The 243,793-nt window shown below is 42.4% G+C and overlaps 8 protein-coding genes and 1 long non-coding RNA gene across 15 annotated transcripts in view; 7 read left to right on the forward strand and 2 right to left on the reverse strand.

The window, feature by feature from the left end:
• LOC139391771 (superkiller complex protein 2-like) overlaps positions 1 to 2,275 on the forward strand; it is a 33,685-nt gene extending 31,410 nt beyond the window's left edge. Inside the window, exons 28-29 of the mRNA XM_071139311.1 lie at positions 431 to 571; positions 1,631 to 2,275. Coding sequence (XP_070995412.1) covers positions 431 to 571; positions 1,631 to 1,831 — 342 coding nt within the window. The 3' untranslated portion in view covers positions 1,832 to 2,275. The remainder of the gene's footprint in view (positions 1 to 430; positions 572 to 1,630) is intronic.
• A 641-nt stretch (positions 2,276 to 2,916) lies between these two features.
• LOC139391724 (proline-rich transmembrane protein 1-like) lies at positions 2,917 to 12,230 on the forward strand. The gene is made up of 4 exons (XM_071139223.1): positions 2,917 to 3,058; positions 9,524 to 9,945; positions 10,656 to 10,826; positions 11,524 to 12,230. Exons 1-4 carry the CDS (start codon positions 3,043 to 3,045, stop codon positions 11,698 to 11,700), a joined length of 786 nt encoding a protein of 261 aa, XP_070995324.1. The 5' UTR covers positions 2,917 to 3,042; the 3' UTR covers positions 11,701 to 12,230.
• Positions 12,231 to 12,639: 409 nt separating this feature from the next.
• On the reverse strand, positions 12,640 to 28,912 carry LOC139391723 (transmembrane protein 268-like). Of its 4 annotated transcripts, none has more exons than XM_071139218.1 (10): positions 28,753 to 28,873; positions 27,294 to 27,363; positions 26,118 to 26,241; positions 25,599 to 25,693; positions 20,368 to 20,475; positions 19,996 to 20,148; positions 19,509 to 19,619; positions 18,643 to 18,732; positions 16,643 to 16,864; positions 12,640 to 16,377 (listed from the first exon to the last, which is right to left on the reverse strand). In XM_071139218.1, exons 3-10 carry the CDS (start codon positions 26,227 to 26,229, stop codon positions 16,207 to 16,209), a joined length of 1,062 nt encoding a protein of 353 aa, XP_070995319.1. In that variant the 5' UTR covers positions 26,230 to 26,241; positions 27,294 to 27,363; positions 28,753 to 28,873; the 3' UTR covers positions 12,640 to 16,206. The 4 variants fall into 4 exon arrangements, with proteins under 4 accessions (XP_070995319.1, XP_070995322.1, XP_070995320.1 ...); XM_071139221.1 differs by having other exon boundaries at positions 27,320 to 27,363; positions 28,753 to 28,854; XM_071139219.1 differs by lacking the exon at positions 27,294 to 27,363 and having other exon boundaries at positions 28,753 to 28,912.
• A 6,259-nt stretch (positions 28,913 to 35,171) lies between these two features.
• Positions 35,172 to 58,653, forward strand: LOC139391704 (sialidase-1-like). The gene is made up of 6 exons (XM_071139176.1): positions 35,172 to 35,728; positions 37,306 to 37,495; positions 39,690 to 39,952; positions 41,640 to 41,822; positions 55,610 to 55,829; positions 55,989 to 58,653. Exons 1-6 carry the CDS (start codon positions 35,636 to 35,638, stop codon positions 56,207 to 56,209), a joined length of 1,170 nt encoding a protein of 389 aa, XP_070995277.1. The 5' UTR covers positions 35,172 to 35,635; the 3' UTR covers positions 56,210 to 58,653.
• Positions 58,654 to 100,695: 42,042 nt separating this feature from the next.
• LOC139391621 (protein PRRC2A-like) lies at positions 100,696 to 140,045 on the forward strand. 4 transcript variants are annotated; one of them, XM_071138993.1, is made up of 16 exons: positions 100,696 to 100,978; positions 104,010 to 104,161; positions 114,443 to 114,620; positions 114,927 to 115,023; positions 115,119 to 115,212; positions 115,353 to 115,496; positions 117,923 to 118,179; positions 120,924 to 121,164; positions 121,690 to 121,813; positions 122,063 to 122,267; positions 122,456 to 122,554; positions 124,806 to 125,400; positions 127,621 to 127,877; positions 135,172 to 135,508; positions 135,752 to 135,974; positions 136,363 to 140,045. In XM_071138993.1, exons 2-16 carry the CDS (start codon positions 104,047 to 104,049, stop codon positions 139,406 to 139,408), a joined length of 6,012 nt encoding a protein of 2,003 aa, XP_070995094.1. In that variant the 5' UTR covers positions 100,696 to 100,978; positions 104,010 to 104,046; the 3' UTR covers positions 139,409 to 140,045. The 4 variants fall into 4 exon arrangements, with proteins under 4 accessions (XP_070995094.1, XP_070995096.1, XP_070995097.1 ...); XM_071138995.1 differs by having other exon boundaries at positions 120,969 to 121,164; XM_071138994.1 differs by having other exon boundaries at positions 100,699 to 100,783.
• Positions 140,046 to 150,121: 10,076 nt separating this feature from the next.
• On the forward strand, positions 150,122 to 157,249 carry LOC139391999 (casein kinase II subunit beta). Its single transcript, XM_071139628.1, has 7 exons — positions 150,122 to 150,252; positions 150,955 to 151,035; positions 151,305 to 151,407; positions 154,836 to 154,951; positions 155,072 to 155,147; positions 155,497 to 155,686; positions 155,935 to 157,249. Exons 2-7 carry the CDS (start codon positions 150,964 to 150,966, stop codon positions 156,023 to 156,025), a joined length of 648 nt encoding a protein of 215 aa, XP_070995729.1. The 5' UTR covers positions 150,122 to 150,252; positions 150,955 to 150,963; the 3' UTR covers positions 156,026 to 157,249.
• An 18,602-nt stretch (positions 157,250 to 175,851) lies between these two features.
• LOC139392398 (uncharacterized) lies at positions 175,852 to 239,330 on the reverse strand. The gene is made up of 3 exons (XR_011629667.1): positions 239,315 to 239,330; positions 216,193 to 216,274; positions 175,852 to 176,230 (listed from the first exon to the last, which is right to left on the reverse strand). It is a non-coding gene; the product is annotated as an uncharacterized lncRNA (long non-coding RNA).
• On the forward strand, positions 182,203 to 193,212 carry LOC139392351 (lymphocyte antigen 6D-like). Its single transcript, XM_071140280.1, has 3 exons — positions 182,203 to 182,416; positions 190,148 to 190,258; positions 190,726 to 193,212. The coding sequence occupies exons 1-3, from the start codon at positions 182,365 to 182,367 to the stop codon at positions 190,950 to 190,952; spliced, it is 390 nt and encodes a 129-aa protein (XP_070996381.1). The 5' UTR covers positions 182,203 to 182,364; the 3' UTR covers positions 190,953 to 193,212.
• On the forward strand, positions 212,187 to 216,182 carry LOC139392397 (protein Bouncer-like). The gene is made up of 3 exons (XM_071140362.1): positions 212,187 to 212,379; positions 215,119 to 215,229; positions 215,458 to 216,182. Exons 1-3 carry the CDS (start codon positions 212,328 to 212,330, stop codon positions 215,673 to 215,675), a joined length of 381 nt encoding a protein of 126 aa, XP_070996463.1. The 5' UTR covers positions 212,187 to 212,327; the 3' UTR covers positions 215,676 to 216,182.
• Positions 239,331 to 243,793: the final 4,463 nt, after the last annotated feature.

Here is a 243,793-nt window from a genome sequence, read left to right on the forward strand (position 1 = left end):
GGGAAGTGTTGTGTTTAAGTGCTCCCTGTATGACTAATCTGTGTGTCTGCATTTTGTGTCTGTCCCTGCTTTCTTTCTCAATCTCAACTCTTCTCTTTCCTTGTATTACCCCACATTCTTCTGCCACCCTTTCATTACTACTACATCATTTCTCTCTCTCTCTCTCTCTCTCGCTCTCTCTCTCTCTCTCTCTCTCTCTCTCTCTCTCTCCCCTCTCTCTCTCTCTCTCTCTCTCTCTCTCTCTCTCTCTCTCTCTCTCTCTCTCTCTCTCTCCCCTCTCTCTCTCACTTCTCTTTGCCCTTCTCTTTGCCCTTCTCTTTACATTACCCCACTCTATGTCCCCTGTCCATTACTTTCTTCTTTTGTCCCATCTCTCCCTCCCTCCCTCCCGCTCTCCCTCCCTCCCGCTCTCCTTTCCTCTCTCCCACAGGGTATTGAGAGAGTGCTGGCGGTGGCCCAGCGTATTGGGGAGCTGCAGAGGGACTGTGGGATAACCCAGACAGCGGAAGAATATGTGGGCCAGTTCAAGTTTGGCCTGACCGAGGTGGCCTACTGCTGGGCCAGAGGCATGGTGAGCGGCGTACACTATCTCTAAAATGCTGCACTTCTTGATTGACCTCGTTTCAGTCAAGACACTCGTGAACACTTTCCCGCACACAGAATAAACACTTATTTTTTTTTTATCTTCAAGTTCAAGTGCTTTGTACTCCAGAACTAGGCTTAGTCTGGTTTGTGGAAACTGTCCCCTCAAAGTTATGAAAGCACTGTACTAAACTATTCTGCAGCTTTTCCCAAACTAGGGGTGGTGACCACGTGTGGGGTCGTGAGAGAGAACTCTGAAATAAAACATTTTAAAAATCACGCTTGGTTCATAGAACCCGGGATTAATGTCAGTAACCTCCGGTAGCCACTAGACGAGGTTGTAATAAACAGAGCGGTTTCTGTTTTCTTCCTGCAAATGTGACTATCTTTTGAACGGTTTAAGCAACAAAATATCACAACACTATCACTGAAAGATAAGACTCTCAGGAATGTGTCTTCTGTTTACCTCTACTCTGCCCACTAGCCTCGTTAGAACAGAGTGGACAAGACCAGGCACGCAATCAGACTGGGGGGGGAAATAACATAATCAATGCTTATGTTATTTTCTACCTAGAAGATCATGCAAAATTATTGCCTGATGACCTTCTGAATTTCCCAGTAAGTTTCTGATGCAGTTCAGTCACTTTAAACCATACTTCCTTCAGATAGAAATACTGTCAAAAGTACTGTCAGACTGATTTGTAATAGGCTGTCATAGCCCCATTTGAAAAAGTGAACATTGACTGTTGGTTACATCACTTCTTTTAACATGGTGGGGTCTGGGATTTATTTTTTATTTTTTTCAAAATGGGGTCGCGGGCCAAAAAAGTATGGGGACACATGTTATACTGTATCTAAAGTTGAAACGAACTGATATCCCTACTTCCTGTCCCAGCCTGTACTTTATTTTATTTAACCTTTTATTTCATCAGGAACGTCTCATTGAGACACAGTCTCTTTTACAGGGGACATCAAGAAGGCAACAGTCCTGTACTGAACTCACTCTGTCTATACAAACGGCTGTTCCCTCTCCTATTTCCTGTCCCAGCCATTTGCAGAGATTGCCCAGTTAACAGACGTCCAGGAGGGCACGGTGGTGCGCTGCGTCCAGAGACTAGACGAGGTGCTGAAGGAGGTGCGCCAGGCAGCCCGCATTGTGGGAGACTCGGTCCTGGGCAGCAAGATGGAGAAGGCCTCCCTGGCCATCCGCAGAGACATCGTGTTCACTGCCTCGCTCTACACACACTGAGATGGGGAGGGGAGAGAAGGAGGGAGAGCGAGGGTGTAGATAGTGTTTGTATAGTACTGGAGGTGAAAGTGTGCCAGTGGAGCGAGGGAAGAAAGAAGGGAGTGGAGAGTTAGAGAGGGAGAGTCGGTGTTTGTTACTGTATAGGTGAGAGAGTGGGGTGTCTTAGCCAAGTCCCAAGCTCAGTCAGTGTGTGTGCTTATGGTGAAAGAGAGGGTGAGTGTGTAAGGAAGGGATCAGTCGGTGCGCTTGTGATGAAAGTGAGGGTGTGTGTGTGTGAGGCAGTGAGTGAGTATGTATGGACATACTATTGTTTACATGAGTCCTGATGAGATTCCTGGACATGGAAAGGGAATGCGCTTTAAACAAATCAGACCAAAGTAGCAATGATATGAATTAAATGGTTTGTGATGTATTGCACAGTAATAAAATCAACTGTAGACTGTACCAATTGACTGTTTATTTTATCCCCCCAAGGTCTTCTGTGATGTCTCAGTGTCTGTATGCATGAGTCTACCATTGGTTTAAATGATGACACTGTGAACTACTGCTCTTGCTGTGTACTGTAGGAACAACAATCGGTGCATATCCTATTTGATAAAATACAGTAAAACATAATCATCTAACCCTGATCAAAATTAGCATCAGTTCTAGAGTCATGCCCATGTCCAGCAAAAGCGTTGCATGTCATGACAGCAAGATGATTCTCCAGCATCCACGAGGATAAAGAGTGAAAGGTTTTTAGCATAGTATACGAAGTATTCAAATCCAATATCGGGTCGCCCCCAAAGTAGGTTTGTTTCGGGTTTTCCATCTCAGTGGCATATGTATTTCCCAGTCTCGACTGTCTCTTTAAGACAACGATAGCTGTGTGTCTGATTAATTCAATGTAACTAGAGATGCATTGGAGAAACCCACTTTCCGCTATTACGGTGGACGTACCAGCTACAGAGAGTGTGAATAAACTGGACATTGCTTTCCCAATTGGTCATTATAATCGGATAATCCAATTGGCCGTTAACATATAATAAAGTTATCCAGCAATACCTTTATTATAGGCCACGGATGTGGAGATAAAAAAAAAAATATTAGCTGGAAATTGAAGTCTCAATAATTTCATATTTCCTTAAGAGGATTTACCAGAAGTCGTATTGCAGAAATAAGAATATTTACATTAAATTGTTTAGAGCGGAGTTTTATTCTGACTGCACGAAATGTCGGAAAAACACGGTAAGCTTTTATTCTCTGGTTCTGTTGCGTCTTTAATGTCACCACTGTAATTGATAATTGAGCCAATTCTTCCACTCCTCCGCTGTCTATTCTCTCCGTTGCATTGGGATAAATGTGTATTTTTCGGATAATTGTTTGGCTATAGGGTGCTGTTTTGGTGATTTTAGAGGTGGATTACTGTAACAATTGGCTACATGGTGACGCACGATATCTCTGTTTCCATCTTCTACATTTTCAGCTCCCCATGTCAACATCTCCGACAAACTCATCCTACTTATCTGCATGCACTGCATCTGTAGTACACTGTCCACCCCCCCCCCCCCCCCCCCCCCAAATAGGCTGCTCTCTCTATTTCATCACCTATGCATGCACATTTATTTAAATGACGACAATGAAGTAACGTTTTGCGCGCGTGCGTGCGTGTGGTTGTTCCCCTGCGTGCGGACAGATGTGCGTGTGTACAGTGTATCAGGGTGTGTGTGCGCGTGCGTGATGTTCACATAAAAAAATGCACGACAATAATTTGCTTCATTTGTCCCTTTTAACTTCCCTGGATTCGCTGTAACCTATGAGGTTACCAAGGTAGGCGCCATGTCACTGAGTGAGATGCCTCCCACTATAGAGAGGCCTACAGTGCATGTTCATGGCATTCTCACATCATCTCAAATGAATGAAGTGCATAGGTTATATAGCCTCATCACGCGCCAGACACACAAACACACCTCTGAGGTTTAGTTTTATGTATCAGAATAGACAGAATAATGTAATCCAATACGGATGATTAAACATGCCAGATTAAAGGTATTTTTCACTGGAGATATGGCAACAGATAGAGACAGGCCGATTGCCCTTAATTATAAACAAACCCAAAGGAGACCTATCATGATTTGCCTATAGATCTACACTGAACAAAAATATAAATTACAATTTCAAAGATTTTTCCGAGTTACAGTTCATATAAGGAAATCAGTCAATTGAAATAAATTCATCATGCTTATATATGGATTGCACATGACTGGGAATACAGATGTGCATCTGTTGGTCACAGATAGCTTTTTCTTTTAAAGTAGGGGCATGGATCAGATAACAACAGTCAGTATCTGTTGTGACCACCATTTGCCTCATGCAGCATAACACATCTCCTTCTCAAAGAGTTGATCAGGCTGTTGATTGTGGCCTGTGGAATGTTGTCCCACTCCTCTTCAATGGCTGTGCGAAGTTGCTGGATATTGACAGGAACTGGGACACGCTGTCGTACACGTCAATCCAGAACATCCCAAACATGCTCATGGCTGACATGCATGCAGGCCATGGAAGAACTGGGACATTTTCAGCTTCCAGGAATTATTCACAGATCCTTGCGACATGGGGCCGTGCATTATAACGCTGAAACATGAGGGGATGGCGGCGGATGAATGACACGACAATGGGCCTCAGGATCTCGTCATGGTATCCCTGTGCATTCAAAATGCAATTGTGTTTCGTTGTCCGTATATTATACCTGCCATATTGTAACCCCACCGCCACCAAGGGGCACTCTGTTCACAATATTGACCTCAGCAGTCAGTTGAAACCGGGATTCATCCGTAAAGAGCACACTTCTCCAGTGGGCATCGAAGGTGAGCATTTGCCCACTGAAGTCGGACAACGTCAAACTGCAGTCAGGTCAAGACCCTGGTGAGGATGACGAGCACTCAAATGAGCTTCCCAGAGACGGTTTCTGACAGTTTGTGCAGAAATCCTTCGGTTGTACAAACCCACGTTTTTTGCAAACCCACAGTTTTTGCAAACCCACAGTTTTTGCAAACCCACAGTTTCATCAGCTGTCCGGGTGGCTGGTCTCAGATGATGCCGCAGGTGAATAAGCCGGGTGTGGAGGTCCTGAGCTAACGACTTTGGAGTAGGCTTATGGTAGAGAAATGAACATTAAATTCTCTGGCAACAGCTCTGGTGGACATTCCTGTAGTCAGCATTCCAATTGCATGCTATCTCAACTTGTGACTGTGAGATTGTGTTGTGTGACAAAACTGCACATTGTAGAGTGGCCTTTTATGGAAGGTGCACCTGTGTAATGATCATGCTGTTTAATCAACTTTTTAAAATGATTATCTTGGCAAAGGATACATTTTCACTAACAGGGATGTAAACAAATTTGTGCACAAAATTTGAGAGAAATAAGCTTTTTGTGCGTACGGAACTTTTCTGGGATCTTTTATTTCAGCTCACTTTACATGTTGCATTTATATTTTTGCTCAGTATACAACATAAGACATTTGGAATGATCAAACTATATATGTTCTTTGGTTTTAGTTCACCATTAGACTACTGGGTTTCATGTAGGCCTATACTGTACTTGATGGTCTATTTGGTATACAGTATGGCTTAGCTGTGAATGGGCCATTAATTTAAACAGCCAATGAAAGTATACATTAGTGCTTATTATTAATTTGGATCTGATTGTGAACTAGCCATGTATCACATGTCCCCCATTCATCCACTATTCCCATTTTTTTCTTGACTGTTGTCCTTTATCTTTCACCCGTTTTACTGTCTCCCATCTCAGCCTATTCATCAGATTTCTCTGTTTTGCATTCAGCCCCTGTTGAGTGCCATGTGCCCTTTAACAGGTGTCCCTCCTTCTGTGTCAGCATCCCATCCCTCTTCTTCTGTGTCTGAGTGGTCTTACTCTTGCAGTGGTGACAGTGTGTGTGGGTTATGTAATGCCTGTGTGTATCCCCAAGCACAACTCATCTCTCATCACTCACTCTCTCCCCACCTCTCTATCTCTCTCTCTCTCTCTCTCTCTCTCTCTCTCTCTCTCTCTCTCTCTCTCTCTCTGTCTGTCTGCCTCATCAACTGCTGAATAGGCTAGTCAGCATGCTGTGAATTCCTGTATTGTACAAAGTGAACCTGGCTACTGTGTGAACGTGGGTATTTTTGTTTCTCTCTGCGTGAAATGTATTCAACATTTTCCCACGCTATACATGTCTGTGTGGTTAACATACCGGTAGGGAAAAAAACTATAGTGCTCGTTAGTGTTGCACATTTTGGGGAATATTCAGAGGTGGAAACATTCCGTGGGAATAAATGGGAATTAACGGAAATATATGCAAATGAATATTCATACCATTTAAAAACATTTGCATTGGATATATTTACCATATCATATAGAGACAGAAACATAAACCTTTTACCTTATCATAAGTAGACATAATTGCAAATGATTAAATCCTTCCAATAGAAAGAAAAAAACAATTTAGTTACGAATTGAACTTTAATTAAATTAGCTGACTCTTCACATGGGATGATTTCACTGAACAACAAAATAAAGGCAATATTGAATGATCCCCAATGATCCATTGCATTTCCCAAAAACATTTACAACATACATCTGTAAAACGGTAGTCTAAAAACGAAAGCTTTGGTTGTCTTCCTCTCAGGCTTCCATGTCTCGTCCCTGGACCTCTTGAACATCAGATTCTGAGGCCTCATCTTCACTGTCATTTTCCAACCTTGTTGAGGATGGCTCGTTGTCAGGCTCAAAAAGCCTCAAATTTGCCCGAATGGCCACCAATTTTTCAACCCTTGTATTGGTCAGCCTGTTGCGTGCTTTGGTGTGTGTGTTCCCAAACAAGGACCTGTTGCACTCTGAGGTGGCTGATATTGGTGGGATTTGGAGGATGATGGAGGCAACAGGGGAAAGAGCCTCAGGTGGCTGATGAGATAAGTTGGCACCACTGCCATATTGCATCTCCATCCCAAAGCCCTTGCTTGGACGTGTACTTCGCCAGACTGCCAAGAACCTTGCCCTCATCCAGGCCAAGGTTGCGAGACACGGTAGTGATGACACCATAGGCCTTTTCGATCTATGTGCCAGACAGGATGCTCTTGCCAGCATACTTGGTGTCCAACATGTACGCTGCGGCGTGTATGGGCTTCAGGCAGAAGTCTTCATGCTTTTTTATTTATTTATTCTCTTACATCTGCAAGCAGAGTCTGAACATTAGACAGGATGGCATTGTCTCCCTCAATTCGTACAATGGCTGCTGCTATAGGTTTCAGGAGTTTCAGGCTACCTACCACTCTCTCCCAAAATACATCATCCAGGAGGATCCTCTTGATGGGGCTGTCCATATCGGCAAACTGTGATATGGCCATTTCTTGGAGAGACTCCTTCCCCTCCAGGAGACTGTCAAACATGATGACAACACCACCCCAACAGGTGTTGCTGGGCTGTTTCAATGTGGTGCTCTTATTCTTCTCACTTTGCTTGATGAGGTAGATTTCTGCTATAACTTGATGACCCTTCACATACCTAACCATTTCCTTGGCTCTCTTGTAGAGTGTTTCCATTGTTCTCAGAGCCATGATGTCATTGAGGAGCAGATTCAATGCATGAGCAGCACAGCCCATGGGTGTGATGTGAGGGTAGGACTACTCCACTTTAGACCAATCAGCCTTCATGTTTCGCAGGATTGTCTATCACCAGTGCAAATACCCTCTGGGGTCCAAGGTCATTGATGACTGCCTTCAGCTTATCTGCAATGTAGAGACCGGTGTGTCTGTTGTCCCAAGTGTCTGTTGTCCCTTGTAACCTTCACACATTAACAAGTCCAATACAGCAAATGAAAGATAAACATCTTGTTAATCTACCCATCGTGTCCGATTTCAAAAATGCTTTACAGCGAAAGCACAACACATGATTATGTTAGGTCATAGCCAAGTCAAAAAAACACACAGCCATTTTTCCAGCCAAAGATAGGAGTCACAAAAAGCAGAAATATAGATAAAATGAATCGCTAACCTTTGATGATCTTCATCAGATGACACACATGTTACACAATACATGTATGTTTTGTTCGATAATGTGCATATTTATATCCAAAACATTGTTTTGAGTCCAAAACATCTGGTGATTGTGCAGAAATACTCATAATAAACATTGATAAAGATACAACTGTTATTCACAGAATTAAAGATAGACTTCTCCTTAATGCAACCGCTGTGTCAGATTTCAAAAAACTTTACGGAAAAAGCATAATCTGAGAACGGCGCTCAGAGCCCAATCCAGCCAGAGAAATATCCGCTATTTTGGAGTCAACAGAAGTTAGAAATAACACTATAAATATTCACTTATCTTTTATGATCTTCATCAGAAGGCACTCCCAGGAATCCCAGTTCGACAATAAATGACTGATTTGTTCCATCAAGTTCCATAAAGTCCATAATTTATGTCCAAATAGCAACTTGTTGTTAGCGTGTTCAGCCCAGTAATCCATCTTCATGAGGCGCGAGCACTTCGTCCAGACAAAAACTTGAAAAGTTCCGTTATAGGTCGTAGAAACAAGTCAAACGATGTATGGAATCAATCTTTATGATGTTTTTAACATAAAACATCAATAATGTTCCAACCGGAGAATTCCTATGTCTGAAGAAAATCACTGGAACGAGAGCTAACTCTGTCATGAGCGCGAGTCACGAGCCTGAGACACTCTGCCAGACCACTGACAAACAGGTCTCATGAGCCCCTCCTTTATAGTAGAATCCTCATTCAAGATTCTAAAGACGGTTGACATCTAGTGGAAGCCGTAGGAAGTGCAACTTGACTCCATAGACACTGTTTATTCGGTAGACCAAGCTTTGAAAAACTACAAACCTCAGATTTCCCACTTCCTGGTTGGATTTTTTTCAGGTTTTCGCCTGCCATATGAGTTCTGTTATACTCACAGACATCATTCAAACAGTTTTAGAAACGTCAGAGTGTTTTCTATCCAATACTAATAATAATATGCATATATTAGCATCTGGGACAGAGTAGGAGGCAGTTCACTCTGGGCACGCTATTCATCCAAAAGTGAAAATGCTGCCCCCTATCCCAAAAAGGTTAAACACACTTTGCTGTAGGCTACTATTTACTAGTTAACTAAAAATCACGTATGTCAAATAAAATATATTCACCCCACCCAGTATTATAATCAAAACTTACCAGAACGCATGTAGTCCTTGGCTTAGAGAGTGTAGTAGTGTGGGTTTAATAGCATCTCATTAGTGTGCAAGATCTTGAGGGATCAGCTGTACATGTGATGGAAGAATGCACTGTGCATGCAATGTTGCAATTCCATTTAATTGGGGATAGTTTAACCAAAATATGCCACAAGACCTAGAATTGCCTTTATATGTATCCCACAAAAAAAGGTACACTGTTATAAGCTAAGTTGTTTGATGAATTTATGCCAAATTCCCCAAATTCCAGGGCTTGACTTGCGTATTCCGTAAATTTACCGGAAAGTTTCCAACCCTTTGCACCCTAGTGCTCGTATTGCGGAAGCGGAGACCAAAATGTGAGTGATTGCAAGTTAGATAGCGTTTCTGCCTACTCTTCTCTCTCTCTCTCTCTCTCTCGCTCTCTCACTCTCTCTCTCTCATTTTTTCTCGCTAATTCATTTCTATCTCTTCCTCTCTCAGGTCTGGAGGACACCAATCGCCAGGCCATGTCCCAACCCATGCAGCAAATTCAGCCCCCTCCATACCTCCCCTCCCAGGAACTTAACATGGGCCAAGAACACTCCAACATGCAACACTCCAACATGCAACACTCCAACATGCAACACTCCAACATGCAGCACCCCAGCATGGCCCCTCAGACTGGCTGTGGCCCCCAGCCCAACTACCCCCCTCCACCCCCGCCCCCTGGCTCCGATGGCTACCAGGAGACCCAGTTCCACAATGGCTCCTACGGACACCCAGGGGCCCCACAGGGCTACACAGTCCAGACCCAGGGCCCGGGAGGGGGTGTCCCACATGCCCCTGTGGGTTACTTTCAACCAGGATACCCTCTCCAGCTGCAGCCCTGCACAGCCTACGTTCCTGTCTACCCCGTGGCGTCGGTGAGTCAATGACTTCAACGACAATAGCAGTCATCGTTCGAACACAAGAACTGTTTAATTGATGCATGATATGTAATACGTCATTGCATTGCAAAGCATTTTGTGTTTGTCGAAAAGACAACAAAGCGTACAAGGGTGATATGCTCATCCAAATCTGTAGAAAACCGGTGCTGGGTGGGCAACAATATACAAGAACGGAAAGGCCCGCACAAGGTATAATACTGCTCCCCAGTCCTTTACTTCCTCACCATGATAGATTATGTAGTGCAGACATTTCCTTTCTTAATGGAATGGAGAATGAGTCACCCAATGTCCACTGGTTCTTAGATTAAGGCTGTAGGAAGAAATCATTGGTTTGCTCCTCTTGAGGGGTACAGGGAAATTTAAAAGGCTTTTCCAAGGTCAGTGGCCATAAAGAGATCAAGCATCTCACAGTAGGAGTGCTGGTTTTGGATCCGTTTTGCCTACTAGATCACAATGAATATGATTACATGGACAGGGGGGGTACCTGATCCAAGATAAACACTCCTAATCTGAGAAGCTTGATACAGTACATACAGCCCAGGTGACAAATACTTCCGGGAGCCACTGTCATACGATACCTTTGTGTGTGTGTGTCCCCCCCCCCCCCCCCCCCCCCGTTCACTCTTGCCCCCCCTTTCTTTATCTCTCTCCCCCCCCCCCCCTTCTCTCCCTCTCTCTCTCCTCAGGGGCAGCCCTACCAGGGGATGCCCCAGGGCCAGATGGGCATGCAGATGCCCCATGGCATCGCCCTGATGGAGCCACGGCGCCCGCCTCACGACTACCTGCCAATCGCTGTGCTCACCACCGTTTGCTGCTTCTGGCCAACAGGAATCATAGCCATCATCAAGGCAGTACAGGTTGGTATTAGGCTAGCACATAATCATAGAGAACACTAGAATGGACATTGGCATCCCAGGAACGGGATACCAAGACGACCATCAGGGTCAGGGCAAACTTTCCTTCTAGAAACTGATCGAATATGGTCAGATGTTGTATGAAACTTAAACATTTGTAGATATGTCTGCACAGTATGTTTGTTAGCTAGCCAGTCAGTTTTAGTGGAATGATTCTTTGAGTATTTTGTTGTATCTCTATGTGTATTAAAGTATTATGTTTGTTGTTTACATGCTGGCTTTGTTAGTTGGCCTGATCATTATGCACAACACTCTGCAACAGCCTACATTATGTAATTGCAGCATTGTTTACACAGGTTAAAATAGATTTTCACTTTGGGCTTGCTTCCGATGTGTTTTTTGTTGAGCTAAGCTGACAACAAGGCGTAGATAGGCCTGCAAGCTTTAGAGCTTTAACCATTAGTATGTTTGATTAATTTAAGGCCTGATAAATTGTGTTTTGTGGCTTTTTTGTGTGTGCATGTGCTGTTGTCAACACCTCTCTCTCTCTCTCTCTCTCTCTCTCTCTTATTCTCTCTCTCAACTAAATTCAGAAGTTGCTTTAATAGCATGAAATACATTCTATAAATATGGGCAAAGCATTCCAAAAAACATATTTGTGAGGGGGGGAAAAGACTCTCTCTCTCTCTCCCTCCCTCAGGTGCGTACGGCGGTGGCCAGGGGGGACATGGTGATGGCAGAGATAGCGTCCCGCGAGGCGCGTAACTTCTCCTTCATCAGCCTGGCAGTGGGCATTGCCTCCATCGTTCTGTGTACCATCCTCACCGTGGTAGTCATCATTGCCTCCCAACACCATGACGACGACTGGGAACCCTAATACATAACACAGTTTGGCATCATGGGATATGTAGTTTTGGGTGGAGATAGAAGACTAAGGGCACTGAAATGCACACTCTGATACTGGTATGTTATATTGGAGGTATATATGTGTATATATGCACCCTGTGTACTGTATATACAGTTCTGACCTACTGACTACTAACAGGCTGAGAAACAATCACAGCTAATATTCAAATGCCAAAACAAATAGGTGCCCATTATGGGCCAGCATTACTTACCACTGTAACCATTTATATTCAGATATAATAGTACTCCATCGCGCTTATGGGGGAAAACAGAGTACATACACAGAGGAATTGAATGGCAATTCCACCACTTTTCAACCTAATTTTCATGATCTCCTGCACGATACTAGTGTCATATGTGAAAACAGCGACTGACGTCATCAAAAGTTACAACATTGAAACAGTGATTTTCAAACACTATCAGATCCTCAGTGATGCGGGGAGTAAGAAAATATTCTCCGTCTGGCTAGAAACTCATTGCAGTTGACTTTTAATCCTAGCTTGTGATGTCACAGAAAAGCTTTTTTTTTTTAGGACTATTCTTTTTTTTTTAACCACAGATCATAGAACCACAGTATTTTCACATATATAGATAGACACTGGTATGATAATGGAAATAATGAAAATTTGATTGAAAAGTGGTGGAATTGCCTTTTAACTATGAATTATTTATGAATGACTTGTTCATTTTTGGTCCCACTCGAACCTAGGTAGACCAAAACATGGGTCACACTGTATCACAAACTGCCAAATAGATCACAAATCATAACTGAAATGACTTCCCCATATAAATTAGTATTTTATGAAGAGATTGTTTTGAATGACTTCAAAAATAAATACTTTTATTTAATCGTGTTTGTTAGTCATGTATAGTTTTTGATTTATTATGATTTTCAGAAACATGCGCCATCTAGTGATAGTATATTTTATATTTATTTAAAGGAAAGAATAAATGACAGTATAACAGACTGCCAAACATTACCATTCGTTTTTTTTTTACACACAATCAAATGGAAAGTAAATCAAGTCATGACATAGTTGACTAATTAGGAGATCAAACTATGAAAAAGATGACACAAATGTGGAGATTTTTCTTTTGAGATGAAGGACATCTCTATTTAAAGTTGTGTTGAGGGAGAGATACACCATAGAATGTACTGTGTGAGTGTCCCGCCTTTTTTTGTGTGTGGCTGATATGGACTTGGTTGTTGACAAATTGTTTGTTGCATAAGACTGTTTAATACCTGTTCACTTTATTTATGTATGTATTTATCTGTATTATCATTTATTCATTTGTTTATTTCTATAATATATTTTTTTCATAGCTTTTTAGAATGTCACTTTTTTATAAGACATTTTTTTTTAACCTTTATTTAACTACGCAAGTCTGTTAAGAACAAATTCTTATTTTTATTGACGGCTTAGGAACAGTGGGTTAACTGCCTTGTTCGGTGGCAGAATGACAGATTTTTACCTTGTCAGCTCGGGGATTCAATCTTTCAACCTTTCGGTTACTAGTCCAACGCTCTATCCACTAGGCTACCTGCCGACCATTATGTTTTAGTTGAAATCAATATTTTATTGTACCCATATTAGCCGACAAACCTTGAAACTAGATGAAATTGGATGATGTTTGGGGTGATTTGCACTTCCAGTAGGCTTAGAATGGCTTTCTACTAGGTTTTTATTCACTTCAATAGAAAAGGGTAGAATTGTAGAAATGGTCACATTTAAAACAACAATTACTTGCCTGATTGAAGTGGTTGACCCATTTTCTAATGTCACAGACATAAAGTAAAGTATTGCAGTACTAAGACAAAAAGCAACACATTCATTGAAAGTGCTTGGACGGACTCAATATCAAAAAGGGTATGTAATTATACAGAGGGCTAGTGAGGTGTACATTTCAGAAATTGCTGCTTTTGCAAATAATGTTTTGCAAATATTAAATAGGGTCATAATTGGCAATACAAGAGTGTTATCTTAGTTAATATTTTCTCAGAGTAAAAAGGTTGTAGACAAAGGACTTATAGGATACAGACAAAAACTCTGTTGTGCATGCCATTGTGAACCACTATTACGATTCTCTCATCTAACCTTTTCCCTAATGGCCTTAGCTGATAATATGGGTTGCGTCAAACACATTTGGTGTCTAATCTAGCCTATCACGTTACAAGGTGTGTTGCCCCTTGTTATCGAGAGCCAAGAGGGCTGTTGTGGAACAGTATGAGCTGAAATGACCTGAGCCGGAATCAGTAGAGCAGAAATACTGATGGTGGCTCTGAAAATGAATGTCTCTGAGGAGAGAGAAAAAAAAATCAGTGCCTAATATACATTGTGGCATTCTCCTCTCCTCGACTTGTTTCTATTACCCCAAGCACCGTCTCTCTCTGTTTCTCGTTCTGCTGTCCATTGCAAAATTGGGACCGTAATTCTCAACATATCTCTAATCTGCTTGTCCTTTATCTTCTGTTTTCAATTCCTATGATAATGCTATTTTTTTTTTAAGAAAATGAAGTTAGTCAGAACTGTTGAGAATGTATTGTTTCTTGTGAAGGACCATGATTACTGATTTGAATAGTGTATTAGGGTGTTTGAAGTTTAATTCTGAAAGTATTATTATCATGGCTATTATGATTCTGTTACGTGGTAATCACCTTTGCATTCGATTATCACTGCTGTAATTTTAATGTACATTGTATTTGGAGAATACTGTATGTTCTTAATCTGATAACATGGCATTCTAGAAATATGTTAAGAGAGCCAAGTAAGCGCAGTATTGTGACTCGTAGTGCTGTTACTCACCTCTATACAAGAGAAGTATTGGTATAGAACGTGTGTGTGCTTTTTAGACTCACTCCTAGCATATCTAGTTGTTTTTCGATCTACACTGTGCTCTTCCCACATATTTGTTTTCTAAGGCATTTCTATGTCATTGTTGATGACAGGCTGGGCAAATGCTACTGCTTCTTTGCGGTATTGATACCTTTTCCCTGAGCATGTAAATGTAATGGATTGGCGTGTTCAAAGTGGCTGGCGAATCACAGTGTACATGAACTTCTCTTGGGGTCTATTTCTGTTCATGGATGTTACACATGCATTTGTTGTGTATGAATTCAATTGTTTGAATAAAATACGATTTTTCTTTTGGTTGAGCAAGACCGAGTAACAGTGAAGTGTACACCTACATCTCTCTCTCTCTCTCTGTCTCTTCTCTCTCTGTGGCCTTTCCTCTCCCTACGTCTCTTAAGTGCTATTTATAGTTGGCCCGGATTCCTCCACACTTGTACAGTATCTCTTTCTCTCCCTGTCGGAACATGAACTATCTTTCAATAGCTAGGGCTTAATCACATATCAAAGTGCAGCCTCAATGGTATTTCTTTCTAGTCCCGTTATTACAGCGCCAGCATTTCTGTTTATCTTTTTGCACCGTCTCAAGAGCGTCTAAGGCCTATGTCATGTGTATTTTCACTATCTTTTTTTCCCATGTAGATAATGCAAGAGCCGAACCGCAACATGAAACATTAAAACACATCTCTATACTCCACGTCCCATTGATTGCTTATAGATATTACACAAACTGGTTGAGTGCACATATATCCCCAGATAGACACACAGAGCAGAGGAGGCTGGTGGGGGGAGCTATAGGAGGACGGGCTCATTCCAATGGCTGGGATGGAATCAATTATACGGTATCAAACACACATATGGAAACCGTTACCGTTATTCCATTCTAGTCATTACACTGAGCCCGTCCTCCTATGGCTCCTCCCACCAGCCTCCTCTGACACAGAGACAGAGAGAAGAGAGGGAGGTGGTGGGACTAGGCCAGACTGTGTCTGCAAGATCACAGATGGTCATTTAGCCTCCCAAATAGTGACCCAGCGTCTGTACGTCGTTTAACTTGGACTGTCGCAACATGCATCTCTGTACCGCTACACCTCCCTGCCTCCCCTGAGCGTTGTGTCTCTCCCTGTGTGTGTTTGTGTCATCATGCCAAGTACCGGATACTTATGAGCCAATCACCTCAGCAGTTGTGTCAAGGCTGATTAATAACCATGGATTAATGAATGAAACTGTGTGCCACATGCACCTCCTGTGTAGCCGTGCAGCCGGCCAAGAACAATGATTCACGTTGACCCCCTGAGCTTCATACTTAATCTCTGCATCATTGAATCTGTCCTCTCCTGCCCTCCTCGCTCTCTTTTTTTTTATCTCTCCGCAAAATCCCTTCAAAATTTGCCCTGTTTATCTAAATGCACTCCCAAAATATATTGTAGCATGTACCTTATCAAAATAAAGGAATATACTAGTTTACTAAAGGACACAACTCATAAAGAAGATATATTTAATGCAAGTTTTTTGACACAGAAGTGGGTTTCAAATCGCGATTGTTACATGATCAGTGCAAATATTATCCTGTCCTACAATAACATATTATTTCAAGTGTAATGAATAAGCTTCTCTGTGTCCCTGTCTTATAATCGTAGAACCTTGGTTTTGATATACTGACACAGACAAAGGGAGGCAGTGGTGCAGTGATTCCTCCTGGAGCGTAGGGGGCGGCGTGTGGAGTTTGGCAGCTTTTCAGACACTAACAGCTTGACAAACACCGCACCATAGGTCAATAAAAGTTGGAGTGCTTTGGCCTGCAAAAAGAGATATGTTTGGATAGCATGAACAACAAAAGAGCCTTAATAATACTGCTATATGAACACACTCTAGTCTGTAGGTAGGCTATATCTTAGACAGTGGTGGCTGGAGCCCATCCTCCAGACTTCTCCCTCCACCAGCCTCCACTGATCTGGAATACCATTTGTTCAACATATTGCACGATAGAAAAATAATTTAGTGAGCAGTCCAAATTATAACATAAGAATACAAGTATTATTGAAAGCAGTTTCTCTAACTAACCTGAGCTGGTAATATTTGGTCCGGTACCAAACTGTAGTTAGCGGTGAGTTTGGTGTCCTCCCTCTGGCTGGTTGAGGTACTGTGTCCAGTCTCCTCATCGTTCATCAAGAGGGGCCTTTCCTCATCAGAACTTTCATTGACAGTTGACCCCTCCGCCACAGGATCAAAGGTCATGACCTCTGTCACCAGGACAAGGTGGGACATTCTCTTATTAAGTATTTTCTAGGGAGGGAGTGAAAAGTGAGGATAACCCATTAGATTGCATTGCCTGCTACTGCTACACAGAACCACTGAATGGTGGTCATTATTACACATCACAAGATTGCCTTACTAGACAATTGAAGGGCTATATACACCATCTAAAACCCTCCGATAGGCCTACATCACAATCTACAATACTCAATTCTCCTGTTGTCAATTTCCAGTTTAATTTCAATTTGCCTTATACAATTCCTTTTAACAGTACACAGAGATTTGTCAATATCAATCTACTGTAAAACTTCAATTAAATGCAGTCTCAAATAGCCGACTGTCCCTTTTAATAGCCGGGAGACAGCAAACATTTCAGCAAATAAACGCCTGTTTCAAATAAACGCTGGGTGTAAATGTTTATTAGGTTACCATTAATTGTTTACGAGGTTTAATGTTCAATTAATTACATTAAATAATTCCGTAATGACTCGAAAAACAATGTCAATTGTAAGAAACTGCTAGCCATTGACTGCTAACAGCTGAGTACTGCTAGCTAACTGGTAAGCACAAAAACAGTCAACAATTTTGGGAGTACAGGGCCCGGTTGCATAAAATATCTTAAGCATTTTCCTTAAGGGTTTACATTAAGGAATCATTTTCCCTTACATAAGGGAATTGTTTAAGGGCATTGCTTAGATCTCACCAAATATTTCCTTAGGTATGGGCATACTTAAGGGGTTTTACAGTAGTTTGAAGGCACATATGGCAGAAAGAGTATCTGATTACCATGGAGATTACCTGATTCACTGACTAAGCTTCTCATGAAAGAAATCGCTTTCATTTTGTGCGATAGAAAAATAGAACTTCAAGACAGAATACCCTAATTGTTTCAAAAGATAATAAACCAAGTTTCTCGGAGTTACTGTTTTCTTAACTTGTTTATACTACTTTCTAGTACGTCAAGCTAGCTTACAGAGTAGCTATAGCTAACTAGCCAGCTAGCTTTGTAGAGATGGATTGTGCATTGTGCATCTTCCATTGTTTAGTTAAGTAGCTAACATTAGCTGGTTGATGTTTTCCATTTGTAACCACAGCAGACGAAAGCAACAAATCAAATCAAATGATCAGCTGATATCTCAAAGTGCTGTACAGAAACCCAGCCTAAAACCCCAAACAGCAAGCAATGCAGGTGTAGAAACATTCACCTCCACAAATGCTGTTTACATTGACATCCATACTGAATGAAGAAGTTAAGGGACCTCATGTGTACTCTTAACTTTTTCACTTAAAATGTTTTGTGCAACTGACTTAAAGTTAAGGAAACTTTAAGGAAAACTTAAGTTGTCTTATGCAACCGGGCCAAGACCCTTAGAAATCGTCAGATCGCCCTCTAGTGATGAAATAACTGACGAAAATGCACAGTCAGGAGAAAAATCTGTCAAGGAAGCATTTTTTTTGAGGGGAGGGGATAGAGGCATACTAAGACAAAATAAACTTGACACAGTGTGCAAATGCTAACACAGTGCAGGTAATGAAGAAATTGATTACAATGCTGGAATTAAACAATTATCTATGCAAATGAGCAAAAGCTGTGTGCTTCGAATAGAATCTTGTCTCTAATAAGCGCTTGTTGTGTTCAGTCATTTAAGCAAATAAACGCCAGGGTTATTAATCAAAGTTTTACGCTATGCATATTATATCCCATTGCCTTCCAGAAACAGCATGGACAGAAAAGCCTTGCCAAAGAGAACGCAGACACAAATCAATAGAGTCATAGACCGAACATGGTGACATCATGATGTACCTACCTGGGCCTCGTCTCTGACAAAGCACATCTCCTCTAGAGTTTCAGTCAGTGCCCTCAAGCAGTGGGCCGTATCCCAGTACACAATGAACAGCTGAGAGGGTAAGAGAGAGAGAGACAGACAGATAAAGAATGACAGAGAAAGACAAAAAGATACACAAAGACAGTAAGATGGACAGACAGAGAATGTAATGGGGACATTTTAAATGACTGAAGTTGGGATCAACACAATGTTTAGCATATTTGGAGTTATTGTAATACATAATTTCCAGGGTTCCATTTTTGACACTCAAGGTGCAGGCTGATGGTCACTAGACTTGTTATGGATTATTCTCATATCTGTTGATAGTGATTGATGCCAGACTGGAGGTACAAGGACCGAGGACACTGATTATTCACTATTGTATTGGTGGCATTCTGTGGCCACTGTGATTCTGTAGCAGCTAGCAAAGTCGCTGCCTTTATCGTTTAGACTTTGTATGTGTCAGAACATTTGGTGCTGTCTGATTAGGATATAAAGGGCCTGTCCCAGAGGCCAGTTAGACATTTTCTCTGCTTCTGTGCTGGGTGGTGTCTCCCTGTTGCAACTTACAATGAATCAGATAGATTTTTGACCAACTTTGTCTGTGGCTGCTCTTTTGTTCCCCTGGAAATTCCTAATACAATGAAACCACACAATCGTATCAATACATCGATATATAACTTCATTAATTGATCGTTCGAGGGATCCGGTTACAGATTCATACCACAACAAACAGGCATTTAGAAGTAACCTCAATTGCCAGAAAGGGAGAGTGATAAAAAGGTTTGACACAAAATGTCTGCCCTCTCGGATTGAGCTGCCTTTCTGTGCAGGTTCACGCTGCCTACCTGTAGACTCCCAGTACAGTTCTGCACCCAGTCAGCCACGCCTACAAGCAGCTTATGCCGGCTCAGCCTCTCATTCACCTGGATGAGTCGCACGTCAATGTTCATGTTTATCTGTAGGACGACCATTAAACATTACAGGTACATCTAAAAATCTAACGTTTCAGGGTCTTACAACTGGTTGCAGGCTATAGCCCAATATCTCTATATAATTCAGACATGGAAATCATGGTGTTTAATAACGAACCATATTGGTTTCAAAGTGTCTGTGACTGTTTTGCTTCAATCCTCTTGAGTGTGACATAGCTACATAGTCTATTTATTTGCTTCCACAAGCACAGATGCATTCCTATTAATATCTATGCATCATTTATGTTGCTACCGCAGCTCCCTAATAGCACTGCGATTAAAGATTGGATTGCATTTATAAGTGAGCAAACCATTAAGGTTCCTAAGCTCTCTCAGACTGAAAAACAGATGGAACACCCACCTCCTTGTTACTATAGTGGAGGATGACAATGATGGCTGTGGTGAGGAAGATGGAGGCCAGACTGACAGACAGGCAGAGGACCCAGTAGTTAGTGACTGAGAGATAGAGGTGAAGAGTGGAGAACACAGCACACCATATCACCACATATAGAATCTGGAGGGGAGATAAAAATAAATGATACAAGGTATAAACTAAACATACAAAGAACAAGCACTAACTCTGAATAGATACCGGACACATTAGTAAAAGATCTCCTGATAGCGTATGAGATTAACTGATACTGGACACTATAGTGTGAATAATGTAAAAGATGCAAATATAACAGATACAATGGACCCTTGAGTTATGAACCAATACTATGAGGGACCCTACCGGTGCCATGATGAAGTGGAAGAGAGAAGAGTTAAAGAACAGGTATCTCCTGACTGAGGGCACGTCCAGTGCTATTTCCAGAGGTGTCTCAAAGTCTGCTACAGGAATCTACATTGGAGAAATCAACACATGGCAATAATGTATTCTAAATGTAATTTTCCATGCAATGGCTTTCATACTATACCAAAACACATTCCACATAAACAAGATAAGGGGAAAAACATAAGATGGGGGGGTGGGGGAAAGAGTGCTTTGATCTGGGTGGTCAAAAGGTTGTAAAAGTGTGTGTGTCTGTGAGTTTGTGTCACGCTGGTATAAAGGATTTGGAGACAGGCGGCAGGAATACACAATAGGGGTTTTTAATACACCCAAAACAAACACGTATGCAAAAACACTGGGCTGTACCCAAACAAAAAAGCGGGGGTAAACCTCGTTGAACGACATGGGACGATACCCGTAATACACAATATATAAAGCACGCAGTATAACCGCTGCACCAACGTGTAGGTACTCACACGGCCAACGGACATGGGAACAATAACAGACAGAGGGAACAGAGGGCACATATATAACATAGTAATCAGGGGAAATGGGAACCAGGTGTGTGTATTCAGACAAGACAGTCCGGGGTTGATGATAATGAATCCCGTCAGTAGACTTCCTGAACTGGTGAATAGAATGAGCAGCAGTACTGGGGGGGGGATCCGTGACAGTGGGTGGATGTGGAAGTGTATGCGTGTGTGAGTATGATCTCTAACATGTCTGTGTAAATAAGCTGTGCTCCAAAGGCAGCAGCACTACATACCCATTGTGTGTGGGTATTGCCACGTAACAATGTGTTTCTATCGTGATTCCTGTGTCAAATTTTGTGTGCCACAGAGCTTCTTGACAGAATTAAAAGACAGCTGATGTAAGCACACAAACCTTTTGTAGTTATATGTACAACCCATAAACAATGATTTAAGCAACTTTTATTTTCAACATAAGGTGTTCATTTAATATTGGGGGGGAAGGGTTTCTTCTCTCCTAGGACAGCCAGGGACAGCACCTCCATCTTGACGGACGACTGACTAGCAGAGACGCTCAGCGCAGACAAAGGCATAACCCTCGCTGCATTCATTATCAATCCACAGCGTTTGATAGTTTGTATTTACACAGTTTTGAGCCTTTCCACCATCAGGGTCTGATTTAAACCAGTCGGTAAAGTCCACCTTGGACCCGTCAGTCCACATCCACCTCCCCTCCTTAACAACGTCAGACAACCCGATCCAGGTGTAGAACTCTAAAGGGTCGAACGTCTTGATTAGGGTTTTGATTAACTGGTGTTCAGCCTCACTGTGCACAGAGGCCAAGTTCGCTCCCTGAGTCCCACAGTAGGACACAGCGTCTGCCCAGTCCAGTCCTGTGGCAACATACTTATAGCAGCGTCCATAAAGTCACTCCTGGTCAGGAGTGTCGTGTTCAGCATCCAAAGCAAGACTGAGGAGAGAGATAACACAGAAGAACACAAACATGGTTCTAGTTGGGCTGGTAGGCCTGGTAGGTATGCTGGGCTGAAGTGGGTCCTTTTATCGGATTTACAGAGGGAAGGTGTGGCTGGTAGGCATCATGTCATAGGTGGATCATGTACAGACGTGGCACTTTCACCATCTCAGAGTAAATATTAGCCATATAAAAATAAACCTCAACCTTTACTGAAGCTGTTTAATCGGTAGAACAAAAAAATGACTCTAAATAAAAGAAGAAACGAAATAAGGAAATAAAAGAGTTTAAGAATGTTATTTCTCACTTCCCTCATTAAGGTCTGTGTGAATGAGCTGTCCAAAAGCTCTGATGCTGCACGACCGGAGGTAATCGCCTTGTTCCGCCCCAGTCCCACCTTCCCTTCTCCAGTCATCATTGAGCGTTGGTTGTTTAGCTATCGGGAAGAGGTGTCCAGAGAATTTGGCAACATAGCCACTCCACTCCAAATGCATCACTACAGCCATTCTAGATAAGGGGGTATTGCCACATAACCCAGTGGTCATATCAACTCTGCAGCTGTGTTCTTCTCAGAATTTCTGTTCCAAGTTTTGGTACAGGGCTTTTTGTCACAAACATAACACACCCTGGATGTGATGTTTTAGACATCAACTTAGACTTTTGAGGTAACATTTTCAACATTAACTGCTGTTCAGTTGTAATTCCAATGAATGAAATATACTGATTTCTAAAGAACATGACTTAGAAATACCTCATGAGCTTAGTACACTGGTCTTACCCTATCATAACCCAAAATACAGTGCCTTGAAAAGTATTCATCCCTCTTTGCATTTTTCCTATTGTGTTGCATTACATCCTGTAATTTAAATGGGTTTTGATTTCATGTAATGGGCATACATAAAATAGACCAAATTGGGGAAGTGAAATAAAAAAAATGGCAGGTTTCAAAAATTAAAAAAAAATAATAAACGGTGCGTGCATATGTATTCACCCCCTTTGCTATGACGCCCCTAAATAAGATCTGGTGCAACCAATTACCTTCAGAAGTCTCATCCTTTGTTAAATAAAGTCCACCTGTGTGCAATCTAAGTGTCCCCTGTTCTGAAAGGCCCCAGAGTCTGCAGCACCACTAAGCAAGGGGCACCACCAAGCAAGCGGCACCATGAAGACCAAGGAGCTCTTCAAACAGGTCAGGGACAAAGTTGTGGAGAAGTACAGATCAGGGTTGGATTATAAAAAAATATCTGAAACTTTGAACATCCCACATCCCACCATTAAATCCATTATTTAAAAAATTAAAGAATATGGCACCATAACAAACCTGCCAAGTGAGGGCCGCCCACCAAAACTCACGGACCAGGCAAAGAGGGCATTAATCAGAGAGGCAACAAAGAGACCAAAGATAACCCTGAAGGAGCTGCAAAGCTCCACAGCAGAGATTGGAGTATCTGTCCATAGGACCACTTTAAGCCGTACACTCCACACAGCTGGGTTTTATGGAAGAGTGGCCAGAAAAGCCATTGCTTAAAGAAAAAATAAGCATACACGTTTGCTGCTTGCCAAAAGGCATATGGGAGACTCCCCAAACATATGGAAGAAGGTACTCTGGTCAGATGAGACAAAAATGTAGCTTTTTGGCCATTACGGAAAACGCTATGTCTGGCACAAACCTAACACCTCTCATCACCCCGAGAACACCATCCTCACAGTGAAGCATGGTGGTGGCAGCATCATGCTGTGGGGATGTTTTTCATCATCAGGGACTGGGAAACTGGTCAGAATAGAAGGAATGATGGATGGCTCTAAATATATGGAAATTCTTGAGGGAAACCTGTTTCAGACTTCCAGAGATATGAGACTGGGATGGAGGTTCACCTTCCAGCAGGACAGTGACCCTAAGCATACTGCTAAAGAAACACTTGAGTGGTTTAAGGGGAAACATTTAAATGTCTTGGAATGATCTAGTCAAAGCCCAGATCTCAATCTAACTGAGAATCTGTGGTATGGCTTAAAGATTGCTGTACACCAGCGGAATCCATTCAACTTGAAGGAGCTGGAGCAGTTTTGCCTTGAAGAATGGGCAAAAATCCCAGTGGCTAGATGTGCCAAGCTTATAGAGACATACCCCAAGAGACTTGCATCTGTAATTGCTGCAAAAGGAGGCTCTACAAAGTATTGACTTTAGGGGGGTGAATGGTTATGCACGCTCAAGTTTTCTGTTTTTTTTTTGTCGTATTTCTTGTTTGTTTCACAAGAAAAAATATTTTGTATCTTCAAAGTGGTTGGCATGTTGTGTAAATCAAATGATACAAACCCCCAAAACATCTATTTTAATTCCAGGTTGTAAGGCAACTGTCACGACTTCCGCCGAAGCTGGTGCCTCTAATTGTTCGGGCGGCGTTCGGCGGTCATCGTCACCGGCTTTCTAGCTGCCACCGATCCACATTTATTTTTCCATTTGTTATGTCTTGATTGTACACACCTGGTTCCCATTACATTATTATTATTTTCCTATTTACCCCTCTGGTTCTCATTATGTTTTGTGCGTGATTGTTCCTGTTTGTGTTAGTCTTGTGTGTTAGGGATTGTTATCCCCACATGGATTTATTGTACTGTTTATTTTTCCCGAGTAAAGTACGTTATTTTTACTCAGTTCTGTTACCTGCGCTTGACTCCGTCCTCACCTATACACCACTGACGCTGTTAGCAACAAAATAGGAAAAATACCAAAGGGGGGTGAATACTTTCGCAAGCCACTGTGTAAGGATAGGCCTGGATGTGAATACGGAAACATTGCCTTTGCCAGTGCCAGCAGTATACCACCCTGCATCCCACTGCTAGCTTGGCTCTGAAGCTAAGCAGGGTTGGTCCTAGATGGAAGACCAGATGCTGCTGGAAATTGTGTTGGAAGTGCAGTAGGAGGCACTCTTTCCTCTAGTCTGAATAATATACCCCAGGGCAGTGATTGGGGACATTGTCCTGTGTAAGGTGCAGTCATTTGGATGGAATGCTAAACGGGTGTCCTAACACTCTATGGTCATTAAAAATCCCGCCTAATGGCCACCTAATCATCCCCAGCTTTAAATTGGCTCATTCATCCCCTTTAGCTCTTCCCCAGGTCATTGCTGGAAATGAGAATGTGTTTTCAGTCAAATTACCTGGTAAAATAAATCAAATAAAAGGTGCATAGCTGAAAAGGAACGATCGGGTTGAATCCCGTCCTCACTCATGGTTTATGTTTTGCTGTCATTTATTCAAAATATCTTTAACTATCATGTTGATCTTATGGAATGTCAGTCGTTGCATGCAAAGCTTTATCTATGAATATGAGCCCTTGCATTTCTCCAGGCCTATTCCTCAGCTTAGCAAAATATAAGTGTTTGGGGTACAATTTGCTGTCTCATAATTTCAGGATCGTGGCATTAGCACGGGTCATGTTTTTCTTCATGAAAGCTTTTTAAATTGATGACATAACAGTAGGCCTATATTTTGATGAGACATAAGACAGTCTGAGAGAGGAAGTGAGATAGCGAGCTATTCTAGTTTAACCTCCCCCACACAAATGGACAGGCTGCTTGACATAGCGAGGCCCAACGGATGAGAATAAAGAATGCCAGTGGGTGCCCAGAGAGAGAGATGGAGAGAGAAAGCAAGAGTTTGTGTGTGTGTGTGTGTGTGTGTGTGTGTGTGTGTGTGTGTGTGTGTGTGTGTGTGTGTGTGTGTGTGTGTGTGTGTGTGTGTGCACTGACCTGGAAGCCTTCCCTCTCCAGCAGAGCCCTGCAGAATGACAGATCAAACCTGGGGTTCAGCATGGAGGAGGTGGGTACTGCCAGCACACACTGACCTGGGGGAGAGAGAGAGAGAGAGAGAGAGAGAGAGAGAGAGAGAGAGAGAGAGAGAGAGAGAGAGAGGGGAGGGGGGTGATAGATAGATAGATCGATAGATCGTTAGATAGATAGATCGATGAAGAGAGGGGAGAGTGTGTTAAGGTTGACAGTAACACATTCTGACAGAGATTGTAACAGTGATAACAAAAGAGAGTGATTGAGATTGAGTCAAAACATAGAGAGAGAATCAAAAAGGTAGAGAGGAAAAAGACCCTGGATAAAAGCGGGACATTGTGAAAAGTGTTAGGTTATCCCGAAAAACTTGCCAAGAGGCAAAACAAAGAACAAGGAAGAGAAACAAAAATGATTTTGACAAACAGGATATGCCGCATGATAAGACTTTTACCCATAGTACAGTTTGATAACTTTGTTACCACGCACCATTCCTCCATCTAGATGTTCTTCTGTTTTCTGTCTGGATCTTGGATGATAGGTCAGCTTCAACATCGCTCTCGTCTGAAGGCACAGAAGTCTTGTCCTCCATCTCATCCATGATGACGAGACCCTGAACGAGCAAAGAACTGTGATACAGTTTCATCAAAATCCCCAACCATAATTCAGACGAAGTGAGTAAGAGTGTAGTGAATGGCCAGTGTGATGACTGCCAGTGTGATATACAATGCAGCAACACAGTTCCATTAGCCTGGTCTCAGATCTGTTTATGCTCTCTTGTCAACTCCTACAATGACTAGAGGAGACAGCACAAAAATATCTGGGTCCAGGCTACAGCTTTTTTGCTCAAGCAGAGAGATGCGTTGGCATGATTATGACACCACTTCCTAGTTCCCATGTATCGTAGACTGTCAGATACAGTATGTGTGTGATGTATACACAGTATTATGAAGTGAGTGCTAACACTACAGCTTGCAAGAAGCACAAGCAGCACATTCCAGTGGCATGCAAAACAAACCAAGACATTGAAATGGAGAAAAATTTGACCAAATATTCCCTCAGTAGATACTGTTTTCCTGAGGCATAGCTTAAACTGTAATCTCAGGTATAGCAGAACTAAAATATTGTGTAATGTTGTCGCGTGCGCAGAATCTGTTCACAAGAGATGAATTATACCGTGACTCTACTGGAGAAAAAATGTCAAAAGGCTGAAGCTGAAGCTCCCTTCGAGAGCCCCCCTCTGAGACTATAACTTTATCTAGCAATGGCATCAAATGCCAAGGTATAACTTCGGAGAAGTCAGTGTCCTATGTGTCCTATGTTTCGAAAGCAACCAGAAATCACATCACTACTCCTTTTTAGAACGGATTACGTTGCTCTGCTATGTTATTTCAGCATCTTGGAGAAACCAACAGAATAATTCAACTGTGCTGCCAAGGATTTCAGATTCAGCACTTTCAACACAAGTTTAAACAATAATTTAAGTCGTAGACTGAGTAGACTGTTTTACTGTCATTGTACTTTCCTTTACTATCCAAGTATACTGAACTTAGGTGTAGCGAAAGGCAACTACACTTGTCTTTCAAATGTGAACTTTTCTCTTTTCTCAGGCTACACTCTTCACAGGTTAAACTGTACCACGGTTATAAGATAAACATACTGCACCTCAATAGGCACTGTCTTCAACGCACCATACACAGCCAAATTATCGCTTTCCTTTCAGCAGCTACAAAATCTGTGAAAGAGAAATAATGAAAATAGAGAAGAGACTGAGAGAGCAACTATATCTTTGTTCTTTCTCTCCCTCTCCCATCCTCCCTCTCTCCCTCTGCAGCTTTGTCTCTCTCGTTTGCTTGTTAGAGAGGGAGACAAATGTTTTTCACAAATGCTGTCGGCGAGGTTGATTTCAAGTTGTCTCCTTATCCCTACCGTAGTTCTCTCTCCCCCTCTCCCTCATTCTATCTCTCTCCCCCTTCTCTCTCTCATTCTAATTCTCTCCCCCTTCTCTCTCGCTCTCTCTCTTTCACTCTCAGGCACACACTCTCTTACTCTCACTTCCTCCCTGCTGTCAGTGAGTTGCGACATCTTGCCAACTTTGAAACAGTTTGACTCTATATGTTTCTGTGCACGTGTTGTAAAGAAAAGTGCATGTCTACAATGTTATGCGAATGAGTGTATGTAGCTGTGTATAACCATGTGATCTATGTGTGTGTGTGTGTGTGTGTGTGTGTGTGTGTGTGTGTGTGTGTGTGTGTGTGTGTGTGTGTCCGTGTATGCAGGTTTAATGACAGAGAATAACAAAATATTTTAAGCAAGAACCATCGCTTCCGCTTGGCTGAGTACTCCCCTCGTGTTTTCTCTTGATCTAGTTCCTTCCGAACTCTAGGTATGGTTCTTAAAGATGCAAACAATTTCAGAGAATCATAAAGTTTAGCAGTGACAGTGAGGTGCTGAACGTAAAGGAAGACACATGACTAATAGGAGAACTCACCAGAGACTATTTAATGTAGAGTCTATTACATGATCAATAGCTTCCTACCCACCCGCATTCAACGTAATACAGTTACAGTATTACAGTGTGACCCTCTTCCCTTCCAACTACACTGCAATGCCTCTGGAACCAGATTCCCTGTATTTCCCTGTATTCTTTCATTTACTACCCACTTTAAGCCCCCCCCCCCCCCCCCCCCCCTTCCCCCCACACAATTTCTAACTCTCTCTCTCTCAAGTCAATTTCAGTTTAAGGGGTTTATTGGCATGGGAACCTCTCTCTCCCAGCTTTGTGACTTAGATCAGCCGGACCACATGACTGGTGGAATGCAGCCTATGCTTCTCAGCCCAGCAAAGAGAATAGAGTGAGTGAGAAAGTGAATGAGAAAATGAGTCCAAATTGGGTATTGTCTGCATGCATAACCATATCTGTGTAGGGTCCCGTGTTAATGACATAGCAATGTATCAAAACACAATGACAACAAGCTTTCTTTAACAAATGAATATAAGCTGGCAGAGTAGGATCCTACTTGAACTATATGAGGCATCAATGCGCGCACGCGCGCACACACACACACACACACACACACACACACACACACAAACAAACTCATACACACTATTCCTTACCTACCTTAGATTGTTGTTGTTATCCTAGCCAGTGTGGGTGTGGATCTGGATTCCTGGGAGAACAGCAGCTGTTCTCCAGGCTGTCATGACTCTGGTCTGGTGGTCTGCTGCTGGGGGCTGGGACTGTCACACATTAACACATGCCCCAGAGCCCAGAGGGGCACAGTGAGAGGTCACACACAGGCATGCACGCACACACAAGTCTGCATTGAAGGATCATATACGGTCTCTGGGACAAATGTGCACAGGTGCATGCACGCACGCGCGCACGCGCAGACACACATACACAGACACACACACTTACACAGGCACACACACGCAGAGGGATGTATGCTATTGATTGTAACTTGGTACCATGGAAATCTGTATAATTTTGTGAGACTAACCAGTTGACCTGAAAGAAGATTATCTAGAAACCACAATCTGATGACTCGTGATAAAAGTGTGAACAATGTTGACTTGGTGTTTCAATGTTTTTTTACTCTGGACATAGCAGACTACAATAGACCTTGTGACTGGGACATGGCACAACACAGGCATGGTTGCCAGTCTTTCACTTCACTGAAGTGCTCAGGCTAGTACGCTATCTTGTGTGAAGGAGTTAATAAAAACGGAATACTTAGTTGTGCATAGCACTAGTCATCATCATTGATGTCAAGAGTGATTAACATAATGTTTAGCATATTTATATATTTTCCCACTATGTAATTCCCATGATTCCCAGTGTTCTGTTTGTAATGGTCACTGTATGCTGTATGTTATGGATGAAACTCATATCTCTTGAAAGTGATTGATGCCAGACTGGAAGTACAAGGACCGAGGACAGACTGATTATTATTGTAGTCTGGGATACACTGTGTGATTATGTAGCAGCTGATAAAGTCACTGCTTTTTGTTTGAGTTCCTACAAGCCTCTCGGGCTGGTGTTTACAGAACATTTAGTGCTGTCTGATTAGAATATAACGGATGTGTCTCCAAGAGGCCATATAGACATTCTCTCTGCTTCTATGCTGGTTGTTGTCTCCCTATTGCAACTTGTATTAAACTGCATTGATTTAGGATTGACTTTATCTGTGATTTCTCTTCTCTTTTGTTCCCCTGGAAATTCCTATTACACTCATCATCATCATCCTCATTACCATCATGTGCAACAGGCCTATATATAAAAATAGAACCAAGGACAACCCTCCTGAAAAAAAACAGCATAGACCAGAGCCATATGCATAGAGAGTTCGGCCAGGTTATAGAACGGCTGCCATGTTAGTGCCTTTAGTCTTGAAATGTTGATGATGCAACAATTTGAGAGCGCCTCTGACAATTCACCATGAAATGACCCACTGTAAACAAGCAAAACAGAGCAGCGAATTTAACAGACATTTTTATGTTTGAGTATTCGGGATAATGTGTTTCCAAGTCTGTGCTGTGTTGTGGTGTCATTACAAATGTCATTTCTGCTTTCACGGGACATCTTCATAGGTTTTGAAAACTATCAGAAATAAAAGTCAACTTAGAGCACAGCACGGAAGCATCAGTTATCACTTAGCAAAGGCTATGGAGGAGAAAGTGGTGCTTTCGGGAACGTTCTGACAGAAACCATATTGGCCCAACTCTCTCTATATATGGCTCTGGCCAAGACCAGCATATACAGTGCCTTGCAAAAGTATTCATCCCCCTTGGCATTTTTCCTCTTTTGTTGCATTACAACCTGTAATTTAAATAGATTTTTATTTGGATTTCATGTAATGGACATACACAAAATAGTCCAAATTGGTGAAGTGAAATTTAAAAATTACTGGTTTCAAACAATTCTAAACTCCCCCCCCCGAAAAATGGTGCGTGCATATGTATTCACCCCCTTCGCTATGAAGCCCCTAAATAAGATCTGGTGCAACCAATTACCTTCAGATGTCACATAATTTGTTTAATAAAGTCCACCTGTGTGCAATCTAAGTGTCACATGATCTGTCACATGATCTCAGTGTATACACACCTGTTCTGAAAGGCCCCAGAGTCTGCAACACCACCAAGCAAGTGGCACCAAGAAGACCAAGGAGCTCTCCAAACAGGTCAGGGACAAAGTTGTGGAGAAGTACAGATCAGGGTTGGGTTATAAAAAAAATATACAAAACTTTGAACATCCCATGGAGCACCATTAAATCCATTATTAAAAAATTGAAAGAATATGGCACCACAACAAACCTTGTTTCACAAGAAAAATTATTTAGCATTTTCAAAGTGGTAGGCATGTGGTGTAAATCAAATGATAACTCCCCCAAAATAAATGTTAATTCCAGGTTGTAAGGCAACAAAATTGGACAAATGCCAAGTGGGGTGAATGCTTTCGCAAGCCACTCTACTGTATTTCAAGCTGGTCCATGGTGGTTTATGCTGGCCCATGGTGGTTTGTGCTGGTCAAGCTGGTCTGACTAGCTTGGTCTAGCTGTTCTGACCAGCATGGTTAGCTGGATATTCTGGCTGACCAGCATGGTCTAGCTGGTTAGAATTGCCGACTAGCTGGTCATGCTGGTGATGCTGGTATGCAGGTGACCAGTTTATGCTGGTACGCTGGTGACTATGCTGGTCCATGCTGGTCTATGCTGGTCCAGCATAATTCACACATAAAACGGACAACCGAATCGTTTCTAGTCATCTCCCCTCCTTCCAGGCTTTTTCATCGTTGAACTTATATGGTGATCAGCATCTAAACTTTCATAGTATTACCACGACTACAGGCAAAACATTTTGCCTTTCACCTACGTGGGCATAACCAATGAGGAGATGGTACATGGTACCTGCTTCTATAAACCAATGAGGAGATGGGAGAGGCAGGACTTTCAGTGCGATCTGCGTCAGAAAAAGAAAGGAGTTCTATTTTAGCCCTTGGCAAGGCAGACGCTCGTTGTCGCAATAGTTGAATAACATGGATTTCTACATTTATTTTGCGACGCTCGGGCACGCGACGTGTCACTACAGACCCTGGATTGTTCCCAGCAGTGATGCCAATTTAGCAATTTTGTTGCTAGATTTAGCAACTTTTCAGACTACCCTGGCAACTTCTTTTCCTAACAGCACCTAGCAACACATTTAGCTACTTTCAAAAATGTATTTGGAACTTTTAGCAACTTTTGAAAGGTGACTCAAACGCTAAAATGCACGCATTTTCCCTCTAAATGACACACATAAAATGTTTTCTCTGTCACACACTCAGTCACAACACACGTGCCTGGCTGCAAAAGTGCATTGTGAGTGATGTCAGCAGCAGGCGCTCAGCTTGTGCACAGGCAGCAGCACCCCAGCACCAATTTCAGCAAATTGCAAATCATTGTTGTTAGCTGACTGCAGCAGCAGTAGTATGCGTTCAACGAGACAAACCCAATGAATATAGTTGGTCACGAATGTTTGATCTTGAACGGAACTTACAACATCAATTAACATGTCTCAATCAAAATTGTACAGTCAGAAGTACAGAAAGGAGTGGGAGTTTGTACCTGAATTTAAATTGTGGCTGAAGCCAGTAATTGGGGATGATTGACGGGCATACTGTGCATACTGCAAATCCGATATGCTTGCAAAAGTGTATGACATCAAAAAACATGCTGTATGCTACAGTACAACCCCGCAACGCAGTCTACATTACCACAGTTGGTTAAGAAAGTGGATAACTGCAGAAGCTAATATGGCAATGGCCATTGCTGAGCATTGTTCGCTGCTAGCATGCAGCCATTTAGGTACGGCTAGCAAAGCTGCCTTTTCAGATTCTGGGGCAGCAACAAACTTCCAAATGCACCGCACCAAGTGCATAGAAATCATTAGGGGAGTACTGGCTCCTTATTTTCTCAAAAGGGTAACATCAGATGTGGGGGATGAGAAGTTCAGTCTCCTTTTGGATGACTCCATTGATGGCAGTGTCTCGAAATACCTGGGTGTGGTGATTCGGTATTTCAGTGCTAAAAAAAATAACCCGTTGTGTCCACATTTCTCGGGCTGGTTGAATTGGAGCGGGGCAATGCCAGATCAATAGCAAAGGCGGTAGTTGAGTTTCTTGAAAAGTGTAACCTTAAAAAGAGAATCTTCAGGGTGTTGGCACTGATAATGCATCCGCGATGACTGGGGTGCACAACGGGGTGCGCAAGATTTTAAAGGAAGAATGTGCATTGTCCAATTTGGTACTCATCCGCTGTGTGTGCCATTCTTTACAATTGGCTGTCAGTGCAGCATCCAAAGAAACCATCCCATTAAGTACTTAATCAGGAAAACCTACAACTGGTTTTCGATTTCCCCAAAACGGTGCGAGGTGTACAAAGCCGTGTATGCCACCATTAATTGTGGCCAGAAACTCCTGCGGATCACCAAAGTGTGTGCCACATGTTGGCTATCGATTAAACCTGCGGCAACTCGTATATTGAGCCAGTGGGATGAACTGAAGCTCCACTTTGAGTTGACAAAGGACAGTGAGCATTGAGACATGGCGGATGTGCTCCACGCCATGTACATGGACAAGACCAACTATGTCTACCTGACATTCTTGAAATCAATCCTGTCTGACGTACAAGTTGCAGTGAAGTCATTTGAGGGAGAGCAAACAGATCCTGTCAAGCTTTTGGACAATCTGGTACACCTCTTAACATAAATTTGCCGCAGAGTAGTCAATGGCAAAAATGTATGTCCTGAAGGTTGCCAGTGATGGACATCGCAGTCCATCACCATACCTTGGGTACCTTTTCGAGAGCACGGTGTACCAACTCAGTCTTGCGCCAGAGGACGAAAAGGTAATTCGGAGCCAGTGCATCAACTACGTTGTTGCTTTAAGCAAGGAGCTGCAAGCAAGGCTCCCAGACAACCTAGAAGCCTTGAGAAACATGGCCTTGTTCAGTGTTAAGGAAACACTAAAGCACAATAAAGGCACCACTGAAATTATCAAAGTAGCTGAGCTACTGGGGTATAAGCACCAAACAATTGATAAAATTGTTTCCCAATGGAGAAACATCCATCTGTTTAGGTGGGACTCAACTGAAAATACAGTCGAGCTTGGGAGTGAAGTGAATGACTACACGGACTCTTCCGGGTCAAATCCATTTGAAGAACTGTGCAAAGCTGCACTCGCTGCCCTCTCCTTGCCACACTCAAATGTGGAGGTTGAACGGCTGTTCAGCCAAATGAGTGTGGTCAAGTCAAAGTTAAGAAATAGAATGTCACTGCACACTCTCAACTCCATACTCCTGGTGCGGTATGGACTGAAGCTCGCTGGTGATACCTGTTACCAGCATAAACTACCAAATGAGGTTCTGCAGCAGTTTGGCACCACAGCAGCATACAGCTTTAAGGCAGCTCCATCCTCTTCTGCTGGTTCCGGCTCCGTGACAATGCAGTTGGAGAGTGAAGATGAAGAGGATTTCCTTGCCAATCTATAATGCTTCATATTTACAGTACGTATACAAGGAGTGGACTTTCTGGAACTTGCGGACACACACAGCAGATGGTGACAGTGTGCACTGCAGCGTGAACGAGAACTGTGGCAATATCTGGAGGAAACCATTGAGCAGCTAGCCAGCCAAGCAGCATAACAACCTGGAGAGAGCTGGAGAGAGATGCCTAGCGCACACATCATTATTTGGGCTAAGTTGCTTGTTCAATAAGATAGCATATATACCTTGTTATTAGCTTGTACCAATAATTGTTGATCAGTTAGGTAGCATGTTAACTAACTACCAATACACTGCTTCAAACTATAATTGTTCAGAATGTGTAGGTTTACTAGTTAAAGAGAAAATAAATTAAATGTAATTGTTCAATAATGTGTCATGTGTAAATGTTCAATGATTCAATTTTTTTTATTTTATTTTTTTATTTCACCTTTATTTAACCAGGTAGGCAAGTTGAGAACAAGTTCTCATTTACAATTGCGACCTGGCCAAGATAAAGCAAAGCAGTTCGACACATACAACGACACACGGAGTAAAACAAATATACAGTCAATAATACAGTATAAACAAGTCTATATACGATGTGAGCAAATGAGGTGAGATAAGGGAGGTAAAGGCAAAAAAAGGCCATGGTGGCAAAGTAAATACACTATAGCAAGTAAAACACTGGAATGGTAGATTTGCAATGGAAGAATGTGCAAAGTAGAAATAAAAATAATGGGGTGCAAAGGAGCAAAATAAATAAATAAATTAAATACAGTAGGGAAAGAGGTAGTTGTGTTGTGTTTAAAAAAAAATCTGATCATATAAAATGTGTTGTGTTTATATTACTTTTACAAATAAAAATATGTGATAATAAACAAACAAATCTAAACTAACAAATGTCAAATCATATTTTTCGCCAAGATGGCCAGTCAATTTGAGTAACATTATTGTGTATTCTACGTAATGACGCGATGTTACGTTATTATGTAATGACGTCATCACGCAATGACATCACAATGTAATTTAGCTACTTTTAGCAACAAATCGACCTGCCCCTAGCAACTTCCCCTGAAAATTAGGTGGCAACACTGGTACCCAGGCTGTTTCACAACCGGTTGTGATCGGGAGTCCCATAAGGCGGCGCACAATTGTCCTGGTTAGGGGAGGGTTTGGCCGGAGGGTCGGCCGTCATTGTAAATAAGAATTTGTTCTTAACTCACTCGCCTACTTAAATAAAAAAAATAAAAATGTCCAGTTGGTGGCGGCAATGCAGCTTTTTGGGTTGTAGTCCGCCATAAAACCCACAGAAGTAGAAGGATAAGTTAGTCATGTCACCGCCCACTTCAGTCATATGACCGCGGTGTTTAGGGTTTCGGTGAGGAGGAAGTGATTGTTGTTTATTGCGCTACAGTTTTGCTCTGATGCCATAGTATCATAGTTTTCTTCGTCAAAAGAACGGCGGAGAGAATACTGAACAGCATGGTCACAAGGGCTGGTTTGATGGGAGTACGAAGCTGGATCGCATTACTTTTTTCAGTTCTATCGCCAAGTCTATGCACCTCTTTTGGCCAGGTACTTGTCAGATATTTTGACCGGTTTTTCAGTCATGGGTTGTAATTCCTGAGTGTTTACCAGCATTTTTAGTTTGAGTCTGATAATTATCTTGTCAAAACCGTTAATCTGATAAAACTTGAGTATAAAAATACTTTCTTGATCTGTTTTACAGTTTATTGGAATACTTTGCAAATGTAACTTATTTCTCAGTGTGACCTGAAATGGTTTATTCATTCCCTTTCCATTTTAGTAGATGCTCTTATCCAGAGCAACTTACAGTAGTGAGTGCATACAGTTTCATACAGGTCCCCCGTGGCAATCAACCCCACACCCCTCGCATTGCAAGCACCATGCTCTACCAACTGAGCCACATCACCACAAACCACTTGATGTCTCAATGTACTCAATTACTGTATTGTGCTTGTTTTGTTTTTTCATGGTGATAGAAAGTCTGCAGGTACAAACCTAGATGACCAGCCTATGTACAATACAGTAATGTAGATTTAGATAATGTTGTTTGTAAGGATGATACATTTAAAACTGCACAAAAAGTGGTTGTTTTCCCTGTTATTTGATCCCAAATTTGTTTTTAATTTTATGGGGTTGATTTGTGTCTTTGCCCATAACTTTGCACCTTTTGACATAAATGTTTGAGGACAGGGTTTTGTTCTTTTTGGATTCCATTAGAATGACAATTGCAGAGAGAGGGACAGGGCAACAACAATTACATCCAACTATTGACTCCTGTTAGTTACTGTTCTTAGTTATATAACTACCTTTTTTTGGGAAACCAGTGATTGTTAAAAAAACAACAAATGCTGTGCCTGCGCTACAGATGTCTATCGGTCCACTAATACTAGTAAAGGCCCAGTGCATTACTTTGTATGAATGTTTTTATTATTATTCTGAATTCTCAAGGGGTGCCTTATCACCCTCAGCATCCCTACTTCCTGTGGCTTTGCTGTGTAGGCTTGAGTGTGACGTCTCCTATACAGTGCAGAATTCTACACAGCTTTGCAAGATGTAGCCAATCCATTTTGTAGATTGTTTACTGCAAGAAAACATAGCAGTATAATGACTTTGGGTGTGAGAAAGTTGTGGTGCAAGAGCTGTTATCAACACTGCAATAGACTTGCGCTGTAAGTTTGCACTAGCAGGCCATTGCAAAGCTCAGCGACCAAAACAATCCAACAACCTCTTGCACCTCTACATTTAGTAATCCATCCTGTGTTTTTAATAGCAGATGAGTTCACTTGCTGAATTGGTGGCATACGGTATGTGAACAAGAGTAACACTTGTTCTGAAGGATCATGGCACTTGACATTACAGGGGTGTGGGTTTACATTAGTGAACTTGGATGGCACAGAGAATGATTTTATGGACACATCCTGTTGATCTTGTTCTGTCACTGTCTCATGCTGTCTTTTTTTATAATGGTCTCTCTCCGCAGTTCTTGTTGGCTAAAATCCAAGCTTCTTCCAAGAGGGAACTTGGAGGTTCGCTTTCTGCCCACTCAGTTTCACCTGGCCTAACTTGGCAAGTGGCTACATCTGCCAAGCAGTGAGGCAAATTAAGTCTCTCTTTCTCTCTCCCAGATTGACCCCCTGGTCTATGATGAGCAGTTGCTGTGGGTGAGGGGCGGGGCAGGAGAGGTGGACACTTACCGGATCCCACTGCTCTCCTTCACCCCCAAGGGCAGTCTGCTGGCCTTCGCTGAGGCCCGGAAGAAGTCCGCCAGTGACGTGGGGGCCAAGTTCCTTGCCATGCGACGGTCCACAGACAGAGGTAGGCAGGCAGAGAGAGCAGACAGACAGACACAGTGCAATGCAGGGATGGGCAACATTGAACTCCTCGTGAGGGGCCACAGTGGCTCGCATGTCTGCGTACCCACATCCATTCCCACACATGCAGTCAGCAAGCCTTTTGACAGCAAAACAAATCCTGCAATTCTACACATTTTGCCATTGGGTGTGGAGAGAATGTTGCAGTTTTAAAGCAAGTTTGCTGCAATTCTACACATTTTGTTATGGGGCGGAGAGAAAAATGTGCAGTTTTACAGATCATTTCCTGCAACTGTACACATTTTGCCATAGGGAGGAGGGAACTTGCAGTTCTTAATATGCTATCTGATGGTCAATGGTGCCCCCCCATTTGGTAATTCAACCATGGTTACTACAAGTTTAGATAACTTACCAATCAAAACATGTTTTGCTGACATGGGCTAATTGATTTACTGACATAACAATGATGAGAACCTGCGATGTGGGGAATTGTAATTGGCTCGTTTCAGCTAGTTTTATCTTGTTCTTGATACCATGTCTTGTTTTGAGGTGTTTTTACCTATTTTCATGTCAGTGCTAGCTAAGCAACGACTCTAACGATGCATGTGACAGACACCAAGTGCACATTGTGCAAATTGTATTTGTTTTCAAAAAACATTGGAGACTAAATATATGTTGTCAACAATCTATGCCAACCCGGCCTGTTCTGCCCAATAGTTGCTCACGTTGGAAAACAGGGAGGGGTTTGGTTGTGGTCCACAATTCACTGCTGCCCTTACTCTGTTACTGCTTACAAATTGGATCATAACTCTAAAAGTATCAGAGATCCCACTCTGGAACTTTGATATGTCCGTAGAGTATATTACGTTCAACAACATATGAAACATTTTGCAAAATCAAACACTTTATTTTTTCAATATTCATGTTTATATTTTTCAATTTTCATAAATGAATGTTTCAAAAACATTTTAGAATCAAAATAGCACTCATAATACAGAGCAAACGGTAAAGCGTTATATGACACCACTGTATGCGTTGTAGCACCTACAGAGTAAACACTATGGAGTGGGTTAAAGGAGGCCTGGGTAAGGTCAATATGACATAAATATGCCAACTTTGAGTCATTATTGGTCAATTATGCTTTTAGATATATGTCAACAATCCTTCCTCAAAATGAATATTCTATTCTGAATTACATTTTGTGAAAATCCCCCAAATCATGGTATTTTATTTGTCTGGATTTTGTGAGGAATAATTCTAATAGGAAATTCCAGGTGAACAAAAAGGAGAGCAGTTGCAGATAAAATGAATAAAACTTGTTTATTACAAGCTGCAACAGGAAGACACTTCTAGCACAGAGCAGAGAGAATGTCTAACTGGCCTTCTCTGATCAGGCTCTTCTGTCTTGAATACCCATTGTAGATAAACTTGATTTTCCTGTTTTATATATATTTCCACACTGATGTTAGAATAATTATGATAATACCCTTTCAATGTAAGAGCTGTTTTGATATTGAGATAAAAAAAAAGGACTTACATTGGACCTTTTTTTAATCAAAGCTGCAAATCTTCTCTTAAAGGCAAAGTGGATCTGTTTTTATCTGGTTATCAAATCATTTCTTGGTAACAATTGAAGTACCTTACTGTGATTGTTTTCAATTACAATGGTCAAAAAGCTAGCTTCTAAGCAAAAAGCCAATTCTCATGCAAGAACTGCTTGGACTGTCTGGGAGTAGTCTGAGTGGGTGCCCAGGTGCCCGGATAGGCGTATTTTGCACAGGGTAAAAGTTGATTGCATTAGTTTTGGAACCCGGCGGCCTCCAGTCTGGCATCAACCACTATCAACAGATATGAGAATAATCCATAACAAGTCTAGTGACCATCAGCCTGCACCTTGAGTGTCAAAAATGGAACCCTGGAAATTATGTATTACAATAACTCCAAATATGCTAAACATTGTGTTCACTCTAAATATTAAATATGAACTTTTGTTATGTTAAATATTCCCATTTCAGACAGACAGAGACAGGACAGAGAAACACAGACACTCATACACATATTTGAATTGACATGGCTTTTTATCAGTGAATCTTCACTCCTGTGCATTTTTTTTATTGACAGCACTCTACTTATGACTGATACTTTCCTCCTCCCTCTGTCTCTCTCTCTCCCTCCTCTATACATCCCCTCCACCCTAGGTGCCACGTGGTCTCCCACCACCTTCATAGTAAACGATGGCGTCCTGGCTGACGGACTGAACCTCGGTTCAGTGGTGGTGGATGAGGAGACTGGGTCTGTGCTACTGATCTACTCTCTGTGCTTCCACCAGTACCAGTGTGACCCCGCCAGTATAATGCTGGTGGAGAGCATGGACGACGGACTCAGCTGGAGCCCACCAAGGAACCTCTCGGTCCAGCTGGGGGTCAAGAACTTCGTCCCTGGGCCCGGCTTCGGCATTCAGGTGGGTCACCATCATCCAAGGTTTTCAGACTTCTCTTCATCTCCCCTTCTTCCTCTCGCTCTTAGAGTCAATTTATATAGTTAATTTAATTAATACATATACACTGAACAAAAATATAAACACAACATATAAAGTGTTGGTCCCATGTTTCATAAGTTGAAATAAAAGGACCCAGAAATTTTCTGTACGCACAAAAAGCGTATTTCCCCTTTGCCAAGATAAATCGTCCACCTGTCTGGTGTGGCATATCAATAAGCTGATAAACAGCATGATCAGTACACGTGCCCCTTGTGCTGGGGACAATAAAAGACCACTCTAAAATGTACACAACACAATGCCACAGATGCCCAAGTGTAATTGGCATGCTGACTGCAGGGATGTCCACCAGAACTGTTACAAGAGAATGGAATGTTAATCACATCGTTTTAGAGAATTTGGCAGTACGTCCAACTGGCCTTACAACCGCAGATCACGTGTGACTACGCCAGCCCAGGACCTCCACATCCGTCTTCTTTAACGGCAGGATCGTCTGAGACCAGCCACCCGGACAGCTGAAGAAACTGTAGGTTTGCACAACCAAATAGTTTCTGCACAAACTGTCAGAATGCTCATCGGCATGCTCGTCGTCCTCACCAGAGTTTTGACCTGACTGCAGTTTGGTGTCGTAACTGACTGTACCGGGCAGATGGCAGACATTGTGTATGGTGTCATGTGGGCGAGCGGTTTGCTGATCTCAACATTGTGAACAGAGTGCCCCATGGTGGGGTTATGGTATAGGCAGGCATAAGCTATGGACAACAAACACAATTGCGACGAGATCCTGAGGCCCATTGTCGTGCCATTCAACCGCCACCATCACATCATGTTTCAGCATGATAATGCACGGCTCCATGTCGCAGGGATCTTCTGTACACAAGTCCTGGAAGCTAAAAATGGCTCAGTTCTCCCATGGGCTGTATAGTCACCAGACAATGTCACCAGACAATGTCCCCAGACAATGTCCCCCTTTTGAGCATGTTCGGGATGCTCTGGACCGACGTATACGACAGCATGTCCCAGTTCCTCCCAATATCCAGAAACTTCGCACAGCCATTAAAAAGCACTGGGACAACATTCCACAAGCTACAATCAACAGCCTGATCAACTCTATTTGGAGGAGAGGCAAAGGGTGGTCACAACAGACTGGTTATCTGATCCAAGCACCTACCTCTTAATTTTTTTTAATTATTATAATTTTTTTAAAGGTGTCTGTGACAAACTGATGCATATCCTTTTTTTTTCTTCAGTCATTTGAAATTCATAGATTAGGGCCTAATGGATTTATTTCAATGAACTGAATGTCCTTATATGAACTGTAACTCAGTGAAATCATAGAAATGGTTGCATGTTGCTATTTTTATATTTTAATTAATTGTAGTTTCCCCCTCTTTATTTGCCTTCTCTACCGACCTATGACTTTTATATTTCATTCCTTGTGATCACATTGCTGACTTTTGTAGCCTACTTTTGTGTTGTCAATTATGAGGCCAATTTCTATCATCATAACACTAACCCTTATATTGTGTATAATAATAAACCTTGGTGCATTGACCCCGATATTTATTACTAAGGTCAGTCATTTTGATTGAACTGTTGTGCCTTGACAGAGTACACTATTTTGACTGTCTCTCCATGTCTCCGCTCACAGAAGCACTACCCTCCTGCTAAGGGGCGTCTGGTGGTGTGTGGACATGGCACCCTGGAGGGTGACGGGGTCTTCTGCATTCTGAGTGACGATCACGGACGAAACTGGAGGAATGGCGCCGCGCTGAAGAGCATCCCCTACAACCAGCCCAAACAAGCCCTGGACTTCAACCCAGATGAGTGCCAGGTAAAGCTAACCAGGGAGGGAGTGAGCAGGAAGGAAAGGATGGCACACAGTACAATAGCCGTGTAGTTATTAGGCTGGTGGGAGGAGCTATAGGAGGACGGGCTCATTGTAATGGCTGAAATGGAATTAATGGAACGGTATCAAACTTATGGAAACTACGTTTGACTATGTTCCATTAACTCCATTCCAGCCATTACAATGAGCCTGTCCTCCTATAGATCCTCCCACCAGCCTCTTCTGCCATTAGGCAACCCTCTAGTTTTACTAGTCTGGCACTAGTTTCATACTTATTTTATTTCACCTTTTATTTAACTAGGCAAGTCCTTTAATAACAAATATATACATCAATGATGTTTCTCTTGCGGCTGGTGATTCTCTGATCCACCTCTACGCAGACGACACCATTCTGTATACTTCTGGCCCTTCTTTGGACACTGTGTTAACTAACCTCCAGATGAGTTTCAATGCCATACAACTCTCCTTCTGTGGCCTCCAACTGCTCTTAAATGCAAGTAAAACTAAATGCATGCTCTTCAACTGATGCCCACACCTGCCTGCCCGCTTTTACATGCGCAATTCCGAGAGAGTGCCTTTCTTGTTTACCTTTTATATTGACAACGTTATTGTCCGGTTTAAATATTATAGATCATTTAGGCTAGAAACAACCTCAGGATTGAATATAAACATCGTTTGACATGTTTCTATGAACTTTACGGATACAATTTGTTTTTTTTTGTCTGCCTGTTTTGACTGCGTTTGAGCCTGTGGATTACTGAAGAAAACGCACGAACAAAACTGAGGTTTTTGGATATAAAGAGACTTTATCGAACAAAAGGAACATTTTTTGAGTAAATGAATGTCTTCTGAGTGCCACCATATGAAGATCATCTAAGGTAAGGGATTCATTTTATCTCTATTTCTGACTTGTGTAACTCTACTTGGCAGGCCCTGAGTGGGACAACCCTGCCTGGGTACGCACTGGAAGAGGAAGTCTGCTGGCGAGATGATTTGAAAGCCATAAGAATCTCTTCATTGGCGTGTAGTCCAGACTCCAAAGTGACAATTTTAGTTTGTGCCCAATTCGATAGTTCCAATGCAACCAAATCAGTTAGGTTGTATGCATTTTCAAAAGCCTGAACGGAGGTCAACTATTTTGTGCCAGTCTTTAGCTTTACGTGGGGCAATTATCACATTGTCACATGATGAAACAGCTGGAAAATCTTTTCCAACATCGTGAACAATTACGCTGCTGGGTGCTTCTATCCCTAAGACAGACCCAGGGCCTAAAGGCAAGACGTTTTGATCTATCCAGGGAAAGAAAACTGTCTGAACCGGTCAGACCCCGAAAACTGGGATTTAGAGACTGATGGATGTGATGGTTGACCATAGAGCCTCCCCTTTTTCTGTAAGAAAGAAATAGTAAACTTGTTTAACTAATTATAACATGTTTAAAAGGTTTCTACTAAAGATTTAGAATTAAATAAAGGGTTTTAAAATTGTATCTCACCTTTAACGAAAGTAATCTTAGTTTTTTTCTCTCTTTCGGTCTCAGAAAGGCTTCTGGGAAAGAGGTGTGTGTGTGTGTGTATGTGTCTTTCTCTGCAGTTGTGTGTTGAAACAATGTTTTTTTCTTAACATTGTTTTAAACACTAGGGCTCATTTGCACATAGGTTCTCCAAAAACAACAGGTGTTTTTTCCGAGGATGGAGGAATCAACAGTCAACCACACCTAGAGAATCTTCCAAATAATCAAAAGGCCTTATTTTATATGAATACAGTCTTTCCTACAACAGACAGTTATAAATCTAAGCATTTAAAGGGTATTAAAATGTGGTACTGTGCGGTAATACTATATCTGTTGTATAACATTTTTTTGTGTATAAAAACTTTCTGGCATGGTTAAATATTGCCTAGTAAAATTGTTTAACTAATTATAACATGTTTAAAAGGCTTCTGGGAAAGAGGTGTGTTTCAAAACAATGTTTTTTTTTTGTTGGTGTGTGTGTGTGTCTCTGCAATTGTGTATGAAACAATTCAACATTATGGGGTCCTTTGCACACAGAGTGTCTCCAAAAACAGCATTTGTTATTTCCCAAGGATGGAGGGAGCAAAAGTCAAACCCCACAACCACCATAGAATAGGCCTAGACACCCCCTAAGGTTTAAAAACAATGTTTTTCTTTCTGAACAACACTAGGGGGTTATTTGCACATAGGTTGTCTCCAGAAAAAAACAGGTGTTATTTCCCCAGGATGGGTGGGGGACCAACAAACAATGCCCCGTCTGTAAGTTCATTCCATACATTGGCTCAGTCAGGACACAGCCTTTACACATGGAGAATTTTGAAGGTGAGGATGTGGAAATAATAATATATTAGATTAGATTTTGTGTGCGTTAGGTAGTTTGTGGGAGATGTTTGATATTACCTGTTAGAAATTACTGCACTGTTTGGATCTCTCTCTCTCTCTCTAATAAGGTTTCCTCAAATATTAAACTGTTGTTTTATATATGGTTTTTACAGATATTCTAAAAGTGGAGGACATCGAATTTTCCGGTATGTTTTTATGTCAAATGTAAGTCTTTTTTTAATGTTAAAATAGTGTATATTTATTTTGTATAAATATATTTTAATATTATTTAAAATTGTTTATAGAATACCTGACATTTACACAGCTGCTACCGGGAATAATTGATTTGGATCATCCAACACTAACTATCCATGATGAGGATTAAGAGGAACAAACGGTTCTTCTTCAAATGTTCTTCTTTACGCAGCCCTACGGCCTCAAGCTATTTTCGACGTAAGTCCAAAAAATAAAAAGGTGTAATAATCTTCATATATTAAGCATTAAACAAAAGTGTGTACACTATTTTAAAAAGCTAATCTTGTGTTTACAGGGGACAGAGACCTAAACAAGAATACCCAAGGAAATATGGACTCTACCTATGAACGACTTCGGGGGCGCTGAAACCGACGATATTCTACCGTTCTGTACGGCCGGCTTTCCCATAACTCCAAACACAGGAAGCGCAGATTTAACACACAGATACACACCCCCAGAAAACTCCACCCAATCGCTATATAATCTAGCACCTAAGGCGCATCACGATACTTTGGCACAAGTGCACCGCGCAGAATCACCCCGGCCCGAGAAGGGCGACTGGTCTGAAAACGATTGGATTCAAGAGCATGCTCTCTATGGATACGTTATGACCCGTTATAATTTTTTACATTTTTTATTAGTTATACATTTTTTGATAGAATGTTTGTTTTTTAAAAGTCACTTTTTTTTCAGACTCCAATGATGGCTATACAAACCATACAGAATCTACAAAGCCAGAGGACATAGGGATAGGAACCCCATTATCGAGGATTCCTCAGAAAAGCATGCGTCAAACAACCAGAGGTAATTTAACTAAACCCCAAGGCCTAACAGTGAGAACTGTGTTAATATATTAATATATCTGAAATGTATTTGAAATTGACATTTTTATATAATATATATTTTATTTTTAATACACTATTTTGTATATATTTTTCTTTCAGACTCCTCCCAGGTGTATACCAACACAGAAGGCCCAATATGTCGAGAGGAAGAGGGCGCCCAGGACATACATAGTAAAACATCGAAACCTGATAATTTCAACACTGTCAATGACAAGGCTGAGGAAGACGATGTGTTGATGTATGAAGCGGCCAACAGTCAATTCTGAGGTAGAAACAATATTAATTGAAGATATTCTCAATGAGGACCCAGATCCTGAAATAGATCGTCAAGATAGGTTTCTCACAGCCTTTTACAGGGCTCTAAAAGCCAGAGAGGTTCAGCTACACAAACGTATGGTTGCTTTACTAAGGCGTCAATACAGTCAAGATCTATCCTTCTGGCATAGAACAACGCCCCGCTTGTTAAACAACAATCTGATTTAAAAAAACGCCCAAACAAGCGCTAGTAACTGTATGTAACATGGCTACTTCTAGAATGCCAGAAGAACTCACATCCTTAATTAACCAAATTAATGCTTTAGGGCCAACCTCCCCATCAATAACCCAAACACATGAACACCTGTTATCACAGGTACCCCCTGAACTCATATCCTTAATTAACCAAATGAATGCGAGCACAACGTCTTCAACAACCCCCACACATCTTCAACCCCCTCCCCCCACACACACTAACTTCTTCGAAGTAGGGGGCAGTATTCGGAAGTTTGGATGACTGAGGTGCCCAAAGTATACTGCCTGCTACTAGGATATGCATATAATTGGTAGTATTTGATAAACACTCTGAAGTTTCTAAAACTGTTTGAATGATGTCTGAGTATAACAAAACTTATTTGGCAGGCGAAACCCTGAGCACAATCCATCCAGGGAATTTTTTTGTTGTTGAGGTCAATCTGTTTTCAATTAGTTTTATATGGCAAGCCCGTTTTACTAGAAATATGCTTGCAGTTCCTATCGCTTACACTGAATGTCAACAGTCTTTAGAAATTGGTTGATGTTTTTCCTTTGTGTAATGAAGAAGTAGCCCTGTTCAGAACGAGGGTAGAGTGAAGCGTGCTGTTTGTTAGAGGCGCTTGACCTGAAAGCACGCTCCACTTTGTTTTCCTCCGGAACTGAATGCAATTTATCCCGTCTTAAATTGTATTGATTATTTACGTTTAAAAAAAATATATATAAAAAAAATACCTAAAGTTGTATTAGGAAAGTTGTTTGAAATGTTTGGACAAATATTACAGGTAACTTATTAGGTATTTTGTAGTCATGATGCGTGAGTTGGAACCGGTGTTTTTCTGGATCAAACGCGCCAAATAAATGGACATTTTGGATATATAACGACGGAATTAATCAAACAAAAGAACCATTTGTGATGTTTATGGGACATATTGGAGTGCCAACAAAAGAAGATTTTCAAAGGTAAGGCATGAATTATATCGTTATTTCTGACTTTTGTGTCGCGCCTGGCGGGATGAAATATGATTGTCTGTGTTTGTTTCAAGGGGTGCTGTCCTCAGATAATCGCATGGTTTGCTTTCACCATAAAGCCTTTTTGAAATCGTGTAATAAATCAGTGGCGATGGTATTGATAGAAGTGTTCGTGTTGTGTACCGCAATAAATTCGGTAATACAGAGATTCGTCAGTTTTTAAAAATTTCACATGGATGAATCAGAACCTTGATTAATGCAGTTTTTTTAATGTGATGATTTTGAATACTCTCTGAGAACTTTTAGAAAGGGCTACAGATTATGCCGAACCTCGTGATGTCTGTTTTACAACTTGAAATATCTGGAGCTAGTATGCAAAACACAGTGTCTCTTGTTTTACCCAATGGCGAAGCAGATCTTGAACAATTTATAGCCGTGCTGGAACGCCTTGTTCAATCTAATTCAGCCATCATAGCTGATAGGACCCTAGAACTCTTTGTACAAATAGTACTCCAAACCCTAGGTGGAGGGGGTCAGAGAAGGAAACTTGATAGTCTCATGCAATCAGAAATCATAAACGATAAGAAGCAATACCTCATAAACGTTAACAATCATGGTAATCAGTTATGCCTATCACATTTACTCAACCCTGGATGTACTGATCTAGAGGCTTTACAAAAGGCTAGGGAGCTCCAAAATGCCGTCGGTTTAGGTATACAGGAGGCTGTGGGTTTCTCTGACATAGTCAAATTAGAAAATTCTCTGAACATCAAGATTGGGGCGGCAGGGTAGCCTAGTGGTTAGAGTGTTGGACTAGTAACCGAAAGGTTGCAAGTTCAAATCCCCAACCTGACAAGGTAGAAATCTGTCGTTCTGCTCCTGACCAGGCAGTTAACCCACTGTTCCTAGGCCGTCATTGAAAATAAGAATTTGTTCTTAACTGACTTGCCTAGTTAAATAAAGGTAAAATATTTTTGTTGTTGTTGTGGTTTTGTACCACTCTTGTCGTTATAACTGTTCAGTATGTCAGGGTGAAAAACGTCCGATGCAACCCTTAAACCTAACACCCTGTGCGGATTGTCAACGCACATGTCGTTCGGCCTACTCTTACGAAAAACACAAAATTGAAACATAGCACCCCAAGGCATTAACAAGAAATGTCCAAAATGCCATTGCAATTACAACCTTAAAATAGACAACCCTAAACCTCTAGTGTGTGGGATCATACATTGCCCAATCTGTAAAGGGCCTTTGAAAAGCAGAGACACTGGATTGTTTCAAGAAATGTCCCACGAGTGCTATATTCAGCCCTTGGCTGAAGATGAACATTCAGAGAAATGTGTTTTATGATTTTGAGACTAATCAGCAATCCGCCTATTTTTGTATCTACCATGACTTTCAAGGCTGAAAAGTGTTCGGCAGAGGGACCCGATTGTGCACTATGCTTTCTAAAACACTTCAGAAAACCCCAGTACAGAAACTAGAGCCTACAACCCCAGTACAATCCTAGAGCCTATGATTCCTATCTTCTTTTGAACATCTTGATACAACAAGGCGTTGCACCCAGTGTCATAGCGCAAGGTAGTTAAAATGTTGTTTTGTAGACCCCGCCTTCAACCAGAGATGCATTGACAGCTTAAGTTTCTTACCCATGAGATTGGCTCAAATGCCTGAGGCCTTGGGTTTTGAAAACTCTGTGAAAGGTTGATTTCCTCATTTCGTCACATCTGAGGAGAATCTACATTATATTGGATCTTATCCCAGCCCCGAAATATACGGGTGTGATCAAATGTCTCCCAAAGAGAGAGAGATTTATGACTTGGTATGAGACAGTATGTCGTCATACCTTTTGATTTCCGTAAATAGATGGAGTCATTCTGTGACAATGATGTGGTTATACTGCGTGACGGATGCCTCAGATTCAGAGAAGAGGTCATCAAAGATTGACCCCTGGAGTTGTACAACTATTGCATCGGCATGCATGAAAACCTATCGTACACACTTTTTACCTCCCAGCATCTATAGCTATTCCATCGCCTGACAACTACCGACGACAATTCAAGTCATACTCTAGCAGGTCCATTCAATGGTTGGAGTACTTGGCCCAGGATAAAAACATTTTTATTCAACATGCTTTGAATAGTGGGGGGAAGGCAATTGGCCCGTATCACGTAGATGGATACACAGAGATTGACGGTGTTGAGACATTGATTGTTTCTTCCACGGTTGTAAATCTTGCTTTGTGCCCAAGGCCATGTGTGTCTTTACCCAAAATACTTTGGGGGATATGTACCAGGAGATCCAAGACAAATTGGAATTTTTACAGGCTACTTATGGGTTGAAAGTGAATGAGATGTGGGCGCACGAGTAGACATAACTCAAAGTCTGATCCTCATGTTCGAGCTTTCCTTTCCAGCTTTGACACACCAGAACTCTTGGAACCCCGGCAGGCCTTGTATGGAGGTCGTACCAATGCTTTGACATTACGGTATGTAGCGCAACCCTATGAGACAATGGGATATGTAGATTTTACACCCCTTTATCCTCATGTAATGAGTTCCTCTTGTTATCCTATGGGTCATCCTGAAATTATTCACCGTGACGTTGACTTACTACAAAACTATTTTGGTCTGATTTAAAGCAACTTTTTACCATCCCTGGGGGTTGTTTCTGCCAGTGTTGCCTTACAAGGGACCTCAAGGAAATTTTTGATTTCCCCTTTTGCACCTGCAGTGAAAACAACAACCAGGAAAAGCCTTGTGATAATTCAGATCAAGAAAGAGCCCTGACAGGTGTATGGGTCACCGTTGAATTCTCTAAAGCTCTAGAGAAGGGGTATCTTGTGGCCAAAATCTTTGAAGTGTGGAACTGTTCCAGGAAATCAGACACTCTTTTTAAGGAGTACATCAAGACATCCTTGAGATGCAAGAAAATGGCTTCGGGGGATCCTGCATCGGTCACTGATCAAGAGAGCAAAGACAAGTACATTCAGGACTATCACGACAGAGAAGGTATACGTCTTGACTCTGACAGAATAGAGGTCAACAAAACCAAAATAAATCTGTCGAAATTGTATTTAAACTCGCTTTGGGGCAAACTATCCCAGAAAAGCAATATGCTAACAACGTCGAGACATTGCCCTGGTGAAATGGAGATATAACAAGAAGTGTGTTCTACCCCAGGGTAATGCAAATGTGTTTCTTGCCGCATTTACCACGGCCTATGGTCGACTTGAACTGAATACACTCATGGAACAGTTGCAGAGGTGTGTTCTGATGGACTTGCTTAAGTACCACAGCAGCCCACAAGATTGCTGATGACAGAAGACCTCCTGGGTGGCATCAGTTTCTTAAAGCCCTGGCAATCCTCAACATTCCCCTTTCAGGTCTACCAAACTATAAGCTTCGTCAACAGATTCAAACTTTAAAACAAAACCCTTCAAAGAGCTACAGCACCCCTAAAGATGTTCTAGCAACCCCTTCCCCCTTTGAAAGGGCTGATACCTCATTTATGGGTGAGTCCTCACCCCTGAACGTATGGGTGGTTAGACTTTTGAATTACTTTTGATTAAAATCAATACATTTTATTTGAAAAAATTATACAATTGAACTTTTTGTGACATTCTTTAAACATTTGACGTGAGCATACACCTTGATTACAGGGTCTTAAAGGGCACATACTTGAACACTTTTGATATTTTCTAACAAAACAATCTACGGCGCTATCATTACTTCTTAAATCATCATTATAAAGAGACATAACATCTTCAAAAGAAACTCCACTGGCTCTTTGGCATAGGTAGAATACACAGTGTTGACCACATGTAGTGGAAATGTTATCTTGTACTTGTTTGATGCTGTAGTAGATCTTTGATCCAATTTTGGTCAAAAAACTGTTTAATAGATGTGGGGAAATGTGAAAATCTGGGGGGGAAAAGAGTTGAGATCTTTCTTCCTCCATCTTCTAATGTCACAGCTAGCCAATGTTCACCCGGCATGTGTTTAGGATGGGTATTGACAATAGACATGGCCGGTCGCTCCTTCCATTTCTCAATAGGTAGTTCATCACAAGCCCATACTCCACAATTGTTTTCCAATCAAGCGGCTCATGAGACCTTCTAGCTCGTGGGTAGCTCGTGGGTAGACCTTCTAGCTCGTGGGTAGCGGCTCATGAGACCTTCTAGCTCGTGGGTAGCTCGTGGGTAGACCTTCTAGCTCGTGGGTAGCGGCTCATGAGACCTTCTAGCTTGTGTTTTTGCTCAACGATCCTTAACATCTTAATAATAATAATCTACTAAGACTTGTCTTCGGGCATTAACTTCCAAGATTGAATCAGAGCATGCATAAACAATCATACTAACTGTACAAGCTAAAGGTGTACTGAAACGCATTTCCAGCCTGAGGTTACCTTGGTTACCTTCCCAAGGTAACCTCAGGCTGGAAATGCGTTTCAGTACACCTTTACAGACAGACAGATTTCCTGAGGTGTCATCATCAGGTGATAAATCGAACCCATACAATGTGTAACCCTCTGCAAAATTATTTCTGTCAATAGGTAAAGAGAGATCTTTTAGATGCCTCCCGGTAGCCAGGAATAGATTGTACAATTCTCTCACCGATGTTGTTATTAATTTGTGGTTGGAAAGCCTTAACAGAGACCTGACGGCCGTCCTGACAGCTACATACTCTGCATTGAAATGTTGAAAATTAAAGTTTTTTTTAATGTAAGCTGCCCATATTAGAGGCGTGATCAACCAAGCCTATAACCATGTAGCGGGCCTAGAAACATGCCTAGAAACAAGGGCCTAGAAACAGGTTTTCTTGACTACAGATTCTACTTCCCTCCAGTATGCTAAATGTTTTCATGGTAATTCTTTGGAGAGGGTAAAGGTCATTTCCTTTCATCAAAGCCTGTGAATGACCCAGATGAACGGCCGGAGATAGACACTTTTTTTAAATATAAAAAGCGTAGCCCCCCAACACTTTTAAACTAAAGTTATCATCTTGGGCAGACATCAGACAAAACTCATCCTTGGCCCTGGTTAATTTTAGCCTTAAATCAACCGAGTTTAAGAGTAAACGTTCTTGAATAGGCCCTAGAAGATGAAACTCTCTCGAGATTCCGCACAGTAGTGAGCACATGCCTCCAGTCCTTTGTTTTCACTTGTGCTGGGGTCTGTCCATAGATGCTCCTGCAGTATCCTTGCTAAACAGCCCGGCGCTGAATTGTGTCTTCGGAGTAGTTTTAGTAAACATTCCAGGATAGCCCTATAAGGATAGGTGGCACTGCTTTGACTGATAAGGCGTTCACCCAAAGTCACATCCACTTGGGAGAAGATTGTCGCCAAGGGGTAATTAATGAGACTCAGTTTGGCATCATTTGCAATATTAGTACCATCTCTTTTGGTCACTTTGAGGCCTAAATGCAATAAAAAGATTGAGCTCTGTCTTTATAGCTTCAGAGGACATGCGGTGTAAAAGAGACATGTTGCTTTTCTTTTAGAAAATACTTCTGAGTATTCTTTTTGATGTTTTTGGTCCAGACCTCACTTAACTATGGGGGTATGTAATCTCGCTGAGACCTACTTCCCAGGCCTCCGATAACTCTATAGGCTTTGGAAAATTGGTTGTATAATTCTAACTTTGGTTATTAATTTATATATATGTGTAGACGTATTACTGGGGAGAGTCAAGTAAAATCCATTGTGCTCCATGAAGCACTCCTGTGTACACTCGAATGATGGTGTTTTTATCACGCATGAGGGTTTAAGTTTACCTCCACTGCCTCCACCACCTCGTCCTCTAATACCCAACTGTTGAACTTTTGGGGACAGTTTTTTTCCCAACGGACCAACACCCATTTTTGACCCATTTCTCTCTTTGGATCCAGAATCTCTTCCATGTGAAAGACTTTGTCTTTACCCAGCTGTACCCTCTGGAGTTCCTTCTCATAAAAGGAACCCTCTATAATCTCCCCATCATAATCTTTTAACTTGTATACGTGGTAGACATTTGGTAACTGAACAACTCATCACTGTAACCTTGCTCATATTTCTTTGTCAAACACCCCTCAACTTGGATATACGTACCTAGTCCCCCACTATGAATTTAAAATAAAAAAAAATCTTATGGCGAAGGGGGAACAAACCATACAGATTTTTAAAGACTTGAAAAGAGTTTTCAGAAGAGACCTCAGAGGGATTCATCCGTATACTCTTATGGTAGCTGTAGTTGTAACCCTTTACTAAATCTTGAACTATATCCACATATCCATGTGTGTTGTGAGCTGTGAAGTATTTCCGCATCCTCTCCTTCAAAGTTCTGTTAAAGCGTTCAACAACTGAAGCTTTCAAATCCAAACCTGTAGCGAAATGTACAATATTATTATTAAATGATTTACCGCCGTCAGTCTGCACTTTCTTGGGTGTTCCTTCTTCCTTCAGGATAGAGTCAAAGGCCTGGGTCACCTCTGCCCCACTTATTTTTTAAGACCCTTACAAGTACTATTTTAGAGAAAATATCTATAACCGTTAGCATGTATCAATTTCTGTCATATTTGTCTGCAAGGGCCTGCATGTCAAGTAAATCCGCCTGAAACTGGGACACGGGATGAGTAAACTCTATTTAGTGGAAATTGTTTTTACACAGGTTTATGCAGAATGGAAGCATCCAGCTCCGCTAGCCAATCATTCACTTGAGCATCGCTTAACCTGCTACCTGTTTCTTCGGCTATACCTCTCTGGAACCTCTCCTACCCCTGAACAACCCTGGGTTAGAGGGGGTAGAATAAATGTTTTTCAACATCTGCTCCGCCATCCTTCTTGCCTCTCTGATGTACAATAACATTAATGAGCCCCTTTCAAATAACGAGAAAAATATTTGCAAAAAAAAGTTTTCAAGTATTACGTATCCATACACTTCAGGATACGTAGCAGGATATTAGTACCCATTTTCTCAATGACCCATGCATGCAACACCTTGTATACTTGGTTTACATTTACCGTCTTATAATGCTGAATTTTTAAAACGCATACATCCGTTATATAAACAACAAATATGATGCATGTTACAATTAAATAATGTTTCCAACAAATAAACTAAAATCTTAGACAAGGATGTTTCTAGTTCTTCAGAATCATCCACAAGACGTGATACCAGTTGTGTCCATTGTAGAGTCTTCCCCGTATGTCTTACATGACTCATGATTTGCTCCATGTTTAGCACACGCTCTGCATAACGCCTGTATTGTGGGTTTTGTAGAGCGATACATCGTTCACTTTATTTTCAGTAATTTGCTGCATAACATTTGTAAATTCTCTCAAAAGAAAAAATGTATTTATTCTCTCTAACATCTCTCTCTAACAGCATTGATTTATATCTAAACCAAAGCTTCCTTGTATTTGTTGTCGTCCAACAGTGCGTGTCTGGTTTCTTTGAGTTTCTCATGTATGTAGATGACCTCCTTCAGTTCATGTAGGAAAGCCTTGGTTACACCGTAAACCCTGGGAATAGATGGCACAAGACCCATAGACTCCAGGGCTCTGCCCATCGATGGTATAAAGTGGCTGGATCACAGTCTTTTCACCAGCTCCTCAAAGTGGTTGAAGAAGTACCACGGTGGGTCATATAAACACGGAGGTCCTCGTTGGCTGGGGTGATTGATCTCACAACCATGGCATTTTTCTCTTATATACTCTCCAATCACCACGTCTAAAAGTGTGGCTACAGAGGCCTTGATGGTATCCACAAAAATAGTACTGACCACCCCATCAAACACATCCTCAGGCTGTGTACATGTCGGGGGGCTTGCCTGGCGGGAGTAGAAAGGAGGGCTGTGAGGCATAGAGTCCTTAGGGTCTGGTACCCATGACGTATCGGAGTCCTGATGGTATATGCTGAAATGAAGAACCAGACTCTTTATGGCCACCCCTTTTATTGGTGAACCATTCCTTTGGTGTCGGGGCGTGGTTAACGTAACAGCCACATACTTATTTGTATATATCATGCCATTCCTTAGTTGAACAATACTCTGCTGTTGTTGGCTCTGTACAAAAAGAGCATCCACTAACTCTAACATTTTCAATTCCATTAAATCCCAACTTTTAAAAATCCAAAGCCAACTCCTCCTTTGCCCGCCTTTCCTTCCAGTTCTCTGCTGCCAATGACTGGAAAGAATTGCAATAATCACTGAAGTTGGAGACATATCTCTCTCACTAACTTTATGCAGCAGCTGTCAGAGCAGCTTACCGATCACTACACCTGTACATAGCCCAACCAACTACCTCATCCCCATATTGTTATTTATTTTATTTATATTTGTTTTGCTCCTTTGCACCCCAGTGCACATGCATCACTCCAGTGTTTATTTGCGAAATTGTAATTATTTTGCCACTACAGCCTATTTCTTGCCTTCCCTAATCATACTTCAGTTGCACACACTGTATATAGACTTTTCTATTGTGTTATTGACTGTATGTTTGTTAATTCCATGTGTAACTCTGTGTTTGTGTCACACTGCTTTGCTTTATCTTGGCCAGGTCACAGTTGTTAAATAAAGGTAAAATAAAAAATCTTATTTAAAATGACGGCTTACCATTGCTTTTGTTCTGGTTTTATGCAGTAGTGCTGTATACTGATTACAATGCAGTTCCTCAACTTTTTTTTGTACCAGGGACTGGAAAGCTATAGTAGCAAGTCCCTGTAGGACAATTTAAATGAATTAATCTGAGTCACAACCATCAGTATCCCTTGATGAGAAGTGCTTGAGAAACACCGTATTAGCTTTTATCAGTTAAACGCCATGATCGGGCTCACCTCAGTTCCTCAATCAAACTCATCTCTGCCCCCCCCCCCCCCCCGTAGCCTGTAGAGATGGAGGACGGTAGCATCGTCATCAACGTGCGCAACCAGAACAACTACCACTGCCGCTGCCGCATGGTGGTGCGCAGCCTGGACGGGGGCGAGACGCTACCCTTGGAGCAGCTGTTGTTTGACTCCACCCTGATAGACCCTGTGGTAGCGGCAGGGGCGCTGCAGAAGGAAGGCGTGATGTACTTCACCAACCCAGCTGACAGTACTCACAGTAAGGACTATGGGGTTGGGTTGGGGCCCTCTGGTGGACAGAATGGGTGGGAAAGGGGAATAGTGGTGAGTTATTATTTTTTACTTCCACCTTCAACCTTTCTGTCCCTCTCGCTTTCTTTCCCTTCCTCTCTGTCTCTCTCTCTTTCCTTTCTTCCAGGGGTCAACCTAACCCTGCGCTGGTCTCTGACCAATGGCACGTCGTGGGAGAAGAAGGCCGTCCAGATCTGGGCGGGGCCAAGCGGCTACTCCTGTATGACATCACTTACGAGCGGCGGCGCAAAGGACAGGAAGTTTATCTTCGTCATCTACGAGAAAGGCCACAAGGACTACTATGAGACCATCTCCTTTGCCAAGATCCACCTCTACGGTGGACTGTAGTAGAATAAGGCTGGGGGGGTGGGTACTTGGTAGAGTCTGCTTCTAACCACTAGTCCATGGTCAGGGTCCGTATTCTCAAAGCCTCGGAATGCTGAACTAGGATACATTTGGACTTTTAGATCATAATGAATTAGATGACATAGACGGGGGACCTGATCCTAGATCAGCACTCCTACTCTGAGATGCTTTTTTAAAATGTTTATATAATCCCAAATATTTTTTATCCGCTTAATAATAGTTATGGTTAGGATGGGGATTGGTGAATTTCGTCTGTGGTTAGGGTATTTCATCTGTGGTTAGGGGGAGGAAGGGGGACTCATTGGACTTTGCAACACAACTTTATTTTGATAGGTGAAGGGAGACATGGAGAAATACAAACTACTGCTGTTGTATGGCACCAAGAATGACAGGTTTGTGCCATTTTACCTTTAGGTGGCTTTTAAATACATCATGATTTTATTAATTAGGGCAAAACGTAGCAAAACTCTTTGGCAACGGAAAATGGAAATTTGCTTTTCTTATTGGACAAGTTCAGGTAGCTCCTCCCTTTTTTAGTCTGTTTTCCTCAATTTGGTGCCTAATGTACATTTATTAGAATGGCCCAATCACAGGTACACCGTCCTTTAATGAAGCTATGATAGTCTGTAATGATTGGTGGTATGTTGGTGTACTCTGGGCCTCCCATAGCTGAGAGAGGAAGAAATCCCTCACCCACATCTTTTATTTTGTGATGTGGGGAAGGAAAAAGGTATGCGTCTCCAAGCCATACAAATATTTGGACAGACTTACTAAGTGTTTGCAACTGTGCTATTTCCATAGGGCAAAAAAATTGAACAAAGAGTAAAAATATAGCTTTAGAGGAGGACATTTTAACGCCTAGTAAATCTAGCTCCTATGCATCACAGCCCATAACAGAATGGTTTCACTTTCAGAATGGATCTTGCCAACTTTTGGCATGAGAGAAGACCGTATGGTGAGACAATGGTTTGAGGGAATTGGACCTGTAAATGATTGACTTGTCAGAATAGGACATGCACATTTTGAATCCATTATTATTATTTTTTTCTTGAGCCAGGGATGTTATTGAAATCCCCCTTGTTGTGCTATCAGTTGAACGTTTATTAAATCTTTTGCGGTAGCGTAGCCTAGTGGTTAGAGCGTTGGACTAGTAACCGGAAGGTTGCAAGTTCAAACCCCGAGCTGACAAGGTACAAATCTGTCGTTCTGTCCCTGAACAGGCAGTTAACCCACTGTTCCTAGGCCGTCATTGAAAATAAGAATTTGTTCTTAACTGACTTGCCTAGTTAAACATTTTTTTTTATTTATGTGATTGTGTCACAAATGCCTCAACTCAGTGCCTGGCACTCCCCTTGTATGTGAAACAATGTGACAATTTACCTCCGGTTTCTATAGCATATTTGATCAGTCTCATCTAGCTAGCACACTTCTGTCCACAGCAGTTGTAGTTGTTTCTCTCAGCTCACCTTGCTGAACCTAGCTGTGAAGCCGACATACTGGTATGCAATAGATTCCTTGTTTAGTGGTAAGAGGCTGCACCTGGTTAAATGCACACAAGGATTTGGTTGGTAGTTCACTGATAATGATTTTGATGAGAAACTCGTATTGAAAAATCTGGATGCATGGCAACTCATTGTGTCAAGAAGTTTAACTGCCACATGTTATGGTCTTTAAGTCCACTTGATTTTGTATTTTATTTTGCATATATTCTTCTCTTATTGTAAGACTACATATCTTACGAAGTTTATTATCCTTCCTTTCCTGAAAGTGTGTAACTTCAATAGAATGCTTTCAATTCACATTTTAAGCTAAGATTTGTGGTTTTAACATTTCAGATGTGTTTTTCTGATCAAGACATTTAATTCCAATATAAATAGCGATTAAGGGAGGTGTGATGTGTGTCTGAGTACAAATATGATATTCTGTATGTACGTTTGGATATTGTACTGATATTTTTCCAATTAGTGGTAATAGATCAGAACTGGGCTGCCTGTGTAAAAGCAGCCATTGAACTACATACAGTATGTGGAAACATATGTATCAGTTCATAAACCATGGAATGGGTACATCAAATCTTTTCCCAACTATTTTGCAGTCTATATGGCACAGATGTCAAGTTTTTGCTACTTAAATTAAACTGGTATACTTTTTTTTTTCATCACAATTTTCTTTAACCAATTTTGATCTTTAATGCAGGGCCATCTTTCACTTGCCTCTTCCATTTTTGCAATAATGCTGCAATTAGTTGGTTGTAATCTTGAGTAGAGCAGACATTTCCATATATTTTTGTTAGCTGCCTGTGTGACAACTCCACCGGTCCTATTTATGATATCATTTATAATCATTTATAATTTTGCACGCCCAATTCTTCAGTTTTTGATTTGTTAAAAAAGTTTGAAATATCCAATAAATGTCGTTCCACTTCATGATTGTGTCCCACTTGTTGTTGATTCTTCACAAAAAAATACAGTTTTATATCTTTATGTTTGAAGCCTGAAATGTGGCAAAAGGTCGCAAAGTTCAAGGGGGCCAAATACTTTCGCAAGGCACTGTATATATACATTTTAAAAATGACATCACATTTGCATAAGTTTTCAAACCCTTCTCAAACCCTACTCAATACTTTGAAGAACTTTTGGCAGCAATTACAGCCTTGTCTTGGGTATGACGCTACAAGCTTAGCACACCTGTATTTGGGGAGTTTCTTCCATTTTTCTCTGCAGGTCCTCTCAAGCTTTGAGGTTGGATGGGTAGCGTCGCTGCACAGCTATTTCAAATAGAATAAAATTGTATTTGGCACATTAATGAGGCTATATACAGGGGGTACCGGTACCGAGTCAATGTGCAGGAGGACAGGTTAGTCAAGGTAATTTGTAAATGTAGGTAGGGGTAAAGTGACTACTCATAGGTAATAAACAGTGAGTAGCAGCAGGGTAAAAACAAAGGGGAGATGTCAATGCAAATAGTCCGGGTGACCATTTGATTCATTGTTCAGCAGTTTTATGGCTTGGGGAAGAAGCTGTTAAGTAGCCTTTTGGACCTAGACTTGGCTCTCTGGTACCACTTGCTGTGCTGTAGCAGAGAGAACAGTCTATGACTTGGGTGACTGGAGTCTTTTGACAATTTTTGGGGGTCTTTTTTGGGGTCTGACACCACCTATACAGGTCCTTGATTGCAGGAAACTTGGCCCCAGTGATGTACTGGGCACGAACGCACTACCCTCTGTAGCGTCTTACAGCAGTTGCCATACCAGGCGGTGATGCAACCGGTCAGGATGTTCTCAATGGTGCAGCTGTAGAACTATTTGAGATTCTGAGGACCTGTTGTCGTGCCCTCTTCACAACTTTCTTGGTGTGTTTGGACCATGGATAGTTTGTTGTTGTGGACATCAAGGAACTCTCGACCCACTCCACTACAGCCCCGTTGATGTGAATGGGGGCATGTTCGGCCCCCCTTTTCCTGTAGTCCACGATCATGTCCTTTGTCTTGCTCACGTTGAGGGAGAGGTTGTTCTTCTAGCACCATACTGCCAGGTCTCTGGCCTCCTCCCTATAGGCTGTCTCATCATTGTCGGTGATCAGGCGTACCACCGTTGTGTCATCAGCAAACTTAATGATGGTGTTGGAGTCGTGCTTGGCCATGCAGTCGTTGGTGAACAGACAGGACGGGACTAAGCACGCACCCCTGAGGGGCCCCTGTGTTGAGGATCAGCGTAGCAGATGTGTTGTTGCCTACCCTTACCACTTGGGGGCGGCCCGTCAGGAAGTCCAGGATCCAGTTGCAGAGGGAGGTGTTTAGTCCTAGGGTCCTTAGCTTAGTGAGGACCTTTGTGGGCACTATGGTGTTGAACGCTGAGCTGTAGTAAGCGTTCAAAAAACAGAATTCTCACATAGGTGTTCCTTTTGTCCAGGTGGGAAAGGGCATTGTGGAGTGTGATTGCATCATCTGTGGATCTGTTGGGGTGGTATTTGAATTGGAGTGGGTCTAGGGTTTCCAGGATGATGGTGTTGATGTGAGCCATGACTTCCTTAGATTTCGTGCACCAGCTGTTGTTTACAAATATACATAGACCCTTACCCCTTGTCTTATCAGAGGTTGCTGTTCTATCCTGCCGAAAAACCTTAAAACTCACAAGCTGTATGTTATTCCTGTCGTTGTTCAGCCATGACTCGGTGAAACAAAAGATATTATGTTTTTTAATGTCCCTTTGGTAGGATATACGTGATTGTAGTTTGTCTATTTTATTATCGATTGATAGTGCGTTGGCTAATAGGACCGATGGTAAAGGTAGATTACACTCTCTGCGACAGATCCATACAAGGCACTTGGACCTTCGTCCCTGATAACTCCCTCTCTTTCTCCTGAGAATGACGAAGATGAGGGCTTTGTCGGGCATCTGAAGTAAATCCTTACCATCCAACTTGTTGAAGGAAAAGTAGTCCTCCAGTACGGGTTGAGTAGTCGCTGTCCTGATATCTAGAAGCTCTTTTCGGTCATAATCCAGTTCAGAATAAAAAAGATGTATTGTATTTTAACAGAAACAGTTCCAACCTAGACTTCCTTTCAACAATATTTCTACAGTAAGATGTACAGTAGACCTGATCATTTTTCATCTGTACTGTCAAAAAGCCTGTGTGTGTGTTCTGTTATTCAACTGTGTGACATGATCAATTAGTTTATTACAGTTCAGAATGAAAATTGTATTTTAACAGCAACAGTTCCAACCTAGACAGATATGCAAGAGTGTTTTTAATGGGGGAAAATAAACATTAATATATATTTATATGGATATTTAATGTCATTGTTATTTGTTTTGTGTATATTGCATTTGTTTTAGGCATAAGAGCAATGTACCAATATTTATGTATAGTTGCATATTTTCCTAAGCTTGTGTAACGAATGTGAAACGGCTAGCTTAGTTAGCGGTGGTGCACGCTAAATAGCGTTTCAATCGGTGATGTCACTTGCTCTGAGACCTTGAAGTAGTAGTTCCCCTTGCTCTGCAAGGGCTGCGGCTTTTGTGGAGCGATGGGTAATGATGCTTCGAGGGTGACTGTTGTTGATGTGTGCAGAGGGTCCCTGGTTCGCGCCCGGATATGGGCGAGGGGACGGTCTAAAGTTATACTGTTACATTAATACTGTTGACACGGATCACTGGTTGCTGCGGAAAAGGAGGAGGTCAAAAGGGGGGTGGGTGTAACGGATATGAAACGGCTAGCTTAGTTAGCGGTGGTGCGCGCTAAATAGCGTTTCAATCGGTGACGTCACTTGCTCTGAGACCTTGAAGTAGTAGTTCCCCTTGCTCTGCAAGGCTTTTGTGGAGCGATGGGTAACGATGCTTCGAGGGTGACTGTTGTTGATGTGTGCAGAGGGTCCCTGGTTTGCGCCCGGGTATGGGCGAGGGGACGGTCTAAAGTTATACTGTTACACTTGGGTCCCAGGAAAAACAGAATTTCTAAATTGGGTCCCAGGCTGAATAAGTTTAAGAACCCAAGCTATTAGATCAATAAACAATCATCTTATTAATCATTACCTCTTATCATATCATCATTCTGAACAGTCGTAACCATCTTGGATCTGCAAAAGCCCCAGCCTTACTCATGATTCAGTACTACACAAATTAGTTTAATTGTTTATTTACTAGCTAACTAAATGAGAAAACAGGATAACATACATACTTAATACACAACCCTAGTAAACTGTTTAAAGCCTCTTATGGCTGCGATCCCCGTACAGGGATCAACATCAGGGGAAATTTCAGAGCTAAACTAAAAATACAACGTCGTAACATTAAACATTCTTGAAAATGCAAGTGTCTTACATCCTTCAAAAGATTAGGATCTTGGTAATCAAACTACGTTTTCCGATTTTAAAATAGCTATTACAGAAAACAAATACCATGGTTTTGTTTGAGAAGAGCAGTCAACAACAAAAACATTTTCCGCCATGACAGTTTTTACACATTGTCACGAACCGGCTCAAAGCCCGTAACAAAGGGAGACAACGTGGAGATAGAGTAACAAAAGATATTTATTAACTAAAGCAACTAAGGAAAATATACAATGATGTGTGTAATCAGTAATCAGTAGCGTAAGTGAGTGTTTTGCATGCATGAATGTGATAATGCAGGGTGTTGAAAGGTGCCAAAGCAAACAAACAAAAAGTCAACAAGAACCACAACACAATCTACAAATGTCTGCATGGAGAGAGTCTCCTCCATGAATGGGGAAGGGGTGTATTTATCCTGGGAAACACCTGGGCCCAGGTGTTTCCCATGTAGCTGACGACCCTCTCAACTCCGCCCACCGGCATCCTAATAAGGAAACAAGAACAAAGACAAAATACGGCAGACAGAGTGGGAGGGTCGTCACATTCCCCCCCATAAAACCGGGGACCAACAAGGACCCCGGAACAACATACCAGCCCCTGCAGTCCCAAATTGGTGAGGGGTTATGTGTTCACACTTACAATTTGCCCCAGCCAACCTCCTCCCCAAACCTCAGCAACCTTCGCACAGGAAGCAACATTTAAGAGGAACGAAGAAAACAAGACCAGGAGGGAGCAGACAGGACAGAGAGAACATGACAATAGGAAGCAATGGTCAGTCCCGTAAACATTTAGGAGCAGGGTGCATTACGCAGACCGAAACTCATAACCGAATATGAGTACAGACCAAAGGGTGTAATAAAGGCAGAGATTTCACGTGCCCTAGTCGTCAGTGGCACCTGCCAATAGCCTTTTAACAGGTCAAATTTGCTCACAAACTTAGCTGCACCGACTTGATCAACACAGTCCTCCATCCTAGGAAGAGGAAATGAATCTGGCTTTGTGACACTGTTTACCTTACGGTAGTCCGTACAAAATCGGTTTGTTCCATCCGGTTTACTGACCAAGATACAGGGAGAAGCCCAACTGGAGAAAGAAGGCTCTGCTATCTTACTCTCCAGCATGTACTTGACCTCAGCATCCAGACAACGTAGTTTCTCTGAAGAAACTCTATAGAACCGCTGACGAATGGGGTCAGCATCTCCAATGTCAATATCATGTTCCATTAAGTTTGTACGTGTAGGTGTATCAGAAAACAAACCTGGAAATCTCTGAATCAGACCAACCATCTCTTTCCGCCCATCAACAGGTAGGTGAGTGAGAAGACTGTCTAAGATATCCAGTGTTTCTGAATTTTTCAATCTACCCTGCAATATACAATCGTCAGGACCAGGAACATCTTCCTCCTCATGCACAGCTCTAGCACGACAAGAACCCAAGGAAACAACGGTATCAGCCAAAAGAACAGGTTTAGCAGAATCCCACTGTTCAGTCTCAGAGGAACGTGCATAATAGGGTTTTAACAGATTTACATGGCACAGCTGGTGTGCTTTCCTTCGTTCTGGAGTGGCCACTAGATAATTTTGCTCAGTGTACTGGCGCAACACTGTATATGGACCTTGAAACTTGGCTTGAAAAGGAGAACCAATAATTGGCAACAGAGCAAGAACCTGGTCACCCGGACTAAATTGACGAGGCTCAGCTCGGCGATCAAATATGCCCTTCATCCTCTCCTGTGAAGATGATAACTTCTCTTTAGCCATTTCACCAGCGGCATACAGCTGTCTCCGGAAATCACACACATACGATAACAGGGACTGAGGAGGCTCGGGAGACTTCCAGTCATCCTGGAGAACAGATAAAAGTCCACGCACCCTATGTCCAAACACAAGGTCATTTGGACTGAAACCCGTGCTCTCCTGTGAAACCTCCCTAGCGGCTAACAGTAACCAAGGCAACCCCTCCTCCCAATCCTTATCCATCTCAGTACAATAAGCTCTCAATAAAGACTTTAGAGTTTGATGGAAGCGTTCCAGTGCTCCTTGACTTTGCGCGTGATAGGCGCTAGACAAATTGTGTTTAATATGGAGCTGTTGAAGAACCTGACTAAACAGATTAGAGGTGAAATTCGATCCTTGATCACTCTGAATGACCTTAGGGATTCCAAACAATGAGAGAAACTGAGTCAAAGCTTTTAACACAGATTTAGTTGTGATAGATCGGAGAGGATAGGCAGCAGGAAACCTAGTGGTCTGACACATCACAGTGAACAGGTAACTGCTACCCTTTTTAGAACGAGGCAGGGGACCCACACAGTCAATAATCAGATACTCAAAAGGTTGGCTGAGTACAGGAATAGGAAACAATGGTACCGGTTTAATAGCTTGATTAGGCTTACCAGTTAATTGACAGGTGTGACAAGTTTTTATAAAATCAGAAACATCCCTCTTTAATCTAGGCCAAAAGAAATGTCTTAAAATGCGATTGTAGGTTTTCCTCACCCCCATATGTCCAGCAACGTCGCTGTGGGAAGTTTCCAACACCAAGTCACGAAGCTTAACTGGTACAACAACCTGACTAATTTCCTCCCCCAGAAAACAACTATCATGAGACACCCACTTTCTCATCAGGACATCCTCTTGGAGAAAATAGCCATGGGCGACATCTCCCAACTGTTCTACAGGCACAATTTGGTCACGCAACTCTTCTAACGTGGGGTCATCCCGTTGCGCATTAATTAAATCTGAGCGGGTTACAGATAACGGAATAACAGGGAAAACAGTGGCATACTTCTTTGTATTATTATCATTAGTCGGCGCAGTGACCAATTCGCCACGGCTCATAGAACGTGTCACTGCACACGCAGAGAACACCTCTGGGAAACTCTGTACACTCTCATCAGGAATCCCAACAAATGACGGCTTAGTGGAAACCACTAGAGATGGAAACACGGCAGGCCATACACGCTCACCAGCCAAGTTATTCCCAAGGATAACGTCGATACCCTCAATAGGCAGCGAAGGCCGCACTCCCACAACAACTTCACCTTTCACCAGTCCACAATCCAGCATCAGTTTATGCAATGGAACTGACAGAGTGTTCAAACCTATTCCCCTAATTAGAACACTATTCCCCGAATCAGTCTTAGCAGAAAAGGGTAACACAGATTCCAACACAAATGATTGAGGCACCTGTGTCTCTCAGGATCTTCACTGGCACTAGGTCTTTACTTCCTAACATAGACACAAAACCTTTCGTAATAAAAGGTAAATAGTCTGGATCAATATGGACTTTCACCTTCTCCTGGGCCTGAGGAAATGAGTCATGAGTGAACTGATGTGGAACAGGTGCAGCTAACGCGGTAGGTTTGGATTTAGCGTAAGCATCCTTTGACCTGAGAAGTGGACATTCGTTTTTCCAATGACCTGAACCTTTACAGTAGTGACACTCCTGCCCAAAGTCAGCTTTACCATGGGAGTCAGGCTCAACCTTAGTTGAATAGAACTCTGCCCGTGAACCAAAGTATCTCGGTGAGCGAAGCCCAAATCTATCCGAACGCCCCCACTCTTTCCGAATACGAGGCTCTGCAAAGACACTTTTGTGAGTCAACACATACTCGTCCGCCAAAACCGCAGCTTCAGTGACATTCTTTACTTTCTGTTCGTTAATATACGTGGCAATACGATCAGGAATTGTGTCCTTAAATTGTTCTAACATAATCAGATCACACAGCCCTTGGAAAGTCACAACTGCAGAGGCGGAACACCAGCGATTAAACTGTAAAGATAATTGTCGCGCAAATTCAACATGAGATTGCTTATCATCCCTTTTTAATGTTCTAAATCGTTGGCGGTAAGCCTCAGGGACCAATTCATAAATCTGTAACACAGCTGTTTTAACTTTATCATAATTGGCACTGTCGTGTACACTAAGAGCTGAATATGCTTCCTGCGCTTTACCAGTCAGCACACACTGCAACATTAAAGTGCGGTCAGAATCAGGCCAACTCCTAGCGTCAGCAACACGCTCAAACAACGAAAAGAATGTCTCGGGATCCCTTTCATTAAACTGAGGCAATAACCGTAAGTTCCCAACAATATCAAATGTCTCTGGGGCACGACCAAAAGAGGAACTACCCCTAGGTAAATCTGGATCACCTTCCCAAAACAAACTCTCCCCTGAGATCTTTCCTTCCCTAACCAACTCTATACGTTCTTGTTGCAACTTGATTTTAGCACGCTCCATATCTTGTTTAAATGCCAATTCCTTTTCATACTTTACACGATCATGCTCTAGCTTCTCACGATCATGCTCTAGCTTCTCACGATCATGCTCTAGCTTCTCACGATTACTTTGCCGATCATGCTCTAGCTGTAACAAAAGCAGTTCTTTCTGCTGTTCAAAAAGAAGACTACTTGGACTAACCGATGGAATGGCCATTGTAACGTTATGGGGAGACGACAAACTCTCAGTAGAGGCTGGCTCAGTGGTAACTTCAAGAATACCACTCTCCATCAGATTGGCATTCAATATCAACCTAATAGAATTCTTTAGACGTTTATCACTAATCTCAACGTTGTAGTGTTCAGCGACCTTCAACAGCTGTTCTTTAGTACCTAAATCTAACAATTTCTCCGATGGAAAGCGAATGAATTCATCTATATAAGATGCCATAGTTACAACAACAAAACAAAACAAAAAAAAAATCTCGCTCTTCCCCTCTGCTGAGCACACCAGACCATAACCCGAGAATTGACAATCACCCTGAGCACCACAGAAGAGAGATGAGATACGGAGCTTCCCCAAAACCTACAATAACTCAACCCTAGTCTTCGTGCAGATTTGCAGTGGGAATTTACGCACTGTAGCCCGCTGGCAAGGAAAAACTCCCCAGCATGCTGGTAAATTCCACCAAGCCACGGATGTGCCCCCGAGACAACTGCTCAGTCCACAGACACCACACAAAAATAACAAACATTAACCATGCCCAACATATTCCAAAAATGAAACATGTCGCTAAGCCTATCAGGGGAAAAAAGCTATAGCTCCAGGTAGCAAGTTCCACTACCCTACCCAAATCTCCCACTGAGGTACACAGCCGATTACTCACCTCAGGCTGATGTCCCAAAAGAAAGTAGAACAAACGTTTCCAGGCTAGGCAGGGCCTGGAAACTAACCATTATACTTATACTCTCTCCAACGCAGCACACAACCCAACCAAGGGCAACCAATACTGGGCCTATTAAACTCAAACACAATATACAAACAAACACGTACTTCCACGGTCTCCCAAACCAACAGTTCAAATATCCCGGATGAGCCCCCACTTGTCACGAACCGGCTCAAAGCCCGTAACAAAGGGAGACAACGTGGAGATAATGAGTAACAAAAGATATTTATTAACTAAAGCAACTAAGGAAAATATACAATGATGTGTGTAATCAGTAATCAGTAGCGTAAGTGAGTGTTTTGCATGCATGAATGTGATAATGCAGGGTGTTGAAAGGTGCCAAAGCAAACAAACAAAAAGTCAACAAGAACCACAACACAATCTACAAATGTCTGCATGGAGAGAGTCTCCTCCATGAATGGGGAAGGGGTGTATTTATCCTGGGAAACACCTGGGCCCAGGTGTTTCCCATGTAGCTGACGACCCTCTCAACTCCGCCCACCGGCATCCTAATAAGGAAACAAGAACAAAGACAAAATACGGCAGACAGAGTGGGAGGGTCGTCACAACATTCACATCTGAAGGTAAAATCTGATATCTTGCTCTTATTTCTCTTCCTGAGGGTCCCAGTGATGAAATGAAGTGCCATTTTCTTTGATAAAATCCATTTTTATAGCCTAAATCGAAACATTTTGTAACCCGTTTGTGCCGTGAATTCCATCTCTATCAATTTTTTTATGGAGCTTTTGACGTAATTACACACGGTAAACCATTGTTTATCTAGTCATGGTTGGTTTCAGTGCATTCCTCTGGATGTTTGCAACACAGCCAAACATCATTGTTTTTTTTGCGGGGAGTATTGACCGAAGTGAACTGATTTGAAGACAACGAGCAATGACTACCTTGCGCACCAATAATTTTAGCGAAGCTTCGTTGATTGACTGTATTTCTGCCCAATGACCACTGATCTTCTTGAAATCTAGCTGGGTAGATAGCCAATGAGCTGAGGTAAACGCCAGTATGTAATGGTTTTGGGTTGGACCACCATTCCTTGTTTGTAAATGCACGCGAAAGGAACTACATTCTCGCCTTGACTATCAGAGGAGTTGCTGTGACGCTTGTTACACACAGCAGTATTTTGGAAAGTTGTAGTTTCAACGATTTCATTGAAGACGAATAAATCAGGAAAAGTGAAGTCAAAGTCTAAGTATACAGATTTGCACTAGATTATAGAAGAGATTGATCTGGAAAGTGAGACAGATTTTTTGTTTGAGGAATCTTTGAGTGTTATGCTTCAAACAGGAGCTGAGGAGCTGTTTCTGCAAGGACAGGACGTACTTCTGGACGGGTAAGTGCTAATGCCGTTTTATGAAATATAAATATACACTGCTCAAAAAAATAAAGGGAACACATCCTAGATCTGAATGAGTGAAATATTCGTATTAATTTTCTGTGTAACAAGTCGGCATATTTTAGTTAAGGATGCTGCGAATTTTCTCAGCTTTTTTTTACAAATCGCGCAACATTTCAACGTCCTGCTACTCATGCCAGGAATATAGTATATGCATATAATAAGTATGTGTGTATAGAAAACACTCTGAAGTTTCGAAAACTGGTTAAATCATGTCTGTGGCTATAACAGAACGTGTTCAGGAGTAAAAATCCCAGGGAAAACTGTTCACCAAAAACACAAAAAAAAAAATCATCCGCCATTTGAATTGTCTAAGGCGATAGAAAATAGATGAGGTTCCGTTTACAACGCCTACAGCTTCCACACGATGTCGCCAATACTGGCATTTCCTTGCACGTTTATCCTTGGTGGGATGACGTATAGGCACTTCCTGTCTTGGGGTGCACCCAGGAAATTATGAAAGTGAAAAAAATGGACGATGATTTCAAGACATTTTATCGATTATTAACGTTTATTAATACCTAAAGTTGGTTTACAAAAGTAGTTTGAAGTGATTTGTAAAAGTTTATAGGCAACTTTGTTAATTTTAAAAAGTGACGTTGCGTCGTGTAAAGGTGCATTTTCCTTGGATCAGACGGCCTTCATAAATGGACATTTTTGGCATACTTTGACGGATTTAATCGGGAAAAAGACCCAATTGTGATGTTTATGGGACATATAGGAGTGCCAACAAAGAAGCTCGTCAAAGGTAATGAATGTTTTATATTTTATTTCTGCGTTTTGTGTAGCGCCGGCTACCGCAAAATCTTTTGTTTAGGTCTCGTTCAGGTATTTTGGGGGGTGCATGCTATCAGATAATAGCTTCTCGTGCTTTCGCCGAAAAGCATTTTACAAATCTGACATGTTGGCTAGATTCACAACGAGTGTAGCTTTAATTGAGTATCTTGCGTGTGTGTTTTAATGAAAGTTTGAGATTTATCGAGTACTATACTATAGTACTATAGGTGGCGCTCTGAAATTTCCGCTGATGTGTTCCTGTGCAGGAACCACGTCCGTAAGAAGTTAAATACTTTTTTCTTTACATAGTTGAATGTGCTAACAACAAAATCACACAAAAATTATCAATGGAAATCAAATTTATCAACCCATGGAGGTCTGGATTTGGAGTCACACTCAAAATTAAAGTGGAAAACCACACTACAGGCTGATCCAACGTTGATGTAATGTCCTTAAAACAAGTCAAAATGAGGCTCAGTAGTGTGTGTGGCCTCCACGTGCCTGTATGACCTCCCTACAACACCTGGGCATGCCCCTGATGAGGTGGCAGATGGTCTCCTGAGGGATCTCCTCCCAGACCTGGACTAAAGCATCCGCCAACTCCTGGACAGTTTGTGGTGCAACGTGGCGTTGGTGGATGGAGCGAGACATGATGTCCCAGATGTGCTCAATTGGATTCAGGTCTGGGGAACGGGCGGGCCAGTCCATAGCATCAATGCCTTCCTCTTGTAGGAACTGCTGACACACTCCAGCCACATGAGGTCTAGCATTGTCTTGCATTAGGAGGAATCCAGGGCCAACCGCACCAGCGTATGGTCTCACAAGGGGTCTGAGGATCTCATCTCGGTACCTAATGGCAGTCAGGCTACCTCTGCGAGCACATGGAGGGCTGTGCGGCCCCCCAAAGAAATGCCACCTGACACCATGACTGACCCACCACCAAACCGGTCATGCTGGAGGATGTTGCAGGCAGCAGAACGTTCTCCACGGCGTCTCCAGACTGTCACGTCTGTCACATGTGCTCAGTGTGAACCTGCTTTCATCTGTGAAGAGCACAGGGCGCCAGTGTTCTCTGGCAAATGCCAAACGTCCTGCACGGTGTTGGGCTGTAAGCTCCTCCTGCTCCTCCTCCTTGCACAAAGGCGGAGGTAGCGGTCCTGCTGCGGGGTTGTTGCCCTCCTACAGCCTCCTCCACGTCTCCTGATGTACTGGCCTGTCTCCTGGTAGCGCCTCCATGCTCTGGACACTACGCTCACAGACACAGCAAACCTTCTTGCCACAGTGGGGCAAAAAAGTATTTAGTCAGCCACCAATTGTGCAAGTTCTCCCACTTAAAAAGATGAGAGGCCTGTAATTTTCATCATAGGTACATTTCAACTATGACAGACATTGTAGGATTTTTAATGAATTTATTTGCGAATTATGGTGGAAAATAAGTATTTGGTCAATAACAAAAGTTTATCTCAATACTTTGTTATATACCCTTTGTTGGCAATGACAGAGGTCAAACGTTTTCTGTAAGTCTTCACAAGGTTTTCACACACTGTTGCTGGTATTTTGGCCCATTCCTCCATGCAGATCTCATCTAGAGCATTGATGTTTTGGGGCTGTTGCTGGGCAACACGGACTTTCCACTCCCCCCAAAGATTGTATATGGGGTTGAGATCTGGAGACTGGCTAGGCCACTCCAGGACCTTGAAATGCTTCTTACGAAGCCACTCCTTCGTTGCCCGAGCGGTGTGTTTGTGATCATTGTCATGCTGAAAGACCCAGCCACGTTTCATCTTCAATGCCCTTGCTGATGGAAGGAGGTTTTCACTCAAAATCTCACGATACATGGCCCCATTCATTCTTTCCTCCCTTTACACGGATCAGTCGTCCTGGTCCCTTTGCAGAAAAACAGCCCCAAAGCATGATGTTTCCACCCCCATGCTTCACAGTAGGCATGGTGTTCTTTGGATGCAACTCAGCATTCTTTGTCCTCCAAACACGACGAGTTGAGTTTTTACCAAAAAGTTATATTTTGTTTTCATCTGACCATATGACATTCTCCCAATCTTCTTCTGGATCATCCAAATGCTCTCTAGCAAACTTCAGACGGGCCTGGACATGTACTGGCTTAAGCAGGGGGACACGTCTGGCACTGCAGGATTTGAGTCCCTGGCGGCGTAGTGTGTTACTGATGGTAGGCTTTGTTACTTTGGTCCCAGCTCTCTGCAGGTCATTCACTAGGTCCCCCCGTGTGGTTCTGGGATTTTTGCTCACCGTTCTTGTGATCATTTTGACCCCACGGGGTGAGATCTTGCGTAAAGCCCAAGATCGAGGGAGATTATCAGTGGTCTTGTATGTCTTCCATTTGCTAATAATTGCTCCCACAGTTGATTTCTTCAAACCAAGCTGCTTACCTATTGCAGATTCAGTCTTCCCAGCCTGGTGCAGGTCTACAATTTTGTTTCAGGTGTCCTTTGACAGCTCTTTGGTCTTGGCCATAGTGGAGTTTGGAGTGTGACTGTTTGAGGTTGTGGACAGGTGTCTTTTATACTGATAACATGTTCAAACAGGTGCCATTCATACAGGTAACGAGTGGAGGCCTCTTAAAGAAGATGTTACAGGTCTGTGAGAGCCAGAAATCTTGCTTGTTTGTAGGTGACCAAATACTTATTTTCCACCATAATTTGCAAATAAATTCATTAAAAATCCTACAATGTGATTTTCTGGATTTGTTTTCTCATTTTGTCTGTCATAGTTGAAGTGTACCTATGATGAAAATTACAGGCCTCTCATCTTTTTAAATGGGAGAACTTGCACAATTGGTGGCTGACTAAATACTTTTTTGCTCCACTGTATGTATGTATGTATGTATGTATGTATGTATGTATGTATGTTAACCTGTTGGATCTCTAGGGGCGCTATTTCATTTTTGGATAAAAAACGTTCCCGTTTTAAGCGCGATATTTTGTCACGAAAAGATGCTCGACTGCATATTCTTGACAGCAGTTTTTGAAAGAAAACACTCTGAAGTTTCAGAATCTGCAAAGATATTGTCTGTAAGTGCCCCAGAACTCATTCTACAGGCGAAACCAAGATGATGCGTCAAGCAGGAAATGAGCAGAATCTCTGAAGCTCTGTTTTCCATTGTGTCCTTATATGGCTGTGATTGCGCAAGGAATGAGCCTACACTTTCTGTCGTTTCCCCAAGGTGTTTACAGCATTGTGACGTATTTGTAGGCATATCATTGGAAGATTGACCATAAGAGACTACATTTTCCAAGTGTCCGCCTGGTGTCCTGCGTGGAATTCGGTGCGCAAACGCCAGCTGCTTGTACTTTTCCATTTGATTGAGGGGAGAAACCATGCTTCCACGAACGATATATCATTGAAGAGATATGTGAAAAACACCTTGAGGATTGATTCTAAACAACGTTTGCCATGTTTTCAGTCGATATTATGGAGTTAATTTGGAAAAAAGTTCGCGTTTTGAGGACTGAATTTTCGTTTTTGGTAGCCAAATGTGATGTACAAAACGGAGCTATTTCTAATACACAAAGAATCTTTTTTGGAAAAACTGAGCATCTGCTATCTAACTGAGAGTCTCCTCATTGAAAACATCCGTAGTTCTTCAAAGGTAAATGATTTTATTTGAAGGCTTTTATGTTTTTGTTGAAATCTTGCGTGCTGGATGCTAACGCTAATGCTAACGCTAAATGCTACGCTAGCTAGCCACTTTTACACAAATGATTGTTTTCCTATGGTTGAGAAGCATGTTTTGAAAATCTGAGATGACAGTGTTGTTTACAAAAGGCTAAGCTTGAGAGATGGCATATTTATTTCATTTCATTTGCGATTTTCATGAATAGTTAACGTTATGGAGCGTAGCGTTAACGTAGCGTTATGGTAATGAGCTTAGGTCTGTAAATAGAATCCCGGATCCGGGTTTGGTCGACGCAACAGGTTAAAAAGATGAGAGAGGCCTGTCAAATTGAAATATATATATATATATATATATATTCAATTTTACCGGCCTCTCATCTTTTTAATATATATATTATTATATTAAAATTGAAAATATATATCTCTGACATGGAATGTATGTATGTATGTATTCCATGTCAGATATATATATTTTCAATTTTTTTATTCAAATGGAATGGAGTAGAACAGCAAACACACACATGGCCACTGCGCCTGCTACTCCTCTCCATTTCCATATGAAATAGCCATTGGGTGCTTTTCGGGGGAGGGCAGGCCCACAACAATGGCCGGAGTTGAATGGAGCAGCACTTCACCTTAGTGACTGTTCCCTCTGCTCTATACAATACATATCTGTTTATTTTATGTGATGATAAAAGGCTCATACAATACAAAACTTTTTTTTATGTTTTCTTTCACAGTGATAGCGACTCCGACTGGGAACCCCCGGTGCCAAGCTGCCCGCTCTACCTCTGCCCCCTCTACTCCTGCCTCCAGTGGTGTTCATATGCCACAGTTCATTACTGCAGGCATAACTGTGCCTCAGGGCCAAAAGGGCACAGCATGGAGGCGTCGTTGTGTTCTGTGTCGCATGACCTGCACCACTTGTTCAGTTTGCCTCTGCTTTACATCAGAAAGAGACTGCTATGGGACATGGCACAGGCAGCAACATATTGTGTAGAGGACTTCCAAAGAGTGTACTGTTTTAAAAAATGTTTTTATTTTCTAACATTTGTATTGTTGTTGTTGTAAGAACTGCTTTTTGATATGTTGTATATAGCTATTTGCACTGTTGTATATAGTTATAGGTCATTTCACCAATTCAGCCACTTGGGTAACTTGTGTGGGACACCTGGGTGACTTCATGCTAAATGTCATGTAGCTCACCCATTCCTGAAGTTATCAGTCTGAAACTTTGCACACCCACAGTTGCCCTCTTGTGGTATCCATCAAAATTATCTCCAGCATCCTATCTGACTGTGTGGCTATTCTAGTACGTGTGAAAGATGACGCTACAACAATAAAAAACAGAAAACGTATGCTCTTTCTTTCTCTTTTCTTCCACCAGATCTACTGTGTTATATTCTCCTACATTCAATTAACATTTCCACAAACTTCAGAATGTTTCCATTCAAATGATACCAAGAATATGCATATCCTTGCCTCTGGGGCTGAGCTACAGGCAGTTAGATTAGGGTATGTCTTCAGGCGGAAATTGAGAACACGGGATTTTTATTTATTTTTTTATTTCACCTTTATTTAACCAGGTAGGCTAGTTGAGAACAAGTTCTCATTTACAACTGCGACCTGGCCAAGATAAAGCATAGCAGTGTGAACAGACAACAACACAGAGTTACACATTTACTTCCGGCGCCGACAGAGATGGCCGCCTCACTTCGCGTTCCTAGGAAACTATGCAGTTTTTTGTTTTTTTTACGTGTTATTTCTTACATTAGTACCCCAGGTCATCTTAGGTTTCATTACATACAGTCGAGAAGAACTACTGAATATAAGATCAGCGTCAACTCACCATCAGTACGACCAAGAATATGTTTTTCGCGACGCGGATCCTGTGTTCTGCCTTACAAACAGGACAACGGAGTGGATCCTATGCAGCGACCCAAAAAAACGACTCCGAAAGAGAGGGAAACGAGGCGGTCTTCTGGTCAGACTCCGGAGACGGGCACACCGTGCACCACTCCCTGGCATTCTTCTTGCCAATGTCCAGTCTCTTGACAACAAGGTTGATGAAATCCGAGCAAGGGTAGCATTCCAGAGGGACATCAGAGACTGTAACGTCCTTTGCTTCACTGAAACATGGCTCACTGGAGAGACTCTATCCGAAGCGGTGCAGCCAACGGGTTTCTCCACGCATCGCGCTGACAGAAACAAACATCTTTCTGGTAAGAAGAGGGGCGAGGGCGTATGCCTCATGGCCAACGTGACATGGTGTGATGAAAGAAACATACAGGAACTCAAATCCTTCTGTTCACCTGATTTAGAATTCCTCACAATCAAATGTAGACCGCATTATCTACCAAGAGAATTCTCTCGATTATAATCACAGCCGTATATATCCCCCCCCAAGCAGACACATTGATGGCTCTGAACGAACTTTATTTAACTCTCTGCAAACTGGAAACGATTTATCCGGAGGCTGCATTCATTGTAGCTGGGGATTTTAACAAGGCTAATCTGAAAACAAGACTCCCTAAATTTTATCAGCATATCGATTGCGCAACCAGGGGTGGAAAGACCTTGGATCATTGTTACTCTAACTTCCGCGACGCATATAAGGCCCTACCCCGCCCCCCTTTCGGAAAAGCTGACCACGACTCCATTTTGTTGATCCCTGCCTACAGACAGAAACTAAAACAAGAGGCTCCCACGCTGAGGTCTGTCCAACGCTGGTCCGACCAAGCTGACTCCACACTCCAAGACTGCTTCCATCACGTGGACTGGGAGATGTTTCGTATTGCGTCAGATAACAACATTGACGAATACGCTGATTCGGTGTGCGAGTTCATTAGAACGTGCGTTGAAGATGTCGTTCCCATAGCAACGATTAAAACATTTCCTAACCAGAAACCGTGGATTGATGGCAGCATTCGTGTGAAACTGAAAGCGCGAACCACTGCTTTTAATCAGGGCAAGGTGTCTGGTAACATGACCGAATACAAACAGTGCAGCTATTCCCTCCGCAGGGCTATCAAACAAGCTAAGCGCCAGTACAGAGACAAAGTAGAATCTCAATTCAACGGCTCAGACACAAGAGGCATGTGGCAGGGTCTACAGTCAATCACGGACTACAGGAAGAAATCAAGCCCAGTCACGGACCAGGATGTCTTGCTCCCAGGCAGACTAAATAACTTTTTTGCCCGCTTTGAGGACAATACAGTGCCACTGACACGGCCTGCAACGAAAACATGCGGTCTCTCCTTCACTGCAGCCGAGGTGAGTAAGACATTTAAACGTGTTAACCCTCGCAAGGCTGCAGGCCCAGACGGCATCCCCAGCCGCGCCCTCAGAGCATGAGCAGACCAGCTGGCCGGTGTGTTTACGGACATATTCAATCAATCCCTATACCAGTCTGCTGTTCCCACATGCTTCAAGAGGGCCACCATTGTTCCTGTTCCCAAGAAAGCTAAGGTAACTGAGCTAAACGACTAAGCACTCACATCCGTCATCATGAAGTGCTTTGAGAGACTAGTCAAGGACCATATCACCTCCACCCTACCTGACACCCTAGACCCACTCCAATTTGCTTACCGCCCAAATAGGTCCACAGACGATGCAATCTCAACCACACTGCACACTGCCCTAACCCATCTGGACAAGAGGAATACCTATGTGAGAATGCTGTTCATCGACTACAGCTCGGCATTCAACACCATAGTACCCTCCAAGCTCGTCATCAAGCTCGAGACCCTGGGTCTCGACCCCGCCCTGTGCAACTGGGTACTGGACTTCCTGATGGGCCGCCCCCAGGTGGTGAGGGTAGGCAACAGCATCTCCTCCCCGCTGATCCTCAACACTGGGGCCCCACAAGGGTGCGTTCTGAGCCCTCTCCTGTACTCCCTGTTCACCCACGACTGCGTGGCCACGCACGCCTCCAACTCAATCATCAAGTTTGCGGACGACACAACAGTGGTAGGCTTGATTACCAACAACGACGAGACGGCCTACAGGGAGGAGGTGAGGGCCCTCGGAGTGTGGTGTCAGGAAAATAACCTCACACTCAACGTCAACAAAACTAAGGAGATGATTGTGGACTTCAGGAAACAGCAGAGGGAACACCCCCCTATCCACATCGATGGAACAGTAGTGGAGAGGGTAGCAAGTTTTAAGTTCCTCGGCATACACATCACAGACAAACTGAATTGGTCCACTCACACAGACAGCATCGTGAAGAAGGCGCAGCAGCGCCTCTTCAACCTCAGGAGGCTGAAGAAATTTGGCTTGTCACCAAAAGCACTCACAAACTTCTACAGATGCACAATCGAGAGCATCCTGGCGGGCTGTATCACCGCCTGGTATGGCAACTGCACCGCCCTCAACCATAAGGCTCTCCAGAGGGTAGTGAGGTCTGCACAACGCATCACCGGGGGCAAACTACCTGCCCTCCAGGACACCTACACCACCCGATGTCACAGGAAGGCCATAAAGATCATCAAGGACATCAACCACCCGAGCCACTGCCTGTTCACCCCGCTATCATCCAGAAGGCGAGGTCAGTACAGGTGCATCAAAGCTGGGACCGAGAGACTGAAAAACAGCTTCTATCTCAAGGCCATCAGACTGTTAAACAGACACCACTAACACTGAGTGGCTGCTGCCAACACACTGACACTGACTCAACTCCAGCCACTTTAATAATGGGAATTGATGGGAAATGATGTAAATATATCACTAGCCACTTTAAACAATGCTACCTTATATAATGTTACTTACCCTACATTATTCATCTCATATGCATACGTATATACTGTACTCTATATCATCGACTGTATCCTTATGTAATACATGTATCACTAGCCACTTTAAACTATGCCACTTTGTTTACATACTCATCTCATTTGTACATACTGTACTCGATACCATCTACTGTATCTTGCCTATGCTGCTCTGTACCATCACTCATTCATATATCCTTATGTACATATTCTTTATCCCCTTACACTGTGTACAAGACAGTAGTTTTGGAATTGTTAGTTAGATTACTTGTTATTACTGCATTGTCGGAACTAGAAGCACAAGCATTTCGCTACACTCGCATTAACATCTGCTAACCATGTGTATGTGACAAATAAAATTTGATTTGATTTGAGTAAACAATAAACAAGTCAATGACACAGTAGAAAAAAAGAGTCTATATACATTGTGTGCAAAAGGCATGACGAGGTAGGCTAATAATTAAAATTTTGCAGATTAACACTGGAGTGATAAATGATCAGATGGTCATGTGCAGGTAGAGATACTGGTGAGATACGTCTCAAGGACAAAGTCACTATCTCTGTCGGCTGTCCGTTAGAGATATTTGGGACTCACATGGGAGAAAAGGTTAAAATGTATTGATAATTATCATAGATTGAGTGATAACAAATTTCTGTGTTCTATGTTTGTGCTTTTCTAATAACCAATGTGTTCCCAGTTTGTGCAAGTAACTGATTGAATGAATCCTCACTATCAGTATCTGCAATTTGGCAGTATGCCCAGAACCTTGTTTTGAGAAAGGGATATCTCAGTTTCAAGGTCTCAACTTGGAGAGAAGCCTCGTGAGGTATTGGTCTGTCACATGAATGAACTAGCATTAGTCAGTAACATGAATGAACCAAATGTTAATGATAAATTCATTATGAATGATGAATAAGCTAAATAATGCCTATGCAACGTGTCTGAAAGCAAATTGAGAACTAATAAGCAAATAAGAGAACTAACTCAAAATACCGCCCCCTATCCCAAAGTTAAAGTAGAAATAGAATGAAACAAACAGGCATTCTATTTTTGTTCTACTATAGTGGCCCCTATAGTAGACATTGATCACAAGGCTACATGTTTGCAAAAATAACGTTCACTGAGTAAAAACAATTATAATCCCCCCTTACACACGTGTTACTGTCAAGTTCAACACAACAAAAACAAAAAGCTTTGCGCTACACTGCACATTATACACATTCTGCCTGTGGATAGCTGTTCTACAATGTGCCAGCAGAGCATGATACACTTTGTTGGCATACTTAATCTCTTTCAGGCAGAGAGTACACCTGGCATACACCTTTGTATCCACTGAAAAAGTGAGAAAGCAGAAAGTGTGTGGTGTTCCTTTCACCTCTATAGTGGCCAGCTTAAGCCAGGCCCAACTCCAGCTACTCTTGATCCCTGAATCTCATTTTCACCTAATTCTCTCATTCTGAAAATTAACCACATACTGTAGAGAGAAAACATTAGTTAACAGATAGTGTTGATGATTAACTTACAGGAGAGTGAGACCAAATCATGGACGCTGGACAGAGTGGATTTCAGTTGTAACAAAAAGGCAGTTTATTGAGTCAAAAGATATATTGTCCTGCAGTTTTAACGTGCACGGACCTGATTCATATAGCTCAAATGGAGTTAGCTGAAAAAGGGACCTAAACAAAGGTTACAACAGTTTTTATACATAGAATAATGTAGGTGGAGTCTTGTCGTGGTGGTCTTCTGACTGGTCCCGAAGAGTTGGAGGCGGACCTGCTCTAGCCAGAGCAGGAGCCCCATTGGTGCGCAGCAGAGTCTTCTGCTCTGGGCACCCGACCAGTAGAGGGGGGATGAAGTGTGTGTGTTTATGCAAGAAGGTATTTGTGTGTCAGGGGATCGTGTCTGTGTGTGTCCTGGGGTCGTGAGATAAGAGAACTGAGAGGGGCAGTTTATGGCTGGGGTTAGGGTACTTCCTGTTTGGACAGGGGTGCGTGCAATGACTTGAGTCAGGCGGCTTAATATATGTGCTTGATATATGAGCTGTGTATATTAATATGTGTATATATGACAATAGTGGTTAGTTCGTTAGTTAACTACTTTCACACAGATTGACAGGTTCCAGTAAGCAACTAACATGTTATAACTTGAGGAACGGCAAGAAGTTGAATACCAGTTAATACTATAGCGAATTGGTTAGGTTACTAATGTTAGCTAATGTTATCTGATGTTGTAACGTTAGCTAGCTAACGTTAGCTGTCTGACTTGATTAGCAAGCTAATTTTCACACCATAAACGCAATTATTTGATTTGTTAATGTTGCTCAACATTTCTTTGGCTAGCTAACGGAGAAGTTGATCCAGCTAGAAAGATACTTAACAATGCTAATACTTGTTCCACCACACTTTCTCCCTCACCTCAAACTTTCCAAATGCCAGTTGTTTTTCGGGTTACAGCTCATTAAGTATGCGTCATCGCCTTCTCACCCCGTCTCCGTGGTAAGGCTTCTCACCTAACGTTACCTCTTCATTATCGTCCAGGGGACCTACTGCTGTAAATGGCAAGCTGCCTATCCAGAGTGCACGCTAATGCTATAACTAGTAAGTTGGTTGTCTCTTCTTTCTTCAGTTGCGTGCTGCACTGAATGCTGTTATGTGAACGATTGGATGAGCCTTGGATACAACCAGTATTGCTCCAAATGTGCATCACTCGTTCACTTACAGTCAGTAGTGATCCAACCCCCCTCCCCCCAAACATTTCTCATTGGATCTACGCGAATCTCGTAGGTCACCTATTTTGGATTCAAAATGGTGAATTTGGACGAAAGATGACTAGTTGGCATCCCTGCAGCTGTTTGCGGCCAGGTCAACAGCCGATCCCTTATCCCCGTGGGAACGTAGGTGCACTCAGGAGGACAGCTAGCAGACGTGGGTTTCCTCTCCAGGGCCTGGTGAATGTCTACATCTACGTCCAAGAGAACGGGGACTACGACTCGAGAGGGCGGAATTATGGGTGCACTCAAGACAGGAACCTCACCTGAATCGTAGAGACGGGACAGGGCATCGGCTTTGATGTTTATTTAACCTGGACGATATGTCAGCGTGAAATCAAGTCTGGTGAATAAAAGGACGCACCTGGCTTGGCGCTGGTTCAGTCACCTCACTTGTCCGTATATACTCCAGGTTCCGATGGTCGGTGAGGATGAAAAATGGGTCCTGGGTGCTCTCCAGCCAGTGTCTCCACTCCTCCAATGCCAACTTCACCGCCAGGAGTTCCCGGACTTGAGCGATGTGATCCTCCAAGGTAGCAGAGTAGACTAGGATTGCATCTATAAACACACAATCACCGGGCATCCAAGCATGTCCCGGAACACCTTGTTGATGAATGCATGGAACACTGACGGAGCATTGGCTAATCCAAAATGCATCACGAAATACTTGTAGTGACCAGACATTGTGCTGAAGGCCGTCTTCCATTCATCCCTCTCCCGGATACAGATCAAATTGTAGGCACTCTGCAGGTCCAACTTGGTTAAAAGTAAAAAAAGGAGCTGTTCGATCATGGCCGGCACCAACGGGAGAGGGTAGCGGTACTTCGTGGTGATTTAATTTAGATTTCTGTAATCAATGCATGGGCGCAACCCTCTGTCCTTCTTGGCCATGAAGAAGAAGCCTGCCGATTCAGGGGAGGTGGACTTGTGACTGAAACCCTGCTGGAGAGCCTCCTGGATGTACTCCTCCATAGCCTTGGTTTCAGCCACCAACAGAGGGTAGATGCAGCCGTGCGGAGGTGCAGAGCCTGCAAGCAGGTTGATTGCACAGTCTCAGGGGCGATGAAGAGGGAGAGAGGTTTTTTAATTTAAATTTAATTTTACCTTTATTTAACTAGGCAAGTCAGTTAAGAACAAATTCTTACTTTTCAATAACTGCCTAGGAACAGTGGGTTAACTGTCTTGTTCAGGGGCAGAGCGACAGATTTGTACCTTGTCAGCTCGGGGATTTGAATTTGCAACCTTTCAGTTACTAGCCTAATGCTCTAACCACTAGGCTACCCTGCCGCACCAGTTGACGTGGGTCTTGGAAAAAACCTCCCAAATATCCTGGTATACCTCCGGGATGTTGGGCTGAAGGGCAACCACAGGACTGTCAACTGATGTGGAACCACAGGGAAAGAAAAAACAGTTATTTCAGCATTTGGGTGCCGAGACGGTGATCTTGTGTACTGGTGCACTGATGATGAGGAAGGGAAGGCTTTCTTGATGTATGGAGTCTACGGTGAGGGTGATTGGTGCTGTGATGTGTGTGATTGTCCCAGATCCTAGTGGTTGACTATCCAGCGTTTGAATCGGACAAGGAGAGGAGAGCCTATGCAGTTGGGAAGAATTAGGCTACCAGTTTGGGAGCGCTCACGGAGGATGAATAATAACTGTTGTCTGTACTGTGGAGGGGCAGGACATTTTATAGCTACCTGCCCTATTAGGAAACCCTTGTCCCTAGTGGGTACCAGTACTATGGTGAGTCAGACTGGGAGTTCACTAATTCCCATCACTCGCACACTCTTTTTTTTGCTTGTGCTGTGGGGGAGACCAATCTAAATCTCTCCGAGTGCTCATTGACTCTGGGGCTGATGAGAGTGTAATGGATGCCACTATTGCTCCAAAAGCACTATCCTGTGATTGACTGGACCACAAGCTCCATCCTGGGCTGGAGCCCATTTTGCTTTCAAGCAGCACAGCCTTCCCCTAGTCATCTTCCTCGGGAGGTTAGCAAGACTGTGGATGTCTCTGTTATCCCCATGGAATACCATGACCTCCTGGAAGTGTTTAGCAAGGCACGTGCTACTTCCCTTCCCCCGCACCGTCCTTATAATTATGCCATTGATCTTCTCCCAGGCACTACATCACCTCTGGGTCGGTTGTACTCTCTGTCCGGACCAGAGATCATTGCTATGGAGGAGTACATAGAAGAGTCTTAGGCCGTCCGTCCGTCTGCATCTCCTGCCGGTGCAGGGTTTTTCTTTGTGGAGTAGGACAAGACCTTGCGCCCGTGCATTGACTACCGGGGACTTAACGATATCATGGTCAAAAATAGTTACCCCATACCTCTCCTCTCCTTTGGGTTTGATCAGATACGAGAGATGGATGAGTGGAAGACAGCCTTCAACACAGCCAGTGGACAGGTCATGCCATTTGGACTCATCAACGCCCCTGCTGTCTTCCAGGCTTTGGTCAATGATGTGCTTCGGGACATTGTTAACCAGTTTGTGTTCGTCTACCTGGACGACATCCTGTTTTTTTCCCCGATCTGCCCAAGAACATGTACTCCATGTCAGACAGGTCCTTCTGCGCCTCCTGGAGAACGAATTGTTCGTGAAAGCCGAGAAGTGTGAGTTCCACCGCTCTACTTTCACCTTTCTGGGATATGTCATTGCTGAAGGCAATGTCCAGATGAATCCTGGAAAGGTGAAAGCAGTGGTGGATTGGCCTCAACCAACGTCCAGGGTGCAGTTGCAATGGTTACTTGGTTTTGCAAACTTATACTGACGTTTCATTCGGGATTACAGCAACCTAGCGTTCCCCCTCTCTGCACTCACCTCTCCCAAGGTACCGTTCCAATGGTCTCCAGCTGTCGACAAAGCCTTTGTGGACCCCTCGCGTCAATCTGTGGTGGAAATGGATGCTTCAGATGTTGGAGTGGGGGTCATCCTGTCCCAGCGATCTGCCCAGAACCAGAAGTTTCATCCCTGTGCCTTCCTGTCCCATCGTCTCAATCCTGCTGAGAGGAACTATGATGTTGGCAACACTCCCAGCCTGGACCTGAAGGGGACCTGGCTAACCGGCTGTTTGTCCCTAACCCAGTCTGTTAGTTTGGTCCTGGGTCCTGGAATGGGCTCATTCCTCCAGGCTGACCTGTCATCCAGGGTCCCGTCGTACACTAGCCTTCCTTCGACAACGTTGCTGGCGGCCCACCATGGTTCCTTCGTCACCGCATGCACTGTGTGTGCTCAAAACAAGACTCCATGGCAAGCTTCTTCTGGCCTCCTGCAGCCACTACTGGTTCCTCATCGTCCCTGGACTCATATCTCTGGACTTTGTCACTGGGCTCCCTCCGTCTGATGGCAACACTGTCATTCTGATGGTAGTTGACCGGTTCTCCAAGGCCGCCCATTTCATCCCTCTCCCCAATGACCTTCTGCTAAGGAGATGGCCCAGCTTATGGTGCAGCATGTATTCCCGATCCATGGACTCCCAGTAGACATGGTCTCCGATCAGGGTCCTCAGTTCTCGTCCCAGTTCTGGAAGGCATTCTGCACCCTTATTGGGTCGTCGGCCTGTCACCCAGATTTCATCACCAAACTAACGGTCAGTTGGAGCGAGCCAACCAAGGCCTGGAGACCACCTTAAGGTGCCTGGTCTCAACCAACCCCACTACCTGGAGCCGTCAACCGGTCTGGGTGGAGTATGCCTGGAACACTCTTCCCAGTTCTGACTTACCCAGAAAGACTCACAACTGTAATCGCTGCCAAATGTGACTAACATGTATTATTGACTCAAGGGCGTGAATACTTATGTAAATTATATTTCTGTATCTCATTTTCAATACATTTGCAAACATTTCTGGAAATGTGTTTTCACTGTCATTATGGGATATTGTGTGTAGATGGGTAAAAGTATTTAATCCATTTTAAATTCAGGCTGAAACAAAATGTGGAGTAAGTCAAAGGGTATGAAGACTTTCTGAAGGCAGGTATACTCAGGAAGTTATTATGATGCTCATTTTAACTTTGTGTTTCATCCGATTTAAAACATATTGTTTGAAATTAAACAGAATAAAAAATCTGGTAGCATCAACTCTACTGCTAGAAGCAAGAGGTGGGATTGGGATTTGCTGCATTTCTGGTTCAAAAGAATATCTCCACAGCAGGAATTCACTGTGCAAGCATCACAAGTGTGATTGGTCTACTACTTGTCCATCTGCAGTTAGGAAAAATGTGGGGGAAATGATTAGTGCAAGTATTGCATTAAACATACAAAATGGAAAGAAATAATACAATTAATTATGTAAACCAGATGTTTTACTTAGCTGCTGATGTGTACAGCTGACAGTTTTAAATGTTGTGTATACAGTGCATTCGGGAAGTATTCAGACCCCTTCCCTTTTTCCACATTTTGTTACGTTATCATAAAATGTATTAAATTGTTTTCCTCATCAATCTACACACAATACCCCATAATGACAAAGCAAAAACAGGTCTTTAGAAATGTTTTGCCAATGCATTTAAAAATAAAAATCTGATACTTTATTGAAGTAAGTATTCATACCTTTTGCTATGAGACTCGAAATTGAGCTCCGGTGTATCATGTTTCCATTGATCATCCTTGAGATGTTTCTACAACTTGGAGTCCACCTGTGGTAAATTGGGCATGATTGGGCATGACTTGGAAAGGCACACACCTGTCCATATTAGGTCCCACAGTTGACAGTGCATGTCAGAGCAAAAACCAAGCCAAGAGACAAGATTGTGTTGAGGCACAGATGTGAGGAAGGGTACCAAAAAATGTCAGCAGCATTGAAGGTCCCCTTCAAATTCTGTATAAACTCTTTAAGCTTGTATAGCAGAGACAAGGTAATGAATAATTACTTGATTAGTTCTTAATGCTCAACTTTCTTATGCACATGCGCTGTATGAGCCTTAACCCTGTACATTTCCACTATCTGTTTGAAGGTCTTGTAAGAAGGAGCTGTTTTTTCCCCACTCCGCCTGTGTTCAACTTAGTCACACGGTCAAGACAAAAGGCCTCTGAGAGTGACCACAGTATTTCAGTCCATCCTGTCTTTTACTTTCTTCCAATGGCACAGCTGTGTGTATATATGAAGAGGACAGAGGCTGGCTTGAACAGAGAGGAGTAACAACTAAACATAATAAACACAATTATTAAAAATGATTAAAGTAAGTAAGACTCGAGGAGTATAACAAGGTAGGTTATGATGCCCTGATTTACCGGTGAGGGGTGGAACCAGCCATGACGAAGCATTTTTAGGTCCACTATATAAGACCTCATCTTTTTCTGTATTGTCGGGCTCTCAAATAATCACCTATGGGTGGGTCGTTGACCAGCTCCATTATAATAATAAATAATTGATATCACATTAAAGTTTGATTGCTTCAAGAATTATCCAAGTCCCTACTAATTCTTACGAGCTTCCATGACAATTCTTAAATGGAAGAAGTTTGGAACCACCAAGAGCTAGAACTGGCCGTCCGGACAATCCGAGCAATCGGGGGAGAAGGGCCTTGGTCAAAGAGGTGACCAAGAACCCGATGGTCACTCTGACAGAGCTCCAGAGTTGCTCTGTGAAGCACTCCACCAATCAGGTCTTTATGGTAAAGTGGCCAGACGGAAGCCCCTCCTCAGTAAAAGGCACATGACAGCCAGCTTGGAGTTTGACAAAAGGCACCTATAGGACTCTCAGACCATGAGAAACATGATTCTCTGGTCTGGGGAAACCAAGCTAGAACTCTTTGTCCTGAATGCCAAGCATCACGTCTGCAGGAAACCTGGCCCCCTCCCTAGAGTGAAGCATGGTGGTGGCAGCATCATGCTGTGGGGATGTTTTTCAACGGCAGGCACTGGGAGACTAGTTAGGATCGAGGGAAAGATGAACAGAGTAAAGTACAGAGAGATCCTTGATGAAAACCTGCTCCAGAGCATTCAGGAACTGAAGTGAAGTTTTACCTTCCAACAGGACAACGACCCTAAGCACACAGCCAAGACAAAGCAGGAGTGACTTCGGGACAAGTCACTAAATGTCCTTGAGTGGCCCAGCCAGAGCCCGGACTTGAACCCGATCAAACAGCAGAGGGAGCACCCTCCTATCCACATCGACGGGACCGCAGTGGAGAAGGTGGAAAGCTTCAAGTTCCTCGGCGTACACATCACTGACAAACGGAAATGGTCCACCCGCAGTGTGGTGAAGAAGGTGCAACTGGAGGCTGAAGAAATTTGTCTTGGCACCTAAAACCCTCAAACTTTTACAGATGCACAATTGAGAGCATCCTGTCGGGCTGTATCACCGCCTGGTACGACTCTCCAGAGGGTGGTTTGGTTTGCCCAACGCGTCACCGGGGGCAAACTGCCTGTGCCCACAGGACACCGACAGCACCTAATGTCACAGGAAGCCAAAAAGATCATCAAGGACAACAACCACCTGAGCCACTGCATGTTCAACCCGCTATCATCCAGAAGGCAAAGTCAGTACAGGTGCATCAAAGCTGGGACCAACAGACTGAAAAACAGCTTCTATCTCAAGGCCGTCAGACTAAATAGCCATCACTAGCACCTTAGAGGCTGCTTCCCTATATACATAGACTTGAAATCACTGGCCACTTTAATAATGTTTACATATTTTGCATTACTCATCTCATATGTATATACTGTTCTATTCTACTGTATTTTAGCCTATGCCGCTCCGACATTGCTCGTCCAAATATTTATATACAGTGCCTTGCGAAAGTATTCGGCCCCCTTGAACTTGCGACCTTTTGCCATATTTCAGGCTTCAAACATAAAGATATAAAACTGTATTTTTTTGTGAAGAATCAACAACAAGTGGGACACAATCATGAAGTGGAACGACATTTATTGGATATTTCAAACTTTTTTAACAAAGCAAAAACTGAAAAATTGGGCGTGCAAAATTATTCAGCCCCTTTACTTTCAGTGCAGCAAACTCTCTCCAGAAGTTCAGTGAGGATCTCTGAATGATCCAATGTTGACCTAAATGACTAATGATGATAAATACAATCCACCTGTGTGTAATCAAGTCTCCGTATAAATGCACCTGCACTGTGATAGTCTCAGAGGTCCGTTAAAAGCGCAGAGAGCATCATGAAGAACAAGGAACACACCAGGCAGGTCCGAGATACTGTTGTGAAGAAGTTTAAAGCCGGATTTGGATACAAAAAGATTTCCCAAGCTTTAAACATCCCAAGGAGCACTGTGCAAGCGATAATATTGAAATGGAAGGAGTATCGGACCACTGCAAATCTACCAAGACCTGGCCGTCCCTCTAAACTTTCAGCTCATACAAGGAGAAGACTGATCAGAGATGCAGCCAAGAGGCCCATGATCACTCTGGATGAACTGCAGAGATCTACAGCTGAGGTGGGAGACTCTGTCCATAGGACAACAATCAGTCGTATATTGCACAAATCTGGCCTTTATGGAAGAGTGGCAAGAAGAAAGCCATTTCTTAAAGATATCCATAAAAAGTGTCCTTTAAAGTTTGCCACAAGCCACCTGGGAGACACACCAAACATGTGGAAGAAGGTGCTCTGGTCAGATGAAACCAAAATGTAACTTTTTGGCAACAATGCAAAACGTTATGTTTGGCGTAAAAGCAACACAGCTGAACACACCATCCCCACTGTCAAACATGGTGGTGGCAGCATCATGGTTTGGGCCTGCTTTTCTTCAGCAGGGACAGGGAAGATGGTTAAAATTGATGGGAAGATGGATGGAGCCAAATGCAGGACCATTCTGGAAGAAAACATGATGGAGTCTGCAAAAGACCTGAGACTGGGACGAAGATTTGTCTTCCAACAAGACAATGATCCAAAACAAAAAGCAAAATCTACAATGGAATGGTTCAAAAATAAACATATCCAGGTGTTAGAATGGCCAAGTCAAAGTCCAGACCTGAATCCAATCGAGAATCTGTGGAAAGAACTGAAAACTGTTGTTCACAAATGCTCTCCATCCAACCTCACTGAGCTCGAGCTGTTTTGCAAGGAGGAATGGGAAAAAATGTCAGTCTCTCGATGTGCAAAACTGATAGAGACATACCCCAAGCGACTTACAGCTGTAATCGCAGCAAAAGGTGGCGCTACAAAGTATTAACTTAAGGGGGCTGAATAATTTTGCACAGCCAATTTTTCAGTTTTTGATTTGTTAAAAAAGTTTGAAATATCCAATAAATGTCGTTCCACTTCATGATTGTGTCCCACTTGTTGTTGATTCTTCACAAAAAAATACAGTTTTATATCTTTATGTTTGAAGCCTGAAATGTGGCAAAAGATCGCAAAGTTCAAGGGGGCCGAATACTTTCGCAAGGCACTGTATTCTTAATTCCATTTCTTTAATTTAGATGTGTGTATTGTGTGTATTGTTGTGAAATGGTTAGATATTCCTTGTTTGATATTACTGCACTGTTGGAGCTAAATACACAAGCGTTTCACTACACAATTACATTTGCTAAACATGTGTATGTGACCAATAAAATTAGATTTTCAATACTTATGTAAATAAGGTATCCGTTTTTAATTTTTTTTATAAATTTGCATTTTCTAAAAAACAGTTTTTGCTTTGTCATTATGGGGTATTGTGTGTAGATTCCTAAGGGAAAAAAATAATTAAATCAATTTTAACAAAATATGGAAAAAGTGAAGGGTTCTGAATACTTTCCGAATTCACTGTATGCGTGTGTGTGTGTATGCGTGTGTGCAGGTTTGGGTAGGCTATTTTCTAAAAGTAATCCGTTACAGTTACCTGTCCAGTAACAACTTTTGGATTACCCAAAATCAGTAACGTAATCTGATGACATTTAGTTACTTTAAGATTACTTTCCCCTTGAGAGGCATTAGAAGAAGACAAAAATGTATGTTACCAATTGAACGACATCTATTGCAGGATAAATCAATATTAATGTCACGCTCTCAATGTTAGTGGTGGCTGTTTAACAGTCTGATGGCCTTGAGATAGAAGCTGTTTTTCAGTCTCTCGGTCCCAGCTTTGATGCACCTGTACTGACCTCGCCTTCTGGCTGATAGCGGGGTGAACAGGCAGTGGCTCGGGTGATTGTTGTCCTTGATGATCTTTATGGCCTTCCTGTGACATCCGGTGGTGTAGGTGTCCTGGAGGGCAGGTAGTTTGCCCCCGGTGATGCGTTGTGTAGACCTCACTACCCTCTGGAGAGCCTTACGGTTGTGGGCGGAGCAGTTGCCGTACCAGGCGGTGATACAGCCCGACAGGATGCTCTCGATTGTGCATCTGTAGAAGTTTGTGAGTGCTTTTGGTGACAAGCCGAATTTCTTCAGCCTCCTGAGGTTGAAGAGGCGCTGCTGCGCCTTCTTCACGATGCTGTCTGTGTGGGTGGACCAATTCAGTTTGTCTGTGATGTGTACGCCGAGGAACTTAAAACTTACTACCCTCTCCACTACTGTTCCATCGATGTGGATAGGGGGGTGTTCCCTCTGCTGTTTCCTGAAGTCCACAATCATCTCCTTAGTTTTGTTGACGTTGAGTGTGAGGTTATTTTCCTGACACCACACTCCGAGGGCCCTCAACTCCTCCCTGTAGGCCGTCTCGTCGTTGTTGGTAATCAAGCCTACCACTGTTGTGTCGTCCGCAAACTTGATGATTGAGTTGGAGGCGTGCGTGGTCACGCAGTCGTGGGTGAACAGGGAGTACAGGAGAGGGCTCAGAACGCACCCTTGTGGAGCCCCAGTGTTGAGGATCAGCGGGGTGGAAATGTTGTTGCCTACCCTCACCACCTGGGGGCGGCTCGTCAAGAAGTCCAGTACCCAGTTGCACAGGGCGGGGTCGAGACCCAGGGTCTCGAGCTTGATGACGAGCTTGGAGGGCACTATGGTGTTAAATGCCGAGCTGTAGTCGATGAACAGCATTCTCACATAGGTATTCCTCTTGTCCAGATGGGTTAGGGCAGTGTGCAGTGTGGTTGAGATTGCATCGTCTGTGGACCTATTTGGGCGGTAAGCAAATTGGAGTGGGTCTAGGGTGGGGCATTTATAAATTGTATTCTTCAAGAATCTATGGATATGTATATAATTTATAAATCTGAAAATGGATGTAACAAGTTTGAGCATGTGTCCATTAGGCCTATGGATTTTTGAGGTTTATAATCATTAGATTGAGCAATAAAAGCCCCAGTTTTGTTCCATAGGCTGGGATCCGCACAATGCAGCTGTTGCAAGAACGCATTTTTCACTGGCTGTCCACCGGTTTCAAAAACAATGATTGATAGGCAGCCTAAACGTCTAGAATTCAACCATTATTGGGTTCAAATACATTCAAACACATTTAGATTTGTGAACAGCCATCCGCAACAACCACAATATGTAAGGTGCAAATAGCTAAATGAGAGAGCAGCAGTGTGATTCACATCAATGCACTATGTAGATACCAATAATAAGTGATATCCGTATCGCCATAGACTACACCACTGCTGTCATTCTTATATCCAAGCGTTTATTCAGTTTGGATAATCGTTGGATACCCATTGGAAGACATAGCTTGGACTGTAGCCTACAAAAGCATATTCCTGCATGTAATCCGTTACTCCCCAAACCGTGTATGTATGTTTGTGTTGTTTTGGCATGCGTGTTTATATTTGTTTGTTTTGTGTTGGTGTGTACAAAACTATATTCCTGCTCTTTTCCCGCAATCCATCAAACACATTTGGTGTGTCATCAGAGTGGTCTCTGACTTGTGGTCAGACTCACTCAGGTGGAACACACCTAACTTTGCGCATTTTGTCATTGCTAATTTGAATGTCATTGAGAAAACAGAGAAGTGTAAAATATTTTTTTCCGCAAACATCCTTTCTGAATTTAAAAGTAATCCTTGAGGTAATCATCTAGTTTGTGTGTGTGTGTGTGTGTGTGTGTGTGTGTGTGTGTGTGTGTGTGTGTGTGTGTGTGTGTGTGTGTGTGTGTGTGTGTGAACGTGTTTAACTATTCTTGTGGGGACCAGAAGTCCTTCAAGTTCCTTGGTGTCCACATCACCAAAAAACGAACATTGTCCAAGCACAGTAGTGAAGAGGGCACGACAAAACCTACTCAGGAGACTGAAAAGATTTAGCATGGGTCCTCAGATCCTCAAAAGGTTCAATAAGCTGCACCATCGAGAGCATCCTGACTGGTATGGCAAATGCTCGGCCTCCGACCGCAGGGCACTACAGAGGGTAATGCGTACAGCCCAGTACATGGGGACAAGTTTCCTGCCATCCAGGACCTCTATACCAGGCGGTGTCAGAGGAAGGCCCTAAAAATTGCCAAAGATGCCAGCCACCCAAGTCATAGACTGTTCTCTCTGCTACAGCACGGCAAGCGGTACCGGAGCGCCAAGTCTAGGTCCAAGAGGCTTCTAAACAGCTTCTACCCCCAAGCCATAAGACTCCTGAACATCTAATCAAATGGCTGCCCAGACTATTTGCATTGCTCACCTCCTCTTTTATGCCACTGCTACTCTCTGTTATTATCTATGCAAAGTCACTAATAACTCTACCAAAATGTACATATTACCTCAATTACCTTGACTAACCGGTGCCCCCTGTCGTGGACATTTCCTCTATTTACCAAATCATGGGAGCAAACCACAACACAAGTCAGAGTTAGTTATCAAAGTCCATCTTTAATTACTGTATATGAGCTCTATCACAACCCTGTGACTCTCAGGCAATTCAGTGTCTATCAATGAATTCTCTGAGAGCCCCTTACACATTTGCAACTGAGATCCTTTAATAGCAAAGAACACACGTAATCAGACAGCATAGACATAATAAATCGTTCAGCTTTGTCTCCATACTCAAACCCAGAAACATAAACCAATCCTCCATATCAACAGGCATATATCAAATTGTCATTTAGATACAACCAACTCTAAATACAACCAATCCTGGACAAGCTCACGGAGAGGATAGAATGATTCCAGACACTGCCATCCTCCTTTCCCCGATGGGAAAAGTAGGGAGTGACTGGTACACAGACACAGTGGAGCAAAAGATGTGTTTACACATGATGACACTTTGACCTCTCCCCTCTCTGCGGCCCATGCAACTTAGTCTTGACATAGAACAGATACTGCAACCCTGCCACAGTATTATACAAAAATAACATTCTCATCTTGATGAGAAGTAACTTACAAACATATGATGAATATAAAACATCTTACCTATGTTACCAACCAATTCTGATTATTCCTCAACACCCCGCACATTGACTCTGTACCGGCACCCCCTGTATATAGTCTTGCTATTGTTATTTTACTGCTGCTCTTTAATTACTTTTTATTTTGATTTCTTATTCTTATTCATATTCATATGTTTTAAACTGCATTGTTTGTTAGAGACTTGTCAGTAAGCATTTCAATATAATGTTGTATTCGGCGCATGTGACTAATAGAATTAGATTTTATTTGACTTGAGAATAGTAAACAAACTAAATTTGACCAACAGGGGAAATTTTGTTAGTCCCCGCAAGGTAAAATGCTGTTTCTAGGGGGTTAAGATTAGAATTAGTGTTAGGGTTAGAATTACGTTAAGGGTTAGGGTTAGGAGCTAGGGTTAGGGGTCAGATTATGTTTTTGGTTTAAGGTTAGGGTAAGAGTACGAGTTAGGGTTAGGGGTTAGGGAAAATAGGATTTTGAATGGGACTGAATTGTGTGTCCCCACAAGGTTAGCTGTACAAGACTGTATGTGAATGTGTGTGAGAATGTCAGTGTAGTGTGTGTGTATATAATGTGTATATACTGTATAGTCTTGTGAGCGTGCATATAGTCAGTGCAAGATAGGGTCAGTGCAGATAGTCCGGGTAACCATTTAATGAACTACTTTGCAGATGTATTTCTATTTAGCAGTCATATGGCTTGGGGGTAGCAGGTGTCTCGCAGCCTGTTGGTCCGAAAGCTGATGCTCCGGTGCTATTTGCTGGACGGTAGCAGAGTGAACTGTCTATGGTTTCGGTGCCTGGAGTGTTTTGACATTTGGCCTTCCTCTGACCTTCCTCTGGGTGCCAGGGTAGCCTAGAGCGTTGGACTAGTAACCGGAAGGTAGCAAGTTCAAACCCCCGAGCTGACAAGGTACAAATCTGTCGTTCTGCCCCTGAGCAGGCAGTTAACCCACTGTTGCTAGGCCGTTATTGAAAATAAGAATTTGTTCTTAACTGACTTGCCTAGTTAAATAGAGGTAAAAAAAATATATAGTGGTCCTGGATGGCATGGATATTTGCTCCAGTGATGTAATAGCCTGTCCGCACCGCTCTTTGCAGTTGAGGGAGGTGCATTTGGCTTACCAAGCGGTGATGTAGCCAGTCAAGATGGTGTAGCTGTATAATATTTTGAGGAAACGAGGGCCCATGACCAATCTTTTCAGCCTCCTGTGGGGAACGAGGCATCGTCGTGCCCTCTTCATGACTGTGCAGATGTGTGTGAACCATGTTAAAACCCAAGAAACTTGAGGCTCTTGACCCGCTCCACCACAGCCCTGTCGATGTGGATGGGGGCACGCTCTCCTCTTTTTCTCCTGTAGTTCAAGATCAGCTCCTTGCCTTCCTTCCTGTAGGCTGTCTCATTGCCATCGTGTCAGCAAACTTGATGGTGGTGTTGTAGTTGTGCATGACCAAGCAGTCATGGGTGAACAGGGACTACAGGAGGGAACTAAGCACACACCCCTGAGGGGCCCCCGTGTTGATTATCAGCGTGGAGCTGGTGTTGTTGCCTACCCTCACCACCTGGGACTGACCCATCAGCAAGTCCATGATGCAGTTGCAGAGGGAGGAGTTCAGTCCCAGGGTCACATTGTTATTTCCCCTTTGTACAGATGGGAGAGGGCAATGTGAAGTGCAATTGAGATTGCGTCATCTGTGGATCTGTTGGGGCGGTATTCAAATTGGGTCCAGGGTGTCTGGGATGATGACTTTCAAAGCACTTCATAATTACAGATGTGAGTGCTACAGGGTTATAGTCATTTAGGCAGCTTACCTTGGAGTTCTTGGGAACAGGGACAATAGGGGTCATAATGATACATGTTGGGATTACAGACTGGGACAAGGAGAGATCGGAAATGTCCGTAAAGACACTTGCAAGCTGGTCTGCGCATGCTTTGAGAACGCACCCTGGTATTTCATCTGGCCCGGTGGCCTTGCGAGTGTTAACCTGTGTAAAGGTTTTACTCACATCGGCCATGGAGAGAGAAATCATAGAGTCATCCAGAACCACATGGGCTTTCATGCAGACTCAGTGTTGTATTCCTCGAAGCAAGCATAAAAGGCATTTTACTTGTTTGGGAGTTCTGCATCACTGTGCATCTCCCGGCTGGACTTCTCTTTGTAATCTGTTATCGTCTGCAAGCCCTGCCACACACGACGGACATCGGAGACGGTGTAATAGGATTCCACCTTATGAATGAGTCCTTAGTCCTCCAAAATAATTAATGTAATTCTACAGTATTTCAATTAAATGTTTCAAGGACAAAATTACATGTACTTAACGGCTAGGCGTCCCGCCAGTTGGACACCTGTCGACAACTTCCAGTGAAATTGGAGGGCGCGCAATTCAAATAAATAATCATAAAAATGATGGATATTAAACATTTAGGTACATACAAGTGTCTTATATCAGTTAAAAGCTTCAATTCTTGTTAATCTAACTGCACTATTCGATTTACAATAGGCTTTACAGTGAAAGCATGCCATGCGATTGTTTGAGGAAGGCGCCCTACATCAACATATTTTTCCACCGGTATAGGCTTCCTAAAATCACAAATAGCGATGAAATATTCACATACTTTTTGAAAATCTTCCTCTGATTTGCAATTCAAAGAGACCCAGCTACAACAGGTAGTGTCATTTCGTTAGATATAATCCTTCTTTATATCCCAAAAAGTCAGTTTAGTTGGCGCCATCGATTTGAGTAATCCACTCGTTCAACATGCAGAGAAAGGAATCCGATAAACTACACCTACACTTTGGTTCAACAAGTCAAAATACATTTCTATCTATTCCGCAGGTACCCTAAAATGTAATTAAACTATAATATTTCATACGGAAAGAAGTCTCTTCAATAGGATGTCTCCTGACCAATTTTGCTATTTTGTGTGTTTTTTTTACGCTGATCTTAACTTTTTTTGTACATAATGTCTCCGCCATCATTTCCTATGAACGAAAATTTCTGGACATCAGAACAGTGATCACTAACCTCAATATGGATGAAGACTACATCAGCAAGCATCAAGACCGCCATTACCCTCTGTTTTGTTGGCGAATGTACAATCACTATAGAACAAACTGGACGAGCTCCGTTCGAAACTATCCTATCAATGGGACCCGAAGTACTGTAATATCCTGTGTTTCGTGGCTTAACAAGGACATGGATAATATACACCTCACTGGCTTTTCCTTGAGAGGAGGTGGGATGTGTCCCTTTGTTAACATCTGGTGCACAATCTCTAATCTTAAGGAAGTTTTACGTTTTTGCTCGCCTGAGTTAGAATATCACATTTTCGAAGCTGTCTGTTTACCACCACAAACCGATGCTGGCACTAAGACCGCACTCAAAGAGCTGTATAGGGCTGTAAGCAAACAAGAAAATGCACATCCAGAGGTGTGCTTCTCGTGGCTGGTGATTTGAATGCAGAGAAACTGAAATCCATTTTACATTGTTTTTACTAGCATGTCACCCGTGCAACTAGAAGCAACAAAGCTCTAGATCACCTGTCCTCCAAACGCAGAAATGCATACAAAGATCTCCCTCATCCTCCCTTTGGCAAATCTGACCATAACTCTATCCTTCCGATTCCTGCTTACAAGCAAAAACTTAAACAGGAAGTTCCAGTGACGCGCTCAATTCAGAAGTGGTCCGATGAAGTGGATTGGATGCTAATGTCATGACTGTCCTGTGAGGATCAAAATGGGTCAGATCAGCTTGGCAGTGGCTGACAATAACCAGACCATCTCTCACCCGCAAAGGGAAGGAGGGAACTGGTGTGGGGGCTTTGACACCTCCACACCCGGTCATAAATTAAGCAGGAGAGGACTCTCTCTCTACTCTCCAGTATTGGTGAGAGGATTGTGCCTTTGTTTCACAGACTTGTTTCCGCCAAAACTCCAACGTCCAAAAAGTGAATACAGGAAACAATATTTCTAACGTAACAATGTGGGGATTGGAAAACAAATGTAATATTGGTTTTCATTTTGTGATGTTATTAAAAACTATATAGCAGAAATATTGTAACTTGAAAAGTATATCCCCTTTATCTGTCAAGTTTTCATACAATATCTTGTACATATAATATGAACATGACGAAATGATTTTTGTTAAGATATGAATGTGATTTTACTTTTCTAATAAAATAATTGTTTTTGATAATACTTTGCACAATAACTAGCCCCGCCCCGGAGTTCAGAGAGCTTGTCAGCATGAAGGAACACCCTTTTGACCAAGAGTGCATAAAGGTGTGGAGTGGTAGCTACATGTTTGAAATGGTAGGAACGTTGAACCTCAATACGAGGTGAAGAAATAAACTCATCTTTCTTTAGACCAGGAAAGATGGGGAGCTGCAGCCCACGTCTAAAGTGGTCTAAATCCTGACTATCAACACGAGGAGGAAGAGGCGACAAACTCCCCTCTCAGACAATCACTGGTACAGCTGATTAATTTGTGTAGTACTGAATCATGAGCAAGGCTGGAGTTTTTGCAGATCCAAGAATATTACGATTGTTCAAAAAATGATTAATAAGATTACTGTTTATCGATGTAATAGGTAAAGACCTTATAGAGTTTAATTCGGGAGATAGTAACTCTTTAAACAACCTCTTCTGTGGTTCCGCAAATCCTAATGAGTTAATTGTTACATGATTAATTTAATTGAGTAACAATTAAACATAGTTAGTGGATTAAATAAATAACAGTCATCAGATTAATGAAAGTAAAGTCATGGCACAAAGCTACATGACTGTTTCGCTAGCACAGACTGGAATATATTCTGGGATTCATCCGATAACATTGAGGAGTTTACTACATCAGTCACCAGCTTCATTAATAAGTGCATCGACGACGTCGTCCCCACAGTGACCGTACGTACATATCCCAACCAGAAGCCATGGATTACAGGCAACAGCTGCACTGAGCACAAAAGCTGACGCTTTTAAGGAGCAGGACACTAATCCGGACACTTATATGAAATCCCACTACGACCTCCGACGAGCCATCAAACAGGCAAAACGTCAATACAGGACTACTACACCGGCTCTGACACTCACTGAATGTGGCAAGGCTGGCAAGCTCTCACAGATTACATGCGTACTCAGAGCATGAGCTGACCAGCTGGCAGGTGTCTTCATTTTCAACCTCTCAACCTCTCTCTGTAATACGTACAGGTTTCAAGCAGACCACTATAGTCCCTGTGCCCAAGAAAGCCAAGGTAACCTGTCTAAATGACTATCGCCCCACAGTACTCACATCTGTAGCCATGCTGGGCATTTATGAACATTTGAACATCTTGGCCATGTTCTGTTATAATCTCCACCCGGCACAGCCAGAAGAGGACTGGCCACCCCTCATAGCCTGGTTCCTCTCTAGGTTTCTTCCTAGGTTTTGGCCTTTCTAGGGAGTTTTTCCTAGCCACCGTGCTTCTACACCTGCATTGCTTTCTGTTTGGGGTTTTAGGCTGGGTTTCTGTACAGCACTTTGAGATATCAGCTGATGTACAAAGGGCTATATAAATAAATTTGATTTGATTTGTAGCCATGAAATGCTTTTAAAATCTGGTCATGGCTCACATCAACACCATCATCCTAGACACCCTGGACCTCATATAGAGACGATGAGACCTCATATAGAGAGAAGGTGAGTGACCTGGCATTGTGGTGCCAGAACAACAACATCTCCCTCAATGTCAGCAAGGCAAAGGACCTGATCGTGCAATACAGGAAATTGGCTGCTGAGCACGCCCCATCCACATCGACGAGATTGTAGTGGAGCGGTTCGAGAGCTTCAAGTTCCTCGAGGTCCACATCACTAAAGAATTAACATGGTCCACACACACCAACACACGGTAGTGAAGAAGGCACGACAACGCCTCTTCCTCCTCAGGAGGCTGAAAAGATTTGGCATGGGTCTTCAGATCCTCAAAAAGTTCTACAGCTGCACCATTGAGAGCATCGACTGGCTGCATCACAGCTTGGTATGGCAACTGCTTGGTTTGATTAATAAATGCATTTCTATAGTTTCAAAATATTTTTTACAATAGTGAGGGAGTGCAAAGATGTAGGTATGGTGGCTTCAACACAGCACCCCTTGATAGTCATCTAGTTAAGATATAAAACACTGGTAGTACCTCACTGCGAAAATGGCTGAACTGATTTTTAAGCTTTACATTTTAAAATGACACTAGTGACCGGGGCTTTCAAAAAATTATAACACACAGGCAGGCAAAGAAACTTCAAACTTATTTTACAATGTATTTTCCTACTGGAAACAAGTGAAATAAATGAATGATGCATATGGAGGATAAATTCAAGGTAATGACACATTAAATGTGGATGGAAAAGAAATGTGTTGCATTACGATGACCACCAGGGTGTACCCTTTCCATGCATACAAAATGTTTACACTTTTGGTGACTTGATCTAAATTGAACATGACCATTGCCACTGGTGGAAAAAGTACTCAATTGTCATACATTAGTAAAGATACCTTTAATAGAAAATGACTCAAGTATAAGTGAAAGCCACCAAGTAAAATACTACTTGAGTAAAAATCTAAAAGTATTTGCTTTTAAACATACTTAAGTATCAAAAGTAAATGTAATTGCTAAAATATACTTAAGTATCAAAAGTAAAAGTATGAATCATTTCACTTCCCTTATATTAAGCAAACCAGACAGCATGATTTTCTAGGGTTTTAATTTGCTGATATCCAGGGGCACACTACAACACTGACAGTCCTACAGATCAGAGGCAGTAGAGATGACCAGGGATGTTCTCTTGATAGTTGTGTGAATTGGATAATTTTCGTGCCTGCTAAGCATTGAAAATGTAACGAGAACTTTTGGGTGTCAAGGAAAATGTATGAAGTAAAAAGTACATGATTTTCTTTAGGAATGTAGTGGAGTAAAAGTAAAAGAAGTACAGATTAAAAAAAACGATAATGTACGTTAATGTATTTTTACTTAATTACTTTACACCACTAACCATAGCTGGTGATTTACGGCCTCTGGCCAAAATTGACAGAGTGGGTACCACTTAAACTCCGCTCAGAGTTTAACAGGTTAAACTTCTGGTCTAAAAAACATGTTAAAAACCGCTACAAAACACTCCAAGCCAACTCACAATACATCAATCAACAATAGGTTTGGAGTGTTTTGGAGCGTTTTCTAACATGTTTTAGACACATTTTCATAATGCATTGTAATCAATGGCAATGTGACAAACATTTTTTTCTGTAATGAAACTGTTTGGGTGATCAGCTACAAGCACAGAAAGATTGAACATGTAAACATGGGTGAACTTCTCCTTTAATTATATGGTCATGCATGAGAGATGATCAAGAGGGATAAACCATAAACTATTGAATTGCATTATAGTGAGAATGAAAAACACACACTTGATTTTGTGTTAGTGTTCATAAATAGCAGCCAGACAGTGTGACACGATAAACAGTGCGTTCAAAACAACTGGGGACTCTGGAAACATATGAGGTCAAATCAGTGATCTTCAAGTACGACAGTCGAAGTTCTCGAAAGTGGTCCGAGATCCCCAGTTGGAAATTCGAGTTGGGATGACCGTTCAAAATGAGTTTCCCTCGTCTGACCACATTTTTCCGATTTCCCAGTTGTTTTGAACGCGGCAACAGTAGACTGTTCACTTGATGAACTGCTACAAATACATTACGTAAATGTTTCCACGACATGACAATGTAGGGTACAGGGCGTGATTTAAATCCATGCAAATTGAAAATAATCCAACATTTTAGATCTGATAGGCCAAAATGCGGATTCGGAACTCATTATTTTAATCTGACCCCGCCCTCTTTGCGTGCCCTCCGCCCCCCTCTGCACTACGGTCTGTAGTAGCCGTTGACGGCTCTTGTAGTGACGGATCAAGTTCTCCTGTAATATTTTTATTTTGTTTTGTGGAAAAAGAAAAAGGAGTACAAGTAAGCCGCTTTACACACGTCAATCTACAGTATCCCCTCTCTGGTTTTATAATATAAATACATTTGTAGTTTCAGCTAGCAAGCTAGGGTAAACGTTACTTTATAGCACCAGCGTGAGCAATAAGCTAGTGTAGTGACCTAACGTGATTACATTATTCTGCCGTACAACCTCGAGACAAGTCGGGACAAGACCAGGTTAGTAGCTACATATTGTATTTCCTGATGTAAAAAAAAAGCTAGTTATATTATAGTGGATATGTAACGATGGCAACCGCAATAGATGTGTGCTAATGAGGTAACCTTAGTTAGCTAGCTAATGTTAGCGTCGGCTAACAGTCACTCGCTAGCGAGAATAGTGTTGTTTAACAATCTGCTCAATTGCTGTCTGGTTTGGTTCTTAACAGGACGAGTTGTAGGAAGATATATTGGAGATGGCTAGGTTACTATTTTCGATTCGATAGTTATACAATAATCTGGTTACACAACAGCCAATTGTGTTTTCACAACGTGGGTGAATGTTCAATGTTCGTATCGTCAACGCAAGTAACGTTAGCTAACTAGCTAGATTCATTTCTCACCGGTTTGTTCTAAAGATGGGCCTACCCGCACCGCCATTTTGTTTTGTTATCTTAATGAAATAATTTGCCAAATCGCCTAGTTCCTAGTATTTGGGCTTTATACGATCCTTATTATCGCATTAAATGTGAGTTATGATTGACGTATCCACTGTGATTCCACGAGGAATGCAACTAAATTAATTTCACCAACTGGATATGCATTACGAAACATCGCAACCCCCCCCCCCCCCCAACGTGAATATGGAGGCCGCATTAACTACCTGGCTAGCTGTTCACTGAGCTAACGTTGGCTACAGTGAATTATGTGTGCTAACAACCGTTTTTGTTTAAGCATATTCTTGGGATGTGTGTTTGTTTGACCATTGCCGTTGAGGGTACTGTGTTGGCGGTTATGATGCTGATGATGACAGGCTGTAGCTGGTCCTGAACTCCTTTCTGTGTTAAAGGCCCTTTCCTGGTGTATTGTAGCGATGGCTTCCATAGCTGCCCTGTTAATCCCCGCACAACATGCAATTTGCCGGCCATCCCACGACCTAATTTTCTAATCTCATTGGTCTATTGAGGCACGCGAGGTTCATTGCTATTTGGTCGTTTTTGAGACAATAGTATGACTTTCAAGTATATTTAAATCATTAAGGCAATCTTCACTAAATACAATCATGCATTGAAAACATTCTTGATTCATCATCTGGCATAGTTATTTATGGGTGCCTTCCTGTCTTTATTGTTGCAGTCTTTAAATGTGTCAAGTTATCTTGTCAATTGCTCTTGTGGTTTGCAGTGCACCCATCTAACATGACACTGTTTATGCTGTGTACTTGCCATGAACCATAACTGTGTCAAGGCTTGTCACTGCTCCTTCTCTCTTGATATAACTACATGAAATCACAGTATAGTGATGCTGCCCATTTTCTGGCAAGATTGTCAGAGCTCAACATTTCAGTTACAGCATAAACAGTTACTGTTTATTTCAATCTTGCAAGAAAATGTTACTGAAATGTTGAGCTCTGACAATCTTGCCAGAAAATGGGCAGGATCACTATATATATTTTGTGTGTGTATATATGTGTATATATATGTATATTTATCTCACACACACAAAAGTTTGGATACACCTACTCATTCCAGGGGTTTTAAATATTATTTTACTAGAATACTAGTGAAGACATGACAACTATGAAATAACACATAACTATCCTGGCATTCAAATACCATGCTCTACCAACTGAGCTACAGAGGACCTCCGATAAGCATATATTAATTTGATATTCCTCAACTCATTGTGCATCTTCCAATTTATCTCCATCTTGTTAAATGACATTGAGGGCAACATTTACTTCTAACAAGATGGCACTGCCTACAAGACTGAGATTGTTTTTGTAATGTTTGACAGGGTTTGTACTGAACTAAAATATAATCAATCGCAACATGTAAGGTGTTGGTCCCATGTTTTAATGAGGTAAAATAAAATACCCCAGAAATGTTACATCTCTCTCAAATTGTGTGCACAAAGTTGTTTACATCCATGTTAGTGAGTATTTATCCTTTGCCAAGATATTTCATCCACCTGACAGGTGTGGCATATCAAGAAACTGATTAAATGGTATGATCTTAACCCAGGGGACACCTTGTGCTGGGGACAATAAAAGGCCTCTCAAAAATGTGCAGTTTTGTGACACAACACAATGCCACAGATGTCTCAAGTTTTGAGGGAGCATGCAGTTGGCATGCTGACTGCAGGAATGCCCACCAGAGCTGTTGCCAGATAATTTGTTAATTTCTCTACCATAAGTTGCCTCAACATCATTTTAGATAATTTTGTATTATGTCCAACCAGCCTCACAACTGCAGACCATGTGTATTCACGCCAGCCCTGGACCTCCACATCTGTCTACTTCACCTGCGGGATCATCTGAGAAGTGTGGGGGGGGGGTTGCTGAGGAATATTTCTGTCTGTAATAAAGCCATTTTGTGTGGAGAAAAAAAATTCTGATAGGCTGGGCCTGGCTCCCCAGTGGGTGGGCCTATGCCCCCCCCCCTTGCCAATCCATGGCTGCTCCTCATGAAAAATCTGTAGATTAGGGCCTAATTTATTTATTTCAATTGACTAATTTCCTTCTATGAACTCAGTAAAATCTTTGGAAGTTTTGAGTGTTGTGTATATATATTTGTTCAGTATACATACACATAACACCTCTCTAGCTGTCACCAAATCTTTGAATTGGACAGATGTCAACCCAGTGGATTGTATTGGTGAGCAGTAAAATTGGCTCAACCCTGGTGTTGCCATGGAGGCAACCCCTCTCAAGGCAAACCTAGTAGAACTGAACATCATTTATAATGCATCACCATGGCAACTGTGCCATGGATTGCATTATTCTCTCGGTACAGTATTTCCTGTGTTGACGTGTTTATGGCAATGTACTAGCTCTGCTCACACACACAGGTCTCTGTAATGCTATTGACCTGTCCTGAGCACGGTCTTCTCCCTCTCTGTCCACACTACAAACTTTGTCACGCACACACTGCAAACCAAAGACTGGATATCTGGACATGTTTTGTTTAGATACCTGCGTGAACTCAACACCACATTTACCTTCACGTACAGTGCTGCATCAAATGTCTCCATTTCTTTCTCTCTCTCCCAGTCTCAGGGCTCACCATACTCAATGAGCGGACAGCGCAATGTCAGAGCGCTCTGGGCAAACTGCAAAGGGGAAGGATGGCAAATCCAAGTATGCGTCTCTCAACCTGTTTGATACCTACAAAGGAAAGAGCCTTGAAGCACAAAAGCCTGTTGGTGAGTATTCTCGTTTCCGTTGTCCAAGTTTTCTGTGTGTGGATAGTGCAAAGCCTTCCCTTTTAAAAGTCGAACAATGTCAGGTGTTGATGGGAGGTGTCCCGATTGGACCGTCGTGTTCTGATCATAGTTTGATTGTTCTTGTTGATACAAGTTATAATAAACGGGTCATATTATGCACTAATTTTGTCAACATAGGATCTATGGGCTGACTTGGTTGTGCATGCACACCTAGTCCACTTGTTTTAGCACGTTGCATCAAATACATCCTTGACAAGAACTGGAGTTATTGTGTCCCCATTACATATGAATGCCTACATTATTTTTTCCCCCTTTGATCACTTAAACTCGGTTATTGATTTAAAAGAAAACAGACTCTTGAGACGTGTGGCATTGTGTTGTGTGACAACTGCACATTTAAGAGTGGCATTTTATTGTCCCCAGCACACCCGTGTAATGATCATGCTGTTTAACCATAAGGTCGATGTCCACGCCCCCTCTGGAATCAAACTTTCCTCCACATCCGCCTATGAAACATTGTATGGCAGTATACAGTGCATTGCGAAAGTATTCGGCCCCCTTGAACTTTGCGACCTTTTGCCACATTTCAGGCTTCAAACATAAAGATATAAAACTGTATTTTTTTGTGAAGAATCAACAACAAGTGGGACACAATCATGAAGTGGAACGACATTTATTGGATATTTCAAACTTTTTTAACAAATCAAAAACTGAAAAATTGGGCGTGCAAAATTATTCAGCCCCCTTAAGTTAATACTTTGTAGCGCCACCTTTTGCTGCGATTACAGCTGTAAGTCGCTTGGGGTATGTCTCTATCAGTTTTGCACATCGAGAGACTGAATTTTTTTCCCATTCCTCCTTGCAAAACAGCTCGAGCTCAGTGAGGTTGGATGGAGAGCATTTGTGAACAGCAGTTTTCAGTTCTTTCCACAGATTCTCGATTGGATTCAGGTCTGGACTTTGACTTGGCCATTCTAACACCTGGATATGTTTATTTTTTAACCATTCCATTGTAGATTTTGCTTTATGTTTTGGATCATTGTCTTGTTGGAAGACAAATCTCCGTCCCAGTCTCAGGTCTTTTGCAGACTCCATCAGGTTTTCTTCCAGAATTGTCCTGTATTTGGCTCCATCCATCTTCCCATCAATTTTAACCATCTTCCCTGTCCCTGCTGAAGAAAAGCAGGCCCAAACCATGATGCTGCCACCACCATGTTTGACAGTGGGGATGGTGTGTCCAGGGTGATGAGCTGTGTTGCTTTTACGCCAAACATAATGTTTTGCATTGTTGCCAAAAAGTTCAATTTTGGTTTCATCTGACCAGAGCACCTTGTGTCTCCCAGGTGGCTTGTGGCAAACTTTAAACAACACTTTTTATGGATATCTTTAAGAAATGGCTTTCTTCTTGCCACTCTTCCATAAAGGCCAGATTTGTGCAATATCCTATGGACAGAGTCTCCCACCTCAGCTGTAGATCTCTGCAGTTCATCCAGAGTGATCATGGGCCTCTTGGCTGCATCTCTGATCAGTCTTCTCCTTGTATGAGCTGAAAGGCCAGGTCTTGGTAGATTTGCAGTGGTCTGATACTCCTTCCATTTCAATATTATCGCTTGCACAGTGCTCCTTGGGATGTTTAAAGCTTGGGAAATCTTTTTGTATCCAAATCCAGCTTTAAACTTCTTCACAACAGTATCTCGGACCTGCCTGGTGTGTTCCTTGTTCTTCATGATGCTCTCTGAGCTTTTAACGGACCTCTGAGACTATTACAGTGCAGGTGCATTTATACGAAGACTTGATTACACACAGGTGGATTGTATTTATCATCATTAGTCATTTAGGTCAACATTGGATCATTCAGAGATCCTCACTGAACTTCTGGAGAGAGTTTGCTGCACTGAAAGTAAAGGGGCTGAATAATTTTGCACGCCCAATTTTTTAGTTTTTGATTTGTTAAAAAAGTTTGAAATATCCAATAAATGTCGTTCCACTTCATGATTGTGTCCCACTTGATTCTTCACAAAAAAATACAGTTTTATATCTTTATGTTTGAAGCCTGAAATGTGGCAAAAGGTCGCAAAGTTCAAGGGGGCCGAATACTTTCCCAAGGCACTGTATATGGAGACAGTTTAGTGCCAAAAACAAGGGGTTAAATACATCAACAACAAAAAAAGTTTCCTGATCTCTCATATGACAGACACTTTTGATTTGTTTTGGGACTTTTGTGATATGTTGTTCCATGTAGTGAATCTGTTGTTCACTTGATTTGTGTGGGCTAATAGCAGGTGGGCCCCAAAAAATGTTTTTGTCAAATAATTGTTATATATATTTTTTTTATACTTCAACGGGTCTTAAAATTCTAAATCAAATAGCAAAATGATCATTGGTATGACCTTAACAATTCCATATACAGTGCATTCAGACCCCATTACTTTTTTCACATTTTGTTACGTTCCAGCCTTATTCTAAAATGGATTAGATTTTTTTTTTCCCTCATCAATCCTCACACAATACCCTATAATGTGAAAGCAAAACAGTTTCAGATTTCTTTTGCAACTAAAAAAATAAATAAAATAACTTAAACATCACATTTATGTAATTATTCATACCCTTTACCCGGTACTTTGTTGAAGCACCTTTGGCAGTGATTACAGCCTCAAGACTTCTTGGGTATGATGCTACAAGCCAGGTTGGGTGCAGATCATTGGTGCACAGCTATTTTCAGGTCTCTCTGATTGGGTTCAAGTCCGTGCTCTGGCTGGGCCACACAATGCCATTCAGAGACTTGTCACAAAGCCATCTCTTGGCTGTGTGTTTAGGGTCGTTGTCCTGTTGGAAGGTGAACCTTCGCCCCCAGTCTAAGAACCTGCTCCAGCCGTAGTTTCCTCCAGACAGGATGCTTGGCATTCAGGCCAAAGAGTTCAATCTTGGTTTTATCAGACAATAGAATCTTGTTTCTCATGGTCCGTTAGTCCTTTAGGTGCCTTTTTGGTAAACTCCAAGCTGGGTGTTATGTGCCTCTTACTGACGAGTGGCTCCGTCTGGCCATTCTACCATAAAGGCCTGATTGGTGGAGTGCTGCAGAGATGAGCGAACCTTCCAGAAGGACAACCATCTCCACAGAGGAACTCTGGCGCTCTGTCAGAGTGACCAATGGGTTTTTGGTCACCTCCCTGACCAAGGCCCTTGTCCCCCGATTGCTCAGTTTGGCCAGGCAGCCAACTTGAGGAAGATTCTTGGTGGTTCAAAACGTCTTCCTTTTAAGAATGATGGAGGCCATTGTGTTCTTAGGACCTTCAATGCTGCAAACATTTTTTGTTACCATTCCCCAGATCTGTGCCCCAACAAAATCCTTTATCGGAGCTCTACGGACAATTACTTAGACTTCATGGCTTGGTTTTTGCACTGACATGCACTATCAGCTATGGGAACTTAGATAGACAGGTGTGTGCCTTTCCAAATCATGTACAATCAATTGAATTTACCTCAGGTAAACTCCAATGAAGTTGTAGAAACGTCTCAAGGATGATCAATGAAAATGTGATGCACCTGAGCTCAATTTTCGAGTCTCTTAGTAAAAGGTCTAAATACTTATGTATGGTATTTCTGTTCAAAATTTTGTTAATTCAATAATAAAAAACTAACAGCTGGTTTTCGCTTCGTCATTACAAGGTATTGTGTGTAGATTGAGGAACATTTTGTATTTAGTCAATTTTATAATAAGGCTGTAATGTAACAAAATGTTGAAAAAGTCAAGGGGTTTGAATACTTATCGGATGCACTGTAGTTTCTTAGAACCTGTCTCCCGGCTTAGACGGGGCTTAGACTCTTATGGGTTAATCAGCTTCATGATATGCCACACCTGTCAGGTGGATGGATTATCTGGCAACGGAGAAATGCTCACGAACAGGGATATAAACACATTTTTACACAGAATTTGAGAGAGAGAGCTTTTTGTGCTAATGAAAACGTAGGGGATTTTTTCCCTTCAGCTCATGAAGTATGGGACCAACCCTTTACATGTTGCGTTAATATTTTTGTTCAGTGTATGAGAAAATGACCCGTTCTATGCAGTGTTGTTATCTTCTTATGGCTTGAATCCCGCTAACGGGATCGATTTGACAACAGCCAGTGAAAGTGCAGGGCGCCAAATTCAAACAACAGAAATCTCATAATTAAAATTCCTCAAACATACAAGTATTTTTACACCATTTTAAAGAAACTTGTTGTTAATCCCACCACAGGGTCCGATTTCAAAAAGGCTTTACAGCGAAAGCACACCAAACAATTATGTTAGGTCACAAAAAACACAGCCTTTTTTCCAGCCAAAGAGAGGGGTCACAAAAAGCAGAAATAGAGATAATTAATCACTAACCTTTGATCTTCATCAGATAACACTCATAGGACTTCATGTTACACAATACATGTATGTTTTGTTCGATGAAGTTCATATTTATATCCAAAAATCTCCGTTTACATCGGCGCGTTATGGTCAGTAGTTCCAAAACATCCGGTGATTTTGCAGAGAGCCACATCAATTTACAGAAATACTCCTAATAAACATTCATAAATTTTTTTTTTTTTAGCCTTTTTTTCTTTTAACATAAATCTTCAATAATGTTCCAACCGGAGAATTCCTTTGTCTTTAGAATTGCAATGGAACGCAGGTCGCTCTCACGTGAGCGCGCATGATCAGCTCATGCCACTCTGGCAGAACCCTTACTCAAACAACTCTTATTCCCTCCTCCTTCACAGTAGAAGCCTCAAACAAGGTTCTAAAGACTGTTGCCATCTAGTGGAAGCCTTAGGAAGTGCAATATGACCCCATAGACACTGTGTATTCGATAGGCAATGACTTGAAAAACTACAAACCTCCTTCCACCTTCCTGGTTGGATTTATCTCTGGTTTTTGCCTGCCATATGAGTTCTGTTATACTCACAGACATCATTCAAACAGTTTTAGAAACTTCAGGGTGATTTCTATCCAAATATACTAATAATATGCATATATTTGCAACTGGGCCTGAGTAGCAGGCAGTTTACTCTGGGCACCTTATTCATCCAAGCTACTCAATACTGCCCCCAGCCATAAGAAGTTATCTAGTGAACAGTGTTCAGTTCAATTCAATGTATTTTGTATTGAGTAAAAGTGTGAATATCAGTGACCATTTATTTGTGTAGCACATGCTCATAATGTTTAGAAAACGGGAACAAGCATAAGGGAACAAGCATATGCTATGCCACTGAATTTTTCCCTTTTGGTATCGCAATGCTACTCGCTATCGTGATACTTGGCCTGGTATTGGATCTTCAGTAAAATGTTGATATTGTGACAACACTGTGTTGTGCTATTTTTGTGAAACCAAATGAGACACTTCGCCTATAGCTGTGTCCTCAGCTGGAATCTGCTGCCTTTTGCACTGAAACATACCAAGCATTTAGGGTGTCATACATGACTCTTACTGTCAGTGAAAGAGAGATCTCCAATACATGGTGACAAGCCATATTAGCTGCCATCTAGGCCCCTGTATAAAGAATATCGATGGAATTGTTTTGGCTTGGTGCAGTCGATTGCGCTGATTGCAAAAAAACTGTCTCTAGAATGATTTCAGCATTCGATGAGTCTGAGGAAAAGTTAACTGAATATTCACCTTTTCTTCACTGAAAAGCAACATTATATGGGAAGGGATTGACAAGCCTTGTATGAACTGTGGTCGCTGGGCGCAGGCCCCATGGTCTGGTGGTCTAGGCATATGCAAACTCAATTATAATGTAAAAAATGTTTTGTCACATTCCCCAGTGCAGTGAAAGGTGGTGTTTTACATGATCAGCCATAGTAGTATGGCATCCCTGGATAAAATTAGGGTTTTACGTGCCTTGCTCAAGAGCCAGCGACCTTTTGGTTACTGGCCCACCGCTCTAACTACAACGCTACCTGTCACCTTACCAGGGCACTTAGAGCTGCCCCGGTCAACTATCAGGGCAGAAAGTTGACGAACTGACTTGTTGGAAAGGTGGCGTCATATGACGGTGCCACTTTGAAAGTCACTGAGCTCTTCAAGCAAGGCCATTTTACTGGCATTGTTTGTCTATGGAGATTGCATAGTTGTGTAAGATTTTGTTCACCGGTCAGCAATGGGTGTGGCTGAAATAGCCGAATCCACTCATTTGAAGGGGTCTCAACATACTTTTGTATATACAGAGCATTCGAAACATATTTAGATCCCTTCCCCCTTTTCACATTTTGTTACGTTACAACCTTATTCTAAAATGGAGTAAAAAACAACTCTTCAATCTACACACTACCCGATAATGATAAAGCGATAATAGGGTTTCAGACATTTTCAAATGTATTTAAAATAAGAAAACAAATACCTTATTTACATAAGAATTCAGACCTTTTGCTATGAGACTCAATTAAGCTCAGGTGCATCCTGTTTCCATTGATCATCCTTGAGATGTTTCTACAACTTGATTGGAGTCCACCTGTGGTAAATTAAATTAATTTGACATGGTTTGGAAAGGCACACACCTGTCTATATAAGGTCCCACTGTTGACAGTGCTTGTTAGAGCAAAATCCAGGCCATGGGGTCGAGGGAATTGTCCTTAGAGTTCTGAGACAGGATTGTGTCAAGGCACAGATCTAGGGAAGGGTACCAAAACATGTCTGAAGGATTGAAGGTCCCCAAGAACACAGTGGCATCCATTATTCTTAAATGGAAGAAGTTTGGGAACCACCAAAGCTGTGTTTGAATACCCATACAAACATACTGTTTACTCCATACTTAATGAGTATATACTTATACTATGTACTATTATTTCATTTTAGTATACTGTAAACGAACAGTATCCTTTCAGTTGAGCGTACCAGCGCTTCGTCTGTCTACCGTAAGTTAATGCAGTTTCTATGCAACTTCTAGCTAGCTTGTTAGCATAACAAATTAATAGCTAGATATCTTACAATTTCGGGTGTGTTCGTAAATTCAATCTGGAGTGCCAAAGTGCGCTCTGGGCGTTCATCAATTCAGAGCGTTTTGCTCACGGAGCGTTGAGAGTGCACACTGGACGCTCTGGCCAAGGTGTAGTGAGGTCAGAACGCTCTGATCAACCCAACGGCACCCAAGCTAACTTGCTAACAGATTCCAGGAAACAAATGAGAGAACACCTCACTCTGACCATTTTACTCACCCTAGCAGAGCTGGTTAGGCTGTTTTCATGTTATCCAGCGTGTTGGTGACTGTAACTGTGCTGCTGGCAGCAATTTAATGACACTTTTTTGCCGGAGTTTACTCACCGGCCATATTCAACAGGTGTTGTGCGTTCGTAAATTCATCCGTTATTCTGTGCTCTGGCACAGGTACACACACGTCAGACGAGGGTGCTCTGAAGTCGGAGTATATAGCCAGAATTAACAATGTTCACTGAGAACGCACAATGACTTTACCATTTAGATAAGCTAAGAATTACGTGAATAATCAAGTCAATAAATAGTTACATAGCATACGGTTAATATACTGGCAAGTTCGACAATCTATTAGTAGCCAACTAACGCTAGCATACATACATATTGCTGTAGCTAACAAATTGACAGACAACGTAACCTGTAACGTAACTTATTTGAAAAGTCATTACTTTATTACATTGCTCAACATATTTTCTTTTGTCATAATTAGTTAATTTAATTTGTATACACTCTTGTCGGACTTCGGCTGCATATTTTCCGCCATTTTCATTAAATCTGATAACGTTATGAAGTCATGACCATTTGCATTATTGGCTCTAAAAGCACAAGAATAGTGTCCAATGCTTATATACTTTGTGTATTTTGGCGAATTTAGTACGACGTCCGGGAACTTTTGGCATACTAACGATATCCATGCTATGACCAATAATCATACTCAATTTACGTCACAATAGTACAGTTAGTGTGGTATAGTATGAGTATTCGAACACAGCTCAAGACCCTTCCTAGAGCTGACCGCCTGGGCCAAAATGAGCAATCGGGGGAGAAGGTCCTTGGTCAGGGAGGTGACCAAGAAGCTGATGGTCACTCTGACAGAGCTCCGAGTTCCTCTGTGGAGATGGGAGAACCTTCCAGATGGACTACCATCTCTGCAGCACTCCCCCATTCAGGCCTTTATGGTAGAGTGGCCAGATGGAAGCCACTCCTCAGTAAAAGGCACATGACAGCCTACTTGGAGTTTTCCAAAATGCACCTAAAGACTCTTACACGGAACCCAAACCGGCTGCGCTCATGCGCCATCGTGCATAAATGTATTTTGTCCTCCCACACCAAAAGCAATCACGACATGCAGGTTAAAATATCAAAACAAACAATAAACCAAATATATTAATTTGGGGACAGTTCGGGAAAGCATTAAACATGTATGGCAATTTAGCTAGATAGCTAATTTGTCTTATTTAGCTAGCTTGCTGTTGCTAGCTAATTTGTCCTGGGATATAAACATTGAGTTGTTATTTTACCTGAAACGCAAAAGGTCCTCTACTCTGACAATTTATCCACACACAAAACGGTCAACTGAATCGTTTTTAGTCATCTCTCTTCCTTCCAGGCCTTTTCTTCTCTTGACTTTATAATGCGATTGGCAACTTTCATAAATTAGGTGCATTACCGCCACTGACCTCGTTCGTCTTTCAGTCGCCCACGTGGGTACCTGCTTCTATAAACAAATGAGGAGATGCAGAGAGGCAGGAATTGCAGCGCAATCTGCATCAGAAATAGAACTGACTTCTATTTTAGCCCTTGGCAACGCAGGCGCTCGCGAGCTGTGTGGGTGCAATAATTGAATAACATAGACTTCTACATTTATTTTGCAACGCACGGCGAGCAGTGTAGTCACTCTATCAGACCATGAGAACCAAGATTCTCTGGTTTGATGAAACCCGAGCTTGAACTCTTTGGCCTGAATGCCAAGCGTCACATCTGGAGGGAACCCGGCGCCAACCCTACGGTGTAGCATGGTGGTGGCAGCGTCATTCTGTTGGAATGTTTTCCAGGGACTGGGAGACTAGTCAGGATCGAGGGAAAGATAAACGGAGCAAAGTACCCAGAGATCCTTGATGAAAACCTTTTTCAGTATTTAAAAAATAAATACATTTGCTAATTGATATTCAGTAGACTCACTTTTTACAGAAGGTGCCCGTGTAAAATGGCTGCAGCCTTTCCAACATTGCTTGAGCACAATTTCTTTCTACTGGCCTCGAGCAAACAACTAAAATCTTCTATGCAGTTGAAGGCAACTGCTACATTTTAGTGATGGGCACGATTATTTGAATATCCAAACATACGTTTGTGTATAATCTCCGAAGTAATAGAACACTATTATTTATGTGACATTGCTATGTAGTCTACAAGGATGCACCATTACATTTGACATTTTCAATACAACTGTTTTATGACAGGTTTTGTGAATGCGCCCTATTAAAGACTCACTGGTAGCCTACATGTGTAGCTTATTGTCAACGTCGGTCAATCAAAGCAGCGCTACAGTCAGAGGCTCCATGTGTAGCAAGTGAAATTGGACATCTTTTTTATCAATGCAAAATGTAATTAAAGTTACAGAATTACGTTTGCTAAGTGAGGAGCAGGCTAGTGTTTCATATGAATAGAGTTGTTATAGACATTGGACGGGTAGTGCCACAAAATATCCTCAATCAGCCTTGCTACTTTAGCTAGCTAGCTAGCTGGCTAACTTAGCTAGCTAGCATCTTTACAGCAGTTTGATGCAATCCAGACAAGCGCTACCAGATGGTATGAGAGACATAGCCTATGGCAGCAACAAGTTTGTCTACAAGTTTGTCATAAGTCTGTTTACTTTCTCTCTCCCTCCATGCCACAGGTATAGACGATCACACTCGCCGGCCCCTGCTCCTCTCTCGCCCCTCCCCCACATTCTGCTGAAATAAGAGGAGCGCAGCTCACCGGCTCTCTCAAGCCAGCACGAGCAAGTCTCTATTTGAAGTATCTCTCCAAAAAATGTCCCTTTAAAACATATATTCCGACTATCCAGAAAAAAATATTGTGACATCATTTGAATACCGAAATCATTTCAAATGCCGTCCCTATTAATTATAGCCCAGCATATGTAAATTCGTGTTGACTTCCTACATATTGTGTCGGCGATCACCACTGTCGTTCTCATGTCCCCCTCTCCCCTCCATTTGATTCTTAGTGGTCTCGCGTTACTTTGGTCTTTCTGCTAATGACCTCATCTCACTCCTCTCTTCCTCCCCCTAATCAGTTCCCCCCCGCCATGGCCTTCAGTCTCTTGGTAAAGTTGCCTCTGCGCGGCGCATGCCACCCCCTGCCAGCCTGCCCAGTCTGAAGGCAGAGAACAAAGGCAACGATCCCAACGTCTCGCTCGTTCCAAAAGACGGCACAGGATGGGCAAGCAAGCAGGAACCAGCAGACCCAAAGAGGTGAGGAGGCCCCCCTGACATGAATATACTAAATCCTTGTCAGTGTTCGCTCTAATCTTCACTATGTTATCTGCAGTAAAAAAAAAAAGAAGAAGAATTGACTAGCACATCTACTAGTGATTTGAATGCGCAGATGCTAGCAGCAAGAAATAGCAGCAATAATGCTGTGGAACATCACTAATAGGCCCCTACTAGCTCGGTAATTGGCGCAATTGTCTGTCTGACTGACTGGTGCATCTGACACTTACCACTTCTGGTGTTTCTCTCCTTTTTCTCTCTCCCTTCCTCTCTCTCTCCATCTCTCAGTACCGATGTATTGTCAGCACCGCAGCTGGAGTCGCAGCAGCCTGTGGTTTCACAGACGCCTGCACCGACCCGCCCGAGAACCCCGCCAACTCCAGAGGTACACAACAATTCGATGCCAATGTAAACTGAAACACAAAATGGTTCCATCCTGCCAATGGTGCTTAATGTTGTGCTTTTTTGTGTGTCTCTCAGGTTCCACCTCCGGTTCCGGCCACGGTTTCAGCCCAGGCCGCAGGGGCAAGGTCCTGGGCTCAGGCCAGTGTTACACATGGAGCACAAGGAGATGGTGAGTATCTTTACATCTGTCTGTCACTTCCCTCTCCTATGGTACTTTGCAGCAGACTTGACTGCCGCATCAATTGCCTAATTAACTCACGTTTGGAGATTTGACGTTGAGCAACCCCTCCTCTCTCTCGCACCATACAGGTGGAAAGGGATCAAACCAACGGTCGCCATTCTCTCGCGAGGAATTTCCCACCCTGCAGGCGGCTGGCGACCAGGAAAAAGCTGGCAGGGAACAGGGCACTGCAGATCAGTTGTATGGGCCCGGACCAAGCCTCCGCCCCCCGAGTGAGTAACGCTAAATCTCCTCTTTGTATTGTTTATTGTAGACCACACGTACAGTGAAGAGGGTTGCCGACAGAACAGAAGAACCAGCGTTCAGAGCAAGAGCTTATTTTAACGACTATGATTGCAAAATGCCGTTAACTGTCCTAAAATTTCCACATTTTCCAGAAATACCAGTTGTAGGATTGCCAGTTGGAGGATTAACTCCCTGCTTATTCACACCTGATACTGAGAATCCTCCAACTTGGAGGAGAGAAAAAAGGAATTCTGGGAACAGTTTTATTAGTGATGCATCGTCATGATGTTTTTGGCCGATACCGATATCCAATATTTTTTTTTGCCCCCCCCAAAAAAACCTGATACCGATATTTTAATTTTTAGCGGCCTTTTAACTATTTAACTGTACTAGAATGCTTAACATACACACACACATGGACGCAACGGTCTAAGGCACTGCATCTCAGTGCAAGAGGCACCACTACAGTCCCTGGTTCGAATCCAGTCTGTGTCACATCCGGCTGTGATTGGGAGTCCCAAAGGGTGGTGCACAATTGGCGGTCATTGTAAATAAGAATTTGTTCTTAACTGACTTGCCTAGTTAAATAAAGGTTACACACACACACCACACTAACCAAAAAGTTATTTTGTTTGCATTTACGTATGTCCCCATACCAGTAAAGCATAATCAAAACCTATTTCTTTCACTTACTTTCTGTGTTTCGTTGTTCATTTGTTCAGTCGTTTCATTCTCAACCAGGATTTCTCATACTATGGAATGCCGTTTGGGTCTTTGCATGTCAAATAAACTTGTTGACCAATCAGGACCTGAATATGACTGCACGCCACATAATAATTTAACGCGTCCATACCTTTTTTTTACGTAGTTATTCCACATAGATTACACTCACTCGTATTTCATATGTCACAACGATTCATCGATACGTATGCTATGATGCTGGTAGAGTTGTCTCACGCACCTACAGTGCTGGTCATAAATAAAAGCTAGCTAGCTCATGGATGCAAACAATGTCGTTTTGCTATGTTTTTGGGGAAGAACAATCTGTTTCAGTAGCTATAGCTAGCTAACTATATAGCTAGGTGTCATAAAATAATCCTAATTTATAAGACAGGTCTTATTTGATTAATGGTAGTCGGACCTATCTAGGTGAAGCTAACCACAATCAGGATTAGCCACAATAGTCGACTTTGTGGTTAGCCTTCAGAATAAAAGTATCTCATTGGCAGTGATGCACATGAATACAAATAGTAGAATTATGCCATAATTGAATAGATCATGCTAAACGAGGTTGGAATGTTATATAAAAATCATCAAACATGAGTCTTCAATATTCCCAGGTAAGAAGCTTTACGTTGTAGTTATTATAGGAATTATAGGACTATTTCCCTCTATACCATTTGTATTTCATTAACCTTTGACTATTGGATGTTCTTATAGGCACTTTAGTATTGCCAGTGTAACAGTATAGCTTCCGTCCCTCTAGTTAGCGCGCGCTAACTAGCTAGCCATTTCACTTCGGTTTCACAAGCCTCATCTCGGGAGTTGATAGGCTTGAAGTCATAAACAGCGCAATGCTTGACGCACAATGAAGAGCTGCTGGCAAAAAGCACGAAAGTGCTGTTTGAAAGAATGTTTACGTGCCTGCTTCTGCCTACCACCGCTCAGTCAGATACTTTGATACTTGTATGCTCAGTCAGATTATATGCAACGCAGGACTAGATAATATCTAGTAATATCATCAACCATGTGTAGTTAACTAGTGATTATGATTGATTGTTTTTTTTAAGATACGTTTAATGCTAGCTAGCAACTTACTTTGGCTTACTGCATTCGCGTAACAGGCAGTCTCCTTGTGGAGTGCAACGAGAGAGAGGCAGGTCGTTATTGCGTTGGACTAGTTAACTGTAAGGTTGCAAGATTGGATCCCCCGAGCTGACATGGTGAAAATCTGTCGTTCTGCCCCTGAACGAGGCAGTTAACCCACCGTTCTTAGGCCGTCATTGAAAATAAGAATGTGTTCTTAATTGACTTGCCTAGTTAAATAAAGGTATAAAAAAAAAAAATTGGCGCCCAGAAATACCGATTTCCGAAAACTTGAAATCGGCCCTAATTAATCGGCCATTCCGATTAATCGGTCGACCTCTAGTATGCACATCAGCTTTGACATCGGTTTTGCACATCGCCGTTAAACTAGACATCGGGCTGTTGGCATTTTTTAGCTAATATCGTCCGATTCCGATATGTTCCCCAATATATTGTGCATCCCTAATTTTTATAACTAGGACATTCGCTGTGGCATGATTCTATTGCATGTCTATTATTAATTTCTGAATACAAACGCTGGTATAAGTGGCTCCTATTCCCATCCATTTTATTACCTTTTTTCCTCGTTTTCCCTTTCTCTCCCCAGACATGACGAGCTGGCGGGACGGTGGGGGCCGTGCCCTGGCGCCCACCGGAGAGGGGGTCGCAGAGGGTGGCCCGGGCGGGGTGCTGGCGATGGAGGGGGCTGCCGGTGGTGGCCAGGCAGGCCCCCCTCCTCTCCAGCAGCAGCAAAACCCCCAGTCCCATGGGCTGCCTAGGAATCCCCCCGCTGGCAGCCCTGGCCTGCCCCAGCCCCCCATGGGCCCTGGGTTCCCCCAGTACAGAGGGATTATGCCTCCATTCGTAAGTCTACTCCTGAGCTGTGTTTGAATACTCATACTAGACATACTATTTGTGACGTATATGGAATGCTGATTAGTCATAGTATGGATATAGTTAGTATGTCAAATGTTCCCGGATGTCATACTACATTCGTATACAAGCAGTGGACACTATTTCCGTGCTTTTAGGGCCCATAATGCAATTCTTCCAAAAATGGGCGTGGCCTCATAACGTTTTCAGATTTGAAGAAAATTGCGGAAAATATGCAGCCGTGAATAAAATGGTCAGCGTGAGGTGGTCTATCATTGTGTCTTGAAGTAGTTAGCCAGTTAGCTTGGGTGCTTGACTGCCGTTGTGAGTTAAGAACGCCCGGATCAACCCTACTCCTCGGCCAGAGTGTCCAGTTTGCGTTCTGAACGCTCCGAGAGCGAAACGCTCTAAATTTACAAACAGACAATCTGACAATGCTCTGAATTTGCGAATGCCCAGAGCGCACTCTGGCACTCCAGATTTAATTTATTAGTAACACACCGAAGTCGTAAAATGTCTAGTTAGTCATTTATTATGCTAACAACCTACTAAGAGGTTGCATAGCAACAGCATCAACTTCCAGTAGAGAAGCAAAGCGCTGGTACGCTCTCAACTGAAAGGATACCGTTTGTTTACAGTATTCTAAAATGAACTAATTGTATGTAGTGTATATACTTAAGTAGTATTTAGTTTATGTATTATTATTTTTGTTAACCTTTTTAACTAGGATAGTCAGTTAAGAACAAATTCTTATTTTCAATGACGGCCTACACTGGCCAAACCCGGACAGTGCGGTGCCAATTTTCCGCTGCCCTATGCGACCGGTTGTGATACAGCTTGGATTCGAACCAGGGTGTTTGTAGTGACACATCTAGCACTGAGATGCAGTGCCTTAGACTGCTGTGCCACTCCCTCGATTGTATACAGTATGTTAGTATGGGTATTCGAACACAGCTCTGGTATAATCTCTGCATGTGTGCTCACAGGGGCTCTATCTATTATAGCTACAGTGCATTCGGAAAGTTTTCAGACCCCTTGACTTTTTCCACATTTGTTACATTACAGCCTTATTCTAAAATAGTTTTTTTGTTCACACAATACCCTATAATGATAAAGCAGTTTAGATTTTTTTGTAAATTTAAATTTAAAAAATCAGTTACATACGTATTCAGACCCTTTGCTTAGTACTTTGTTGACGCACCTTTGTCATTGATTACAGCCTCGAGTCTTCTTGGGTAAGACACTACAAGCTTTGCACACCTGTATTTGGGGAGTTTCTCCCATTCTTCTCTGCAGATCCTCTCAAACTTTGTCAGGTTGGATGAGTTGGACAGCTACTTTCAGGGCTCTCCAGAAGTGTTAGCTCGGGTTCAAGCCTGTGCTCTGGCTTGGCCACTCAAGGACTTTGAGACTTGTCCTGAAGCCATTCTTGTGTTGTCTTGGTTGTGTGCTTAGGGTCGCTGTCCTGTTGGAAGGTGAACCTTGGCCCCAGTCTGAGGTCCTGAGCACTCTGGAGCAGGTTTTAATCTGTGATCTCTCTGTACTTTGCTCACGTCATCTTTCCCTCCATCCTGACTAGTCTCCCAGTCCCTGCCGAAGGAAAAACATTCCCACAGTGTAATGCTGCCACCACCATGCTTCACTGTAAGGATGGTGTCTGGTTTACTCCACACGTGACGCTTGGCATTCAGGCCAAAGAGTTCAATCTTGGTTTCATCAGACTTGTTTCTCATGGTCTGAGAGTCCTTAAGGTGCCTTTTGGCAATCTCCAAGTTGGATGTCATGTTCCTTTTACCGAGGAATGGCTTTCGTCTGGCCACTCTACCATAAAGGCCTGATTGGTAGAGTGCTGCAGAGATGGTTGTCCTTCTGGAAGGTTCTCCCATCTCCACAGAGGAACTCTGGAGCTCTGTCAGAGTGACCATCGGGTTCTTGGTCACCTCCCTGACCAAGGCCCTTCTCCCCCGATTGCTCAGTTTTGCCAGGCAGACAGCTCTAGGGACAGTCTTGGCAGCTCCAAACTACTACTTCAATTTAAGAATGGAGGCCACTGTGGTTTTGGGGACCTTCAATGCTGCACAAATGTATTGGTACCCTTCCTCAGATCTGTGCCTCGACACGATCCTGTCTCGGCGCTCTACATACAATTCCTTTGACCTCATGGCTTTGGCTCTGACATGCACTGTCAACTATATAGACAGGTGTGTGCCAAATGTCCAATCAATTGAATTTACCACAGGTGGACTCCAATCAAGTTGTAGAAACATCTCAAAGATGATCAATGGAAACAGGATGCAGCTGAGCTTAATTTCGAGTCTCATAGCGAAGGGTCTCCATACTTATGTAAATAAAGTATTTCTGTTTTTTATTTGTAATGCATTTGCCAAATTTCTAACAACCTGTTTTCGCTTTGTCGTTGTGGGGTATTGTCTAGAAGAGGAAATGTTTCTATTTAATCCATTTTAGAGAAAGGCTATAACGTGATTTTGTTAGGGCATCTAAATGCTTTCCGAATGCAATGTATGTTTCCATCCATTTGGCGAATATTTTCAAGAGAATATACAAATGGTGGCACAGAAGCAGTGTTAGAACATCTCACTGTTAGAGGTGTGCGCACAGATGGGCTCTCACCCTGTTACCCACAAGTGTAGCATTAGTGTACTGTCAATCTCTGCTTTTGTGCATCTCAGGGTCTCTAAATGTTTTTCTACCCTCTTTCTGTGTCTCGGTCTCAGATGTACCCTCCCTTTCTGCCCTTCCCGCCTCCCTACGGCCCCCAGGGGCCCTACAGGTACCCCCCTCCTGGTGAGGCCCCTCCCAGGTTTCGCCAGCAGGGTCAGGACGGCCGCGGGCGTCCCCAGGGCGGTCCCCGTGGTGGGGGAGGGGAGATGGTGAAGCGACCCTCCATTCTGAAGCAGGATGACCTGAAAGAGCTAGATGAACTAGACCACCAGGACGGAGACGAGGGCTGGGCAGGTGAGAGAGAGGAGACGTCATGACTCATGAACACTTGTAATTATTGGTAGAGTATACTGCTCAGAAAGCAGTGGCAAGTGCAAAAAGCCATCACATTAAGAGTAGAGACCTGTACACTGTTAAATTGATATGAGAACCTTAAACAACGTGGGACAATTGACTGGATAGCCTGAAAGTATTACAAGAAAGCCAGCCACCTTCATTATTTTAGAATCCGAGAGACTATCACTCTCTATCATATCAATTGTATGATGCTGATATGGTGGGAGTTTGCTAATACATGGAGAAACACAGTGGGTAGCACATTTGACGGCATCATCTCATCTCATGGACTCAGTAGTGCTTTGTGTGGGGGAGGGGAGACATCAGGTTTATCCAAGTGAGGGAGAGATGAGAAGCATGCATTGTTTCAAGTCTCCCTCATAGTGTGTGTGGCTGTGTATAATGGTCGAGGATGACAACGGTGCAAATGCGGTCCGCATGCCTATTGTGCTTCCCCTCTGAACCGTTGAGTCTGTCAAACAGGGGCACACGAGGAGATCGACTACTCGGCCAAGTTGAAGTTCAGCGACGATGAAGGAGAGGAAGATGAGGAGAGGAACGAGAGACCCGAGAGGAGTGAAAGAAGCGAGAGCAAGAACGGCGCACGGTATGTCCCACAGTACCTGCCCAACATAAGATTGACATGGTTTGGAAAATACAGTTTAAACGTTTAAAACTATTTGTACTGTGCTGTGCTAGCAATCCTCCTTTCTGCCACAAAGACCCACATGCTCACATAAATTGTTTCTGAATGAATAAATGACGGAGCCAGAATGTAATGAATTCTTGAAATGGTTGTTGAATGTGGGATTGCTTTTGACGTGACAAATGTGTCATCTCTTATTTCCTTCCCCAGGGAGATGCAAAGGTCTCAGGAAGGTCCCCCTCAGGTGGTGCAGCGTTCCCGAGTCTCTGACAGCGGAGTGGACAGGGACACCTGCCGCACCCCTCCCTCCAACGCCGACCACGACGGCCCCCCACCCCCCTCCAGCAAGCCAGGATGGGCCGAGGAGGGGGGCAAGAGCGGCTGGGGGAGCCAAGGCGCCCATGCCACCTACCAGGTACGACCCTCTGCAAGGGCTAGTCTTGTGGACTTTCAGAGGCATCTCAGGGCTAGTGCAAGTGAACAGTGACCATTTTATAGTAAAAAGCAGGATTGCTTTGAGGACATGGATATTAGCGTATTTAGCGTAATAGGTAACTAGATGCATCTGGCTAACTGTAACCTGTGGCTGCCTGTACACTACAGGGGCGTAGGCCTGGACTGGGTGGGTCCCGGGAGCAGCTCTCCCCCCCACCAGGGCCTCTCCTCCACCAGGGACAGGGGCCTTACTCCTACTACCGACAGGTATCTGCCTACCTGGGGAGAGAGAGGGCCTTGTGTGTGTGTGTGTGTGTGTGTGTGTGTGTATATATATGCGAGAGTGTGTGTACAAAACATTAGGAACACCTGCTCTTTCCATGACCGACTGAGTGAATGCAGGTGAAAGTGGTGATCCCTTATTGATGTCACTTGTTATATCCACTTCAATCAGTGAGTGCGTTCAGAAAGTATTCAGACCCCTGACTTTTTCCACATTTTGTTATGTTACAGCGTTATTCTAAAATGTATTAAATTGTTTTTTTCCCTCATCAATCTACACACGATACCCCTTAAAGACAATGCAACATTTTTGCAAATGTATAAAAAAAAAAAAAAAAACGGATATGATATTTACATAACTATTCAGACCCTTACTCAGTTTTTTATTGAAACACCTTTGGCAGCGATTACAGCCTTGAGTCTTCTTGGGTATGATGCTACAAGCTTGGCACACCTGTATTTGGGGAGTTTCTCCCATTCTCTGCAGATCCTCTCAAGCTCTGTCAGGTTGGATGTATAGCGTCGCTGCACAGCTATTTTCAGGTCTCTCCAGAGTTGTTCGATTGATTTCAAGTCCGGGCTCTGGCTGGGCCACTCAAGGACATTCAGAGACTTGTCCCAAAGCCACTCCTGCATTGTCTTGGCTGTGTGCTTAGGGTCATTGTCTTGTTGGAAGGTGAACCTTCAACATAGTCTGAGGTCCTGAGCGCTCTGGAGCTAGTTTTCATCAAGGATCTCTCTGTACTTTGCTCCGTTCATTTTTCCCTTGATCCTGACTAGTCTCCCAGTCCCTGCCTCTGAAAAATCCCCACAGCAGGATGCTCCCACCACCACCATGCTTCACCGTAGGGATGGCGCCAGATTGTCCCCGGATGTGATGCTTGGCATTCAGGCCAAAGAGTTCTGTCTTAGTTAATTCAGACCAGATAATCTTGTTTCTCATGGTCTGAGTGTCCTTTAGGTGTCATTTGGCAAACTCCAAATGGGCTGTCATGTGCCTTTAACTGAGTAGTGGTTTCTGTCTGGCCACTCTACCATAAAGGCCTGATTAGTGGAGTGTTGCAGAGATGTTAGTCTTTCTGGAAGGTTCTTTCATCTCTACAGAGGAACTCTGGAGCTCTGCCAGAGTGACCATCGGGATCTTGGTCACCTCCCTGACCAAGGGCCTCCCCTGCTCAGTTTGGCCGGGCAGCCAGCTCTAGGAAGAGTCTTGGTGGTTCCAAACTTCTTCCATTTAAGAATGATGGAGGCCACTGTGTTCTTGTGGACCTTCAATGCTGCAGAATTGTTTTTGGTACCCTTCCCCAGATCTATACCTCGACACAATCATGTCTCGGAGCTCTGCGTAGAATTCCTTTGACCTCATGACTTGGTTTTTGCTCTGACATGTACTGTCAACTGTAGACCGGTGTGTGCCTTTCCAAATGATGTCCAGCCAATATAATTTACCACAGGTGGACTCCGATCAAGTTGTAGAAGCCTCTCAAGGATGATCAACGGAAACAGGATGCATCTGAGCTCAATTTCGAGTCGCATAGCAAAGGGTCTGAATACTAATGTAAATATCTATCTGTTTTTTATCTTCAATACATTAGCAAAAAATTCTAAAAACATGTTTTCGCTTTTTAGAATACGGCTGTAATGTAACAAAATGTGAACAAAGTCAAGGGGTCCGAATACTTTCTGAATGCGCTGTAGATGAAGGAGAGAAGACTTGTTAAAGGATTTTTAAGCCTTGAGACCATTGTGTATGAGACATGGATTGTGTGTGTGCGCCAATCAGAGGGTAAATGGGCAAGACAAAAGATTTAAGTGCCTTTGAACAGGGTATGGTAGTAGGTGCCAGGTGCACCGGTTTGTGTCAAGAGCTGAAACGCTGCTGGCTTTTTCACGATGAACAGTTTCCTGTGTGTATCATGAATAGTCCACCACCCAAAGGACATCCAGACACAACTGTTTGAATCATTGGAGTCAACATGGGCCAGCATCCATGTGGAACGCTTTCAACACCTTGTAGAGTCCATGCCCTGACTAATTGAGTGTTCTGAGGGTAAAATATTAGGTGGTGTTTTTAATATTTTGTACACTTTGTACACAGCATTTTCACACACTTTTTTTGCGGATCAGTTATTTGGAATTGTTCATACCATCCTAGGAAAGTTTTCATTTTTTTCATTTTTTTTTTCATATTGCAGCAGAGTTTGTTGTCATGTGTGTCCTCATTCAATCTCTCCAGGATCGCAACTCCCCTAATCAGTCCAGCCCGGTGGTAGCCCCTGAAACTGTCTCCCTGGCCCCCGGGAAGGTCGCCCCCTCCTCGCAGCTCCAACAGCAGCAGGCTACTTCCCCCGTCCCCGGAGGCCCCACCCCTCCACCTCAGACGACTGGCCTGCTGGCCCCGCCCACCGGCGAAGATGAAGAGGAGACATGGCGCCAGCGCAGGAAGCAGTCCTCCTCAGAGATCTCGGCTGCTGTTGAACGCGCCCGCCGGCGCCGCGAAGAGGAGGAGCGAAGGATGGAGGAAGAGCGGCGTGCGGCCTGCGCTGAGAAGCTGAAGAGGCTGGATGAGAAGGCCCAGCAGGGTGGTGGTGGGAGCAGCGGAGGCTCGAAGCCCCCCAGTCTGGACGGCAACTCCACCACGGCCGGAAGTCCCAGCCCTTCCCTGTCGGCCTCAGCCTGCTCCCCGAACATCAGCCAGCCCCCGTCCCCCTGCGTGGACCTTGAGGAGCCCCCCCTGGCTGCCCAGGCTGTTACCAGGGACCTAGTGCCAGGGCCCAGTCCCACCGACAGACAGAGGGCCAATAGCAATAGCAGCTATGACTCCAATGCTGGTGAGTTCTGACAAAGCCATGAGCTCTGCTCTGTTTCTTGCGCAGGCTGCACACACTAGAGGTCGACCGATTATGATTTTTCATTATAGATACCGATTATTGGAGGACCAAAAAAAGCTGATGCCGATTTTTATATATATTTGTAATAATAGCAATTACAACAGTACTGAATGAACACTTTTATTTTAATATAATACATAAATAAAATCAATTTAGTCTCAAATAAATAATGAAACGGGCTCAGTTTGGTTTAAATAATGCAAAAAAAACTGTGTTGGAGGAAAAAGTATAAGTGCAATATGTGCCATGTAAAAAGCTAACGTTTAAGTTCCTTGCTCAGAACATATGAAAGCTGGTGGTTCCTTTTAACATGAGTCTTCAATATTCCCAGTTAAGAAGTTTTAGGTTGTGGTTATTATAGAAATTATGACGCGTCGATTATTTCCCTCTATACCATTTGTATTTTGTATACCTTTGACTATTGGATGTTCTTGTAGGCACTTTAGTATTGCCAGCCTAATCTCGGGAGTTGATAGGCTTGAAGTCATAAACAGCGCTGTGTTTCAAGCATTGCTAAGAGCTGCTGTCAAACGCAGTAAAGTGCTGTTTGAATGAGTGCTTACAAGCCTGCTGCTGCCTACCACCGCTCAGACTGCTCTATCAAATATCAAATCATAGACTGAATTATAATAAACACACAGAAATACGAGCCTTTAGTCATTATTATGGTCAAATCCAGAAACTATAATTTCGAAAACAAAACGTTTATTCTTTCAGTGAACTATGGAACCTTTCCATATTTTGTCGAACGGGTGGCAACCCTAAGTCTAAATATTGCTGTTACATTGCACGACCTTCAATGTTATGTCATACCATGTCGACCCTGCTTGCACTGAACGCAAGAAAAGTGACACCATATCCCTAATTAATATGAATTAACATGAATTTATTTTAACTAAATATACAGGTTTAAGAAAATATACTTTGTGTATTGATTTTAAGAAAGGCATTGATGTTTATGGTGAGGGACAACGCATGTTTTTTTTTTCGCGAATGTGCTTTTGTTAAATCACCCGTTGACGTAGGCTGCGATTCGACGATAAATTAACAGGCAACGCATTGATTATATTGAACGTAGGACAAGCCAGTTAACGTAGTAATATCATCAACCATGTGTAGTTAACTAGTGATTATGTGAAGATTGATTGTTTTTTTATCCGATACGTTTAATGCTAGCTAGCAACTTAACTTGGCTCCTTGCAGCCACAAGGTCCTTCGATGTTGCACTCACGTAACAGGTGGTCAGCCTGCCACGCAGTCTCCTCGTGGATTGCAATATAATCGGCCATAATCGGCGTCCAAAAAGGCAGAATTAATCGGCCATGGTGATTTAATTGGTCGACCTCTAGCACACACATAGCTGTCATCAAGGCAAAGGGTGTCTACTTTGAAGCATCTCATGTAAATTATATTTAGATTTGTTTAACACTTTTTTTGGTTAGTACATGATAATAACATGTGTTATTTCGTAGTTTTTATGTCTTCACTATTTTTCTACAATGTAGAAAATAGTAATAAATAAAGAAAAATAACTGGAATGAGTAGGTGTGTCCAAACTTTTGACTGGTACTGTATGTGTGAAATTTTGATTTAGAATGGGCCATTATCATGCACCTGTCGGTCACAGGCAGGGGGAAAAAATACATGTAATCCGTATGCACTTAAATAACAAATGGAGGATGCTTTTTCCGCAGTTCATTTTCATGCCAGGCCAGGTAGGCTACTCCGGTTGTAAGGCGAAGCAGTGTGCTTAATATTAGGATAGTTGAGAAGTAAATATAGTAGGCCTAGCCTATAGCGGCATCAGAGTGCAGTTTTTGAGAAGCCTATTTACTGTGACTGCCAGTGTGGTGGTAATACGGTCACCTTAACAGCCCTATTTTTTACCCAGCATTCTGGTGTTGTCTTCATATTTCAACTTGTTTAGCCGTTTGATGTGGGTATTACTAAAAAGGTATGTTTGGGCCAGTCGACAAAAGGCTTGTATGTGTTTCGCCAAATGGTTGTTCATCTTTGAAGTTGTTGTTTTATCACGTCTTAAGTTCACAATAGTACCTTCCTTAATTGTATAGCACGACTTGGTATTATTCACATCTGCTTACCTCTTCCAACAACCAGTGGCATATCATTGCTATATTCTCTCCCCTTCCTCCCATCCAGACGCCCAGGTGTGTCCCCAGCCCCCTACTCCCCAGCTGCAGCAGCCCCCTCTGGAGGTCCTGGTGCCTGGGGAAGGGAAGGAGGAGATCCTAGATAGTGCTCACGTCCGCAGCGGAGGAGGTGGTGGAGGGGTGGTAGACCCAGTGAAGGTAGAAAGCATGGGAGGAGGAGCAAGTCGCCAAGCCAGCGGCCCCCCGGGACAGGGCTACTCCAAGTACCAGAAGTCCCTGCCTCCCCGCTTCCAGAGACAGCAACAGGTCAGTCTAATACCCTACTGAAGTCATTACCCAATGGTAAATCTATGGATAATGATCTTATGGACAATATTTATCTTCGCTATGCTACTCCCCAATTGCAGCTCCTCTGAAATATATATTTAATTGGTCACTGGAAAACAGTCCATATCCAAATGTATGGGAGCATGCTAAGGTGTGTCTAATCCCAAAAGACGACAACAAATTCCTTATGTCTGCTAATAGTCGACCAATCAGTTTACTCCCTTCAATCAGTAAGATATTAGAGGGTATTGTGAGTAAACAAATAAGCGACTACATGGAAAATAATTATTTGATCACAGCCAGCAGCATACTTACATCTGCTTTTTTTCAAGAGACTGACCAGGTCAAAGTAGAATCCCTTAATTTTGTCACTTGTTAAATCCACTTCAAGACCAGTTAAAGAAGGATTTTTAAGTCTTGAGAATAGAGGTTGACCGATTATGATTTTTCAATACCAATACTGATTATTGGAGGACCAAAAAAAGCCGATTCCGATTAATCGGCCGAGTTAAAAAATATATATTTTTTATTTATTTATTTATTTGTGATAATGACAATAACAACAATACTGAATGAACGCTTATTTTAACTTAATATAATACATCAATAAAATCAATTTAGCCTCAAATAAATAATGAATCATGTTCAATTTGGTATAAATAATGCGAAAACAAAGTGTTGAAGAAGAAAGTAAAAGTGCAATATGTGCCATGTAAGAAAGCTAACGTTTAAGTTCCTTGCTCAGAACATGAGAACATATGAAAGCTGGTGGTTCCTTTTTAACACGAGTCTTCAATATTCCCAGGTGAGAAGTTTTAGGCTGTAGTTATTATAGAATTATAGGACTATTTCTCTTTGTACGATTTGTATTTCATATACCTTTGATTATTGGATGTTCTTATAGGCACTTTAGTATTTCCAGTGTAACAGTATAGCTTCCGTCCATCTCCTTGCCGCTACCTGGGCTCGAACCAGGAACACATCGACAACAGCCACCCTCGAAGCAGCGTTACCCATGCAGAGCAAGGGGAACAACTACTCAAAGTCTCAGTGACGTTTGAAACGCAATTAGCGCGCACCCCGCTAACTAGCTAGCCATTTCACATTGATTACACCAGCCTAATCTCGGGAGTTTATAGGCTTGAAGTCATAAACAGCGCAATGGCAAAACGCACTAAAGTGCTGTTTGAATGAATGCTTATGAGCCTGCTGGTGCCTATCATCACTCAGTCAGACCGCTCTATCAAATCATAGACCCAATTATAACATAATAACACACAGAAATACGAGCCTTAGGTCATTAATATGGTCGAATCCGGAAACTATCATCTCGAAAACAAGACGTCTATTCTTTCAGTGAATTACGGAACCGTTCTGTATTTTATCTAACGGGTGGCATCCATAAGTCTAAATATTCCTGTTACATTGCACAACCTTCAATGTTATGTCATAATTATGTAAAATTCTGGCAAATTAGTTCGCAACGAGCCAGGAGGCCCAAACTGTTGCATATACCCTGACTCTGCGTGCAATGAGCGCAAGAGAAGTGACACAATTTCACCTGGTTAATATTGCCTGCTAACCTGGATTTATTTTAGCTAAATATGCAGGTTTAAAAATATATACTTCTGTGTATTGATTTTAAGGCATTTTAAGAAAGGCATGTTTATGGTTAGGTATAGTCGTGCAACGATTGTTGGCTGTCTTTGTTAGGAAGAAATAGTCTTCACACAGTTTGCAATGAGCTAGGCGGCCCAAACTGCTGCATTTACCCTGACTCTGTTGCAAGAGAAGTGACACCATTTTTCCTAGTTAGAAGAAATTCATGTTAGCGGGCAATATTAACTAAATATGCAGGTTTAAAAAATATTTACTTGTGTATTGATTTTAAGAAAGGCATTGATGTTTATGGTTAGGTACACGTTGGAGCAACGACAGTCCTTTTTCACGAATGCCACCGCATCGATTATATGCAACGCAGGACACGCTAGATAAACTAGTATTATCATCAACCATGTGTAGTTAACTAGTGATTATGATTGATTGATTGTTTTTTATAAGAAGTTTTAATACCAGCTAGCAACTTACCTTGGCTTCTTACTGCATTCGCGTAACAGGCAGGCTCCTCGTGGAGTGCAATGTAATCAGGTTGGACTAGTTAACTGTAAGGTTGCAAGATTGAATCCCCGAGCTGACAAGGTAAAAATCTGTCGTTCTGCCCCTGAACAAGGCAGTTTACCCACCGTTCCTAGGCCGTCATTGAAAATAAGATTAACTAACTTGCCTAGTTGCCTAAAGGTGTAAAAATGTTTTTTTTTTTGAATATAATAAAATTCTGCAAAATCGGTGTCCAAAAATACCGATTTCCGATTGTTATGAAAACTTGAAATCGGCCCTAATTAATAGAGGCCGACCTCTACTTGAGACATCAAATCATATTTTATTGGTCAATTACACTTGTTTAGCAGATGTTATTGCGGGTGTAACAAAATGCTTATGTTTCTAGCTCCGACAGTGCAGTAATATCAAACAAGTAATATCTAACAATTTCACAACATATACCCAATACACACAAATCTAAGTAAAGGAATGATGAATTATAAATATATGGATGAGCAATGTCAGAGCGGCATAGACTAAGATACAGTAAAATAGAATACAGTATATACATATGAGATGAGTAATGCAAGATATGTAAACATTAAAGTGGCTAGTGATTTCAAGTCTATGTATATAGGCAGCAGCCTCTAATGTGCTCGTGATGGCTATTTAACAGCCTGATGGTCTTGAACTATAATCTGTTTTTCAGTCTCTCGGTCCCAGCTTTGATGCACCTGTGCTGACCTCACCTTCTGGATGATAGTGGGGTGAACAGGCAGTGACTCGGGTGTTGTCCTTGATTTATCTTTTTGGCCTTCCTGTGACATTGAGTGCTGTACGTGTCCTGGAGGGCAGGTAGTTTGCCCCGATGATGCGTTGGGCAGACCACACCACCCTCTGGTGAGCCGTACCAGGCGGTGATACAGCCCGACAGGATGCTCTCAAGGACTTGAGTTCCTGTATGTTATCTCAATTGCACCATGAGTTGTTAATCATGAAACATATAGCCCCGCCCTTCTTCTTCCCGGAGAGTTGTTTATACCTGTCCGCGCGATGAACTGAGAACCCAGCTGGCTGGACCAACTCAGACGGTATATCCCGGGAGAGCCATGTTTCTGTGAAACAGAGTATGTTACAATCACTTGTGTTTCTCTGGTAGGAAATACTCGCCCTGAGCTTGTCAACTTTATTATCCAGAGACTGAACATTAGTGAGTAATATACTCAGAAGCGGTGAGTGGTGTGCGGACTAAGTCAGACTAGAAGATCCCTCCGAGTACCTACCCTTTGCCGGCGTTGTTTTGGGTCGGCCTCTGGAATCAGTTCAATTGCCCTGGTGGGTGCGAACAAAGGATTCGCTTCGGGAAAATTGTATTCCTGGTTGTACCTGCAAGCCTGCAGGCGCGACACAAAACACAGAAATAAAAATATTAATCATGCCTTACCTTTGACGAGCTTCTTTTGTTGGCACTCCAATATGTCCCATAAATATCACAAATGGTCCTTTTGTTTGATTAATTCCGTCGATATATATCCAAAATGTCCATTTATTTGGCTTGTTTGATCCAGAAAAACACTGGTTCCAACTTGCGCAACGTGTCTACAAAATATCTCAAAAGTTACCTGTAAACTTTGCCAAAACATTTCAAACTACTTTTGTAATACAACTTTAGGTATTTTTTAAAGTAAATAATTGATCAAATTGAAGACGGGATGATATGTGTTCAATACAGGAAGAAAACAAACTGACACTACCTTTCTGGTCATGCGCCTCTATCTAACAGTACACTTGAAGTGACCCTCGTTTTGAACAGGGCTACTTCTTCATTACTCAAAGAAAAAACCTCAACCAATTTCTAAAGACTGGTGACATCCAGTGGAAGCGGTAGGAACTGCAAGAAGGTCCCTTAGAAATCTGGATTCCCAATGAAAACCCATTGAAAAGAGTGACCTCAAAAACAAAAAAAATCAGAATGGTTTTTCCTCAAGGTTTTGCCTGCTACATAAGTTCTGTTATACTCGCAGACATGATTCAAACAGTTTTAGAAACTTCAGAGTGTTTTCTATCCAAATCAACTAATAATATGCATATCTAATCTTATGGGGATGAGTAGCAGGCAGTTAAATTTGGGCATGCATTTCATCCGGACGTGAAAATACTGCCCCCTGTCACCAAGCAGTTAACGCTCAACAGTTTTCTGTGTGTATCAAGAATGGGCCACCACCCAAAGGACATCCAGCCAACTTGACTCAACTGTGCCAAGCATTGGAATCAACATGGGCCAGCATCCCAGTGGAACGCCTTTGACACCTTGTAGAGTCCATGCCCCAACAAATTGAGGCTGTTCTGAGGGCAAAATGGGGTGCAACTCAATACTAGGAAGGTGTTTGTCTTGAAAAAAAAAACACAAGATAGAGAGAGAGATGGATGGATGGATATTCATTCCCTAAATAAGCTTTGTTGCGCAATTAAGTCAATACACTACATTTCAAACGGTCAGCATTCTAATGAATTCAGGGATTGTCAAATTATACCTAGGCTAAATTATAAGCCTTTCACAACCATAAGACCAACTAATAATGCAAATATTTTATAATAGTTCAACCTTCTTTTTTTCTCTCAATCTCTCATCTGGCGTCCATGTCTTATCTATAAAAATCCCCCTTTTGTGACAAATTCAACCAAAACCATGCACATCTAATAATGACAAACAGGGTATTACAGAAAATGAACACATGATTCCAAAACAATTTCTCAAGCACCGGCCCATGTGCTAGTGAGTAGCCTGCTAATCTTTTGTATTTCAAGTCTAGCCAACTTGGATCTATTTGCTAGCTAACAAGGTAGAACAGTTATGAACCCTCCTGTCCATGTCCAACTGTTTGAACTGTCCACTTTGTTTAGATGTTAATTAAGTGGCCTACCTGGCTATTATTTCTCAGAATGAGAATTTGTTGTCAATTCCTGACATAAATCTGTATTTTTATGCTCATTGCACATTTGACAGACTACACGGCTAGCACGTCTGGCTAAAATGCTGCCAGCTAGCGGTACTGTAAGGCTGCACGCAACAAACTGAGCATTCATTTTCCAGAATCAATTGTCTTTGAGTAGTGTATGCTCTCTGTCAATTTTGTTAGTTGAGCCAATAAAAGGGGTATCCTCTCTTACAGTAAAATGTCTTAATGTGTTTCGGTGTACATTTGACCGATTTCTGTTGGACCAAACCTCAAATACAAATAGCGAGTTTAAACTGCTTGTCAGATAGGAAGACGTGGTATTTCATCTGTTGTTGCGAGTGTCTTGGTGTGTGTGTGTGGTTGTGATTTATTTATTTTTTTGTGGGAAGGTGCACACAGCACAGAACGAGCCAAGGAGACGAGACCAAAAAGACATGAGAATAAGCGGACATAAACGCTGATAAAAACAAAATAATGTGATTCTTGTGATACTGGCATTTGAAATTTTGCGCTAAAACATACATTAAAATTAATCTAATTAATGCTTTATCGCCCAGCCCTACACGCATGATTAAGTAGCTTTGGATAAAGCGTCTACTAAATGGCATACGGTGCATTTGGAAAGAATTCAGTCAGACCCCTTCACTTTCTCCACATTTTGTTACATTACAGCCGATTCCAAAATGGATTAAATCGTTTTTCCCCCTTATCAATCTACACACAATACCCCATAATGACAAAGCAAAAACTGTTTTTTATAAATGTTGGCAAGTAAATATTCATACCCTTTACGCAGTACTTTTTTGAAGCACCTTTGGCAACGAGTCTTCCTGGGTATGATGCTACGCTACAAGCTTGGTGAACCTGTGTTTTTGGAGTTTCTCCCATTCTTCTCTGTAGATTCTCTCAAGCTCTGTCAGGTTTGGTGGGGAGCGTTGCTGCACAGCTATTGTCCGTTCTCTCCAGAGATGTTAGATCGGGTTCAAATCCGGGCTCTGGCTGGGCCACTCAAGGACATTCAGAGACAAGTCCCGAAGTCACTCCAGCGTAGTCTTGGCTATGTGCTTAAGGTCGTTGTCCTGTTGGAAGGTGAACCTTCGCCCCAGTCTGAGCGCACTGGAGCAGGTTTTCATCGAGGATCTCTGTACTTTGCTCCGTTCCTCTTTCCCTCGATCCTGACGAGTCTTCCAGTCCCTGCTGCTGAAAAACATCCCCACAGCATGATGCTGCCACCACCATGCTTCACCGTAGGAATGGTATTGGTCAGATGATAAACGGTGCCTGGTTTCCTCCAGACGTGACGCTTGGCATTCAGGCCAAAGAGTTCAATCTTGGTTTCATCAGACCAGAGAATCTTGTTTCTCATGGTCTGAGCCCTTTAGGTGCCTTTTGGCAAACTCCATGCGGGGTGTCATGTGCCTTCTACTGAGGGGCTTCCGTCTGGCCACTCTACCATAAAGGCCTGATTGGTGGAGTGCTGCAGAGATGACTGTTCTTCTGGAAGGTTCTCCCATCTCCACAGAGGAACTCTGGAGCTCTGTCAGAGTGACCATCGGGTTCCTGGTCACCTCCCTGACCATGGCCCTCCTCCTCCGATTTCTCAGTTTGGCCGGGCGGCCAGCTCTAGGGAGAGTCTTGGTGGTTCCAAACTTCTTCCATTCATGAGTGATGGATGCCACTGTGTTCTTGGGGAACGTCAATCCCGCAGACATTTTTTGGTACCCTTCACTAGATATGTGCCTTGACATAATCCTGTCTCAGATCTACGGACAATTCATTCGGCTTGGTTTTGGCTCTGACATGCACTGTCAACTGTGGGATCTTATATAGACAGGTGTGTGCCTTTCCAAATCATGTCCAACCAATTGAATTTACCACAGGTGGACTCCAATCAAGTTGTAGAGATTTCTCAAGGATGATCAATGGAAACAGGATGCACCAGAGCTCAATTTCGAGTCTCATAGCGAAGGGTCTAAATACATTTATATAAATATGGTATTTTTTTTATATATTTTTTTATATTTTTTAAAAACAATTTTTTTCCTTTGTCGTTATGGTGTATTGTGTGTAGATTGATGAGGAAAAAATAAATAATAAAAAAAAAAAAAAATTAGAGTAAAGCTGTAACATAACAAAATGTCAAAAGTGAAGGGGTTTGAACACTTTACGAATGCACTGTATATTATAACATCTCTCCCATTTGGTGTCTTCAGGAGCAGCTGATGAAGCAGCAGCAGCAGTGGCAGCAGCAGCACAGCCAAGCAGCCCAACAGAGCCAGCAGCAGCTCCCACCCCAGCAGCCTCAGCAGGCCCCCCAGCAGCAGGGCCCTTCTCCAGGGGCCACCACTCAGACCCAGGGTCCCAAGCAGCAGCAGTCAGGGTCCCTTCAGTACCCGCCACAGGGCTCCATGGGCCGTGGCCCCCTGCCCATGAACTTTGACCCGCGCTGGATGATGATGCCCTACATGGACCCCCGGATGATGCAGGGGGGCATGCAGGGTCGACCTCCAGGGCCCATGGACTACTACCCGCCCAACATGCAACATGCAGGTGGGTACTCATGGTAGTCTGGTTTGATATATAAAATATTCAGTCAAGGAGTTAGTGTTTTGCCATAGGGCAGAATCTGAATTTGCAGGTCAATGGCAGATTTGTGCAAACCAGATTCAAATGTTGAATATTTAGATTATGATAATGCAATAATGTTTATATGTTATAGGAAATGGGACCAGGTTGCCAGCTATCATTTTTATAATTGAATATGACTTTTTTTCCTAACCATTTCTGTTTCAGGGATGATGGGGCGAGAGCGCTCCGATTCGGGGGGCTCTGGTTCGGACACCTTCGACAGGCAGCAGCACCCGGGACACCCCAACCGTGGGACACCTCCCATGGATCCCAAACTGGCCTGGGGGCCTGAGGTGTTCCCTGGGGGCAGCGAAGGCAGGGGACTGAGCTCCCCTCTGAGACAGAAGCAGGCACTGGAGGAGGATGATGTCAGTGGCAAAGGGCCTAGGTAAGACGGAGGGGGGGGGGGGCAAATGAGGCTCTTTATCTCCTTCCCTAGAGTCCGATTAATTCGTGGATACCATTTTTATTTCTGCATGTAGTTCGAAGGAAGTTGCTAGTTAGCTTTGGCTCGTGAAACTACCTCTAATTTCCTTAATACTTGACACAGAGACATAAAAGTGGTATCCACAAGTTCATCTGACTGTGTGGAAATAGATAAAGGGCCAATCCTCAAGTATCCGTTTAATGAGCAAATCATACAATACTGTTTGAATAGGAAAATATGTATTGGTTGAAATCAAATAAGATTAATATATGAATCCAGTCAGTTTTATAAGTACAGTATACGGTTTATGGAATAAAGGTTTTTATTAAATCGCTGGTTTTTATTTTAGGAGTGACACCCCTCCAGTCCGTGGTATGCGAGAGGGAGGGCCAGGCCCCATCCAGCAGCCCAACTCTGTTTCGGGCTCCTCCAACCAGACCCCACCCCCTGTGGGCACTCTGGTGGGGGGCCAGGGAGGAGGCAGCCACCACCCCCACCACCACCAATCCTACATGGGTGGCCGGGGCAACTACAGCAACTTTCCCGACCAGGGCTCCCGCATGGCCCTACACCAGCAGCAACAGAGGGGGAGTGGTGGAGGCTTCAGCCACCAGGATGAGGGCCAGGGCCACAAGGGTGGCCAGCAACAGGGCCAGGTCTGGGGGGCCCCCCACCCCCACTACGACCGCAATGGGCGCACTGACCTCTCCCCCCTGGAGAATAACAACCTCCACCACCCTCAACACCAACAACACCATGGTCATCAACAACACCAAGGCCCCTCCCACTTTCCCCTCCACCCACACAAGCCCGAGAATGGCCGCGGTGAGAGAGGAGGCGAAGCCCCCAAGAAGGGTGACCCCTCGCCCCCACTCCAACAGCCGTCCCTCTCCTCCTGCTCATCATCCTCCTCGTCATCCTCAGCCAGGGACGACGGCAGCGGCAAGGCGGTCGTGCATCTCCTCCCACCTCAGCGCAAGGCTGACACAGGAACCGGGCAGAGACATGATGCAGGAAGCAGCAGAGAGATGAAGCAGGATAAGATGGGCCACAGCCACTCTCAGTCCTCTGTGACGTCTCAGCAGTCCCAGCAGCAGCCGCAGAGGCAGGGCCAGGAGCAGCACCACCACCGTGATCCTAAGCCCAACCAGCGGGAGCGAGGGGGTAGGGAACACAAGACTGAGACCCAGTGGGGGCCACGGCCCGGCAGCAGCAACGCAGGAGGCCCCTCGAACAACAGAAGAGGAGGGAGCGGAAACAACCGCGGAGGGGAGGATTCATCCAATCACCCAACAGCGTCTGACCACAACAAACCTTCCGGCGGCAGCAACACCAATAAGAGGGCAGGGCCTATCAAGAGGCCTGTGCTGAAGGAGATGAAAAGAGAGGGTGGGGAGGGCGAGGGAGGAGAAAAGACCAGCGGAGGAGGCTCTGGAAAAGACAAAGACGGAGGCAATTCATCAGTCAAGCAGGAAACATCCTCTGGCCCACAGAGCTCCTCTGTAGTTTCTGGTAAAGAAGAACTGGCTCAGACCGGTCCCAAACCCAGAAACGGATGGAAGGACCGAGCGGCGAACGAACGAGGAGGAGTGAGCAAAGGTCCCAAAAACGGTGTCAACCCCACCCCCTCATCAGGGTACTCCGGCCCCCCATCCAATAGGCGGGACAGAGAGCGCTCGTTGGAGAGGGGCGGGGGCGCATCATACCACGGCGGCTCGGCCCGTGGTAGCAGAGCCAGCCGAGGACGAGGTGGCGAGTTCTACGGGCGTGGCCGAGGTTACCGGGGCACTTACACGGGCACGGCCGGGGGTGGCAGTGTTAGCCGTGGCAGGGCAGCAGGCAGCAGGAGCAGCCGGGACTACCGAGCTGGCGGCGGCTACCACCAAGAATTCAATGACGAGGCATCGGGGGCAAGGCGCAACCGAGGGGGGTCGCAAGCCAACCCGGGGCGTGCCCGTAACCACAGCGAGACCCGCAGCGAGGGTTCAGAATACGAGGAGGTCCCCAAGAGGAGGAGGCAGAGGGGGTCGGAGACGGGCAGTGAGAGTGCCGCCAGCGACCTGGCCCAGTCGGACAAGGAAGACCGCAAATCCAGCACCAAGAATGGCAGTGGCACAGATAACTTTACCAGTGGCGGCTCCGCCCCATCCAGAGGCTCCCAGGCCCGGGTGTTCACCCCCAGAGGGGTGCCCTCTAGGAGGGGTAGGGGGGGTGGCGGAGGAGGAGGAGGTGGCAGCATCTATAGAAGTGGTGGAGCCGGAGGAGGAATAGCTGGAGGTCACAGGTCAGGATCCAGGGCCGACCCTCAAGGCTGGGTCTCCAAGTCCTCAGCCTCGGTCCGCAAGCAGCAGGGCCCAATGCAGTCGTCTGCACCCAAAGACACGGGTCGTGGAACCAGTGGGGAGGAGAAGTCAGTGGACGGAAGCCAAGCTCAGAATCAGGGAGGAGTAACTCCTCCACAATCTATCCTTGCTGCACCTACTCCAGCCCCACAGGGCTCCATGGAGAATGGAGGAGTTGGGACCCAGCAGTCCACCGCTAATCCCACTACCAACTCCAGCGGGCCCCTTCCTCTCTCTGGCTCGGACGGGCGTGGCTTTCCTTGCGTCCCTCGGGATGGCTTTGAGCGCCCCCCGAGACGCCGTCGCCACGGGCGCTCCCAACACCAACAGGACAAGCCACCGCGCTTCCGCAGGCTGAAGGAGCGAGAGAACGCCGCTCGCATCAACGGAGGAGGACGACCCTCCTCGCCCTGCCAGAATTACATTCAGGATGTCACTGACGGCGCACACAAAGCGGTGCCCTCGACCGCCACTGCCCCCAACGCTAACCACATTGCTACCACAACTACCAACAACAACAGCAGTACCGGCACCCATCTTGGAAGCTCTAACGCAAACAGTCACCACCATCACTACAACCAGGGCAACTCTGGTCCTGCCCACTCTCAGCAGCACCACAACCCAGCAGGAGGTGCCAAATCCCCTGACTTCTCTAACCAGAACTCAGACCAGGCCAATGAGGAGTGGGAGACCGCCTCCGAGAGCAGTGACTTCACCGAGTTCCGGGAGAGGGAGGGAGGAGGAGGGAAGTCCTATTCCTCCCATCACCATCATCACCCACCCGGAAGAGGAGGTGGAGGTGGGGGAGGGGTCGGAGAGCGAGAGCGAGAGATGACTGCGAAGGAGCAGGCGGCAAACAAGAGAAGCTTCTCCAGCCAGCGTCCCGGTATGGAGCGACAGAACAGGAGGGTCAACGCTGGAGGAAGAGAGGGAGGTGGGGGAGGAAGAGGCCCACGTGGCCCGCCCAGTGGGGGAGGAGGCGGAGCTGGAAACGGAGGGGGCCAACGCGGTGAGCGCCGTGGAAACTGGCCCTCCCCCAAAAACAGGAAGTGAAGTAGAAGATCTGAAAACATTTCAAATGCATCCCCCTGCCCCACCCCTCTTCTTTATCCCTTTCTGTATCTATTGTTCCCTCAGCCTCTTATCTGTTCTCATCCCTTAACATATTAGCACATAGTTATGGAGACAGTGTACACACTCATGTTAAACCCCCCCCTCGCTTCTTTCTCCATCCAATTGCAATCTACCGTCCGTTATTGTAGTGTCAACTCTGCTCCCTCCCTGTCATGTCCCCCCACCCTACAGAATTCCACCCAAATTTAGGTTTGATTAGACACCCTTGTTCGTTTCGAACACACACCTCTTTTGACTGAGAACACAACTACAAAAAACATGTTTGCATTTACAAGCACAATATGACATATAACAGACATACACAACCACGCGCAGTAGTGTGTGTACGCAGTGTGACATGTCATGATAAACATGTTGGAGGAATTGGCTAGCCAAGAGAAGGCAGATTTTTATATTGATGTTACCTGTGTATATTTCTACCATTCTTTTGGTTGGGGTGGTATTCGGTAGGGCAGTTAACTTCATTATATTTTCCCACATGGGGTGGGGGGGGGTTTCAGGTTCTTCTTTCAACGAGAACAATTGTACCATAGATTATAATAAAAATTCTCTACCTTGTTTTTTTCCCTCCTTGGTCAGTTTTGTTTCACCCCCCCACCCTTTAAAAAGTTAGGTATGTGTATTTTTTTCTTCTACAAAGCAGGTCATTAAAATACCTTTTTATACAACTCCCCCCACCTCTTGAGTTTTTGATCTCCTGATCTGTTTAATTACTGTGACAGCCACAGTAGACCAGTTGAAATACTACTGCTCACCCATCCACACTCTCCTCACATTGATTGTATCTCGAATATCAATGTCTTTGCTGCTTGTTCAGAACTGGGCTGTGTGATTGAGTTTTTGTTGACCTGCTCTTATTACTTTCCAATGCTCTTTTGGTTCTGTTAGATAAAAGGCTCTCTCAACATAGCATTCTCTTCTCTGTTTTGCAGAAGAAAGATTCTCTCCTGTTCATTTTGAAGTTTGTTTACCCTAAGAAGACTGAATTGATAGCTTGAATGCTTTATACACACACACACACACACACACACACACACACACACACACACACACACACACTACCGGTCAAACGTTTTAGAACAACCTACTCATTCAAGGCTTTTTCTTTTTTTTCCTCTTTTCAACATTGGATAATAATAGTGATAACACATGGAATCATGTAGAAACCAAAAGTGTTAGACAAATCAAAATATATTATATTTGAGATTCTTCAAATAGCCACACTTTGCCTTGATGACAGCTTTGCACGCTCTTGGCATTCTCTCAACCAGCTTCACCTGGAATGATTTTCCAACCGTTTTGGAGTTACCAAATATGCTAAGCACTTGTTGACTGTTTTCCTTCTGTTTTCCTCTGCGGTCCTACTCATCCCAAACCATCTCAATTTGTTTGAGGTCGGGGGATTGTGGAGGCCAGGTCATTTGATGCAGCATTCCATCACTCTCCTTCTTGGTAAAATAGCCCTTACACAACCTGGAGGTGTGTTGGGTCATTGTCCTGTTGGGGGAAAAAATGATAGCCCCACGAAGCCCAAACCAGATGGGATGGCGTATCACTGCAGAATGCTGTGGTAGCCATGCTGGTTAAGTGTGCCTTGAATTCTAAATAAATCACTGACAGTGTCACCAGCAAAGCACCCCCACACCATAACCACATTCTCCATGCTTTAGGGTGGGAAATACACATGCGGAGATCATCTGTTCACCCACACTGCGTCTCAAAGACAGCGGTTGGAACCAAAAATCTCTCATTTGGACTCCAGACCAAAGGACAAATTTCCACCGGTCTAATGTCTTGCTCGTGTTTTTTGCCCAAAGCAAGTATCTTCTTATTGGTGTCCTTTTTAGTAGTGGTTTCTTTGCAGCAATTTGACCATGAAGGCCTGATTCCCTCTGAACAGTTGATGTTGATATATCTGTTGCTTGAAGGATTTATTTGGGCTGCAATTTCTGAGGCTGGTAACTCTAATGAACTTATCCTCTGCAGCAGAGGTAACTCTGGGTCTTCCATTCCTGTGGCGGTCCTCATGAGAGCCAGTTTCATCATAGCGCTTGATGGTTTTTGCCACTGCACTTGAAGAAACTTTCAAAGTTCTTAATGTTCCTGATTGACTGACCTTCATGTCTTAAAGTAATGCTGGACTGTCATTTCTCTTTGTTTATTTGAGCTGTTCTTGCCATAATATGGACTTGGTCTTTAACCGAATAGAGCTATCTTCTGTATACTCCCCCTACCTTGTCACAACACAACTGATTGGGTCAATAAGAAGGAAAGAAATTCCACAAGCTAACTTTTAACAAGGCGCACCTGTTGTATTACATTCCAGATGACTACATCATGAAGCTCGTTGAGAGAATGCCAAGAGTGTGCAAAGCTGTCAAGGCAAAGGGTGGCTATTTGAAGAATCGCATCTCAAATATATTTTGATTTGTTTAGCACTTTTTTTTTGGTTACTACATGATTCCATATGTGTTATTTCATAGTGTTGATGTCTTCATTGTTATTCTATAATGTAGAAAATAGTTTAAAAAATAAAGAAAAACCTGTGAATGAGGAGTAGTTCTAAAAATGTTGAACAGTAGTGTGTGTATGTGTGCGTGTGTGTGTGTGTGTGTGTGTGTGTGTGTGTATATATATATACATATACACACACACACTATCGTTCAAAAGTTTATATATATAGATATTTTCGCATGAAATTTCTTGTTAGGGAAAAATCTGTTCATTGAAAATGCGAGAAGTAAATGCAAAGTTATTTAATCTTATTTTAAGATGCTGTTTATTCTTTTTACCTTACTTTTTTTTTTTTTGCTTCAAGAGATGAGTCCACACCTATAGTATAAAGAAATGGTTGGTGTATTTTTATTGAGCAAAGTTGTTACATTATGCAGCTAGGTATCGTACTCAGTGTTAAGTTTGGCCATGGGCATATTGTGCTTTTATTATATTCATCTGCTGTCCTACTCGATGCAGGAAGGCTCTCTACTTAAACACAACTAACTGCACTGTGCTGTAGAAGAGACACTTGTAACCAAAGTAAGGCGGGCAAGAGCTCCATATTGAGGAAGTATTTTCAACGCATACATTAATTCAAGATGGCCTTTCCAAAAACCTCTGGCAACTAAATAGCTCAATTGAACTGAATCTTGGACTATGGTGGGAAGGGGCAAGGGTGGTCTGTGTTCACACCACTGATTTCCAAATACATTTGCAAAGTATAATATTATTCTCCAAGAGTATTAGAGGGAATACAAGGGTTTAGAACTTTTGATTTCACAGACGGATGTATCACACGACGAACAAAATGGCACACAGCTTGTTTTGAACATTTGATGGGGGGGGGGGGGGGCGCATCCTACCAAATAATAGATTAATTTCTAACTTGTATTTTTTTTATCTTCATCTGCATACATTTTTCACAGCTTGTAAGTTGGGGTTTGTTTGCTTACTGACACCCACCGTTTTAAGATTCGCTTTGGGATGTTGTGAGTAGGGAATTTGAGTGTATGTGTGTGTGCATTTTCTGGTGTCTGTAATATCTTATTTTTTGGGGGGGGTTATGTGGATGGCAAACACTTTTGCCTTGTTTGCCCACACTTAGTTTTAACAACTATATTAAGGCAATTTACAGTTTTTTTCTTATATACATTCACGTATATACATTCAAGTGTGTGTGTGTGTGTGTGTGTGTGTGTGTGTGTGTATATATATGTTTATCCAAATGAAGTACATAATCAGTTCTTGGGGTGTATTGAAATGTTTACCATACTCTCTTAAGGCAGTCAAAATGAAGTGGGTATATTTTATTTTTCACTATGACTTCTACTAAGCATGACCACATCCACGGGTGCAGCTCACCTTGCCTGTGAAAACAACAGTGGTAGCCATACACTTAACACAGGCTTGTATGAGCCCTGCATCCTTCCCTAACACTTACTGTTGATGTGCTCATATTGTATGTACCCATGTTTAAAGAAAAAAATAGTGTATTCTTGAAAACCTCAAAGATTGTACTATATTTCCAGCATCACACCAAGGTACCTGGAGTGGTTAAAGCTGTTCTATAATTTATGGTTTATTAATGGAACCGTATTATACACACATGTATGTATATTGGTATGTATCTAAGTTTTTGTCTACCCCAACTTACAGTCCCACAAACTAATGTTGCCATTTCTTAAGTTCAAGGGAGCAATGTACAAGCAGAGGAGTGTCTTATTATAATAAAATTATACAGAGAAAGTTAAATAAACTTTTTGTTTTAATGGAAAATCTGGTTTTGTTTTGATTTTATTATGAATTGCCACCCCCTGTAAAGAAGAGGTGGACACAAATTAAATATATTATTTTAACCACCTGGGCAATGGTAGGTGGTTCTCTGCACTGATATGTACAGTGCATTTTCCACATGTTGTTACGTTACAGCCTTGTTCTAAAATTAATTAAATAGTTTCCCCCCCCCCCCCCTCTCAACAATCAACACATAATACCCCATAATTACAAAGAAAAAAAAGGTTTTTAGAAATGTTAGCAAATGTATTAAATAAAAACTTAATTTATCACATTTGCATAAGTATTCAGACCCTTTACTCAGTACTTTGTTGAAGCACCTTTGGCAGCGATCACAGCCGGCAATCACAACCCCAGTCTGAGGTCCTGAGTGCTCTGTCGAGCAAGTTTTCATCAAGGATCTCTGGGTACTTTGCTCTGTTCATCTTTCCCTCGATCCTGACTAGACTCCCAATCCCTGCCGCTGAAAAACATCCCCACAGCATGATGCTGCCACCACCATGTTTCACCGTATGGATGGTGCCAGGTTTCTTCCAGACGTGACGCTTGGCATTCAGGCCAAGGAGTTCAATCTTGGTTTCATCAGACCTAGAGAATCTTGTTTCTCATGGTCTGAGAGTCTTTAGGTGCTGTTGTGCCTTTTACAGAGGAGTGACTTCCATTTGGCCACTAACCATAAAGACTTGATTGATGGAGTGCTGCAGAGATGGTTGTCTTTTTGGAAGGTTATCCAATCTCTACAGAGGAATCTGGAGTTCTGTCAGTTTCCATTGGGTTCTGGGTCCCTATCCTGACCAACGCCCTTCTCGCCCAATTGCTGTTTGACCGGGCGACCAGCTCTAGGAAGAGTCTTGGTGGTTCCTAACTTTTTCTATTTAAGAATGATGGAGGCCACTGTGTTCTTGGGGACCTTTAATGCTGCAGACATTTTTTTGGTACCCTTCTCCAGATCTGTGCCTCAACACAGTTATGCCTCAGCTCTACAGACAATTCCTTCGACCTCATGGCTTGGTTTTTGCTCTGACATGTAGTGTCAACTGTGGGACCTTTGTACATAGACAGATGTGTGCCTTTCCAAATGTCCAATCAATTGAATTTACCACAGGTGGCCTTCAATCAAGTTGTAGAATCATCTCAAGGATGATCAATGGAACAGGATTCACCTGAGCTCAATTTCGAAAGAGTGCAAAAAAGGTATTTCTGGTTTTCATCTTTTATAAATTTGCCCAAAAATCTGAACCTGTTTTCGCCTTATGTGGTATTGTGTGTAGATTGAGGGGAAAAATGTATTTAATCCATTTTAGAATAAGGCTAACGTAACAAAATGTGGGAAAAGTGAAGGGGTCTGAATTCTTGCCGAATAAACTGTAGCTAATAGAACACGTTTGTAAACCCACTACAATCATGCAGTACAGTCAAATAGTTACACCGGCAGGGCCTGGTGGTATGACATTAGTCAAACCAAAAGCATACCTTGACTTGTTAGAGTTCAAGTGTTGGATAGTCATAGCCAGCTAGGTAACATAGCATCCCTCTGTTTGAGCCAGGTGTTTGCTAACTAGCTGCATTTGCTAAGTGAAAGTGAAAAATGACTAAATATATCTAGCTCTCTTTCTCCTCCCTTTTTGAAGAAATGTATTTGTTTAAAACTGTCCAACTATTGTCTTTCTCTCTTTGAGTCAACTCACCACATTTTATCAAATCACATTTTTTCATATGCGGCTTCTAATACAACAGGTATACCTTACAGTGAAATGTACACTTACAAGCCCTTAACCAACAATGCAGTTTCAAGAAAATATGAAATAAAAAAAATTAAGAGAGAAGAATAACAATTAAAGAGCAGCAGTAAAATAACAGTAGCAGGGCTATATACAGATGAAGATGGGGGGGATGCAAATAGTCTGGGTAACGGTTTGACTAGATGTTCAGGAGTCTTATGGCTTGGGGGTAGAAGCTGTTTAGAAGCCTCTTGGACCTAGACTTGGCGCTCTGGTACCGGTTGCCATGTGGTAGCAGAGAGAACAGTCTATGATTTGGGTGTCTGGAGTCTGACAATATTTAGGGCCTGGTATAGAGGTCCTGGATGGCAGGGAGCTTGGCCCCGGTGATGTACTGGGCCGTACGCACTACCCTCTTGTTAGGAATTTTATGAATAATGACTAAACAATATCTACATTTAAATAGAACTATAACTAATTAAAATCTACTCTGTTTTATATCTGATTAATAATGTTAATTCATAAGAAAGGGATTGTGTAGCATGAAACAGGGGGTAATTAAACATAATAAATACCATTCCAGCTGGGTTGGGGAGGAATGGATTGTGGGTTTTTAAGTAAGCAAAGAAGGTCGTTAACCTGTGGTTGAACCGACTCAACTTAGCTCTGGGATGTTTAGATAAGGCAGCGAGTGTCTCCCTAGGTTTTCCATTATCTGGAACTGTCTGCTGAATAGTGATAGATGAAGACTTCAGAAGTTAACCTTGAAATAAGTGTGTATCTGGAGTGAGCGAGCTAGGGGGTTGGAATAAACTTTTGAACCTGCTTTGTCCTGGTTGATAGGAGGAAGGACATTTTAGAACCTATGACATCATATTCTGTATATAAACTGTTGTTTGTGGTTCCATGGGAGCGAGCTCCGAGAATAAATACTATTATCTAATTTTGATAAGACTGGTTGGTCTCTGTCTATTTTATGCAAATAGGAATCTTACAAATTCTTATAAAATAGACTGAGTGAATTTAATTATAGGAATTATGAAATTCCGATGACACCTCTGTAGTGCCTTGCGGTCGGAGGCCGAGCAGTTGCCATACCAGTCAGTGATGCAGCCGGTCAGGATGCTCTCTGGTGCAGCTGTAAAACATTTTGAGGACCCACGGCAAATCTTTTCAGTCTCCTGAGGGGGAATAGGTTTTGTCGTGCAATAGGTTGGATCATGTCAAGTCAATGTACCCAGAGGAGGACGAAAGCTAGCTGTCCTCTGGCTACACCATGGTGCTACCCTACAGAGTGCTGCTGAGGCTACTGTAGACCATTGCAGAAGTGTTTTACTAAGTTATTTGGTGATGTGGATATATGTTGTCTAGTTTTATGTAAAAAAGGATAAACATTTAAAAAGTTTCCATTTTTATTAAATTCGCTGAGGAGGATGGTCCTCCTCTGAGGAGCCTCCACGGCTCTATGCCACTACACGCTCAGCCATGCATTGAACATTGCAGTATTTTTTGTGAACAGTGATTGAGTTAGTGTGCCTTCAGAAAGTATTCATACCCCTTGACTTATTTCTAATTTTGTTGTGTTACAGCCTGAATTCAAAATGGATTAAATAGATTTGTTCCTCACACAATCACACAAAATCCCCATAATGACAAAGGAAAAACATGTTTTTAGAAATGTTTGCAAATATATATATTTTTTAAATGAAATACAGAAATATCTGATTTTTATAAGTATTCATACCCCTGAGTCAATACTTTGTGGAAGCACCTTCGGCAGCGATTACAGGTGTGAGTCTTTCTGGGTAAGTCTAAGAGTTTTCCACATCTGGATTGTGCAACATTTGCCCATTATTATTTTCAAAATTCTTCAAGTTTTGTCAAATTAGATGGTGATCATTGCTAGACAACCATTTTCAAGTTTTGCCATAGATTTAAACAGATTTAAGTCAGAACTAACCAGGCCACTCAGGAACATTCACTACCTTCTTTGTAAGTATCTCCAGTATAGGTTTGTCCTTGAGTTTTAAGTTATTGTCCTGCTGAAAGGTGAATTCATCTCCCAATGTCTGGTGGAAAGCAGACTGAACCAGGTTTTCCTCTAGGATTTTGCCTGTGCTTAGCTCCATTCCGTTTCTATTTAATCATAACTTTCCAGTCCTTAACCATTAAAAGCATACCCATAATATGATGCAGCCACCACTATGCTTGAAAATATAGAGCTATGGAGTGCTCACGTCGGTAGCCATGATGTGCTTTGAAAGTCTGGTCCATGGCTCAAATCAACACCATCATCCTGGAAACCCTAGACCCACTCCAATTCGCATACTGCCCCTAACAGATGACGCCATCTCAATCGTACTCCACACTCCACTTTCCCACCTGGACAAAAGGAACACCTATGTGAGAATGCTGTGCATTGACTACAGCTCGGCATTTAACACCATAAGCTAAGGACCCTGGGACTAAACACCTCTCTGCAACTGGATCCTGGACTTCCTGACGGGCCACAACCTCAACCTCTCCCTCAAAGTGAGCAAGACAAAAGAGATGATTGTGGACTACAGGAAAAGGAGGGCCGAACCAGACCCCATTCACATCGATGGGGCTGTAGTGGAGCGTGCCGAGAGTCTCAAGTTCCTTGGTGTCCACGTCACCAACAAACTATCATGGTCCAAACACAGAGAAAGTTGTGAAGATGGCACAATAATGCCTTATCCCCCTCAAGACACTGAAAAGACTGGGTGTATTGATACACCATTCAAAGTGTAATTAATAACTTCACCATGCTCAAAGGGATATTCAATGTCTCTTTTTATTATTACCCATCTACCAATAGGTGCCCATCTTTGAGTCATGTGAAAACCTCCCTGGTCTTTATTGTTGAGTCTGTTTGAAATTCACTGCTCGATTGAGGGACCTTACAATTATCTGTATGTGTGGGGTACAGAGATGGTCTGGTCATTCAAAAATCATGTTAAACACTATTATTGCACACAGAGTTAGTCCATGCAACATATTATGTGACTTATTTAGGCTTGCCATTACAAAGTGGTTGAATACTTATTGACTCAAGACATTTCAGCCTTTCTTTTTTTATTAATTGTAAATATTTCAAAAAACATATTTCCACTCTGACATTATGGGGTATTGTTGACAAAATATCTCAATGTAATTCATTTTAAATTCAGGCTGTAACACAACAAAATGTGGGAAAAAGTCAAGGGGTGTGAATACTTTCTGAAGGCACTGTATATTATTAGCCTAAATTATGACTCCAATCTGCTCAACATAGTAGAAATAGTAGGCTATTTTACATAAGCCTCAATGCAATGAAAGATGCATGAAATGCTTGATTATAAAGGTGCATTTTTATGGTGAGAATATGCTTCCCCCAACTTAAATCATGCGCTGCCTATGGGAGCGAGGAGAAGGACAGAGGAAGAGAGAGGGACCCGACTCAACTCAAACTAAACTGTTTATTGTCCAGCAGAATACATGTCTGACTCCAAACCCCTACAACTGAAAAGATAAGAGCATATCACCGCTTTAAAAACAGAGCTGAGAGCTCTCCATACAGAATGGTTCCCATATATTCTATAAATATCCAATGTTTTTTTTGTCTACCCTACCCCAAACCCATGATCATTTATATCAATAATGTAATTAAATGTTATATTCTTTGACACATTATTGCAGTTACCATCTCACCAACAGGGGGTGCTGCAGCACCTCCAGCACCCATACTTCGCATGTCTATGCCTGTATGTACATGCATGTTCACACACACAAATAAACAGTCTTGCACATCAGATATAAGCCCTTTGTGACTATTCCTTCACATTGTATAGTAAACAATCGCAGATCAGGCAGATAGACATACCAAAGTGATCTGCATGTATTATCCAGCTCATCATTGACACCACCATTGACATCATTGACACCACACCAAGAGGCAGAAGAACAGCTGTATCTGAGGGGTTTGTTATATTTCCAGTATCGGACAGGAAATGAATGAGAAGATTAGTGTACATTTTCACAATTCTCAAGATGCTCACAGAAATGCTGATTTGCAGGGCAGCTAGCTATGTATACTAGTGGCTTCTCTGTGATGCCACAGAACAGTGCAGTATCAAACCTATTGAGCGGTGTCTCTTAAAGTGGCCTGAATACTTTCCAAATACACATCATGGTCTTGCAGATTGATGATTAGTGTATGGAGGACAGGACCTTGCAATTTATTTGATTGGGGAATACTGCTCAGCTATGGTGTTATTGAAATCTGGACTAAGAAAACTACATTAATAAGAATTGACTGGCTACTGCAAGCCATGTAAAGTCAATCCCACCACTACAGAACTTGGTCACCTTTGTTACAGCATGATTCACGAAGGACCCAAAAATATGAGGAACCGTATTCCTGCATTGCCCAAAGTAGTAAAGTCATTACAAGCAAAGGAGGAAATATCAAATACATTTGTTATAACTTCTGTTCCCACCCTATATTTAATACTTAACAATATATTAGTCATATAATAAAACCTACGTTTTTCAGATTTTCAGTTGATAACTCAAAAAAATGTAGTTGTTGAAAAACTACAGTATCCTTGGACGTGTCTCTGAATTTGTACGTCATCAATTTGCCTACAACGAAAACGAGTACCTCTGCAGTGGTTAACTGGGAGGTGGTGTCCTTTTAATTTACAACACAAAATATTACATTTTATTGGTGTGAAAATCACGTAACAGGGGGTAAGTTACCCAAATTACTATATGTTTTCATATGAGATATGATATAGCTTTAGAGGACTTGCGATTAAAAACTGAACAAATTTCATCCGGCCTAGTTTGGACGTTGCGCCATATTGAATGTAACTGCTAGCTAGCTAAGGATGTAGCTAACATTTTCTCCTGCTGGTCATTTCTCATAACTCTTGTGTATGCTACTAACTACGATTGTTGATGTGACATAGGTAATATCCTTATTTCTTACGCTTCCAATGTCAACTACCAATTTTATTTGAACTAGCTACAGTAACGTTAGTCACACATTTGCACGGTGGGTTGCGCGAGCTAACTAGTAGGTAAGCTTCTTATAGTTAACATGTTCTAAGTTAGTTATCTAGATAATTGCTCTGTTATGTTTTAGAAAAGTGTCTTGAGTGTAGTTAGCGACCTATAATAAGTTTGTGTTGCTAAACTATCAAGTTCAGTCCGTTTTCACATAACTGAATTCAATCGACCCTTCAAACTCAACTCTGGACCTCAAAGTCAAGTCCACTGTATTTTTGTCATTGTTCCCATCTTATCATGGACTGCGTTAGACCTGGGACACCATGTGGGTGCAATAAATTATCAAGTAGAACAGAAACTCAGCAAGCTCCGGGGACCTCTTAGGGTAAGAGTTGCAATAGGCTCAAATCTATGTCTGTGTTGAATGTCTTTACCCATTAGTCTCCCGAGATGAGCAGTTCAGAGGAAGTGTCATGGATCTCCTGGTTCTGTGGACTGAGGGGAAACGAGTTTTTCTGTGAGGTCAGTATCTAACAGCACCCAGAGCAATATTGTCACTCATTGACCAAAAAGTTAATGTCAGCTAAGACATGGGTGGCCAACCCTTATCCTGTGTGTGCAAAAACCTGATTCGGCTAAGCAAGGACCTGATGGGCAGGTGGTGAGTTGAGGGCTGGAACAAAATCGTATTATTCACAGCCACCTCTTACTACACAAACTCTTTCAAGAAGGAATAGGTCTGATATTTCTCTAATTTGTTTCACCCCTTCTGTCCTCTCCTCCATTGACAGGTGGATGAGGACTACATCCAGGACAAGTTCAACCTGACTGGGCTCAATGAGCAGGTTCCCCACTACCGCCAGGCTCTGGACATGATCCTGGACCTAGAACCAGGTCAGACCAACTCTAGAACCATCTCTACTGCACTCGGAAGTACAGAACATTCCACACAATCGAGATCGGAATACCAATGTTATGGTTGCATCTAGGGTTGTGGCGGTCACAAAAATTGTCAGCTAGTGATTGTCAAGGAAATAACTGGTTGGTCTCACTGTAATTGACCGTTAATTAACTAAAACATATTTAGCATCTCCTGGCTTCCCAACAAGCCACTGATGCAGGCCTTTGGAACATCTACATTTTAAAGAGTCTTATATAGCATACATCTTCACAATAAATCCATTATTTATTTTAGACAGGTCTAAAGACTCATGATATGAAGAAAATGTAGTCCACTTCAAAAGAACAGAATAGCATACTTAGTTATCCTTATGTTAGGTCCTGATCTGGCAATGCCAAATGGCTGTGGGCTACACTAGTTCATATAGCAGACAAACTTGCTTAGAATTCCATGGTGTTATTTTATAGTATCAAGAATACCATTTTTTTTTTTTTTACTTTAGTATTTTTAGTAAATATTTTATTTAATAAAGTAAGCTTTTCACGCTAGGGCCTAAACCTGTTATAATTGGCATAAAATTTGATTTTAGCGTAAACTGCATCTCAGATTGCAGCCCAAATAAATGCTTCAGAGTTCAAGTAACAGACACATTAACATCAACTGTTCAGAGGAGACTGTGTGAATCAGGCCTTCGTGGACGAACTGCTGCAACAAAACCACTACTAAAGGACAAGAAGAAGAGACTAATAAAAAAGAGATTGATTGGACCAAGGAACACGAGCAATGGACATTAAACAGGTGGAAATATGTCCTTTGGTCTGATGAGTCCACCGTGTCTTTGTGAGACGAAGAGTTGGTGAACGGATGATCTCTGCATGTGTGGTTCCCACCGTGAACCATGGAGGAGGAGATGTGGGGCTGGTGACACTGTCAGTGATTTATTTAGAATTCAATGCACACTTAACCAGCATGGCTACCACAGCATTCTGCAGTGATACGCCATCCCATCTGGTTTGGGCTTAGTGGGCCTATCATTTGTTTTTCAACAGGACAATGACACAACACATCTCCATGCTGTGTAAGGGCTATTTGACCAAGAAGGAGAGTGATTGAGTCATGCATCAGATGACCTGGCCTCCACAATCCCCCGACCTCAACCCAATTGAGATGGTTTGGGATGAGTTGGACTGCAGAGTAAAGGAAAATCAGCCAACAAGTGCTCAGCATATGTGGGAACTCCTTCAAGACTGTTGGAAAAGCATTCCTCATGAAGTTGAGAGAATTCCAAGAGTGTGCAAAGCTGTCAAGGCAGAGGGTGGCTACTTTGAAGAATCTAAAATATATTTTGATTTGTTTTACACTTTCTTGGTTACTACATGATTCCTTTTGTGTTATTTCATAGTTGATGTCTTCACTATTATTCTACAATGTAGAAAATAGTAAAAATAAAGAAAAACCCTTGAATGAGTAGCTGTGTCCAAACCTTTACTGGTACCGTAGGTACTCCTATTTGATTAATTCAGAGTTACTAATGTAACTTTAGTTGTTCTACAAACGTTGGGCTATACAGTGCCTTCGGAAATTATTCAGACCCCTTTACTTTTTCCACATTTTGTTAGGTTACAGCCTTATTCTAAAATTGTTTTTCCCCCAATCTACACACATTACCTCATAATGACAAAGCAATAACAGGTTTATAGAAATGTTTTCTAATTCATAAAAACAAACAAATAATATTTACTTTACTCAGTACTTTGTTGAAGCACCTTTGGCAGCTATTACAGCCTTGAGTCTTCTTGGGTGTGACGCTACAAGCTTGGCACACCTGTATTTGGGGAGTTACTTCCGTTCTTTGCAGATCCTCTCTAGCTCTGTCAGGTTGGATGGGGCGTGTCACTGCCCAGCTATTTTCAGGTCTATCCAGAGATGTTCGATGTGGGTTGAAATCTGGGCTCTGGCTGGACTACTCAAGGACGTTCAGAGGCTTGTCCCGAAGCCACTCCTGCGTTGTCTTGGCTGTGTGCTTAGGGTCGTTGTCCTGTTGGAAGGTCAACTTTGGCCCCAGTTTGAATTCCTGAGAACTCTGGAGCAGGTTTTCATCAATGATCTCTCTGTACTTTGCACCATTCATCTTTCAGTGACCCCAGCCCCTGCTGCTGAAAAACATCCCCACAGCATGATTTCCTCCAGACGTGACTCTTGGCATTCACGGTATAGAGTTCAATCTTGGTTTCATCAGACTAGAGAATCTTGTTTCTCATGGTCTGAGAGTCTTTTAGGTGTCTTTTGGCAAAATCCAAGTGGGCTGTCATGTACTTTTTTACTGAGGAGCAAAAGCACTGACATATGTCAAGCTACTATCCCCCATAGTATAAAAGTTGACCTATTCTGTGAGAGGAAATAAATATTCCAAACATAGTCCGGAACTGTTTTACGCAATGTGGCTGACACAACAGATCAGAACGTTTCAGCTTAAAATGTTGATAAACTATTAAGCTATTTCTTCACATTCATAAGCACAGCAATGCACACATGGCAGTTAGACTATAAGCGTGAATGTTCCATTAGCGGAAAACAGTGACAGCAAATGCGATTATGCATGTAATGTTTTAATTATAAATGCATTTTTATGTTAAATTATCTTCACCAAACTTGAAACTCACACACTGCTTAAGTATGCCAGTTAGGCTCTATACCCCTTGTAAAGCGGATTCATGTGCTTCATTTTAAGAAGTTACTTTTAGTTGTGATACAAACCTTATCAAAATATATAGGCCTATGGGCTAGGCTGCGACTGATTCGAAAAAGTCGCCCAAAAATAGGCAGTAATTTTGCTGGGCATCATTCACAAGTGACAGGCTAATATTGTCACCCATCAGACTATTCTTGATTTAATATTGTCTTTACATATACTAAATATATGTGAAATTTGTTTTGATTTAGAATGGACCATTTATCACGCACCTGCGTCTAAAGCCTTACAGAGTACATACGAGTTTATTATTATTATTATTATTTATTAGTAAGTTCACATGTTCAAGAAGGGATTTCTGCAGAAAACATTAAGTTGAAATGCCTCTCCTGTGAAGTGTCATATGCCCAGCTTTCTGTAATGGGTCTATACCCATTATTATGTACATGTGCACAATTCTGCTTTTGTGAGTAATCTTTAGTAATTTTAAAATCAAATCAACATTTATTTATTTTTAACTAGGCAAGTCAGTTAAGAACAAATTCTTATTTTCAATGACGGCCTAGGAACAGGGGCAGAACGACAGATTTGTACCGTGTCAGCTCGGGGGTTTGAACTTGCAACCTTCCGCTTACTAGTCCAACGCTCTAACCACTAGGCTACCCTGCCGCCCCATATGAATGGCCTCTTCCCCTCTCTTATAACCTGTTCCATCTCTTTGTTTTACAGATGAGGAGCTGGAGGACAACCCTAACCAGAGTGACCTCATAGAGCAGGCAGCAGAGATGCTCTACGGGCTGATCCATGCACGATACATCCTCACCAACCGGGGCATCGCTCAGATGGTACAGCAACTACCCTTTTCTGTTTCCAATGTTTGCTGAAAGGCTGCATGTCAAATATATGCAGCATTTTTCTGGAAACGTTTTTCACGTTCTCAATTTATCTCCATCTCTTTTTCTCAGTTGGAGAAGTATCAGCAGGGGGACTTTGGCTACTGCCCCCGAGTCTATTGTGAGAACCAGCCCATGCTTCCCATTGGTGAGTGTGTGTTGGTCTTGTTTGAACCATTACCACTCAGTTGACACTGTGTGGTTGTTTTGATCCACCTCCGAGCACTATTTGCATCATGGCTTTGCATGTTCATAGGTCAGTCTTTATCATCCAGCCACATTGCAGCATTCATAACCCAAACTATGCAAAGCAGATCCTCTATACAGTACAGTATCTCTGAATCCTCTGTGTAAGGTTTTTATGTATCATATCACAACAAATCTAATTTCCAAGAGACATGGATGAATACAATAGTGTGCCCGAGCATTTCATAATAACTTCAGACCAGTAATGTGTCAAAATTATTTCCCCTCTCCTTCCCCCTATCCCTCCCTAGGTCTGTCGGACATTCCGGGCGAGGCTATGGTGAAGCTGTACTGCCCCAAGTGTATGGACGTGTACACTCCCAAGTCCTCCCGGCACCACCACACGGACGGGGCCTACTTTGGCACTGGATTCCCCCACATGCTCTTTATGGTGCACCCAGAGTACAGGCCCAAGAGGCCCGCCAACCAGTTTGTGCCTAGGTCAGTACAACTGTGTCACCCTACAATAGGGGTGTGCATTTTCGAGTCATGTCAACGTAATGCACTGAAAGCAAAAAGGTCCTCGATTAATTTCTACTCATTGATAACAGATAACTTTCTAAGAAATTCCAAGTACATACCAGAGGAAAGAGTCATGTAAATTAAATGTTACCATTAATGCTAATCTCTTTATAGACACCTGTCACACTCTCATCAAGATGTAATGAATGCTCATGTCCTCACAACAGGCTCTATGGATTCAAGATCCACCCCATGGCTTACCAGCTCCAGCTGCAAGCAGCCTCCAGCTTCAAGAGCCCTGTCAAAGCCATCCGCTAAAGCCCAGAGCGAGAGTGGGAGAAAGAGAAAGGGATGATTGAGGAGACGGGTCATCTGCACAAAGCTCCTTACAGATGCCTCCTCTCTGTTCTGCAGACTTTATTATTTAGTTTAGATTAGGATGATTGAGAACAATGTGTAAAGACAAAAACGCCCAGCTTCGATCCCAAACCCTTACACACACATGCGCATTTAGGATTCCATGCATCTACGTCACCAAACTCATCAGCGTCGAAACATAAAAGGGGTAGGGGAAGAAAGTCCATGGATGTTATTGGATTTGACGCTGCTGTTTCTTTTAGTGATATTACCACATGTTGCCCCTATGAACTCGCTCCACGTTGAGTTGTTTTCGGTCCTGTCTTTGGCACAGTTTGGTAAAGGGTCGTGGTAGACCATCACCACTGGTTGAATAACAATTCCTCCGCTACCCCCCCATACCCATGTACACTGTGGCTGGCACTCAGAGACCGCTTGGTTGATGATGATGATAAGGACAAAGTTTGTCACTGAGGGTGTTGCCATTTCACCTCTTCTGTAAACCATTGTTTTACCAAGGCACTCGTGCAGGCTTGTATCACTCTTTTATTGTGTGATACTCAGACGCCAGTGTGTCAAGGCGGTCATTCACAATACAAGTGTTCTGTCAAATTTGCCTTAAACTTTGAGAAAGTGCACAGGTGCTGTGGTTTACAGGAAGTCCACATCTAGGGCATAGTATAGCTGTGCATTTTTACACGCTAGATGTAGGATAGACATGAATAAACCAGAAATGAATTCAATGTTCTAGAAGGACCGGGAAAATACATAACAAAATCACCTGCTGTCTCTGTGTGTCACCCAAAACAACAGTCCTGTTTGTGCGGCACAGTGAGAATGTCAGCTCTGTCACATGTTGCTGGGTTAGTATCACTGCAACAGTACCCATCTCTCCGCAACTGCACTGATTTAACTGGTGTCCCTCCACACATTATTGTAGTATTATTTATGTAAAATCTAGTGACAGAAAATCTGTTTTTATTTTGTGATGCAGTTGGGGTTTTGGCGCCCTACTACAGGTGTACTTTTGATTCCTTGTTGCAAAAAGTAGAACTCTTGATATGTTTTGATCCAGAACAATAAGGATGATTTGTCAAGATTATGATTAATGTGTGTCTGTGTTTTTTTGAAACTGTGGAAGAGTGACCAGGATTCAGAATTCTCAATAAACGTTTTCTTTTCATACAATTGTGTTGATTGGTTTATGTATAAATTAGGTTGTTATTTCTCCATACTCACCATGACATTTTTATCTAAAAAAAATGGAATCCCTTGAAAGTATGGGTCTACTGTATGTCCCTCTGAATCCTTTAAGAGACACCACTCAATAGGTTTGATACTGCACTGTTCCGTTGCCTCACTGTGGCCAGTAGTATACATAGCTGCAAGTCAGCAGTTCTGTGGGCATCATGAGAATTGAGAAAATGTTTATTCTCATATACCGGAAATATTGTAGCAAACCACACAGATACAGCTGTACTTCTGCCTCTTGGCCAAATGGTGTCAATGGAATTTTGGAATGTCTGATCTGTGAAGGAGAGTGATGGAGTGCTGCATCACATGACCTGGCCACCACAATCACCCGACCTCAACCCAATTGAGATAGTTTGGGATGAGTTGGACCCCAGAGTGAAGGAAAAGCACCCAACAAGTGCTCAGCATATGTGGGAACTCCTTCAAGACTGTTGGAAAAGCATTCCAGGTGAAGCAGGTTGAGAGAATGTCAAGAGTGTGCAAAGCTGTCATCAAGGAAATGGGTGGCTACTTTGACTGGCAGTATCATTGGAGAAAGGGATTTCGGCAAGGCAATTTTCTTGCCTGACAAAATCCCACTGCCCCCTTCTATCTTGGGACTGCAAGGCCTGACACACTTCAGAATAATTTTGGTAGCTCATGTTGACCAGTAGTGTGTGCCCCAGAAAGTATTTTATTCTAGCCCCCCCCCCCCCCCCCCTTGGGACTGCAAGGCCTGGCACACTTCAGAATCATTTTTGTTGACCTATCATGCATGCCCTCTGATGTGTTCTACAGGAAGTATCACAAAAGGAAGTGGTTATTTCAGAAATAATAGTTTTCAGAGCCCTCTACTGTTCTCTCTATCCCTCATCCTATCGTGCTTTTCGCTGTAATGGCTTTCCTACATTTTTTTTTTTACACTTTCTCTGTTTTAGTTTTTAAGAATGTAGGTACAGTAGTAATAGTAACAATAATACATTTAAAAAATTGTACTCTGGGCAAAAAAGAATATGTAAGTCAACATGAGTGCATATCCATAATCACAGTAAACTGTTATAATAATAGAAGAAAACAATAATAATAAATGTATAATAATATAATAAACAAAACTATGACTATTTGTATTTTGTATTTATTATGGAACCCCATTAGCTTAGTTCAGAAAAATGTAGGCAGTTTATACAATTTAAAAACATTACAATACATTCACAGATTGCACAACACATTCTGTGCCCTCAGGCCCCTACTCCACCACTACCACATATCTACAGTACTAAATCCATGTGTATGTATAGTGCGTATGTTATCGTGTGTGTGTGTGTGTGTGTGCATGTGTGTGTATGCATCTGCCAATGTTTGTGTTGCTTCACAGTCCCCGCTATTCCATAAGGTGTTTTTTTAATCTGTTTTTTAAATCTAATTTTACTGCTTGTGTCAGTTACTTGATGTAGAATAGAGTTCCATCTAGTCATGGCTCTATGTAGTACTGTGTGCCTCCCATAGTCTGTTCTGGACTTGGGGATTGTGAAGACACCTCTTGTGGCATGTCTTGTGGGGTATGCATGGGTGTCCGAGCTGTGTGCCAGTAGTTTAGACAGACAGCTCGGTGCATTCAACATGTCAATAATACCTCTCATAAATAAAAGTAGTTATGAAGTCAGTCTCTCCTCCACTTTCAACCAGGAGAGATTGACATGCATATTATTAATAAACAGCTACCCAGGGGAATTCCTGATTCTAACTGGATTATATTTGAGAGGCTTCCATTAAAGAACACCCTCTGTGTTCTGTTAGACAAGTAACTCTTTATCCACATTATAGCAGGGGGTGTAAAGCCATAACACATATGTTTTTCCAGCAGCAGACTATGATCGATAATGTCTAACAAGACAGCCCCCACAATCATTTTATCATCAATTTCTCTCAGCCAATCATCAGTCACTTGTGTAAGTGCTTGTTGAAATTCTGTTTTTCAATTTATTTACATTGAAATAGCATTGTCTGGTCAAACACCACTTTTTCCAGAAGTTTACTAAGGGTTGGTAACAGGCTGATTTGTCGGCTATTTGAGCCAGTAAAGGGGGTTTTACTATTTCTGGGTAGCGGAATGGCTTTAGCTTTCCTCCAGGCCTGAGGGCAAACACTTTCTAGTAGGCTTAAATTGAAGATGTGGCAAATAGGAGTGGCAATGTCGTCTGCTATTATCCTCAGTAATTTTCCATCCAGATTGTCAGACCCCGGTGGCTTGTCATTGTTGATAGACGACAACAATTTTTTTACCTCTTCCACACTGACTTTACAGAATTCAAAAGTACAATTCTTGTCTTTCATAATTTGGTCCAATATACTTGGATGTGTTGTGTCAGCATTTGTTGCTGGCATGTCATCCCTAAGTTCTCTTATCTTGCCAATGAATGAGTCATTAAAGTAGTTTGACTGAATGTGCCTCCTTGAAGAATCCCCACCCCAATAGGTCTCTCCACCCTCAAGAGGACATCCCCAGCACCTCCCCCAACCCCATCAACCTCCCCCCACCCTCAACCACAAAACACAATAATGATAATAATAATAATAGAAATTCAAATTTAAAAAATAAATAAAAAATATATATACACATAGACACACATATACATAAACATATTCACTGGACACTCAATTTATCTCTTATCTCTTTTCCTACACCAGATATGCAGGTGACATTTCCGCCTGGATGACAGCACATAATCAACAAGACAGAGATGCTCTTCATCCGAGGGAATGCCTGCCCGTTCTCAGATGTTAGATCATTAGAGATGGTCACATGTCATTTACATTCCAGCCCTTGTCAGCTCCAGATTTGGCTACTTCAACTCACACCCTGCTGGAATCTCTGCATTCTCAGATTCCCATCTGTTATTAATCTCTATATTGTAATCAATAAAGTGTTTCAAAATGCTGTACTTTTATTAACATATATGTTCAGATCATTCCTGAGAGAGAAGGGTTGTAATATCTCCAGATGGGTGTTACGCCCTGACCTTAGTTATCTTTGTTTTCTTGGTGTTTTCTTGGTGTTTTCTTGGTGGTATGTGTGTTTTTGTCTTGTCTAGGTTTTTTTGTATCTATGCGGTTTTGGTATTGCCTAGGTAAATGTAGGTCTATGGTGGCCTGAATTGGTTCCCAATCAGAGACAGCTGTTTATCGTTGTCTCTGATCCTATTTAGGTTGCCATTTTGGTTTTGTGGGTTATTGTCTGTGTAGTTGCATGTCAGCACTCGTTATTATTATCGTCACGTTTGTCTTGTTAGTATGTTTAGTGTTCTTCATGTTCATTAAATAAAATAATGTATTCAAATCACGCTGCGCCTTGGTCTCATCGTTACGACGAACGTGACAATGGGTGTGTGGTACCCTTCCTCACCATGCCAACAAGATGTTACTTCTTGTGGGGTCTTTGCCTTGGATGTAAGTGAGAGTATAAGTGATGTACAGTTAACCTACTGAAAGTCTGAAAACCTACTGAAAACTGTCAAATTATATTATAGCTTTGTCGTTGTATACTTGAGAATTAGAATCTTAAGTGTAACACAATTTTGTTGGGGGTAACTGAAATGCCCATCACACTTTTTTCCCCAGTTTGCTGAATGTGTTCTGAAGGAGGAGTCGATTGTCTTTTTATAAATGGGGACAAAAATGTTAACATCATGAGAGAGGAAATAGCAGTCACTCTCCTCAAACACTGGTATGTTCAATTTCTAATTTAATATAATTGTAGATTAAAAAAAACTAAAAAACGTATGGCTCTTTCAAGGTTCTTTGATCCAACTTCTGACTAGATGGCCACTAAAACTTGTATTTAAATAACTATGTTATAAGAAACCTATACTATTCCCTTGTTTCCTGTTTGCGCTGAAAAATACATGTAAAGATGTATAGACTACTAGACATTGTGTTTTGCTAGATGACCTGAGCCAACTGTGCCACTTCTGTGGGGAGATGGACAATGAAGACACTAACTGGGTAATTGCTTGTTCACTTCTAAAGGCACATTTTTAGGTGTATGAATTTGCATAAGCAGTAATATTTCTAGAGGTAGTACCATCTGCTTTTTCTGATAATGAAATAATTGTAATTCAATAATGTTTTTAATGTGTTAAATATATTAACATTTTTATCATAAATTTCAGATTGGTTGTGTCCGCTGCCCACGATGGTTCCAACAGTCCTGTATGAAAACCATCCCACCATTGGAGGATAATGTCTGCGCTGCCTGTCAGGACTAGGTTAGGCTTGAGTTCCATAAATATAGAGATTAAACTTTCCATAAAAATTGGACTAAATGTTCAGTTGAGCTGTTGCAGCTTTTCAATATTTGTTTATGCTATTTATTGTCATTTAATATCTTATTATGCAAAGATTGACATTTGTATTTCATATTTAATGTTTGTTATCAAACTTAACTTTCTGTGTTATTGTGTGATATTTGTATTCTATTTCTTAAACACACTATTTCAGAAATATTATGTTTGTTTATACTCTAATTTTGCTTTCTGTGGCACACACTATTGGCCAAAATTATTCTGAAACGTGCCAGGCCTTGCAGTCCCAAGATAGAAGGGGGGGATTTCGGCAGTCAAGAAAATTGCCTTGCCGAGATCCCTTTCTCCAATGAAACTCTGACGTACAGTACCAGTCAATGTAGCCAACCTTTTCTTTGACAGCTTTGCACACTTGGCATTCTGTCAACCAGCTTCATCTGGAATGGTTTTCCAACAGTCTTGACGGAGTTCCCACATGCTGAGCACTTGTTCGTTGCTTTTCCTTTACCCTGCGGTCCAACTCATCCCAATCCATCTCAATTGGGTTGAGGTCGGGTGATTGTGGAGGCCATGTCATCTAATGCAGCACTCCATCAATCTCCTTGTTGGTAAAATAGACATTACACAGCATGGAGGTGTGTTGGGTCATTGTCCTGTTGAAAAACAATGGGCTGGCGTATTGCTGCGGCAGACATGAATTCTAAATAAATTACTGACAGTGTCACCAGCAAAGCACCCCCACATCACACTTCCTCATCCATGCTTTGTGGTGGGAACCTCACATGCGGAGTTCATCCGTTCACCTATGCTGCGTCTCAAAGACACAGCGGTTGGAACCATAAATCTTAAAAGGACAGATTTCCACCGGTCTAATGTCCATTGTTTGTGTTTCTTGGCCCAAGCAAGGTTCTTATTATTATTGGTGTCCTTTTAGTAATAGTTTCTTTGCAGCAATTTGACCATGAGCACGCAGTTGATGTTGAGATTTGAACTCTGTGAAGCATTTATTTCTCGGCTTTAATTTCATGTGTTCCCTCAGTCTGGTGAACACGACATCCAACTTCTCACAGTGCTCATCGAAACCCTTTGAAAAAACAACATCATCCGGATACACTAGCAGAGTCAAGGGCCAGGTCTTCCAAGCACCACCTTCATGAGGCACTGGAATGTTGCCGGCGCATTGCATTACCTGAAGGGCATACGGGTCCACTTGAACCGGCCAAAGGGAGTGGTCACAGCAGTCTTCATTTGATCCTCACTCACCTTAACCTGGAAGTATCCAACGTCGAGAAGATGCAGGAGTTGCCCAAAGCATCTAGGAACTCCTCCACATGGGGAAGGGGGTAAGCATCCTTGCAGGTCACCTGATTCAATCTCCTATAATCGCAACACGAGTACACAACCATTCTTGATGAAGATGACTGCTAGCGAATCCTGCCGACTGCAACTTCCCTTCAGTGTTCCTTGTGACACCAAGTTGAACACCTGTTTTACTTTCTGGAGAACTTGAGGTGAGATCCATCTATGTCGTTGTTTAATTGGCTCCGTAAATCTCCCGTTGGTATACAATGTATCACCACTACTGCATGTCCAGCGTAATTTTCAGTCTTGGAGAATACATCCTTGTGCTCTTCCAACAACGCCCTCCAGGTTCACTCCAATTGACACAGGTAAGACGTCAGCCTCTACCTTGGTTACGCCAGTTTCAACCTTGTTCAGCACCTGGATGTGCAGGGCATTATCTTCTACCTCAATGGTAATTGGCTCTTTCAGATGAACCTCCAGGGGTTTGCAAATTTCAGCCAGTCTAATCTGGGGCAGCAGCCTAACAGTCTTGTCTGTAGCATTGAGTAGTCTCACATGCACCTTGCCCTCATGGGTGTGGGTAAGAACATTGGCCAACAGGACTCCATTTGGCAGGTTCGCCCCAGCCATCTTCTCTACCAAAACCTGCCACTTCTGCGTCGCAGGAACTCTGTATCGACCCTCAACGATCTCAACGGTCTTTCCGCTACCTTTATAAAGCCAATCCTACCTGTTGGAGCAACATAACTGGTCTGCCTCTCAATTTTCGCCATAATGGCCTTCAGCATTGCTTTCTCTCGAGCCAGTTGATGGCGATCTCATTTTGTCACCCCTTCCTGGTAAGAGACAAGGAGTCCTTGAAGGTCGCTGAGGACATTCATTCCCACGATGCCGGGTACCCCTCGTTTCTTCTCTCTCAGACGGAGGATCCTTCAAGATTAAGTCACTTCCCAAGGAGGGTTCTTCCCATGCACTCGATGTTTGTCTCCAGACAGCCTATAACAGGAATCTCCAGCCCGTTGGCGGCAGGGAGACGCACTCACTTTGCACACAAGTTCTGGATCACCATCCCCAATGTGCTTCTTAAAGTGTGTCTCAGTAATGGTGGTGACCTCTGACTCCGTATCAAGTAAACACCTCGCCTAGACTCCAGCGATTGCCACGTCAACTATCAGACGGTTACCAAAAGCTTTAGAATTATGACTAGCCTGGGTTTCTTTCAAAGAGTTGTAAACAGCTGACTGACTACTGATGGTTGATGGGCTTCTCTCATCCTGGTCATCAGTGCCTGTTAGTTGGCCCAACATGGCATGGTCCTCCCAGTAGTCTCTACCTGAACCCCCACCGAGATATATCTACCATTGTCTTTTAGTGGATTTCTCCTGCGTGGGACCTGATCATCTTGGGGGTTTCGCCCTCTCTTGGTCTGGCGAACTTTCTGAACCAGATCTTCCCGACAAGCAGCGATCTTCTGAATTGCTTCTTGGAGCCTCTCTATGGTTATAGAAGATGACTGCGTTACTGGCGCTACTGCCGCAGCTGCACTCACTGTGCCTCGTGTTTTGTTGCTGTTCAATGCCGGGGTTTAGAGTGTCGTTCTCCTCCACCTCTGACCATCACATAAATGAAGGACATTTTCTTCTCGTTCAGGACTCTTTTTCATCTCCCGATGCAAGGCGTCATCCCGGAATCCCAACACCAGCTGTATTTCTTCAGTTTGAGATTTCTTTCTCACTCTAACTTTGTTTGCAGGTCATGCATAAGCCCAAATGGTTTCGCCAGCTTCTTGTAGTGTAAAAATGCTGGCAACATCTTCTAACATCAGCTTCACAATTGCACTGGCCTCTCCTTTCAGGTGCTGTTTGATTAGCTCAGCCCAATCACTCACTGGCACACGTGAAACCCGACTGGTCAACTTTACTAGAGCAATCCATTCCTAAACAGCACACTGAAGTCAGGGAGCTTTAATTCTCAAGGAATGTACACAGTTGGTGCAGAAACCTTATTTTGCTGCTCGATTACAGCATGTGCCAGCGACATAGCTTCTCGCTGATCTTCACGGGTCTGCTGCAGTGCTCCACATTGCAACAGCAATCTCTCATCTCTAACCTAGCCTCAGACCCCTCTTCCATTTTTCAACAAGGAAAAACAGTTTGATTTATATTTTTGTGACGACAAATGTAACAGGTAGGAAATGCCTGTTTTTGTAGGGTTTTTCTCAGATCAGCCTTGGAAGGTTGAACATCAAACAGAGCGGTGTACCTGTTTCCCAACCCATTTAACCTCACGACAGTACTTACTAGTAATGGCACCTTTCCTGATAGTCTGAGTTATTTTTGTCCTATACTATGTGCTTAATCCTCCTGTTGTGTTCGTTTCATGTTAATTAATTCTGTGTTTCCGGTCCAAAATGACCGCCCCATTATAACTGATTTATAAATCCATAATACATATATTATCACCTAATGTTGTGTTAGATCTTTTTATCAACTTAAGTTCTTATGAACATTACAAGTTTTGAATATCTATTTGCTATTTATGGCCTGTAGGCCTCATTGACCTGAGCTCATACAAGTTGTTTTTGAGTTAAAAAAAAAGCATAATGTATGTATTATTTTGACTATAACAAATACTCGGATTAAACATATTGTGCTATTTATCACAGACTACAAGGACATTTGTTTTGAAACCATAATAGTGGCACAAAATAACATCTGTGTTCCCGGTCAAAACTGATCGGTATGATTTTATTAGTAAAGAAACGACATAGGCCCAAAACTACACACGAACACTTTACCATGTTACCAAATTAATGTCTGAACACATTAAAGAACAATAACAGTATTACTAACAATAACAAACATTACTGTTCACAATATCTTCACAATATGTCTTCTGATTGCAGTTGTTGTACTCATAATATACAGGAGTATGATCGCCTTATGGTGAGGATAGCCCAGCCCTGCTTCAGCCGCAAGCCGACAAACTTTTAACCGGTTCTCCCCATTAATGAGTCGGAGTCAAGAGGCCGAGCCTTCTCTGGTCTCTAATGGTGGGACGCTGAAGCCTCTCACCATTAGCTCTGACAAATTGAAAACTCTAGTCGTTGGCGACTCCATTACCCGCAGTATTAGACTTAAAGAATCATCTAGCGATCATACACTGTTTACCAGGGGACAGAGCTACCGACGTTAAGGCTAATCTGAAGATGGTGCTGGCTAAAGCTAAAACTGGCGAGTATAGAGATATTGTCATCCACGTCGGTACCAACGATGTTAGGATGAAACAGTCAGAGGTCACCAAGCGCAACATGGCTTCAGCGTGTAAATCAGCTAGAAAGATGTGTCGGCAGTAATTGTCTCTGACCCTCTCCCAGTTAGGGGGAGTGATGAGCTCTACAGCAGAATCTCACAACTCAATCGCTGGTTAAACTGTTTTCGGCCCCTCCCAAAATATATAATCTGTAGATAATTGGCCCTCTTTCTGGGGCTCACCCACAAACGAAACCAAGCCTGGCCTGCTGAGGAGTGACGGACTCCATCCTAGCTGGAGGGGTGCTCTTATCTATGAACATAGGAGTTAGAGCCCTGTCTATCTCCACAATGAGGCAGGGTGCAGGCCAGGCAGCAGGGTGCAGGCCAGGCAGCAGGGTGCAGGTCAGGCAGCAGGGTGCAGGCCAGGCTGCAGGGTGCAGGCCAGGCAGCCAGCTTAGTGGAGTCTGCCACTAGCACAGTTAGTGTAGTCAGCTCAGCTAAAGTGCCTTGCGAAAGTATTCGGCCCCCTTGAACTTTGCGACCTTTTGCCACATTTCAGGCTTCAAACATAAAGATATAAAACTGTATTTTTTTGTGAAGAATCAACAACAAGTGGGGCACAATCATGAAGTGGAACGACATTTATTGGATATTTCAAACTTTTTTAACAAATCAAAAACGGAAAAATTGGGCGTGCAAAATTATTCAGCCCCCTTAAGTTAATACTTTGTAGCGCCACCTTTTGCTGCGATTACAGCTGTAAGTCGCTTGGGGTATGTCTCTATCAGTTTTGCACATCGAGAGACTGAATTTCTTTCCCATTCCTCCTTGCAAAACAGCTCGAGCTCAGTGAGGTTGGATGGAGAGCATTTGTGAACAGCAGTTTTCAGTTCTTTCCACAGATTCTCGATTGGATTCAGGTCTGGACTTTGACTTGGCCATTCTAACACCTGGATATGTTTATTTTTGAACCATTCCATTGTAGATTTTGCTTTATGTTTTGGATCATTGTCTTGTTGGAAGACAAATCTCCGTCCCAGTCTCAGGTCTTTTGCAGACTCCATCAGGTTTTCTTCCAGAATGGTCCTGTATTTGGCTCCATCCATCTTCCCATCAATTTTAACCATCTTCCCTGTCCCTGCAGAAGAAAAGCAGGCCCAAACCATGATGCTGCCACCACCATGTTTGACAGTGGGTATGGTGTGTTCAGTGTGATGAGCTGTGTTGCTTTTACGCCAAACATAACGTTTTGCATTGTTGTCAAAAAGTTCAATTTTGGTTTCATCTGACCAGAGCACCTTCTTCCACATGTTTGGTGTGTCTCCCAGGTGGCTTGTGGCAAACTTTAAACAACACTTTTTATGGATATCTTTAAGAAATGGCTTTCTTCTTGCCACTCTTCCATAAAGGCCAGATTTGTGCAATATACGACTGATTGTTGTCCTATGGACAGAGTCTCCCACCTCAGCTGTAGATCTCTGCAGTTCATCCAGAGTGATCATGGGCCTCTTGGCTGCATCTCTGATCAGTCTTCTCCTTGTATAAGCTGAAAGTTTAGAGGAACGGCCAGGTCTTGGTAGATTTGCAGTGGTCTGATACACCTTCCATTTCAATATTATCGCTTGCACAGTGCTCCTTGGGATGTTTAAAGCTTGGGAAATCTTTTTGTATCCAAATCCGGCTTTAAACTTCTTCACAACAGTATCTCGGACCTGCCTGGTGTGTTCCTTGTTCTTCATGATGCTCTCTGCGCTTTTAACGGACCTCTGAGACTATCACAGTGCAGGTGCATTTATACGGAGACTTGATTACAGACAGGTGGATTGTATTTATCATCATTAGTCATTTAGGTCAACATTGGATCATTCAGAGATCCTCACTGAATTTCTGGAGAGAGTTTGCTGCACTGAAAGTAAAGGGGCTGAATAATTTTGCACGCCCAATTTTTTAGTTTTTGATTTGTTAAAAAAGTTTGAAATATCCAATAAATGTCGTTCCACTTCATGATTGTGTCCCACTTGTTGTTGATTCTTCACAAAAAAATACAGTTTTATATCTTTATGCTTGAAGCCTGAAATGTGGCAAAAGGTCGCAAAGTTCAAGGGGGCCGAATACTTTCGCAAGGCACTGTATCCCCATTGAGACTGTGCCTCGATCTAGGTTGGGCAAAACTAAACATAGCGGTGGTCACCTTAACAATCTCCCTGGAATAAAGACCACCTCGTCCATTCCTGTCATTATTGAAAGAGATTGTGATATTTCACATCTCAAAATAGGGTTACATAATGTTAGATACCTCACCTCCAAGGCAGTTATAGTCAATGAACTGATCATAATCTTGATGTGATTGGCCTAAATGAAACATGGCTTAAGCCTGATGAATTTACTGTGTTAAATGGAGGCCTCTCCTCCTGAATACACTAGTGACCATATTCCCCGTGCATCCCGCAAAGGCGGAGGTGTTGCTAACAATTATGATAGCAAATTTCAATTTAACAAAAAAAGATGACTGCGTTTTCGTCTTTTGAGCTTCAAGTCGTGAAACCTCTGCAGCCTACACAATCACTAACCAGAGCTACTGTTTACAGGCTTCCTGGGCCGTATACAGCGTCCCTCACTGAGTTCACTGAGTTCCCTGAATTCCTATCGGACCTTGTAGTCATGGCAGATAATATTCACATTTTTGGTGACTTTAATATTCACATGGAAAAGTCCACAGACCCACTCCAGAAGGCTTTCGGAACCATCATCGACCCAGTGGGTTTTGTCCAACATGTCTCCGGACCTACTCACTGCCACAGTCATACTCTGGACCTAGTTTTGTCCCGTGGAATAAATATTGTGGATCTTAATGTTTTTCCTCATAGTCCAGGATTATCGGACCACTATTTTATTGCTTTTGCAATCGCAACAAATAATCTGCTCAGACCCCAACCAAAATTCTTGGACAACCCAAAGATTCCCTGATGCTCTTCTAGACTCCTTCCACATACCCAAGGATGTCAGAGTTTAAAAACCGGTTAACCACCAAATTGAGGAACTAAATTTAACCTTGTGCAATACCCTAGATGCAGTCGCACCCCTAAAAACAAAAAAAGGAGTCATAAGAAACTAGCTCCCTGGTATACAGAAAATACCCGAGCCCTGAAGCTAGCTTCCAGAAAATTGGAACGGAAATGGCGCTACACCAAACTGGAAGTCTTCCGACTAGCTTGGAAAGACAGTACCGTGCATTATCGAAGAGCCCTCACTGCTGCTCGATCATCTATGTTTTTCCAACTTAATTGAGCAGAATAAGAACAATCCAACATTTATTTTGGATACTGTCGCAAAGCTAACTAAAAGGCAGCATTCCCCAAGAGAGGATGGCTTTCACTTCAGCAGTGATAAATTCATGAACTGCTTTGACGAAAAGATCATGATCATTAGAAAGGAAATTACGGACTCCTCTTTGCATATTTCTCAAGTTCAGTTGTCCTGAGTCTGCACAACACTGCCAGGAACTAGGATCAAGAGAGACGCTCAAGTTTTTTAGTACTTTTTTCTCTTGACACATTGATGAAAATAGTCATGGCCTCTAAACCTTCAAATGGCATACTGGACCCTATTCCAACTGAACTACTGAAAGAGTTGCTTCCTGTGCTTGGCCCTCCTATGTTGAACATAATAAATGGCTCCCTATCCACCGGATGTGTACCAAACTCACTAAAAGTGGCAATAATAAAGCCTTTCTTGAAAAAGCCAAACCTTGACCCAGAAAATATTAAAAACAAATCGGCCTATACCAAATCTCTCAATCCTCTCAAATGTCAGAAAAAGCTGTTGCCCAGCAACTCACTGCCTTCCTCACTGCCTTCCTGAAGACAAACGATGTATATGAAACGTTTCAGTCTGGTTCATAGCACTGAGACTGCACTTGTGAGGCTGGTAAATGACCTTTTAATGGCATCAGAACAAGGCTCTTCATCTGTCCTTGTACTCCTAGACCTTAGTGCTGCTTTTGATACCATCGATCACCACATACTTTTGGAGAGATTGGAAACCCAAATTGGTCTACACGGACAAGTTCTGGCCTGGTTTAGATCTTATCTGTCGGAAAGATATCAGTTTGTCTCTGTGGATGGTTTGTCCTCTGACAAATCAACTGTACATTTCGGTGTTCCTCAAGGTTCTGTTTTAGGACCACTATTGTTTTCGCTATATATTTTACCTCTTGGTGATGTCATTCGGAAACTTAACATTAACTTTCACTGCTATGCGGATGACACACAGCTGTAGATTTCGATGAAACATGGTGACGCCCCAAAATTGCCCTCCCTGGAAGCCTGTGTTTCAGATATAAGGAAGTGGATGGCGGCAAATGTTTCACTTTTAAACTCAGACAAAACAGAGATGCTTGTTCTAGGTCCCAAGAAACAAATATCTTCTGTTGGATGTGACAATTAATCTTGATGGTTATACGGTCGTCTCAAATAAAACTGAAGGACCTTGGCGTTACTCTGGACCATGATCTCTCTTTTGACGAACATATCGAGACTGTTTCAAAGACAGCTTTTTTCCATCTACGTAACATTGCAAAAATCTTAAACTTTCTGCTCAAAAATGATGCAGGAAAATGTATCCATGATTTTGTCACTTCTAGATTAACTAGATTAAACTACTGCAATGCTCTACTTTCCGGCTACCCAGATAAAACACAAAATAAACTTTAATTAGTGCTAAACATGGCTGTTAGAATCTTGACTAGAACCCCAAAATTTGATCATATTACTCCAGTGCTAGTCTCTCTACACTGGCTTCCTGTTAAGACTAGGGCTGATTTAAAGGTTTTACTGCTAACCCATGTAATGCTTTGTAGGCTTGCTCCTACCTATCTTTCCGATTTGGTCCTGTCGTACATACCTACATGTACGCTACAGTCACAAGACGCAGGCCTCCTTATTTTCCCTAGAATTTCTAAGCAAACAGCTGGAGGCAAGGCTTTCTCCTATAGAGCTCAATTTTTATTGAATGGTCTGCCTGTCCATGTGAGACGCAGACTCTGTCTCAACCTTTAAGTCTTTATTGAAGACTCATCTCTTCAGTAGGTCCTATGATTGAGTGTAGTCTGGCCCAGGGGTGTGAAGGTGAACGGAAAGGCACTGGAGCAACGAACCGACCTTGCTGTCTCTGCCTGGCCGGTTCCCCTCTCTCCACTGGGATTCTCTGCCTCTAACCCTATTACAGGGGTTGAGTCACTGGCTTACTGGTGCTCTTCCATGCTGTCCCTAGGAGGGGTGCATCACTTGAGTGGGTTGAGTCACTGACGTGATTTTTCTGTCCGGTTGGCGCCCCCCACAGGTTTGTGCAGTGGGGGAGATCTTCGTGGGCTATACTCAGCCTTGTCTCAGGGTAGTAAGTTGGTGGTTGAAGATATCCCTCTAGTGGTGTGGGGGCTGTGCTTTGGCAAAGTGGGTGGGGTTATATCCTGCCTGGTTGGCCCTATCGTCGGACGGGGCCACAATGTCAACCGACCCCTCCTGTCTCAACCTCCATTATTTATGCTGCAATAGTTTGTGTTGGGGGGCTAGGGTCAGTCTGCTATATCTGGAATATTTATCCTGTCTTATCCAGTGTCCTGTGTGAATTTAAGTATGCTCCCTCTAATTCTCTCTGTCTCTCTTGTTCTCTTTCTCTCTTCTCTCAGAGGACCTGAGCCCTAGGACCATGTCTCTACACAACCTGGCCTGATGACTCCTTGCTGTCCCCAGTCCACCTGGTCGTGCTGCTGCCCCAGTTTAAATTGTTCTGCCTGCAGCTATGGAACCCTGACCTGTTCACCTGACGTGCTACCTTGTACCGGACCTGCTGTTTTTGACTCTCTCTGTACCGCACCTGCTGTCTAACTCTGAATGATCGTCTATGAAAAGCCAACTGACATTTACTCCTGAGGTGCTGACCTGTTTCACCCTCTACAACCACTGTGATCATTATTATTTGACCCTGCTGGTCATCTATGAACATTTGAACATCTTGGCCATGTTCTGTTAGTCTCCACCCGGCACAGCCAGAAGAGGACTGGCCACCACCCAGAGCCTGGTTCCTCACTAGGTTTCTTCCTAGGTTCCTGCCTTTCTAGGGATTTTCCTAGCCACTGTGTTTCTACATCTGCATTGCTTCCTGTTTGGGGTTTTAGGCTGGGTTTCTGTACAGCACTTTGTGACATCGGCTGATGTAAAAAAGGGCTTTGTCAGTACATTTGATTTGATTCTGGCCCTTGTACAGTTGAATTTGGAAGTTTACATACTACTCCTTAGCCAAATACATTTAAACTCAGTTTTTCACACTTTCTGACAATTAATCATAGTAAAAATTCCCTGTCTTAGGTCAGTTGGGATCAGTACTTTATTTTAAGAATGTGAAATGTCAGAATAATAGTAGAGAGTAATTGATTTCAGATTTGATTTCCTTTACCACATTCCCAGTGGGTCAGAAGTTTACATATACTCAATTAGTGTTTGGTAGCATTTCCTTTAAAACATTTTAACTCGGGTCAAACGTTTCGGGTAGCCTTCCACAAGCTTCCCACAATGAGTTGGGTGAATTTTGGCCCATTACTCCTGACAGAGCTGGTGTAACTGAGTTAGGTTTGTAGGCCTCCTTGCTCACATATTATTTTTCAGTTCTGCCCACAAATTTACTATAGGAGTCTATGGCTATGTGATGGCCACTCCAATACCTTGACTTTGTTCCTTTCCTTAAGCCATTTTGCCACAACTTTGGAAGTATGCTTGGGGTCACTATCCATTTGGAAGACCCATTTGCGACCAAGCTTTAACATCTTGACTGATGTCTTGAGATGTTGCTTCAATATATCCACATAATTTTCCTGTCTCATGATGCCATCTATTTTGTGAAGTACACCAGTCCCTCCTGCAGCAAAGCACCCCCACAACATGATGCTGCCACCCCCATGCTTCACGGTTGGGATGGTGTTCTTTGGCTTGCAAGCCTCCCCCTTTTTCCTCCAAACATAACGATGGTCATTATGGCCAAACAGTTCTATTTTTGTTTCATCAGACCAGAGGACATTTCTACAAAATGTACGCTCTTTGTGCAGTTGTGCAGTTGCAAACTGTAGTCTGGCTTTTTTATGGCGGTTTTGGAGCAGTGGTTTCTTCCTTGCTGAGCTGTCTTTCAGGGTATGTCGATATAGGACTTGTTTTACTGTTGATATAGATATGCTTTTGTACCTGTTTCCTCCAGCATCTTCACAAAGTCCTTTTGCTGTTGTTCTGGGATTGATTTGCACTTGGCACCAAAGTATGTTCATCTCTAGGAGACAGAACGCATCTTGTTCCTGAGTAGTATCACGGCTGACTGGTCCCATGGTGTTTATACTTGCGTACTATTGTTTGTACAGATGAACGTGGTACCTTCAGGCGTTTGGAAATTGCTCCCAAGGATGAACCAGACTTGTGGAGGTCTACAATTTTTTTTCTGAGGTCTTGGCTGATTTCTTTTGATTTTCCCATGATGTCAAGCAGGCACTGAGTTTGAAGGTAGGCCTTGCAATAAATCCACAGGTACACCACCAATTGACTCAAATGATGGCAATTAGCCTATCAGAAGCTTCTAAAGCCATGACATAATTTTCTGGAATTTTCCAAGCTGTTTAAAGGCACGGTCAACTTAGTGTATGTAAACTTCTGACCCACTGGAATTGTGATACAGTGAATTATAAGTGAAAGAATCTGTCTGTAAACAATTGTTGGAAAAATGACTTGTGTCATGCACAAAGTAGATGTCCTAACCGACATGCCAAAAATATAGTTTGTTAACAAGAAATTTGGGGAGTGGTTGAAACACTTAGGTTGGAGTCATTAAAACTGTTTATGTAAACTTCAGACTTCAACTGTATGTAATCTTTTATAACTAAATCACGTCTCGCTTCTGATGTCGGTAACAATTCTTTGATGTCCATCACTCTGGTGGGTAGCTAGCTAGCATCACGCCGGCTGGTAGCTAGCTCCATCGACAGAACTCACGTTAACCCCGAAGGCAAAAATTACAGTCCTTCGGTGATATGGAACAATCCTCTTCCAGAAGCTGAACATACTTTTTCTCCAACATTACTCCAACATAAGTTACTTTCTAAATTCGGCTCTTCTCTACTCGTTATCGTTCTTTAACTCTCTGCTCCTTTTGCAACACATTTGCCTGTGCACTACCTCGCGCCACCTCTTCCCCAGGACCTTTTTTTAGAGCCGACCGTGACGTCACCTGGCTCATAGTCGTTTTTGGAAAGTCCCTGAACAGAACCGCAAAATCCCTATCCCTAGACTTCGCCACAGTGACACCCTAGATCAGCTAGATGCAGGAAAGAGTATGCAAAGCGGTATTGAATGTGTCTCTGTCTGTCCATGTGTCACTGTCTGCCACCTCAAATCTTTCTCTCGACCTGTGTGCACCTACGTTGTAAACTTTCATTCGTAGGCTAGGTTGTAGCAACCTCGTGAATGGTATAGGGACAATTTGAGTGTGATGTAGTAAACCTGTCGATGTTACATTGAACTGGGTGAATGGAATATGAATGACAGTAATCCAATATGCTGTAATAGAAATAAGGCCATGCCCATGAAAAAAAATAATCGTCCTCCCTCATCTTAAATGGCACCGACCACCACTGGCTTAGAGTTGGCCTTGGCTGTAGGCTATATAAGATCATTTCTTCTCTTTTCTTTTTATAAACGCATTTCACGCAATTCTACTACACATTATATGACTGTAGAAATTAGCAGAATATTTTTTAATAAGACAAATTACAGTGCTACTGCTGACACTGACAAACAGATCACTACAAACAACCTTGTCTGCAACCATCTAATCTAGGCCTATGAAAAGGGGAGACGGAAATTATACAAAATGAAGTCCATCTAACCTGGAGGAGGAAATGATTGTTCAAAAACAAAGTTTCAATTTGCACCGATCTAATGAATGAATATGTGCACTCACCTGGGATATGGACGATACTCTCTGCTGGTGTCAATAAGGCTACGGATTCACAGTCCTTTGAATCCCTTCACCTCCCCACGCAGCTAGACACAGACCGCCTGCAGCTCCAACTCCACATGTTGGGAGGAATCACAAAACATACCCCATACAGCACTGTCCCCGAGGTTGCTTCAACTTTGGCCCAACTTCACCCACAAACAAGAGGACTCTTCAGAGAAGTAGAAACCCTAATCAAACTGTGCCTCTGTCTTTCGATCTCTGTTGCATCCTCGGAGAGGACGTTCTCCAGTCCTCACCACTTTTTACTTTCCTTAAACAATACTTGTCCACTTCAGTTGTCAGAGATTTGAGCACTAAATGCATTAGGGCATCGCATGCATAGGCCTATAGGCTTGTGCGTCCACTGTATGATAAGAGCAGTAGAGAGCTCACATCACACAAGCCAATGTTTATAGGGGTTATATGTGTGTCTCTTCCTTGGCCTGGGCTATTGTTTGCATTCAAGACAAGGTTGTTTTTGTCAGAGTAGCCACTCATTTCGGTCATTTGTGTGGCGTTCAAAATGATTCCGCTAACCAAAATCAAATCAAATCAAATCAAATTTATTTATATAGCCCTTCGTACATCAGCTGATATCTCAAAGTGCTGTACAGAAACCCAGCCTAAAACCCCAAACAGCAAGCAATGCAGGTGTAGAAGCACGGTGGCTAGGAAAAACTCCCTAGAAAGGCCAAAACCTAGGAAGAAACCTAGAGAGGAACCAGGCTATGTGGGGTGGCCAGTCCTCTTCTGGCTGTGCCGGGTGGAGATTATAACAGAACATGGTCAAGATGTTCAAATGTTCATAAATGACCAGCATGGTCGAATAATAATAAGGCAGAACAGTTGAAACTGGAGCAGCAGCACAGTCAGGTGGACTGGTGACAGCAAGGAGTCATCATGTCAGGTATTCCTGGGGCATGGTCCTAGGGCTCAGGTCAGTTGAAAGAAACTGGAGCAGCAGCACGGCCAGGTGGACTGGTGACAGCAAGGAGTCATCATGTCAGGTAGTCCTGGGGCATGGTCCTAGGGCTCAGGTCCTCCGAGAGAGAGAAAGAGAGAATTAGAGAACGCACACTTAAATTCACACAGGACACCGAATAGGACAGGAGAAGTACTCCAGATATAACAAACTGACCCTAGCCCCCCGACACATAAACTACTGCAGCATAAATACTGGAGGCTGAGACAGGAGGGGTCAGGAGACACTGTGGCCCCATCCGAGGACACCCCCGGACAGGGTCAAACAGGAAGGATATAACCCCACCCACTTTGCCAAAGCACAGCCCCCACACCACTAGAGGGATATCTTCAACCACCAACTTACCATCCTGAGACAAGGCTGAGTATAGCCCACAAAGACCTCCGCCACGGCACAACCCAAGGGGGGGGGGGGCGCCAACCCAGACAGGATGACCACATCAGTGAATCAACCCACTCAGGTGACGCACCCCCTCCAGGGACAGCATGAGAGAGCCCCAGTAAGCCAGTGACTCAGCCCCTGTAATAGGGTTAGAGGCAGAGAATCCCAGTGGAAAGAGGGGAACCGGCCAGGCAGAGACAGCAAGGGCGGTTCGTTTGAGAGACGAGTCTTCAGTAGAGACTTAAAGGTTGAGACCGAGTTTGCGTCTCTGACATAGGTAGGCAGACAGTTCCATAAAAATGGAGCTCTATAGGAGAAAGCCCTGCCTCCAGCTGTTTGCTTAGAAATTCTAGGGACAATTAGGAGGCCTGCGTCTTGTGACCGTAGCGTACGTGTAGGTATGTACGGCAGGACCAAATCAGAGAGATAGGTAAGAGCAAGCCCATGTAATGCTTTGTAGGTTAGCAGTAAAACCTTGAAATCAGCCCTTGCTTTGACAGGAAGCCAGTGTAGGGAGGCTAGCACTGGAGTAATATGATCAAATTTTTTGGTTCTAGTCAGGATTCTAGCAGCCGTATTTAGCACTAACTGAAGTTTATTTAGTGCTTTATCCGGGTAGCCGGAAAGTAGAGCATTGCAGTAGTCTAACCTAGAAGTGACAAAAGCATGGATTAATTTTTCTGCATCATTTTTGGACAGAAAGTTTCTGATTTTTGCAATGTTACGTAGATGGAAAAAAGCTGTCCTTGAAATGGTCTTGATATGTTCTTCAAAAGAGAGATCAGGGACCAGAGTAACGCCGAGGTCCTTCACAGTTTTATTTGAGACGACTGTACAACCATTAATTATGATTAATTGTCAGATTCAACAGAAGATCTCTTTGTTTCTTGGGACCTAGAACAAGCATCTCTGTTTTGTCCGAGTTTAAAAGTAGAAAGTTTGCAGCCATCCACTTCCTTATGTCTGAAACACATTCTTCTAGCAAGGGCAATTTTGGGGCTTCACCATGTTTCATTGAAATGTACAGCTGTGTGTCATCCGCATAGCAGTGAAAGTTAACATTATGTTAACGCCTAACGCCTTCTCTCATGTAAATGACATAGAAATGTCTTTATAGAAGGCTCTTTCTTTTTTTTAACCTGCTAAATAATGTCCCCCATGTGTGGAAATTCTAAAAACGCATCTGCTCAACTGTATGCCACTACACAAATGCAATTATAGATGCATGTAATGCTTTATTATGAAGGGGATTTTTTTTTCTCAACCCAACTCTAAACGTCTTCCCTCTGCTATGCATACGGGCGAGCAAGCACATGCTCTGAGGTAAAATGTGTGTGTGAATGTGTGACTAATATATCCAACCTCTTCTATTCTAAGGGCTTACTTTTTGTCTTAATTCCTGGCAATGTGGTGCGTCACATGTTTGTGACAATTCATACAGGGCTTATTTATTTACAGGAAGTTATTACATTTCCATAGGGATAGATTGAGGACTCATCTCATTGTATCTGTGCCATTATTGCGTCTGTGACAGCATGGGCAGCGCCATTTGAGGCAATCTCCATTTTGAAGTAGTATATTTTCTTCACGATTATCTTACTTTACAATATAAAACAATATATATATTTTACCTTAATTGTTGTATTAAGGTAAAAAATATCTTGAAAGAAGATGCATTACTGTGAAAACCAAATACTGCATTCCACAGTAAGAACCTCATCCAATGGTCAAGCATTGTGGTGGTAGTGTGATGGTTTGTGGATGCTTTGCTGCCTCAGGACATGTACGACTTGCCTTAACAGAAAGAACCATGAATTCCACTCTGTATCAGAGAATTCTACAGGAGAATGTCAGGCCGTCTGTCTGTGAGCTGAAGCTGAAGTGCAGCTGTGTCATGAAGCAAGACAATGATCCAAAACACACAATCAAGTCTACATGAAGATTGTTATAAAGCAACAAATGTTAAGTTTTGGAATGGCCTAGTCAAAGTCCAGACCTAATTCCAATTGAGATGTTGTGGCAAGACTTGAAACGAGCAGTTCCTGCTTGGAAAACCCACGAATGTCACTGAGTTAAAGCTGTTCAGCATGCAAGAGTGGGCCCAAATTCCCCCACAGCGATGTGAGAGACTGATTGGTCTGAGTGGTTAGAGCGTTGGACTAGAAAGTTTGCAAGTTCACATCTCCCAGCTGACAAGGTACAAATCTGTCGTTCTGCCCCTGAACAGGCAGTTAACCCACTGTTCCTAGGCCGTCATTGAAAATAAGAATTTGTTCTTAACTGACTTGCCTAGTTAAATAAAGGTAAAATTAAGACTATTGTCTTCTACTTTTTTTCCCCAAAAGACAGTGCTGCTCCTCTTTAGTAAAATGAGCAGTATGCAACCATGTGCCTGCCCTGTCTCCGTCACATTTTCCAGGGAGAGGAGGAGAGCCTACATGACTCAGGAGTTTTAACCACAGCATCAGGAGTAAGGCCATGTCCCTCCCTTGGTCTCTTCTCACACCACCCTGGGCACACTGGGCAGGAGGCCAACAAGTTTCTCCTTTGTTTCTTACTGATATGAACATTATTTAACAATTGTGTTTTTGTGATCAAGTGTTTGCTTTCTGGGTAGAGCACTCAAGGGATTGCATTGGGCGACATACAGTCATTTAAAAATATATATAAGAGTGATTGAATTTGTATGAGAGGATCCAAAATAATCCTCAAAAGCTTGTTCAGTCGATCTGTGTTTGAGTGTGTGCTTGCGTATGTTATGTTGTATGGAAATACATGTATAGTCTGAAGTTGGAACAATGAAAAACAATTAGTGTAACAGCACATTATCCGTGACAGTATGCCTGTTGCTCACAGAGTCATGTGACATGTTCCCTCACCAAGCCTGCTGGCTTCACCACACCCTTTCCTCCGCAAATGTTTAAAAAATATATCTTACTCCTAGTCCTAAGATCTACAGTAGGCTCTTTCTTACAATTGTTTTTCAAAAATAATTTTACGCCAGATGCAACTCCAGAAAAAAACACTTTTGGAGGAAGAATTATTGTCCACAATTACATTGTAATCAAAAGCTATACCTCTCCAATCCTTTCCATACTCCTATTTCTCCTCTCTTGTATAACTCCTGGGATCTCTTCTGCTGCAGTGACTGATCAGAAGAGAGATTAGCATTGTTGTTCACTCCCAAATGCCCTTTGCTTTAATGACAACAGTTGAGAAACATGTCAGAGACTCTGGGATCTGTGGGCAAAACAAAGACTGCATTCAGGGATTGAGGTAATGACTCTGATGAAGGCATTTCATAACTGTTTCCCTCTGAAGAGGAGACACAAACGCTCCTTAAAGCCACAAACAGTCTTTCCTGCTCAAGGTCACCGACCATGCAAATGCATACAGTATCACAAACAATATTTACTCAATCACCAAAAATCTTGCAACAGGGTAGGGAAACAATGATTCAAGATAAAGTCAAGCAGTTTTTCAAAAGTAACCAATATTTGCTTTTCCAGTTACACTGGTGGGAGTCAATGTTAACTAATTCGCTAACTGTTTGGTCTTTTGCTGACTCAAACCTGAAAGCTGACATATCATGAGCACAATTTAGAGATGCTTGCACAGACTGCAAGACCAGACTTCCGACTGGGCACACTACTTCATTTCATTGTGGATAATTGGGTAATATTTGATTGAGTCCTTGATCAAAGATTACAACCTACTGTATAGTCACCCACTAAAAAGTTTGTTGAATTTCCAATGTGTTATCACTATGCTTTCAATCAACTAAAAGAACATCTAAATTTCAATGGAAAAACAATGTCTGAATTTTGGTTAAGTGGTCACTCAAATGTCTATCACTGCACATTTAACCATTTAAAAGCACATCAAAGTTCAAATGGGAATACAATGTCAGATATTTTGTTTATTTATACAACAGATTCATGTGATGTCACGGTGTTTCATCTAATAGCAGAACCAAATGACCTGGATTGCAGTTGAGACTACATTAAAAGTACAAGTAATCAATGCCGTTCGAAATTCTGCGCAGATCAACCTCAATGTGGCCATGGATGTTTTACTCATTTTAAGGTTAAATGTGAGATTACTTTGTGAGAATATAGCCTTAACTTTAGGCTATTTACTGTATTAAAAAAGTAATATTGAATTGTGTTTGATTGACGGCCAGTAACTGAAAGGTTACTGGGTCGAATTCCTGAGCTGAATTGCTTCTGGAAAAGAGCATCTGCTAAATGACAAACAAATTGATAATGCAACTAAATACCAACATTTATAGGAGATGTACCTACTCCAACATATAATTTGTTAAATTGTTGATAAGTTAATGGGCTATTTATTGTATTAAAACAATTATGTTGAATTGTGTTAATTGATAAGTTCGATTACTAATTGATATGTTGGAGTCACATCTCCATCGCAACCAAAAATTATAGAATAGGACTAAATAAAATCATACTTCATATGAAGTTTGTTTTAGTCCTATTCTTTAATTTACATTTTTGGTTGAGATGGAGGATGTGAATCCAACATATACCTTTATTTATTTTTTTACACACACTGGGATTAAAGCCAGACTAAGTCAGTGGCACAGATGGAACTATCCAAGCAGAAGATACAATACATCTACTTCAAATGTTGATATTTGGTTGTTTTGACAACCAAACATAATTGAATAGCACTAAATATCATTACATTTGACATCAACCAGAGCTTGAAACACTAGGCCTATCGTAGTGTCTATTTTTTTGTTAATTCTGGGTTGAATTGAGACAGTATCTGTTGATGACTTTGCAAATGCTATATACTGTAGGCCTAAATAACATCATTGATGATTGATAAAGTATGGTCACATTTCATTTCCTCTGTTAAGCCTACCCTTTGGAATGTCTTCAGTAGCAACAGTGAACATATTTCATTTATTTAAGTGGAGATGTCTCAACAATCATTCTCAGGATAGTATGTTGGTAATAGTCAGTGACAAATATGATAGCTGGGCTGAGCTTGGTTAAAACCTTGGATGGGAGGCCAAGAGGTAGCTGTAGATAGATCAATTCTCCAATAGGAGGTGCTGCCCAGCCTATCGTTTTTTTCCTTCATAATAGTGGATATAACATTGAACATTTGATGTTGTTCTAAATACAACATGTATACATATTTTATTCAAGGTTTGTCTGTGTTGAGATTTGGTTGTCATGATGACATAATCTTGTGGTTGAATTTTCACCCTGCCCATTTAAAAAAAAAAAAATGTTTTAAATTGATGACTTTTCAAAGCCTTTGTATTTTCCACGTAGATTCCACGTCACACTTAGTTGACAAATTACGTTGAAACAACGTTATTGCACCAGTTTGTGCCCAATGTGTTACCAGGAAAACAAGCAAACAAAACAGAATAGCAATCTTGCATTGCAGAAGCCAAGCCAATAACGGAAATAATTGTGTTTCTCTTAGTGCCGGAGGAAGATCGTTTCTGTTCAGACAACTTCAGACAGTGATCTATTCTAGCATGTTGACACAGGTTGAATTGGCTTTACGTCTGTGCTCAGTGGGTCCGCTCTCTTGATGGAATTGATATCGGCAACGTTCAAGAACGTTTAGCAACTGAACGTGGCCCAGACACTTCTATGTTGAATAGGATAACGGTGACGTGTCTGTGAAAATGGGTGGGAGATCATAAATAGCGAGTTGGTGACGAATTTTGATGTTTGATCACATTAGCTAACTGTCCATATAGCGGCACGGAAAAAACTCTGGTAAAGTTGTCGACACTGATCTTTCTTTTTTTCATTTTCCAAAATGAACAGAATTATTCTCAGCATTTTCGCCGTTGGCCTGTGTTTTTCAGTTGGTAAGATACAATTGTTTGTCAACTGTATTTGTTTGCTTATTTCAATCGTTGTTTAGTTAACCTATCATTTTGATAGCCAAAACAAAATGTTTGATAGGATTGTAATGAGTTGGGTAGTCAAAATGATGTTCGTTTTTTCATAATTCGAATGCTATGTATACTTTGAATGTATTGTAAAGATGCATTATAGTTTATCATATAAATAGGCAAGCTTTACACCCGAATACAACCAATTAGAAAATGTGGACGTCTTAAACCGGTGTTTCTTATCTTTTGTCCAATTATTAGCAAAAGAACTGGTCTGATTTGTCAAAATACCAATTATTACTGTAAAAATATCTCAAATGGGCTGCCTGTGTAAACGCAGCCTAGCGTTTGTAGTTGAAGGTTGAGATTCTCCCATGCGCGGGTTACAATAAAAATCATGTCCACAGACCGTTTACAGGGCAAGGAAACTAAAAAAAATATGTAATTTTGGGGAACTTTCTGAGCCTTTCTGAGCGAATGGTTCAGAAGATTCAACTGTAAAGACTAAATAAACTATTATTCTTGCCATAATGTATGACCCATAGTTGAGATCACTTAGTTCAGCTAAACAAGTCTTTGTCCCCATCTTAGGTTTCAAACCACACCCGTACTATATTATTTTCTGCAGTTGTCGACCTTGATTGAGTTCTTCTTGAATTGTGAATATGTATTCCTCATGACCTTTACCAAATATTTTCGGGACCACGATCTCATACAACGTTTGCATAGGTTCCCTAACAAAACATTTTAGTGAAACTAAGACATGAGAAGATGTAGTTCTGCTGGCTTCCCCTTTTGGCCCTTAACTTGGAGAGTATCAGTCATTCTGAGTGTAGTGCTCTAGGGCAGTGGTTCCCAAACTATTTATAGTCCCGTACCCCTTCAACATTCAACCAGCTGCGTACCCCCTCTAGCACCAGGGTCAGCATACTCTCAAATGTAGTTTTTTTTGCCATCATTGTAAGCCTGCCACACACATACACACTATATGATACATTTCTTAAACATAAGAAGGAGTGAGTTTGTCACAACCCGGCTTGTGGGAAGTGACAGAGCTCTCATAGGACCAGTGCACAAATAATAATATAATAATAATAATAATCAATAATTTTGCTCTTTATTTAACCATCTTACATATAAAACCTTATTTGTTCATCAAAAATTGTGAATAATTCACCACAGGTTAATGAGATGAATGGCTTCTGATTAAATTAAATTTTCACACAACCGCTTGTTGCAATTTCGATGAGGTTCTCTTGTTCAGATATTGGTAAGTGGACTGGAGGCAGGGATAAGGGATAACGAATCCAGTTGTTTGTGTCATCCGTTTCGGGAAAGTACCTGCGTAATTGCGCACCCAACCCACTCAGGTGCTTCGCTATATCACATTTGACATTGTCCGTAAGATTGAGTTAATTTGCACACAAAAAAAATCAAACAATGATGGCAATACCGGTGTGTTGTCCTTGTTAATGCAGATAGAGTAGAGCTCCAACGTCTTAATCATAGCCTCAATTTTGTCCCGCACATTGAATATAGTTGCGGAGAGTCCCTGTAATCCTAGATTCAGATCATGATATCTAGCGCTGCCCCTATCATTGCATAGTGCAGGAAATACACGAGAGTTCAGGAACCTTGCTTTAACAAAGTTAACCATTTTCACTGTCGTGGCTCAAATGTCTTTTAACCTGTCAGGCATTTCCTTGGCAGCAAGAGCCTCTCGGTGGATGCTGCTGTGTACCCAAGTGGCGTCGGGAGCATCTGCTTGCGTTACCCCTCCACTGTGTCTCCCTGTCATGGCTTTTGCACCATCAGTACAGATACCAACACATCTTGACCACTAGTCCATTTGATGACACAAAGCTGTCCAGTACTTTAAAAATATCCTCTCCTGTTGTCCTGGTATGCAGAAGAGGATATTTTACTTAATTGACCCCCCAGAAATGTAACGGACATATACCAGTTGTGCCAGGCCCGCCACGTCTGTTGACTCATCCAGCTGTAAATGCATAGAATTCACTGGCTTGCATGCAAAGTAATTGTTTCAAAATCTTCTGCCGTGTCACTGATGCGTCGTGAAAGTGTTGTTTGATGAAGCCATTGTCTGTATAGTTTTTTCTGCCTTTTCTCCTGGCATTGTCCCAGCCTGTAGAGCTGGTATGTGTCTTTGGATGTGGGCCCTAATTTTTTTTTAACCATTTATCAATTTTTGAGCAAACAGAATGAGCAGCAGCTACGTTTGGCTACATACGGACGGACTGTTAATGGAATTCCCACGAGAGAGTAACAGTTAATGTGATTGGATGTAAATTATTTGACTAGGCTACCTATATTTGACTGTTGTTATTTCGCTGAACACTAGATTATTTTATTTTATTTTTGGCAGTGAAACGAGGCTACTCAGGCGAGAAAAAACCTCACCCAAATGTATAGCCCTGTTGGAAAATATAAATAGACTGTTTGAAAATGTGAAGCCATTTTAATGTTTTTTTAAATATTTTTTTATATATATATTAAAAATTATAGATTTTATATGTGAATCACAATTTTAATGGGCGTACCCCCGACAGCATTGCTCGTACCCCAGTTTTGGCTCCTAGGGAATTAAATGGGGAGGGGCCTACCTCAGATTGGAAATTGCCAAACATTTTATAACTGTTTGCTACGGTCTTTGTCTAATGAATACACCCCTGGTGTCACAGGTTTGATTCACGGCCAGTTACATTGATGCCGTGACTCTAATCACTTGGCTGATGTGTAGGCTAATGAGCCTCTTAGTATACTGTGTGGAGAGCAGGCCAAAAGGTCTGTAGCTCAGTTAGATTGAGCTCAACTTTGCAATTTAGTGTTAATGTTGTGACAGCAACATTAAGAAAGCAGTTAGTTAAGGTTAGGTGTTTGGTCCTAAGCCTTGTGGGTGGAAGGTGTTGGCGATTACAGGAAGTCATTAGTTTAAACCTTTCAGGGACACTATGGAGTAAAACTAGTATATACTGACTACCCTTAAAGTAAAACGTGTTTGCTCAATTAGGGTTGTGAAGACTGGCTCTAGATCTGATTTGACAACTGCATTTTGTAATTGTCAAATATACCTTTTTGATTTGATTTATTAGCATCCCCATTGAATACTTCTGATCCAGGCTCTTGGTTAGAAGACAGACTGCAATGGTGTGTCCTATCAGGCAACATTGCCAGCATGTGGACAACTTTGGTATTATTTTTAAAAATCTGTATCAAGACTTGTTTCGCATATCAATATCCCAACACAAATGCCTTACGTTGAAGAGGATTCATCGAAATACATTTTGACCAATGTTTGGTGTTTTGGAATGCCAGTTATGGTATCCATGGTTCCCATCATCATGGGGTCTCATAATGAACCCATACATTCCTTTGACGTAGTTGCAGTGAGTGAACTGTAGAGTGCAACAGTAGTCTGATTTGAACTGTGGTACTTGGCTTTGTGGTTATGGGCCCTGATCTGAAACCAGTTGAACAGAGTAACTTGATCTGCTCTCCTATTTGGCCAATTACACAATACAGCATTGGTTCTTTCATTAAATACACAATACCCAACCTCTTTGTTAATAATGTTACTGTTCCTTCCAATTCCACCACCAGTATGTCCCCAGTGTAAAAACTCATTACAGGACATAAAAACAACACCAGACAATATACAAAAACATACACTGAGTGTACAAAACATTAGAAACACCTGCTCTTTCCATGACATTGACTGACCAGGTGAAATCTATGATCCCTTATTGATGTCACTTGTTAAATCTACTTCAATGATGAAGGGGAGGGGACAGGTTGAAGGATTTTTAAGACAAAAGATGAAAGTGCCTTTGAACAGGGTATGGTAGGTGCCAGGCGCACTGGTTTGAGTGTCAAAAACTGCAATGCTGCATGATTTTTCACACTCAAAAGTTTCCTCTGTGTATCAACAATGGTCCACCACCCAAAGGACATCCTGCCAACTTAACACAACTCTGGGAAGCATCCCTGCGGAATGCTTTTGACACCTTGTAGAGTCCATGCCCCAATGAATTGAGGCTGTTCTGAGGGCAAAAGGGTGTGCAACTCAATGCTAGGATGGTGTTCCTAATGTTTTGTACACTCAGTGTATATATGCCTGGGGACTGTACAGGGGACAATACAACTGATGGCCAGGTCAGTCCCCCCCCGCTAGTCCATGCATGACATGCATACTGCATAAGCCCACCAGGAGTTTTCTTTTGGGTGGGGGAATTTAAAGGATGCTTGAATGTTGCTAGAGGCCAGCAAAATTCCCCATGACTCAATGTCCTCAAATAGTTGTCTCTTGTGTGTAATTATGTCGGCATCACACTTTGTCCATGTAATAATGATTCCCCTTATGTGGTACATATAACACAAACCATAGGGTTAATAATCATCATCAAGAACATTTCCAATGACAATGTGTGGTCTGCACAAAAAAAAAAACACGTTGATAGTCCTAGGCCACAGGATAATTATCTTGTAGCTTTTTTTGCGTGAGTTGTATGAGCAACTGTTTATTCATACTCAATGGGCACCGTGTCCTCAGTCCTCTTAAAGGTAACAATAATGAGAGATGGTGGAGACCAATTGTGAACATCATCCCCCTAATCCGTATGACTCATTTCCCCGTGCTCCGTATTACCCAATCAAGGCTTGGGCGCTCCTTCTTAACTTAACCCCTCATTGCCTCTGTAAATTACCTGTTGTGGCTAGAGTACAGCCAAGTGTGTAAGCCAAGAGGCAGCTTTGTTTGTGAAACCTGACTGTCACCTGTTTCACCTGTATGAGTGTGTCTGAGGCGGTGACAGATTAGTGGTGTGACATGAGCGAAGGGAACCGATTTGACAGGATTTCTGAAGGGGATAAAGTCAAGGCGTGGCCCCAAACCCCCAGGCAGAGGCTGACAGAGAAATGTGTATCATGTCATGACTCATTTACGTGATGTTGGCCTGTATGTAATGGTAGGGGAAGAGGCATTCTGATGGAGGACTGCTGATTGTTTTCACTCTAAGGGCCGGTTTCCCAGGCAGATTTAAACCTATTCCTGAACTAAAAAGTGTGGTCAATAGACTCTCCATTTAAAATAGCTTTTTAAAACTTAATCTGTGTATCGGGAACCGCCACTTAGACCGCATTTACACAGGCAGCCCAATTCTGATCTTTTGACCGATTATTGTCAAAAGAGCTGATCTGATTAGTCTAAAGACCAATAAGTGGAAAAATATCAGAATTTGGCTGCCTGTGTAAACGCAGCCTCAATACATTTTGGTGAAAGCATTCTTGAGTGGGAGGGTGTTTGACAAGTGGAAGTTTACTTGTGCGCTGGCATGTCTTACTCATCTGCGTTCTCTCAAGGATGTATTTGTCCTTCCCGGAAGGATACCTTATTTGATATTTGTACCTAAAGAATGGAATTCAAACATTGATTGAAGGATCCGATCACTTGGCAATTACTTTTTTGGGATCTTTAGTCCACCAGACTAAAGTTCCCAAAGCTTCTGTGCATGTGCAGACCACATTCTGCGCATGTGTATATATTTTCTACTTTATACGTAGAGAGCAGGCTACTCAGGTAAACGATGCTTGTTAAATAAAGTTACATCAAAGCTGAATCGATGTCTGCAAGATCACATAATGATAGTCTTTGATATAAGTGGACACCCAAGCCGACAAAGAGATTCTGTTGCGTCCCTCTTTACATGTGATCAATGAGTCATTTGGTTGGATTGTGGGGATGCACTCAATGTACACTGAACAAAAATACGCAACATGCAACAATTTAATTGATTATACTGAGTTGCAGTTCATATGAGGAAATCAGTTAATTGAAATAAATGTATTAGGCCCTAATCTATGGATTTCACATGACTGGGAATACAGATATGCATCCATTGGAAAAATGGGACTCACGATGGATCTCGTCACAATATTTTTGTGCATTCAAATTGCCATCGATAAAATACAATTATGTTCGTTGTAAATAACTTATGCCTCCCCATACCATATTCCCCACTGTCACCATGGGGTACTCTGTTCATAACGTTGACATCAGTAAACTGCTCGCCCACACGATGCCATATACGTGGTCAGCGGTTGTGAGGCCAATTGGACGTAATGTCAAATTCTGTAAAACAATGTTGGCGCCGGCTTATGGTAGAGAAATGAACATTCAATTCTCAGGCAACAGCTCTGGTGGATATTCCTGCAGTCAGCATGCTTGCAGGCTCCTTCAGAACTTGAGATGTTTGTGACATTATGTTGTGTGACTGCACATTTTAGAGGGGCATTTTATTGTCCCCAAGCACAAGGTGCACCTGTGTAATGATCATGCTGTTTAATCAGCTTCTTGATATGGCTCACCTGTCAGGTGGAAGGATTATGTTGGAAAAGGAGAAATGCTCACTAACAGGGATGCAAACGAATTTGTGCACAAATGAGAAAAATAAGCTTTTTGTGCTTTTATTTAATCTCATGAAGCATGGGACCAACACTACATGTTGCGTTTATATTTTTGTTCAGTGTATGACTTGTTTTTTTGGAACAGGAGTGGCATTCTTTGTAACCCGAGTCGCTTGTGAACTCCTTTTCCATGGGGTGTGACCGAAACCAGTGTCAGGGGGGGTCAGGCCAGGCGTTGGCATGGCATTTTTACAACCTTGCTAAGCAGCTCAATGTTCCTTGGCTCAATCACAAATTGCTTAGATTATTTGTTGTTGTGTCAACCAGACATTACTAACTGAAGGCCACGCCATGTTTTCCCTCTTTTAAAAATGAAGTTGATACCTAAATGTGACCAATATGCGTCACTCATTTAAAATGGCAGCTATGCTGTTCTGTAGAATCGTCCCATGACGACGTCTTTACCACTTGAATGGCATGAATGCAAATGGACTGAGTAACTTTACTCAAACAAGGAACAAACAAAATGGTGTATTTATTGCATGTGTCAATGTGTGCACGTCACCCATAAACGTATGCCTTTCTATGATGGATCCAGTCATGGGATGAGTTTGTCACAAATACAACTTCATGGGCAGGTATTTAACTCCTTTAGGTACTTGCGTGTCTGTAGTGTTATTTGCATAAGAAGTCAGAACTTGCCCAGGGACTTTCCATCTTGCAACTAATTGGTTGAATTTATGGGTCTCACTGTCATTCGTTTAATTATGTTGTTTATGGCGGACCGTTCCTCCTCCACCCCCTAAAAGCACCAAACTACTAATTTATAAAGGGCATAAGAAGTATGGGGCCAAAGGGTAGTTCCATGACCCAATTGGTTCTCTGTCTGGAGTGGCACTCACTGGGAAGCAGCCATTTTGTGTGTCCCTATCAAGAGCTAAGGAAGGCAACACTCAAAGCATTCACCCTGTATTTTGAGAAGTGGACAAATTGTCAAACAACTATTCCCTTCTATGAACTAACATCATAAGAATTTGCGCAGGTTGGGCTTCTCATCCACTAAAGTGCACAGTCAGCAAAACCGGGGAGTGTCAACTGGCTAAACCATTGTTTGGCCCATCCCATGTTTAGAGACAAACTGTCCCAATGACGTAGGATTGCATCAACAAAGCGGTCAAGGGAGTTCTCTACAAGAATGTTTACTTGAACATGAAGAGAATTTGTAGACTGGCATATGGTAATATATTGCTTATTTATTTATTTCCATCTCTGTTATCCCAGGCCAGGCTCTGAAGTGCTACAAATGTGACTTGGGCTTCTGGGACTTGTGCTACACCACCAAAGTCGACTGCAATGCCGGGGAGAATTGTTTCAGCGGCGTCGGAAACGCAGGTAAGGACCCAAGACCAAAGGACCCAAGGCCTGGCCGACACCAGTCATAGGTGGCTCATATGCGTCTTATAATTACATTGTAATAATTTAGCAGACGCTTTATCCAGAGCGAATTAGTCAGTGCATTCAACTAAGGTACTGTAGATAAACACATATTGCAGTCATTGCAAGTAAGAACTTTCCTCAAAGCAGCTATCAGCAAAATCAGTGTTGGTAAGAAAAGACAAGTTTCTTTCCCCATAGTACCTCTGTCCTCTTCAGAAGCAAACGAGGAAGGAAGACGAGCTACAAATATTCCTTTTGCAGATGCTTAAATGTCACTTTCCAGCATTCTGTCTTGCGGCAAAAGTTAATGAAAAACAACTTGCGTTTCATAGTTTGTCAATTTAAGAGGCCTTACTGTGTGTGCCGTTTGGCATGACAAAGCCTAAGTAATTCAGTTTTTTCTGTGTTCCTTTTCATCACAGTTAAGTTTGTGGACATCAAGATGAAAGGCTGCCTGAAAGTGAATGAATGCAACAAGACGACCACAACCGATTTCCCTACCAGCTCCAACCACACAGTGTACAACATAACGAAGGCCTGCTGTGACACGGACCTGTGTAACACTGCCCCGGGCCTGCCCCGAATGAGCATCCTGCCCCTGGCCCTCGCCACCCTGTCCACTGCCTTCATGACCAAAGTCCTGGTGTAAAGGGGTTAATCCCTCTGTGTGGCCTACACACATACATATGCAGAGGTTGATATACATGTAGGTTGATGGTTCACACACCCACACGCACTCATCAAACATTAGCACCAATCTGTCTGTGTGTATAAGAACTGCATTACGTTTGTATAATTTAAGCCAAGGAGGAAACATCTGTTAAAGTGTACCATATACCAGCTAAACGTTTTAAAATTATTTCTATTAAAGAATTTGATTTGTCCTTGATGCCTCTGGAAATTTCTCAATTTGTTTTATGGCTCACTTGGAAATGCAGTTGTTCACAAACACAGATTAGCTTACACACAGACCCTTATTCAGTTGCACTTATGGAAAGCATTGAATTTAAACTATTTTGTATGGAATGCTCACGTACAATTGGCAAGTTTCTATTAACATAATTGAGCAGATGTCTTCAGACACTTTAGTGGGATGGAAATCTGTCAGTCAGCATTATATAACCAATGACTGTTCATACTGACAATTCATTGATCTTCAATAGGTAGCTCAGCTAACAGACTATTTTCTGTCTCTGGTGTGCGTTACGAATGCTTATTTCTAACCACTTTTTCAAATTGACGTTCACTGTTAATTCTCCCATTATCCAGCCCCACTTGCTGTTGGGGAGCTCTACTGATCACTCAGTTTACAATGAATAATGCAATTGGCATGTGACCTCATGTTGCCCCCATTCTTGAGCTACGTGATGACCTAGACCAGGGGTGGGCAACTCCAGTCCTCGAGGGCCTGATTGGTGACACACTTTTTTCCCCCCATCCCTAGCAAACACAGCTGATTAATAAAATTGATTAGGTGATTATTGGAGTCACGTGTGTTAGCTGGGGCTGGGACAAAACTGTGCCACCAATCAGGCCCTCGAGGACTGGAATTGCCCACCCCTGACCTAGACCAAAGGAAGGAGGGACAATTGCTCCACTGTTCTGTCTTGCCACGTTCAAAACAACTGGGAACTCTGAGATCTCCGACTTCAGTCAGTTCAAAACAACAGGGAACTCTGGGGGGGACTAGCTCCGACTGAGGAAAAATCTGCCTGAACGATCATCCAAATTGGAATTCTGACTCGGGCCTCTTTCTAGAGCTCAGACTTTCTGACCCGAAGATCACTGATGTCATGATTTGACCTGCTATTTTTCAGTTGTTTTGAACAAGGCATCTATCTATCTCTAGAAAGGGCAAACAACAATGTGGTTCAACTTGTGTTGACTAGGAATTGAATTGAATTCCCTTTTGCCTGAAGTAATTATTGTATTTGTCTGGCAAGATTAGAATGTATACTGAACAAAAATGTAAACGCAACATGTAAAGTGTTGGTCCCATGTTTCATGAGCTGAAATTAAAGATCCTAGAAATGTTCCATACGCACAAATCTTATTTCTCTCAAATGTTGTGCACAAATGTGTACATCCCTGTTAGTGAGCATTTTCCCTTTGCCAAAATAATCCATCCACCTGAAAGGTGTGTCATATCAATAAGCTGATTACACAGGTGCACCTTGAGCTGGGGACTAAAGGCCACTAAAATGTACAGTTTTGTCACGCAACACAATGCCACAGATGTCCCAAGTTTTGCAATTGGCATGCTGACTGCAGAAATGTCCATCAGAACTGTTGCCAGAGAATGTAATGTTAATTTCTTTAGCATAAGCCACCTCCAATATCGTTTTAGAGAATTTGGCTTCTTTACCAGCGGGATTGTCTGAGACCAGCAACCTGGACAGCTGATAACACTAATATTTCTGTCTGTAATAAAACCCTTTTGTGGGGAAAAACTCATTCTGATTGGCTGGGCCTGGCTTCCAATTGGGTAGGCCTATGCCCAGTCATGTGAAACCCATAGATTAGGGACTAATTAATGTATTTCTATTGACTGATTTTCTTATATGAACTGTAAATCAGTAAAAAAAATAACTGAAGCATGTTGCGTTTATATTTTTGTTCAGTATCAATATAGAGTTAAATAAATCTTTTAAGTGCTATTTGTTTGTGTTATTATTGGGATTCTTTTCTAGGTTCATTTGAGATTTGTCTGTGGTATTTCCTTGTTTGGGAAGAACTGTGTACTAATTTAATGTTAGCCATGTACTAACGGTAAATGGGTTGACTGATTTAGGTATATCTGATCACTTTTTTGCTTGTAAAACCTTTTTTAAACTGGAAATGTGTATACTCTGTGTGGCTGCAAAATAGTTTGAAAGAATTCAATACATGTTTAAAACTTCTACAAAATCCCCTGCCTTCTGAATGCTTTGCTATTGTCTATTGGTGTCATGATGTTTTTCCCACTCCCAAACAAACCATTCCTCAATGTGTGGCTTAGCAGGACATAGAGGTTTCCTTCTTCCCCTCCAGTGCCCACTCATACCAATTCAAAAGCTGGTGAAAACATTGTCAAAACATTTCTATTGTCACATGCCTCATACTTTCTATAACATGCCTATGTGTTCAGTAGTCAAGTACAAGCAGTATTTGCTAATAACCCAGTATTAGTATTGATAATAACCCGTCCGCAACCGTCTGGGGCCTGCACCCTACCCTAACTCGCAAATAGGTGGATAGAAAATGTGCTTTAGGCTGCAATAGGAGATGACAGAATTATCTTTTGACGGGATGCAGACGTATTTTTTGAAAGCGTAATTTAGATTAAACGCAACTCCACAATTTACGATGAATGTTGAGCAGCGACTAGTGTACGCAGACTGGTGCTCTATAGTCACATAAAATAAACATTGTTGTGTAATTGCGGGCTATTCTTTTGGAGCGGAAATCAGTAGTTTTTCATAACTTGATTGTATCCTTTGCAAAATACGATTGCAGTTTTGAAATTGCAGTAAAAGTGCAGTAACTGCAGTCAGTGTTGTGGTACTCGAGACCACATAGTGTCTCGCCTTGTCTTGGTGTCAGATACATGTGTACTTACATAGTGTCTCGGTGTCAGATGCATTTGTACTTGGTCTTTACTCGGTCTCGGACAGTGAGGACTTAACATCTTCTGAGACCATCAGAGTAGAACTTCCATTTGGTCAGCGCATAAAACCGCTTCGCCAAATATTCTTGAAACATGAAAACATTATCTTAACATCCTTCATATAGACATGTTTGAGCAGTGGCGAACCTTCAGTGTGTGACCGGTTCCTCATTCTGAAAGGACAGCAACCATAATAACAGCACACTCAAGTGAGAGAGCTCACTTTTTATGAAACACAAAAGGGCCTGTGGTGTAGTGAAGGCTATAATGAGGTATAAGCAGTGTGCCCACTTTTTTTGTGGGCATTGCATATACTCAGTGGCAACAGGTCATTCAAGGCAGGTGGGGCAGAGCGTAGGGGTTGGTAATGTTCCCTAGTTGCGCCGTTATTGGCTCAGTGTTCTGTCACTCATGGGAAAACTAGGTCACCGCAAAATCTACAGTTGAGCTCGAAAATTCAAGCACTTGGGTGCTGCCATAGAGTTACATTAGAAGTGTCCATCCATAAAGGCTCAAGGTCATTGGCCACAGATAAAATGAAGTCAAATCACGCTATATCTACAGTAACTTTGATTGGACTGATCATGTCAACATCATACTTTCAAAATCTTAGCTAGCAGTTATCATCATGAATCAAGTCGACAATCTACTGGCACATATTTTTCAATCCTTGTCATATAAAGAGAAATAATGAAGAGAAAATATAGATAAAACGTATCAGTGCTCATTGGCTATTGGACATAAACATTACACAACAAGTTGGAAATTGCAATTTCAGCAATGAGTGGTTTGGCAGGAATCAGTGGCTAACTGCAAGCATGGCAAAGCAATCACTAGCCTGCTATTCAGAGGAGTGGGTGTGTGGTCCAAGTCTGGGTTTAAGGGTCTCTTTTCCAAGCTTAAAATGATAAACATTCAACATTGGCCAGGCTGTGAATCCAACATCTGCCACCTTCAAAACAACTGGAAACTCGGGAACAGGAAAATCTCAGACTTCAGTGAGTTCAAGACAACTGGGAACTCAGAAAAAAAATTAGCTCCGACTGGGAAAATAAGTTTGAACGGTCATCCAACTCGGAATTTCAAGTCGGGAACTCAGGCCTCTTTCTGGAGCTCCAACCTGAAGATTTATGACATCATTATGATTCGACCTTGTTTTTTAGATTTCCCAGTTATCTTGAAAGCACCATAAATCCAGAGAATGACAGACATTGATGACAAAATTTGCCCACAAAAGACTGCCATACCACTTTCCTGTTCAAGTGAGCATAGCACAACAAGGTGAGTCCAAAAATGTATTGTATGCTGCTGCATAAATTATGTAATATGCCAGGGAGACAGTATTACTTTCTTAGCTAAAGTATACTTAGGTGTATGTTGTGTAGTAGCCCATGTGCCTCACCCTAATAATTTGGTCCCTTTTCCCCTCATAACTTAGCCTACTGTTCTGACTTGGTGGTGCACATGTAGCCTGTTTTAGAGAAATGTCATCATCAAATATTGTAAGAGCTTTCATTGTCTGCTTATATGCCCCCTTTATTTATCCTACGGTTCTGACTTAATGTACAGGGAGAATACTGTAAGAACGGCCCATGTTTTGAATTCTGTCTCTGTACATTTCAAAAGTGCTGAACAAATAGTTATATTGACTACGTCCGTCCTAGCTCGCTCATTAATGTCATAATCGAAATGACGGATTGACTCATCTGCTCGTTGTCCCCTTATGCCATACATATATGCCGTACATCTCAATTGTCAGTAGAAACCACATCTGTTTTAGCAAGTCAGCCATATCAGCTGTTTTTTTTATGCAGTAAATGAGGCTGAATTAACTGTTTCGCTACCAGACGAGGCTCTGCTGAAAGCCAGGTGTAGCAGTGGTAAGGTGTCAAGACTCAGCTATTGGGACAGATTTACTGTAAGGGGTGCGTAACCGGTGGCAAGGAAGTCAGACGCAGGAGAGCAGAACTAGGTAATAGCCGGAGCAGTTTAATTGCAGAAAATAACGTCATGAAGAACAACAAGACATGGGTACAAAACCCGTCGCGCATCAGTCAATATGTGCACAAGCACTCACAATAAACAATTCCACACAAAGACATGGGGGGAACAGAGGGTTAAATACACAACAATTAATGAGGGAAATGAGAACCTGGTGTGTAGGAAAACAAGACAAAACAAATGGAAAATGAAAAGTGGATCTACGATGGCTAGAAGATTGGTGACCCCGACCGCCGAACGCCACTCGAACGAGGAGAGGAACCGACGTTGGTGGAAGTCATGACATTTATTTAGGCTCTAACAGTTTGTGGGCACCGTTGTCACTGTTATAGTGCAATTACTCTATTGTTTAGTGTTGTGGTAGATTTACATGCTAAAATCGCCACTGCCTATACTCACTTCTTAATCCCTACTGATACGTATCAAAGTAGTGTAGTGGAGGTACAGTACAATAGAGAAATCATGTACAAAGTAGCCTACACAACCGCAAAGCACGTTAAATATATTTTCAGCAGAATATCATCTGCTGGCAGCAAGATTGTGCAGTTCACAGAAGAATGCCGGTAGGGTAGGAAAGACATTTCAACGTATGACATCTACCAGTAAATGCTAACTAAGGCAGCAATAGGTATGCAAACCATCTATTGAAAAAGTTTAGATAGAAGTGTTTTGGATTAGTAGGCTATTTGTGATGCGCAATTGTCATGTGCTGTTTGCATCAGGGGCATAGACATGGATGGGCCTGGGTGAACAGAGGCCCACCCACTGGGGAGCCAGGAGCTAACAGGCCCACCGAATCAGATTTCTGTGGCTAAGCATTGTTGTGGAATTAGACCATCACATTTTTGTATTTTTCTATATACAAAAGTGTGATTTAAGCGATTTATAGGAAGACACAGGATTTTTCAAAGTGACTTTCCTTCGATGGGTGGGCCGTTTGGGAACTTGTTGGCAAAATGTTAATATACCCACTTCTCCAGGCACCATTACACCACTTCATACCGATGGAAAGACAGGAGTCACACACAGCATGATGTTAAAGGATAAGTCCCAATCATAACAATACAAAAACACAACCATTAAGCATTCCCAATCGAAATGTACAATTATTACTTCCCATTGGAAAAAACTATATATATATATATATATATATATATATAACTATATATATAGTTATATAACTATATATATATATCTAATGTTTAGCACACAAAGTAACCGGTGACCTGAAGTTTAAAGTGAAGCTGACAGTGTTTTAACTACTTTGCAGATATGAAACAAACAGACAATCATAATATCAGTCAAAATGATCAAATTCCCAGTATATGCTACAAAACCAAGTTTGTAAGAGGTTTAAAAATAGGTTATATTTGACTCAACGTTCCATGACTGACACAAAGGCATTTTTGGCAGAATAGATGGATGCAGTTCAATGCATGATTAATATAATTCACCAATACATTTCTTGGCAGTCCAAAAAATATTGCTATCAGGTTGTAAATCACAGCTGGCCTGGTACATTGTTTGCTGCCTCCATTCGGGATGCACTGTTTCAGTTTCAGTTTCAATTACTCAATATTCTGGACAAAAACAAACAAATGTAACTAAGGCTGAGAATGTCAATACAATCAAACTAGCAAGGGCTATGATCACATTAACATGGTTAATAGGCTAGCGCATCTATTGATGTAATTTTCTTCCTGGGGGTGTATATGACCAGATTTTAATAAGATGTAATGTTGCTAAAATGCTTTAAATGCAACAATGTTTTACAAACATAAGTTATTTTGAAAGAGATGGCTAACAACAGCAAGCACGCTGCAATAAAAAACACAGAAATGTATTATTGAAAGGGAGAAGCTAACAAATTAGCAACAACATCCTTTTGATAACACCTGCTGCAGTCGCTGAAAAGTAGCCGACAACAAAAAAAATGTTTAAAGAATCCATTAGATGTTCTGAAATATGAACCCAGCAATACTGGATATTTTGAACTCTTATTATGGCGGTGAGTTGACAAAATTACAATCATGCTCTTGAATATGACTTTTACTGATCTCGATCTTGACTCAGACTCAGTCTCGGACTCCTTGTCCCCCTTCGGTCTGGAACACAACACTGACTGCAGTCGACTGGTATTTTGGATGCAGTAAGTGCAGAATAACTACTGCACTGTACTGCAGTTGAGCTGCACTGTAAAGTGTCAGTGTAGTTACAAATATTTCTTAATATAGATATTTCTGAAAAATAGTACAACAGTGTCTGCTATGAACAGACGTTTACACTATGGAATAAAATAAAACGTGTCCGACTATGAAAATGGCGCCTGAGGAGATGGTCGCCGTTTTACGGTTTCCTAACCAATTGTGCTATTATGTGGGGGTTTTCGCGATATTTGTAAATTATTTTGTACATAATGTTTCTGCAACCATATCTTACGGAAGAAAAGAGCTTCTGGATATTAGGACAGCAATCACTCACCTCGGATTAGACAAAGATTTCTTCAACAACAACAGCAGCAAGCAGGACTCACACGATATTCTCCAAACACCCCACAGGGCAGACATCCCAATTATTTGCAAAAGGAAGCGACACAGAGGGCGAAGAGCCGGATGCCTCGTCCGGACCCACAGAAGACAACTAGGAAAGCTGCCGTTCCCATCAATATTACTCGCCAACGTGCAATCATTGGACAATAAACTAGACGAGGTAAGATCACGAATATCCTACCAACGGGACATCCAAAACTGTAATATCCTATGCTTCACGGAATCGTGGCTGAATGACAACATGGATATTCAGCTAGCGGGATACACGTTGCACCGGCAGGATAGAACAGCACACTCCGGTAACACATGTTATATGTGCAACCAGAGGGAAAAAATTCTAGATCACCTGTACTCTACACACAGAGACACGTACAAAGCTCTCCGTCGCCCTCCATTTGGTAAATCCGACCACAACTCTATCCTCCTGATTCCTGCTTACAAGCAAAAGTTAAAGCAGGAAGCACCAGTGACTCGGTCTATAAAAAAAATGGTCAGATAAAGCAGATGCTAAACTACAGGACTGCTTTGCTATCACAGACTGGAACATGTTCCGGGATTCTTCCGATGACATTGAGGAATACACCACATCAGTCACTGGCTTTATCAATAAGTGCATTGAGGACGTCGTCCCCACAGTGACTGTACGTACATACCCCAACCAGAAGCCATGGATTACAGGCAACATTTGCACTGAGCTAAAGGGTAGAGCTGCCGCATTCAAGGTGCGGGACTCTAACCCAGAAGCTTACAAGAAATCCCGCTATGCCAAGCGACGAACCATCAAACAGGCAAAGCATCAATACAGGGCTAAGATTGAATCATACTACACCGGCTCCGACGGTCGTCGGATGTGGCAGGGCTTGCAAACTATTACAGACTACAAAGGGTAGCACAGCCGCAAGCTGCCCAGTGACACGAGCCTACCAGACGAGCTAAATCACTTCTATGCTCGCTTCGAGGCAAGCAACACTGAGGCATGCATGAGAGCATCAGCTGTTCCGGACGACTGTGTGATCACGCTCTCCGTAGCCGACGTGAGTAAGACCTTTAAACAGGTCAACATACACAAGGCTGCGGGGCCAGACGAATTACCAGGACATGTGCTCCGGGCATGTGCTGACCAACTGGCAGGTGTCTTCACTGACATTTTCAACATGTCCCTGATTGAGTCTGTAATACCAACATGCTACAAGCAGACCACTATAGTCCCTGTGCCCAAGAACACAAAGGCAACCTGCCTAAATGACTACAGACCAGTAGCACTCACGTCCGTAGCCATGAAGTGTTTGAAAGGCTGGTAATGGCTCACATCAACACCATTATCCCAGAAACCCTAGACCCACTCCAATTTGCATACCGCCCTAACAGATCCAAAGATGATGCAATCTCTATTGCACTCCACACTGCCCTTTCCCACCTGGACAAAAGGAACCCACCCCTATATGAGAATGCTGTTCATTGACTACAGCTCAGCGTTCAACACCATAGTACCCTCAAATCTCATCACCAAGCTAAGGATCCTGGGAATAAACACTTCCCTCTGCAACTGGATCTTGGACTTCCTGACAGGCCGCCCCCAGGTGGTGAGGGTAGGTAGCAACACATCTGCCACGCTGATCCTCAACACTGGAGCTCCCCAGGGGTGCGTGCTCAGTCCCCTCCTGTACTCCCATGACTGCATGGCCAGGCACGACTCCAACACCATCATTAAGTTTGCTGACGACACAACAGTGGTAGGCCTGATCACCGAAAACGACGAGACAGCCTATAGGGAGGAGGGTCAGGGACCTGGCCGGGTGGTGCCAGAATAACAACCTATCCCTCAACGTAACCAAGACTAATGAGATGATTGTGGACTACAGGAAAAGGAGCACCCAGCACGTCCCCATTCTCATCGACGGGGCTGTAGTGGAGCAGGTTGAGAGCAGCAAACTAGATTGGTCCAAACACACCAAGACAGTCGTGAAGAGGGCACGACAAAAAACGAAACTAAAAATATTTGGCATGGGTCCTGAGATCCTCAAAAGGTTCTACAGATGCAACATCGGGAGCATCCTGACCGGTTGCATCACTGCCTGGTACGGCAATTGCTCGGCCTCCAACCGCAAGGCACTTCAGAGGGTAGTGCGTACGGCCCAGTACTTCACTGGGGCAAAGCTGCCTGCCATCCAGGACCTCTACACCAGGCGGTGTCAGAGGAAGGCACTAAAAATTGTCAAAGACCCCAGCCACCCCAGTCATAGACTGTTCTCTCTACTACCGCATGGCAAGCGGTACCGGGGTGCCAAGTCTAGGACAAAAAGGCTTTTCAACAGTTTTTACCCCCAAGCCATAAGACTCCTGAACAGGTAACCAAATGGTTACCCGAACTATTTGCATTGTGTGCCCCCCATCCAACCCCTATTTTACGCTGCTGCTACTCTCTGTTTATCTTATATGCATAGTCACATTAACTATACATTCTTGTACATACTACCTAAATGGCCCGAACAACCAGTGCTCCCGCACGTTGACTAACCGGGCTATCTGCATTGGGTCCCACCACCCCCTCTTTTTACGCTTCTGCTACTCTCTATTCATCATACATGCATAGTCACTTTAACAATACCTACATGTACATACTACCTCAATAAGCCTGACTAACAGGTGTCTGTATATTGCCTTGCTACTCTTTTTTCTAATGTCTTTTTACTGTTGTTTTATTTCTTTACTTACCTGCACACACACACCCTTTGTTACCCGCACCATTGGTTAGAGCCTGTAAGTAAGCATTTCACTGTAAGGTCTGTTGTATTCGGCGCACGTGACAAATAAACTTTGACTTGATTTGACTTGAGATGTCTGAACAGAACAAGCTGTTAATTTCACTGTGGTCCATGTCTTCTATTTGAAGTCATGCACAAACTCATGCAGCTGGTGACTGAATTCCTGTCGGAGAGCTCATCCATGAAATCAGCTATAGATGAAAGGACCCTGTGGAGAGGAGCAGCGGAAACGCAGTCGCTGGAGTGATGAATCACACTTAACCATCTGCCAGTCCAAAGGATGAATCTGGCTTTGGCGGATGCCAGGAGAATGCTACCTTCATGGTTTGAGGTCCCTTAGTTCCAGTGAAGGGAAATCTTAACACTACAGCATACAATTGTTATGCGGGGCGGAGCAGGTGAACCCAAATGCAGACTCAGACATGGATAGGTAACCAATGTATTTATTGAAAAGCAGGAGAGGAGATGGGGTGCAGTCCAGGGGAATCTCAGCAGGTAGTAGGGAATCCAGACTGAGGGCAAGGAGATTAGGAACCGGGTAAGCAGGTATGGAGGTGAATCCAATGAAGCACTAGAGTGAGGATCCAGGGCAGGGAAGCAGGACTGAGAAGGGTACCAGAGTCACAGCAGATGGGACTGTAGCTGAGAGAAAAAGCAGTGTGAGGCTAGGGAAAACAGGCACAACAGGATAACAAAATCTATGCAGGAACTAACAGCTAGAAATGCAGACTGAGTAGAGGCTACGATCTGGCAGCGTGGAAGTGGCAGGGCTGAGTATTTGTAGGGTTCTTGATTATGGAACAGGTTGCAGCTGGTGAGAATCTGCTCTGCTCTAAGAGTGGGGCTGTTGCTCAAATACTAGTGAACATCGTGCCAAAAAGGCTCTGCAAGCTCCGAGGTTGCCATCGTAACTCTCGGAAGTCGGAACAAACAGCTCACGGGGCAGAGGAGAAGGACTTGGGACTGGTTGTGATCTTGGGGCGAATGTTCGGCCCTGTAGGTCAGAAAGGCTCCGTGAAAGTTATTGATGTGCTCTAGATGGGTTCAAGGCTTGGTCATGTTGCTCGAGCAGGGCGCCTTGGCTGGCGAGGGTTTGGTGGAGAGGATCTAAGTCTGCTAGGTTCATATCACTAGCCCGTTCGTACAGTTACGCAGGGTGGAGCAGGTGAACCCAAATGCAAAATCAGACGAGGAGACAAGGATAGGTAACCAATGTATTTACTGAAAAGCGGGAGAGGAGATGGGGTGCAGTCCAGGGGCATCTAGGGTGGGTAGTAGGGAATCCGGACTGAGGCTGGGGAAAAGGAGATTATCCAATCCAATGAAGCAGTAGAGTGGGGATCCAGGGCAGGGAAGCAGGACTGAGGAGATGAGGGACTGGAGACAGGCACCAGAGTCAGAGCAGATGGGACTGTAGCAGAGAGAAAAAGCAACATGAGGCTAGAGAAAACAGACACAACAGGATAACATAATCTATGCAGGAACTAACAGCTATTAATGCAGACTGACTGAGTAGAGGCTACGATCTGGCAGCGTGGAAGAGGCAGGGCTGAGTATTTGTAGGGTCCTTGATTATGGAACAGGTTGCAGCTGGTGGGAATCTGCTCTGCTTCCAGCACACCTGTCTCCACTCACACAGAGAGAGCACTGGGGGAGTGGTGGCAGGTTAGGGAGGTCCAGGATGAGAAGTAGAGGGCATGGCAGGAGCAGATGTAACAACAATGACATTCTAGACGATACGGTGCTTCCAACATTGTGGTAACAGTTTGTGGATGGCCCTTTCCTGTTTCAGCATGACAGTGCACCCGTTCACAAAGCGAGGCCCATACAGAAATGGTTTAATGAGATCAGTGCGAAATTACTTGACTGGCCTGCACAGAGCCCTGACCTCAACCCCATCGAACACCTTTGGGATGAATTGGAACGCTGACTGCGAGCCAGGATTAATCAACCAACATCAGTGGCCGACGTCACTAATGCTCTTGTGGCTGGATGGAAGCATGTCCCTGCAGTATTGTTCCAACATCTAGTGGAAAGCCATCCCAGAAGAGTGGAGGCTGTTATAGCAGCAAAGGGGGGACCAACTCCATATTAATGCCCATAATTTTGGAATGAGATGATTGACGAGCAGGTGTCCACATACTTTTGGTCATGTAGTGTTTTTCTCCCCTTAGTCTTTCGCCTCAGTGGATTGGCTGCAAGGGCTTAAATTTACATGTTGATTTTTGGTTACTGGACTACATAACATACCCTATAATTCCAAAGTGGAATTATGTTTTTTGAAATGTTTAAAAAAATAAAGAATGAAAAGCTGAAATATCCTGAGTCAACAAATATTCAACCACTTTGTTATGGCATGCCTAAATAAATTCAGGAGTAAATGTTTGCTTAACAAGTCACATTATAAGTTACATGGACTGACTCTATGTGCAATAATAATGTTTAACATGATTTTTGAATGACTACTTAATCTCTGTACCCCACACATACATCTGTAAGGTTCCTCAGTCGAGCAGTGAATTTCAAACACAGATTCAACCACAAAGACCAGGGTCTCACAAAGAATTGCACCTATTGGTAGATGTGTAAAAATAAAAAGCAGACATTTAATATCCCTTTGAGCATTACACTTTGAATGGTGTATCAATACACCCAGTCACTACAAAGATACAGGCGTCCTTTGTAACTCAGTTGCCGGAGAGGAAGGAAGGGATTTCACCATTAGGCCAATGATGACTTGAAAACAGTTACAGAGTTTAATGGCTGTGACAGGAGAAAACTGAAGATGGATCAACAACATTGTAGATACTCCACACCGCTTTTAAAAAAAGGGTTATTCGGCTTTTCCCATAGAAGAACCCTTTGCTTCCAGGTGTAACTCTTTTGGGAACCAAACCTACAACCACTGCAATGATTTTGATGTTAAGGTAGACATGTTTTAGTTTTTTTTTAAAGAAACAACCGTTTAAGGGAATACTTTAGCTCCCCTAATCGTGATATTTCAACTGAACATGTAGGCTGCTCACCAGCACATACTCCGACTCCTTTTAAAAGTAAGAGTTATTTTGTACCTCCAGCCAAACGCAATCACCCTATTGAGACATATTTCAGACTTGTTGAAAAAGATGTTGATAATCTCCTTTAGAACAAACATGAGTACATACACTACAGGTAAAATGTTTTAGATCACCTACTCCTTCAAGGGTTTTTCTTTATTTTTTACTATTTTCTGCATTGTAAAATAATAGTGAAGACATCAAAACTATGAAATAATACAAATGGAATCTTGTAGTAACCAAAAAAGTGTAAAACACATCAAAATATATTTTATATTTTATATTCTTATAAGTAGCCACCCTTTTCCTTGATAACAGCTTTGCACAATCTTGGCGTTCTCTCAACCAGTTTCACCTGGAATGCTTTTCCAACAGTCTTGAAGGAGTTCCAACATATGCTTAGCACTTGTTGACTGCTCTTCCTTCAGTCTGGGGTCCGACTCATCCCAAATCATCTCAATTAAGTTGAGGTCGGGGGATTGTGGAGACCAGGTCATCTGATGCAGCACTCCATCCCTCCTTCTTGGTGAAAAATAGCCCTTACACAGCATGGAGGTGTGTTGGGTCATTGACCTGTTGAAAAACAAATGATAGTCCCACTAAGCCCAAACCAGATGGGATGGCGTATCGCTGCAGAATGCTGTGGTAGCCATGCTGGTTAAGTGTGCCTTGAATTCTAAATAAATCACAGATAGTGTCACTAGCAAAGCACCCCCACACCATAACACCTCCTACTCCATGCTTTACAGTGGGAAATACACATGCTGAGGCCATCCGTTCACCCACACTGCATCTCACAAATACACAGTGGTCTTTCAAAAATCAAATTTGGACTCTGGTCTAAATGGACTAATGTCCATTCCACCAGTCTAATGTCGATTGCTCATGTTTCTTGGCCCAAGTAAGTATCTTATTATTATTGGTGTCCTTTAGTAGTGTTTTTTTCCAGTGTTTTGACCATGAAGGTATGATTCACAAAGTATCCTCTGATCAGTTGATGTTGAGATGTGTCTGTTACTTGAACTCTGTGAACTCCAGTTTCATCATAGCGCTTCATGGTTTTTGCAACTGCACTTGAAGAAACTTTCAAAGTTCCTGAAATGTTCTGTATTGACTGACCTTAATGTCATAAAGTAATGATTGACTGTCCTTTCTTATTTGAGCTGTTCTTGCCATAATATGGACTTGGTCTTTTACCAAATAGGGATATATTCTGTATACTCCCCCTACCTTGTCACAACACAACTGATTGGCTCAAATGCATTAAGAAGAAAATAAATTCCACAAATTAACTTTTAAGAAGGCACACCTGTTAATTGAAATGCATTCCAGGTGACTACCTCATAAAGCTGGTTGAGAGAATGCCAAGAGTGTGGAAAGCTGTTATCAAGGAAAATGGTGGCTACTTTGAAGAATCTAAAATCTAAAATATATTTTGATTTGTTTAACACTTTTACTACATGATTCCATATGTGTTATTTCATAGTTTTGATGTCTTCACTTTTATTCTACAATGTAGAAAATAGTACAAAAATTAAGAAAAAACGTTGAATGAATAGGTGTTCTAAAACTTTTGACTGGTAGTGTATATTTCTATAATTTACCTAAAGATTAAAAACAAGCTTTACTTGATTTACAATCCGATACGTCAGTCCTTATCCGCCCTGCTGATAAGGGTGGGTCGATTGTACTCGTGGATAAGAGAGTTTATGTAAATGAGTGTCAAGGACAACTGCTTGACAACACCTTTTTCAAGAAACTCAGAAGTGACCCCACTTCCCAATTTCAGAGCACTATATTTACTGTCCTAAATGGGATTTTACGATGGGTATTTAAGTTCTGGTCAAATCACCAAAAAAAGAACACAACTTTTTCGCTATTCAATACCATAAAATTGCCACTTTCTATACTTTGCCGAAATTACACAAGAATGTTACAAAACCTCCAGGGCGCCCTATTGTAGCGGGTATTGATGCAGTAACAGCCCCTTTATCGAATTTTGTTAACTTTTTTTATTAGACCACTCGCAGAACAGCTCCCCTCCTTTTTGTAAAGGACACCAGCAGTATGATCTCTATTATTGAATCTCTTGATCCTCTCCCTGAGAATACTTTGTTAGTTACTTTTGATGTTGAGTCGTTATACACAAATATTCCACACGAGGGCGGTATTGATGCCATGGAACATTTTCTTCTGCAACATAACCTTAATTAATGAACTACCCCCCAGTGCATGGATTATAAGATTGGCTGAAATAGTACTCATAAACAGCTACTTCATGTTCCTAAATTATTTCTTATTCAGACGAAGGGTACTGCTATGGGGTCTTCTACGGCTCCTAACTATGCTAATTTACATGGTTACATGGAGAAAATGAACATTCTCAATCCTTTCAACAAAAATATTGCGCAACATTATTATCTGGAAAAGATACATTTCTGTAATTTTTGCTCTATTGAAGGGTGATGCAAAACAGCTCCAGACATTCCATGTTTTTCTGAGCACCTGAGATGTACTATGCAATCTGACACACGTCAAATCAGTTTTCTTGATCTTTGATTTGTGTAAGAACAATGATCTATTTACACTGACCTTTACAGAAAATCTACGGATTGTAACAGTTTGTTGAGGGCATATAGTTGTCACCCGCTTCCCTTTGCCCTACAGCCAAACAATCAGATTTCGACAGAAATATGTTTGAGATGCAAAGAAAATTAAAGGAGAGGAGGTAAAAAATGCTCAGATTAATACTGCCATTGAGAAAATTCAAAACAAATCGAGACGTGATCTCTTTCAAGGACAGTCTCGCAAAAAGAAGCATTATTGCGTTCTTACTAACGTCACCTGCTATTCAAAGTGCTCTGAACAAATTAAGGGAATCGTTCACAAACATTGGCACATTCTAAGATCCAATGACAGTATCAGTAATGTGTTTTCGGACCCTCCCTTGGCCGTACTCTCACGGGGCAGAAACCTCAGAGATCAATTGCTAAACTCTGATTTACCACCCCCAAATAGCCCTGCACAACATCTATTTGCGCCTCTACCAGATGGAAACTACAAGTGTAATGGCTGCGCTCAATGCAATGGCACTTACAAACTAATCTCGGTGCATCGTAGCACCATTAGGTGCCAAATCTCAATGTACCCAGTTTCGGCCCACTTTTTGGAAGCGAACCTCTCGATTTCGTTCCTACGTTATATCGGCATTGAATACGTCACACAATTTATTGGATCTTTTACTTAAAGACCATTGCTTCTTTCAGTCTCAACGTAGACTTTGATCTGATACCATTGTTGTGATTATTGTGATTTTGATATTCATTGTAAATGTTTGTAGTCCTATGCAGCCAAATTGTATCTATGATCGTACGCTATGTTTTTTGTATGATCTATTTAAATCTGTAAATAATATCAAGTCACACCGGCCATGATTACAGACACTTGTGTGTGTCCTTTGACACGATATAAACTAGTGACCCGCGGTGTTTGTTATTATACCCTGATGAAGACAGCTTGTCTGTTGAAACGTTGGTTATTAGGTTATTCAATTATTGCATCTGAGCTCCTGGATTGTGCGGCTCTCCTTTTCTTTTTCAACCAAAAGGGTTCTACCTTGAACCAGAAAAGGGGTTCTTCAAAGGGTTATCCTATGGGGACAGCCGGAGAACCATTTTAGGTTGTAGATAGCACCTTTTCTTCTAAGATTGTACTTACATTTTTTTTTTGAAAGAAAAAATATCCAAATACTTCCTTCGAAATGTTTTTGAATGTAATTGAAATACCTTACATAGTAACTGATCCCAGGCCTGGTGCATTCATGTGTGACAGAGAAAGAAATTAGATCTATAACATCCAGACAGTGAGATACATATAGTTGTGATTATTACACGTTTATTCACCTCGATCCTCTGTTCTGGACATTCTAATTCTTTCATTTGTAATCTATCATTGGTAAAAAAGGTGCAGTGTACCTCACTACTGTTATTTTTCACTGTCTTTTTACTTTAGCTTTTTATTTCTTTACATATCTATTGTTCACCTAAATACCATTTTTTTTACATAACAATTGCACTGTTTGTTAGTAAGTAAGCATTTCACTGTAAGGTCTACACGACTGTTGTATTCGGCGCACGTGACAAATAAACTTTGATTTGATTTGTAATGAAACAGGCAGGCAGAATGAGCCTGCGGCAGTCAGAGAATCCTCAAGCTTCTGTCCAGTAGCCCTGCGTGGCATCAGCTGTGCCATAAAAGCAAGTGTAGTGGTTTTTATATAATCCACAGGAGAACCAAAAAATGAAGAGCGAAACCACGGCTGTCTTTTTGGCTTTTAAGGCGATCTGCAATAGTATTGTGAAAAGACAGGAGAGGAACAGATCAGTCTCCAATGCAACATCTGACAAGTTGTTCTTTCTCTCTCAGTGTTTTCTCAAACTCACACAATCACATTCATACATAAAGTCATAATGTATAGTATAAAATAATAACCAGTCCTTAATACAAAGAATGTATAATCTTAATTCTTAGACAATAGAACCATACCTGCAACAGTATTGTGAAAAGACAGGACAGGAACACATCTGTCTCCAATGCACCATCTGACAAGTTGTTCTACAAGTTGTTCCTGTCTCACATCCCCAATACATTGCTAGGTGCTTTCAGTGTTGACAGTAGCAAAATACAACAACTCATGTACAAAAACACTGCAACATAAACAAGTTACAACGTGAAATCGCCTCTATCCCATTCAGACCTTAGAGGGCCAAAACTATAATCTTCCATCATGCAACGCCAGCAGCAGTCGGCAGCTCAGCTAACCGTCTGCATCACAGAAAGGCATGCTAGCTAGCAACAGCAGCACTTTTTAGCACTCTGTAAACTATATTAATAACAACAATAAAACTCTGAAAGTTACATGTTTCAATAGTCTCACACTCCCTTATAACAATATCTACAGCATTAACCTTGGGATGTTTTATTTATTTCACGTTATGGACTACTACAAAGGAGTAATCTGCAACACTTACCTTTCTCTCTCAGTGTTTTCTCGGACTGAGGAGAACGGGAGCTACGGGTAGTACCAGGGTGTTAGTAGGTGAAGCAAGCACCCAGATGAAATAAAGTACATTTAATGAAACCAAACCCGAAGGTGTTAACATCATTCAGCTACTGTAGCTGCCTACCTAACATCAACAGGCAGCACCAATAGCGCAACAATTAAAAATAGACACCAAAAGTAAAGTTCCTGGCGATCATAGCGATCTGACTCCCATCCCCCCTTCTGTATGAACTTGAAATATTCCTGTTCGCGGGCTTGGGCCACAGACCCCCAACCTGGTTGTTATGTTCTGCATTGTGTACTATTCTAATAATTTGAAGTTTGATGGAATAACCTTTTTCACTCTCCTACACACACACCTTCTTAATTTCAGCAAACTTTAAGACGTGATGTTTATGGGACATATTGGAGTGCCAACAGAAGAAGCTCGTCAAAGGTAAGGCATGATTTATATTTTTATTTCTGCGTTTTGCGCCTGCAGGGTTGAAATATGTTTTCTCTCTTTTGTTTACGGAGGTGCTATCCTCAGATAATTAGCATAGTTTGCTTTCGCCGAAAAGCCTTTTTGAAATTTGACATGTTGGCTGGATTCACAACCCGTGTAGCTTTAATTTGGTATCTTACATGTGTGATTTCATGAAAGTTTGATTTTTATAGGAATTTATTTAAATTTGGCGCTCTGCATTTTCCCTGGCTTTTGGCCAAGTGGGACGCTACCATCCCACATATCCCAGAGAGGCTAGTTTCTTGTTAATCCAGCCGCTGTGTCAGATTTCAAAAAGGCTTTACGGCGAAAGCACACCATGCGATTGTCTGAGGACAGCGCCCCGCATACAAAACTATGAAAAACATTTTTCAACCAGGCAGGTGTGACACGAAAGTCAGAAATAGTGATATAATAAATGCCTTACCTTTGAAGATCTTCTTCTGTTGACACTCCAAAAGGTCCCACTTACGTCACAAATGGTCCTTTTGTTCGATAAAGTCCTTCTTTATATCCATAAAAACTCAATAATCAATAATCCACCGGTTTCCCTCCTTCAAAATGCATACAAAATGAATCCCAAACGTTACCAATAAACTTATCCAAACGAGTCAAACAATGTTTATAATCAAACATTAGGTACCCTAATACGTAAATAAACAATTACATTTACGACGGAGAATAGTATGTTCATTACCGGAGATAAATAACAAAGAACTGGCTTTCCTCCACGCTCATGGGAACACTACAGCCAAAATGGGAGCCACCTAGAAAAACTACAACTTCTGGCTCAATTTTCCAAAAACCAGTCTGAAACTCTTTCTAAAAACTGTTGACATCTAGTGGAAGCCCTATGAACTGCAATCTGGGAGGTTTTCACCTTATAATAAAAGTGGCAGCCATTGAAAACAGTGGTAGGCTGAATTTGTTTTGGGGGGGGGAGTTGTCCTCGGGGTTTCGCCTGCCATATCAGTTCTGTTATACTCACATACATTATTGTAACAGTTTTAGAAACTTTAGAGTGTTTTCCATCCAAATCTACCAATTATATGCATATCCTAGCTTCTGGGCCAGAATAACAGGCAGTTTACTTTGGGAATGATTTTCATCCGGACATCAAAATACTGCCCCCTAGCCCAAAGAGGTTTTAAGGGAGTCTAGCCCCACCAGCTGGTACCTCTTCTTGACAACTCTGTACTTAGATCTTCGGTAGAGGATCTCGTCCTTGATTTTGAGTTTATCCCAACGCATCAGCATTCTCAAAACTTGGGCAGTCACATGAGCCCTCTCTCTCAACGAAGGTCTCCTCCTCTCAACAAAGTACGCCACCCGTTGCCAAGACCTGATCCGCCTTCTGTTTTCTCTCTATCACATCAGAAGAAAGGACTGGAAGAGTAGCCGCTCCCCCTTCATGCTGAAGGATGCTGGTAGACTCGCATCCCACTCCAGACAGGATTCCAAAACTGCTTTCAGCCCTTCAGAAGAGACTTGAGCCAGGATCGCACCACCTTGGATATGGACTGACAGTTTGAATGCGTCCTGGATGGACTCTGAAGTCACATACTCTGTGAACTCACTTGCCTTCCTAGCTCCATGGAACGGCTATCGACTAAGCAGGTCTGCTGGGACATTCTGTGGCCCGGGGATGTACTTCAAGTCAAAGTCGAACGGGGCCAGTTTAGAGACCCATACTCTGTGAACTCACTTGCCTTCCTAGCTCCATGGAACGGCTATCGACTAAGCAGGTCTGCTGGGACATTCTGTGGCCCGGGGATGTACTTCAAGTCAAAGTCGAACGGGGCCAGTTTAGAGACCCACCATTGCTCATAGGCGTCTAGCTTTGGTTTCCTCATTATATATGCCAGGGGGTTGTTATCTGTTAGGACTGTGAATCTAGCTTTGATAAAACTCTGTAACTAAAAGCGCTATACAAATTAAAGTGTATTATTATTATTATTACACTCACACACGTGTTGGTCTGTCCGACTGTCTTTGTCTGATTGTCTCTCCCTCCTCCTCCACCTCCTCCTCTGTCTTTGTCTCTCCCTCCTCCTCCTCCTCTGTCTTTATCTCTGGGTAAGTACAGGTGTCGCAAACATTACATCATACTCCCTTTGTTTGATTCTCTACCCTGCCATTGATCTGTAAGCACTCGTTAACCTTTTCTCCACCCACATCAGCTATTCCTCTCATACTACTCACCAACATCTCAATTTGTCCACTTATGGGTGTCATATGACCCTGTTGCCTGTTACACCCTATTAACATCCTGTTTCCAAAATCTCCATCAGCACCTGACCCTCAGCATATAAATGGTTGTCCAAGTTGGTGCTCCTCATTCTACACAGCTCTACACCTCATTAAATTGCAATTTGGACTTTGGATTATCTGAGTTGCATTATTCCAATACTCATTATACTCACTATAGAACTTTGATATTTTTCCCTCTACTTGGATAGAGATGAACAAATTAATGTGGGGATGTGTGGCACTGGTGGGACTCTTTGCTGTCGGTAAGTTGGTTTTATTCTCTCTGGGCAGGTTATTATTATTATTCATTGGACAAATTGGGGCTTGTTCTAAAAATACTTTTTTGTAAATTGGAAAAAATGACCGTTAAATTCCACAACAGTTTTTAACTGATTCTTTGTTTGCGATCATGACAAAGAATGTGAAGACTGGAGATATGAAGAATGGGTGCGTAAAAAGTCAAGCTCGGTTGGATCATGCTTGCATGTGAGTGGAGTTGAGCAGTCGGAAATCCCGTTTATCGCTCATGTTGGTGCTCGCGCACGGCTCGGTACATCCTTTCCAACCACCTTTCCAACCGCTCCGCTAAAAACCAGTCCTAGCTCACAAAAATAAAAAACTGCGACTCCAAATTCGCGCCGATAAATTAAAATCACAATTTAACCAACACCCATCTATTTGTGCGATTACCTGGACCTACGATTTGGTTTTGAAGTATTGAAACCAATCCATATGGATTTGAATGAAAAGTATTTGAATAAACATGAACACGTGAATGGAAGAAGCGCACATCATTTCAAATAAGCTAAATGTCATATTCTACAGCATATAAACACGCAAAATAGGTCAAGATCCAGACAGGGAGCCTAAGAAGGAATGGCAATGAATTATTTAGTCTATATTATTTATATTTTTTTCAAAGCTATAGCCTACAAATAAATAGTGTGAATCGTTTGCGAGTGCGACACAATCGACTGGTAGGGACATTAGCTCTGAATTTCCTTAGAATTAAATACAAATTAAATGAAAAATGACATATTAGTGCGTTTGAATTCATTTTTGTAATTAAATTTTAGAAACACGAGTTTGGCCGGTCTGTGGCATCAGGCTCATGCGATGGTGCCTGGAGAAAAGGCTAACAGCAGAGAATAGGTATGCCTAAAGGTTTTTAGGCAAAATAACTCAATCAAAACGGGAAACTCATTGAACATGGGAATATTGGGACAAAATCAATGATGGCCTATTGTATGGATAATAGAACAAAAATGAACGAAACGTTGAAGAGATCTGATTTTTTGTAAATAAATACTTTGCTACAATGACACACTTAGTTATCTACCCACCTGGTTTCTTTTTTTAGCATGTGCACGTAGTAAGAAAACCATCATGCTTTCGGGATAAGTGTATTTTCAGATTCCACAATGATTCTGGACTCTACTCCCCCTCTTGCTCTTGGTTCTCATTCCTGTAAGTAACCTTGATTTAGCAAGGAAAATATTTAGCAAACTCCATGACAATAGCTAAACCAAGGGGCTATAGCAGCACACAAGTAGACTTCAAATGCATACTAGACCGGGTATTCCCTCAGCTCATGAAGTGTGCGCTACTGGAGCAGCGAAGGCTGCCGCTCCAGCTTTTGGGAATCTTGCTCTGCGCTCCAGTCAAATTGGGCATGCCCTATTCCTCGCTATGCTCCAGCTCAGCTCCACTCATACTCCGGTGGCCACTGATCTCGGATCTGTCTGAAAATATGCAAAATATTGACGAGATCCGAAATTAGGCTATATTTGAAGAATAAAATATCCAGATTAAAATAAATATTCTCAATAACTCAGATTTGCTCAGCGAATTTGCCGTTTCCCACACCAACGATCTCTGAATAGGCACAGCTGTATTTGAGCAAGGGAGAAGTGTTCAGGGAGACTATGTTATGACACATCCACTGGAGAAGTGAGGCGTAAATGTAGCAGAAGGTGAATGTAGAACTTTTGTTGCACACATATCCAGATGATGCTGAGTACCAATTTGCTCTAACACTATTGGTGTGGGTAACCACCAGATTTTTGGTCCTTAAATACATTTTTGTTAAACTTCAAGCAGGTTGGAGAATACTGGAGTTCCAGTGAAGAGATTGCTTTTCAGTTAACCTGAATTAAATTGCCAGATAATTACATTTTCATTTATCTACCATAAATCGCCTGCAACCTCGTTTTAGAGAATTTCGCAGTACGTCCAACCGGCCTCAGAACCGCAGACCGTAACCATGCCAGCCCAGGACATCCACATCCGGTAGAAATGGATAATTGTTGTATTTATATTTTTGTTCGGTATATTTATGGATAGTCAGGGGCACACTCCAACACTCAGACATAATTTACAAAAAAAACATTTGTGTTTCGTGAGTCCGCCACATGAGAGGCAGCAGGGAAGACCGGGGATGTTCTCTGGACTATTTTCCTGTCCTGCTAAGCATTCAAAATGTAATGTCAGGGAAAATGTATGGAGTAAAAAGTACATTGTTTTCTTTTCAGGAGTGTAGTGAATTAAAAGTAAAAGTAAAAAATATAAATTGTAAATTAAAGTACAGATACCCCCAAAAACGACTTAAATAGTACTTTAATGTATTTGTTCTTAAGTACTTCACACCACTTCCTACTATCAGACGTCACCAAATGGGAACCTCTATTGGACAACACTCCCACTAAAAGTGCTTTTCAGTCCAAGAATAATTTCTCTCTGGGTGTATGGTTGTACAATCAATAATTTAAAGTAGTCAAAATAGTCCTTCAATTCATTAATTAAACTGCCAGGTATTACCTTAATATTTATTTTGTGCTGGACTGGACTGAACAAAGAAAAAAAAAAATTAATAAATTGTGTATGTTTGTACATATGTCATTGTACAGTCTCATGATGACAGCAATCTTATTTGTTTCTCTCCTCTTTCTTCTCTCTCCTCGTTGCTCTCTGTCTCTCCATCTTTCTCTCATTCCATCTCACAGCCGAGTCCCTGAAGTGCAACACATGCACTGTGGGGTTGGCCAGCCTTTGTTTTATTGGTTCAACTGCAGAATGTAGCACCGACCAGCCCAACTGCTTCAGTGCACAAGCAGGTACTGACCCTGTGGTTTTGTCCAAGTAGAAAGCTACAATAAAAATAGGTCATTGACTTACTGTGTAATTCTAGGTTATTACTGTATAATTCTTAGATTATTACTGTGTAATTCCAATTTCAGAATGTAATTTATTAGTTAATATCTAGTAATATTTGTACTGTAAAATAAAGTACTACCCAAACAAAAACTACCTGTACTTGCAATTGTTCTTCCTCCTTCTTCCAGTGTTCAATGCCACTAACATGGTGAATCTCAAGCGCAAGGGTTGCCTGGCCACAGCTTTCTGCAACACCACATCCACTGGTAGCATCCTGACAGCCGGCTACACCGTCACACAAACCTGCTGCAGCACCGACCAGTGCAATGGGGCCGTAGCCATCCAACTCCCTCTCACTGTGGCCCTTGGTGCCGCCATGGTGGCCATCTGGAGCACTTTCACTTAAACTAACCCTTCACAATAAGGATACCTCCTCCATAGGTTTCCATTGAAGTGTGTTGTAGTTCTTAAAAACACAATATACTGAAACTGTTTTTTTTTCTGGGAAAGACTGCAATGTTTATTCAGGCTAGTTTCACTAAACTTTAGTTCCAAGTACCAACTCAAACTGATTTTACCTCTAGGCTAAACAACATCCTACTACAGCATCGTAATGTACAGTTCAATCAATGTCATTGTATTTATATTGGGAACTTATTTGTGTGACGCAAGTACTTTTTAATGGCATAAATTCTCACTCATGTCACTATCAATTATCATTATCTAGCAACTTTTCATTTTCCCCAGTGAGTATGTTACACTCTGTACTCTTTTATAAAGATAACATTTCTATGTATTCTATGTACAATAAACAAACATATTACACGTTAAAGAATTATCTACAACTATGAGACACTACATTGTGTGTGTGTGTGAAATGGTTGAACAAATAATAAAATAAAGACTAAACACATTTAACTCACTTTTTGACTGAGCATTCCAATGTGACATAAATCCTGTCTGCATTCCTTCCTCTTCTATACCGACAAAAATCCTCTTCGCACCCTGATGGAAAAGGATAAAACTTGTTATACTTCATTGTAGTAGCCTATAATCAAGTCTCCTATCATGTACGACCCACTTAGCAGGAAACTGGAATTTCCCACATTCATTTATTAGTAATCTTTCCTCGCCATGCTCTAAGTCAGTGGTTCTCAAAATGTAGCCCCCCCCCCCCCCCAAAACAACAATGACACATTTATAATTATTTTTAAAGGAACTCCATTTTCACAGGGGGCTTTCTGTCCTGGTGGTCTTCATAACAGTGGGTAAGTCCTATCAGATCATTTGTTGCTAAGGCAATATTCAAAGACAGATACAGTAATAGGTTGTGATTTGATGAGTTTTGATGATTTAAGGTTTAATAGCAAATTCTGTACTCTGTGATTGTATTTTCTAAGGCTATAAATTGTTGATGTGGGATGATGGTACAGTCCCCTACATATGTGTTTGGACAGTGAAGATTAACATCTTTATTTGACTCTATACTACAGCATTTTAGATTTTAAATCAAATGTTTCATTTGAGCCGACAGTACAGAACGGCACCTTTTATTTGAGCGTATTTTCATACATATCTGTTTTACCGTTTGGAAATGAAAGCACTTTATGTATCTAGTCCCACCATTTGAAGGTGATAAGTATTTGGACCAATTCACTTATGTGTATTAAAGTTTTCAAACGTTATGTTGCCTATTTGATCCCATATTCCTAGAACGCAACGACTAGATCATGCTTGTGACTCTACAAATCTCGTTGGATGCATATGCCGTTTGTTGTGGTTGTGTTTTGAATTATGTTGTGCCCAATAGAAATTAATAGTAATTAGTGTATTGTGTTAATTAATAACGTGGATGATACCATGATTACAGATAATCCTGTTCTTTCTAAGCTGCGTGGGCGCATTAGCCTGAGACTGCCACCCAGCTCCCCAGGACTGCAGAGCAGAAGAAATATCAGCAGCACAAGACTGAACTTCACTCAACTTTCTAAAGTTTTCCCTGTTAACACTATCAATGTTTCCCTTTACTGTGGCAAGTGTAATCGAATCAACGCAATATTAGCGACTTTCAATGCAACATACCAAAAACAAAACGAACTATGCAAAACTTACTATACAAAACAAACTATGCAATAGATGTTGTAGGCAGAAGGCATCGGAGTAGGATTCTATTTCTTTAATCTCTATGTACTCTACACTGACCAGTGCGGCAAAATCAAGTCAGAGCTGCAGTAGGCCTATATGCAGGTAGACCATTTCCATATATAGATCTGTGCCATTTACTATGAACTGAACTGTGTTTACAGCATGAGCGGTCATGAGTAGATGCGCTTGTTTTGAGATCATAGCGAGAGCTACATGTGGCGAGGTGTGCACATTTTGTTAATATCCTTTGCTAATTAGTGAGTCATTAGCCCAGTTAAATATAATTTGTAGTCAGCAATACCCCTATTGTGACTCTACAAACCTTATTGGATGCATATGCAGTGATTGCTTCCTACAAGAGCACAAAACGTGTACATTTCTAGACATCTAGGGTCATTGTTCTGTTAGAAGGTGAAACTTTGCCCCCATTCTGAGGTCCTGAGCACTTTGGAGCAGGTTTTCCTAAAGGATCTCTCTGAACTTTGCCCTTTTCATCTTTGACTCAATCATGACTAGTTTCCCATTCCCTGCCGCTGAAAAACATCCCCACAGCATGATGCTGCCATCACCATGCTTCACCGTAGGGATGGTGCCAGGTTTCCTCCAGACGTGACGCTTGGCATTCAGGCCAAAGAGTTCAATCTTGGTTTCATCAGACCAGAGAATCTGGTTTCTCATGGTCTGAGAGTCCTTAGGTGCCTTTTGGCAAACTCCAAGCTTTGACTGAGGGGTGGCTTCCGTTTGGCCACTCTTGTCAGGAACTGGCTCGAAAGCCCGTAACAGAAAGTGAGACAACATGGGGATAAGGAATAACAAAAATATATTTATTAACTGAGGTAACCTATATACAATTAACAATGGTGTGTGTAGTCAGTAATCAGTAGCGTAAGTGACTGGTTGCATGTATAGGTGATAATAAGGAGTGTTGAAAGATACCAAAGCAAGCAAACAAACAAACCGGCCACAAAATTGCCACAACCAAAATCAAACCGTGTTTCTGCATGGAGAGAGTCTACTCAATGAATGGAGAAAAGGTGTATTTATCCAGGGATACACTCAGGCCCAGGTGTGTCCCATTTCGCTGATGACCCTCCCACCGACATCCTAATAAGGAAAACAAGAGAAAAGAGAAAGAATACGGCAGACAGAGTGGGATGGTCGTCACACTACCATAAAGGCCTGATTGGCGCAGTGTTGCAGAGATGGTTGTCCTTCTGGAAGGTTCTCCCATCTCCACAGAGGAACTCTAGAGCTCTGTCAGAGTGACCATAGGGTTATTAGTCTTTCTCTGACCAAGCTACTTCTCACATGTTTGCTCAGTTTGGTCGGGCGGCCAGCACTAGGAAGAGTCTTGGTGGTTCCAAACATCTTCCATTTAAGAATGATGGAGGCCACTGTGTTCTTGGGGACCTTCAATTCTGCAGACCCTTCCCCAGATTTGTGCCTCAACACAATCCTGTCTCGGAGGTCTTCGGACAATTCCTTCGACCTCATGGCTTGGTTTTTGCTCTTGCACAGTCAACTGTGGGACCTTATATGTAGACAGCTGTGTGCCTTTCCAAATCATGTCAAATTAATTGAATTTACGACAGATGGACTCCAAACATTACAGCCTTATTCTAAAATAGATTCAATTGTCGTGCTCTGATTGATGTTTTTTAGCGGCAGGGGACTAGTCAGAGACTAGTCAGGATCGAGGGATCGAGGGAAAGATGAACAGAGAAAAATACAGAGAGATCCTTGATGAAAACCTGCTCCAGGGCTTCACCTTCCAACAGGACAATGACCCTAAACACACAGCCAAGACAACGCAGGACATTTTAATCAATTTTAGAATACGGCTGTAATGTAACAAAATGTGGAAAATGTCAAGGGGTCTGAATACTTTCCAAATGCATTGTAGATCAATACAATTATTGGGGTGGTTATATTCTGTACTGTTGTGTGTTTTGTCGTAGGTGGTGCAGAATCTGATTCCACCAGCATGTGCTTCCAACCCCTAGCTCTGCAGGTAAGTTGGCAAAAATATTTACAAGCTGATGGCTTGTAATTTACAGTAAGTATGGCATAAATATGAATTGGGTATTGTTTGCATGGGTTTGTGTTCGTGTTATGGGGTTTCAGGTGGTTAGATGTAGTTGAAGGAAAAAGGAAACCGCACACTGCTCTTGATAGTATCACTGATATTTAATATGCTTACGTATCGGCCTCAAGGTGGTTAGATGTAGCCTTAGGTCCACAGAATACCTTCCAGACTATGTAATCAATTTAGTCTACCCCTTTTCTCGTAGTTAAACTCAGGTATCTGGAATCATTCCACAATGCCCTGCTGAAAGGTTATCCCAAAGCAGCAGAATTTGGGGTACACGAGCATGAGAGAGGGGACACACCTTGCGGTTATGGAACACAACAAGATTGTGGGACAAAAACCAGCAAGGGACACTGAAAGGTATATAAGAGTAATGACACAACTACCTCATTCTCATTCAATCTGCAAATTGTGTGAGGACAGACGCTGGGAGATGAGAAGCAAGTACAGGGAATGAATATTTAATAAATAACCGACATGAAACAAAACAAGGACAGCGTCTGGACAGGGGAAACAAAACGACATTAATGACAACGCAGGGATCAAACTGAGGAACAGACAGATATAGAAGGGCCAATTAACAAAGTAATGGAGTCCAGGTGAGTCCAAAAAAGTGCTGATCTGCGTAACGATGATGACAGGTGTGTGTAATGATGGCGAAGTGGCAGCCCGACGAGCCGGCTGAGGCGTGCGGGCCTGATGAACCGGTTGAGGCGAGGGAGCCTGACGAGCCGGCTGAGGTGTGGGAGCCTGACGAGCCGGCTGAGGAGTGGGAGTCTGACGAGCTGGCTGAAGCATGACTTGGGATGGGAGCCTGCCGAGCCAACCAAGGCAAGGAAACCTCTCGAGCCAGCTAAGGTGTTGAAGCCTGACAAGCCAGCTGAGAAACCCCAAGTTTCTTCGGCAGCGGCACCCGGAACCGACATCACCAACCAAAACAACCAAAAACACTCCCTGATGCTTTCAATATTGGTGTCAGCATTCTGTGAAGACAGATGCTGGGAGACGAGAAGTAAGTACATGGAGTGAATATTTGATAAATAACCGTCATGAAACAAAACAAGGAAAGCGTCAGGACAGTGGAAACAAAACAACATTAATACTGACACGAGGATCAAACTGAGGAACAGACAAATATAGGAGGGGCAATCAACAAAGTCATGGAGTCCAGGTGAGTCCAAAGAAGTGCTGATGCACGTAAATATGGTGACAGGTGTGCGCAATGATGGGCAGCCTGGCACCCTCGAGTGCCAGGGAGGGGGAGCAGGAGCAGGGCTGACAGATTCTCAAAACACAATACAAAGACATGTCTAAAAGAATCCTCTGCCAAGGGCAACTACTGACAAGAATGATCTGTCAAAGTCATTGGGCTGCGGGACGTTTACAGATATGTCTTTGACATGACAAAGGGGATTTTAGTTGTGCAGGGTTGTGCTTAGAGAGACAGCAAATGTATTGTTGTGTATGAGAACAATTGAAAGGTGCCATACTGTGTAAGAATTGCCTTTACTTTACACCTTCTATAGACCCCCAGCCCTTTCATTTTGTTGACTGATCTTCTTAAAAGCAGCTCCCAATGTCCCTCATTGTCCCTAAACAATACACTAGTCTGCCTCAACACTTACAGTGCCTTGCGAAAGTATTCGGCCCCCTTGAACTTTGCGACCTTTTGCCACATTTCAGGCTTCAAACATAAAGATATAAAACTGTATTTTTTTGTGAAGAATCAACAACAAGTGGGACACAATCATGAAGTGGAACGACATTTATTTGATATTTCAAACTTTTTTAACAAATCAAAAACTGAAAAATTGGGCGTGCAAAATTATTCAGCCCCCTTAAGTTAATACTTTGTAGCGCCACCTTTTGCTGCGATTACAGCTGTAAGGGTATGTCTCTATCAGTTTTGCACATCGAGAGACTGAAATGTTTTCCCATTCCTCCTTGCAAAACAGCTCGAGCTCAGTGAGGTTGGATGGAGAGCATTTGTGAACAGCAGTTTTCAGTTCTTTCCACAGATTCTCGATTGGATTCAGGTCTGGACTTTGACTTGGCCATTCTAACACCTGGATATGTTTATTTTTGAACCATTCCATTGTAGATTTTGCTTTATGTTTTGGATCATTGTCTTGTTGGAAGACAAATCTCCGTCCCAGTCTCAGGTCTTTTGCAGACTCCATCAGGTTTTCTTCCAGAATGGTCCTGTATTTGGCTCCATCCATCTTCCCATCAATTTTAACCATCTTCCCTGTCCCTGCTGAAGAAAAGCAGGCCCAAACCACGATGCTGCCACCACCATGTTTGACAGTGGGGATGGTGTGTTCAGCTGTGTTGCTTTTACGCCAAACATAACGTTTTGCATTGTTGCCAAAAAGTTCAATTTTGGTTTCATCTGACCAGAGCACCTTCTTCCACATGTTTGGTGTGTCTCCCAGGTGGCTTGTGGCAAACTTTAAACGACACTTTTTATGGATATCTTTAAGAAATGGCTTTCTTCTTGCCACTCTTCCATAAAGGCCAGATTTGTGCAATATACGACTGATTGTTGTCCTATGGACAGAGTCTCCCACCTCAGCTGTAGATCTCTGCAGTTCATCCAGAGTGATCATGGGTCTCTTGGCTGCATCTCTGATCAGTCTTCTCCTTGTATGAGCTGAAAGTTTAGAGGGACGGCCAGGTCTTGGTAGATTTGCAGTGGTCTGATACTCCTTCCATTTCAATATTATCACTTGCACAGTGCTCCTTGGGATGTTTAAAGCTTGGGAAATCTTTTTGTATCCAAATCCAGCTTTAAACTTCTTCACAACAGTATCTCGGACCTGCCTGGTGTGTTCCTTGTTCTTCATGATGCTCTCTGCGCTTTTAACGGACCTCTGAGACTATTACAGTGCAGGTGCATTTATACGAAGACTTGATTACACACAGGTGGATTGTATTTATCATCATTAGTCATTTAGGTCAACATTGGATCATTCAGAGATCCTCACTGAACTTCTGGAGAGAGTTTGCTGCACTGAAAGTAAAGGGGCTGAATAATTTTGCACGCCCAATTTTTCAGTTTTTGATTTGTTAAAAAAGTTTGAAATATCCAATAAATGTCGTTCCACTTCATGATTGTGTCCCACTAGTTGTTGATTCTTCACAAAAACATACAGTTTTATATCTTTATGTTTGAAGCCTGAAATGTGGCAAAAGGTCGCAAAGTTCAAGGGGGCCGAATACTTTCGCAAGGCACTGTAGGTCCCAATCTGTTGACACCTATACCAAAGTTCTTGGTAGCTAGCTAGCTTCTTAGTTTGGATCCCGCGATGCAGTTGGCCTCAGTTGCTAGGACTGCTTGTCTCTTTGCAGTGATCCTGTTGACCAAGGACGGGTCTGAGGAGCTATTTGGCATCGCAGCTAGCCAGTTGCATATCAAGCTAGCGGGGTTTTCTTGAACGCGGCCTGTGACGCGGTTAGCCATTGTGGCTGGGACAACAGATTGTCCCGGGTTTGTGGCTGTCTAGAGCCCTACTGTTTGTTGTTTTCAATCTTCCCCGAAGATTGAATGTGCCATAGATCAATAATGACAAACTTCCTGGAATTGACAACTTAGATGGAAAGCTGCTGAGGATGGTAGCTGACTCTGTAGCCTCTCCTGTCATGCTTTTAATCTGAGCCTAGAGGAAAGTCTTTGTCCTCAGGCCTGGAGGCAAGCCAAAGAATTCCGATACCCAAGAGTGGTAAAGCGTCCTTTACTGGTTCTAACAGCAGACCTTTAAGCTTGCTGCCAGCTCTTATTAACCACAGACTTTCAGCATGCTTATAGAGAAGGGCACTCATACAAATGACTGAATCATCAGCATACATTGGTTGAAAGAAATTGGTAATAAGAAGACTGTGGGAGCTGTACTGTTAGATATTAGTGCAGCCGTTGAAAGTATTGACCATAACCATAAAAACCGTATGTGTTATGGCTTTTCAAGCTCTGCCATATTGCGGATTCAGAGCTATCTATCTAATAGAACTCAGAGGGTTTTCTTTAACGGAAGCTTCTCTAATGTCAAACATGTAAAGTGTGTTGTACCACAGGGCAGCTCTCTAGGCCCTCTACTCTTTTCTATTTTTACCAATGACCTGCCACTGGCATTAAACAAATAATGTGTGTCCATGTACAGTGGGGAGAACAAGTATTTGATACACTGCCAATTTTGCAGCTTTTCCTACTTACAAAGCATGTAGAGGTCTGTAATTTTTATCATAGGTACACTTCAACTGTGAGAGACGGAATCTAAAACAAAAATCCAGAAAATCACATTGTATGATTTTTAAGTAATTCATTTGCATTTTATTGCATGACATTAGTATTTGATCACCTACCAACCAGTAAGAATTCCGGCTCTCACAGACCTGTTAGTTTTTCTTTAAGAATCCCTCCTGTCCACTCATTACCTGTATTAACTGCACCTGTTTGAACTCGTTACCTGTACAAAAGATACCTGTCCACATGAAACTCCTGTTTCCACAAATCGAGGAAGAAGACAGTATCGCTAAGGTTGGACGGAAATTCACTGTGCTATACCAAACAGTACCTATCCTCTAACTCCCAGTAATGGAAACTAAAAAATATGTGGCTAAATCACATTATCTGGTGTTACATCAGATGATGATCAGCAGATGATGGTAGAGTTGGTCATAATGAAATTGCCATTCACAAAGAAACATACAGTAAGAAAATACAGTATGATCAGTGTAGTAAAGTTCAGGGAATACTTGTACAGCTGTGGGAGGAGTGTTGCCATGATCAAACTACCCTTCAGCTCCTCTTGAGTCATCTTCTGTTTAAAATCCAGCATATTGTCCAATCCATCGAGAAGGATACAGTTCACCTGCAAACCATGTGTTTGATATATTTGATACCATTCCACCAATTCCGCTCCAGTCATTACCACAAACCTGTTCTACCCAATTAAGGTGCCACCAACGTCTGTAGTTCACGGGATACAGTTGTGCTACAATGACACACGCAGGCAAAATATTTATGTTTCTATCCATGTAGAATTCACTCCAGGAAGAAGCCCAGGCACCACATGTGTTACGGTTTTCTTGCGGTGAAGGAGAGTCGGACCAAAATGCAGCGTAGTAATTTTGATACATGTTTAATAACCGAATAAACATGAACAATACAAAAACAATAAACGTAACATGAAAACCGAAACAGCCTATGCTGGTGCAAACTAACACAGAGACAGGAACAATCACCCACAAAACACTCAAAGAATATGGCTGCCTAAATATGGTTCCCAATCAGAGACAACGATAAACACCTGCCTCTGATTGAGAACCACTCCAGACAGCCATAGACTTTGCTAGAGAACCCCACTAAACCACAATCCCAATACCTACGAAAACCCCAAGACAAAACACACCACATAAATAAACCCATGTCACACCCTGGCCTGACCAAAATAATAAAGAAAACACAAAATACTAAGACCAGACCGTGACAACATGGTAATATATTATGCTCTATTGTACAGTTTGAACGACAGTTGAACTGTGCTAGCATAACATCAACATTAGAGTAAAATAGTTTAACATGCATACATGTGCACAGGCACAGACATTACATTTAGAACAATATCTACCCTAATAGAAATAAATATTGCACAACCTTCAACCTTTGCACAGTGACCAGACCGTACAAATTTACCTAGGTAGGTAGGCAGACAGTATCTAGCTACAGCCATGTCTATCAAGCATGCTTAGGCAAATATTTTTTTAATATTAGTAGTAATTGTAATAATCCGTTTGAGATTTACAACAGTAAATTGGGGTATTATTGTTTCACTTTTAGCTAGTAAACTTAGCGAGCTATCTTGCTGGATAGCTAATAATTGTTATTTACATCTGTTCTGAATCCTATCTGGCGTCATGACTATAATTTGATGAGATTCAAATGCATCCACGTTCATAATGATAACAAATGTCAACCCTCGTCAATTATGTTACATAGGTAGCTAGTAAAATTATTTACAGGAGCTGATTGTACATGTTTACTAACAAGTTACAAAATCAAGGCATGGCGTATAACAAGTTAGCAGGTGCCAGGCTAACTAGCTAAACTCCTGTCATGTGTTAACATTTGCTGGTGAACCTAGCTGGTTGTTTACCCGTTGTAACTTGCTGTTTAGTAGCCATATCTAAGTCTAAAAAGAGAAAAGGTTTTACAATCAAGATACAATAAATCTCTGATTGGAAATTGCTCCAAAGGAGGTCTTGGCTGATTTCTTTTGATTTTCCCATGATGTCAAGCAAAAGAGGCACTGAGTTTGAAGGTAGGCCTTGAAATAAATCCACAGGTACACCTCCATTTTACTCAAATTATGTCAATTAGCCTATCAGAAGCTTCTAAAGCCATGACATCATTTTCTTAAATTTTCCAAGCTGTTCGAAGGCACAGTCAACTTAGTGTATGTAAACTTCTGACCAACTGGAATTGTGATACAGTTCATTTTAAGTTAAATAATATGTCTGTAAACAATTGTTGGAAAAATTACTTGTGTCATGCACAAAGTAGATGTCCTAACCGACATGCCAAAACTATAGTTTTTTAACAAGAAATTTGTGGAGTGGTTGAAAAACGAGTTTTAATGACTCCAACCTAAGTGTATGTAAACTTTCGACTTCAATTGTACTTATGTTGTGTTAAAAGTCTTACACAGGGACATTCAAAGTCAATCTTAAATTAATCAATGTTTATTGTCAGCGCGCTGGAGAGGTTCCAACCAGCTCAACGCACCATAGTACACATGTCAATCAGGAACTCTCCCTGGGCAGACCCAGCAGTTGTCTTATATACGGCTATACACAGACAAGTTATATTTGCATGATTTAGCATAATTCATTAATGATTACCGTTTTGTTTCATTCACACAATCGACTAATACTGTTTCATAACATGTGACAGACCAACACCTCACGAGGCTTCTCCTCTCTAAGCTGACACCTTGGAACTGAGATATCTTAAGTTTGTTCTCAACGGCCTGAGCATACTGCCAAATTGCAGCTACTGAGAAGAGGAGGATTTGTTCAGTCAAACACTTGCATGAACAGAGAAATTGGTTATAAGAAAAGCACTAACATTAAAATTCCCATTACACCTATTTGAAGGTTTGTATCGAATTTGAATCGGGTTTTTAGGGTGGTGCTAAAGTTTTCAGAAGTGAACAGCGGCTGTCGCGGATTTTGAGAGTCATGATGGCTTGCAGTGTTGACTCAAAAAATTAATGCATTCAGTTGTACAACTGACTACATATCCCCCTTACCCTTGTCCCTGTCCCTTTCTTGGTTTTAATCTGCGTGAGAAGCGCCTGTTGGAAAGAGGCTGTACGACACAGAATGAGTTGCATAATGACCCATCATAATTTAACGTACAGCGTCAGAGGGGTCAGTTTTCTCAACTTTTCTCCTATACAATCAGGCCATTACCATGTCAATCAACCCTTGAAGAGAAATGTAGTTCACACTCGTTTTCATTGCAGCCTCGTTTGAATGCCGCTGTTGCGCAAATTTGTACGGAATGGGGTTAGACACTGTTACCTAGCTAGCTACTTAAGTTAGAAAAATAATTTGATTTCTCACACTGTAACACAATAATATGTTAGCGATACACAATATGAGTTTCAGTAGATACACTAAAGTTAACTAGAACATAAATAAAAAGGTACACTGTCAAATGTGTGTTGATGAGAGGAATCACTTTAAACCAGTGCGGTCTAGTCAGTACTTTCAGGATTGTGTTGTTGCTAGTGTCCGCCTCCCCTTCAAAAAAGGGACAGGACCAGAGCAGGAAGCACAGGCCCACACAAGCTGTAGTCTTTCAGAGACTATAATTTTATTGTCAGCTTGTATATTTAGTGTAGTACCTTAAGATGCTTCTTAGATTTATGACACCAGACACGTAAGTACGTTTTAGTATTTAATTGTAACTTAGAATAACATTCCCAGAATGCACCTGGCGTAAGCTACATGATGCTTTCTCAAGCATGTTTATATATGGCAGACATAGAAAACGGCTACGGACAGCGTAAAGCAAACCTCCGTCTTGAGTCAATACTGCCATCTATTGGTAACATAAATATACCAGGTTACTACATTTAGCAATGAATCCGCAAATAGGAACATTGCATAAAGACATCAAACGGCTGCATTGAACAAGGCCAACCATATCTACACGCACAAAAACGTATAGTGTGCTCAGTATTACATAGAGCCATCGGGGAGCTCTCGCCCCCCCCTCCCCCCATCAATACACCTGAAGCTATCATACACCCCCTAATATAGATGACAGGGAGCTCAGCCCCAGTGATGTACTGGGCTGTACGCACCACCCTCTGTAGTGCCATGTGATCGAGGACGGTGCTATTGCCATACCAAGCAGTGATGCAATCAAATTTGAGGATTGGAGGGCCCATGCCAGATCTTTTCAACCTCCTGAGGGGGAAAAGGAGCTGTCGCGATTTCTTCACAACCCGCTCTGACTCTGGCTGACTCTGGACTACTTTTCCGCTTGCCTGATCATCCTGCCTGCCCTGACCTTGAATCTGCCTGCCCCTCGGTACCTATTGGACTCTGAACTGGTTTTGACCTTTTTGCCTGTACACGACCATTCTCTTGCCTACCCCTTTTGGATTAATAAACATTGTAAGACTCCAACCATCTGCCTCATGTGTCTGCATCTGGGTCTCGCCTTGTGCCTTGATAGTACGAACTGGCCATGACAGACCCAGCAGACTTGGACCAGCCCCACCAAGCTGTCTCCCTGCAGGGAGCCACCATTGGCAGACATGAGGATTTGTTACAGGGCCTTTTGGAAGGTCTCAGGTCCTTGACAGAACTCCACGACTATGGGTTAAAGGCTATTATGGAGCAAATCAGGGAGTTAGCTCAGAGGCTGCCTGCCACCTCATGGGAAAAAACCCAATCACCCAGTCATTTTTCCCTATCTGTGGTGAGTTAGTACAGTCTATCCCGGCTCCCTGAGAACCCTGCTCACCACCATCGGAGCAATATTCGGGGAGTCATAGTACCAGCCTGGGTTCTTTCTCATTGCTCGCTTATTTTTGAGCTACAGCCATCTTCATTTCCTTCAGACCGATTGAAGATAGCGCATATAATTACGCTAATGTCGGGAAGGGTGCTCTCCTGGGCTACAACAGTTTGGGAGCAACAATGCATTTGTGGTCATCTGGGGGAATTTATGAGTTGAGAAAGGTATTTGAGTCTCCGGTATCCGGGAGAAAGGCAGCCAGTAAACTGTTTGACTTACGTCAACTCCAACTCCATTTTGGCTGCCGAGAGTGCCGGGAATCCGAAGTCTCTTTTCGATACTTTTCTGCACGGATTATCTGAGGAGGTAAATTATGAGCTAGCTGCTCGGGAATTACCGGTGGACCTTGACTCCCTTATCGCCCTAACCATTAAAATCGCAGGAGTGGGAGGAGGTCTGGTCTCCGGCACACTCGTACACCCACTATGGCTCGTTCACCTTCCGAAAGAATCCGGAAGTTTCCGAAGGCAGCTTTTCCGAGAGGATTCGAAGTCACCAGAGCCCTCTCGTGAATCTACAACGGGTGAGTTTGATACTCCTGAGCCTATGCAGTTGGGAAGCGCTAGGTTATCAGTTGGGGAATGCTCACGGAGGATGAATAGTAACTGTTGTCTGTACTGTGGAGAGCCAGGACATGTCCTATTAGGAAACCCTTGTCTCTAGTGGGTACCAGTACTATGTGGAGTTAGACTGGAAGTACCTTAATTCCCATCACCCGCACACCCTTTTTTGTGCTTGTGCTGTGGGGAGACCAATCTAAATCTCTCCGAGTGCTCATTGACTCTGGGGCTGATGAGAGTTTTATCGATGCCACTATTGCTTCGGAGCTTGGTATTCCCACTCAGCCTCTCTCTGTTCCCATGGATGCCAGGGCACTGGACGGCCCCTCTATATGGGAAGTTATTGTACTGCGCCCATTCAATTATGGGTTTCTGGTAATCACAATGAGTCCATACAGTTCCTCATTGCATCTCCCCATGTTCTGGTTGTTTTGGGATTTTCCTGGCTCCAAAAGCACAATCCTGTGATTGACTGGACGACGAGCTCCATCCTGGGTTGGAGCCCATTTTGACATTCCCACTGCCTTCAAGCAGCACAGCCTTCCCCAAGTCGTCTTCCTCGGGATGTTAGCAAGACTGTGGATGCCTCTGCTGTTCCCACTGAATACCATGACCTCTTGGAAGTGTTCAGTAAGGCACGTGCTACTTCCCTTCCCCCGCACCGTCCCTGTGATTGTGCCATTGATTTTCTCCCAGGCACTACACCACCTCAGGTTCGGATGTATTCTCTGTCCGGACCAGATACCAAAGCTATGGAGGAGTATATAGAGGAGTCTCTGGCCACTGGGGCTGTCCGTCCATCTGCATCTCCTGCTGGCGCAGGGTTTTTCTTTGTGGAGAAGAAGGACAAGACCCTGCATCCGTGCATTGACTACCGGAGACTTAACGACATTACTGTTAAAAATCATTACCTCCTACCTCTCCTCTCCTCTGCGTTTGAACCTCTCCAGTGGGCCACCATGTTTTCCAAGTTGGACCTTCGGAATGCCTACCACCTGGTTCGGATACGCGAGGGGGATGAGTGGAAGAAAGCCTTCAACACAGCCAGTGGACATTATGAGTACCAGGTCATGCCATTTGGACTCACCAACGCCAGGCTTTGGTCAACGATGTGCTCCGAGACATGCTAAACCGTTTTGTTTTCGTTTACCTTGACGACATCCTGTTTTTTTCTCGATCTGCCAAAGAACATGTTCTTCATGTCAGACAGGTCCTTCAGCGCCTCCTGGAGAACCAATTGTTCGTGAAAGCCGAGAAGTGTGAGTTCCACCACTCTACTATCACCTTTCTGGGATATGTCATTGTTGAGGTCAATGATCAGATGGATATTGGAAAGGTGAAAGCAGTGGTGGATTTTCCTCAAACAACATCCAGGGTGCAGTTGCAACGGTTTCTTGGTTTTGCTAACTTCTACCGTCGTTTCATTTCAGATTACAGCACCCTGGTGGGCTCCCTCTCGGTACTCCCAAGGTATCGATCAAATGGTCTCCAGCTGTCGACAAAGCCTTTGTGGACCTGAAGCATTGGTTCACAACAGCACCCATCCTCATCCATCCGGACCACTCATGCCAGCATATACGGTGAGGTGCCTCCTGAGGGTTTGACCATGAGGCAGGGGTTTCCAGTACCTGGCTGACTGGGAGGGTTACAGCCCAGAGGTGAGGTGCTGGGTTCCTGCTAAAGACTTCTTGGACCCGGCCCTTATTGCCAATTTCCACCGCCGACACCCCGGTCGGCCAAGTATGCGCCCAGTTAGGACGGCAGGCGTCCCTGGGGGGGTACTGTCACACCCTGATCTGTTTCACCTGTCCCTGTGATTGTCTCTACCCCTTCCAGGTGCATGTATTTATCCATGTGTTTCCTGTCTCTCTCTGCCAGTTCGTCTGGTTGTTTAGTCAAGTCAACCAGCGTGTTTTCCCCCGTATTCCTTTTCTATTCTCTTTTGCCAGTCTTCTCAGTTTTGTCCACTGCCTGACTCTGGACTACTTTTCCACCTGATCATCCTGCCTGCCTTGAATCTGCCTGCCCTTCAGTACCTATTGGATTTTGAACTGGTTTTGACCTTTTTGCCTGTACATGACCATTCTCTTGCCTACCCCTTTTGGATTAATAAACATTAAGACTCCAACCATCTGACTCCTGTGTCTGCATTTGGGTATAGCCTTGTGCTTTGATAACCTAGGCCGTTCTGATATGACAAATTGAGTCTCCTTTGGTAGCGTTACATTCACTAATTACATGATATTCATTCCACTGTAATGACTGAACTACATTTAATTAGCAAGCTTGTAGATGAGAGAACCCAGTGAACAGTCCTGGTTTCAGGGCTGTACCATGTGTATAATATCAATTTATACAATAGAGTAGACCACTCATCTTACTCTATATACATACAGCTTTTGATCATTAATTACTGAGTGAGTTATGGGTAAGTCATTCTGTTTTCTTGCATTCTTCAACCTGATGCCATTCGTGATAAGTGACAAGCACATGTTCAGTCAGGTGTTCCTATCTACAGTACCTACGGAATCATTGTTTGTATTGTATTGTACATGATTCATCAACTTCTCTTGCCTCTCATCCATGTTCCATAGCCCAGTCATTGACCTGTAAGCAGTGCAGTGTGGATGTCTTTGGGACATCATTCTTTTCCACGAACATGGTGTGAACATGGTGTGTGACTCCACTCAACTGCTACACCGGAGAAGCACGTAAGGAAACTTGAATGATGAAGAACTGTAGGTTATGTGTGTGCACAGTCTGGTCTCATAGAATAGACATAACATAGTAAACGTAAATCCGGGACGCTCAAATTAGTATGATATGTTACATTTGGTATGGTTACATAAGACAGATGGTAGCCACCTAGCTACATAGCTAGAATTTGTAACATATACTTTTTGCAAATTTGTAATATATAGTACGTTACATATAATTGTCATTCGGAACATTGCATACAAAATGGGTGATGGACATCCACAAATGAATACATACCATACTAAATGGGGTGTCTCAGATTTACAAACAGAATTAAACTAAATGCTCTGAGACCAGGTTGCAGCGCACTGCAGAGGCCTGTCTCAGGCTTGACCACTTTGGCCAATCAGAATGTTAAAGAAAAATGTAAATTCACCATGTGTTTGCCTCTCCTTCCAGACTCACATTAAGCATCTCCAATCCAAAATGAAATCTAGAATCGGCGTCCTATTCCGCAACAAAGCATCCTTCACTCATGCTGCCAAACATACCCTCGTAAAACTGACCATCCTGCCGATCCTTGACTTTGGCGACGTCATTTACAAAATAGCCTCCAACACTCTACTCAGCAAATTGGATGTAGTCTATCACAATGCCATCCGTTTTGTCACCAAAGCCCCATACACTACCCACCACTGCGACCTGTATGCTCTTGTTGGCTGGCCCTCGCTTCATATTTGTCGCAAAACCCACTGGCTCTAGGTCATCTATAAGTCTCTGCTAGGTAAAGCCCCGCCTTATCTCAGCTCACTGGTCACCATAGCAGCACCCACCCTTAGCATGCGCTCCAGCAGGTATATTTCACCGGTCATCCCCAAAGCCAAAGCCTTCTTTGGCCGCCTTTCCTTGCAGTTCTCTGCTGCCTATAACTGGAACAAATTGCAAAATAACTGAAGCTGGAGACTCATATCTCCCTCACTAATTTTAAGCATCAGCTGTCAGAGCAGCTTACCGATCATTGCACCTGTACATAGCCCATCTGTAAATTGCCCACCCAACTACCTCATCCCCATACTGTTATTTCTTTCTCTCCTTTGCACCCCAGTATCTCTACTTGAACATTCATCTTCTGCACATCTATCACTCCAGTGTTAAATTACTAGATTGTAATTATTTTGCCACTATGGCCTATTTATTGCCTTACCTCCCTAATCTTACAACGTTTGCACACACTGTGTATAGACTTTTCTATTGTGTTATTGACTTCCCATTTGTATATTCCCATGTGTAACTCTGTGTTTGTGTAGCACTGCTTAGCACTATCTTGGCCAGGTCGCAGTTGTAAATGAGAACTTGTTCTCAACTGGACAACCTGGTTAAATAAAGGTGAAAAAAAAATCAGAACACCACACCAAAAGCTTGATTTTATGTCTGTTTTATGAATTTCCTGCAATTCTCCATAGTAATGATTTATGTTCACTACTTGGTACACTGATTTGATAACCTGTTTAGTCTATAAAAATAAATTCTATGAATCGATAGTTAACCTCTCTGTTTTCTTTTATTCTGTAATAGGGTATATTGTAACCATGTGTTCAATCAAAACGTATTTATGGTACAGTGTAAGTTAGACAATACAATCAAATGCCTATTCGCAACTAAATGTCTCCTCGCAAACAGTGCAATGATATTAAGTTATATGTATTTGTATTGACATTAGGCTATGGCATACAAATAGTTATATCGCACAGTCGTAGGTTATACTGCAAATTATTGTTGTTTGTTTCTGAACTGGCCGAATGGCACAGCTAGCCTTTAGCTATTTTTCAGCACCACAAGTTAGTTCAACTTCTTTAACATCATTGTGCGATCCTGGCGCTGTCCTTTCAGAACCATGAAGGGAGCTCCAATCGCTTAAAATAACACTCATTGAAACCTGTTTTCTACACCTAATAGTCCTACTGATCACATTATTATTGTTACAAATATAAGATGATCACTTCTCAAAATGGTACAGGGTTCAGTAAAGTTAGATCAAATGTGAATAAATGTCATGCAAGATCACATAATGATTCATTTGCATTTTAAATAACAGAACCAAATATATTATCATAGCATAGTAGGCCTATAACATTACTGTTACACCAAAAATACTTATTTGTAATGATGGTTAGCTGAAGCTGAATATTCAATAATTTTTTTCTCCTGTGCCAAAACTCAACAGAGCATGCCACAAGGCAGGATATACACTATATAACCAAAAGCATGTGGACAACTGCTCGTCGAACATCTCATTCCAAAATCATGGGCATTAATATGGAGTTGGTCACCTTTTTGCTACTGTAAGTCTCCACTCTTCTGGGCAGGCTTCCACTAGATGTTGGAACATTGTTGCGGGGACTTGCTTCCATTAAGCCACAAGAGCATGAGTGAGGTTGGGCACTGATGTTGGGAGATTAGGCCTGGCTCGCAGTCTGTCTTCCAATTCATCCCAAAAGTGTACGATGAAGTTGAGGTCAGGGCTCTGTGCAGGCCAGTCAAGTTCTTCCACACTGATCTCGACAAACCATTTCTCTATGGATCTCGCTTTGTGCACAGAGGCATTGTCATGCTGAAACAGGAAATGGCCTTCCCCAAACTATTGCCATAAAGTTGAAAGTACAGAATCATCTACAATGCCATTGTATGCTCTAGTGTTAAGATTTCCCTTCACTGGAACTTAGGGGCCTAGCACGAACCATGAAAAACAGCCCATTATTCCTCCTTCACCAAACTTTACAGTTGGCACTATGCATTGGGTCAGGTAGCGTTCTCCTGGTATCCGCCAAGCCCAGATTCGTCCATCAGACTGCTAGATGGTTAAGCGTGATTTATCACTCCAGAGAAAGTGTTTCTGTTACTCCAGAGTCCAATGGCAGTGAGCTTTACACCACTCCAGCCGACGCGTAGCATTGCGCATGATGATCTTAGGCTTGTGTGCAGCAGCTCGGCCATGGAAAAATATATATATACATATATATATATATATATATATGTTATTCAATTATAGCACCGACACTGCTCGCGTGCGCCAACGAGTGTCTGCGTTGCCTAGGGCTAAAATAGAAGTCATTCCTATTTCTGACAGATCGCGCTGCAAGTCCTGCCTCTCCCACCTCCTCATTGGTTATACCTACATGGGTGATTGAAAGATGAACTGTTTTGCCAGTTGTTGTGGTAATACTATGAAAGTGCAAATGCCAATCACCATATAAGTTCTAAGATGAAAAAGCCTTGGAGGAGGAGAGATGACTAGAAAGGATTTGGTTGACCGTTTTATGTGTGGATTAATTGTCAGAGTAGAGGACCTTGTGCATTTCAGGTAAAACAACAACTCAATGTTTATATCCCAGGACAAATTAGCTAGCAAGTGCAAGCTAACTAGCTAAATTGCCATACACGTTTAATGCTTTTCGACTTGTCCCCAAATTAATGTCATTGGTTCAGAGTTTGTTTTGATATTTGAACATGCGTGTCGTGATCGCGTTTGGTGTAGTGGGACAAAATACATTTATGCACAATAGCGCATGCGCGCAGCCGGTTTGGGTTCAGAGTTATAGTTGAATGGGGCAGCTGTAGCAGGGCAGAAATTTGATGAACTGGCTTGTTGGAAAGGTGGCATTCTATGAAGGTGCCACGTTAAAAGTCACTGAGTTCTTCAGTAAGGCCATTCTACTGCCAATGTGTGTCTATGTATATTGCATGGCTGTGTGCTCGATTTTATACACCGGTCAGCTGAAATAGCCGAATCCACTAATATAAAGGGGTGTCCACATGCTTTTGTATACAGTATATAGTGTACGGTTTGATTGAAACAAAATACAAGAATTGCTAATATACAGAACAAAAATATAAACAGAACATATAAAGTATTGGTCCCATGTTTCATGAGCTGATATAAAAGATCACAGAAATGTTCCATACTGTCACACCCTGATTAGTTTCACCTGTCCTCGTTATTGTCTCCACCCCCTCCAGGTGTCGCTTGTTTTCCCCAGTGTATTTATCCCTGTGTTTCCTGTCTCTCTGTGCGAGTTCGTCTTGTTTGTTAGTCAAGTCAAATAGCGTGGTTTTCCCTTTACTCATTTTGCTATTCTCTTTTTGATAATCGTCCCGGTTTTGACCCCTGCCTGACTCTAGACTTCTTTCCCGCATGCCTGATCATTCTGCCTGAGCTTCGGTACCTTTTGGACTAGTTTTGACCCTTTTGCCTGTTCGCGACCATACTCTTGATTTACCCTATTGGATTAATAAATATTGTAAGTGTCAATGGTGTGCGTACTGGGAGCGAAGTCAGGTGCAGGATAACAGAGAGTTGTGAACAGGCGCACACTTAATTGAGGCAGGAGAAACCAAGAGATGGACGCCACTGCGTCGAAACCTCCAGCCAATTGGCAAAAGTGCAAAATGCGTAAACAGTCACAATAATTATGTTCAACCAAATAAACCTACTTCGTGAGAAAACACGGAAATAACGAACACCAGTCTAGCACGTCAAAATTGACACGTAACACAAAACTATTTCACACAAAGACATGAGGGGGAACAGAGGAATAAATACATGCAGTGTGATTGTGGAATGAAAGTCAGGTGTGCAGGGAACAAGACAAAACAAATTGATAAATGAAAAATGGAGCGGTGATGGCTAGAAAGTTGGTGACGTGGACCGCCGAACGCCGCCTGAACAAGGAGAGGAGCCGACGTGACAGTAAGACTCCAACCATCTGCCTCCTGTGTCTGCATCTGGGTCTCACCTTGTGTCATAATACATACACACAAAAAGCTTATTTCTCTCAAATGCACAAATTTGTGTACATCCCTGTTAGTGAGCATTTTTCCTTTGTAAAAAAATAATCCATCCACCTGAGAGGTGTGGCATATCAAGAAGCTGATTAAACAGCACGATCATTACATAGGTGCGTGCACCTTGTACTTGGGATAAAAGGTCACTAAAATGTGTATTTTTGTCACGCAACACAATGCCACAGATGTCCCAAGTTTTGAAGGAGCATGCAATTGGCATGCTGACTACAGAAATGTCCACCAGAACTGTTTCCAGAGAATGTAATGTTAATTTCTCTAGCATAAGCTACCTCCAACATCGTTTTAGAGAATTTGGCTTCTTTACCAGCGGGATTGTCTGAGACCAGCAACCTGGACAGCTGATGACACTGTAATATTTCTGTCTGTAATAAAACCCTTTTGTGGGGGAAAAACTCTTTCTGATTGGCTGGGCCTGGCTTCCAATTGGGTAGGCCTATGCCCAGTCATGTGAAACCCATAGATTAGGGACTAATTAATGTATTCTATTGACTGATTTCCTTATATGAACTGTAAATCAGTATATATATATTTTTAAATTGTAGCACGTATGTTTATATTTTTGTTCAGTATCAATATAGAGTTAAATAAAGCTTTAATGTGCTAATTGTTTGTGTTTTCTGTAACGGTTCTCTTGTTGTGAAGTAGAGGCGGACCAAAAAGCAGCGTGGTTGTTATTCATTGTACTTTAATAACGAAACTGTACATGAAAAACTAACAAAACAACAAACGTGTGAAAACCTAAAACAGTCCGATCTGGTGCAAACACAGAGACAGGAACAAACACACAGTGAAACTCAGGCTACCGAAATATGGTTCCCAATCAGAGACAATGACTAACACCTGCCTCTGATTGAGAACCATATCAGGCCAGACATAGAAATAGACAAACAAGACATCCAACATAGAATGCCCACTCAGATCACACCCTGACCAACCAAAACATAGAAACATACAAAGCAAACTATGGTCAGGGTGTGACATTTTCATTATTGGGATTATTTTCTAGGTTAATTGGATATTTGTCTATAGCATTTCCTTGTTTGGGAAGAACTGTGTACTACTTTAATGTTAGCCATGTACTAACGGTAAATGGGTTGACTGATTCAGGTATATCTGATCACTTTTTGCTAGTAAAACCTTTTTTTAAATTGAAAATGTGTAAGCTTCAATGCCATACAACACTCCTTCCGTGGCCTCCAATTGCTCTTAAACGCTAGTAAAACCAAATGCATGCTTTTCAACCGTTCGCTGCCTGCACCCGCACGCCTGACTAGCATCACCACCCTGGATGGTTCCGACCTTGAATATGTGGACATCTATAAGTACCTAGGTGTCTGGCTAGACTGTAAACTCTCCTTCCAGACTCATATCAAACATCTCCAATCGAAAATCAAATCTAGAGTCGGCTTTCTATTCCGCAACAAAGCCTCCTTCACTCACGCCGCCAAACTTACCCTAGTAAAACTGACTATCCTACCGATCGTCGACTTCGGCGATGTCATCTACAAAACTGCTTCCAACACTTCCAACAACTGCTTCCACACTCTTATACCACCCACCACTGCGACCTGTATGCTCTAGTCGGCTGGCCCTCGCTACATATTCGTCACCAGACCCACTGGCTCCAGGTCATCTACAAGCCCATGCTAGGTAAAGCTCCGCCTTATCTCAGTTCACTGGTCACGATGGCAACACCCACCCGTAACACGCGCTCCAGCAGGTGTATCTCACTGATCATCCCTAAAGCCAACACCTTATTTGGCCACCTTTTGTTCCAGTTCTCTGCTGCCTGTGACTGGAACGAATTGCAAAAATCGCTGAAGTTGGAGACTTTTATCTCCCTCACCAACTTCAAACATCTGCTATCTGAGCAGCTAACCGATCGCTGCAGCTGTACATAGTCTATCGGTAAATAGCCCACCCATTTTTACCTACCTCATCCCCATACTGTTTTTATTTATTTACTTTTCTGCTCTTTTGCACACCAATATCTCTACCTGTAAATGACCATCTGATCATTTATCACTCCAGTGTTAATCTGCAAAATTGTAATTATTCGCCTACGTCCTCATGCCTTTTGCACACAATGTATATAGACTCTCCTTTTTTTCTACTGTGTTATTGACTTGTTAATTGTTTACTCCATGTGTAACTCTGTGTTGTCTGTTCACACTGCTATGCTTTATATTGGCCAGGTCGCAGTTGTAAATGAGAACTTGTTCTCAACTAGCCTACCTGGTTAAATAAAGGTGAAATAAAAAAATAAAAATAAATACTCCATGTGACTGGATGACTTTGCAAAATAAATTGAAAGAATTCAATACATGTTTAAAGATTCTACAAAATCCCATGCCTTCTGAATGCTTTGCTTTGTCTTGGTGTCATGACATTTTCTCCACTCCCAAACAAACCATTCCTCAATGTGTGGCATAGCAGGACAGACAGGTTTCCTTCTTCCCCTCCAGTGCCCACTCATACCAATTCAAAAGCAGGTGAAAACATTGTCAAAACATTTCTATTGTCACATGCCTCATATTTTCTATAACATTTTCTATAACATGTGTTCAGTAGTCAAGTACAAGCAGTATTTAGTGACCTACCTTGAGCTGTTTTTTTCACCACCACCTGCCAGCATTTGCTAATAACCAATCCACAACCTTCTGAGGCCTGCACCCTACCCTAACTCGCAAATAGGCTTATAGAAAATGCGCTTTAGGCTGCAGTCAGAGATGGCTGAATTATTTTTTGACAGGGGATGCAGATGTATTTTTTTTAAGCGTGATGAATGTTGAGCAGCGACTAGTGTAGGCAGACTGGTGCTCTAAAGTCACATAAAATAAACATTGTTCTGTGTAATTGCTGGCTATTCTTTTGGAGCGGAAATCAGTAGTTTTTCATAACTTGATTGTATCCTTTGCAAAATACGATTGCAGTTTTGAAATTGCAGTAAAAGTGCAGTAACTGCAGTCAGTGTTGTGGTACTCGAGACCACATAGTGTATCGGCCTTGTCTTGGTGTCAGATACATGTGTACTTACATAGTGTCTCGGTGTCAGATGCATTTGTACTTGGTCTTTACTCGGTCTCGGACAGTGAGGACTTAACATCTTCCCTTGACCAGCAGAGTAGAAAACAGAATTATGCAACTTCCATTCCATAAAAACGCTTCACCAAATAATCTTGAAACATGAATACATTATCTTAACAGCCTTCATATCTATCACAGACATGTTTGCGCAGTGGCGAACCTTCAGTGTGTGACCGGTACCTCATTCTGAAATGACAGCAACCATAATGCTGCAGTAGTGTATGTGTCGGGGGGGCTAGGGTCAGTCTGTTATTTCTGGAGTATTTCTCCTGTCTTATCCCGCGTCCTGTGTGAACTTAAGTATGCCCTCTGTAATTCTCTCTTTCTCTCTTTCTTTCTCTCTCTCGGAGGACCTGAGCCCTAGGACCATGCCTCGGGACTACCTGGCATGATGACTCCTTGCTGTCCTCAGTACACCTGGCCGTGCTGCTGCTCCAGTTTCAACTGTTCTGCCTGCGGCTATGGAACCCTGACCTGTTCACCGGACGTGCTACCTGTCCCAGACCTGCTGTTTTCAACTCTCTAGAGACAGCAGGAGCAGTAGAGATAATCTCAATGATCGGCTATGAAAAGCCAACTGCCATTTACTCCTGAGGTGCTGACTTGTTGCACCCTCGACAACTACTGTGATTATTATTATTTGACCATGCTGGTCATTTATGAACATTTGAACATCTTGGCCATGTTCTGTTATAATCTCCACCCGACACAGCCAGAAGAGGACTGGCACCACTCATAGCCTGGTTCCTCTCTAGGTTTCTTCCTAGGTTTTGGCCTTTCTAGGGAGTTTTTCCTAGCCACCTGCATTGCTTACTATTTGGGGTTTTAGGCTGGGTTTCTATACAGCACATTGATATAACAGCTGATGTAAGAAGGGCTATATAAATTAATTTGATTTAATTTGATAATAACAGCACACTCAAGTGAGAGAGCGCACTTTTTTGTAAAACACAAAAGGGCCAGTGGTGTAGTGAATGCTATACTAAGGTACAAGCAGTATACCCACTTTTTTTTGTGGGCATTGCATATACTATGCCATGGAGTTACATTAGAAGTGTCCATCCATAAAGGCTCAAGGTCATTGGCCACAGATAAAATGAAGTCAAATCACGTTATATCTACAGTAACTTTGATTGGACTGATCATGTCAACATCATACTTTCAAAATCTTAGCTAGCAGTCATCATCATGAATCAAGTCAACAATCGTTATTCTATCCTTGTCATATAATGAGAAATAATGAAGAGAAATTATAGATAAAACGTATCAGTGCTCATTGGCTATTGGACATAAACATTACACAACAAGTTGGAAATTGCAATTTCAGCAATGAGTGGTTTGGAAGGAATCCGTGGCTAACGGCAAGCATCGCAAAGCAATCACTAGCCTGCTATTCAGAGGAGTGGGTGGGTCCAAGTCTGGGTTTAAGGGTCTCTTTTCCAAGCTTAAAATGATACACATTCAACATTGGCCAGGCTGTCAATCCAACATGACTTCTGCCACCTTCAAAACAACTGGAAACTCAGAACTGGAAAATGTCAGACTTCAGTGAGTTCAAGACAACAAGGAACTCGGAAAAAATGAGCTCCGACTGGGAAAATACGTTTTGAATGGTCATCCAAATCGAAATTTCATGTCGGGAACTCAGGCCTCTTTCTAGAGCGCCAACCTGAAGATTACTGATGTCATCATGATTCGACCTTGTTTTTTTTCAGAGATCCCAGGGAGAATACTGTAAGAATGGCCCATGTTTTGAATTCTGTTGCTGTACATTTCAAAAGTGCTGAACAAATAGTTATGTTGACTACGTCCATCCTAGCTCGCTCATGAATGTCTTAATCGAAATTACGGATTGCCTATAATCTGTTTGTCGTCCCCTTATGCCATAGTCTGTACTTCTCAATTGTCAGTAGAAACCACATTTGTTTTAGCAAGTCAGTCATATCAGCTGTTTTTTAAGGCAGTAAATGAGGCTGAATTAACTGCTTCGCTACCAGACAAGGCTTCACTGATAGCCTCTGCTGTTGGGACAGCTTTGCGTAGGCCCTTACAGTTTGTGGGCACCATAGAGCAACTAGTGTATTGTGTAGTGTTGTGGTATGTTGTGTAGTTGCTTTGCTAGCATGCATCTACATTTGTTTGTTGAGTTTGCCCCACCAAGATTTACATGCTAAAATCGCCACTGCCTATACTCACTTCTTAATCCCTACTGATGCGTATCAAAGTAGTGTAGTGGAGGTATAGTACAATAGAGAAATCATGCACAAAGTAGCCTACACAACCGCTAAGCACGTTAAATATATTCACATGTGGGCCACACACAGTTTCAGCAGAATATCTTCTGCAGGCAGCAAGATTGTGCAGTTCACAGAAGAATGCCGGTAGGGTTGGAAAGACGTTTCAACGTATGACATCTACCAGTAAATGCTAACTAAAGCAACAATAAGTATGCAAACCAGGTATTGAAAAAGTTTAGTTCAAAGTGTTGGTTAGTAGGCTATTTGTGATGCGCAATTGTCATCATGTGCTGTTCGCATCAGGGGCATAGACATGTGGATGGGCCTGGGTGAACAGAGGCCCACCCACTGGGGAGCCAGGCCCACCGAATCAGATTTCTGTGGCTAAGCATTGTTGTGGACTTAGACCATCACATTTTTGTATTTTTCGATATACAAAAAGTGTAATTTTGAGTCTGTAAATCTGAAACATTTATTGGAAAACTTATTTTTCAAACAGAGTAACTTTCCTTCGAAGGGCGGGCCATTTGGGAACTTGTTGGCAAAATTAGAGCATACCCACTTTTCCAGGTATCACGACACCACTTCATAGGTGTCAGGTTTTCCCTAGGAGAGGTGGGTGTGGAGTCAGGCGCAGGAGAGAGAGAATTGCAAGAAGGGCGTCTATTTACAAGTCCATCAAGAGCAGGCACAGGACCACAACAGCAGCCACTAAACAACAGGAACGCAGTCCAGAAAAAACACCTGTTCAACAGAAGAAAAAAAACAAAAAACAACGCAACCCAAAGAAATGACAGATACACAAACAATCCCGCACAAAACCTAGAGGGTAGGGCAAGATTAAATACCCCATAATACCCTAATTAACCTAAACTAGACACAGGTGAACAACAAGACAAAACCAAACGGAAAAGAAAAGGGATCGGTGGCAGCTAGTAGACCGACGACGACGACCGCCAAGCGCCGCCCGAACAAGGAGAAGTCGTGACAATAGGGTTGATGGAAAGACAGAAGTCACACACAGCATGATGTTAAAGGATAAGCAGTCCATTAACTAGGACATAATACTTGGTTAGGTCGCAATCATAAGAATACAAAAGCACAACCAAAATCATTTCACAATCAAAATGTACAAATATTACTTCCCATTGGAAAAAACATTTCAGGTTTAGCACACAAAGTAACCGGTGACCTAAAGTTTAAAGTGAAGCTGACAATGTTTTTGCAGATATGAAACAAACAGACAATCATAATATCAGTCAAAATGATCAAATTCCCAGTATATGCTACAAAACCAAGTTTGTAAGAGGTTTAAAAATAGGTTATATTTGACTCAACGTTCCATGACTTACACAAAGGCATTGTTGGATGGATGCAGTTCAATACATGATTAATATAATTCACCAATACATTTCTTGGTAGTGCAGTGGGGCAAAAAAGTATTTAGTCAGCCACCAATTGTGCAAGTTCTCCCACTGAAAAAGATGAGAGAGGCCTGTAATTTTCATCATAGGTACACTTCAACTATGACAGACAAAATGAGAAAAAAAAATCCAGAAAATCATATTGTAGGATTTTTTATGAATTTATTTGCAAATTATGGTGGAAAATAAGTATTTGGTCAATAACAAAAGTTTATCTCAATACTTTGTTATATACCCTTTGTTGGCAATGACAGAGGTCAAACGTTTTCTGTAAGTCTTCACAAGGTTTTCACACACTGTTGCTGGTATTTTGGCCCATTCCTCCATGCAG

Source organism: Oncorhynchus clarkii, chromosome 32 (assembly GCF_045791955.1).
Source record: "Oncorhynchus clarkii lewisi isolate Uvic-CL-2024 chromosome 32, UVic_Ocla_1.0, whole genome shotgun sequence".
In the NCBI taxonomy this organism is placed as follows: Eukaryota; Metazoa; Chordata; class Actinopteri; order Salmoniformes; family Salmonidae; genus Oncorhynchus; species Oncorhynchus clarkii.

What these genes read in the sequence shown, in the direction of transcription:
- LOC139391704 (XM_071139176.1), top strand. Translation starts at nt 35,636, where the DNA reads ATGGTCACAAGGGCTGGTTTGATGGGAGTACGAAGCTGGATCGCATTA. An exon ending in GCGACGGTCCACAGACAGAG is followed by an intron (nt 37,496 to 39,689) that starts GTAGGCAGGCAG and finishes CCTCCACCCTAG; the next exon opens with GTGCCACGTGGTCTCCCACC. An exon ending in TCAACCCAGATGAGTGCCAG is followed by an intron (nt 41,823 to 55,609) that starts GTAAAGCTAACC and finishes CCCCCCCCGTAG; the next exon opens with CCTGTAGAGATGGAGGACGG.
- LOC139392351 (XM_071140280.1), top strand. Translation starts at nt 182,365, where the DNA reads ATGAACAGAATTATTCTCAGCATTTTCGCCGTTGGCCTGTGTTTTTCA. An exon ending in TGGCCTGTGTTTTTCAGTTG is followed by an intron (nt 182,417 to 190,147) that starts GTAAGATACAAT and finishes CTGTTATCCCAG; the next exon opens with GCCAGGCTCTGAAGTGCTAC. An exon ending in CAGCGGCGTCGGAAACGCAG is followed by an intron (nt 190,259 to 190,725) that starts GTAAGGACCCAA and finishes TTTTCATCACAG; the next exon opens with TTAAGTTTGTGGACATCAAG.
- LOC139391723 (XM_071139221.1), bottom strand. An exon ending in TGGAGAGGGAAGGCTTCCAG is followed by an intron (nt 20,476 to 25,598) that starts GTCAGTGCACAC and finishes TCTCCAATGTAG; the next exon opens with ATTCCTGTAGCAGACTTTGA. An exon ending in TCCACTTCATCATGGCACCG is followed by an intron (nt 20,149 to 20,367) that starts GTAGGGTCCCTC and finishes TCTCCCCTCCAG; the next exon opens with ATTCTATATGTGGTGATATG.
- LOC139391999 (XM_071139628.1), top strand. Translation starts at nt 150,964, where the DNA reads ATGAGCAGTTCAGAGGAAGTGTCATGGATCTCCTGGTTCTGTGGACTG. An exon ending in CCAGCCCATGCTTCCCATTG is followed by an intron (nt 155,148 to 155,496) that starts GTGAGTGTGTGT and finishes ATCCCTCCCTAG; the next exon opens with GTCTGTCGGACATTCCGGGC. An exon ending in GCCAACCAGTTTGTGCCTAG is followed by an intron (nt 155,687 to 155,934) that starts GTCAGTACAACT and finishes TCCTCACAACAG; the next exon opens with GCTCTATGGATTCAAGATCC.
- LOC139391724 (XM_071139223.1), top strand. An exon ending in CTGTCTACCCCGTGGCGTCG is followed by an intron (nt 9,946 to 10,655) that starts GTGAGTCAATGA and finishes CTCTCTCCTCAG; the next exon opens with GGGCAGCCCTACCAGGGGAT. An exon ending in CCATCATCAAGGCAGTACAG is followed by an intron (nt 10,827 to 11,523) that starts GTTGGTATTAGG and finishes TCCCTCCCTCAG; the next exon opens with GTGCGTACGGCGGTGGCCAG.
- LOC139391621 (XM_071138993.1), top strand. Translation starts at nt 104,047, where the DNA reads ATGTCAGAGCGCTCTGGGCAAACTGCAAAGGGGAAGGATGGCAAATCC. An exon ending in CAGCTATGACTCCAATGCTG is followed by an intron (nt 125,401 to 127,620) that starts GTGAGTTCTGAC and finishes CCTCCCATCCAG; the next exon opens with ACGCCCAGGTGTGTCCCCAG. An exon ending in GCTTCCAGAGACAGCAACAG is followed by an intron (nt 127,878 to 135,171) that starts GTCAGTCTAATA and finishes TGGTGTCTTCAG; the next exon opens with GAGCAGCTGATGAAGCAGCA.
- LOC139392397 (XM_071140362.1), top strand. Translation starts at nt 212,328, where the DNA reads ATGAACAAATTAATGTGGGGATGTGTGGCACTGGTGGGACTCTTTGCT. An exon ending in GGTGGGACTCTTTGCTGTCG is followed by an intron (nt 212,380 to 215,118) that starts GTAAGTTGGTTT and finishes TCCATCTCACAG; the next exon opens with CCGAGTCCCTGAAGTGCAAC. An exon ending in CTGCTTCAGTGCACAAGCAG is followed by an intron (nt 215,230 to 215,457) that starts GTACTGACCCTG and finishes TCCTTCTTCCAG; the next exon opens with TGTTCAATGCCACTAACATG.